At 42.4% G+C, this 244,793-nt stretch overlaps 4 protein-coding genes, 3 long non-coding RNA genes and 1 pseudogene across 7 annotated transcripts in view; 4 read left to right on the top strand and 4 right to left on the bottom strand.

The window, feature by feature from the left end:
- The first annotated feature begins 12,933 nt into the window (after window positions 1-12,933).
- On the top strand, window positions 12,934-120,057 carry LOC146577062 (uncharacterized). Its single transcript, XM_085268180.1, has 6 exons — window positions 12,934-13,109; window positions 17,205-17,310; window positions 21,135-22,235; window positions 118,127-118,210; window positions 118,536-118,722; window positions 119,947-120,057. The coding sequence occupies exons 2-6, from the start codon at window positions 17,293-17,295 to the stop codon at window positions 120,000-120,002; spliced, it is 1,446 nt and encodes a 481-aa protein (XP_085124306.1). The 5' UTR covers window positions 12,934-13,109; window positions 17,205-17,292; the 3' UTR covers window positions 120,003-120,057.
- Window positions 51,945-83,022, bottom strand: LOC146577064 (uncharacterized). Its single transcript, XR_014891364.1, has 4 exons — window positions 82,915-83,022; window positions 62,059-62,164; window positions 52,408-52,501; window positions 51,945-52,065 (listed from the first exon to the last, which is right to left on the bottom strand). It is a non-coding gene; the product is annotated as an uncharacterized LOC146577064 (long non-coding RNA).
- On the bottom strand, window positions 56,297-58,295 carry LOC146577066 (uncharacterized). Its single transcript, XR_014891395.1, has 2 exons — window positions 57,758-58,295; window positions 56,297-57,432 (listed from the first exon to the last, which is right to left on the bottom strand). It is a non-coding gene; the product is annotated as an uncharacterized LOC146577066 (long non-coding RNA).
- On the top strand, window positions 63,876-65,184 carry LOC146577065 (uncharacterized; annotated as a pseudogene).
- LOC146577063 (uncharacterized) lies at window positions 102,529-104,158 on the top strand. The gene is made up of 2 exons (XM_085269689.1): window positions 102,529-102,549; window positions 103,131-104,158. The coding sequence occupies exons 1-2, from the start codon at window positions 102,529-102,531 to the stop codon at window positions 104,154-104,156; spliced, it is 1,047 nt and encodes a 348-aa protein (XP_085125815.1). The 3' UTR covers window positions 104,157-104,158.
- A 29,638-nt stretch (window positions 120,058-149,695) lies between the features above and the next one.
- Window positions 149,696-151,671, bottom strand: LOC146577061 (uncharacterized). The gene is made up of 2 exons (XR_014891390.1): window positions 151,149-151,671; window positions 149,696-150,261 (listed from the first exon to the last, which is right to left on the bottom strand). It is a non-coding gene; the product is annotated as an uncharacterized LOC146577061 (long non-coding RNA).
- Window positions 151,672-171,256: 19,585 nt separating this feature from the next.
- Window positions 171,257-244,793, top strand: part of LOC146577056 (NACHT, LRR and PYD domains-containing protein 3-like) — a 200,072-nt gene continuing 126,535 nt past the window's right edge. The window contains exons 1-2 of the mRNA XM_085268117.1: window positions 171,257-171,527; window positions 171,633-171,699. The gene's annotated coding sequence lies outside the window, so the exon portion shown is untranslated. The remainder of the gene's footprint in view (window positions 171,528-171,632; window positions 171,700-244,793) is intronic.
- LOC146577060 (protein NLRC3-like) overlaps window positions 215,908-244,793 on the bottom strand; it is a 49,940-nt gene continuing 21,054 nt past the window's right edge. The window contains exons 7-9 of the mRNA XM_085268144.1: window positions 232,691-232,864; window positions 217,148-217,194; window positions 215,908-216,999 (exon numbers count right to left, since the gene is read on the bottom strand). Of these exons, the coding sequence (XP_085124270.1) occupies window positions 216,470-216,999; window positions 217,148-217,194; window positions 232,691-232,864 (751 nt within the window). The 3' untranslated portion in view covers window positions 215,908-216,469. The remainder of the gene's footprint in view (window positions 217,000-217,147; window positions 217,195-232,690; window positions 232,865-244,793) is intronic.

Genomic DNA, 244,793 nt, shown 5'->3' with positions numbered 1-244,793 from the left:
CAAGCTTCATGCTTTATGGGACTGGAACTGGAACAGAAACTACCTGATCACCAATGGTGAGCTGGCATGGAATTATTTTTATGACATTTTATCAAAGTTATAAATAAGCATGCCCATTAACACATAGTGAGTGAGCATGTTGTCTTCCCACGCAGTGAACAGCGGACGCTAATGTTTTTGTCACTTTTTACAGAGTCAAACTCAAAGTAAGGTCAGTGCTTCCACGCTTTAAACGCTGCACGCTCACACTCTCTCCACACTCGATAGATTATCCATTGTTCATCTGCACACAGCTGCGGTTTTAGTAACGCAGTAACGCAGCGTGCTTACGGGAAAGTAACAGTAATCTAATTACCTTTTTTGCAATAGTAATCCCTCACTTTACTCGTTTCTTGAAAAAAGTAATCGGATTACTGCCCATCTCTGGTTGGAGCTGTGCACTTGTGGGTTCCACCTTGTGTACACGTTTATCTTTGCTGTGTGTACTTGTACCTCTGAGTGGAAGCTGAACTCTTGAGTTCGAGTATCGAAGCATCAGCTGTGACGTTAAAGTCCAAACAGCTCGTTCATTTGACGTGCAAATGAACGAAGGTAACGCCGTTTTCATGTGGATGTGTCACTGAGACACTTTCCACATCCACAGCTCACAAAATGGGAAAACTATAGAAGTATAACAATGAAGAAGTTACTATGTTACGGGTCCCAAGGATGAAGACCTCGATGACAAATATGTTACCTGTAAAAGCAGGTGAAGAGCAGAGTAAGGAAGACACGATGCGTCTCTGCTTTCCTCCAGAACGTGTCTGAGTCTGATTTATTTCACACAAATAAATGCTATAAAACACTAAACATGAGCTTTCAATATACTGTTCAGCTGGTTCCTCATTCACATCAATGACATTTACTTATTTCACAACATCAGTGAAATATACTCTTTTTAACTGGTTCAGTTTCTCAAGTTCACACTTCTTTCCATAACAGCTACATCCTTTTATCATATCAATAAACACATCACATTGTCTTCTGCAGTGTCTTACTGGCTAAACAGTTCTATTCAATAACAGCATTGGTAAATACATTACATTTGTTCCCTCCAGTAATTTACTGGCAAAATCACTATTTAGTGCATCATGAAACACAGCTTGTTGAATCAACCCATGAATGCCTCTGTTAGCTACACAGAGTTGCTCAGAGTGCTTGTGTTACACTAGCTAATCTACTCAGTCACTTTAACAGAACTATTAACATTCACATCTCACAGAACTGATTTGATTGGAGCATTACAACACGTTTGCACAGAGCATAGGAGCGCACTGACTCTGCTTCACGAGCGCTCCACCTAACGAGCGGGCTCGCGGTGCGGTCGCGCGGGACACTCCTCTGGTTTTCTCCCGTGTTTACATATAAATAACTTTGGCGGACCGCCTTAACTCTCCCATTCACATTAACGTGGGTAACCATGGTGACAATAAACAACATTTTCGGTGCGAGCACCGTGTACCGACCTGTAAAAGCAGGTGAAGAGCAGAGTAAGGAAGACACGATGCGTCTCTGCTTTCCTCCAGAACGTGTCTGAGGAAGCAGCGGAAGGTGGGCTCCACTTACTGCTCCCCGAAACCCCGGAGCAAGCACCAAAGTTCCGCCCTCACTGCTTTCTAACATAAAATGAATCCCTGTTACATGGATTTTCTATCCTCTTAAAGAAACTGAAAATAAATACATATAGCAATGAAAAATGTCCCGTTACATGAGTGTTTTACACAAAATAATATTCATGTGGTCATTCCCTCACAGGGGTGCCACAACTACACTGCTGTTTTGACAGAGACACAGTGTGTTTATCTAACTTGGCTGAAGCCAAAGTTCTCCAGACAAATTCAGTCTGTTTCTGCCAAGTGTGAACTCACTGGATGAGCGCCAGATACACAGAATCAAAAAGGGATAAATTACTTTTCTTATGTCATGTTCCCGTCACAAACTGGCTCAAGGAGAGGGGAAGCAGGAGTCCACAGATGAAATGTTCCTATAAATAAAGTGGAATTTATTCAAACTTTACCAAAACTTCAACACATCAAATACAAGCAGCTCAGCAGGGAGTGGATGTGTGTTGCATGTGCCAGGTGGATGCAGAGAGAGGCCAGGGCCACGTTCAAACCTGAACACGCTGCACAGTGTTTTGTTCCATTTGTTAGGGATGAATGAAATGCTTCCTTGAAAGGATGTGTGCAGTCACCAGTGGGCGTGGAAGCATGTGCGCCCTCATTTGGTGGGTGTGCAAGAAAAGTCATCCTGTCACACAGCAATGCCTACATAAATCACACCACTCTGCTTAAAATAATAATGTTTAGTGAAGCAGGTGAAGCAAAGGGCTGCTTTTAATAGGCTGGGAGACCCAGGTGTGCTGCTTTAGCTGCTGAGCCTCTTATGACAGAACAGCGGAGAGTGGTAAGAAGGGAGGAGGGGGTCTGGCTGTGTTTGTGAACGATAGATGGTGTAACTCTGGGCATTTCTCTATCAAAGAGACGCTACGCTGTAAGGACATTGAGCTGCTAGCGGTTAGCATGAGACCGTACTATCTACCACGAGAGTTTACACACGTGATTATGATAGCTGTGTATGTCCCGCCCTCTGCTAACGCTGCAGCAGCCTGTGAGGTCCTGCACACTGTAACCAGCAGACTCCAAACACAGCACCCTCAGGCCCTTTTCCTGATCTCTGGGGACTTTAAAGATGATGTAACCATTTAATTATGGTTACATAATTAATTATGTAATTAATTATGCAAAATGCAAAACGCTCAGCTGTGTCTCCAATCAAAGCTCTGTAACTTCAGAGGTGATGTTCATATGTTGACTAATGGTTTTCTTTCATTTTTGATGTACTGCAGAATATTTGTATAAAATCCAGGCAAGGAAAATCTCCTTCATGTGTTTCTGTGTTTTGTCTTCAGCTACGTTGACACAAAGGCCTCTGCTGTGACGCTCACACCTTTGATAAAGTCTGGAGAGTGTCAGCTTCCTGTTTATAGATACAAAAATATGTAATGTTGTGAACTCTGGCCGCAGCGGCGCAAGAAAAAGGAGAATTACGGGAAGCACTCACAACAGGTAAAATCAAAATAACAAAGTAAAGTAGGATAAAATAAAAACCAACAAAAGAACAACACAATATACTTCCCCGTACTGTTACTGCTAACCTCTGTTAACCTAGTAACTCTTACCTTCTAACTGACAGCTGGTCAATAAACGAGCTCCATAAACGCTCCATATTCACCTTTACATGGAATATAAAGGGAAAAGAAGAAACACAGTGCTGTGTCAGCGTTAGACATATAGATATATCCTTGCTTTTAATACATTTGAAGGTGGGTGGGAGAGGTGCTTCTCCGCGTAGTCTACGGTCTCTTTGGGATCGGTAAAGCTTTTCCTCACATCACCATGGGTCACTAACAGCTTTGCAGGGTATAGCAGTCTGTACCTGACGCCGGTCATCCCACGTAGTCTTCCTCTCATATTTGCAAATGCAGCTCTGCGTTTCCAACAGAGGGAGGGAAATCTGGGAGGATGTTTATTTTAAAAACCCTTATACATCAGGTTCTTGTTCTCTGCAGCTTTCAGCAGAATTTCCTCACCAATGTGGTAGTAGTGCAATCTCAAGATGATGGGCCGAGGAAGATGACTTTGTTTGGGACGCTGGCGATTCGCTCTATGTGCTCGATCGATGAGTGGCTTCTCCTCGAGAGATAGCGCCTCCGCCAACAGGTGTGAACCAACTCAGTCATCTTGGGTCCCTCTGTGCCTTCTGGTATTCCTGCAGTTCTTAAATTATTCCTCCTGGAGTGCCTCAAGAGCTCCACATCTCTCATCTAACTTCTTTACCTCCGCAGACAAACGCTCCACAGTGGCCTGGAGAGTGGCGATGGTGTCAGAGTGGTTCGAGGCACAGTCCTGCAGTTCAGTCAAAGTGTTATCATGCCTGGCCACGTCGCTTTTTATGTCCGAAATTGAGGGCTGGATGCTCTGGTTCAAGGATGATATCTCGCCTCCTATGGTGGTAGAAATCTCTAATATGCAAGTGTCCAGTGCTAGTTAGTTAGTTCTAGTGGTTAGTGGGGCTTTATTTGATGATTCTAGTGTGTGTTACATTGTTGTCATATTGTTGGGTCGCAGAGCTGTACAGTGTTACAGTTTCTGTAGAGTCTGGTATAAGGAACTCAGATCCCTCTGTGAATAATGTTCACTGAAACTGATCTGTAGTTAATGAACTAGTCAGGATTTACACTAGAGAATGTTTCTGCCATTACATGGCCTGTATTTGTAGAGCGCTTTACTCGTCCCTAAGGACCCCAAAGTGCTTTTTTGCCCAAGGACACAACGACCGAGACTGTCCAAGCCGGGGCTCGAACCGGCAACCTTCCGATTACAAGACGAGCTGCCAACTCTTGAGCCACGATCGGCCCACATATTGTTGTCTTTTGTTGCAGACACCAAGTGTTGAGATCCTGTCTCAACCTCCTACATTCTTCCAGCAGGTTACACATTATTTTTTGTATTTGGAATCAAATATATGTGTCAGTTGGGCCTAGTGCAGGGGTCAGCAACCTTTAACACCCAAAGAGCCTTTTGGACCCGGTTTCCACGCAAAGGGTCAGGGTTCGGGAAAACACTGGGAGCCGCAAATACTTTGTGACATCTAAAATGAAGATAACACTGTGTATATTGTTTTTACCTTTATGCTTTGTGTGAACAACTACAGTGTGTTGCTTATGAAATCCATGAAGTGCTACAGAGAAAATTACATTTGATTTATGTAATGAACACATTTTGAGCTCTTAAAGAAATATAACAAAGGAAAGCTGAGCTACAATGATCCATGTAGCAAACACAAACTGTTATATCGCCTTTGGGCTTTTGGAGCCTTGACCTGACTTTTAAAAAAAGCGCGTTCATGCAAACATCGTCGGGTCTGCCGTGATATGTTTACAACGGGACTTCTGCTCCTGAACCTCTGCGCACAGCGTCTGCAGGTAAGGTAACTTTATTTATACCCAAAGGCAAGGTAAATTTGCTTTACAGACAAATGACAGCATTTGACATCCCTTTAAAAACACACATACCTAGTAAATATATAAAGCTCACTGTGACACATACTTTAATATTTCGAATCAAAAACAGTTCTTATTTAATTCAGTGACAGCAACGGGGACAAAGCTGTTTTTATAACGCTTTGTCCTGCATCTCGGAAATAGAAACCTCCGTCCTGAGGGAAGAAGCTGAAATTCACCCCTTAGAGGATGGGAACCATTTTTAAGGATTGATAAAGCCATCCTCTGTACCTGCTCAGAGTACAGGGAGGCTAAACAAGACTGTGGCTCACCTATCAGACGACTGGACCATCTCACTATCTGATTCAGAGAGTTTTTCTCTGTGACAGAGGTCTGACCGAACCATGCCACCAAACAAAAGGATAAAACAGACTCAATAAAAGAACGATAAAACAAAGTTAACATTTTTTGGTCAATGTGGAAATGAACAAGTTTCCTAAGGCAATAAAGGTGCTGGTGACCCTTTTTACAAACTGATTTGCAATTTTGATCAAAGTTCAGTTTTTCATTGATTATGGTCCCAAGATATTTATATGATTGTACTTGCTCTATTTTCTGACCTTTAATTAAAGTGACTCCGTGCCCATTTTGTTGTTTCCTAAAATCAACAACCATGTCTTTTGTTTTAAATATGTTCAGCTGGAGATAAGACTCCTCCCACCACTGAACAAAGTCATCAATGACTGGGCCGTGGTTAGTTTCACCCTCTTTCAGTAAGCTGACAATAACAGAGTCATCTGCATATTTAATAATGACCCTGTTTTCATGTCTGCCCTGACACATGTTTGTATAGAGAGTGAATAATAAGGGCGATAGGACGCAGCCTTGAGGAGAACCTGTGGAGGAGAACACTGGGTCAGACAGAACCCCATTTATTCTCACTCTGTGTGACCTGTCAGTTAGAAAATCTAAAATCCAGCCCAGCAGGTTTTTCCTGATTTCAAACTGTTCTAAAAGTCTTTTAATTAAAATATGGGGCTGTGTTGTATTAAAAGCCGAAGAAAAATCAATGAAAAGAAGTCTTGCAAAAGTCCCTTTACTCTCTACATGTTTAAGAATCAGATTTAGTAAAGTCAAACGTGCGTCCTCCACTCCTCTGTTGGGCCTGTATGCAAACTGCATTGGATCCAGCTGACCTTCAGTCTCTTCATAATCACATTTCTGATGATTTTTTCAAAGACTTTCATGACAACTGAAGTGAGGCAACAGGCCTGAAGTCGTTTAGATTTAGGGACAGGAACCACGACTGCTTCTTTGCAAAGAGAGGGCACATGTTGTGTTTGCAAGGATTTGTTAAAAATAACCTGAAATATAGGCCTGAGTTCATCAGCACAAGATTTAATTAGGCGGCCACTAATATTATCAGGACCTGGCTCTTGTTCACATTGACTGTATGAAAGGCCTTTTTAACATCGCTGAGTTCAATGATAAAGTGCTGAGTATCTCTCAGTTTCTGTTTCAGTTCCCAAATATCCTCGCTGAAAACAGAAGAACTAAAACGAGCATAAAACATGTTTAAAGCGTTTGAAAATCTCTGTCTGAATTAAAACATCTAAAATGACCTGACTGCTGCTCTGGGGATTTTGAAACCCTGCTATGGTTTTCATACAAGTCCAGGCAGACCCAAAAGTTTTTGCAGCAAATTTGCTTTCAAGAAGGTTTTTGTCTGTTTTGCTTTCAAGATCTCGATTTTCATTTCCTTGGTAGCTGTCTGAAAATCGGTAACAGCCCCTCTTTAAAGGCCTGTCTCTTTTTCCTTAAACAGGATTTGACACTTTTAGTGACCCATGGCTTATTGTTAGCGTAAATTTTAACGCGCTTACGGGGTATAATCATGTCTTTACAAAATACTGCACAGGAGCTAGTAACATCCACCAAAGCGTCGAGATCATCTCCACAAGACTGAAGACGGGGCTGTACGAAGTCACTTTATCTCTACAGACTGTAAGCTGTCGTCTGTGAGGCGTGAGCGTGTTTGTTTGAACACAGTTCACGGTGGAGAACAGCTGCTGACATAATGTGGATCTGAAGATCCATAACTGGCCTACCTGGGGCTGAAAGTCTCCATAAATGCAGGCGTTTCGGCGGCTACACCGGCTTCCACGAGTGTGACGCTTATTTTGAGAAAATAATAGAATATAAATGTATTTTTATATTTCAATATCACAATAATCTTCCAATGTAGAACTACAAGTTAAAAAAGAAGTAACATAAATCAAATCCACTTCAGCTAAATACTTCTCATTTATTTCCATCTTACATGCTGTGACTGCAGCCATTCCCACATCTCTGTGAATGGGACTCATGGACATGGATCAGTGGTTGTTGATCAATGGTCCTGAGAATCTGCATAATTAAGATGAAGGAACGGAGCTCCCAGCCCATCGTTCCTGCAGCTGCTTTCAGTCTTTATGCAAATGTCCTGTTTGTAAGACTGAAACCTGCAGCTGAGACTGAAGACGTCACCTGATGATGACGACACGTTTCTCCCACAAAACGCTGCGTCCAGATGAACAGAAGCAACAGACTCACTTTCCTGGATGATTGAGATGCATCAAGACTTCATTGTGTGTTACTTCTCATTCAGCACAGACACATTATTCCTGTTAGGTCATGTCAGCTGTCACTCAGTACAAGCACAACTGTGAACAACACAAACTTCTCTTCAATGTGTCACAGAAACACTAAGTGTGAGAGCCTGTATGACACACAGGACAGACTGTAAGCTCTGCTGGCTGCACAGCACTTTGTAGCAGTTTTCCAACATGTCCTCCACCCGTGATGTCAGTGGTGGGACCCCAGTCACAGCACTCAGCACCACCTCCTTTAAATGGATTTTATAGCAGTTCCTCCCGTTACTCGGTGCAACGCTTCTTAAATGTGTTTTTGCAGGATAAAACACAGCAGGTGGTGTAGAGAGGACGTCAGCTGACGGAGCAGAGGGAGGCAGACTGTGGATAAATGACAGAGTGAGAGGAGAGCAACCATGACAGAAGCACAGGTGTGGCAGATAGAAGTGGCTTTATAGACACTTATTGTCAGTCCTCGTGCATGCTGTGGAAATAAGTGTCTGTGTCATGAGGTGACATGTGAGCTTATCTTTGGTCAATAAAGCTGAACGACCAGTTTTCACTTTGCTTGTTACGCTTGTTTAGTGACGTCTGGGTTTCTGTGGAGCCCGAATTTTGATGAGTTCTGGTGAAATCATCTGAGATCATCTGAGCATCGGTGAAGAGTCAGCAGAGAAAGTGTGGGACAGAAGTTTGCTTTGGACACATGGACTGAAATCAAAAAGTAACAAACAGGATTTCCAATGGACAGTATGGAGAAGTGAAAGTACACAAAGGCTGTGCTGGAACACGTGTGTTACACTTTTTGACAGCTGAGAACAAAACACAATATTTTGCATCATCTCTGCAGTGTCTCTTCTTTCCTCTGCTGTTGTGCTTTTAGCTCCAAACTGTTTCAAATGGTTTGTCAGCAAGCTGACCTCTGACCTCTGCAGTACTAACTCCTGACCCGTACAAAGAGCGGGCGTTTCTGACCTTTGACCTGCAGCTGTATGTCTCTCAGTCTCAGTTCTTCTCTCCGTCACTGATGGAGCAGGTGTAGTTGCTGCTGACAGTCAGTCGTTTGTTTTCTCAGAGTGAGGCTGAAGTCTGAACTGTTCAGAGCATCAGGTCTCATCAACGTGCGCTGCTGTAACGCCGCTTTGTCCTCTGAGATCACCAGGTATGAAACCTGAGTGCTGACAGAGCAGCATGTTCCCCCTCATTCACCTCCACCACCACAGCCAAGGCATGCTGGGAAACTGAGGACACACAGACGGAGAACTGAAGTGTCTGCTGTGTGTTCATCTCAGAGTCCTCACAGGTGACACATTAGCTCCAGAACACCAAGCCAGGTGTTTGAAGCCTGACAGGGATTCTTCCCATCCAGAGGGAGGATTTAGCTGCACAACAATGAACATTAGTGTGTAGTTTAGAAACACAGACTGTGCCTGCACTGCATCTAGTGAAGAAAAGTGTTACTGCCAGAGAACGAGGCTCCTTTAAAGCAGCTGATATTAAGGTTGAAAAATCAACAATAAGCTGATGTAATCAACGTTTCACAAAATGGTCAGCAGCTAAAATCTGGAGCCGTTCTTTGGTGGTAATTAACAGTTTGTTCTTGTTAGCTAATTATGTCATTAAAGGTAGCAGCAGAAGCCTTGTGTTGAAAGCCCATTCACTCACACATTCACACAGTATGTGTGTGTCTGTGTTACACTGTGGACATCCCTTCTGTTGGAGCGCCATCTTGTGGCAGGTTTAAGAAATGTTCTTCTTGTAAATCCAAACTGATGCACCTCCATAGCAGACTGTGGAGGCTTTCAGTGACATGAAGACTTGATTTATACTGTCATATTCTCCTGTTACACAAAGCACAGCACGCTGAACATGGATGAACTGAAACTCCCAGCATCTGACTGAGGAAAAGCACAAATCATTCTCACACTGACTCCTGCTTGATTTTAGATTTGCTTTCAAATCCTCACACTTTCATATGAAGCACTAAATGGGCTCCAGACTGTTTATCTCAGCTTCCTGTCAAACACACTGCTGCTCACACCGAGGCTCAGTTTACTCCTCCAGCCTGGCTTAACCTGCTGTCTGTTAAAAACAGTCCCACACTCCTCTGTTTAATCCTTCTGATCAGACTCTTTGATTTTGTATTGTTTTTACCTGAAGTTGTGTTTTTGACATGGTTCTGTCTGTGAAATAAAGCTCACACACACACTGCTACAGTCCTTCATACACTTAGAAACGAAGCTGCTCCTTTCCTCAGTGCTGACACATAAAGAAGAGTTGCTTTTATATCCAACACGTCTCTGTTCCAGAAAACAGCTTCAGCAGCCTCTGAGTCTGAACTTGGAGTTGGTTATAAGCCACAGGCCTGTGTGCACAGCAATGAGGAAATATAATGCAGTAAGTGAAACATGGATGTGTGGAACAGATTATCCCAAAGGTTGATTCTGTTCATCTGGACGTTCTCAGTGAAACATTTGGTCTCTCGGTCAGGTGACTCCTTTAGTCTCAGCTGACTGCAGCTTTCCAAACCTTTGTCACTGGATCACTCACTTCATCTCCAACGTGTCCCTGACACAGACAGCTGGAGCCGTTACAGCAAAATCATTGATCATCGTTTTTAGAACATTAGCTGGTGTTGGTGGGCAGGCTAGCAGTGCTAATTGTTAGCACTAGTTCTGCTGCTCTCCCTTTGTCTCTGTTATTGTTGGTCTTTAGTGAACAATAGAAAGTGTCTTCATGAGACTGTTGCCTAATGTTCAAATGTAGATAACACCACCTGCACCAACCTGTTACACAGCACAACCCTCTGGTGTAGCTTTGGCTGGAGCACATATTGGCAGCTCCAGTGACATCACCACTCCATGGTGACATCATCTCTACAGACTGTGGCTGTTACATATCCTCACCTGGTAATAATAAGACTGTCCTCAGCTGCACACAGCTCCAAGATGAACAAACTGAAGTAAATACAAATTAGAGTTACCATAGATTGAAATCTTGTAATCAGAGCTAATTCTTAGTGAAACTCTCACAACATCATATCATGATCCTGGGTTAGTGTCTCGGTCTCAGATCACAACATCAGCACAGGCTTGGCTTGGGTGAGGTATTGAGTGGTTCTTGTCCATGACAGCTGCAGGTACAGTGCCATCAGCCATGCTGCACCACATGTCTGCCCAGGAACATTAGTGTGGCTGAGTCTCATGTAAACATTGTGCTAAAGTGGTGGGAAAGTGGCTGCAAGCTGGCTGCACTGTGTCCAATACTCTCAGTATGATATCCACAAACCTCTGAGTGTCACAGAGTGGGCCTGTGCTCAGCTCACTGTGCCCCATTCAATTCTACTTGCATAGTTTTACAAGTAAAATTAAAAGTTGCTCAATGATAAGTTATTGTAGTAACAACTAAGTCCATGGTTATTATTTGTTAATAGTAGCTTAAAGCTTCTGCACCAATCATGGAGCAGCAGGTTTAGAGCATGTGGATCTACAAAAGTAAGTCCCAGTAAGATGGGCTGAGCCTTACATACTAGAAGAAACATGTCATTCCCAGCAGATGAAGCGCCCTTTAAAGCAGGATCTCACTTTAAACCTAAAGAACTTGCTATGAGCATGCAGTGCATTCATGGTTATTATTCATACGATTGTGGGGAGCTAATAAAGTGCAACTATCACATTACATTTTATTATTAAATTGTTGTTAACAATCCCTTCACTTCTGCTTATCTAATTCATGGTTGCAGGATGGCTGACAGCTTCCATTAGGCAGGAGGTAATGTCCATTCTGGCCACAGTGCAACCCACAATGTGTAACTGACACTATTATATTGCATTATGTCACATTGTTACATCTTTTTAATAAATGATGACAGTCAGCTGAATTTGCTGCCCCCTTGGTGGAGGACATCAGGATCAGCAGCTGCTGCTCCATCACAAACACCACAGAAGAAGAACAACACTGGATCAGATTATCTGGACGTGTTTGACAGGGACAGTGTTCATGTTCATGGACATCAGGACAAAAACAGACGATGGAAACCTGCCAGATTTGAGCTAAACTGCTCGTTTCCATGTGTAGTCCCTGGGAGGTCACATGACCAACAAAGACACACAAGCTGTGTCCCAAAACGTCGGCTGCATCCTCCGGAGGCCGCATTTGAAGGCCGATGACGTCACAGCCAGGCGACGAAGGCTGTCCCGATTCCTCGACTCCTTCAAATGCGTCCTTCATTCCCCCGAGTTTGAAGGATGGGTCGGGTGTGTCCTTCGTGGCCCACCATATCCCAGAATTCATAGCGCGGCCCAGCCAAATTTCAGCTGCCAACAATGGCGGCCGCTACTAAGTTTTAAAATTTAACGAGGGAGTACTACTTACTTACAATGAATTCCTTACACTATATAATTTTCCCGTCAGTGTTGGGGAATTCTCAGTGGTGCTTGGTGCCATACCCTCAGGGACTTTAATGTTATATAAAAACACTGACAGCTCAATATCTGCCTCAGTCACTCTCCCTGATCCAGCTGAGTCAGCAGTGGGAAAAATCTGCTTTTCACAGGAACTTGGTAACAGCAATAAGAGAATACGTAGTTTATTCCAAGAAGATATCATGTCTCTCCCATATATAGAATATCTTACTGGAACCGACATGTTCCAGATATCACCTGGAAGACAGTCTGGATGATCCCATAAATATCTAATTGTGAACAAGGTGAAGGAAATCTCATATAAAATTCTTCATAAATGTGACCCAGCCAGTCACTATATGGTAACATTTAAAAGAGACATAAATACTAATTGAACTTTCTGTGGGGATCATCCAGAAACTGTGGCACATCTCTTTTGGTTCCTCTACACAGAGATTCTGGAAGAATTTAGCAGTTTTGTTATTGTCCATATTTTAAGGGAGTTTTCTTTACGATGGAAAATGTTTTATTCTTTTTCTTTAAGTTCCCCAGGAAGAATGATAAATGTTTTTTATAAAATATTTGTTAATACTTTTAGCTATTTTATATCCATAAATGTAAGTTTATTAATAAAACACCATATTTCTGCCTTTTTATAAGGATATGAATTGTACATACAATCAATTTCAGACTCAACCAACAAAAAGCCTCTCAGAACAATATTTATATGTTGATTTTTTTCGCCTACTCATATCATCATTTTTTACTCCTGGTTCTGTATGTTCATGTTCTGTTCTTTTGTAAACTTCATCTGTTTGTATGTTGTATACTCATTGTGTTTCAATAAAGTTCGATTTAAAAAAAGGTACGTTCTAAACGAAGCTTCAGACGTCACTGATCACGTGACTCTGGCCAAACGAATCAAGCCTCGACACGGTGCTTCTGAAGCAGCGCGTTGATCTTTCTGACACACGCACCGGAGCGTCAGCTTCAAGCGGACCATCACTACGTCTCACATCTAAAGGTGTCAAGGTAACTTTGAACTGAGTTCAGTCAATCTGGAGTTTTTCCAAGTTTTCTGTTGCTCTCTGTGAGAGAAGAGCGTTAAAGGCGGGGCTCTCCAGAGTCCAGCAAAACAGGAAACCACAGCTGGGTGTGTGTAAGTGTGCAAACCAATAGAATGCATCGTGGTGGGGGGGGCATCACGGGCAAGAAAAAAAAAAAAATAATCGGTCGTACCCATGCTTCCCCGACGTCATGCCAGCGCATATTGGGAAATTCGTAGGCACCGATCGGTTTTCTATCAGCCATTTGCTGGGAGTAAGGGCGCCCTCCGTTTGCGAGGTGCGCCTGCTGCTGGCGGCACAGGGAGGAGAGGGCGGGGCGGCGGGGAGTCTCTGGCTGGCTGGAGCGGCATCTAATAACCAACTCGCAAAACAAAATAAAAACAACAAACAGATATTATGATACAGACTTATAATCTGCACCCATGTTTTTTCTAAATTCTATAAAGTGAGCGCGAGAGCCCTCGGTGCGCCTGCGCACTGCTGAAGTCAAAGTAAACTTTATTGTCATCTCCGCTACAGACAGTCCAGCATATAGAGAGACGAGACGACGAGGCTGCAGTTACAGCGGTGCAAGTAAACAAACAATAAATATAAGAAGAGTAAGAAAATAAATCTACACTTTAGGACTCGGGGTAAAGGATCAATAACAATTTAATTTATAATTTACAGTTTGATGATTTAAAGTCTCACACAACCCGTCAAAAGGGGCGGGGCCGGCTGCTTCCAAGTAGAGCACATTTCATTTATAATGATGTAAATCCAAGCCCATCATGGATTCACGATCTGAATCCTGGGTTGTGTGAAATCCCAGAAATCAACCTTAGACAAAGTGAATCTGTGAACTAAGGTGTAGGTCTGTTAGGTTAATTGTGCTGATCCTCGGGTTGGGGGATTTGTGTTTGTACTGGAGCGCAAAATTCAAACCAATGGAAGATGGACAACAAAAGTTCAAAGCCATCAGGTGCTCAGTTTATGTATTTATTTTTGGCCTACATCAGTAAGAAATGCCAAATTATATACACAAAGTTACAGGAATCACCACTCCTGTTATTCATGATGATTTCAGTAACATCACATAATAACATGTAACGTTATTATGTTAATGCTGATGCTGTGGTGAAATTCTCTGCTTCTTTTGTGTATTCTGCATCTATTACGTCAGATTGTCTTACCCCTCATATGGTTGAGAATTTTGCCAATACCCTGTTAACTACATGTTCCTCCATCCTCGACACTGTGGCACCTATTAAAATGAAGCGCCCCAGAACTTACTCACAATGTTGGTTAAGTGACTCTGTTCGCGCTCTACGACGTGCGTGTCGGCGGGATGAGAGAAGGTGGAGGAAAGATAAACTCCAGGCATCTTACGACATCCTACGTACTAGTCGCTTGAAGTTTCAAACTGCCGCCAAAATGGCTAAAGCAGCTTTTCTTTCAAAAATTATCTCTACCAATGGTAACAATCCTTGAATTTTATTTAAAATTTTTAACTCTGTGGTCAACCCCTGCCCCACTATGCCGCTGCCGTGCTCCACGGTTCTTTGCGAACAATTTTTAAATTATTTTTTAGATAAAGTCTCATCTCTTAAATCTGCTCTTCCTTTAATGACAGGCCCTGCGTTTACCCCTGACTGTTCCTCTTCCTTCTATCAGTTTGAACCCGTTTCACTCCCTACTCTTAAGCGTCTGGTTGAACAACTGAACAATACTAATCTCGTATATGATGTTCTTCCATCTCGTATAGTTAAGGACTGTTTTAGTGCAATTGGACCTAGTATATTGTCCCTTTTGAACTCTTCTTTGCTCTCTGGTTGCGTACCATCAGCCTTTAAACATGCTATAATTCAGCCTGTTCTTAAAAAAAGGAACCTCGATTATAATGATTATGCGAACTATAGGCCGATTTCCAAGCTTCCGTTCTTGGCCAAAATTCTTGAGAAGATAGTGTTGCTTCAACTCCAGGCCTACCTGGATGAGAATAGCATTAATGATAAATTCCAATCGGCCTTCAAACCACATCATAGCACTGAGTCAGCGCTGCTCCGAGTTCTCAATGACCTTCTACTAATGGCTGACAATGGACGCTCCTCGGTCCTAGTGCTATTGGATTTATCCTCGGCTTTCGATATGGTTGATCATAAAATCCTATTGGCGAGACTTGAGCACACTGTAGGCATCAAGGGTGTTGCCTTGGATTGGTTTAAATCATACTTGTCCAATCGGCTCTCCTCGGTTCACTTGGCCACTTCCTCTTCCTCCGCTGTACCTGTCTGTTGTGGTGTCCCTCAGGGATCTGTGTTAGGCCCTACTCTGTTCTCATTGTACATGCTTCCATTAAGCGCTATCTTTGAGAAATATCACATCGCTTTTCATTATTATGCTGATGACATTCAGATCTACTTTGAGTTAAATGATGACCTAGCTTTGTCCTTGAATAGTTTTCGAGAGTGCATGTGTGAGGTCAGGCAATGGCTCCTGGCAAATACTCTTATCCTTTATGATAAGAAAACTGAAATTGTGGTCTTTGGCAGTGACGTCCTTCGTGCCAAACTTCGTGATGCTTTTGGTTTTCTCACTAGCTCCTTTTCCGACACTGTTAGGAATTTGGGCGTGTTACTTGACAGCTCATTTAAACTTGATAGACAAGTGTCTGCTGTTGTTAGATCCAGTTTATACCAACTCCGCCTTATTTCTAAGGCCAGGCAGTATATCCCGCATAAAGACCTGGAAAAACTCATCCATGTCTTTGTAACTTCGAGGCTGGATTACTGCAATTCACTCTATTTTGGACTCCACTCTCCCTCCTCCATAGATTACAGACAGTCCAAAATGCTGCTGCACGCATTCTAACCAAAACTAAGAAGTTTGCCCACATTACTCCCGTCCTAGCTGATTTGCACTGGTTGCCTGTGAAATACCGTATCCAATTTAAAATTCTGCTGTTTACTTTTAAAATCACTAATAACACAGCACCGAGCTATCTTAAGGAACTCTTAAGCTTATATGTTCCTGCTAGGGCTTTAAGATCATCCTCACAGTTACTGTTGGTGCAGCCTAGATCTTGGCTGAAGTCTAGAGGTGATCGAGCGTTTGCCCTGGCCGCACCAGAGTTGTGGAACAACCTTCCCATTGGCATTCGGGCGTCTGACTCTATTCAATCTTTTAAATCACGGCTTAAAACGTATTTGTTTAATCTTGCGTTTTCTACCGGTTAAATGCTGGCCTTGTCTGCAGTGATTTATTTTACTAATTTTCCTATCTTGCTTTTTATTTGCGCTGTGTATGTCTTATCCCCATTGTGTGTTGATGGCACAGTTATATTGTGCTATAGCTATGTGCTATAGTTATATTTTTTCTATTGGTGGCTTTTTCCTGTGAACATAATTCTACACTTTTATTTTTATGACTCTGATTATACTTGTGTTAATTTGTTTTATGTTAAGCACTTTGGCATGCCATTGGTTTTTAAATGTGCTCTATAAATAAAGATTGTTGTTGTCCTGTAAGCACAGTCTGCCTGTGTCTTTTCTCTGCAAATGAACATTTTCAGCCAATATAGGTAATACATCAACATGGCTGCCGTGGCTAAGTTAGGAATATTTATAATGTCATTTCCAAAACTTGCATATGATCTGCAATTTGTAGCAGATCTACTGACTGTCACAGAGCAGCTGGAGCAGTCTCAAATGCAGGTCAGTCCACTGCTGCCCCCTGTGGCCAAGTGCCATAGCTACTGCTGGATGAACTCGTGACACATCTGCACCTGTTTCTATGAACACATTGAGTCTGAGTGGCTGCACTTACACTGGTGCATTCAAACATATTGAAAGATGCCAGCAATGTGGATTGTCAAGACTCAAACATATCCACATTGCTGGCGTTGCATCTTTCAATGGCAGCAATGGCAGGTATCAGTGCTCAAACCTTTTGTGTTTGTTTCCAACAAGTTGCCCACCTCGGGAAACAAAAATGTGTTCTTTTACTTGTCAGATGAACATATGAGACACTTTGTTAGGCTCCACACTGCACTGAAGAGTCAAAGATCTGTTTTGTGTCCCAGCTGATCAGCAGGAGGAGGAGAGTCTGACGGAGCAGCAGAGGAACATTTTCAGCTACTTGGACTCAGCTCAGCCACTACAGAGGAAACAATGAGCTCAACACAGAAGGTGACAGACAGAGCAGGACCATATGACCAAAGATATTTATCACCATATACATCTGAACATTTGCCATAACGATGTAGCTGACGATAGAATTGACACCAGACAAAATACTTTACAGCTGCACAACTTTATTAAAAACCCATCAATGTATTTTCACTGAAACAAGCAGCTGTTGTTTATGTGCATTAAAGTTATATAAAAATGTAACAGTGCAAATGCAAATTGCTCGCTGACAGTTTAACCAAAAGGCGTTTCCAGTGGAAACTGGCCGACACATCCTGAGCATAACCATGTATAATATCCACTAAACTTCAGAAGAGGTTATACAGTCGTGGCCAAAAGGTTTGAGAATTGCATAATATTGGAACCTGGAGAAGTTGCTGCTTAAGTTTTTATAATACAGATTTGTACATTATTTCAGATTGAACCTTTAAAGGGGCATTTCTGGACTTTTAAAGACCAGTAATGTACTTTTAAAGGAACATTTAAAAAAAATGTTCTTCTCTCTTCTCTTCTCTCTCCTTGTTCTCTCTCTATTTCTGAGAGTGTATCATGTAACACTATAGATCAACTTAGCTCAGAATATATAAAGCATATAAACAGTTACAGCAATATGATGCAACAAACACAGCAGCTACTGATCCAAAATACTCAAAGCTTCATAGAACTGAAACCAACATTTATTTTTAGCTCCATCCTGCTGCTGATACTGACTTTAGGTTTCTGAACATTAAACTTGTTGCTGCCTTTCATAGTGTGTAACTTGAAGGCCCTGAGTACTTTCTCCCACACTGGAAACACTGGGATGATCACATTATTTGAACATTACCTAATAAGACTGATTCAGCACAGACAGTTATGTTAAACTTTCCTAGCAGTCCTTCACAAACAGGGAACAGTCTGTCTATTCTCTCCATCTGTCAGCTGCTGCTGGCTCTTCCTCCTCCTCTTCCTCACACACTGCTGAGTTTGTCCTGGTGGATCATCAGGGCTGCAAAGCCTCACAGATGATGTGCAGCAGTGGCTCCCTCAGTCTGTCCTCACTCTGGACACTTGCAGTCGTCACACATGGAAATCAAATGTGTGATAAGCTGCAGGATTCAAACACAAGTGTAACTTATAAACACATGTTCATACTTTTATTCCACAATCAGAGAGAAAGAAACAGAGAGAGAGTGCAGGACAGACAGACAGGTGACAGTCTCAGGTGTACACACTGCTACACAACAGCACCAGAGAAGCAGGATTTAGTGTTTGTGTTATTACGAGTGTAAACAAGAAGAGTTCCAGATGGTGCAGTGGACACATGTGTGACTGCTGTGATTAAAGCATCTTTCTTTCAGCTTAACGAGTGAACCGTCAGCTCGTTCAAACACACGTTAAAGTGCGTTTGGCTCGACACCACCGAACAGAGGCAGCAATATAACACAGCTAACATTAACAGTGCAGTGAATCCTGCTTGTGCCGTGATGTTCAGGACTGCAAACCGAGCAGCATCACTGACTTTCAGCTTGTTGTGTTTGTGGATATATGACTGACTTTAATTATCCACAAAATCATCACATTCTCTGTCAGATGAAGGTCGACTATTGAACGGCGTATATTTTGAAGGCTTTAAAACCAAGTTAACGCTGAAAGTACAAACATCACTAATGTCACATGAGTCTGCCGACAAGGCATAGCTATGGCTATGAAATGCTCTTTGTGTATCACTTCTTCATTATGAAAGATGTCATTAATGCACTAGTAATGTCTCATCTGGAGTATTGTTCAATCATTTGGTCAGCAGCTAATAAGACAGATCTTAACAGACTTCAGTTAGTCCAGAATAAGGCGTCCAGATTAGTGTGAAGATGTTCATACTATACTAATATTGATCAAATGCATAATAACCTTTCTTGGCTTCCTGTACAGGCTAAAATATTCTATGGCTTACTTGTAGTTCTAAAGAAAGCAATTCTGTTAAACACGCCACATTTATTCTGCTCAGCTGCAGTATCCAGATGAAATACATCATCATATTACACAGTTTTCAACAAGCTGCAATTTAGTAAATGCTCGAGTTAAAAGTAACGTTTTGTAAAACTGTTACATTTAGAGCAACTTTTAAGTGGAATAAGTTGCCTTAAAAAATTAGAGAATTATTCAAAACTTCAATGAACACTTAAAAGCTGATTTACAGAGCTTTTAGTTGTTGTAAATATTGTAAGACATGATTTGTTTTTGAAATTTGTGTAATGTGCCTCAATGTTATTGATATTCATCATCAACATCATCAACTTTATTTATAAAGCACTTTAAAACAACCACAGCTGACACAAAGTGCTGTACAGTGGAACTGTAAAATAAAATTACATGAGATATAAATATAACACAAATAAAAGAAGAGTGAAATCATTAATTAAATAACTACTTCAATTAAAAAATAAACTAAGTCTCACTGAGGTTAAAAGCCAAGGAATAAAAGTGGGTTTTAAGACGTGATTTAAAAGTGGACAGTGAAGGGGCCTCTCTAACGTGCATGGGCAAATGATTCCATAACTTTGGAGCCACAATAGAGAAGGCCCCGCCCCCTCTGAGCTTCCTCCTGGATCTCGGTACCTCCAGGAGCAGCTGGTCAGCTGACCTGAGAGACCGACAGGGTGTGTGGAGATGAAGAAGCTCAGAGAGGTAAGGCGGGGCAAGACTGTGAAGGCATTTAAAAACAAACATAAGAATTTTAAAATGAACTCTAAAAGACACAGGCAGCCAGTGCAGAGAGGCTAGCACGGGGGTTATATGCTCTCTTTTTTGAGTTCCTGTTAGGAGTCGTGCAGCCGCATTTTGAACCAGCTGCAGACGTGAGAGCAATGACTGACTGACCCCCACATAAAGTGAGTTACAGTAGTCCAGGCGGGAAGAAATAAAAGCATGGATCACTGTTTCAAGGTGCTGCCTCGAAAGAAAAGATTTTACTCTTGCCAGTCGCCTTAAATGATAAAAACTGGACTTCACCACTGCTCTGATTTGGTTGTCCAATTTAAAATCACTGTCCAACTTAAAACCAAGGTCAGTAACAACAGATTTAAAATAGACTTCCAGGGATCCTAAAACAACAGGGGAGGACTCACAGGGACCACTGGGTCCAAACACCAACAGCTCTGTTTTCTTTTCATTAAAATTTAAAAAGTTTAGAGCCAACCAAGCTTGAATGTCATCTAGACATGTCAAGAGAGGTTTTATGGAGATGCCATCCTTGTGTTTTAGTGGCAAATAAAGTTGGCAGTCATTGGCATAACAATGAAATGAGATCCCATGCCTTCTAAGGATAGAACCCAGAGGCAATAGATACAGTGAAAAGAGCAGTGGCCCTAAAATTGAGCCCTGTGGGACGCCGCATGACAGAGGAGCAGAAGACGATTCGTAACCGAGAAGGCTGACAGAGAAATATTATTATTATTATTATTATTATTATTGATTGCTTATATTTGAACAATTGTGAAACCTCACTGTGGATGTAAGAGTGAAATTATGTGGATATCTTGAATCCACTTTATTGTGTAATGTTTTATGTGAGTATTTGACGGAAGACGAGCAACATCTGTTGTGGAAGCTAACGGGGTTCCTTTAGAATAAACAAACATAGGATTTATTATCACTGAATAATTCTGTATAAATTGGATGTAATGTGTTAGAACTACCAGCAGGTGGGGATAAGAGACCTTTAAGGTGTTTGGTGCCACGCTCCACCTTCAGGTTTAAAACTAGTGTTAATGGAGTTTGAAGGTTGAGTTTGTTCCACGACTGCATTTCACTCACTGCCTCTGTTTGTATCTCTGTCACTGCAGGACCAACATGGAGCCAGAAGTCAGCGCTCTCAGGAGGCGGACAAACCTCACAGAAGAAAGGGAGAGAAAAAACACACCTGTGACGAGTGTGGGATGGAGTTTACTCTGAAGGCTTCACTAAAACAGCATCAGGTCATCCACACTGGAGAGAGACCGTTCAGCTGTGACTTGTGTGGAAAGTCTTTTTCCTTGAAGGGTTACCTAACAAGACACCAACTCATCCACAGTGGAGTTAGAGCGTACAGCTGTGATCAATGTGGCAGAGCTTTTACTGACAGTAGCCACTTACAGAGGCATCTAGTTACCCACTCTGGAATTAAGGCATACAGCTGTGACGAGTGTGGGAAGGGTTTTACTGAGAAGGGTTACCTAAAACAGCATCAGGTCATCCACACTGGAGAGAGACCGTTCAGCTGTGACTTGTGTGGAAAGTCTTTTTCCTTGAAGGGTTACCTAAAAACACACCAACTCATCCACAGTGGAGTTAAAGTGCACAGCTGTGATCAGTGTGGCAGAGCTTTTACTCACAGTAGCAGCTTACAGAGGCATCTAGTTACCCACTCTGGAATTAAGGCATACAGCTGTGACGAGTGTGGGATGGAGTTTACTCTGAAGGCTTCACTAAAACAGCATCAGGTCATCCACACTGGAGAGAGACCGTTCAGCTGTGACATGTGTGGAAAGTCTTTTTCCTTGAAGGGTTACCTAAAAACACACCAACTCATCCACAGTGGAGTTAAAGTGCACAGCTGTCATCAATGTGGCAGAGCTTTTACTCAAAGTAGCAGTTTACAGAGGCATCTAGTTACCCACTCTGGAATTAAGGCATACAGCTGTGACATCTGTGGAAAAACTTTCAGCCGGAGAGGGAGCCGAAATACACACCTACGCATTCACACCGGACATGATGTGTACTGCTGTGAACAGTGTGGCAAACAGTTTACAACAGACGCAGTCTTACAACGACACATGCTTACCCACACTGAGGAGAGACCTTATCAATGTGACCTGTGTGAGAAGACTTTTAAATCTCCACATCACCTGAGACGACACCAACAGATCCACACCAGAAAGAGACTCTACAAGTGCAGCTACTGTGAGGTATGTATTTATTAGGGGTGCAACGATACACAAAATTCACGGTTCGGTTCGGTTCGATACTTTGGTGTCACGGTTCGATATTTTTTCGATACATAAAATGTTCATGCCTTTTTAATTTGTCATTTATTAAACTTATAAATATATATTTTAACTCAAAAGTACAGTTTTTAAATTTAATGTTGCTGAAACAAAAGTAATTTAAAAAATAAATATATCTCAGGGGAAAGCAATTTTTTGATTGATGTTTTGTTTCCTTTACAATATTGTTGAAAAAATTGTTGAAAAACAAATTACAACATTGTATAAAAATTACAATCATCAACTCAAATACTTGGTTCTAATTGAATAGAAATTTCTATGAACTTGTAAGAACTGTGTAGGACATGAATCAGTCTGTGTCAGATCCTGAATTTGAAATTTCCACTGAAGTCACGGGTAAGAGGCAAGTGGAACCAAGATCGAGGCCATTTGCTTTTTGAAGTTTGCAAAGACTGCTAAATTGTGCCAGTGGTAGTTCACTCTTTGCAACATAGTAGCTGTTCTAAACAGATTTTTTCAGGTTTATTTTTAGTATGTTATTTGCAATTGGTGTTTGTTCTGGGAAAGATATTGCAGACTGAGCAATAATGCATTTCTTGCATTTCTCATGGGTTCTAATGGGGGCCTTTCTTAAAATTACTGGTCCCAGTAACAAAGGCGCTTGTTGACTCAGCAATTGAAAGAAAACCAACGACACACCCGGCAGAACATTATGTTATTTACACGGGTCCACATAAGTGGTCCGGATGTGCGCATTCGCTGTCAAAATAAAAGACGCGCACCAGATAAGAAGTTGCAGCGTGCGTTTGCGTCCATATAAAAGGCACTGTTTTTGTCCGCTAGAGTGGGATTTTCACGGCACATTCCACACCACATCTCTGTGCGTTCATCATTTGTTTGAAGCTAGCTCATCTCCTGCAACCACTTTTCCGAGAATACGTGCTTCTTTTGTGGTTCGGACTCCTTCTGACATTTCTTTGGAGGTGGAGGAACATCACAGTAATTGCTTAAAGGAGCTTCTTCGACATCTTTAAGAGTTCTAAACAAATGTCTGTCCTCCTCCAGAAAATCTTATGTATGCAAACACGCGTTGCAACTTCATATCTTGTGCGCTTTTTTTTTTTTTTTTTTTTTTTTGACAGCGAATGCACACCTGCGGACCACTTATGTGCAGCCCCGGTTATGTAGCTCATCATATTGCAGCCACAGAAATTCTTTTGTCCATGAAACCATAAAGCTGCACTTTCTTTTTGCCTTATAGTCTGATTTGTCATAACTTCTCCGTTTTGTGGTAAGCTTTTCTTTGGCTGTCACTTCTTCACCCTGACCTGTCTTATTTGGCTCAGCAGAACTAAAATATATATCCTGCTGCTTTTACACACACACACACACACACACACATAACGCTCAGTGATTATCTGCGCGATCAACCTCTCACATGTTTAAGCTGCGGGAGATTTCACTTGTCATGTTTGCATAGTAAGCTAACGATTGATAAGATGATGTCAGAGGAATTGGTGCACAAATTATCATCACTCACAGATCAGTACTGTCGCTCTCTATACACAGTTCGTGCGATTGCAAAGTGAAAGCAAAAAACAAGCGCAAATTCAAACGCGATTTCGATATGTCACATATTGACAGTGGCTCACCGATGCCAATGACATAATTACCCAGCTACATTTCCGAAAGAATGCAAAAGCATTGACATATATTTTTCCTTCCTACAATAGCCCGACGGGCAGGGAAGAGATAGATTTTGGTAGCCCGACTGGAAAAATCGCTAGCCCCAGGACATCGGACTAGCAATTTTGCAAGCCCTGTATCTGATTGAGGAATCACTCATCTTTGGAAAAGAGAGTTTATTACAGAGAAATGGCTCTTTCCAAAATAAAAGCTATACTATACGCTTCTTCTGGGCTATATTCTCAGCAGCATATTGTAGCGGGTCAGGGCTGTTCGGGATTCTGTTTGTACAGTTATGTTTTGTTTATGTTGCCATAGTGACGGGTGACGCCCTCTCACTGCGACGGTGTGTCCTTCCGGGGTCAGAGGGCGCCCTGTGTGTTGTTGTTGCTGTGCGGTTGCCGCGCTGAGCAGTTAGCTAGCGGCAGTGTTCTTCGGCAGATGTCAATAAACGGCTGTGCTCCCTGGCTAGCTCACGGGAAGCAAGACCAAACGACACCTCCGTCTCCTCCTTGTCTGAGCTCGCCACATTGGTGTCAGAAGTGGGATGATGGTGGCACCCCATGTTCTGACCCGAGTGACTTTCCCCCCGCCGGTCGTGACCGGCTGGTGCGCCAAAAGAAGGCACCTGGACATTTGCAGGACTTTGTGTGGGGTAATGGGGTCGTCGGGGACGACTGACCCCTTAGGTTGGGGCTATGTAGCGGGTCAGGGCTGGTCGGGGTTCTGTTTGTACAGTTATGTTTTGTTTATGTTGCCATAGTGACGGGTGACGCCCTCTCGCTGCGATGGTGTGTCCTTCCGGGGTCAGAGGGCGCCCTGTGTGTTGTTGTTGCTGTGCGGTTGCCGCGCTGAGCAGTTAGCTAGCGGCAGTGTTCTTCTGCAGATGTTAATAAACGGCTGTGCTCCCTGGCTAGCTCACGGGAAGCAAGACCAAACGACACCTCAGTCTCCTCCTTGTCTGAGCTCGCCACAATATTAAACATATCAGGTCCCCATAAGGAGAATCCTGTGCTAACGGCTGTCTAAATGACTCGGGTAAAGTTTGTAGCATGCATGCTTGTTGTTTTTGTCTGTTTCCACTTGTCTTTGCACTAGGATGATGTCGGCGTAAATGTGCAGTCATATTCGTTGTGTTCCCACTAGTGCTGTCAGCGTTAATCTCGTTGAAATGATGTTAACACCACAACACGGCAAATCTCCGTTAACGAGCTACCCCTGATCGCCCCGTGCGTGGGGCTAGACGGCCAACACGTTAACGAGCCAACTGCGCTAACACACTAGTTCCCACCCATGTAATTGAGCATTGCGTGGCACATCCAACATACTGTTTTACTTTAGTCCATGACACGCTTACCTTCAGGGTCATACGTCACATGAAAACCAAAATAGTTCCAAACGCCAGATCTTTTATTTATTTATTTTTTTTGTCCCGTTGGGTCTTTAGCCATCAGAATTGTTGTCTTAAGGCCAAGAAAAATGCCAAGCGGATTTATTTTACCAAGTGGATCATCATGGCCTTGCCATATTGGTCCATTTGATTGACCTTTATTATAAATTAGAGATGGCACGATACCACTTTTTTATGTCCGATACCGATATCATAAATTTGGATATCTGCCGATACTGATATGAATCCGATATAGTGTTTTTTAATCAACAAAACTGTTTTTTAAATATCTTGCTGCATTTTGAAAGTCTGCAAGTTCATAATCAAGTTTAAAACAACAACTACACTAAAACTATTCTGTTATACCTGTATACAAAAAAAATATTTCATAGTTCAGCAATACTGATCAATCTAATAGGCAAGGCAAGTTTATTTGTATAGCACAATTCAACAACAAGGTGATTCAAAGTGCTTTACAGAGACATTAGAAACAGAAACAAATAAAAAGCATGATTTAAAATTGATTAAAACAAGCAAATAAACTAACTAACTAATTAACAAACAAACAAACAAAACAGTATATAAAATCAAAACAGATAAAATCAGAACAGTAGATAAAATCAGTAGTTAAATGTAAGTTTTGAAATTTAAGCTTAAAAGTGTGGATTTGGTGCTTTATTCAAATGCAGCTGAGAACAGGTGAGTCTTCAACCTGGATTTAAATAAACTGAGTGTTTCAGCTGATCTGAGGCTTTCTGGGAGTTTGTTCCAGATATAAGGAGCATAAAAGCTGAATGCAGCTTCTCCGTGTCTGGTTCTGACTCTGGGAACTGATAAAAGACCGGATCCAGATGACCTGAGGGATCTGGAAGGTTCATACTGGGTCAGGGGGTCATTGATGTATTTTGGTCCTAAACCATTCAGAGCTTTATAGGCCAGCATCAGAACTTTAAAGTCTATCCTCTGACGGACAGGCAGCCAGTGTAAAGACCTCAGAGCTGGACTGATGTGGTCCACTTTTTTGGTCTTAGTGAGGACTCGAGCAGCAGAGTTCTGAATGAGCTGTAGTTGTCTGACTGATTTTTTTTAGGTAGACCTGTAAAGATGCTGTTACAGTAATCAAGCCTACTAAAGATGAATGCATGGACTAGTTTTTCCAGGTCCTGTTGAGACATCAGATCTTTTATCCTTGAAATATTCTTGATAGTAAGCTGACTTTGTTATTGTCTTAATGTGTTTTTCTAAGTTTAGGTCTGCATCCATCACTACACCCAAATTTCTCGCCTGGTTTGTGGTTTTTAGATGTATAGATTGAAGTTCTCTGGTGACCTGTAATCGTTTTTCTTTGGCGCCAAAGACTATTACCTCAGTTTTGTTTTTGTTTAGCTGGAGAAAATTGTGGCACAACCAGTCATTGATTTCCTCAATGCATTTACCAAGAGCCTGTACAGGGCCTCGGTCTCCTGGTGACATTGTGATATATATTTGTGTGTCATCTGCATAGCTGTGATAGTTTATTTTGTTGTTGTTTATAATCTGTGCCAGTGGGAGCATGTAAATGTTAAACAGAAGGGGTCCCAAGATGGAACCTTGGGGAACTCCACATGTGATACTTGTCTGCGCAGATGTGAAGTTACCTATTGATACAAAGTATTTCCTGTTTTCTAAGTATGTTTTGAACCAGTTTAGTACAGTTCCTGAAAGACCTGCCCAGTTCTCCAGTCGTTTGAGTAATATGTTGTGGTCAACTGTATCAAATGCTGCACTGAGATCCAGTAAAACTAGGACTGACATTTTTCCACTGTCTGTATTCAGACATATGTCATTAAACACTTTGGTCAGAGCGGTTTCAGTGCTGTGGTTCTGTCTAAAACCTGACTGGAAGGCATCGTAGCAGTTATTCTGTTTTAAGAAGTAACTGAGCTGTTGAGAAACTGCTTTTTCAATGATCTTACTTAAAAACGGGAGATTTGAGATCGGCCTGTAGTTGTTCATTTGTGTCTTGTCAAGATTGTCCTTTTTCAGTATAGGTTTGATTACAGCAGTTTTTAGTGATTCTGGAAACACACCAGATAATAAAGAAAAGTTGACGATCTGTAACAGGTGTGACTCTAAAGTCTTTGAGACCTTTTTGAAAAAACTTGTTGGCAGGACATCTAAACAGCAGGAGGAGGAGTTCAGTTGACCTAAGATGTCCTCCAGGTCTTTGCTGTTAATCGGGTGAAACTGTTTCATGGTGTTTAAACTGTTTTTTGGTGGACACAGTACATATCCTGGATCTGCTGTTGATGTACCAATTGCTTGTCTAATTTTTTGGATTTTTTCTGTGAAGAATTTGGCAAAGTCATTGCAGGCCATGGTCGAATGAAGTTCAGCTGCCACTGACACAGGAGGGTTTGTTAGCCTGTCAACTGTAGAAAATAAGACCCGAGCATTATGGCTGTTTTTAGTGATGATGTCAGAGAAGTAGGACCTCCTTGCATTCCTCAGTTGTAAATTATAATTGTGAAGTTTCTCTTTATAAATGTCATAATGAACCTGGAGGTTTGTTTTTCTCCATCTGCGCTCAGCTTTCCTACACTCTCTTTTTTCATTTTTCACCAGTGTGGAGTTTCTCCATGGAGACTTCTTCCTTCCAGAGATAACCTTCACCTTAATGGGAGCAATAGTGTCCATTACATTTAACATGTTAGCATTGAAGCTATTGACGAGCTCATTGACTGACCCTCTGGACAGGTCAGGTGTTAATGGGAAGACCTGGTTAAAAATTGCACTACTGTGTTCAGTTATACACCGTTTTGTGATCACTGTTGTTGATATATTTGTGTGGGCTGAGATTTTACTTTCAAAGAAAACACAGTAATGATCAGACAGGCCCACATCAGACACAGTAACCTTTGAAATGCTCAGGCCTTTGGAGATCAGTAGGTCAAGAGTGTGTCCTCTATTATGTGTGGCCTCTGTTACATGCTGAGTCAGCCCAAAGTTGCCCAGAGTGTTACTCAGGTCTTTAGTCCCTTTGTCCTGAGGGTTGTCCACATGAATGTTAAAATCCCCAACAATAATTACACAGTCAAAATCAACACAGATCACAGACAGCAGTTCACTGAGGTCATTAAAAAAGTCTGTGCAGTATTTGGGAGGCCTGTAAACATTAAGAAACACAACTTTGGATGGGGCCTTCAGCTGTAAAGCCACATATTCAAAAGACTGAAAACTTCCAGGAGATAGCTGCTTACATTGAAATGATTCATTAAATAAGACAGCAACCCCTCCTCCTCTCCTGCTCACCCTGGCCTCACTGATAAAACTGTAGTTAGGAGGGGTCGTCTCGATGAGAACAGCTCCACTGTTACTTTGGTCCAACCAAGTTTCAGTTAAAAACATAAAATCAAGGCTGTGCTCAGTGATTAAATCATTAATTAAAAATGTTTTCCCAGCTAAAGAGCTAACGTTTAATAAAGCCAACTTAAGTGTTTTAGAGGCATTACTTGTCCCCTCGTGTTTGGGAGCAGTCTGTGGCACACAAGGTATGTTTACTATGTTTAAAGATCTTTTAGAGTGCACCTCTCTGTGTTTTGACCAGGCCACATGTCTCCTTCTGTCACCTAAAAGTACAGAGATTTTAAAACCTTCTAGTAAACAGGGTCCCAGCTTCTCCTGGGAAAAGTCACCACTGCCATAATCCTCATAGCCCGGACCCTTCACACATCACACATCAGACTGCGGAGACAGAGCGTGAAGGTGGTAAAGAGGAACTAAGGGGGGCGAGGCTGGGCAATGTGACTTCGATTGCTCTGTTGAGGGTGGGGCTCGATGGCGAACCTTTGGCCGCTCTGGTGGGGGGTTTATGGGGGACAAAAAGGGATTGGGACGGGGGGTAGATCTGAGCCCAGCATTGACCCGCTCCATCATCTCCTCAGTGAATTTCAGGTGTGGGGGGGAGGGAGAAAGGGAGGGGGAGGAGGGTGATGGCCTGTCAGGGGTTTGGGGGACTGGGGAAGGTTGTGGTCCCTTGTCCTGGTCGTTGGTGTTGTTGAGAGAGTTGGAGGCAAATAGGGACCCCTTTTCTTGCCTTTCTGAGGCTCTTCCCGGGTGGGGGCAAATGGAGCTCCTCCTCAAGGTTTCTGCTGGGCTTTGTCTGTTCTTGGAGTACTGTTTGTTCCTCTTTATGCGATAACTCCTCGTTTATCTCAGCCTTGGCACCAAGCACAGATGGATAACGTATGGAATAAAACAAGTTGGAGGTTTAATAAACTTAAACCTACACCATCCTCCCTATTCTGGTATTTTAAAGAGTACTTAGCGTAAATATTAAGCAACCTAACTAATAGGGTTCCAACTCCCAGCAACAACAAAAATAAATAAATAAAAAATAGGTAACCACCCCTCACGCGCCACCCCATGATGCTTAATCGACGTAATCAACCTTAATTTGATGCAGTGTGAAAAAAAAATGCACAGAAATCAATTATTTTTCAAGAAATATTAAATAGATTCAACATCTTTCTTCAACAAAATTGCAGACTGCACAGATGGTACCTTCCCAAAGGAAAAAGTACTATAGCTTACTAGGGTATATATATTAGACTTAATAGTCACTATATACAGTAATTGACTTCTATTCATTTTACATCAAATTAAAACTTTGGGTGTCAGATAATTATTTATTAAAAGCTAGACATTTTAAATGAGAATAAGAAAGAAAAGTATGTCTTTGTGCCCCCTTTTCCCAGTTAATGCCCCCCTGGTTAAACTTTGCTAGATTCGCCCCTGCACAGTTACCAGCCGTCAGCTACATAGAAAAAGATCCTGGTGTAGAAAGTAATATTAAATAAATTGTAACAACAGCTTATCAAGCTTAAACGTGCTGCTGTTGTTCAGCCGCTGGTTTCCTCTTTCTGGTGCAAAGTGGGCCAAAAACAAACAAGAGAGACGGACTCGCGACAGAAAAGCCGATCAGCTGATCATTGAGCAGTTTCACGATTGAAGTAGCAGCCGGAGAGCGAGAGGCAGTCGCTTGTTAAGCTTTACTTGGGAAAGCTTTACAAACATTCAGAGATGGACTTACACACTTGCTTCACTTCTCTCGGGGATAACTTTGTCGGAGATGAAATGCCAGGTTGCTAGCGAAGCTCCACATGCTATCCAGACCACCGACGGTCCCGCATGCCACAGCCGCTCTATCACGTGATGCATACTGCTCCGACGTGCTAACGTTCTGAGGCGAGTTACGGCGTGTTGCAAGTTTTGTGAGGTGCTTTCGTGATATTTAATGGATCGGATTACATTTTTTTATTTTTCTCCGATATCCGATCCAGTAATTTAGGTCAGTATCGGACCGATACCGATACGTAATATCGGATCGGTCCATCTCTATTATAAATATGAATTTATTTTATTTTCAGTTGCTACAAATGGGACAGACATGACTGGGGGATAGGACAGGGAGAAAGAATGAAAGAAAGAGAGGGAGAGAAAGAAAACCAAAGGGGAGAAGAGATGGTGAGAAGGGGTGGAAGAAAGAAAAAAAAAACACAAACAAATAAAACACCTGGGTCACCTGTATGGAGGGAAAAAAACAGAAGAGAAAGCAAACAACAAAGAGCAATATAATAAAAAAAACAGCACAATCACAATAAACTAGCTAGCCATAGATATCAATAGTTACTAAATAATAAACGATATTGTGCAGCACGCAAGATAAACAGCGCACAATGTGCTTTGAGGCAGCAGCCAAGAAAGCTGTAGTCCGCGTCTGTGAATATCCGTGTGTACACCTGTGTGCATACCTGTGTGGATCAGCATGCTTGCATTCCAAAGGTTTCTCCATGTAACGATCTGCTAGGGAGTGTGGGGAGCCACAGCCCTGTCCTCCAGGGTATGAAGCAGGTATGGAGGAGATCAAACCTCCAGACATCCAGAGGCTCCCAGAGCACAAGAGACCAAGGAAGACCAACAGAGGGGCAGCCGCGCCACTGTCCCAGTAAGAGCTGAGGAGAGTCCCAGATGAGGGCTCACTCAGCAGCCGCGGAGCAGAAGCCAGGGGGAGTTGCAGTGACGCGCCCGTGAGCTCCGCCGGCAGCCAGCCGTGCCTGAGTGACCGAGCCCCAGGCTGAGAGGCCAGGGGCACCCCACCTTCGAAGTGGCCCGAGCGAGCCCCAGGCTCCAGGCCCCGATAAGCGGCCGCCAAGGAGTGAGCCGGTGTGTACCCGGATGCCCACCCCCAAACACAAAGAACCACCAACGCACCGACACCTGAGGGAGTCCGCCACTGGCAGGGGAAATGGTGGTGGTGGAGATAGGCCTCCAAACCTTGGAGGGCCTGAGATGTCCCCAGAGATGTGGCGTCTGATACCCAACCTGACATATAGACTAGAGATGGCACGATACCACTTTTTTATGTCCGATACCGATATCATAAATTTGGTTATCTGCCGATACCGATATGAATCCGATATAGTGTTTTTTAATCAACAAAACTGTTTTTTAAATATCTTGCCGCATTTTGTATAAGTTCATACTCAAGTTTAAAACAACAACTACACTAAAGCTATTCTGTTATACCTGTATGCAAAAAAAATTATTTCATAGTTCAGCAATACTGATCAATCTAATAAACTTAAACCTACACCATCCTCCCTATTCTGGTATTTGAAAGAGTACTTAGCATAAATATTAAGCAACCTAACTAATAGGGTTCCAACTCCCAGCAACAACAAAAATAAATAAATAAAAATTGGGGAACCACCCCTCACGCTCCACCTCATGATGCTTAATCGACGTAATCAACCTTAATTTGATGCAGTGTGAAAAAAATGCACAGAAATCAATTATTTTTCAAGAAATATTAAATAGATTCAACATCTTTCTTCAACAGAATTGCAGACTGCACAGATGGTACCTTCCCAAAGGAAAAAGTACTATAGCTTACTAGGGTATATATATTAGACTTAATAGTTACTATATACAGTAATGGACTTCTATTCATTTTGCATCAAATTAAAACTTTGGGTGTCAGATAATTATTTATTAAAAGCTAGACATTTTAAATGAGAATAAGAAAGAAAAGTATGTCTTTGTGCCCCCTTTTCCCAGTTAATGCCCCCCTGGCTAAACTTTGCTAGATCCGCCCCTGCACAGTTACCAGCCGTCAGCTATGTAGAAAAAGATCCTCGAGTAGAAAGTAATATTAAATACATTCTAACAACAGCTGATCAAGCTTAAACGTGCTGCTGTTGTTCAGCCGCTGGTTTCCTCTTTCTGGTACAAAGTGGGCCAAAAACAAACCAGAGAGACGGACTCGTGACAGAAAAGCCGATCAGCTGATCATTAAGCAGTTTCATGATTGAAGTAGCAGCAAGAAGAGGCAGTCGCTTGTTAAGCTTAACGCAGGAATGCTTTACAAACATTCAGAGATGGACTTACACACTTGCTTTACTTCTCTCGGGATAACTTTGTCGGAGATGAAATGCCGGGTTGCTAGCAAAGCTCCAAATGCTATCCAGACCACCACAGGTCCCGCATGCCACAGCCGCTCTATCACGTGATGCACACTGCTCCGACGTGCTAACGTTCTGAGGTGAGTTACGGCGTGTTGCAAGTTTTGTGAGGTGCTTTCGTGATATTTAATGGATCGGATTACATTTTTTATTTTTCTCCGATATCCGATCCAGTAATTTAGGTCAGTATCGGACCGATACCGATACGTAATATCGGATCGGTCCATCTCTAATATAGACACAGACATACAGGAACACACAGACACAAACATCCATTCCCACCCTCATGCTCTCATATGCACTTACTCCACACTCAACCAATGTGGTTGGGACATAAAGAGACGCTGTACACACTCCCCAAGCGTACTCTACGAACCAGGTCTAGGTACCCTTGCCCCTGGAGGGGGGAACTGCACCCAGACCCAGGTGGTGTTACCCTTTTCCCTGTGGTGGGGAGAGGCAGACCGCCCTAACTCCGTAGCAGCAGGGAGGCCCCACACTCCAGACTGCAGTCGGACGGCCAACTCCTCCTAGCCCCCCCGCTCCAGCAGGCCGCAGAGAATGGGGGTGAGAGAAGACTCCAAGCCTCCCTCCACCCGCATCTTTGTAGTGTTGATGCATGTGTGTTCTAAGGTGCATTTAAAACCCAGGAGGGCATGGAGCTACCTGCCAGAGAGCAGCAGGTAAGCGCATAGTCCCTCCTGCTAGCCCTCAATGTCGCACGTGTATTTAAAATTGAGAGGTGGGCAACGACGCCAGGGGTGAGGTGTACAACCCTGATGGTAATTTAGACTCCGTGTATCGTGCCCACCCCCAAGATCCTATATGTATGTGTAATGAGAGTGTGAGTAATGTGATTGTCTAAGATGTGGGATAAAATTGAGGCAGAGGCAGCCAGAAGGGGACAGAGGGGTGGGGGGTAGCCTCCTCTGCACCCTGGTGACATACCCCTACTCCAAGGCCCTGCATGTGTGGGTGGTTGTGGTGGAGCGGGAAGAGGGAGGCAGCTGGAGATGGGGAGCGAAGGAAGGGAGGGGCAGGTGACCCCTCCCCGGGGCCAGCTCCCCCGCTGACCCCAGTAGGCACTCCCATACTCCGCGACCCGCCAGGGAAAGGGGGCCCAGGCCCATCCAGACCAGGACCCAGCGCAGCAGCGCCCCCCAGCCCCGGGACAGTCCACCCAACCCCACCACAGAGAAAACTGCACCCACCCCACCATCCACTCATCTTCCAGACTACATGAGACAATAGACACCCAGGCTGAGATATTCCTCCACCTCTCCTGTATCTCCCCCTCCTGCAGAGAGTTCCTGAGGAGAGGAAAGCTCCTGCAAGGTGTGACAATCTCCCCCACCAGTTGAAGAGCCCCCCAGGTGGCTCGACGCACCGGCGGCACCCTGCGCCAGGGATTGGCCCCCATGCACCCACCCGCCCTCAACCCCGGCAACACACCAACCAGGATCCAAGGGGCCCGGCCAGGGCCCCAGCCCAGAGACGGAGCGCCCCCAGAACCTCACGCCCATCCCGGACCCACCCAGGGGCAGCCAGGCTACCAGGTCAGTAACCCACGTCCGTCAGCAAAGACCCTCCCTTAGCCCCGCTGCACGCAGCCACGAGGAAACAGTCACCTGAGAGCCAGAAGAGCCCCCAACCAGACATGACCGCTACCCCGGGTTGAGCCCCCCAAGGAAGATGCCTCCGGGGAACCCCCCGACGCCCTAAGCCTGTCCCTACCCCCACACCAATCACAACAGTGAAGGCGGGACCAAACTATGACCCCCCACCCCCACTAGGTGATGGAGCTGATCAAAGGAGCCCAGAGCAATTGATCTGATGTGGTGGCCGAGGCTGTATCAAGACTAATGTAATCTAATAGATAATTTCTATATTGGTTAGAATTAAGATTGTTTTTATTTTTCCAGTTCATGAGGACAGTTTTCTTGGCTATACATAGGGCAGTGAAAACCATATGGGCTATATTCTTTTCTGAAGTGACATTATCTAAGCTGCCCAACAAACACACTAAGGGGGAAGTTGGAATGTTACATTTCAGACATTTTGATAAGTCTTCACATATCTCGCGCCAAAACTTCTGCACTGGTGGACAGAACCAAAGAGCGTGAATGTAATTGTCTGGTGTATTGCCTTGACAGTGTGAGCAGTTGTTGGAAGATGTAAAGCCTATCTTGAACATCCGATGACCTGTATACTGCACTCTATGTAGTATTTTGTATTGTATTAATTGCAGACTGGGATTTTTAATCAATTTAAAGGTTTTTAAGCATACCTGAGACCAGAAGTTTTGGTCTAAACTGACTGATAAATCTGCTTCCCACTTTGCAATAGGAAGTGATATTGATTCATCTAATTTAGAAAGTGTTCTGTATATTTTAGATAATAATTTGGGGGATTTAAGAGTAAGGAAATGTGCCGCACTTGGTGGTGTTTGTAATTCAACTTGACTGATGTTAAATTTCTTTTTTACTATGGATTTAATTTGTTGATATTCTAAAAATCTTTTCTTGTTGATCCCATATTGTGCAACTAGTCTGTCAAATGGAATAAATTCTGTTCCCTCTAATGTATGTTCTAAGTGTTTAATTCCTTTACAACTCCATTCTGGGAAATTAATCATATTATTGTTTTGTAATATGTCAGGGTTATTCCAGATAGGTGTACGTTTGCATGGGATTAATGAAGACTTTGTTATTTTTAGAAACTCCCACCATGCTGTCAGAGAAAAGCTGATGTTGATACTTTTAAAGCATTCATGTCTTTTGATGTTTGAGCTAATAAATGGTAGGTCTGAAATCTCTAGATCCTTGCATAGTGCCTGTTCAACATCTAGCCAGGGCTCATCTAAGAAGGTATGTTTTAACAATTCCGAGATGAACTGAAGCCTGTTGGCTAAGAAGTATTGGTGAAAATTAGGCAGTTCTAATCCTCCTCTATCCCTTTTTTTTGTAGCATTTTTAAGCTGATATGCGGGGGTTTATCTTTCCAAAGGAATTTGGAAATATATGAATCCAGAGATCTGAACCAATCTTGTGATGGTTTGTTAGGGATAATCAAAAATAAGTAATTTATTTTTGGCAAGATCATCATTTTTATAGTGGCGACCCTTCCCATGAGTGATATGGGTAAAGATTTCCATCTAGTCAGATCGCCTTCTACTTTCTTTAGAAGTGGGATGTGGTTTAATTTAGTTAAGTCTGAAAGCTTAGGAGAAACATTAATACCTAAATATTTAATAGTTCCGGATTGCAGTGGGGCAGAGGAAGTATTATGGAAGGAGCAGTTAATGGGGAGAACTGTAGATTTTGGCCAGTTAATTGAATAATCTGAAACTCTTGAAAACCAGTTTATTAGAGTAATTACCTCAGAGAGGTTGGTTTGTGTGTTTTGCAGAAAAAGCAACACATCATCCGCATAGAGACTGATTTTATGTTCTATGTTCTTACATTTTATGCCCTTAATTGTTGTAGCCTGTCTAAATGCTGCTGCTAGAGGTTCGATAAAAATTGCAAAAAGTGAAGGGGAGAGTGGGCATCCCTGTCTGGTGCCCCTCAGGAGACAGAAGCTGGAGGATGTCTGGTCATTTGTTCTGATACGAGCTGTTGGGGAATTGTATAATATTCTTATCCAGTTTATGAAAGAGTTTCCAAAACCAAATTTGTGTAAAGTTGCGAATAAAAATTTCCAGTTAACTCTGTCAAATGCTTTTTCTGCATCTAGAGATAATATTATGGTTTCGATGTTTTTATTGTATGAGTAGTCTATTAAATTAAGTAATCTACGAGTGTTTGTTGAGGAGTGCCGACCTTTTATGAAACCAGTTTGGTCAGGATGAATTAAGAGGGGGGTTATTTTCTCTAATCTCTTTGAGAGAGCTTTGCAGATTATTTTAAGGTCTACATTTAAAAGAGAAATTGGACGATAGCTTGAGGGAAATAAAGGGTCTTTGCCTGGTTTTAGCAGGAGACTAATGTTGGCAGAATTCATGTTTGGTGGTAGTCTGCCATTTTCCTCGATTTCCTGCAACATTCCGTGGAATACTGGTGCCAGAATTGTCCAGAATTCTTTGTAGAATTCTGCAGGGAAGCCGTCTGGACCTGGAGCCTTATTATTGGGCATACTTATCAGGGCTTCCTGGAATTCACTTGGCGTCAGTGGCGAATCCAGTTCCATTGCTTGACTGTCTAGTAATTTTGGAAGAGTAAAGTTGTCAAGAAACAGGTCAATTTCATTTTTAGATGGGTTTATTTGTGGTGAGTATAAAGTTTCATAGAAATCCCTAAAAATGTTGTTTATTCTTCCAGGGTCATATATTGTGTTCCCCGATAAATCTTTAGCAGCACATATAGTTGTTTTTTTCTTTCTTTATTTTTAACTGGTTAGCTAGAAATCGACCTGATTTGTTACTGTGTTCAAAATTCTGCAAGCGAAGTCTTTGTATAAGGAATTGTGTGGTTTTTTTTTTTATTAATAGTTTCATTTAATTCTAGTTTTGTCTTGCGTATTTTGTTCAATGTTTCCTGATCTTGGTCGCACGCGTAGGCTTCTTCTAGTGATTTGATGGTTTTTTCTAATTCCTGAATATATTTGTTTTCTTCTTTCTTTTTGTGTGATGAGAAAGAAATTATTTTACCTCTCATCACAGCTTTCCCTGCTTCCCATAGAACAGAAGCAGATATTCCGGGAGTGTCATTAAAGTCTAAATATGAAGTCCATTCCTTTTTAAAATATTTAATAAAGTCTTCATCTTTAAGCAGTGATGTATTAAATCTCCAGTTTTTACTTGGCGTAGTATTATTCTTGTGCATTAGTGTTAAAGATACAGAAGCATGATCGCTGACAGCTATAGGATGAATCTCAGTGTCTGAAATGTCACACAGCAGTGAGCTGCTGACCAAAAAATAATCCAGACGAGAGTAAGAGTGATGAACATGCGAGAAAAAAGTATATTCCTTACTGTTGGGGTGAAGGGAGCGCCATGCATCGCGAAGGCCAAAGTCGCTCATATACTGTTTGATTATATTTGTGGATTGCCAATTGCGCTGAGTTCCTGTTGTGTTGAGCCTATCCATTTCTTCATTTAGTCCAAGGTTGAGGTCACCGCCAAGAATGAGTGCGCAATCGAGGTGTTCAGAGAGTGTACTAAAAAATCCATGGAAGAATGAGGGTTCATCAACATTTGGACCATATATACTTACAATACATAGTTTTTTGTTCAATATTGATAGTTTAATAATTAGAAATCTACCCTCTGGATCTATAACTGTATCGAGTACTGTAAAATTAACATTTTTATGTATTAAAATTGCTACTCCCCGTTGTCTAGAATTATAACAGGCTGCAAACACGTTAGGAAACTCAGGTGTTTTAAGTTCGTTTAAACCTGTGACAGGTCTGTGAGTTTCTTGTAATAAAACAACATCTGCCTGTAGTTTTTTAAGCTGGTTAAATATCTTTAACCTCTTTCCTCTGGTGCCAGCTCCATTTACATTCCATGTGACAAACCTCAGCATGCCCATAATTGTGTGTGTATGTCTAATGATGTACGCTGGGTGTTTCGTTTAGACAGGTGGAGAGAGTGTGGAAACATCCCTTGTTTGTAAATAGAAAGAGAGAGAGAAAAAGTGTGGTGAGAGGCTCCATAAGTCTGACTATGTGTGTGAATATTCACTAATATGAACAAGCGTGGCTTGCTTATGTGTCCTGCAAGTCTGTGCGTGCTGTGAGGCTGTTGTGAATGTGCTGCCGTTGAGCGGATGTGTTTGCGTGATCGTGGTGTGAAAATATGGAGAAATAGAGGGTGTTGTTTGTAGGTGAGTGGGGAAGTAGGTGAACACAGCAGTGAAAGACAAGAGAAAGAAAGAAACCACATGAACTGTGAGCAACAACAAAAAAAGGAAACGAAACAGAAACATCCCAATTAAAGTAATGACGGAGGGTGACGGTGTTATATCTGCTATGACATCCTACTGATATTACTAGGTTAAACCCATTTTAGAGGAGAAAGTGTGAATGAATAAGAAAAGAGTGTAGCGGGTTCTTATCTGGAATCAATCAATCAATCAATCAAGCTTTTATTCGTCACATGCAGGTTGCCCTGCAGTGAAATGGGACCCCCCCCCCCCCCCCCCCCCCCGACCGTACATATATAACACAAACATTACATGGGGATACAGGTCGGAGATTGGTAGAATCAGAAAAACATTGAAATATACACTACAGTGGGGAAAGTACAAGAGGAAAAAAAGAGACCCCTACTCATGCTATGATTCCATGGTAGGACAGCATGAGAACAGGAAACAAAAAAACTCCTCTGCACAAAAAGCACATAAATGTCCACAGCACAACATTGTGAAGACATGACAAGCCACAGGGGTGGGAGGGGGGTGAGGGGTAATCCGAAGCGAACACAGCAGCCGCCCCGCACAGCGCTACCATTCCAGCGCGGCACGCAGACCCGCCGTGTTCCCTCGCAGGAAACAAGCATCGAAGGCGTTGGGAAGGGAGGGGGGATGAGTGCGTGCTTATCAGTGTAAGTGTATGTGTGTGCGTGTCCATAGTTCAGCTGAGACAGTGTCCTTCGGCCTATCAGGCTAAGTAAACAGTCCTCCAGCCGATCCAGGGTGTCCTTCATGGGATGGGAAGAATAGTCATCACACAGTCGTTATCAGGGAGTTGTTTTGGTGGGCTCCAGCCTTGGGCCTGAGCAGCTGGCGCCGTGGTGTCCAAATGTAGAATATTGTTGATTTCTCCTTTATGCGAGCAGCGAATTTAGCACTCTGACACTGGGGCCTCGATTTCCCGTTGGAGAGCCGCGAGCCTCCCCATGATGGTATCAAGCTTCTGTTCCGTGGTGTTCTCGTTCTTTTGGTTCTGAGACCCCACAGCTGCAGTGAACCGTTCTGCGATGTTATCCAACTTTCGCTCAAGGGTGTTATTGTGAGCAGGCCCCTCTCTGATGTATCCCATCATACGCTCAATGGTGTTAGTTTGAGTCTTCACGGCAGCTGTAAGCGTCTCCAAGGTGTTAACCATGCTGCGTTCGGTGTGGGAGGCCGCGCCTCGTCCCATCGCTTCAATTCCAGCGGTCAGCTTAGGGGGGGTTTGAACAGCTGATTCCGCTCTCTTATTTCTCCGATAAGTCAGGGCCAAGCCAGCTCCGATCAGCAAGAACCCTGTTATCATGGTTCCGAATAGGTAAATATCCTCAGCGTCCTCGATAGACAGTCCCGCCAGGCACAAGATCCTCCAGGTCTGCCACCCATCCATCGTGTATCCGGCAGGGAAAGTCCCTCCAGGGCACTCGGGCTCTCCCGAGCCCAGACTTCTCGTTGAGAAGAGGGTGTCAATAGCATTCAGAGACCAGTTGATCAAATCCATAATTCTCTGTTAGGTTTTAGAGAACGACAGTGAGAGACTGTTCGAGGGAAAAATAGTGCACACGAGACAAGACAGGACACAAGAGGCTAAGCAGGGAAGATAAGGGGAAGGAGGAGAGGAGAAAAGTGCGACCGCCTTCACCGAGAGCCAAGAAAGAGAGTCAATATAACCACGGTGTGGTGCCGGGGTCGGTAGAGCTGTCCGTCCACGGTGATGACAGCACGGGAGCCTTTCTGGATGAAGCTACGTCGAACTGGGAACAGGACCTTGCATCGTTCCAGGATCTCTTTGGGGAACTGGTCGTTCACGCTGAAGTCCGTTCCTTTCAGCTCTCTGCCGCAACTCTTCACCTGTTCCTTCTGTTTGAATTGACCGAATTTGGCCACAATAGGCCGTGGTCTCCCGGTCCGCGACCTCACGTCCCCCAAGCGATGTACTCTATGGAAGTCGATGTTCTTTACGGTGTCCTCCGGCAGCTTCAGGTGGATTTTAATGAAGCTGTTCACCGTTGCCTCCGCGTCCTCTCCGGCAGATTCTGGAATACCAGAAAACACAAGACTATCTCTCATGCTACGGGCTTGTAGATCGATAACGGACTCTTTTATTTTTTTATTTTCAATGTTCAGCTGGGTCACGTTATCGGTGAGAGATTTGACCAACTCCCGTAGAGTGGTATTTTCAGCGGCAAGCGTTTCCACCTGCTGCTGGCTGAATTCCAGGGATTCTCTCAGAGATTTAAATTCCCGGTGTAAAATCTCCACCAGGGACAGCCTCGCATTGAAACTGGATAATCGCTTGTCGATTGACTCCAGGATGTCTACGATGTCTTTGCCGGCGGGCAATGTTGTACCGGGGGAGTCTGCCGGGCGACATCTCTTCGATGACGGCGTCTCAATTTTGGTCGGGGAGGATGCACTGAGGGCCTTCTTCATTACTAAATCTTGAAAACAGCGGTCGATGTAATCTTTGAGAGCATCTAAACACCCCCCGTTGTCCTCCAGGGTGTTAGAGATGATAGAACAGATGTTGTTAGTTATATGACAATTGATTAGTATATTTGGTAATACTGAAGCTTGAAAAACCTTTGTTAAACTCTATGCTACCATTTGCTTTTTTTTTTTTTTCCGCCAATTCTCCGGCGTCTGACGTCACCTACAACATGGGTCGCTTACCTTACTCGTCACTTCCGTCACTTACTTTCCAAACGCCAGATCTGAATGAGGGTGGGGGAGGTTCAATTTGCCATGTTGCAAGGAGAGCTTAACTTCTGTCTCCCTGCACTCTTCATTCTGGCAATGCTGTCTGTGTTGAACGCTCAGTGGATCTGCGTTCGACAGTGCAGCCTAGGCGGAGTAGTCGAAAGCAGATTCTCTGAGCGCTCAACACAGACAGCATCGTCAGACGGAAAGTTGATAAAATAAATTACAAATTTTGTATTGTTCGATACATATGCGTACGAACCAAAAGCACTGTATCGAACGGTTCAATATCGATGCGAGTATCGTTGCACCCCTAGTATTTATATTGTTATCTTGTCATTTTAGCCTGACTGTTTGGAACAACTCTGCTCATTAAACTGTGTTAGCATGTTAGCAATTCTACTGCATGGAAAAGCAGCTCTGAGTGATTATTCAGATTTTCCTTTCAGTTATGATTTTAGTATTACTGTAGTATTATGGTGGTAGTATTGTAGTTATTGCAGCCCAGTAAACTGAGTGTGTTAACTGAAACAGTCAAATGTAGTTGGACGTCTGCAGAGATGCTCTTTATTTCAGGCGATGTTCAGGATACAAATGTTGAAGGACTGACTTACACTGTCTTTGTGTCTTTGTTTAGAAGCAGAGCGACACAGATGGATCCAGTTCTCAACCCTGTCATCACTGTGGTGGTGGGAAAGACTTTCATTGTGACCTCTGTGGAAAAACTTTCAGTCGGCAAAAGACCCTAAAAGTACATCAACGTAGACACACTGGAGACAAACTGAAATACTGCAAAGAATGTGGGAGAAGCTTCACCACACCAAGTGATTTAAAACGACATGAACTGATTCACAGTGGGGTTAAAAAGCACCTCTGTGATCAGTGTGGGTCATCCTTCACCACTGCAAGGGACCTTAAATCACACAAACGAGTCCACACAGGAGAGAAACCACACAAGTGCAGACACTGTGAGAGAAGCTTCTCACATTCAGGTAATCGTAACATTCATGAACGTGCACACATGGAAGGAAACTACAGCTGTGACCAGTGTGACAAGAGCTTCAGGAATCTCAGTTCATACTCTGAACACAAACGATCCCACGTTACTAATAAACTGTTTCACTGTTACCAATGTGCCCAAACATTCACCTCATTGTCTGCTCTGTGCAAACATCAGCGCGATCACTCAGGGCTGAAATCACTCCCATCACTGGATCACAGTGAATCTGAAGACACAGAAAGATCCTCTGGTTTCTGTGTCGGACTCAAAAAGCTTGAGATCAGGCTCCACAGAGTTCAGATAGAATCATTTAAACTTGTGTTGAACTGAACTGGTTGCTGGGCTGAACTTCTACATAATACAGATCTACATGGGATCTTCTTTTGTTTTTTACTGAGTCAGTTTTGTCCTTTTTTCTCTGTCCTGGTTTTGCTCGTCTGTAAATGATTGAAACTCAGTCAAATAGTTCATTGTTCTCCAGCAAAACGTTTTGGAAACTCATGTTTAACCTTTAAAACTCTGACATGTTTTAGCACACAAGGCTTCATCGGGGAGTTCACTCATGATTGGACCATGAGAACAAAGGTTTTTAGTGGTTTTATTATAAAGGTTTTATTATTATATAACAATGTTAATAATAATATCAATAACATTGAGGCACATTGTGTGGAGGAGGTTCAGTCATATCCTGATCATCCAGACAGATTTGATGGTTTTTATCCTCACCTGCTGTGTAGAAATGGTCTGACTGGTCGCTGTTACTGGGAGGTCGAGTGGAGAGGAAGAGTTTATATATCAGTGAGTTACAGAAGCATCAGAAGGAAAGGAGGCAGAGACTGTGTGTTTGGAAACAATGATCAGTCCTGGAGTCTGAGCTGCTCTGATGATGGTCCTCGTTCTGTCAGGCACAATAACAGACTAACATCCATCTCCTCCTCCTCTGTCTCTAACAGAGCAGCAGTGTATGTGGACTGTCCTGCTGGCACTCTGTCCTTCTACAGAGTCTCCTCTGACACTCTGATCCACCTCCACACCTTCAACACCACATTCACTCAAACTCTTTATCCTGGGTTTATGGTCTGGTCTGGTTCCTCAGTGTCCCTGTGCTGAGTGGAGTGTAAAGAGTGTCTCCTGTTACAGAAACACTCTGACTGTTGAACAGATAGTTCAGTCTGTACATGTCTGTCTCTTTCACTCACAAACATGTTTTCAGATTCATGGATTCAATCAGTTGATGTTTGAAACTCTTCTAAATGATTCCTTGTAAACTTCTTCAGTCACAAACAAACAGGAAGTGATGTCACATGTGTTCCTGTCCACACAGCAGAATGAGTCTATTGCTGACAGTGATGTACAAACAGAGTGAGCATTTCTGAGGCCCAAAATAAACTGAGTAGTTCACTGAATGAACAATGGACTGTGAGCTCAGTTCCTTCATCATTAGTATGGATTATATATGTATATGTATTATATTAGTATCATATATATCAGGTGCTGCTGCTTTCAGTCATTGTGCAAATGTGCTGTTTGTAAGGTTGTAAAGCTGCAGTCAGCTGAGACTGAAGAAGTCACCTGATCAGTGAGCAAACGTTTCTGAAAACGTCCAGATGAACAGAATCAACCTTTTGGGATCAGCCAGCAATGCAGCATCATTGTTGTTCAGCTTCAGAGGTTTGCAGGAATGAACTGATGACCAGAAACAGCTGCAAAGTCCAAGAAAATACCAGCTGGAGTTCAGCTGCATTTGAAGAAGTCAAAGAAAAGTAAGGATGGCAAAGGGCGACGTTTTCTTCCAAAGAGCTGCAAACATGGTCGACGCCTCATTAGAAGAATCATCTGGACGTTTGTGAGGAACTCTAACCAAGAAAGCAACGTCACACAGATCCAACAGACAGTTTCCATGACTGCAAGTGTTCAGTGGAAAAATGCTACATTGCATTATTGCATCCTCTCACCACAGGAGGCGCTGTTGGCACCACTGATTGCTGATCAGCTGTTCTCTGATGATCTGATTGATACTGTGAATAACGGGACTCACTGAACTCTGTGACACAGTGAAGATTACAGAGTTTAACTTCAACATCTGACTGACGTCACACAGACAGAAGGATGAACCAGTGAGGCACAGAACACAGTTACTGGAGATACTGGATCAGCTCCATGTGAACCTCTGATGGAGAAGCTGCTGAGCCAGAGAAACATCAGGACATGACAGCAGCTGCACTTATCTAACAACATGTAGCAGAGCTGATCTATGTTAGAGGATCTATCACAGCAGCTGAAGCCAAAGTCCAACACTGGATACCAGCTGAGCCTGTGCTGAGTGTAGTGTTACAGGAAAAGGGCAGAAACACTGGTAGCTCCCAGTGATGCTGACTGGGGCACAGAGCTGAATGATGCAGCATCAGGACACTGTTTCAGTCTGACTGACAGAGAAACCTGTAGCTGTATCTACATGTGAGGCAGAGGCCACACAAGCAGCTTTCTATGTTTCACAGTGACTGAGATCTTCAGTGGGGGTGGACATGCTCCTGTACAGACCTCTGAGGAGAACCAAGGTGCAGTCAAAGAGTCCAGTCTGTCCTCACAGATGTGAACATGTGCTTTCATCAGGTCTGCTGTCAGCTAGCAGGCTCACATCAGAATCACTGTTCCTGAAAAACACAGTCTGTGTGACATCATCAGTCAGCTGATGGTCCCAGATCTGAATGGTTTCTGTCTCTACTGAGGAAGTCAGAGAATATCACTGAGGTGTGGATCAGGTCTGAGTGAGCTGTGGAGGGACAGCTTTAAACAGTCCACAGGTCTCACGTCCTGCTCAGTCTGGTAGCAGATACCTCGTATTGTTCCAGATGTGCTGACATCAGCAGCAGCACAGCTGTGTGATACCATGAATCTCAGTTATTGATCCAACACACAGTAAATACAAAGATCAGGATTTCTGAGAGTAATCATTATGAGTCTGAACACATGATCACTGAATGTTAGTCTCCACAATAATAAGCTAACACAAGCAAACACAGCTTTCAGCTCTTATTTTGAAACTGGCTTATTTAGAGAGCTGTGATGTGAGCGTGCCTGGCTCTGAGGCACTTGGGTCAGCCTCTGTTGTTTAGAAGTGTTACAGACTGTGAATGACACAGACCTGTCAGTTTCCATGTTTGTCTGTAACACAGCTCAGGGGCTCCATGCTGAACGCATCCATCCAGTGTTATTGATCCAGGACTGATACCAGCATTGGGATCAATACTACAACACACAATCACATGTGTCCACGTGATGCAGTTTGAAGAGCAATCAGATGTCTCTGTATGAGGAGGCGGGGTCACAGGAGGTTCACAGAAACTCTGCAGCAGCATCATCAGCTCACATGGAAACTTTGATGATTCACTTCTGTGGTGTTTTTACAGAAACACGTCACAAAATTAGCTCCACCTGTTTTGTGAGCTTTGAGTTTCTTGTCTTCATCCTGGATTCTTGTGTTGCTGTTTTTACACACAGCAGATATTTCCTGGTTGCTTCCTTGATGACCACATGAAGCTTTCTGAAGCTTGGATTGAAAACGCTTCATTACTCAAAGCTTTCCAACACAGGCCTCTGTGCTGCCATCTGCTGGACAAACATGTGAAGTGCAGCGTGAAGCTACAAATGAAACTGCTTCAGCTACGTTTATATATAACATACTATAACCTGTATAATGTGGAGATGAGGGAAATTATTTTGTTGCTACTGTTAATAATCATCATCATTACCATTGCATTAATAATATAATCTACAGCATTGATATTGCATTCAGATGTTTAAACATTTTGGTACCCAATTAGCCTTTACTACAGGTGCAGTTATAACCACTTTAAACTGTTGAGTTGAATCTATGATCTTAAATGCTTTTGAATGCTTGTTATAATCTTAAGTGTGTATGGGCTGATTCTGTTGATTCTGAGTCCATCTGTGCAAAGTCTTGACAGGAAACTGCAGGTTTGCAGAGCGTGCTTTTGCAAAAGTGAAACTAAAAGCAGAGTGTAAGTGCAGCTTATTCTGAGGAGCTGTTTGGATGATGCTATTTGAATAACCAGGTTGTTCATTATTATCTTTTATACTTTTATATTCTTTTATTAAGCTTCTAGTAGAGGTTCTTGATTAAAACATTTATTCAATATACTACATATATAGTTTTAGTAAACTGCTAACACATGTGAGAGTGGCCTCTGTTTGACTGCGAGCTTTAGTAGGTGAGAGGTGACACAGAGTGCCAAGTGAGGTCGTGACACACACACACACATAGTAGATACATTCAGTTATAGGTGAGAGGTTAATCATGTTTGCTTGCAACTGCGGGCGTGCAGAAGTGGTATCTTACTGCAGAGCATGGTCTGTGGTTTTGGAGAAGCGGCAGTCAAAAGGTTGACAGGAAACATCTGCCATGAAGATAGAGATAATGTTCTTTTCAAACTGTGTTAAAAGTCATTGTGGTTTTGATTTGACGTATGTATGTATGTATCTGTGTGACGTTGAAGGGGCGTCATTAAATTCAAACCCCGATGGTATAAAATATCTGTTTATGCTTTGATTAGTCGGAGATCAGCGCTGTCTGCGTACGGCGCTGGTCCCCCCACGCCTGTGTTCATTAAAATCAATTGTTTGACCAAGCTCTTCTGGACCTGGTTGTTTGTACTCTCCTTCCTCAATATTTGAACCTTAACAATAACTATATGTATAGTGTATTATGTAGGTGTTAGAGCTGGGGGTAGAACTGCTGATGGCCTGGTTGTTATTTATGTTCCCCATGGTTCACCAGCTCTCACACAACATCAGCACCAATGATCCACGTCCTCATAAACCTCTGAATCAGGTCCTGAAGCTGTGACGTCCTGAGTGAAGACCTCACTGATCACATGACTCTGGTCACCTGGACTCAGTGTTTCTGAAGCAGTGTGCTGGGTTTTTAAAAATACGTGGCTGCTGCCTGATGTTGGGCCCACAGAGGAAGACGACTCACTCGCTCTTCTTCACTTCCTCCTTAAACATGTGGAAGGAGAGCAAAGTGCTGCCAGACTCTTATTTCTGACAGGAACAGAAGAAACCACAGCAAACTGGTCCAGTTCTTCATCTTCATCACAATCTGTTTATTTCTGATGGTGTCTTCAGTCTGAGGTTTGAAGTTTCCATGTCTGTGTGATGTGTGGTGTGAAGGCTGCTGGTTAAACTGGGACTCACTGTTTAAAGCACTGAGTGCTCACAGAGAGATGCTCCATGAGTCCCAGTACAGACTACAAACATGGTGGAAACTTAGCTTTGATATCCACACACTCTGCACGTCTGTGAGTAACTGTGATGAAGATGTGCAGAGATCTGTGTCCAAACAGGAGAAAGACTGTAAAGACTCTGTGCTTCTAACAGCCTCTGTTAACATATGTGAGGCTGTTTGTTGTTGTTGCCATGGAGCTTTGCACTGTTTGGGTCAGCAGGTCATGTGATCAGGTTTGTTCTGCTGGACGATGGTTCAGTGTCAGGTTTGTTTGCATTCATCAATAAATATCTAAATAAATCAAAAACTCCATGTTTGTTCTTTCATCATGTGACCTCTGCTCATCCATCTCTGTGTGTATCAGGATACATTTGGTTCATAATACACAGAAAAATCAGAGTTATTACCTGTAATAAATGTGAAAGATTCCTGCAGTGATAACCAGGCAGGACTGAAAGACATCCAAGCTGTCACCACGGTAACAGCACCGCCCATCCACAGGTGAGGGGAGGAGCAAAAAGAGGGACTTTGACCATTTTATACTAAAAACACTCAACTAATGTTTCTAATATGAAACAAATAAGCCCACATTAATGTGAGCGTTTATTAAATAATAATAATGATGATTTCCTCCTGATCTCATTTCCACAGCAGAGAAAACTGTGGTGTATATTGAGGTGGAGGGTGTGGTCTGTGGCTCAGGTGTAGAGTGAGGGTGGGGTGCACCACAGCAGCATGCTGGGACTGCTGAGGGTGGAGGAGGGAGTGATGATGACATCAGAGCTGCAGCACAGAGACCAGTGAACACACAGTCTGTTCATCTTTGCATAGATACAATATACAGCACAATATTGAATGACAGACACGCTGTGGGAGCTTCCACAGATACACTGACGTCAGCATCCAGAGTCCTCCTGCTGCTCCCCCCTCAGAGCCCCGTGATCAGCACCAACACATTCAGTTAGATGACAGAGTCCAGCTGCAGCTAGAATCAGCTCCCCTCTGTGAACAACAGCACAGCGTCAGTGTTTCACACTCAGTGAAAGGAGGAAACAGCAGAAGAACACCATGTGTGCTACGTTTCCCAGGACACACTACAAACTGCACAAATACAGAGCAGCACGTGGAAGGACCTGGAGCTGCATTTACAGAGCTGCAGACAGCGTGATGTCCTGTATGGACAGGTGGAAGGAACCAAGTCCTCAGCTGGAACACTCGTGTTTGTCCACAGACAGGAAACACAGCAGGAAACTTCCTGACAGAAGTGCAGCTCATGGATAACACACTTCCTGTCAGTCAGAATGAGGCTGCAGCCAAACACAGAAAGGTGTTTTTGTCCAGATGAGCCCAGAGAAGAAACACGAGTGTTCACAGACATCAGAAGCTCAGAGAGGTGAAACATGAGGTTGGAGTCCTCGTCAGCATCCAGAAGAGCTGCTGTGAAACCCTGAGTACTCATGACAGACTCTGATGGCACAAACACATCATGATTCAAACAGAAAGACAAACATGGAGCTCCTGATCCTCCTGCATGAGAACAAGCTGACATGAGCGCTGTGTCTGAGAGTGTCTCCCTGTCACAGTGACAATAACACAGCTGCTGCTCACAGTCATTAAACTGACCTGAGGTCAGCTGTGCTCCTTACATATGAACCATGTGACCTCACATCAGTGCTGTGGATGACTGTAGTCATAGAAGAGTAGAGCTGTAGCAGGTGGTGTGAGGAGGAGGTGGTGTATTCTAGTTAACGCAGTACTGAAACACTCCAGCAGAGGGCGCTGTTAAGTCCTTATTGTAACACAGTTACTGTGTGCAGTTAGACTTCATACATAATCTGCACTTATTTCCATCAGACATGCTGTCAGTAAATCATTGGTTTCTATACATTTCTAAACACAAAACCTCTTCACACTTCTAACATGCACATTTACACAACTAAATGGCAGTATTGATGAAAAGAAACACATTCAACAAATCCATTTAAACCTTAAAACAAACAAAAGGAAGCATCTCTATGGACAAACAAACCCCTCCACTTGGTTTGACCTGCTGATGTCATGTGTGACATCAGCAGGACTTTAAAATGAGGAAATGCCGGGCGGGCGTTTCCCCACACCTGACCCTCATGAAGACTGGAAAGACAAACAAAGTATGAACAAATGACTTAATCTGTAACATAATAAAATGTAAAGAAACATGTAACTGAGTATTCAGCTTCATTTGCAGAATGTTTGATTTGCCAGCAACTGAATGCTTCCACACACAAACCCGGCATAGTGAGTGAAGCAATGTTACTTAACAAATAGCAAATCATAGCAAATACATAGAAACAGAATAATGTGTTTAATATGCAAAAGAAGAAGAAGAAGTAAACACATATGGGACAAATGGAGACCATTGCAGCTCATCCACCAGTGGGGTAAAAAGAGCAACCAAGAAAGTGGCAGCCTGCACGGCCACAGATGTGCTGGAGGAGCTAGAAGCTCTACCCATGGAGAAACTCCTGGAGAACCTTGCTAAGCCTAACAGGGGACAGGTACTTCTGCCCAACCTGGCAGCCACAAAGTGAACTCATTTAGGTAAAGATAACCACATGCACCTAACCAGCCTGCACCAGCCTGACATTTCTTCCTCCTAAGTAAAAACCAATGGATGGATTGAACTTAGAGTCTCAGCTCAGTTTTCTATTTTGACCACCTACACCCCAAGATACTCTTTTAAAAAGTGTTGTTTTCAGATCCCTTTGAAGTTCATAAAGGGCCTGTTCATTTTCATTCAGATGTTTTATTACATAAATGTTACTGTTTTCTTTTGATTTATGCTCCCACTACACTGCACCTCTACAAACAACAATGCCACGGACTGTCAGCTGCTTTTACATGCTGTGAACATGAGTAGGTTTGATCAGAGTTTCAATTATCAAAGAAAAGACAAACTGAGCAAAAAGAAGGAAAAAAAGACCAACTTCTTCCCAACTGACAAGAAAAATACTCGTCATGTTTTCATAATAAAGGATCAGGCTCCCCATTTATGACAGCTTGGACCAATAATGTATGTTACACTGATGCTACTGTAGAGACAGGGTCAACATCTCTATTTAAATATAATTAATATACAAAACACAATAAAAGTTATACATGAATTATTCATTATTTTTACTATTGATAAAATTCATGTATACTAATCAAAGTTATACATGAGTAACGACATTATTAATAATGATTAATAATAATAATTCTAATGCCAACATGATGACTGTTCATAGCTCCTGCTTTGAAATACTGAACTTAAACATTGACCTGATGAAAGATCACAATTCACAGTGGCCCACTGTCAGAATCATTCTGAATATAAACTCATCGAGTTAATCTGAACCTTTCTCAAATGTGCTGTGAATAAATGCTGCTGCAAGCCACTGTGGGAAAGCTGTGTTATTATCATGGAAACATCTGTGACACATCCACAGAGGACGAGGACACAAAGGGACGACACGCAGAGGCTGTGTTAAAGTCAAAAATACAAATCTTTAGTCCTAAACAGGCAGTGGTTACAAACAGGAAGACGAGCAGTCCATTAAACAGTCTACAGGGTCAAACATACAGAGAATTCAAACAGCTATTAAAAACAAGTAACTGGACACTGAAAAACTTCAGTGATGTGTGAGGCACCAAAGGGAAGCAGCTGAGTATATTCAATGAATTATCTTCAAATACAAAGACAGAAACTCCTACAGGCAGCATGCAAACTGAGCAGGATACACAAAGATCAGAGATTACAAAAGAAATCAGAAAAGGATTTCAAACTTACTGAGAGCAAGGCCTCTGTTACAAATCTGTCTAATAGAAAAACATGCTGTACAGATACAATACGCTCAGTGTTCATGGTCATTTAAAAACTGGCTCTACCTGAACCACTTCAATATTTTATGAAGTCACTGAGTCGACCATTTCTACAGTTTGTTTCCTTCATTGCAGTTAGAGTGCGGCTGGTAAGGATGAAAACACACACAGAGCGTAAATTGTCTTTGTTAGTAACAAACGTCAGCAAAGAAAAGACAAAACACACAAACACTCTCATGATATTCATGAATCATCAGAAAGCATCCAAACATTCTGCTCGTGGACTTTTACAGTCTTATTTGCACTCGCTCATCTTCATAATCATCCTGATCAATACATGACAGGGGAGGCTTTGAGGTAGGCGGGGCTCTCTGCTGATGTCAGCATGAAAGGCAGGACCAGTGTCTGCCACATGTTGGTGAAACATCACAGTACACTGGCGTGGTTTCCTTTCCAGATGTTGGACGTTTGACACTTCAACGTTGAGGCCAACAAGAAGACACAGTTTTGGGTCGGGTTGCTGCAGGGTTTCTAACTGAGCAAAAGCAGAAGCACACAGACCAACAGGGATCAGATGCTGAGTGTTAGAGGAACATCTGTGCTGATCACTGAATGCTGCTGTGGTCTCTTGTTGAAGTTGGCTGGTGGGACAGTCTAATAGTGATATCCTGCCCATCGGAGGAACACTTTTAAAAACACATGCAATACTTTGTTTGTATTACAGTCACAGTTTATCTTATTTTTGTCCTTTAAAAGTGTTGCTGTACTATAAAGTCCTATAATTTGAGGCTAAAATGGCTCAGAGAGTCTCTCTCTCAGAGGATCTCCTTTGAAAGTGGAGACGGCTTTATCCGCTGATCCACGTCACTTTACCTGGATGTTTTCTTTGAAGCTGGATGAAGACTCCTCTCCCTCACTCCTGCTGCAGCTGTGTGGTCCAGTTGGCCTCTGAGGTCACAGTCAACATCTGTAGCAGAAGAGGGGAAATAAAAGTCCAGGTTACCAAAACTGGGAGCTTTTCCAAAATAGAGCGTAACTGGACTTTTTCAGCCTTACAGGCAGATAGTCGTCTGAAGCTGCAGCTTTTTAGCTTTTTCCAATCTCTGCTCTCGGCTTTCTTTGAGAACATGTCTGCTTTCTTGGCATGGGTCTGTCTGCTGTTGGTGAAGAGACTAAATCCACATACTCGCTACTAAGATCTCCTCAAGTAGTCTCAACCAGATTACAGTTTAAGAGTAAATGTCTCCTGAGAGTTTCACCTTGGGGAGATGCTGTCTGGCTAACATGCAATCATGAGCATTAATCTATGAGGTGAAAAAGTCATTTTAAAAGCTCCAGCCACAAGTTTTATTTCATCTGTGTTTTGGTCAGAGTCCCATCAGACCTCCAGAATGGTGTCAGAGTGTTTTCTATCCACGTGATGAGCACAGGCCTCAGGTCCAGACCTCCACGGGCACCATAGCCTCTTTGGAGCTAATAGGTGCAAGAAGGTTTTGTTGGGATAGGAACTGAAGAGGAAACTGACGAGGAAGGCAAGGATCTTCTTCAGCTCCTCCGAGCCGGGACCTCTTTGTGTAGGCCAGCATTGGCCAGGTAGCCCTCCAGCATCGCTGGATGGCCGACAGTGGAAAACCTGGAGGAGTAGGAGAGAAACAGCAGCTTGGAGCATGTCTTTATACTGTTTAGTTTTTAGAGCCACAGACTTTCTTTTAATGTCATTGTTCAGGATCTATGACTGATTATGTATTTATTGTATTCCTCCATGACTGTGTGACAGCAAGTGGAAAAAACCAGCTTCACCTTTGTTGATATGCTTGTAATTTTAATATTGATTAAATGGCCCATGAAATAATAGAAAGCTCATATATGAAAATGTATTTTAAGAAGTAAAATGTTAATCTGAGTACAAAGGAGTACACTCACCTTCTGGTAGATGGAGGTGTAGCAAGCGCTGGTGAACATCCAGGCCTCCTCGTAGAACTGATCACTGATTGGATGCAAAACATCGATGGAGGATCTGTGTAAGCGCTGAGGATCGTCCTGATGGACAGAACAGAAGGAGAGTGAGACAAGTGAAGATATACTAAACAACACTGTGACATGAACTGAGCCACACACAGTTTGATTCACAGGTGATTGACACATTATTTGACCACGAGCAATCTTTTCTGGTTTGACGCCGTCTTTGTAGCCAGAAACCAGCTCTCTCCTCGGCTTCCTCCACTACACGCTTCCCCCACGCCAGTCTCCTCCGTCACTATAAAGGGGAGAGTCATGAGCTCCATCACCCTCACCTGTGCCGTCCAACGTCCCGCCACCAGCCTCCACTGCAGCAGGCCAGAGACCACACCCCTGCCACAATAAGTAAAAGTATATCCTTGCTGTACCCTTAATGCTAAATGTGCTAAATTAACCGCTGCCTTTGCCCCTTTGGGATTATTCTTATGTCACTGGGATGTTGACCTTTGACCTTCACATTAGAGAGATGGGCAGACATAATTAGTGTATGAATTTTAAAGTAACAGGTAATAAAGAGAGTGTAGCAAATGTAGTCAGGTTTATTACTCTGTATCACACATGAGTGCCCGAGGGAGGCGGGGCTGACTGGGGAGACACAGGAAACAGAGAGACAGGGCTGACTCGACATGAAACGATGAAACGTGGGACACGGGAACAGAAACTAAACACAGGCTGAAATGAACACTGAGGGAGGGAGAACTAAGATTACTGAGAGCCTGATAAATAAGAAGAACAAAAACCAAGAAAAACAAGAGTCAAAGAAAACCAAAAACACAAAGCATTGGGCCAGGACCCACTGCTGTGACATTTATATGTGATAAAAACATTAAAAACTGCTCACATGTTGAAATCTTTCTATGTATACTTTAGGTTCAGCTCTCCAGCCTGGCATTTGGTTAAGCATGATTCAAACATTTGATTTTGTTTAACTGGTTTTAATTATAGTTACTTTTTGTGAACATTTGTTGCAGCATTTAAAAATACATCATTTATTTTCAAACTTTTATTTGATTTAGAGCATCATATTTGACCAACGTAAATGTTTTAATTTCATATAAAATAACTGAAACAGTGAACTAAATATCTGAAATCTTTCCTTCCTTAAAAGTTATAATCCTACTTAAGTTATAGTGCAAACGCTTAAGCAACAAATATACTTGATGCTAATTAATTAATATTTCCCTTTGATGTTGCAACTATGCGGTCACTTCTGTCTTTAAACAAAATAATATTTTCCAGTTACAGAAATCATAAAGTCCAAACTAAAGTGCTACTGTTGCTATATGCATTTTATATAAATCATGGATGATGGTCCTGACATGAAGGAAGAGAAAGTTACAGGTTGCATCCTTTGACTTTGTCTCCGTGCCTTTGGGCCATTTTCAGAAGGACAGATGTTTCTGTTCAATTCTTAAATCAATGTTTTCAAACACAAACACTATTTTAAAGCTTCTAGAGAGTAAAATATTAATGATAATTATAATAACAATAATAAAAACAAAAGCTCTCAGATCCATCAAACCAAGCAGCAGAAAGAACAATAACTGAAGAGAAAACTTTAACCTTGTAGACTTCATTATGTTCCAGCTGCTCTACAGACGCTGTGACCTCGAACTTAAGCAGGTCGTAACGTATGTGCAGCTCAATAACTTCATAATCAGACCCTGTGGTATTTAGGCAGCAGAACAACTAAGAATAACAACTACAAATAATGTTTTTAGGTTTCTGTTGTACTGCAAGGTTCTGTACAGGAGAACCAAACCAAGAGCAAATATTACGTCTCATTTACACCTGAGCACGAAGAGCCATCAACATTTAGCAAATTGAATCATCTTTGTTTAGATGCAAGAAGAATCATATAGAAATGAAAAAGTAGAAATAGAAATCCAGAGCAAAGATATCCTCTAATTCAGCGTAGCACATGTGCAGCTGCTGCGATTCACGTAAGCATTCGGCTCGTCGCTGTTGCAGATTTTTCTCTCGCTGTTCTGGCTCACAGCGCTGCAAACACAAAAATAAATATCCCCAAAGGTGTGAAAGGGAGCTAATTAGTAAGAGTATTGTTACTCTCCGCAGGAGTAGTCCAGCAGTAGAAATCAGTCCAATAACAAGGAGTGTAACATCTAGCAGGGTGACAGAAAAACCCAGGGTAACTTCTAAGGACCTCAACGTCTCTCTCACATTGTGTTTTTTAAACATGCTTCCATTTGTCACTTCAGTCTTTACTCTGAAATACAGGAAGAGAAATCATGGCTGAAACAATTTCTCATGAAACCAGGGGTGTGGTCCAACAGTCAGTTTGGTGAGGAAGGTTCCTAACTGAGAGAAGTGACCCAGAAGTATCTGTGTAGCAGCCACAATGAATCCAGATCATGAGCTTTATTAACTGATCAAAGTCTCTTCTTTCATCTTCTGTATCATTCAGTTTGCATTGGTAATGCCCATTATTGTAATGCTTTTTTAAGACGAGCAAAACTTTATTTCACTTTGGGTTAGCTGGGATAAGTGATGGATGGAGGGAATTTTACTTCAGCCACAGAAATCCTAAACAGGAAGGAGGAGCAGAGTTACAGTGGATCACTATCCAGCAGGGAAACAAGGTTTATTTCAATTTCTTGGCCATGAGTGAGATTTACTGAGTGGGCAAATTAGGGAGACGACACCATCAGATCCCGAGCCCTCCATGTGTTAATCAAGAGACGGCTGCTGTGCTACATCCATAAATAATGAATAAATTAGGAGCTAAAGCTGAAAGGACAGTTTATTTGTACCATCTTCACGTGAACACATTCAAGAACATCACAGATGAAGAAACATTAAAAACTTCCACACTACATAAAGCAAGAAAAATAGTTTTCTTTCAGGTGGTTTCAGAAAAACAGAAACATCAAACATCTCCAAGACTCTCTTTGAAAGAACTACAAACCTTTGTTCTCATGGTCCAATCATGAGTGAACTCCCCGATGAAGCCTTGTGTGCTAAAACATGTCAGAGTTTTAAAGGTTAAACATGAGTTTCCAAAAAACGTTTTGCTGGAGAACAATGAACTGTTTGACTGAGTTTCAATCATTTACAGACGAGCAAAACCAGGACAGAGAAAAAAGGACAAAACTGACTCAGTAAAACAACAGAAAAGAAGATCCCATGTAGATCTGTATTATGTAGAAGTTCAGCCCAGCAACCAGTTCAGTTCAACACAAGTTTAAATGATTCTATCTGAACTCTGTGGAGCCTGATCTCAAGCTTTTTGAGTCTGACACAGAAACCAGAGGATCTTTCTGTGTCTTCAGATTCACTGTGATCCAGTGATGGGAGTGATTTCAGCCCTGAGTGATCGCGCTGATGTTTGCACAGAGCAGACAATGAGGTGAATGTTTGGGCACATTGGTAACAGTGAAACAGTTTATTAGTAACGTGGGATCGTTTGTGTGCAGAGTATGAACTGAGATTCCTGAAGCTCTTGTCACACTGGTCACAGCTGTAGTTTCCTTCCATGTGTCCACGTTCATGAATGTTACGATTACCTGAATGTGAGAAGCTTCTCTCACAGTGTCTGCACTTGTGTGGTTTCTCTCCTGTGTGGACTCGTTTGTGTGATTTAAGCTGACTTGCAGTGGTGAAGGATGACCCACACTGATCACAGAGGTGCTTTTTAACCCCACTGTGAATCAGTTCATGTCGTTTTAAGCGATGTGATGTGGTGAAGCTTCTCCCACATTCTTTGCAGTATTTCAGTTTGTCTCCAGTGTGTCTACGTTGATGTACTTTTAGGGCCTTTTGCTGACTGAAAGTTTTTCCACAGAGGTCACAATGAAAGTCTTTCCCACCACCACAGTGATGACAGGGTTGAGAACTGGATCCATCTGTGTCGCTCTGCTTCTAAACAAAGACACAAAGACAGTGTAAGTCAGTCCTTCAACATTTGTATCCTGAACGTCGCCTGAAATAAAGAGCATCTCTGCAGACGTCCAACTACATTTGACTGTTTCAGTTAACACACTCAGTTTACTGGGCTGCAATAACTACAATACTACCACCATAATACTACAGTAATACTAAAATCATAACTGACATGAAAATCTGAATAATCACTCAGAGCTGCTTTTCCAGGCAGTAGAATTGCTAACATGCTAACACAGTTTAATGAGCAGAGTTGTTCCAAACAGTCAGGCTAAAATGACAAGATAACAATATAAATACATACCTCACAGTAGCTGCACTTGTAGAGTCTCTTTCTGGTGTGGATCTGTTGGTGTTCTCTCAGGTAACGTGGAGATTTAAAAGTCTTCTCACACAGGTCACATTGATAAGGTCTCTCCTCAGTGTGGGTAAAATGTGTTGTTGTAACTGTGCGTCTGTTGTAAACTCTTTGCCACACTGTTCACAGCAGTACACATCATGTCTGGTGTGAATGCGTAGGTGTATATTTCGGTTCCCTCTCCGGCTGAAAGTTTTTCCACAGATGTCACAGCTGTATGCCTTAATTCCAGAGTGGGTAACTAGATGCTTCTGTAAGCTGCTACTTTGAGTAAAAGCTCTGCCACACTGATCACAGCTGTATGGCTTAATTCCAGAGTGGGTAACTAGATGCCTCTGTAAGTTGCTACTTTGAGTAAAAGCTCTGCCACACTGATCACAGCTGTACGCTTTAACTCCACTGTGGATGAGTTGGTGTTTTTTTAGGTAACCCTTCAAGGAAAAAGACTTTCCACACAAGTCACAGCTGAACGGTCTCTCTCCAGTGTGGATGACCTGATGCCGTTTTAGTTTAGCCCTCACAGTAAAACCCTTCCCACACTCGTCACAGGTGTGTTTTTTCTCTCCCTTTCTTCTGTGAGGTTTGTCGGCCTCCTGAGAGCGCTGACTTCTGGCTCCATGTTGGTCCTGCAGTGACAGAGATACAAACAGAGGCAGTGAGTGAAATGCAGTCGTGGAACAAACTCAACCTTCAAACTCCATTAACACTAGTTTTAAACCTGAAGGTGGAGCGTGGCACCAAACACCTTAAAGGTCTCTTATCCCCACCTGCTGGTAGTTCTAACACATTACATCCAACCTGCTGTTAAAGATAATTCATGACTGTTCAAACACTAAAATCATGCACACACACACACACACACACACACACACACACACACACACACACACACACACTTTTATAATTTAGATAATTTTATTGTTTCCTATTACATATTTCTATAATTTGTATAGATTTATACAGAATTATTCAGTGATAATAAATCCTATGTTTGTTTATTCTAAAGGAACCCCGTTAGCTTCCACAACAGATGTTGCTCGTCTTCCGTCAAATACTCACATAAAATATTACACAATAAAGTGGATTCAAGATATCCACATAATTTCACTCTTACATCCACAGTGAGGTTTCACAATTGTTCAAATATAAGCAATCAATAATAATAATAATAATATCAATAACATTGAGGCACATTACACAAATTTCAAAAACAAATCATGTCTTACAATATTTACAACAACTAAAAGCTCTGTAAATCGGCTTTTAAGTGTTCATTGAAGTTTTGAATAATTCTCTAATTTTTTAAGGCAACTTATTCCACTTAAAAGTTGCTCTAAATGTAACAGTTTTACAAAATGTTACTTTTAACTCGAGCATTTACTAAATTGCAGCTTGTTGAAAACTGTGTAATATGATGATGTATTTCATCTGGATACTGCAGCTGAGCAGAATAAATGTGGTGTGTTTAACAGAATTGCTTTCTTTAGAACTACAAGTAAGCCATAGAATATTTTAGCCTGTACAGGAAGCCAAGAAAGGTTATTATGCATTTGATCAATATTAGTATAGTATGAACATCTTCACACTAATCTGGACGCCTTATTCTGGACTAACTGAAGTCTGTTAAGATCTGTCTTATTAGCTGCTGACCAAATGATTGAACAATACTCCAGATGAGACATTACTAGTGCATTAATGACATCTTTCATAATGAAGAAGTGATACACAAAGAGCATTTCATAGCCATAGCTATGCCTTGTCGGCAGAGTTATGTGACATTAGTGATGTTTGTACTTTCAGCGTTAACTTGGTTTTAAAGCCTTTAAAATATACGCCGTTCAATAGTCGACCTTAATCTGACAGAGAATGTGATGATTTTGTGGATAATTAAAGTCAGTCATATATCCACAAACACAACAAGCTGAAAGTCAGTGATGCTGCTCGGTTTGCAGTCCTGAACATCACGGCACAAGCAGGATTCACTGCACTGTTAATGTTAGCTGTGTTATATTGCTGCCTCTGTTCGGTGGTGTCGAGCCAAACGCACTTTAACGTGTGTTTGAACGAGCTGACGGTTCACTCGTTAAGCTGAAAGAAAGATGCTTTAATCACAGCAGTCACACATGTGTCCACTGCACCATCTGGAACTCTTCTTGTTTACACTCGTAATAACACAAACACTAAATCCTGCTTCTCTGCTGCTGTTGTGTAGCAGTGTGTACACCTGAGACTGTCACCTGTCTGTCTGTCCTGCACTCTCTCTCTGTTTCTTTCTCTCTGATTGTGGAATAAAAGTATGAACATGTGTTTATAAGTTACACTTGTGTTTGAATCCTGCAGCTTATCACACATTTGATTTCCATGTGTGACGACTGCAAGTGTCCAGAGTGAGGACAGACTGAGGGAGCCACTGCTGCACATCATCTGTGAGGCTTTGCACCCCTGATGATCCACCAGGACAAACTCAGCAGTGTGTGAGGAAGAGGAGGAGGAAGAGCCAGCAGCAGCTGACAGATGGAGAGAATAGACAGACTGTTCCCTGTTTGTGAAGGACTGCTAGGAAAGTTTAACATAACTGTCTGTCCTGAATCAGTCTTATTAGGTAATGTTCAAATAATGTGATCATCCCAGTGTTTTCAGTGTGGGAGAAAGTACTCAGGGCCTTCAAGTTACACACTATGAAAGACAGCAACAAGTTTAATGTTCAGAAACCTAAAGTCTGTATCAGCAGCAGAATGGAGCTAAAAATAAATGTTGGTTTCAGTTCTATGAAGCTTTGAGTATTTTGGATCAGTAGCTGCTGTGTTTGTTGCATCATATTGCTGTAACTGTTTATATGCTTTATATATTCTGAGCTAAGTTGATCTATAGTGTTACATCATATTCTATAAGGATGTTATGTGTTTGTAGACTTTCTGCCCAGTTTGACCCATTTAGCAGAAGTCAGCCTGTTTAAGGCTCTGATATCTATTCTGTGTGACTTACAGCAGTTATGACATGGTCTGATTTTCTCACCCAATAAAGGAATATTTCATATATCAGTCTACTCTTCATTCTATCAGACACAGTTATCACAGCTCCTACATTTGCTTTTTACACATATATGTAAGCATTGAGCCACATTTAGTACCAACATATTAAATGAACAATATTTGTCTCTTATATATGACACATCTGTATACACACTGTCACAGATACTTGTCTGTGAGTGAAGTGATTAATATGATAACTATAATATTGGCCATATTATATTTACATTACCACAGTGAGATGACTTTAGTCTCATGAACAACATCAGCTAATTGTTATTTACAGCTAATCTTAAACGACTGTTCAGCACAGAAATGAAGCCCAACAATCATGTTTCACAGTCCTGTGGTCTCAGCCTCAGATACTCATCAAATCACACAGAGATCATGTAGAAACAAATGAACTAAATATGTTCTCCTTCATTTCTGTCAAACAAAGCTGTATGAAACGTTTCCAGCTGTTAGTATCATGGTTGCTAGGCAACCTGGGCAGCGCGACGGAGGCTAGACGTCCCATTTCACGAGCCTACGAGCCTCGCACTTCGGCCTTAGCGGTCTTTGAGTACGCGGCCCTTGAGGACTTTAAAGCTGCAGAACCTGAATCGGGATACAGCCATGATGATCTCCAGCCTCGTGCTCGCCAACATTCTCACCTGAGTTAAGAAGACGATCACTGAAATGGTCTCAGCAGGTCCTTTGATGACAGCAATGAAATGCAGTGGTAAGGCTTTTTGGGGATTAAGTTCGTTTTCATGGCAAAGAAGGACGATGCAGTTCATCTGATCACTCCTCATAACATTCTGGAGTGCAGGCAAAATGCTATTATAAAAACTTAAGCAGCAACTTCTCCAGGTTCCAATATTTATGCAATTCTCAAACCTTTTGGCCACGACTGTATAACCTCTTCTGAAGTTTAGTGGATATTATACATGGTTATGCTCAGGATGTGTCGGCCAGTTTCCACTGGAAACGCCTTTTGGTTAAACTGTCAGCGAGGAATTTGCATTTGCACTGTTACATTTTTATATAACTTTAATGCACATAAACAACAGCTGCTTGTTTCAGTGAAAATACATTGATGGGTTTTTAATAAAGTTGTGCAGCTGTAAAGTATTTTGTCTGGTGTCAATTCTATCGTCAGCTACATCGTTATGGCAAATGTTCAAATGTATATGGTGATAAATATCTTTGGTCATATGGTCCTGCTCTGTCTGTCACCTTCTGTGTTGAGCTCATTGTTTCCTCTGTAGTGGCTGAGCTGAGTCCAAGTAGCTGAAAATGTTCCTCTGCTGCTCCGTCAGACTCTCCTCCTCCTGCTGATCAGCTGGGACACAAAACAGATCTTTGTTAGGCTCCACACTGCACTGAAGAGTCAAAGTGTCTCATATGTTCATCTGACAAGTAAAAGAACACATTTTTGTTTCCCGAGGTGGGCAACTTGTTGGAAACAAACACAAAAGCTTTGAGCACTGATACCTGCCATTGCTGGCATTGAAAGATGCAACGCCAGCAATGTGGATTGTCAAGACTCAAACCAATCATCAAGCAAAGACAACAGGGATCATTTGTTTCTGTTTATTTAGCATTCACAGCATTTGTAGTTGCCTTCTGTGCAGGGGAAGTCCACGCACACTGTGTGGTACCGCCATCCACAGAAGGTGCATTCAACCTCTGTAAGAGAAACGAGATTGTCTGAGACTGAAATGATATTAACTAAAGAAGTGGTGATTTGTAAAACTTCACATTTTGATCCGGGACGTACTCTGCATGAAAACAAGCGCTCACTCTTCCTACTCAACAAATGACAAGGGCGGAGCCTTATACCACGTGATACAGAAGCTGTGCCGTGTGATGCTAAAATTAGCAGGGAAAAAACAACGGAGAGCACGTCAGGGATGACGAGAAAGTGACAGGAGAAAATCCGTCCGGGTCAACCACCCAAACATCAATAACGGGAACCTTATACAGCGCTTCCCTATACACGTCGAACTCCCGCAGGCACAAAGACATTACGGAGGCTATCACTTATCACCTGACCAAAGATATGTGTAACGGTCTTTTGCATTTGATGTTTGTTGCATTTGATATTTGTTAAGCTGTATGTCTGGATTTTGTTCCTTTGCGCCCTCTGGTGGTGAACTGTGCAGGGTACAGCTTTGCTGTTTGGGTCTCCACCCAGCAACTTTTCTTTTGCTAGTGCACATGGTGTCTGCATGCTGCAACTCACTGTTAGCTCCACACATGGAGAAAATATTGTTTAAAGAGTGAAAATAATTGACGAAGAAGATGGAAGATAAGGCAATAAGGCCATAAAGCTCTATTTAGCACTTCCTGGATGTCAGCTCACGAGGTTTGTGTATTTTAAATGGTTTATTTTCTGTAATTAAGGATTTTTTTGATTGATTGACACTATGTACAAGAGCGCATTTTGATGTGATGTTTTTGTTTTATTGTTTTGTCCGTGAGCAGTTCTCACGGGTTGCCAAGACCAGAATAAACCCTGTTTTATAACTACATCGTGCGTACGTCAATCCTTGAGGGTGCTACAGTGAGAACTCCGCTCTGCACGGGTAGATGAAGGACGCAGCCCCGCAGGAAATTCAGGTGCCCCGAAAATAAGTGTTGCCTCAGTTAAAGGACTCAATATAATTAACCACAAGAAAGAGAAATAAAAAGTAAAAGGACTGTAAAATTAATTAAGATAAGTTTCCTTTTATAAATAAACAAAGGACTGAAATATTTCTTCTTTTTTCTTTCCTTCTCATTGTTTACATTTCTGCTGTTCAAGTGACTGATATTCATACAGTGTTAAGTTAATGTTGTGATGAGTAACCTGTGCATCGTGCATATGGTGGGCTTCAGCAGTTGCTGTAAGAAACAGTATTACTGGCTTGGAGAAGAGATGTAATGTGAGTTAAGTATACATGTTAAGTGATGTTTAAGGAGTAATAGTAATTACTGTGCTTTAAAGTTGTAACAGTAAATGAAGATTAATATTCATTTGCTCCTCAACTAACAAATCAAATTTAAGCTGCTGCACCTTTACATTAAGGCTAAGTAAGATACACAAAAAACCCAAACCCCTCCAACAATGGCAGAGTTTGAGGCTAATCCAGAAGTCAGTGAAAAGGGTGATGTGGAACAACTTTCTGCAGATGAGCAACTACAAGCAGTTGAAGGCACAGCTGATGATGTTTCTACTACCTCACAAAGAGCACGACAGAGCCAACGAGTCCGTACATTGACGGAAAAGGGCAAAGAACTGTACGGTGAGCACATAAAGAAGGCTGCACATCGTTTCAGTGTGCGCTATGAGAAGTGGAAGGTTGTCATTAAGAATGCCAAAGGAGCTATAGATGGTCAATGCTCAAAGGATCTGCTACAAGAACATGTTTCCAAGGTTTTGAGTGCTTCTAAGGATGTGAATGCAGCCTATGATGACTTGAGACGTATTGAATCTCCAGATAGTGACACAAGACGAAGGATGGATACGTGTGAAGCCATAACAAAGACAATTATCGAATCTGTAAGAAAGTGTCCAAGCCCAAGTAATGCGGAGGTTCAAAGAGATGAAGAACTTTGGAAGGACACTGAGTCTTCATCTAAATACGTAGCCTCAGATGTGAAAAGTCAAAGGGATGAAAAATGGAAGGAGACTGAGTCTATGCCTAAGTTAGAAGCCTCAGACAGGATGAGTGTTAAGTCACACCACACTAAGCTCTCTTCTCATTCGAGGGTTTCCTCTAGACACTCCAGCCGGCTCTCGGCTAAAAGACAAGATGCAGCTGCTGAAGTTGCAGCAAATGAGGCTGCTCTCCAAGTTCTGCTTGAACAAGAAATCCATATGAAGGAAATTGAAAGGCAAGAAGCAGAAATAGCACAAAGACAAAAGGCTCTAGAAGCTAAGCGCAGAGAAGTAGAGCGACTTGAGACTGTAAAAAAGCTGAATGCAGCAAAGGCTCGACAGCGAGTGTATGAACAAAGTGAATGTTCAGATGAAGAAATATACAACCTACTTCACCACAGATCTGATAAAAATGAAGTCAAGTCTGAAAACAATGACCAGCATATGAAACGGTGTTCCTCGCCACGAAATGTGACACCGCACCAAGAGGTGAACACAGAAGATCTGGTCAAAGCATTTGCAGTGTCTCTTAATGCAAGTCGTCTTCCGGTACCAGAGCCAACAATATTCAGTGGCGACCCTATCAGATATAATGATTGGAAAATTTCCTTTCAGACTCTGATTGACAGGAAAAATATACCAACTGAAGAGAAGACTTATTATCTGAGGAAATATGTAAGTGGACCTGCAAGGAAGGCAATAGAAGGCTACTTCCCGCTTGGCACAGAGTCTGCATACTATGCAGCATGGACAGTTCTCGTAGAGAGGTATGGAAATCCCTTCCTCGTAGCAAAGGCCTTCAGAGACAAACTTGACGCATGGCCTAAGATAAGCTCTAAAGGCAGTATGGAACTTCAAGCATTTGCTGACTTCCTTTGCTGCTGTAAGACAGCCATGTCGCAAATGAAGGGGCTTGAAGTGCTCAATGACTGCAATGAAAACCAAAAAATGCTCGCAAAACTTCCAGATTGGCTTACTTCAAGGTGGAACAGAAAGGTTACAGAAGTGCAAGAAGAGACTCACACCTTTCCAAGCTTCAGCCAATTCGTAGATTTCATCTCACGGGAAGCCAAAATTGCCTGTAATCCCATAACATCTCTCTTTGCTCTGAAGCCAAGTGAAACTGAAGGGGCAAAAACAACAAGGAACAGAGGCAATGGAGCAAAGGTGCTAGCAACTAACTCAAATGAAAGGACTGTTAGTGCTAGTTGTGTGTACTGTGAAAGGTCGAGTCACAGCCTACTTAAGTGTAGAAGGTTCATAAATGAGAGCATTGTTGAGAGACTAAAGTTTGTTCAAGACAAGAAGTTATGTTTTGGCTGTCTGAACTCTGGTCATCGCTCCAAGGATTGCGAAGGGAGAGAAACCTGTGACACATGTAATAAAAGACATCCAACATGTCTTCATGACAATCGCACGAAGGAAGACAGAACAAGGAGAAATCCACACAAGAACAGTGACAGGACAAGACAAACGGACGCAGATGTCTCACAAGACAACAGTGTCACACCAACAACAAGTGAAGCGACTTCTAACAGAGTCACACAGAATGTTGACGACACTCACACATCTTCCATTATTCCAGTATGGGTGTCAACCAAAGGTGAGCCAGCGCATGAAATTCTTGTGTACGCGCTCCTTGATACACAGAGCGATACGACCTTTATTCTTGAAGAAACGGCACAAGCTCTGCATATCAAAGGTGAATCGACTCAGCTAAAGCTCACTACTATGTCTTCAAGAAACACAGTTGTGTCCTGTCGCAAGTTCTCAGGTCTACAAGTCAGAGGGTTCTACTCAAATAAGACCATTTCCCTACCAGTGACGTATGCCAGAGACTTTATTCCCACAAACCGAGATCACATTCCATCGCCTGCAACAGCTAAGGCATGGTCTCATCTTGACTGCATTGCAAGTGAGATCGCTCCACTACAAAGCTGTGATGTTGGTCTGCTGATTGGGTACAACTGCCCCCAAGCACTTGTTCCTTGTGAGGTTGTGTCTGGAAAGGAAAATCAGCCGTTTGTGCAAAGAACTGATCTGGGATGGAGTATTGTGGGTTATGGCAATCCATGTCTCGATTATGGAGACGCCTTCGGAATAAGTCACCAAGTCATTGTGAAGGAAGTGGTGCCTGACATTAATCCCTCTTTAAATCTCACCAACAAGGTTCACTATGTCTACAGAACTCAAATAAAGGAAATGATCTCTCCCACAGAGGTCCTAAAGATGTTGAAGTCTGACTTTGTTGAGAAAGCACCAGAAGACACAAAGGTCTCTCAAGAAGATCTCAAATTTTTAACAAAGATGAAGGCCGGCATTAGGCACAAGGAGGATGGTCATTTTGAAATGCCACTCCCATTTAAGAGTGAAAGGCCGAACCTGCCAAACAACAAGGTATGTGCTATTCATCACCTCAAATGTTTAGAAAAAAGGCTCAAGAGTAACAAGCAGTACTACATGGACTATAAGAAATTCATGAATGACATCTTAGCCCATGGAGATGCTGAAAAGGTCAGAGAGCAAGACATTGACAAGACACCAGTTTGGTACATCCCACATCATGGTGTGTATCATCCACAAAAACCCGGAAAGATTCGTGTCGTCTTTGATGCCTCTGCCAAGTTCCAAGGCGCTTCCTTAAATGACCATCTCCTCACTGGTCCAGAGCTAACAAACACCTTGCTCGGAGTCTTGTGTCGCTTCCGAAGAGGCCCAGTGGCTTTCATGTGTGACATCGAACGCATGTTCCACCAATTCCATGTGCATGCTTGTGACCAAGATTACCTACGGTTCTTGTGGTGGGAGAACGGTGACCTTGAAACTCCATTCACTGTCTACAGGATGAAGGTACACCTATTTGGAGCAGCATCTTCTCCAGGTTGTGCCAACTATGGCCTCAAGCATCTTGCAGCTGAAGGGGAAGGAAGTTTTAATGAAGAAACCATCAAGTTCATCAAAACCAACTTCTATGTTGATGACGGACTAGCAAGTGTTGACACTGAAGATCAGGCAATACAGCTGGTTAATGAAGCACGCAAACTCTGCAGCATGGGCAAACTTTGGTTGCACAAGTTCATCTCAAACAGCACCAAAGTTCTAGCTTCGCTTCCGAAAGAAGAATGCGCTGCAGCTCCCAAAGAGCTAGATATGGCACTCGGTGAAGTACACATGGAAAGAGCACTTGGCGTACAATGGTGTGTGGCATCAGATCAATTTCAGTTCAGAGTAGTTGTTAAGGACAAACCACTCACCAGAAGAGGAGTATTGGCCACAGTCGCCTCTGTGTTCGATCCACTTGGGTTTGTGTCACCTTTCATTCTGCTGGGAAAGCAGATTTTGCAACAAATGTGTCGAGATAAACTCAGCCAGGATGATAACTTACCTGACAGACTTCGACCTCAGTGGGAGTATTGGTTGCGTGACCTGGGAAACCTTGCAGACGTAAAAGTTCAGATGCTACATTCCTTCGACCTTCAAGGCACAGCACTACGAACTTCATCATTTTTCTGATGCAAGTGCATCTGGATATGGAATGTGCAATCACCTCAGAGCAGTAAGCACAACTGGTGAAGTCCACTGCTCATTGGTGATGGGAAGATCAAGAGTTCCACCAACCAAAGTCACAACTATACCTCGGCTTGAGTTGTCGGCGGCCGTTGTTGCTGTGCGCACTGGTGACATGCTGAAAAAGGAATTGGAAATGGAAATTTCAGAAGAAAGGTATTGGACTGACTCGAAGGTGGTACTCGGATATGTCAGCAATGAAGCCAGAAGATTTCATGTGTTTGTTGCAAACCGAGTGGAACGCATCAAACAAAGCACAGATTCAACCCAATGGAGGTATGTAACTTCCGAAGATAATCCGGCAGACCACGCCTCAAGAGGTCTCACAGCAGAACAACTTGTAGCATCAAACTGGTTCAAAGGCCCAGACCTCCTTTGGCAGAAGATCATACCCAGTGGGGAAATTAAGGTGGGAGAGTTATCAACCAGTGACCCGGAGGTTAAGAAGGTTCAAGTCCACAAGATACAAGGGGAGGAACAAAGGTCACTGTTAGATCGCTTACACAAGTTTTCCGACTGGTCGAGGATGATTAAGGCAGTTGCTAGACTCAAGCGCTATGTGAAAGAAGCAAAGGATCACAAGAGTAGATCACACGACATCAGTAGTGTAACAAGAGAGAAAGGAAGCAGAGTTAACAATCATAAAGATGGTTCAAGAAACAGCCTTTGCTCAAACTTCGAGCTAACGGATTCTGGATTCTTGGATGCAGCAAGATCGTGTCATCTTACATCTATAAATGTGTAAAATGCAGAAGGTTCAGAAGGCGCACAGAGCAGCAGAAGATGGCAGACCTCCCAGAGGATCGGATGGAGACCACACCGCCATTCACCTACTGTGGGATGGACTGCTTTGGTCCTTTTTATGTCAAAGAAGGCCGCAAGGAGCTAAAGCGTTATGGCTTGCTAATCACTTGCATGTGCTCCAGAGCAGTGCATCTTGAAATGCTTGACGATCTCTCTACAGATTCCCTCATCAACTCATTACGTGCATTCATGGCCATCCGAGGTACAGTTCGTCAGATAAGATGTGATCAAGGCACGAATTTTGTCGGCACTAGAAATGAGTTTATTGGAGCATTTAAGGAAATGGATCAAGCCAAGCTAGGGAAACTGGACTGTGAGTTTCTCATGTACACCCCAGCATCTAGTCATATGGGTTGTGTCTGGGAAAGACAAATTCGCACCATAAGAAGTGTTCTCATGTCCATTCTGGAACAATCAGCCAAACAACTCGACAGCTCCTCTCTGAGGACATTCCTGTATGAAGTCATGGCAGTGATTAATAGCAGACCATTGACTACTGACCAACTATGTGATCCATCAAACCCAGAACCTTTAACACCGAATCACATACTAACCATGAAGTCCACAATCATCTCTCCACCTCCAGGAAGGTTTGTGAAAGAAGATCTTTATCTCCGTAAGAGGTGGCGTCGTGTTCAACTACTTGCCAACACTTTCTGGACAAGGTGGAAAAAGGAGTATTTGTTAAATCTTCAAGGAAGACAGAAGTGGACCAAAGAGCACAGAAATGCTAAGATCAATGATGTTGTCCTCCTGAAGGATGAGATAACTCCACGCAACCAGTGGAAGTTGGCAAGGATCATTGAAGTGTATCCTGGAAAGGATGGAAAAGTGAGGAAGGTGAAATTGCTGCTGAGTGATCCAACCCTGGATAGAGCAGGAAAACGTAACTCCAAACCTGTGCACCTGGAAAGACCCATTCAGAAGACAGTCATTCTGATGGAAGCGGAAGACGATTCTCCACCGCACTCTGCTTAAAGGATAATTCACGATAGTTCATTCAAAAGCCGTTCATTAGTTCATAGGCAATACTTTATTCTTTTTAATCACAAGTGATTGGTGGGAGTGTAACGGTCTTTTGCATTTGATGTTTGTTGCATTTGATATTTGTTAAGCTGTATGTCTGGATTTTGTTCCTTTGCACCCTCTGGTGGTGAACTGTGTAGGGTACAGCTTTGCTGTTTGGGTCTCCACCCAGCCACTTTTCTTTTGCTAGCACACATGGTGTCTGCATGCTGCAACTCACAGTTAGCTCCACACATGGAGAAAATATTGTTTAAAGAGTGAAAATAATTGACGAAGAAGATGGAAGATAAGGCAATAAGGCCATAAAGCTCTATTTAGCACCTCCTGGATGTCAGCTCACGAGGTTTGTGTATTTTAAATGGTTTATTTTCTGTAATTAAGGATTTTTTTGATTGATTGACACTACGTACAAGAGCGCATTTTGATGTGATGTTTTTGTTTTATTGTTTTGTCCGTGAGCAGTTCTCACGGGTTGCCAAGACCAGAATAAACCCTGTTTTATAACTACATCGTGCGTACGTCAATCCTTGAGGATTGACAATATGGCTCCTACAATATGGCTCCCATCAACACTGTGCAAAACGAGGGATTTAGGAAAACGATCAACACCCTAGACAAACGCTACACAGTGCCGTCCCGCAACTATTTTTCTATTGTTGCACTACCTGCTCTGTACACGCAGCGTCGAGCAACGGTGGAGACGGAATTTCAAGCAGGACAACATTTTGCTGCAACAACAAAACGTGAGACATTTGTTGTTTTTATGTTTATTTGTTGTTATGAGAGAATCATGATCTCAATTCTAAGCCAAAAAATGGTGATTCTCATTTTATGCAAAATGGTGCAGCCCTAACATTAACACAAAACTATTGTTTCACCAGAGAAACACACATGAAGAGAGAGAGAGAGACAATAACAGCTACCAAACAGTCGTCATAATTCGTCACACAATGAGAAAAGGACAAATCAACAAGTAACAATGACTAATTAATATTAAAATCTGTAACATAATGTATTGTTTGGAGTTTAGTCTGATTGGTTCAGGATGACCTGCCATTATCCAATCACACGTCTGCTTACCTGCATCTTTTCTCTTTTTTCTAACCTGAGCACCTGATGGCTTTGAACTTTTGTTGTCCATCTTCCATTGGTTTGAATTTTGCGCTCCAGTACAAACACAAATCCCCCAACCCGAGGATCAGCACAATTAACCTAACAGCAGGAACGTACAGAAGGGGGGGGGGGGGGGGGGGGGGGGGCTAGAGGGGCTTGAGCACCCGCCCCTTTCCTGATGATGCCCAAGGTGCCCTTTTGTTGAGGCAACTTTTTTTTTTTTAAATTATTATTATTTTTTTTTAATGTGTGTGTGTGTGCGCGTGTGCGGAGTCCTGTCTGTGCCCCTCAACAATAATATTTAACTATTAATCACAGTTTTGCTAAATAAAAGGATCTGGCTTGCATCAGTCACATGATCACATTTAACCAATGATCGCCCTTGACGGCAGAACGCGCTGGTTACGAGCCGGGAACGAGCTCACAAAGAGCACGCGCATTTGTTGCGGTCCGGAGCTGTAGGAGAAACACAAGTTAACTCAGAGACACAGACTGATGCGACAAAACCAGTAAGTAGGTGTACAGCGCACACTGTAGTGTGTAGCACCCAGGAGTATTAGCTTATTACGTACACGTTGGTAAGCTGTCTTGTTGCTACTGACGAACTGAAACAAACGAGCGTGCTGTGTGTGCAACAGCGCGACAAACATTACCTGTGCTTTTATTGACTGCACAGGTAGTGCTGGTCACAGCTGCTGGCTACCTGTGTAAGGCTGTCATGGGTCTGTAGCTCTGTCACCGTTTTAGGGAACATATTTAGTTTTAAAGCAAGTTTCCGGGCTTTTCCTGCCTTTCTGGAGGGATTATATTTCACTAAAAACGATCTAATATGCATGTTCACATAATTATGCATTATTATAATTATAATATATTAAACACACAAGCTGTATTTTAAAGAACATACATTAAGAAGCAGATTATATTAGATTTATATTTTAAATGAGACAAAATTTGGATGTTACAGCAGTAAAATGATTGTATCTCTACAGTTTAAACATGTAATAAGCTTTGCCCTGCACAGAGTGGATAGTGAAACAAATGGAATCATCATAAATACATTATTTCATATTTATTACTTCCCCCTCCTCTTTGCTTTATTATTGTAGCTCTAGTAATAAATAATAATGTAAGGATTCTGGATCAGCACCATGATGCCCACAGTATATACAGTATTCTGAAGAAGGTCTAAAATGTCACTGTGTGTGCGTGCATGTGTGTGTTTTATTTAGATGGATTTACTCATGATATAACATTGTGCAGACATGGCTGGTAAGGACATGAGGAGGAAACAGCAGGAGCTGTGTGAGGCTACTAAAGGCAGGGCTATAACATTTTTCTGTCATCATTTTATTATAGATTAAGTGTAAGAGTTGTTAGGTGTGGATAATTAGATTATAGTTTATTGCAATAGCAAGTTGTGCCTTGTTCTCACATAGACAGCAAGTGCAGAGTGATATATGAAATGATGGGATGGAAGGAAGGAAGAAGAGAAGCAAAGAGTGATTCACAGGCAGAGCCTAAATTATTTCTCACAGTTTTTTGTTGCCTTATGGTTCCAAGCGCTGTCACCAATCTTTGCATTTTGTTATTATCTCATGACACTTGTTTAATCAGCTACCATCTCTCCTGTGGACTTTTTAATGTCTACAGTCTCAGACCAACACAGCCCTGCCCTCATAGCTGGACTGGCCATCGGGCATACCGGGCACTTGCCCGGTGGGCCGCTGGCGATTTTTTGTTTTTATGGGCCGACCGTTTTTTTTTTTTGGGAAGGGTATAAACAATGAAAGGTGTTGGATTGGCCAATTGGTCATGATCGACTCTGGGCTGGACCAATTACAGCTGAGGAGGTCGGATGCACCCTCCCCCATGTTTAGCAATCTTATAGACGAACTAAAGAAAATGGAGAACAAAAAAAGGAAAGGAGGTGCCGAAAAAATTAGGGCCAAAAAGAAACAAGCCCTTCAGGCAGACGCTGCCAAATGTGTGAAAATTACTGAATTGTTTGGTGGTAGCTATGGCATAGCTTCCATAGATTTAGCAAGATCAGCAAGTGGTGGAGGCCAGCAGGTGGATGAAGGAAAGGGGAGGCAGGAGGAGGAGAGACCCGAGGCGGCCGCCGGTCATAGTGGCAGAGGAACTGAACTTCAGGTAAGAAGTTATGACCTGCTGTCTATCTGTGTCAGATATAAACTAATTTTAGTTGTAGTTTGTTTTCGTTGTGGTGACTTTATACAGTCGCTTAGAATAACTCGTACAGCGTAACTAGCATGACGGAGTTTATATACTGCTGGGCGGGTGCTATGAAGTTACTGATAGTAAATTTTATTTTATGCTTAAGGTTAGTTTCTCAAACTTCTCAAAGTCTTAACAAATTGTGCCAATCCATGTTGCACCAGCTGATTTATCATCAAAAGTGGAGAAGTCTGTGACAGAGGAGACAGAAGAGCAAGAGAGAGAGATGGAAGAGCAAGAGAGAGAGATGGAAGAGCAAGAGACAGAGAGAGATGGAAGAGCAAGAGAGAGAGATGGAAGAGCAAGAGAGAGAGATGGAAGAGCAGCAGAGAGAGATGGAAGAGCAAGAGAGAGAGATGGAAGAGCAAGAGACAGAGAGAGATGGAAGAGCAGGAGAGAGAGAGAGAGATGGAAGAGCAAGAGAGAGAGATGGAAGAGCAAGAGAGAGAGATGGAGCAAGAGAGAGAGAGATGGAAGAGCAAGAGAGAGAGATGGAAAAACAGGAGAGAGAGATGGAAGAGCAAGAGAGAGAGAGAGAGATGGAAGAGCAAGAGAGAGAGAGAGAGATGGAAGAGCAGGAGAGAGAGAGATGGAAGAGCAAGAGAGAGAGATGGAAAAGCAAGAGAGAGAGATGGAAGAGCAAGAGAGAGAGATGGAAGAGCAAGAGAGAGAGATGGAAAAACAGGAGAGAGAGATGGAAGAGCAAGAGAGAGAGAGATGGAAGAGCAAGAGAGAGAGATGGAGCAAGAGAGAGAGAGATGGAAGAGCAAGAGAGAGAGAGATGGAAAAACAGGAGAGAGAGATGGAAAAGCAAGAGAGAGAGATGGAAGAGCAAGAGAGAGAGATGGAAAAACAGGAGAGAGAGATGGAAGAGCAAGAGAGAGAGAGATGGAAGAGCAAGAGAGAGAGATGGAAGAGCAAGAGAGAGAGAGATGGAAGAGCAAGAGAGAGAGAGATGGAAAAGCAGGAGAGAGAGATGGAAAAGCAAGAGAGAGAGATGGAAGAGCAAGAGAGAGAGATGGAAGAGCAAGAGAGAGAGATGGAAAAACAGGAGAGAGAGATGGAAGAGCAAGAGAGAGAGAGATGGAAGAGCAAGAGAGAGAGAGAGATGGAAGAGCAAGAGAGAGAGATGGAAAAGCAGGAGAGAGAGATGGAAAAGCAGGAGAGAGAGATGGAAGAGCAAGAGAGAGAGATGGAAGAGCAGGAGAGAGAGATGGAAGAGCAGGAGAGAGAGAAGAGCAAGAGAGAGAGATGGAGCAAGAGAGAGAGATGGAGCAAGAGAGAGAGATGGAGCAAGAGAGAGAGATGGAAGAGCAAGAGAGAGAGATGGAAAAGCAGGAGAGAGAGATGGAAAAGCAGGAGAGAGAGATGGAAGAGCAAGAGAGAGACATGGAAGAGCAAGAGAGAGAGATGGAAGAGCAGGAGAGAGAGATGGAAGAGCAGGAGAGAGAGATGGAGCAAGAGAGAGAGATGGAGCAAGAGAGAGAGATGGAAGAGCAGGAGAGTGAGAGCCAGGGCATCGATTACTTTGCTCGCCCTGAACCTGCCATATTACAGGCCTTCTTAGATTACCACCCACAGCAGAACAGTAGCAGTGCAGTTGTGATGAGGGTGTTCAGCTGTAAAGATGGCACCAACAGGAAGTGGCTTACTTATTGCAAAGAACGCCATTTATTGTTCTGCTTTGTGTGTCTGGCATTTGCAAGGCTGACTGACACCAGCACATTTATAACAGGCATGAGTGACTGGCGACATATACATCTGCGCACATGAAAAGAGCAATACACACCAGACCTGTGCTGAAGCTTTTTTCTTAAGGTGCTCAAAAGGCAACATCAGGAGCTTGTTTGCTGGCAGTCAGTTGTCAGCTCACAGAGCACAAGTGAAAAAGAGACGGCAAGTTTTAGAGCGTATAGTGGATGTGATCAAAGTACTTGGGAAGAGGGGACTCAGCTATAGGCATGTGGAGAATGAGGCTGCATACACTTTAGGTGATAACACCATCGATCATGGTAACTTTCTGGAACTGATTGTGTTATTAGGCAAGTATGATATGTGCCTTGGAGAACATTTGAATGACTGCATTGAAAAAAGCAAGAAGTTGCATCAGACCAGTGGATCAAGAGGTAGAGGATCTCTCATCACCCTACTCTCCAAAACAACTGTCAACTCAGTGATTGATGCACTTGGCCATCTCCTTCAAGAGAGCATCGCCAGTGATGTCCAGAAAGCTGGGATGTTTTCTGTTCAGCTAGACACAACCCAAGACATCACAGGTTATGATCAGTGTTCAGTAATCATCAGGTATGTTACTGAGTCTGTGCAGGAGAGGCTTGTCTCCATAGTGAGGTGCGAAGCATCCACGGGGCAGTACTTTGTAAACTTGCTTTCCGGAGTTTTAGAGCATCTGAATCTAGACAAGGCCATGTGCACTGGGAATGCAACAGATGGTGCTTCAAATATGCAGGGCCAGTACAAAGGCTTTTCAGCACTTATGACTGCCCAGTCTCCAACTCATGTGCATGTGTGGTGCTATGCACACATACTTAATCTTGTGATTGCTGACACAACACAAAGTGTCATTGAAAGTGGATCACTCTTTAATTTACTTAATGACATAGCTGTGTTCATCAAGGAGTCCTATCACAGGGTTAATCTGTGGGAGAAACAAACCGAAAACACAAGACACAGACGCCTCAGTCCAATAGGTGAGACACGGTGGTGGGCCAAGCATGATGCCCTCCAGAAAATCTTTGGACATTTTGGAAAACCAGATGATGGCCTCTTCGTTGATGTAGTGCTGACGATGGAAGCCATTGAAAAGAGGGAAAAAGAAAAGCCAGCTGTTTGTGCCAAAGCACGAGGCTTTAAAGAGTGTCTCTTGAAGCATGAAACTGTGTTAACAGCACAGATATTTCTTAGAGTGTTTGAGCAACAACTCCTCTGTCAAAGTACCTCCAGTCAAAGGGGATGGACATTCTCTCTGCCCATCATATGGTGACTGCCACACAAGATGGCCTCAAAAGTATTGCCAGGGACTTTCCAACTGTGAAGACAGCTGCAGACACATTTGTGAAACAGACAAATCAAAAACTAGAGGAGAGGGAGAACAACACAGACATGGAAGTGGAGGCTGAACTACCTAAAAAGAGAGCCAAAAGGAGAAAAGGCATGGCCGGAGAGATGCCTGAAGATGAGTTGCAAATCAATGCTGAGAAATCATATGAGGTGAAAGTGCACAACATCATCCTGGACACAGTTATTGAAGCAATCCACAGACGATTTGTCATACATGGCCCTCTTCTTGCCGATTTGGCATGGTTGGACCCCAGGAAGTTTAGCCAGGTCAGAACAGTTTCTCTTCCAAGTAATGCATTTCAGAACCTCAGCGCCTGTCTACTTAAATTTGACAGCAGGGCTACAGTTAATAACCTTCAGTCAGAACTGAAACGTTTTGCTGAACAGTGGGAAAGGCTTAAGACATCACATGTAGATGAGTACACGACCAGAACAGCAAAGGACAGATCTGAAGAATGGGACGAAGAAAGTGAAATTGTGACCGAAAGCTGTGGTTCTTGCAAAAATTGCCCACTGTGCTGCTATCAAATACTCAGGCGGTTCAACATGCTGTCTGATGCCTATCGTCTCCTTGGGCTGGCATACAAGTACCTGCTGACCCTCTCCCTCACTCAGGTTGCCTGTGAAAGAACGTTCTCTACACCAGGGGTGCTCAATACGTCGATCGCGATCGACCAGTCGATCGCAAAGGTAGTATTGGTAGATCGCATGGCATTAAAAAAATAGATGCCAGCCTATCATCCATCCCGTCACTTGATTGATACAGGGAAGCCAGTCAGATGACATCGGATTTTTTCTGACGCTTAGGTCACTGCGCATGCGCAAACAGCGGCGCGAAGTGTAGTAAAACTGACAAGCTAGCCAGCAGCTAACTCCAATTTTTAGCTCTCGGTTTTTTCTCTTAAACCTAAGAAAGGGTTAAAAATGAGTGAGGGAGCTGGACCAAGTAAGAAGACAAAAACGTATCACTTTCATACGGAATGGGAGGAGGACTTTTTTTTCACGATGTCATTTTCGAAGTGCGTTTGCCTCATCTGCCAGGCTGCCATCGCAATGCCAAAGAAGGGAAATGTGGAGCGGCATTTTCGAACTGTTCACGGAAAATACGACACTACATTCCCGCCGAAAAGCGAGCTAAGAAAGAAAAAGGTGAAGGAACTAAAATCCCAGTTGTCCGGACAGCAGTCATTTTTCACACAACAAACTTCAAAAGCGAAAGCCGCCACCGAAGCATCGTTCCGGATGAGTCACATCATCGTTAAAAACAAGAAGTCTTTTCAAGATGGAGAGATGGTAAAAGAGGCATTCGTTGAAGCAGCTGACTCATTGTTCCGAGACTTTAAAAATAAGGCAGAAATAACATCTTTGATCAAAGCTCTCCAGCTGTCAAGAAGTACAGTTACACGGCGCTGTGAAGCCATGGCGGAGGATTTAACCCAGCAACTTTGGAAGGACATCGGAGATTGCCAGTGTTTCTCACTGCAGTTGGACGAATCTACGGACGTGAGTGACACAGCCCAGGTGTGCATTTTCATTCGTATGGTGTTTACTGATATCACTGCAAAAGAAGAGCTATTAACAGTCCTGCCCATGAAAGAACAGACGCGAGGAGAGGACATATTTCAGTCGTTCAAAAACTTTATCGAGAAAACCCAGCTCCCAGTGTACAAATTGGTGTCTATTACCACAGATGGAGCACCCGCAATGGTTGGCCGCTTGAATGGATTTATTGCCAAGTGCAGGCAGGACGATGCTTTCCCGGACTTCCTAAATTACCATTGCATAATCCACCAACAAGCGTTATGCGCTAAAATGCTCAACATGAAGGAGATCATGAATGTTGCAACGAAGATCGCCTGTTCTATTCGCGCCAGATCTCTTCAAAGACGGTTATTTCGTGCACATCTGGAGAAGGCTGACTGCGACCACTCTGAGTTGTTGCTACACACTGACGTGAGGTGGCTTAGTCGAGGGAAATTCCTGCAAAGATTTCGAGAGCTCTGTCCGGAGATTAAGGAGTTTTTCCGTGTAGCTGGACAAGCAGAATACATGCAACTTAATGACGGTCAGTGGCTGTTAGACTTGGCATTTTTAACCGATCTGACAAACATGTTGAATGACCTTAATCTACAGCTGCAAGGAAAAGACAAAACAGTGATCAACATGATCAGCTCAGTTAATGCTTTCAAACGAAAGATACAACATCTCTCTTTAAAGCTGCAGCGCCATGATTTGATAAACTTTCAAAACCTGGCGTCAGAGCTGGAGATGCAAGGGATGGCCTGTTTGCAACTTGACAGTGCACGCTACACAGAGCAGATTGACAATTGTCTGTCAGAGTTTGACAAACGCTTTCAAGACTTTTCTTTGCTCGAGCCAGTCGCTACCTTCATGTGCTATCCTTTTCGGGAAGATGCTGATGTCGATTCACTCGCATCAAAAATTGCAAAACTATTTCACCTGAACTCTTCTGGAGTGGAAGATGAGATTTTGACACTACAAGCCGACATTGAGCTGAAGTCCAGAGATCATGGACAGTTCTGGAACTTACTCACAGAAGTAAAGTACCCCAACATGAGGAAATGTGCTGCCTCTTTGACTGCATTATTCGGCTCCACTTATTTATGTGAGTCATCATTTTCCCACATGAACATCATTAAGTCCAAGTACCGTTCCACCATGACTGATGAACATTTGGAAGTGTGTTTGAGGCTGGCCGTCAGCAGCTACTGTCCGGACTATGCATCCCTGGCTGATTCAATTCAGTGCAAGTCATCAGAGTAAACTCAGGTAATGACAAAAAATTTACATTGTTAATTGTGTTGTGAAATATTGGATATTGCGGTTATGCATGTATATACATTGTAGATAAAGAATCCTCAATATATTTATAAATAAGTATATGTTTTGGATTTTTGTAGTGGGTAGATCATTTTGACTTGGTCATTTTATAAGTAGCTCACATGCGGAAAAAGTGTGAGCACCCCTGCTCTACACTCAAGTTCATTAAAAGCAGACTCCGAAGCAGCCTGTCTGCAAACAAGCTGGAGATGTTTATGCTGATGGCCACTGAAAAGGACATTCTCATGTCATTGGACTCTGACATGGTCATTGACAGGGTAGCTGAGAAGAGTGACCTGCTGAGAAAGCTCCTTTTGTAACCTGGTGAGGTGAAATAAAAATGAGCAAAACATTCCTAATTATCTATTGTTAATATTAAATTCAGCTTTATTGTTATTGCCTAAATGAATACGTTTAGTATCTACCTTCACTTCAAACAAGTCAAGTGATTGGTAAATGCTTAGAATTTGTCCATCTTAATAGATAGAATAAATATGAGATTGGAGTATTAGGCATTTATAAACATATATTCTTACAGTCTTAATCTGTCATTGTTTCATTTCAGATGCTGTCAGTCATTTTAGGAGGACTGAAGTGTGTTCATTTTAAGTAAGTACTATATGGAATATGATTCAACCATTTTTCTAGAGTAAGCATACCAGTACTGTCATCGTCTGAAAAAATCTATTAAGTACAATTCTTTCTCAACCTTCACTGTCTGTCCTTTCACTTCATAAAGGTTTCCATGTCTTAAGATATGTTCAGTGTTGCTGCTGTGGAAGTGTTGTAGGTGACCTTTTATTGATGAGTGAATAGTCTTTGGTGATACAATTCAATCATAATCTGTCCTTTATAGATTTTAATATTCATCTAATCTTTATTCCTTTCTGTCCTGTTTGTCAGGGTCTGATCATACATTGTTTGTTTAAGAGGTTCGAGACCATTCAACTCTTTAAGTTCATCAACGTAAGTACTAGTGTATATGATTTCTCTAATTCCTTTCTGGAATAAAGATGCCAGTACTGTGATCATCTGAGCAAGTCCATCAATTGCCATTCACAGTTCTTTGTCCTTTCACTTGTGTCCTGTTTTTCAGGGTCGCATATAATTTCTTCAGAAGTAAGTACTGTATATGATGCCAGTATTTTCCCATATTTTCTAGATACTGTATTAGTACTGTGTGTAAAATGCCATCAAAAACTCAATTAAGTGTTATTCTTATTCTTCTTTCTCACCTTTCTTTCTCTGTCTCCTTTCATATTTAAAGGTTGCTGTGTTAGCAAAATATATTGTGCTACCATGCTGTTTTCTATTGTTTTGGTAAATAAATACTTTATGAAAATATCCCTAAATCTGTCATTTATTAATTTTAATATTAATTAATGATCATGTCTCACCTCTAGTGTTCTTGGTCTTAATTTCAGGTTTCTACCATGTGTTGTAGATAGTTCAGGAGGTTAACTCTACCAAGCAGTCTTTTTGTTTCCGCTATGTACTGTTTAAAATCCCGAATAGGGAGAATGGTGTAGGTTTAACTTTATTAGATTGATACATATATACCAACAAGGCAGTGTACATCAAAGCAGTTGTTTTCATGCAAAGGCTTTATGGTTTTTCCTATAGCGATTGACAGACCACGTGACTTTGCGCATTGCATGCCGGGAACTCCTGGCAAAACAATCCAAGTACCGCATCAAATACAAGCATTTGCAATTGCAGCACCGCAAAACGTTCATTCTCCGGTTCCAATACCTTCTTGATTTTTCTTTGCCGCACAAAAAAGGTATGTACAAAACGATGGAGAACAATGCCGGTCCGTACAAAGACAGACTCGACGAAAAGACAAAGAAAAGATACGAGGAAAAATCAAAGGAGTGAAAGGGTCAGACCCTTACGAGCACACAGAGGGACAAAAGACGTTAGCGTGCTGCCCAACTTTCACCACGCTCAGATTTATAATTATACGCTTCTTGGAGTGAGTGCATACACTCATGAAGTTTAGTAACTTCAGCTCACTGCAACAAGCCCAGGTACAGTTTACCGACGGATGGGTACAGGACCTTGAAATGCACCGAAAGACCATCGTACGAACAAAGGTAAGTTTACCTTTGTTCGTCTCACAAATCGTCTTCATAAATACACATTCGTTAACCGTGTATTAATATAACCTTTGAGCTCAACGGTAATTACTTAGTAGTGGAAAAATAATTGTAATATTTGAGCCATTTCTGCTGTCCAACTACTTCTTACAAAATACATTTTTAATGTTAATTAGATTTTTTTTACGGCATAAATAAAGGTTATATAAAAGTCACTGCCACAGACTGATTGCGGCTTCTACCTTGTTACACTAATGTTGTTTGTAGCTCAGTATGACTTTGTGTCATCCATGAGGGATGCATTTGACATATGTTTCACATATTATAGCCCAACAAGTTACTTATAGCAATTTAAATACGAGCAATCAGTTTCTTTGCAAATACCGGAAATCAGTTTTTGGCAGACAATCACTTTTTGGCACAACACCGGCTATTGCAGTTAATAATACAGCAGCTTCTTGCCATTTTTTGTGTTTCTTTTTATCGCTGTGTAACTGAGTTCAATTGACACCCTGCATGCGCTAGTACCGCTTGCCAAAAGTTCCCAGAATCCTTTGCGGTTTTATCCATGAATGACGTCACATTTTCGGTGGGCCCTCCAGCACTATCCACAGCAACCCCTCAACAGCAACATTGTACCCATCAGGTAAAGCATCGGCTACGTTTGCTTTGTCTTGTTGCCCATATTAGATTCTTGATGAAAGTGTGTTGTTGTTATTCAGCCTGGTTCAATGTGCCCCTTTTTAACTTTGAGCACCCGCCCCTTTAAACCTCTCTGCACGGCCCTGCCTAACAGACCTACACCTTAGTTCACAGATTCACTTTGTCTAAGGTTGATTTCTGGGATTTCACACAACCCAGGATTCAGATCGTGAATCCATGATGGGCTTGGATTTACATCATTATAAATGAAATGTGCTCTACTTGGAAGCAGCCGGCCCCGCCCCTTTTGACGGGTTGTGTGAGACTTTAAATCATCAAACTGTAAATTATAAATTTAAATTGTTATTGATCCTTTACCCCGAGTCCTAAAGTGTAGATTTATTTTCTTACTCTTCTTATATTTATTGTTTGTTTACTTGCACCGCTGTAACTGCAGCCTCGTCGTCTCGTCTCTCTATATGCTGGACTGTCTGTAGCGGAGATGACAATAAAGTTTACTTTGTCTTCAGCAGCGCGCAGGCGCACCGAGGGCTCTCGCGCTCACTTTATAGAATTTAGAAAAAACATGGGTGCAGATTATAAGTCTGTATCATAATATCTGTTTGTTGTTTTTATTTTGTTTTGCGAGTTGGTTATTAGATGCCGCTCCAGCCAGCCAGAGACTCCCCGCCGCCCCGCCCTCTCCTCCCTGTGCCGCCAGCAGCAGGCGCACCTCGCAAACGGAGGGCGCCCTTACTCCCAGCAAATGGCTGATAGAAAACCGATCGGTGCCTACGAATTTCCCAATATGCGCTGGCATGACGTCGGGGAAGCATGGGTACGACCGATTATTTTATTTTTTTCTTGCCCGTGATGCCCCCCCCACCACGATGCATTCTATTGGTTTGCACACTTACACACACCCAGCTGTGGTTTCCTGTTTTGCTGGACTCTGGAGAGCCCCGCCTTTAACGCTCTTCTCTCACAGAGAGCAACAGAAAACTTGGAAAAACTCCAGATTGACTGAACTCAGTTCAAAGTTACCTTGACACCTTTAGATGTGAGACGTAGTGATGGTCCGCTTGAAGCTGACGCTCCGGTGCGTGTGTCAGAAAGATCCACGCGCTGCTTCAGAAGCACCGTGTCGAGGCTTGATTCGTTTGGCCAGAGTCACGTGATCAGTGACGTCTGAAGCTTCGTTTAGAACGTACCTCTTTTTAAATCGAACTTTATTGAAACACAATGAGTATACAACATACAAACAGATGAAGTTTACAAAAGAACAGAACATGAACATACAGAACCAGGAGTAAAAAAAATGATGATATGAGTAGGCGAAAAAAATCAACATATAAATATTGTTCTGAGAGGCTTTTTGTTGGTTGAGTCTGAAATTGATTGTATGTACAATTCATATCCTTATAAAAAGGCAGAAATATGGTGTTTTATTAATAAACTTACATTTATGGATATAAAATAGCTAAAAGTATTAACAAATATTTTATAAAAAACATTTATCATTCTTCCTGGGGAACTTAAAGAAAAAGAATAAAACATTTTCCATCGTAAAGAAAACTCCCTTAAAATATGGACAATAACAAAACTGCTAAATTCTTCCAGAATCTCTGTGTAGAGGAACCAAAAGAGATGTGCCACAGTTTCTGGATGATCCCCACAGAAAGTTCAATTAGTATTTATGTCTCTTTTAAATGTTACCATATAGTGACTGGCTGGGTCACATTTATGAAGAATTTTATATGAGATTTCCTTCACCTTGTTCACAATTAGATATTTATGGGATCATCCAGACTGTCTTCCAGGTGATATCTGGAACATGTCGGTTCCAGTAGGATATTCTATATATGGGAGAGACATGATATCTTCTTGGAATAAACTACGTATTCTCTTATTGCTGTTACCAAGTTCCTGTGAAAAGCAGATTTTTCCCACTGCTGACTCAGCTGGATCAGGGAGAGTGACTGAGGCAGATATTGAGCTGTCAGTGTTTTTATATAACATTAAAGTCCCTGAGGGTATGGCACCAAGCACCACTGAGAATTCCCCAACACTGACGGGAAAATTATATAGTGTAAGGAATTCATTGTAAGTAAGTAGTACTCCCTCGTTAAATTTTAAAACTTAGTAGCGGCCGCCATTGTTGGCAGCTGAAATTTGGCTGGGCCGCGCTATGAATTCTGGGATATGGTGGGCCACGAAGGACACACCCGACCCATCCTTCAAACTCGGGGGAATGAAGGACGCATTTGAAGGAGTCGAGGAATCGGGACAGCCTTCGTCGCCTGGCTGTGACGTCATCGGCCTTCAAATGCGGCCTCCGGAGGATGCAGCCGACGTTTTGGGACACAGCTTGTGTGTCTTTGTTGGTCATGTGACCTCCCAGGGACTACACATGGAAACGAGCAGTTTAGCTCAAATCTGGCAGGTTTCCATCGTCTGTTTTTGTCCTGATGTCCATGAACATGAACACTGTCCCTGTCAAACACGTCCAGATAATCTGATCCAGTGTTGTTCTTCTTCTGTGGTGTTTGTGATGGAGCTGCTGATCCTGATGTCCTCCACCAAGGGGGCAGCAAATTCAGCTGACTGTCATCATTTATTAAAAAGATGTAACAATGTGACATAATGCAATATAATAGTGTCAGTTACACATTGTGGGTTGCACTGTGGCCAGAATGGACATTACCTCCTGCCTAATGGAAGCTGTCAGCCATCCTGCAACCATGAATTAGATAAGCAGAAGTGAAGGGATTGTTAACAACAATTTAATAATAAAATGTAATGTGATAGTTGCACTTTATTAGCTCCCCACAATCGTATGAATAATAACCATGAATGCACTGCATGCTCATAGCAAGTTCTTTAGGTTTAAAGTGAGATCCTGCTTTAAAGGGCGCTTCATCTGCTGGGAATGACATGTTTCTTCTAGTATGTAAGGCTCAGCCCATCTTACTGGGACTTACTTTTGTAGATCCACATGCTCTAAACCTGCTGCTCCATGATTGGTGCAGAAGCTTTAAGCTACTATTAACAAATAATAACCATGGACTTAGTTGTTACTACAATAACTTATCATTGAGCAACTTTTAATTTTACTTGTAAAACTATGCAAGTAGAATTGAATGGGGCACAGTGAGCTGAGCACAGGCCCACTCTGTGACACTCAGAGGTTTGTGGATATCATACTGAGAGTATTGGACACAGTGCAGCCAGCTTGCAGCCACTTTCCCACTACTTTAGCACAATGTTTACATGAGACTCAGCCACACTAATGTTCCTGGGCAGACATGTGGTGCAGCATGGCTGATGGCACTGTACCTGCAGCTGTCATGGACAAGAACCACTCAATACCTCACCCAAGCCAAGCCTGTGCTGATGTTGTGATCTGAGACCGAGACACTAACCCAGGATCAGGATATGATGTTGTGAGAGTTTCACTAAGAATTAGCTCTGATTACAAGATTTCAATCTATCGTAACTCTAATTTGTATTTACTTCAGTTTGTTCATCTTGGAGCTGTGTGCAGCTGAGGACAGTCTTATTATTACCAGGTGAGGATATGTAACAGCCACAGTCTGTAGAGATGATGTCACCATGGAGTGGTGATGTCACTGGAGCTGCCAATATGTGCTCCAGCCAAAGCTACACCAGAGGGTTGTGCTGTGTAACAGGTTGGTGCAGGTGGTGTTATCTACATTTGAACATTAGGCAACAGTCTCATGAAGACACTTTCTATTGTTCACTAAAGACCAACAATAACAGAGACAAAGGGAGAGCAGCAGAACTAGTGCTAACAATTAGCACTGCTAGCCTGCCCACCAACACCAGCTAATGTTCTAAAAACGATGATCAATGATTTTGCTGTAACGGCTCCAGCTGTCTGTGTCAGGGACACGTTGGAGATGAAGTGAGTGATCCAGTGACAAAGGTTTGGAAAGCTGCAGTCAGCTGAGACTAAAGGAGTCACCTGACCGAGAGACCAAATGTTTCACTGAGAACGTCCAGATGAACAGAATCAACCTTTGGGATAATCTGTTCCACACATCCATGTTTCACTTACTGCATTATATTTCCTCATTGCTGTGCACACAGGCCTGTGGCTTATAACCAACTCCAAGTTCAGACTCAGAGGCTGCTGAAGCTGTTTTCTGGAACAGAGACGTGTTGGATATAAAAGCAACTCTTCTTTATGTGTCAGCACTGAGGAAAGGAGCAGCTTCGTTTCTAAGTGTATGAAGGACTGTAGCAGTGTGTGTGTGAGCTTTATTTCACAGACAGAACCATGTCAAAAACACAACTTCAGGTAAAAACAATACAAAATCAAAGAGTCTGATCAGAAGGATTAAACAGAGGAGTGTGGGACTGTTTTTAACAGACAGCAGGTTAAGCCAGGCTGGAGGAGTAAACTGAGCCTCGGTGTGAGCAGCAGTGTGTTTGACAGGAAGCTGAGATAAACAGTCTGGAGCCCATTTAGTGCTTCATATGAAAGTGTGAGGATTTGAAAGCAAATCTAAAATCAAGCAGGAGTCAGTGTGAGAATGATTTGTGCTTTTCCTCAGTCAGATGCTGGGAGTTTCAGTTCATCCATGTTCAGCGTGCTGTGCTTTGTGTAACAGGAGAATATGACAGTATAAATCAAGTCTTCATGTCACTGAAAGCCTCCACAGTCTGCTATGGAGGTGCATCAGTTTGGATTTACAAGAAGAACATTTCTTAAACCTGCCACAAGATGGCGCTCCAACAGAAGGGATGTCCACAGTGTAACACAGACACACACATACTGTGTGAATGTGTGAGTGAATGGGCTTTCAACACAAGGCTTCTGCTGCTACCTTTAATGACATAATTAGCTAACAAGAACAAACTGTTAATTACCAGCAAAGAACGGCTCCAGATTTTAGCTGCTGACCATTTTGTGAAACGTTGATTACATCAGCTTATTGTTGATTTTTCAACCTTAATATCAGCTGCTTTAAAGGAGCCTCATTCTCTGGCAGTAACACTTTTCTTCACTAGATGCAGTGCAGGCACAGTCTGTGTTTCTAAACTACACACTAATGTTCATTGTTGTGCAGCTAAATCCTCCCTCTGGATGGGAAGAATCCCTGTCAGGCTTCAAACACCTGGCTTGGTGTTCTGGAGCTAATGTGTCACCTGTGAGGACTCTGAGATGAACACACAGCAGACACTTCAGTTCTCCGTCTGTGTGTCCTCAGTTTCCCAGCATGCCTTGGCTGTGGTGGTGGAGGTGAATGAGGGGGAACATGCTGCTCTGTCAGCACTCAGGTTTCATACCTGGTGATCTCAGAGGACAAAGCGGCGTTACAGCAGCGCACGTTGATGAGACCTGATGCTCTGAACAGTTCAGACTTCAGCCTCACTCTGAGAAAACAAACGACTGACTGTCAGCAGCAACTACACCTGCTCCATCAGTGACGGAGAGAAGAACTGAGACTGAGAGACATACAGCTGCAGGTCAAAGGTCAGAAACGCCCGCTCTTTGTACGGGTCAGGAGTTAGTACTGCAGAGGTCAGAGGTCAGCTTGCTGACAAACCATTTGAAACAGTTTGGAGCTAAAAGCACAACAGCAGAGGAAAGAAGAGACACTGCAGAGATGATGCAAAATATTGTGTTTTGTTCTCAGCTGTCAAAAAGTGTAACACACGTGTTCCAGCACAGCCTTTGTGTACTTTCACTTCTCCATACTGTCCATTGGAAATCCTGTTTGTTACTTTTTGATTTCAGTCCATGTGTCCAAAGCAAACTTCTGTCCCACACTTTCTCTGCTGACTCTTCACCGATGCTCAGATGATCTCAGATGATTTCACCAGAACTCATCAAAATTCGGGCTCCACAGAAACCCAGACGTCACTAAACAAGCGTAACAAGCAAAGTGAAAACTGGTCGTTCAGCTTTATTGACCAAAGATAAGCTCACATGTCACCTCATGACACAGACACTTATTTCCACAGCATGCACGAGGACTGACAATAAGTGTCTATAAAGCCACTTCTATCTGCCACACCTGTGCTTCTGTCATGGTTGCTCTCCTCTCACTCTGTCATTTATCCACAGTCTGCCTCCCTCTGCTCCGTCAGCTGACGTCCTCTCTACACCACCTGCTGTGTTTTATCCTGCAAAAACACATTTAAGAAGCGTTGCACCGAGTAACGGGAGGAACTGCTATAAAATCCATTTAAAGGAGGTGGTGCTGAGTGCTGTGACTGGGGTCCCACCACTGACATCACGGGTGGAGGACATGTTGGAAAACTGCTACAAAGTGCTGTGCAGCCAGCAGAGCTTACAGTCTGTCCTGTGTGTCATACAGGCTCTCACACTTAGTGTTTCTGTGACACATTGAAGAGAAGTTTGTGTTGTTCACAGTTGTGCTTGTACTGAGTGACAGCTGACATGACCTAACAGGAATAATGTGTCTGTGCTGAATGAGAAGTAACACACAATGAAGTCTTGATGCATCTCAATCATCCAGGAAAGTGAGTCTGTTGCTTCTGTTCATCTGGACGCAGCGTTTTGTGGGAGAAACGTGTCGTCATCATCAGGTGACGTCTTCAGTCTCAGCTGCAGGTTTCAGTCTTACAAACAGGACATTTGCATAAAGACTGAAAGCAGCTGCAGGAACGATGGGCTGGGAGCTCCGTTCCTTCATCTTAATTATGCAGATTCTCAGGACCATTGATCAACAACCACTGATCCATGTCCATGAGTCCCATTCACAGAGATGTGGGAATGGCTGCAGTCACAGCATGTAAGATGGAAATAAATGAGAAGTATTTAGCTGAAGTGGATTTGATTTATGTTACTTCTTTTTTAACTTGTAGTTCTACATTGGAAGATTATTGTGATATTGAAATATAAAAATACATTTATATTCTATTATTTTCTCAAAATAAGCGTCACACTCGTGGAAGCCGGTGTAGCCGCCGAAACGCCTGCATTTATGGAGACTTTCAGCCCCAGGTAGGCCAGTTATGGATCTTGGATCCACATTATGTCAGCAGCTGTTCTCCACCGTGAACTGTGTTCAAACAAACACGCTCACGCCTCACAGACGACAGCTCACAGTCCTGTAGAGATAAAGTGACTTCGTACAGCCCCGTCTTCAGTCTTGTGGAGATGATCTCGACGCTTTGGTGGATGTTACTAGCTCCTGTGCAGTATTTTGTAAAGACATGATTATACCCCGTAAGCGCGTTAAAATTTACGCTAACAATAAGCCATGGGTCACTAAAAGTGTCAAATCCTGTTTAAGGAAAAAGAGACAGGCCTTTAAAGAGGGGCTGTTACCGATTTTCAGACAGCCACCAAGGAAATGAAAATCGAGATGTTGAAAGCAAAACAGACAAAAACCTTCTTGAAAGCAAATTTGCTGCAAAAACTTTTGGGTCTGCCTGGACTTGTATGAAAACCATAGCAGGGTTTCAAAATCCCCAGAGCAGCAGTCAGGTCATTTTAGATGTTTTAATTCAGACAGAGATTTTCAAATGCTTTAAACATGTTTTATGCTCGTTTTAGTTCTTCTGATTTCAGCGAGGATATTTGGGAACTGAAACAGAAACTGAGAGATACTCAGCACTTTATCATTGAACTCAGCGATGTTAAAAAGGCCTTTCATACAGTCAATGTGAACAAGAGCCAGGTCCTGATAATATTAGTGGCCGCCTAATTAAACCTTGTGCTGATGAACTCAGGCCTATATTTCAGGTTATTTTTAACAAATCCTTGCAAACACAACATGTGCCCTCTCTTTGCAAAGAAGCAGTCGTGGTTCCTGTCCCTAAATCTAAACGACTTCAGGCCTGTTGCCTCACTTCAGTTGTCATGAAAGTCTTTGAAAAAATCCTCAGAAATGTGATTATGAAGAGACTGAAGGTCAGCTGGATCCAATGCAGTTTGCATACAGGCCCAACAGAGGAGTGGAGGACGCACTTTTGACTTTACTAAATCTGATTCTTAAACATGTAGAGAGTAAAGGGACTTTTGCAAGACTTCTTTTCATTGATTTTTCTTCGGCTTTTAATACAACACAGCCCCATATTTTAATTAAAAGACTTTTAGAACAGTTTGAAATCAGGAAAAACCTGCTGGGCTGGATTTTAGATTTTCTAACTGACAGGTCACAAAGAGTGAGAATAAATGGGGTTCTGTCTGACCCAGTGTTCTCCTCCACAGGTTCTCCTCAAGGCTGCGTCCTATCGCCCTTATTATTCACTCTCTATACAAACATGTGTCAGGGCAGACATGAAAACAGGGTCATTATTAAATATGCAGATGACTCTGTTATTGTCAGCTTACTGAAAGAGGGTGAAACTAACCACGGCCCAGTCATTGATGACTTTGTTCAGTGGTGGGAGGAGTCTTATCTCCAGCTGAACATATCTAAAACAAAAGACATGGTTGTTGATTTTAGGAAACAACAAAATGGGCACGGAGTCACTTTAATTAAAGGTCAGAAAATAGAGCAAGTACAATCATATAAATATCTTGGGACCATAATCAATGAAAAACTGAACTTTGATCAAAATTGCAAATCAGTTTGTAAAAAGGGTCACCAGCACCTTTATTGCCTTAGGAAACTTGTTCATTTCCACATTGACCAAAAAATGTTAACTTTGTTTTATCGTTCTTTTATTGAGTCTGTTTTATCCTTTTGTTTGGTGGCATGGTTCGGTCAGACCTCTGTCACAGAGAAAAACTCTCTGAATCAGATAGTGAGATGGTCCAGCCGTCTGATAGGTGAGCCACAGTCTTGTTTAGCCTCCCTGTACTCTGAGCAGGTACAGAGGATGGCTTTATCAATCCTTAAAAATGGTTCCCATCCTCTAAGGGGTGAATTTCAGCTTCTTCCCTCAGGACGGAGGTTTCTATTTCCGAGATGCAGGACAAAGCGTTATAAAAATAGCTTTGTCCCCGTTGCTGTCACTGAATTAAATAAGAACTGTTTTTGATTCGAAATATTAAAGTATGTGTCACAGTGAGCTTTATATATTTACTAGGTATGTGTGTTTTTAAAGGGATGTCAAATGCTGTCATTTGTCTGTAAAGCAAATTTACCTTGCCTTTGGGTATAAATAAAGTTACCTTACCTGCAGACGCTGTGCGCAGAGGTTCAGGAGCAGAAGTCCCGTTGTAAACATATCACGGCAGACCCGACGATGTTTGCATGAACGCGCTTTTTTTAAAAGTCAGGTCAAGGCTCCAAAAGCCCAAAGGCGATATAACAGTTTGTGTTTGCTACATGGATCATTGGAGTTCAGCTTTCCTTTGTTATATTTCTTTAAGAGCTCAAAATGTGTTCATTACATAAATCAAATGTAATTTTCTCTGTAGCACTTCATGGATTTCATAAGCAACACACTGTAGTTGTTCACACAAAGCATAAAGGTAAAAACAATATACACAGTGTTATCTTCATTTTAGATGTCACAAAGTATTTGCGGCTCCCAGTGTTTTCCCGAACCCTGACCCTTTGCGTGGAAACCGGGTCCAAAAGGCTCTTTGGGTGTTAAAGGTTGCTGACCCCTGCACTAGGCCCAACTGACACATATATTTGATTCCAAATACAAAAAATAATGTGTAACCTGCTGGAAGAATGTAGGAGGTTGAGACAGGATCTCAACACTTGGTGTCTGCAACAAAAGACAACAATATGTGGGGCGATCGTGGCTCAAGAGTTGGCAGCTCGTCTTGTAATCGGAAGGTTGCCGGTTCGAGCCCCGGCTTGGACAGTCTCGGTCGTTGTGTCCTTGGGCAAAAAAGCACTTTGGGGTCCTTAGGGACGAGTAAAGCGCTCTACAAATACAGGCCATGTAATGGCAGAAACATTCTCTAGTGTAAATCCTGACTAGTTCATTAACTACAGATCAGTTTCAGTGAACATTATTCACAGAGGGATCTGAGTTCCTTATACCAGACTCTACAGAAACTGTAACACTGTGCAGCTCTGCGACTCAACAATATGACAACAATGTAACACACACTAGAATCATCAAATAAAGCCCCACTAACCACTAGAACTAGAACTAACTAACTAGCACTGGACACTTGCATATTAGAGATTTCTACCACCATAGGAGGCGAGATATCATCCTTGAACCAGAGCATCCAGCCCTCGGACATAAAAAGCGACGTGGCCAGGCATGATAACACTTTGACTGAACTGCAGGACTGTGCCTCGAACCACTCTGACACCATCGCCACTCTCCAGGCCACTGTGGAGCGTTTGTCTGCGGAGGTAAAGAAGTTAGATGAGAGATGTGGAGCTCTTGAGGCACTCCAGGAGGAATAATTTAAGAACTGCAGGAATACCAGAAGGCACAGAGGGACCCAAGATGACTGAGTTGGTTCACACCTGTTGGCGGAGGCGCTATCTCTCGAGGAGAAGCCACTCATCGATCGAGCACATAGAGTGAATCGCCAGCGTCCCAAACAAAGTCATCTTCCTCGGCCCATCATCTTGAGATTGCACTACTACCACATTGGTGAGGAAATTCTGCTGAAAGCTGCAGAGAACAAGAACCTGATGTATAAGGGTTTTTAAAATAAACATCCTCCCAGATTTCCCTCCCTCTGTTGGAAACGCAGAGCCGCATTTGCAAATATGAGAGGAAGACTACGTGGGATGACCGGCGTCAGGTACAGACTGCTATACCCTGCAAAGCTGTTAGTGACCCATGGTGATGTGAGGAAAAGCTTTACCGATCCCAAAGAGACCGTAGACTACGCGGAGAAGCACCTCTCCCACCCACCTTCAAATGTATTAAAAGCAAGGATATATCTATATGTCTAACGCTGACACAGCACTGTGTTTCTTCTTTTCCCTTTATATTCCATGTAAAGGTGAATATGGAGCGTTTATGGAGCTCGTTTATTGACCAGCTGTCAGTTAGAAGGTAAGAGTTACTAGGTTAACAGAGGTTAGCAGTAACAGTACGGGGAAGTATATTGTGTTGTTCTTTTGTTGGTTTTTATTTTATCCTACTTTACTTTGTTATTTTGATTTTACCTGTTGTGAGTGCTTCCCGTAATTCTCCTTTTTCTTGCGCCGCTGCGGCCAGAGTTCACAACATTACATATTTTTGTATCTATAAACAGGAAGCTGACACTCTCCAGACTTTATCAAAGGTGTGAGCGTCACAGCAGAGGCCTTTGTGTCAACGTAGCTGAAGACAAAACACAGAAACACATGAAGGAGATTTTCCTGGCCTGGATTTTATACAAATATTCTGCAGTACATCAAAAATGAAAGAAAACCATTAGTCAACATATGAACATCACCTCTGAAGTAGAGCTGGGCGATAGAACGATAACGATATGTATCGCGATATAACTATTACTCGATAGAGAAATTAAGCTATCGCGATAGACCTCGCCGCTCTTGTCCTCTTTAAAAAAAAAAAAAAAGTCAGCCAATCCAAATTAAGTAGCGCAGAGCCGAACCAATCACAGCCGCAGCGTCACGTCGCGTGACTTGTTACCTACAGCACAAGTGCCAAGCCGCACGTGTGTTTGTTTGGGAAGCAGCCAGCGGGTAATGGAGGAAATGAGTGTGCCGACTAGAAAAATCAACTGAGCGTGACCGAAGAAAAACCAGATGATGGTTCCAATGCCGGAGAGATTGTTGAACGGAAGAGCCATAGAAGTTCCGTAGGGTGAAGGTATTTCGGCTATTTCAAGTCTGACAAAAAACAGAGTAGCGTGCACTGTAAACTGTGCCGAAAGCAAGTCTGGAAATACAATATACACACAGTTACTGTCCCTCCACACATACGACTCGGTTCTGCTTCTATGCCCCAGCTTTGTTTACTTTTTCCCACCGAGGCTTCTAGACTTCTGATTGGCCAACATTTCTGCACGGTTAGGAATCTAGCGCCACCTGCTGCTTTGGCATGTTCATATCAGCGTTTTCCTTCATTTTTGCCTTTATGTGTGGACGGATTATTTTTTAAAACGAAAACGGAAAATCTCTGTTTTCAAAAATACCCGTGTATGTGTGGACGTAGCCTCAGTCTCTGACTGGAAGCGCTAATTCGTCATTCGGCTTTTGTCAGACTAAAGTAACTGTTAAAACTGTTTGAAAAGCTCAGCTATACAACAAGGAGAGATTGAGAATTTCCTTTTAGTTCTCAGTTTATTTGATATTGACAAAAGTTAGTCAGTTTTGTCTGTTCTTCTGTAAAACAAACTAAGATTTATTTTTAGAATTAATATTTTGTTTCTAAGTGGAATTGACAATTTAGTCTGTTTCGTTTGTTCTATTTTGAAACTTAAACGCTTTAGCGGCTGCCTTTTGTGTAGTTTGCAATATTTGCCTTTATTTATCTGAAAAAGTCTCATGTTCCTTAAGTACATCTACCCTGTTGAACTTATTATGGGAAATAAATATTTAAATCAAAACAAGCTGCTGATTATTTCACATTTTACTTGTGAGCAACGGCACATTTAAATCTTACAAATATAGTTATTTGGCTTATATCGTGATAGATATCGTTATCGACTGAAATGAAAAAAACATATCGTGATATGAAAAAATCTCATATCGCCCAGCTCTACTCTGAAGTTACAGAGCTTTGATTGGAGACACAGCTGAGCGTTTTGCATAATTAATTACATAATTAATTATGTAATTAATTATGTAATTAATTACATAATTAATTACATAATTAATTATGTAACCATAATTAAATGGTTACATCATCTTTAAAGTCCCCAGAGATCAGGAAAAGGGCCTGAGGGTGCTGTGTTTGGAGTCTGCTGGTTACAGTGTGCAGGACCTCACAGGCTGCTGCAGCGTTAGCAGAGGGCAGGACATACACAGCTATCATAATCACGTGTGTAAACTCTCGTGGTAGATAGTACGGTCTCATGCTAACCGCTAGCAGCTCAATGTCCTTACAGCATAGCGTCTCTTTGATAGAGAAATGCCCAGAGTTACACCATCTATCGTTCACAAACACAGCCAGACCCCCTCCTCCCTTCTTACCACTCTCCGCTGTTCTGTCATAAGAGGCTCAGCAGCTAAAGCAGCACACCTGGGTCTCCCAGCCTATTAAAAGCAGCCCTTTGCTTCACCTGCTTCACTAAACATTATTATTTTAAGCAGAGTGGTGTGATTTATGTAGGCATTGCTGTGTGACAGGATGACTTTTCTTGCACACCCACCAAATGAGGGCGCACATGCTTCCACGCCCACTGGTGACTGCACACATCCTTTCAAGGAAGCATTTCATTCATCCCTAACAAATGGAAGAAAACACTGTGCAGCGTGTTCAGGTTTGAACGTGGCCCTGGCCTCTCTCTGCATCCACCTGGCACATGCAACACACATCCACTCCCTGCTGAACTGCTTCTATTTGATGTGTTGAAGTTTTGGTAAAGTTTGAATAAATTCCACTTTATTTATAGGAACATTTCATCTGTGGACTCCTGCTTCCCCTCTCCTTGAGCCAGTTTGTGACGGGAACATGACATAAGAAAAGTAATTTATCCCTTTTTGATTCTGTGTATCTGGCGCTCATCCAGTGAGTTCACACTTGGCAGAAACAGACTGAATTTGTCTGGAGAACTTTGGCTTCAGCCAAGTTAGATAAACACACTGTGTCTCTGTCAAAACAGCAGTGTAGTTGTGGCACCCCTGTGAGGGAATGACCACATGAATATTATTTTGTGTAAAACACTCATGTAACGGGACATTTTTCATTGCTATATGTATTTATTTTCAGTTTCTTTAAGAGGATAGAAAATCCATGTAACAGGGATTCATTTTATGTTAGAAAGCAGTGAGGGCGGAACTTTGGTGCTTGCTCCGGGGTTTCGGGGTGCAGTAAGTGGAGCCCACCTTCCGCTGCTTCCTCAGACACGTTCTGGAGGAAAGCAGAGACGCATCGTGTCTTCCTTACTCTGCTCTTCACCTGCTTTTACAGGTCGGTACACGGTGCTCGCACCGAAAATGTTGTTTATTGTCACCATGGTTACCCACGTTAATGTGAATGGGAGAGTTAAGGCGGTCCGCCAAAGTTATTTATATGTAAACACGGGAGAAAACCAGAGGAGTGTCCCGCGCGACCGCACCGCGAGCCCGCTCGTTAGGTGGAGCGCTCGTGAAGCAGAGTCAGTGCGCTCCTATGCTCTGTGCAAACGTGTTGTAATGCTCCAATCAAATCAGTTCTGTGAGATGTGAATGTTAATAGTTCTGTTAAAGTGACTGAGTAGATTAGCTAGTGTAACACAAGCACTCTGAGCAACTCTGTGTAGCTAACAGAGGCATTCATGGGTTGATTCAACAAGCTGTGTTTCATGATGCACTAAATAGTGATTTTGCCAGTAAATTACTGGAGGGAACAAATGTAATGTATTTACCAATGCTGTTATTGAATAGAACTGTTTAGCCAGTAAGACACTGCAGAAGACAATGTGATGTGTTTATTGATATGATAAAAGGATGTAGCTGTTATGGAAAGAAGTGTGAACTTGAGAAACTGAACCAGTTAAAAAGAGTATATTTCACTGATGTTGTGAAATAAGTAAATGTCATTGATGTGAATGAGGAACCAGCTGAACAGTATATTGAAAGCTCATGTTTAGTGTTTTATAGCATTTATTTGTGTGAAATAAATCAGACTCAGACACGTTCTGGAGGAAAGCAGAGACGCATCGTGTCTTCCTTACTCTGCTCTTCACCTGCTTTTACAGGTAACATATTTGTCATCGAGGTCTTCATCCTTGGGACCCGTAACATAGTAACTTCTTCATTGTTATACTTCTATAGTTTTCCCATTTTGTGAGCTGTGGATGTGGAAAGTGTCTCAGTGACACATCCACATGAAAACGGCGTTACCTTCGTTCATTTGCACGTCAAATGAACGAGCTGTTTGGACTTTAACGTCACAGCTGATGCTTCGATACTCGAACTCAAGAGTTCAGCTTCCACTCAGAGGTACAAGTACACACAGCAAAGATAAACGTGTACACAAGGTGGAACCCACAAGTGCACAGCTCCAACCAGAGATGGGCAGTAATCAGATTACTTTTTTCAAGAAACGAGTAAAGTGAGGGATTACTATTGCAAAAAAGGTAATTAGATTACTGTTACTTTCCCGTAAGCACACTGCGTTACTAAAACCGCAGCTGTGTGCAGATGAACAATGGATAATCTATCGAGTGTGGAGAGAGTGTGAGCGTGCAGCGTTTAAAGCGTGGAAGCACTGACCTTACTTTGAGTTTGACTCTGTAAAAAGTGACAGAAACATTAGCATCCGCTGTTCACTGCGTGGGAAGACAACATGCTCACTCACTATGTGTTAATGGGCATGCTTATTTATAACTTTGATAAAATGTCATAAAAATAATTCCATGCCAGCTCACCATTGGTGATCAGGTAGTTTCTGTTCCAGTTCCAGTCCCATAAATCATGAAGCTTGCTGCCAGAAAAGCTTCAAATCTCCTTTGAAAGCTGTTTGTGGTCTTGATTGTGGGAGCTTCAGTTGTCTGACTCCAGCTGCCACACAGTGCTCACTGATATCATTTGCAAAAACCCCAGTGTGACAATATTTATCAGGAAGTGACGACTTTTCTTTGAACATTTGCTAAGGCTAAGCTGTGCTTTCTACCACAGTTGGGAATTTCCTGGTTTACAACAAATTATTGTGTCAACACCGCATAAGATTTCAAACTACAGGAAAATCACTGGAGTTATAAGAGGCAGACAACGACACACACACCACATGCATGCTGTTGCTATTTATTGTGGATTAACCTGTCAAGGGCAAGAACAAAATAATTCTGCCTCAAATACAGGAAATCATAGCTTTCCTGTATTTCCTCCATTGTTGGCATGCTGGTTAGTGCTGTTGCTCCACAGTAAGAAGGTCCTGGGCTAAATTATCCATGAATGTAAACGGCTGTGTGTTTCTATCTGATAGACTGGTGAGCTGTCCAGGGTGTACCCTGCCTGGTAACCTATCACTTCAGGGTTATTTCCCAGCCCTGCTGCAACCAGGATAGAGATAGGAGGATGGTAGTTGTTGTAGACCCATTCAATTTCAATTGAAGGATTAAAATGTTCCAGGAGCTCAACTTACTCCATCTGAACATGTTTCAATCGTGTTTTATGAACACAACATGCAGGTTTACTGAATATGAAAAGGTTGTGTTGATTTAACTCAGTTGTTTAAGTCAAAGGAGCTTGCAAAGAAGTTTCTGCCAAAGCAAAACATTTGTGTGCAACCAGTGTCCACTATTGAATCAAGTAAATCCAACATGTTTTTGTCAGTGCAAAAGGAGTTACGGTGCCTGTATTCCTGCACAATATTGTCCCGGGAGGGAGAAAAACTTTCTGGTGAAGTTTTGGTTGATTTTTGGGTTTTGCTTAACACTAGGTTGATTTTATCAGTGAGGTTTGGATTGTTTTCTTTCTCTAAGAGAGAGAAAGATGGTTTTATGCTTGGACATGTTTGCAATGGGCAAACATTTGTATTTGTTACTTTATTAGTATTTTATTGGTTGCGTTTGTTTGTGCTTTTGTTACAGTGCACTGAGATAAGAACATCTGAGAGGTGTGATCCACCGGTGGTGATATTTTGGTATTTTGTGAGTTCCCGATTTAACAAATCAGCTCTTTAATCCAGACCTGATTTACGAATAAATTCTTTACAAATCCTACCATGTGAATTCATGGATTTTTTTTTCACATTCTGTCTCTCACAGTTGAAGTGTACCTCTGGTGCAAATTACTGACCTCTGTCATCATTCTAGGTGGGGGAACTTGCACAATCGGTGGCTGACTAAATACTTTTTTGCCCCACTGTATGTATATATATATATATATATATATATATATATATATATATATATATATATATATATTAGGGGTGCAACGATATTCGTATCGATATTGAACCGTTCGATACAGTGCTTTCGGTTCGGTACGCATATGTATCGAACAATACAAAATTTGTAATTTATTTTATCAACTTTCCTTCTGACGATGCTGTCTGTGTTGAGCGCTCAGTGAATCTGCGTTCGACTACTCCGCCTAGGCTCGAGAGTACAGCCTAGGCGGAGTAGTCGAACGCAGATTCACTGAGCGCTCAACACAGACAGCATGGTCAGAAGGAAGAGCGCAGGGCAAGCTAGCGAGACAGAAGTGGACCTCCCCCACCCTCATTCAGATCTGGCGTTTGGAATTATTTTGGTTTTCATGTGACGTATGACCCTGAAGGTAAGCGAGTCATGGACTCAGGTAAAACAGTATGTTGGATGTGCCATGCAATGTTCAATTACATTGGTGTGAACTAGTGTGTTAGCGCAGTTAGCTGGTTAACGTGTTGGCCGTCTAGCCCCATGCACGGGACGATCGGCGGTAGCTCGTTAACGGAGATTTGCCGTGTTGTGGCGTTAAGGTTATTTCAACGAGATTAATCTGAAAGCACTAGTGGGAACACAACGAATATGACTGCACATTTACGCCGACATCATCCTAGTGCAAAGACAAAAACAACAAGCACGCATGCTACAAACTTTAGCCGAGTCATTTAGACAGCTGTTAGCACATGATTCTCCTTATGGAGACCTGATATGTTTAATATGCTGCTGAGAATATAGCCCAGAAGAAGCGGATAGTATAGCTTTTATTTTGGAAAGAGACATTTTTCTGTAATAAACTCTCTTTTCCAAGATGAGTGATTCCTCAATCAGATACAGGGCTCGCAATATCGCTAGCCCGACGTCCCGGGGCTAGCGATTTTTTCAGTCGGGGTACCAAAATCTATCTCTGCCCTGCCCGTCGGGCTATTGTAGGAAGGAAAAATATATGTCAATACTTTTGCATTCTTTCAGAAATGTAGCTGGGTAATTATGTCATTGGGTGAGCCACTGTCAATATGTGACATATTGAAATCGCGTTTGAATTTGCGCTTGTTTTTTTGCTTTCACTTTGCAATCGCGCGAACTGTGTATAGAGAGCGACAGTACTGATTGGTGAGTGATGATAATTTGTGCACCAATTCCTCTGACATCGTCTTATTAATCGTTAGCTTACTATGCAAACATGACAAGTGAAATCTCCCGCAGCTTAAACATGTGAGAGGTTGATCGCGCAGAGAATCGCTGAGTGCGTGTGTAAAAGCAGCAGGATATATGATATATATTTTATATTATTTTAGTTCTGCTGAGCCAAATAAGACAGGTCAGGGTGAAGAAGTGACAGCCAAAGAAAAGCTTACCACAAAACGGAGAAGTTATGACAAATCAGACTATAAGGCAAAAAGAAAGTGCAGCTTTATGGTTTCATGGACAAAAGAATTTCTGTGGCTGCAATATGACGAGCTAAAAAACAACACGCACAAGGGTTAGGGTTAAATTTAAAAACTGTACTTTTGAGTTAAAATATATATTTATAATTTTAATAAATGACAAATTAAAAATGCATGAACATTTTTTTGTATCGAAAAAATATCGAACCGTGACACCAAAGTATCGAACCGAACCGTGAATTTTGTGTATCGTTGCACCCCTAATGTATATATGTCTCAACGCTGTTTCTCAATAATATTAAAAACCTAAAAACTATTGTTGTGGAAGATAGAAGTCACTGTGACAGCCCTCTGACTGTGGAGGACGTTTGTAATCCTATTTCTGCACTTAAGGCCAACAAATCTCCCGGCACAGATGGTTTAACTGCAGAGTTTTATGAATCATTTTCTAATCTCCCGGCGCCGTTCTTACTGCAGCTTTTCATAGGAAGTGTAGAGAATAACATCCTCCCTCCTACTCTTACTCAGGGTCTCATAACACTTATTCCAAAGCCAAACAAAGACTTACTTCTTATTGATAATTGGAGACCCATCTGTCTGCTCAATGATGACTATGAGATTATGGCTTTAGTACTTGCTAACAGAATGAAAGAGTTCTTGGACACAATTATCGATGAGACACAATCAGGCTTTATGAGAAACAGACACCTTTCTAAGAACATGAGACTGGTTTTAGATCTACTTGATTACTCTGATTTGGTATCTGACTATAGCTTCATTCTCTTCCTGGATTTTTAAAAGGCTTTTGATACAATTGAACATCAATTTATTTTCCACTCTTTGGAAAAATTTGGCATTTTTCTGTAAAGCTATCAAAACCTTGTACACGAATGGCAATAGCTCAATTAAAACGATTAAGACTCCACCCCGAGATTTGACCTGTTATACAAGGAATCAGCACAGCTGATAAGGAGCTCATCATCAGCCAGCTAGCTGATGACACCACACTCTTCTTGAAGAATGCAAATCAAATCCGTCCAGCCCTTAGTGTTATTAGTGATTTCTCTGAGGCATCTGCTTTATGTCGAAATCTAAAAAAATTTGAATTACTAGCAATTAAAAGCTGCACTGCAAATGCTCTCTGTAACATTTCTGTTAAACAAGAAGTCACATATCCAGGACTGTTAATATCCAAAGACCAAAAGTCAAGATGCTCGTCAAACTTGTCAAACAGTGTTGGGGAATTCTCAATGGTGCTTGGTGCCATACCCTCAGGGACTTTAATGTTATATAAAAACACTGACAGCTCAATATCTGCCTCAGTCACTCTCCCTGATCCAGCTGAGTCAGCAGTGGGAAAAATCTGCTTTTCACAGGAACTTGGTAACAGCAATAAGAGAATACGTAGTTTATTCCAAGAAGATATCATGTCTCTCCCATATATAGAATATCTTACTGGAACCGACATGTTCCAGATATCACCTGGAAGACAGTCTGGATGATCCCATAAATATCTAATTGTGAACAAGGTGAAGGAAATCTCATATAAAATTCTTCATAAATGTTACCCAGCCAGTCACTATATGGTAACATTTAAAAGAGACATAAATACTAATTGAACTTTCTGTGGGGATCATCCAGAAACTGTGGCACATCTCTTTTGGTTCCTCTACACAGAGATTCTGGAAGAATTTAGCAGTTTTGTTATTGTCTATAGTTTAAGGGAGTTTTCTTTACGATGGGAAAATGTTTTATTCTTTTTCTTTAAGTTCCCCAGGAAGAATGATAAATGTTTTTTTATAAAAAAAAATTGTTAATACTTTTAGCTATTTTATATCCATAAATGTAAGTTTATTAATAAAACACCATATTTCTGCCGTTTTATAAGGATATGAATTGTACATACAATCAATTTCAGACTCAACCAACAAAAAGCCTCTCAGAACAATATTTATATTGTAACAGTTGCTATTGTAATGCAGTGTATCACCACATGGCGGCGCCTCCTGTCTCACAACTGGTGTCACCCCCTTTTTGTTCTTCTTCGCACTCCTCCTGTAATGGATGCTCCCGTGTGTACGCGGACTAGTGTGCTCTTTAGTAATGTGTGGTAGAGGTAGCACTTTTATTTTTGATATTGTAAATAAATGAGTACTTTTTGGAAAGTCAGAAGCTGTTGCTCATTCGCTATCCATCTGCACACCTCCGCGGCTGGCTTCATCTCCACTGCACGTTACAACTGGTGCCCGAACTTTTTCCCCTTGGACTTCAGACGATTTTTGCATCCCGCCGAGGATTCTTCTCTTCTAGCACGTGAACTGTCTCGGAAATCCCCCCAGTTTTGCGGACACTCGGACGTTTTCTCCAGCCATGGCCGCAGCCTCAGCTCAGGTGGGACCCGACTAATTTCTGGATACCGTGGTGTGCTGCTGCTCCGCTTGGGAGAAAGAAAAAGAGAGAAGCTGACTCCGCGACGCGAATGGACTCCGTGGATTTGTTATTTGTTGTTGGTTTCGTCTTCTAAGGATTAATTCTTCTGTGGAGAGCCTGGACATGAACATTTCTGCTGGCTTTTCATTCCCCTTTACCTCTGCTGAGACTGACTGTAGCACATGTAAGTGATAGCTTGGCTGACTACAACCGTTGGTGCTGGTCTTCGGCTCAGTATAACAAAACGACTTAAAACTAATCTTGCATTGAGCTCTAGTGTTGCAGACATGCTATTGTAATAACATGGTTCTGATCACTCCAGTCTAATTTCATTTGTTGGGCGAAATTTTATATGTGGTTTTTCTAAATTTAATCTTGAACGCATTTTTGCAGTTTTGTCTTTCTAGTTTGACCTAACTGACTCTTTTACTGCTATATCAATAACTGTGCTGTGCCCTGGAGCGGCTTAATTTTTTTGAAATCGCAATGGCACACTGCCCAGACGACTCTGACTCAGACATGGAACTTACCTCGTGTGCCAGATAGTTGAAAATGTGACTCCTAGCCTTAGCCAACAAGTGGTGGAGTTAAGAACTGAGGTGAATAAGCTTAGTGATTGTTTACGTGACTCACTGAACATACAGCAGAGTTTACTAAGGCAGTGGGACCAACTCACAACAGGAAACTCTCCCCCTCCTGCAGTCCCACAGTCTCCTGTTTTCCCAATGGCCACATCGACACCTCATGTTCATGTGATGGACAAAACTGAACCCACCAACAGTACCAATCCGTTCCTGCCCAGCAACCCATTTCAACCTACAAATCCTTTCCTCCCATCTCACTCACTTGAACTCAGCAGCACTTCCAGAGTGATTGCGGCAGCTTTACATCACGCAAAGCTGGAGCCTCCTGTGTATGCTGGGGATGGAAAAGTGCAACCTGAGGACTGGTTAAATGCAGTTGGCACATACAAAGCCTCATTGAACCTAACTGATGGGCAATTGCTAAACGAACTGCCACACTTTCTTGCAAAAGAGCCCGGGAAATGGTTCAAGGCACTGAGCTCCCACATCACATCATGGGCTCAATTCTGTCAACTGTTTAAGACAGTTTTTCTGCCCTCCGACAACCAAGAACGCATCCTGAGAGGAATTTTGGATCGTGTTCAGGCTCAGGACGAGCCGCTCCCAACCTTTGTCGCCCACATGTTGAGTGAGTTTGACAAACTGAAGAGCCCCCCACCTGAAAAAGACAGAATTGACCTAATTAGTAAACATGCTCTCGAAAAATACAGAGTTGCCCTGTATGGCGCTAATGTCACTTCTGTAATGGACCTGCTGCTACGCGCTCATGAGCTTCACTCAGTGCTTGGACCACAAAGACCACAGCCTGCTTTATGTAGCAAAGACAACTATAAGCCTGAACCTTACTGCTTCAAATGCTCTCAGCCAGGGTTCACTACACGCACCTGCCCAAACTGTAACACCCAACCTCATTTGCCACAACGAGCCTCGAACACCGCTAGGCATGGCCCAGTCCAGCCATTGCCAGCACTCTGGCCCCTCTGATCCTGGCCATGAAAAGGTCAGCACCACATCCCAGCCACAATACAGGCATTCGGGAAACTACAGGGGGGGGAGGACATTTCACAGAGGCCAACCTTCCCCCAGTTACTAACGGAGCCTCACACGCCCGATTCACTACAGGGTGGACACAGTCTTGGACACTTGGAAGACAATTTTTCACAAGTCCACTGGAATACCCCACTAAGAACGAAAGTGAACTTCAATGCTTCATCTGTGGATGCTACCCTCGACACGGGTGCTTCCCTCTCGGCTGTACGAACAGATCTCATTCAAGTAAATGACTCTTACCCTAGAAACACAAGTGAGTGGAATGGTCCTGCAGTTAACCTCGCCAATAATGCTCCCTGTATCCCTGTTGGTGTTATTTGTCTCAATATTGGATTCATGAACAAGAACTTTTACCAGCGTTTTGCCATAATACCAGATTTGTCCTCTCCTTTCATTCTGGGAATGGATTTTATGGCAAGAGCTTCTGTTTCTATTCACATTCCCACTAGAACAGTCTACATTGAGGACATCCCCTGCCCACTTGCAGACAATGAAGAGGACCTTCAAAATGATTACTCACATTCACCTGGAACACTGATGTCTTTGGACTTGGTTCGCTCAGACTTAACAGCCAAACTGTCTGAAGCAAGTCTCTCAGAGAACAACAAGGATGCTTTACTAAATCTGCTCAGCAAGTTTAGCTCCTTGTTTGATGGTCAACTTGGTCGAATGGCTCTCACTGAGCACGCCATAGAGACTGGCAATGCAACACCTGTCAAACTCCCACCCTATCGCACGTCACCTGCTAAGAAACGTGTGATTGAAGAACAGGTGCAACAAATGTTGAAGGACAACATCATTGAACCTTCCACAAGCCCTTGGGCAGCTCCTGTAGTCATTGTAAATAGAGCGGCCACGGAACCAAGGTTTTGTGTGGACTTTCGAGGGCTCAACCAAGTTACCCGAAAAGACTCTTATCCCCTGCCTCGTGTAGATGAGTCTTTGGACTTTCTGTTAAGAGGAAAGTTTGTCTCGACATTGGACTTAGCGCGAGGCTATTGGCAGGTTGCTGTAGCAGAGGACTCGAAGCCTAAAACTGCCTTCATCTCTCACTGCGGTCTCTTCCAGTTTCGGGTGCTGCCCTTTGGGCTCTGCAACGCACCTGCAACTTTTCAGAGACTCATGAACTCTGTGCTTGCTGGCCTCATTTACAAAACGCGCGCAGTCTACCTGGATGACATTGTTATCACCTCACCTACCTTTGAAGAGCACTTAGTGGATCTTGAGGAGGTGCTGGGAAGACTCCAGGCTGCTGGCTTGTCATTGAAGCTCAAAAAGTGCCAATTCTGCCTCGATGAATTCACCTTTCTCGGATACCGCATCACATCATCAGGTGTTAAGCCCGATCCGGACAAAGTAAAGGCGGTTAAGGAGTTTGATACCCCAACCTCAGTGAAACACGTCCGTCAGTTCCTTGGCTTGACTGGCTATTATCGACGCTTCATTCAGAACTATCCCCGCCATGCCGAACCTCTTCACGCCATCACCAGAAAGGACAATGCTTTCCACTGGGACGACAGCTGTCGAAGGGCCATGGACACTTTGAAGGATCATGTCACATCAGCCCCGATCCTGTCATTTCCAGACTTCAACCGTCCCTTTTCCATTCACGCCGATGCATGTGACATTGGTCTTGGGGCAGTGTTGATGCAAAAGGATGACAAGGGTCGTGAGTACGTTGTGGCTTTTGCTAGTCGCTCCCTTCACAAAGCTGAACTCCCCTACTGCACTTCAGATAAGGAGTGCCTCGCTGTGATATGGGCTGTGGAACACTTCCGCCCATATGTTGAAGGTGTTCATGTTACTATCTTCACTGACCACAACAGTCTCAGGTGGCTCATGTCTCGTCAAAACCCAACGGGCCGACTCGCCCGCTGGTCACTTCGTTTGCAGGACTTTGATTTCACAATAGTGCACAAACCTGGTGCACAGAACAAAGTTCCCGACGCACTGTCACGCAACCCTTTGCCTCTGACCTGTGACAGGCCAACTGATCTTTTACCAGATCATGCTGTTATGGGCAGCCTGGACATTCGTACTCTGCCCCCCGTCATTCTGGCTGACCGTTCACAATTGAGACAGCTGCAGTTAGACGATCATGTCACAGGTCCACTCCTCAGAGACATTGAAGCAGACTCTCTGAACAGCTCGGACAATGCCACCTTGTTACAGTATGTTGTGTATGACTCTTTTGTATCACAGAGAACCCAAGTTCACATGTGCTTTGCACCCTTTGAAAGAGCTGAAACTGTTTGCCCCTACTTCCATGAGAGGCACCTTGCTGGACTATTACCATGACCACCCCACAGCAGGTCACTTGGGTGTTTCTAAGACATTGGCTAGACTGCGTTTTAGGTTTTTCTGGCCCAAAATGGCAGCTGATGTGAAACGCTATGTGATTTCATGCTCAGTGTGCCAACTCACCAAGCCAAGTCAGAAAAAAGCAGCCGGTCTTATGGTTCCCATTGTCCCCCAGAACTCCTGGGAGTATGTGGGTGTGGATTTTGTTGGGCCACTTCCCCGCACCCCCACTGGTAATGCTTATTTGATCGTGTTTGTTGACTATTTGACTAAATGGGTTGAAGCCAGTGCTGTCAAAGAAGCTACATCTCAGGTAGCAGCTGGTAAATTCGTCACTGACATTTTTGCTAGGCGTGGTACACCCACTTACCTCATTTCTGACAGAGAGTCTCCTTTTGTGAGTGAGCTTTTTGAACAGGTTGTTTCTGCCTTAGGCTCGGTGCACAGACTCACTAAGGCATATCACCCTCAGACAAATGCTACTGAACGCGTCAACCGGATTCTGAAAACTGCAATCCGCGCTTATGTAGGTGATAAGCACACATCATGGGACAAGTTTCTCCCTCAGATTTGCTTTGCTCTGCGCACCGCCCCCCATGACAGTACAGGTATGACTCCTGCCATGATGCTTTATAGTCGTGAGTTAGACACCCCGCTTGACCTTATCACTCAGCCTTCTACAGCAGGTGTTGATGAACCGGGTGTGCCTTACCCTGAGACTTTGAGAGCCTCCCTGCAGGAAGCTCACAACCACGCCAAAGCAGCTTTGGACTATAGCCATGACAGACAAAAACATTACTATGACTTGAGACATCGACATGCCACGTTTCGTGTTGGTGACCTTGTGAGAGTTAAGACGCACCCCAGGTCAGACGCTCAGTCTAACTTTACTGCTAAACTTGCACCACTGTTTCAGGGACCATTGTGTGTATCTCAGAGACTCAGTGATGTTAATTACAGGCTCACTTGGGTGGACGCCGGTGTGGATGCAGGTGTTTATCATGTTGTGAACATGCAACCGTTCCATACCTGGGACTCTCTCACTTCCAAAGAACATTCTGTTTCATTGCCTGCTGAGAGAGAGACCGCAGAGGGTCGGAACTCTGACTCTCAGGCCCACCCTGGCCCCCCTGCAGACACTGACATTGACTCTAAGCCATTCCCCTTTGATTTACCGGACATTGACTCTTCTTCTGGTGTGGGCGCTGTTCCAGAGAGTGTTTCACCCAGATCTGTCCAGCACCCAGCTGCTGGTGGACATTACAATCTCAGGCCCAGACGTTGCCCCAGAGTTACGTCTGGCTGGAGCAACAAAAGATGGACTAATGATTTTCACACAACCAGGCTTGATCTGAAGTGAAATGTTTTGGTTAAATCTGTTTGATGCTGTCTTGTTGCATTGCTACTTTGAGTCATGATATGTAGATGTTTCTGTTTGCTCTACTTAATCCAGTTTTATGGCTCTTTCGTGCGTTAAGGTTCATTCTTGGCATTTACTTAGAAAAAAAAAAAGAACAAAAGAAAAAAGTGAAAAAAACTAAGAAAACTGATTTTCCACTGTACATATTCGTCTTATTTTCACCAATTTCATTTTTAAATGGTCTTTTGCCCTGTGTGTGTGTGCACCAATCTTAGCTGTAACCTCTATGTATAGGGTACTGTTAGGTGTGGTGTGTGCTTTTTCAGCTGTGTACGGCTGAGGACAGCCTTTTTCTCACCAGGGGGGGACTATGTAACAGTTGCTATTGTAATGCAGTGTATCACCACATGGCGGCGCCTCCTGTCTCACAACTGGTGTCACCCCCTTTTTGTTCTTCTTCGCACTCCTCTTGTAATGGATGCTCCCGTGTGTACGCGGACTAGTGTGCTCTTTAGTAATGTGTGGTAGAGGTAGCACTTTTATTTTTGATATTGTAAATAAATGAGTACTTTTTGGAAAGTCAGAAGCTGTTGCTCATTCGCTATCCACCTGCACACCTCCGCGGCTGGCTTCATCTCCACTGCACGTTACAATATGTTGATTTTTTTCGCCTACTCATATCATCATTTTTTTACTCCTGGTTCTGTATGTTCATGTTCTGTTCTTTTGTAAACTTCATCTGTTTGTATGTTGTATACTCATTGTGTTTCAATAAAGTTCGATTTAAAAAAAGGTACGTTCTAAACGAAGCTTCATACGTCACTGATCACGTGACTCTGGCCAAACGAATCAAGCCTCGACACGGTGCTTCTGAAGCAGCGCGTTGATCTTTCTGACACACGTCAGCTTCAAGCGGACCATCACTACGTCTCACATCTAAAGGTGTCAAGGTAACTTTGAACTGAGTTCAGTCAATCTGGAGTTTTTCCAAGTTTTCTGTTGCTCTCTGTGAGAGAAGAGCGTTAAAGGCGGGGCTCTCCAGAGTCCAGCAAAACAGGAAACCACAGCTGGGTGTGTGTAAGTGTGCAAACCAATAGAATGCATCGTGGTGGGGGGGGGCATCACGGGCAAGAAAAAAATAAAATAATCGGTCGTACCCATGCTTCCCCGACGTCATGCCAGCGCATACTGGGAAATTCGTAGGCACCGATCGGTTTTCTATCAGCCATTTGCTGGGAGTAAGGGCGCCCTCCGTTTGCGAGGTGCGCCTGCTGCTGGCGGCACAGGGAGGAGAGGGCGGGGCGGCGGGGAGTCTCTGGCTGGCTGGAGCGGCATCTAATAACCAACTCGCAAAACAAAATAAAAACAACACAACAAACAGATATTATGATACAGACTTATAATCTGCACCGATGTTTTTTCTAAATTCTATAAAGTGAGCGCGAGAGCCCTCGGTGCGCCTGCGCACTGCTGAAGTCAAAGTAAACTTTATTGTCATCTCCGCTACAGACAGTCCAGCATATAGAGAGACGAGACGACGAGGCTGCAGTTACAGCGGTGCAAGTAAACAAACAATAAATATAAGAAGAGTAAGAAAATAAATCTACACTTTAGGACTCTGGGTAAAGGATCAATAACAATTTAAATTTATAATTTACAGTTTGATGATTTAAAGTCTCACACAACCCGTCAAAAGGGGCGGGGCCGGCTGCTTCCAAGTAGAGCACATTTCATTTATGATGATGTAAATCCAAGCCCATCATGGATTCACGATCTGAATCCTGGGTTGTGTGAAATCCCAGAAATCAACCTTAGACAAAGTGAATCTGTGAACTAAGGTGTAGATCTGTTAGGTTAATTGTGCTGATCCTCGGGTTTGTACTGGAGCGCAAAATTCAAACCAATGGAAGATGGACAACAAAAGTTCAAAGCCATCAGGTGCTCAGGTTAGAAAAAAGAGAAAAGATGCAGGTAAGCAGACGTGTGATTGGATAATGGCAGCTCATCCTGAACCAATCAGACTAAACTCCAAACAATACATTATGTTACAGATTTTAATATTAATTAGTCATTGTTACTTGTTGATTTGTCCTTTTCTCATTGTGTGACGAATTATGACGACTGTTTGGTAGCTGTTATTGTCTCTCTCTCTCTCTTCATGTGTGTTTCTCTGGTGAAACAATAGTTTTGTGTTAATGTTAGGGCTGCACGATTTTGCATAAAATGAGAATCATGATTTTTTGGCTTAGAATTGAGATCATGATTCTCTCATAACAATAAATAAACATAAAACAACAAATGTCTCACGTTTTGTTGTTGCAGCAAAATGTTGTCCTGCTTGAAATTCCGTCTCCACCGTTGCTCGACGCTGCGTGTACAGAGCAGGTAGTGCAACAATAGAAAAATAGTTGCGGGACGGCACTGTGTAGCGTTTGTCTAGGGTGTTGATCGTTTTCCTAAATCCCTCGTTTTGCACAGTGTTAATGGAGCCATATCTTTGGTCAGGTGATAAGTGATAGCCTCCGTAATGTCTTTGTGCCTGCGGGAGTTCGACGTGTATAGGGAAGCGCTGTATAAGGTTCCCGTTATTGATGTTTGGGTGGTTGACCGGGACGGATTTTCTCCTGTCACTTTCTCGTCATCCCTGACGTGCTCTCCGTTGTTGTTTCCCTGCTAATTTTAGCATCACACGGCACAGCTTCTGTATCACGTGGTATAAGGCTCCGCCCTTGTCATTTGTTGAGCAGGAAGAGTGAGCGCTTGTTTTCATGCAGAGTACGTCCCGGATCAAAATGTGAAGTTTTACAAATCACCACTTCTTTAGTGAATATCATTTCAGTCTCAGACAATCTCGTTTCTCTTACAGAGGTTGAGTGCACCTTCTGCGGATGGCGGTACCACACAGTGTGCGTGGACTTCCCCTGCACAGAAGGCAACTACAAATGCTGTGAATGCTAAATAAACGGAAACAAATGATCCCTGTTGTCTTTGCTTGATGATTGGTTTGAGTCTTGACAATCCACATTGCTGGCGTTGCATCTTTCAATGGCAGCAATGGCAGGTATCAGTGCTCAAACCTTTTGTGTTTGTTTCCAACAAGTTGCCCACCTCGGGAAACAAAAATGTGTTCTTTTACTTGTCAGATGAACATATGAGACACTTTGACTCTTCAGTGCAGTGTGGAGCCTAACAAAGATCTGTTTTGTGTCCCAGCTGATCAGCAGGAGGAGGAGAGTCTGACGGAGCAGCAGAGGAACATTTTCAGCTACTTGGACTCAGCTCAGCCACTACAGAGGAAACAATGAGCTCAACACAGAAGGTGACAGACAGAGCAGGACCATATGACCAAAGATATTTATCACCATATACATTTGAACATTTGCCATAACGATGTAGCTGACGATAGAATTGACACCAGACAAAATACTTTACAGCTGCACAACTTTATTAAAAACCCATCAATGTATTTTCACTGAAACAAGCAGCTGTTGTTTATGTGCATTAAAGTTATATAAAAATGTAACAGTGCAAATGCAAATTCCTCGCTGACAGTTTAACCAAAAGGCGTTTCCAGTGGAAACTGGCCGACACATCCTGAGCATAACCATGTATAATATCCACTAAACTTCAGAAGAGGTTATACAGTCGTGGCCAAAAGGTTTGAGAATTGCATAAATATTGGAACCTGGAGAAGTTGCTGCTTAAGTTTTTATAATAGCATTTTGCCTGCACTCCAGAATGTTATGAGGAGTGATCAGATGAACTGCATCGTCCTTCTTTGCCATGAAAACGAACTTAATCCCCAAAAAGCCTTACCACTGCATTTCATTGCTGTCATCAAAGGACCTGCTGAGACCATTTCAGTGATCGTCTTCTTAACTCAGGTGAGAATGTTGGCGAGCACGAGGCTGGAGATCATCATGGCTGTATCCCGATTCAGGTTCTGCAGCTTTAAAGTCCTCAAGGGCCGCGTACTCAAAGACCGCTAAGGCCGAAGTGCGAGGCTCGTAGGCTCGTGAAATGGGACGTCTAGCCTCCGTCGCGCTGCCCAGGTTGCCTAGCAACCATGATACTAACAGCTGGAAACGTTTCATACAGCTTTGTTTGACAGAAATGAAGGAGAACATATTTAGTTCATTTGTTTCTACATGAGCTCTGTGTGATTTGATGAGTATCTGAGGCTGAGACCACAGGACTGTGAAACATGATTGTTGGGCTTCATTTCTGTGCTGAACAGTCGTTTAAGATTAGCTGTAAATAACAATTAGCTGATGTTGTTCATGAGACTAAAGTCATCTCACTGTGGTAATGTAAATATAATATGTTCAATATTATAGTTATTATAATATTGTTGGCATTACTAAATTTGGCTCAGTGCTTACATACATGTGTAAAAAGCAAATGTACGAGCTGTGATGTTACACCCCGGCCTAGGCAACCGGAGTGCAACACGAAAAAAGTAAAAATAAAGAAAAAAAAAAAACACACAAAAAAACCCCACTAAAGCTCACCACCAAAATCCCGAAATGAAAGTATCGACAAATCTATTTACAACAAACTATTTATTTACAACAAAACACCAAACTATTTACAACACGGGGGAGATCGCGACCATGACACACTGAAACACAAGGCTTAAATACATAGAAGGAGCAATCAGGGGATGGACCACAGGAGGGAAACACAGCTGGGGCAAATTAGACCTGACGAGACAAGGAAAAGTAAACTGAACACACTAAGATAACACAGACTTTCAAAGTAAAGCAGGAAACGCATAACAGTCACGCCAAAAACAACACACTGACAACACCGAAACGTAACAGTTCCCCCCACCCAAAAATCAAACATTTAACACCAAGTGAAAAGTTTGATCCAGACAGACGAAGCCGATGAAGGCTGGAGCGGTCCCACTGACCCTCCAGCAGACGACGAAGGCTTGAGCGGTCCCACGGACCCTCCAGCGAAGGCGGATGAAGGCTGGAGCGGTCCCACGGACCCTCCAGCGACGACAAAGGCTGGGGCGGTCCCCGGACCCCCCAGCGAAGGCAATCCCGGACGAGCCCCCATATGTTACACCCCGGCCTAGGCAACCGGAGTGCAACACGAAAAAAGTAAAAATAAAGAAAAAAAAACACACACACACAAAAAAAACCCACTAAAGCTCACCACCAAAATCCCGAAACGAAAGTATCGACAAATCTATTTACAACAAACTATTTATTTACAACAAAACACCAAACTATTTACAACACGGGGGAGATCGCGACCATGACACACTGAAACACAAGGCTTAAATACATAGAAGGAGCAATCAGGGGATGGACCACAGGAGGGAAACACAGCTGGGGCAAATTAGACCTGACAAGACAAGGAAAAGTAAACTGAACACCCTAAGATAACACAGACTTTCAAAGTAAAGCAGGAAACACATAACAGTCACGCCAAAAACAACACACTGACAACACCGAAACGTAACATGTGATAACTGTGTCTGATAGAATGAAGAGTAGACTGATATATGAAATATTCCTTTATTGGGTGAGAAAATCAGACCATGTCATACCTGGTTTAAGTCACACAGAATAGATATCAGAGTCTTAAACAGGCTGACGTCTGCTAAATGGGTCAAACTGGGCAGAAAGTCTACAAACACATAACATCCTTATAGAATATGATGTAACACTATAGATCAACTTAGCTCAGAATATATAAAGCATATAAACAGTTACAGCAATATGATGCAACAAACACAGCAGCTACTGATCCAAAATACTCAAAGCTTCATAGAACTGAAACCAACATTTATTTTTAGCTCCATTCTGCTGCTGATACAGACTTTAGGTTTCTGAACATTAAACTTGTTGCTGCCTTTCATAGTGTGTAACTTGAAGGCCCTGAGTACTTTCTCCCACACTGAAAACACTGGGATGATCACATTATTTGAACATTACCTAATAAGACTGATTCAGCACAGACAGTTATGTTAAACTTTCCTAGCAGTCCTTCACAAACAGGGAACAGTCTGTCTATTCTCTCCATCTGTCAGCTGCTGCTGGCTCTTCCTCCTCCTCTTCCTCACACACTGCTGAGTTTGTCCTGGTGGATCATCAGGGGTGCAAAGCCTCACAGATGATGTGCAGCAGTGGGTCCCTCAGTCTGTCCTCACTCTGGACACTTGCAGTCGTCACACATGGAAATCAAATGTGTTTGAATCCTGCAGCTTATCACACAAGTGTAACTTATAAACACATGTTCATACTTTTATTCCACAATCAGAGAGAAAGAAACAGAGAGAGAGTGCAGGACAGACAGACAGGTGACAGTCTCAGGTGTACACACTGCTACACAACAGCACAGAGAAGCAGGATTTAGTGTTTGTGTTATTACGAGTGTAAACAAGAAGAGTTCCAGATGGTGCAGTGGACACATGTGTGACTGCTGTGATTAAAGCATCTTTCTTTCAGCTTAACGAGTGAACCGTCAGCTCGTTCAAACACACGTTAAAGTGCGCCGAACAGAGGCAGCAATATAACACAGCTAACATTAACAGTGCAGTGGATCCTGCTTGTGCCGTGATGTTCAGGACTGCAAACCGAGCAGCATCACTGACTTTCAGCTTGTTGTGTTTGTGGATATATGACTGACTTTAATTATCCACAAAATCATCACATTCTCTGTCAGATTAAGGTCGACTATTGAACGGCGTATATTTTAAAGGCTTTAAAACCAAGTTAACGCTGAAAGTACAAACATCACTAATGTCACATAACTCTGCCGACAAGGCATAGCTATGGCTATGAAATGCTCTTTGTGTATCACTTCTTCATTATGAAAGATGTCATTAATGCACTAGTAATGTCTCATCTGGAGTATTGTTCAATCATTTGGTCAGCAGCTAATAAGACAGATCTTAACAGACTTCAGTTAGTCCAGAATAAGGCGTCCAGATTAGTGTGAAGATGTTCATACTATACTAATATTGATCAAATGCATAATAACCTTTCTTGGCTTCCTGTACAGGCTAAAATATTCTATGGCTTACTTGTAGTTCTAAAAAAAGCAATTCTGTTAAACACACCACATTTATTCTGCTCAGCTGCAGTATCCAGATGAAATACATCATCATATTACACAGTTTTCAACAAGCTGCAATTTAGTAAATGCTCGAGTTAAAAGTAACGTTTTGTAAAACTGTTACATTTAGAGCAACTTTTAAGTGGAATAAGTTGCCTTAAAAAATTAGAGAATTATTCAAAACTTCAATGAACACTTAAAAGCCGATTTACAGAGCTTTTAGTTGTTGTAAATATTGTAAGACACGATTTGTTTTTGAAATTTGTGTAATGTGCCTCAATGTTATTGATATTATTATTATTATTATTGATTGCTTATATTTGAACAATTGTGAAACCTCACTGTGGATGTAAGAGTGAAATTATGTGGATATCTTGAATCCACTTTATTGTGTAATATTTTATGTGAGTATTTGACGGACAGTGTTGGGAAGGTTACTTTTAAAATGTATTCCATTACAGAATACAGATTACATGCCCCAAAATGTATTCCGTTACGTTACTCAATGACAGTAACGTATTCTGAATACTTTGGATTACTTAATATATTATCATGCTTTTTACAACAACGTGAATGTGCTATTGCTGTGTGATTTATTACTATTACTGAAGGTCCGCGACTCCGAACTGTAGTAAAGGGACCTCTGACTAATACGGCGGGGTCCCTGTCGGCTCGTAGCCGAAAAATAGCTTTACTTTGTTGTGTGGGTCAACTTTTCTTGCGAGAGACAGAGAGAGGCGTTGAAAGGCTGCTCCAACAGAACTTATTGTTTCGGAGGAAAACACGAACACGGTTTACAGTCGAGTCTTAATAGCTTACTTACAGCTGGGCTCGTCAGGCACTCTTCTTGGCTGCAGTGGTTATTATTATATTTACATGCCTCCAGCTCCCGTTTTTCCTCAATGACAACTCGTACCTTTCCACTCCCCTTTTTCTCCCTCCTCGCTCACAGACCCATAACGTGTATGGCAGTCCATTCTCCCTGCAACACGGACTACACTGCCCATGATGCTACATTCTTTAGAGCTATGCTTGTAGCATTCTGCCTTTTAGCTTAGCACAACAACAACAACAACGAAAAGGCGCTCTCTCACCCAGGAAACACACAGTCGCAAAGAGAGAGAGCGTTGCCCTGTAACCATGGCAACCGTAACGCTGCCGCCTGGAACAACAGCTGTCAAACAAAACCCAAACAGTCCTGACCCGCGACAAAATGAAACAGGAAAGTACTGCAGTGTAATCAATTTATTTCAACCATGTAACTGTATTCTGAATACCACCTTTTTAATCGGTAACTGTAATGGAATACAGTTACTCATATTTTGTATTTTAAATACGTAACGGCGGTACATGTATTCCGTTACTCCCCAACACTGTTGACGGAAGACGAGCAACATCTGTTGTGGAAGCTAACGGGGTTCCTTTAGAATAAACAAACAACAAACAAACAAACATAGGATTTATTATCACTGAATAATTCTGTATAAATCTATACAAATTATAGAAATATGTAATAGGAAACAACAAAATAATCTAAATTATAAAAGTGTGTGTGTGTGTGTGTGTGTGTGTGTGTGTGTGTGTGTGTGTGTGTGTGTGCATGATTTTAGTGTTTGAACAGTCATGAATTATCTTTAACAGCAGGTTGGATGTAATGTGTTAGAACTACCAGCAGGTGGGGATAAGAGACCTTTAAGGTGTTTGGCGCCACGCTCCACCTTCAGGTTTAAAACTAGTGTTAATGGAGTTTGAAGGTTGAGTTTGTTCCACGACTGCATTTCACTCACTGCCTCTGTTTGTATCTCTGTCACTGCAGGACCAACATGGAGCCAGAAGTCAGCGCTCTCAGGAGGCCGACAAACCTCACAGAAGAAAGGGAGAGAAAAAACACACCTGTGACGAGTGTGGGAAGGGTTTTACTGTGAGGGCTAAACTAAAACAGCATCAGGTCATCCACACTGGAGAGAGACCGTTCAGCTGTGACTTGTGTGGAAAGTCTTTTTCCTTGAAGGGTTCCCTAAAAACACACCAACTCATCCACAGTGGAGTTAAAGCGTACAGCTGTGATCAGTGTGGCAGAGCTTTTACTCAAAGTAGCCACTTACAGAGTCATCTAGTTACCCACTCTGGAATTAAGGCATACAGCTGTGACGAGTGTGGGATGGAGTTTACTCTGAAGGCTTCACTAAAACAGCATCAGGTCATCCACACTGGAGAGAGACCGTTCAGCTGTGACTTGTGTGGAAAGTCTTTTTCCATGAAGGATTCCCTAAAAAAACACCAACTCATCCACAGTGGAGTTAAAGCGTACAGCTGTGATCAGTGTGGCAGAGCTTTTACTCACAGTAACAACTTACAGAGGCATCTAGTTACCCACTCTGGAATTAAGCCATACAGCTGTGATCAGTGTGGCAGAGCTTTTACTCGCAGTAGCCACTTACAGAGTCATCTAGTTACCCACTCTGGAATTAAGCCATACAGCTGTGATCAGTGTGGCAGAGCTTTTACTCAAAGTAGCAGCTTACAGAGGCATCTAGTTACCCACTCTGGAATTAAGCCATACAGCTGTGATCAGTGTGGCAGAGCTTTTACTCAAAGTAGCAGCTTACAGAGTCATCTAGTTACCCACTCTGGAATTAAGGCATACAGCTGTGACGAGTGTGGGATGGAGTTTACTCTGAAGGCTTCACTAAAACAGCATCAGGTCATCCACACTGGAGAGAGACCGTTCAGCTGTGACTTGTGTGGAAAGTCTTTTTCCTTCAAGGTTTCCCTAAAAAAACACCAACTCATCCACAGTGGAGTTAAAGCGTACAGCTGTGATCAGTGTGGCAGAGCTTTTACTCAAAGTAGCCACTTACAGAGTCATCTAGTTACCCACTCTGGAATTAAGCCATACAGCTGTGATCAGTGTGGCAGAGCTTTTCCTCACAGTAGCAGCTTACAGAGGCATCTAGTTACCCACTCTGGAATTAAGCCATACAGCTGTGACATCTGTGGAAAAACTTTCAGCCAGAGAGGGCACCGAAATGAACACCTACGCATTCACACCAGACATGATGTGTACTGCTGTGAACAGTGTGGCAAATACTTTACAACAGACGCAGACTTACAACGACACATGTTTACCCACACTGAGGAGAGACCTTATCAATGTGACCTGTGTGAGAAGACTTTTAAATCTCCACATCACCTGAGACGACACCAACAGATCCACACCAGAAAGAGACTCTACAAGTGCAGCTACTGTGAGGTATGTATTTATATTGTTATCTTGTCATTTTAGCCTGACTGTTTGGAACAACTCTGCTCATTAAACTGTGTTAGCATGTTAGCAATTCTACTGCATGGAAAAGCAGCTCTGAGTGATTATTCAGATTTTCCTTTCAGTTATGATTTTAGTATTACTGTAGTATTATGGTGGTAGTATTGTAGTTATTGCAGCCCAGTAAACTGAGTGTGTTAACTGAAACAGTCAAATGTAGTTGGACGTCTGCAGAGATGCTCTTTATTTCAGGCGACGTTCAGGATACAAATGTTGAAGGACTGACTTACACTGTCTTTGTGTCTTTGTTTAGAAGCAGAGCGACACAGATGGATCCAGTTCTCAACCCTGTCATCACTGTGGTGGTGGGAAAGACTTTCATTGTGACCTCTGTGGAAAAACTTTCAGTCGGCAAGCTGCCCTAAAAGTACATCAACGTAGACACACTGGAGACCAACGGAAATACTGCAAAGAATGTGGGAGAAGCTTCACCACATCAAGTGAGTTAAAACGACATGAACTGATTCACAGTGGGGTTAAAAAGCACCTCTGTGATCAGTGTGGGTCATCCTTCACCACTGCAGGTCAGCTTAAATCACACAAACGAGTCCACACAGGAGAGAAACCACACAAGTGCAGACACTGTGAGAGAAGCTTCTCACAATCAGGTAGTCGTAACATTCATGAACGTGCACACATGGAAGGAAACTACAGCTGTGACCAGTGTGACAAGAGCTTCAGGAATCTCAGTTCATACTCTGCACACAAACGATCCCACGTTACTAATAAACTGTTTCACTGTTACCAATGTGCCCAAACATTCACCTCATTGTCTGCTCTGTGCAAACATCAGCGCGATCACTCAGGGCTGAAATCACTCCCATCACTGGATCACAGTGAATCTGAAGACACAGAAAGATCCTCTGGTTTCTGTGTCAGACTCAAAAAGCTTGAGATCAGGCTCCACAGAGTTCAGATAGAATCATTTAAACTTGTGTTGAACTGAACTGGTTGCTGGGCTGAACTTCTACATAATACAGATCTACATGGGATCTTCTTTTCTGTTGTTTTACTGAGTCAGTTTTGTCCTGTTTTCTCTGTCCTGGTTTTGCTCGTCTGTAAATGATTGAAACTCAGTCAAATAGTTCATTGTTCTCCAGCAAAACGTTTTGGAAACTCATGTTTAACCTTTAAAACTCTGACATGTTTTAGCACACAAGGCTTCATCGGGGAGTTCACTCATGATTGGACCATGAGAACAAAGGTTTTTAGTTCTTTCAAAGAGAGTCTTGGAGATGTTTGATGTTTCTGTTTTTCTGAAACCACCTGAAAGAAAAACTATTTTTCTTGCTTTATGTATGTTGTGAATTTTAGCACTACGGTTAGCATTTACAGGATATTGTTTTTGATGATATTATACAAAGGACCCTGTTTCAGTGGAGGCTGGTGGCGGGACGTTGGATGGCACAGGTGAGGGTGATGGAGCTCATGACTCTCCCCTTTATAGTGACGGAGGAGACTGGCGTGGGGGAAGCGTGTAGTGGAGGAAGCCGAGGAGAGAGCTGGTTTCTGGCTACAAAGACTGCGTCAAACCAGAAAAGATTGCTCGTGGTCAAATAATGTGTCAATCACCTGTGAATCAAACTGTGTTTGGCTCAGTTCATGTCACAGTGTTGTTTAGTATATCTTCACTTGTCTCACTCTCCTTCTGTTCTGTCCATCAGGACGATCCTCAGCGCTTACACAGATCCTCCATCGATGTTTTGGATCCAATCAGTGATCAGTTCTACGAGGAGGCCTGGATGTTCACCAGCGCTCGCTACACCTCCATCTACCAGAAGGTGAGTGTACTCCTTTGTACTCAGATTAACATTTTACTTCTTAAAATACATTTTCATATATGAGCTTTCTATTATTTCATGGGCCATTTAATCAATATTAAAATTACAAGCATATCAACAAAGGTGAAGCTGGTTTTTTCCACTTGCTGTCACACAGTCATGGAGGAATACAATAAATACATAATCAGTCATAGATCCTGAACAATGACATTAAAAGAAAGTCTGTGGCTCTAAAAACTAAACAGTATAAAGACATGCTCCAAGCTGCTGTTTCTCTCCTCCTCCTCTAGGTTTTCCACTGTCGGCCATCCAGCGATGCTGGAGGGCTACCTGGCCAATGCTGGCCTACACAAAGAGGTCCCGGCTCGGAGGAGCTGAAGAAGATCCTTGCCTTCCTCGTCAGTTTCCTCTTCAGTTCCTATCCCAACAAAACCTTCTTGCACCTATTAGCTCCAAAGAGGCTATGGTGCCCGTGGAGGTCTGGACCTGAGGCCTGTGCTCATCACGTGGATAGAAAACACTCTGACACCATTCTGGAGGTCTGATGGGACTCTGACCAAAACACAGATGAAATAAAACTTGTGGCTGGAGCTTTTAAAATTACTTTTTCACCTCATAGATTAATGCTCATGATTGCATGTTAGCAAGACAGCATCTCCCCAAGGTGAAACTCTCAGGAGACATTTACTCTTAAACTGTAATCTGGTTGAGACTACTTGAGGAGATCTTAGTAGCGAGTATGTGGATTTAGTCTCTTCACCAACAGCAGACAGACCCATGCCAAGAAAGCAGACATGTTCTCAAAGAAAGCCGAGAGCAGAGATTGGAAAAAGCTAAAAAGAAAAAGCTGCAGCTTCAGACGACTATCTGCCTGTAAGGCTGAAAAAGTCCAGTTACGCTCTATTTTGGAAAAGCTCCCAGTTTTGGTAACCTGGACTTTTATTTCCCCTCTTCTGCTACAGATGTTGACTGTGACCTCAGAGGCCAACTGGACCACACAGCTGCAGCAGGAGTGAGGGAGAGGAGTCTTCATCCAGCTTCAAAGAAAACATCCAGGTAAAGTGATGTGGATCAGCGGATAAAGCCGTCTCCACTTTCAAAGGAGATCCTCTGAGAGAGAGACTCTCTGAGCCATTTTAGCCTCAAATTATAGGACTTTATAGTACAGCAACACTTTTAAAGGACAAAAATAACATAAACTGTGACTGTAATACAAACAAAGTATTGCATGTGTTTTTAAAAGTGTTCCTCCGATGGGCAGGATATCACTATTAGACTGTCCCACCAGCCAACTTCAACAAGAGACCACAGCAGCATTCAGTGATCAGCACAGATGTTCCTCTAACACTCAGCATCTGATCCCTGTTGGTCTGTGTGCTTCTGCTTTTGCTCAGTTAGAAACCCTGCAGCAACCCGACCCAAAACTGTGTCTTCTTGTTGGCCTCAACGTTGAAGTGTCAAACGTCCAACATCTGGAAAGGAAACCACGCCAGTGTACTGTGATGTTTCACCAACATGTGGCAGACGCTGGTCCTGCCTTTCATGCTGACATCAGCAGAGAGCCCCGCCTACCTCAAAGCCTCCCCTGTCATGTATTGATCAGGATGATTATGAAGATGAGCGAGTGCAAATAAGACTGTAAAAGTCCACGAGCAGAATGTTTGGATGCTTTCTAATGATTCATGAATATCATGAGAGTGTTTGTGTGTTTTGTCTTTTCTTTGCTGACGTTTGTTACTAACAAAGACAATTTACGCTCTGTGTGTGTTTTCATCCTTACCAGCCGCACTCTAACTGCAATGAAGGAAACAAACTGTAGAAATGGTCAACTCAGTGACTTCATAAAATATTGAAGTGGTTCAGGTAGAGCCAGTTTTTAAATGACCATGAACACTGAGCGTATTGTATCTGTACAGCATGTTTTTCTATTAGACAGATTTGTAACAGAGGCCTTGCTCTCAGTAAGTTTGAAATCCTTTTCTGATTTCTTTTGTAATCTCTGATCTTTGTGTATCCTGCTCAGTTTGCATGCTGCCTGTAGGAGTTTCTGTCTTTGTATTTGAAGAGAATTCATTGAATATACTCAGCTGCTTCCCTTTGGTGCCTCACACATCACTGAAGTTTTTCAGTGTCCAGTTATTTGTTTTTAATAGCTGTTTGAATTCTCTGTATGTTTGACCCTGTAGACTGTTTAATGGACTGCTCATCTTCCTGTTTGTAACCACTGCCTGTTTAGGACTAAAGATTTGGATTTTTGACTTTAACACAGCCTCTGCGTGTCGTCCCTTTGTGTCCTCGTCCTCTGTGGATGTGTCACAGATGTTTCCATGATAATAACACAGCTTTCCCACAGTGGCTTGCAGCAGCATTTATTCACAGCACATTTGAGAAAGGTTCAGATTAACTCGATGAGTTTATATTCAGAATGATTCTGACAGTGGGCCACTGTGAATTGTGATCTTTCATCAGGTCAATGTTTAAGTTCAGTATTTCAAAGCAGGAGCTATGAACAGTCATCATGTTGGCATTAGAATTATTATTATTAATCATTAATAATGTCGTTACTCATGTATAACTTTGATTAGTATACATGAATTTTATCAATAGTAAAAATAATGAATAATTCATGTATAACTTTTATTGTGTTTTGTATATTAATTATATTTAAATAGAGATGTTGACCCTGTCTCTACAGTAGCATCAGTGTAACATACATTATTGGTCCAAGCTGTCATAAATGGGGAGCCTGATCCTTTATTATGAAAACATGACGAGTATTTTTCTTGTCAGTTGGGAAGAAGTTGGTCTTTTTTTCCTTCTTTTTGCTCAGTTTGTCTTTTCTTTGATAATTGAAACTCTGATCAAACCTACTCATGTTCACAGCATGTAAAAGCAGCTGACAGTCCGTGGCATTGTTGTTTGTAGAGGTGCAGTGTAGTGGGAGCATAAATCAAAAGAAAACAGTAACATTTATGTAATAAAACATCTGAATGAAAATGAACAGGCCCTTTATGAACTTCAAAGGGATCTGAAAACAACACTTTTTAAAAGAGTATCTTGGGGTGCAGGTGGTCAAAATAGAAAACTGAGCTGAGACTCTAAGTTCAATCCATCCATTGGTTTTTACTTAGGAGGAAGAAATGTCAGGCTGGTGCAGGCTGGTTAGGTGCATGTGGTTATCTTTACCTAAATGAGTTCACTTTGTGGCTGCCAGGTTGGGCAGAAGTACCTGTCCCCTGTTAGGCTTAGTTAGGCTGTTCTCTTCTAATCAGACAAATAAGGCGATGACTTTCTGTGAACAGTATTTCTTATAACTCAGCAGTATAATGCATCATAAAACAATATCATTCATTCACAATAAATCAGCAGTCTAATGCAAATCAGTTTAATAAATGCAATAGTTATTACCTTTAGGTTATTACCTTTAAACCTTTAGGAGAGCCGTCTCTGTGCTGTGGTTCACCCTAAAACCAGACTGGAATATCTCCAGGATCTGTCTATCATTCAGAAAATCAGTAATCTGAGTAAAAACAAGTTTTTCTAAGACTTTACTTAAAAATGGTGAGTTGGATACAGGTCTGTAGTTATTAAAATCATTACAATCCAAATTGCTCTTCTTCAGAAGGGGCCTCACCACCGCCGTTTTAAAGGCAGCAGGGAAGACACCCAACTGAAGAGAGCAATTCATCATGCATAAAAGCTCAGCTTCAAAAAATCCATAAAGTGTTTTAAAGAGTGAAGAAGGGATTGGATCTAAAAGACATGTGGTGGGTCTCACTGTGGAGCAAACTTTCTGCAGGTTCTCAGCATTAACCAGGACAAAGCTGTCCAGTGTCTCCTCAGGTACAATCGAGCCCTCAGATGTGTTTAAAATCATATCACGATTAGATAAAATATCAGATCTGATGGCGCTGATCTTTCCCCTGAAGTGGTCTGCAAACTGCTCACAGAGTGAGTCTGTGGGGGTTCTTTGGGAGCTTTTAAAATCAGGGTTAAATAAATGATCTATGGTGGAAAAGAGGACCTTGGGATTATTTTTGTTATTACTGATTATTTTGGCGAAGTATGAATTTCTTGACTTCCTTAATGTATTATTGTACATTTTAAGTTGCTCGCAAAATATTTGATGGTTGATAGTGTTTTTATTTTTCCTCCATCTCCTTTCTGCTGCCCTGCAATTTCTTTTGAGTTTTTTGACTTCTTCGTTTCTCCAGGGTGATGCATGTTTTACGTTAATCTTTTTGGTGGTGAGTGGAGCAACGGAGTCAAGGCTTTTCTTCAGTTTGCTGTTGAAATAACTAAAAATCTAATCGCAGGGTGCAGGTAAAATCACAGGGGGGCATTTGACTAAAACCCTGGTGAAATTTGCAGCCACTTCAGAGGTTAGATAGCGCCTCCTCACAGTTCGCACTGAGGTCTTCCGCTGAATAAAACCGGTGATGTTAAAAAACACACAGTAGTGGTCAGAGACAGCCAAGTCAACAACAGAGGACACGCTGGTGGACAGCCCATGGGTGATGACCAGGTCCAGAGTGTGTCCTCTGTTGTGAGTCGGCTGCGTGACGTGCTGGGTAAAATCCAAACAGTGAAGAATGTTTAAGAATTCTTTTGCTGCAGGGTCAGAAGGATTATCTATGTGCAGGTTAAAATCACCGGTTAAAATTATCATATTATATTTTGAGTGTATGTTTGTTAAAAATTCAGAGAATTCCTTGATAAAAGCAGCGCTGTCTTTAGGTGGTCTATAAATTGTGACAGATAAAACTGGAGGGCTGCTGAAAACAATAGCATGGAATTCAAAAGTGGTAAAATGATCAAATAAAATTTGTTTGGTGGTGAGTGTGTTGTTGGCCAAAGATGCAGTCCCACCACCTCTCTCACCACTTCTAATAGAAAAAGAGAAATTAAAATTTGGTGGGGAGGCCTCAGTGAGAACAACTGGTGCATCCGAACCCAGCCATGTTTCAGTTAAAAATAAACAGTCAAGTTTATTATCTAAAATTAAATCATTAATAATAAAAGACTTGTGCGACAGAGAGCGGACATTTAAAAGTGCCATACTGATTGAGACTGGTGGATTTTTGACAATAGAGTTGAATGGATGTTGATATTTTTGAAGAGGCCGGAGGTTATTACTGTTTTTGGAGTTACTGGATTTATGATAATTCTGTTGCTCTCTGTTTGTGATTATGACGGGTATTGTGTTGACTGTGGGAGAGAGAGGTCCTAGTCCAGAGTTTTGTGTATTACTGTTAAAAGTGGAACAAATATAGGAGCTGGGACCAAGGGGACATCAGTCAGTAGCAGACGGATCAGCAGGTAATGTCAGTTTGGGGTAGTGACAGGGCGATGTGCGGCAGTGCTGTACGCCAAATGGCAAATTGGCGGACAGCAAACGGCGTCCCCAGGCGTTGAGGTGGAGCCCGTCTGCCCCAAAAAGATGCCTCCTCTCCCAGAAGGCATCAAAGTTGTTAATAAAACCCAAGCCGTGGGAGACACAGGCGGAGGAAAGCCAGGTGTTAAGGCTGAGCAGCCGGCTGAAACGGCCTATCCCTCTGCCACAGGTGGGGGTGGGCCCAGAGATAAAAGCACTCACCTGCAACTGACCAAGGAGGCTGAAGGGTTGGAGGAAGTCCAACTTCAGCAGCTCAGATTGCTGTTTGGGGATGTCATTGGTGCCGATGTGGATGATGAGCCGGTTAACCTGTGGGTGGGATGCCAGAATGTTGGGAATTCTGTCCACTATGTCAACAACAGTGGCTCCCGGGAACGACAGCGTGAGCGCCCCCCTCATCCGCACGTTCCTGATGATGGAATCCCCGAGGACCAGCGTGGAGAGAGGAGGTGCCACCAAGGGCTGTTGGCCATCTGAGACGCCCGCGCCGCGACACCGGGGGTGTTCAGATGGAGATGCGCCAGCCGGACTGCGTGAGTGACTCCCAGGTTTAGCTCTGACTCTACGCTCTGCTGAATCCTTTGAACCTGCTGATCAATAAAGCTCTACGTGCTGCAGCAGATTGACCTCATCTGTGTTCACAGGTGTGGACCTCAGCGCTGAGGTGCAGGAGACTTTCATTCAGTTCTCCCTGCAAACAGCATCCAGCCTGGAAATACTGTCATCTTTCCCACAAATGCTGCTCTTATCTCAGAGAAGAAGTCTGATGTAAATAACTGCAATCAGCAGTGATGTTCTGCACAGATCACTTTTCCATTTTGCTCTCTAGATGAGTCCCAGCTGCCTGACCTTGTGTCCAGGTGATCGTCTCACTGAGGAGCTTTTGTTCTGAAAATCTCACGTCCATCACCTGTTTCCTTTTTACTATCTCTGCTCTTTCTTTATTCACAATGCTCATAATATCACACAATTATATTCATCACCTGCATGTTTTTATCCACCTGCTGTTAGAACCAAACAAATAAAAAGGATGAAAAGCCTGAAATCCTTTGATTTATTACATTTGAAACAAATATGAGAGCATCCCTAACAGCACAGCTGAGACCTTTGTTTTAATCAAGCCTTTGTATCGACACACTTGTAAAGATTCATATACAAAACATAATAGAATAAATCAATATAAAATACACATAATCACAAAAATGCAGCCATGTTGTGAGTTTGCATCTAAAACATGCATGTTTCCCTTTGTACAGGCAGATTTACAGCAGACAAAGCAACACGCTGATCGACTTTGACCGCTGCAAAAACAAAATACCCACCAAGTCTGAAGTCGATCAGAGGAACTGTTGACAGACTGACAGACAAACAGATGCTTGATTCATTAGTGCGATTAAATGTTCTTCTTTAGCAGCATCACTTCATGTGTTTGTGTTCCAGGAATAAAGGTCTGTTTAAACTGGACGTCTCCTCAGCATCACTCGTGCTGTCATGGTTTCAAAGCTGTGCAGAAAGAATCTGAGGGATGATACAGAGGTGACCAAAGTTACAAACATCCAGCTGTGCTGCAAATGTTTGCAGAGCTCCAAACTCTTTGGCTTTCTGCAGAGCAAGTATGGAAGAAGCACCTGAGCTAACTTCAGTTTAGACGATATGAGGAAAAATGCTGCTTCCCAAAGTTTCCTACAAGTATCCAGTTTATATTTAGAGAAGCGAAGGCTCTTTATCCTGACAACTACTCCCTGGTGGATCCCTGTCCTGTGACAGCAGCAAAGACTGTGTATCAGTATCATCAAAGCCACTTCAATAACCAGTGTTTAAAGCTCTCTAGCAGATGGACTTCAGTGGCAGCAGCCTCTGTCTGCTGTGTACAGAAGGTTCTCTGATGAAGCACACAGCAGATGCTGCACTACAACAGCAGCAGCAGCTCAGCTTCAGTTTGCTTCGACGCCCTTTTTGACCTGTGAAACAGCAGAAAATGAAACATTTCAACACCCGTTTGTTAGCGTGAGCTATTCTGCTGTTTTTCATCATTTCACAGGTGAAATAAAATCACAGTAATTTACTTCCTGTAGGAGTGATCGTGTCCAGCCTGACTGAGACCATGCGCTCCATCCTGCACAGATAATAAACCTCTGACATGAAGGGCTGTCAAGTAGTTTTTAGACAAATGGGGGTAAAAGAGACGTTAAAAGCTTAAAGAGAAACTACATTTTCTAAGAACTGTCTGACGTTCACCTCTCACTCTCAGAAAGTATACAGACTTTCTTTGATTCACTGGTGAGATAAAATGCATTTCTTGGACAACATGACTTTGATATATTTGTTTTCCAGGAGCAAAGGTCTGTTTATACTGGCGAGCGATGCAGGCAGGAGGACTCTTTACACTGTGACTGACTAATCAATCTCTTCATCATGCTTGACATGACTTGTCATGACATGAACAGGAAACATTCAAACATGTTTACTGTAAGAACTGCACAAAGGAAGGAAACACAATCCTACACACGAGCACTTTAAAATGGACATTTAGCTTTTCAAACATCAGGGAGCTGCAATAACAACACTGTGCCCATTCTGATCAGACTGAAAGATTTATAGAGATTTATCCATGTGCTGGAAAAGGATTTGATATCAACATAGATGCAGATTAGCAGGAGCATTTTCTTCATATTGATTTAGAGTTCAGTACCAGGAATATGTAGAATTAACATCTGTGTGCATGACGAGTGATGACAATTCAAAGTCAGGCTTTCAAAGGATGTCAGAATTGGTGTCTCTATCTGTGACTGTCCCAGAGGAACCTACCTGAGGGATTATTACAGATCTGTCTATATAGAAAGACTTGCATTGATTCACAGTGTACAATTCTTTCTAATCTATTAACATCTTCCTCCAAATCCTGTTTCTGCTGTTTAATGACATATGTCTGAATACAGACAGTGGAAAAATGTCAGTTTTAGTTTTACTGGATCTCAGTGCAGCATTTGATACAGTTGACCACAACATATTACTCAAACGACTGGAGAACTGGACAGGTCTTTCAGGAACTGTACTAAACTGGTTCAAAACATACTTAGAAAACAGGAAATACTTTGTATCAACAGGTAACTTCACATCTGAGCAGACAAGTATCACATGTGGAGTTCCCCAAGGTTCCATCTTGGGACCCTTTCTGTTTAACATTTACATGCTCCCACTGGCACAGATTATAAAGAACAACAAAATAAACTGTCATAGCTATGCAGATGACACACAAATATATATCACAATGTCACCAGGAGACCAAGGCCCCGTACAATTTTCTCCAGCTAAACAAAAACAAAACTGAGGTAATAGTCTTTGGCGCCAAAGAAAAACGATTACAGGTCACCAGAGAACTTCAATCTATACATCTAAAAACCACAAACCAGGCGAGAAATGTGGGTGTAGTGATGGATGCAGACCTAAACTTAGAAAAACACATTAAGACAATAACAAAATCAGCTTACTATCGCCTCAAGAATATTTCAAGGATAAAAGATCTGATGTCTCAACAGGACCTGGAAAAACTAGTCCATGCATTCATCTTTAGTAGGCTTGACTACTGTAACAGCATCTTTACAGGTCTACCTAAAACATCAGTCAGACAACTACAGCTCATTCAGAACTCTGCTGCTCGAGTCCTCACTAAGACCAAAAAAGTGGACCACATCAGTCCAGCTCTGAGGTCTTTACACTGGCTGCCTGTCCATCAGAGGATAGACTTTAAAGTTCTGATGCTGGTCTATAAAGCTCTGAATGGTTTAGGACCAAAATACATCAGTGACCTCCTGACCCAGTATGAACCTTCCAGATCCCTCAGGTCATCTGGATCCGGTCTTTTATCAGTTCCCAGAGTCAGAACCAGACACGGAGAAGCTGCATTCAGCTTTTATGCTCCTTATATCTGGAACAAACTCCCAGAAAGCCTCAGATAAGCTGAAACACTAAGTTTATTTAAATCCAGGTTGAAGACTCACCTGTTCTCAGCTGCATTTGAATAAAGCACCAAATCCACACTTTTAAGCTTAAATTTCAAAACTTACATTTAACTACTGATTTTATCTACTGTTCTGATCTGTTTTGATTTTATATACTGTTTTGTTTGTTTGTTTGTTAATTAGTTAGTTTGTTTGCTTGTTTTAATCAATTTTAAATCATGCTTTTTATTTGTTTTTGTTTCTAATGTCTCTGTAAAGCACTTTGAATCACCTTGTTGTTGAATTGTGCTATACAAATAAACTTGCCTTGCCTTGCCATCAGAAGGGCTCAAACCTCCTGCTGTTTCTACTGGACCATAAATTCTACTTTATGATCATCTTCAAAAATAAAAACGTGAGTTTATTTGTGAACTCTGTGAAATGTGTCTGATGTTTAGTTTGAACCAATCCTGTGTCAGCTGCAGCCACATCATTGCCACACATACAAATGGGTGCGTTCCTGTTTAGACCTGCTGGCTGTCAATGGGCTTCATTCCATTTCAGACTGCCGGTGGTCGGCTGTGATCTAAACTCAACATGGCTCCTGTGTTAGAAGAGCCTCTGATTTTAAACTTTGCACATTTAATAGTTTCTTTCCAACACTGTGGAGCTACCAGCCCAGTATATGTAGCCACAGTAGATGGAGTTATCAAGCTGGACTGACAAACATCAGGACTCATGTGATCCCTACATGTGGACCTTTCATAGATGGATCCAAGTGCAGATTCAACTCTGCATCACATTTGACTTCAGCTGTTACACACTTTCTAGCTGTGTCACTTCCTGCTTTTTGGATCAGATAGTTTATTCATGTCCACAAATGTTTGGCTGCATGTTTTTATCATCTATATTTCCAGTCTTCATACAGCCGATATTTCATGTGAACTCCAACCTGCCAGCTGCCATCATGTTTTCAGGGTTCATTCAGTGTTGAAATGTAGGACAAACAGCAGCACATGTTCTCTAAATGTTTGCAGTCATTTTAAATGAAGCTGATACTACATGAGACATTTTCCATATTTACTGTCTTTGAACAGAGAATAATAAAGCCATCAAACATATACAGGATTGTGCAAATACAAACTTCTTTGGTGCATTTGATGACCTGCAGAGGAGAACAAGTCGGGCTTTTCAGCCCTAACACAACCTCTTTGTTCTCAATACTACAAAACCTTCAAAGGCTGATATGCAAGTTTGCATGAATCACCAACACAGTTGTATTTGTTTCTAGTATAATTATAAATAAGCTGATCAAATATCTGCTCACTGATTAGATCCTGTATCTATTACAGATGAACTGGATATCACAGCGCATGTTGTTGATCCGTCATATCAAACTAAACCGTGTTGCTGGTGTAAATATCCTCCAATAAAGTCAGATGAGGGCTGCTGTTGCCAGGTAACGATGATGTCACACTGGATCTTCTGATCTTTAGCATCGTAGCGCTCGGAGTCTGATGTTGGCTCATGTGTTGTTAAACACCAACATGACGTTCTACTAGTCAAGGAAACACCTTCACCCACTGATGCTGATCACACAGACCCACTAATAGAACTGTTTTATCAGGTTTATGCAGCGTCAGCATTAATGTCACATTTAATCAGACCACATTTACATTACAAGCCCACTACAACCATATGGAACTCCAAAGTGTTCAAAATTAAATAAATAAATAAGTCATGATGAAATAAATAACTATGTGAATAAATAAGACACAGATATGTAATGTGAGAATGATATTGTGAAATAATTGAACACATTTTGAAAAAAAGCTCATTATTGTGAAATATATTGCATTCTGCTATTTACCGTATTTTCACGACCATAAGGCGCACTTAAAAGTCTTAGATTTTCTTCAAAAAGTACGGCGCGTCCTATAGCGCAGTGCGCCCTTTGTATTGTAAGGAGGACGTAGTAGAGAACACCATGAGAACGCTAAAGGGTGAAGTGTGTGCGTTGACTTTATTGCACATACCTGTATAAAAGAACAGGTATGTGCGTTATGCAGGACACCGTTGTTTTAACAACCCTGAAAATGGCAAAGAGACACGCTTACGAAGCACAGTTTAAACTGAAGGCCATCAGCTACGCGGAGGAACATGGAAATCGAGCAGCGGCGAGAGAATTTAAGATTAATGAATCGATGGTTCGCAAGTGGAGGAAGCTGGAAAACAAGCTCCGACAGGTCAAGAATACGCAGCTAAGTTTCCGCGGACATAAGGCGATCATCGAGCAAAGAACGAGCGGGAGAAGCGTTTCGACGGTCACCATTCGGCTAAAAGCAGTTTCACTTTCACTTTTTATGAAACGGTGCCATTTTTCCATCCGGACCAGGACTACGGTAGCGCAGCAACTTCCAGCGGATTATAAGGAAAAGCTGGCCATCTTCCGCTCCTACTGCAGCAAACACATCGGCGACAAACACATCCAGCGATGGATGACCGATGGAGACCACAGTTTCACCAAGAGTGGAAGGCAGCGCCGGGCAAGTTACGCCACAATTTGCCAATGGATTGTAGATGCTTGGGCTAACATGGCTGCTGGCACTGTTGTTCGAGCTTTCGCAAAAGCCGGCATCATTTCCGAGGAGCCGCACGGCACGGAAAGTGACTCTGACAGTGAAGAAAGTGAACCTGGCATGTTTGATGGAGATTTAGCGCAGCTGTTCAATTCAGACACAGAGGATGAGGACTTCGATGGGTTTGATGATAAAAATGTGAGTACCAAACTTTGTTTTGCTCCTGCTTTATTTTTAAATACGCACACTTGTATGCTTGTGTGTTGTTGATGATGACGATTACTGGTAATAAAAATGTGAGTAAGGTACCGAACTCAGGTTTGCTCCCGCTTTATTTTTAAATACGCATACGGTACTTGTATGCGCCCTATGATCCAATGCGCCTTATGTGTGTGTTAAATACAGTAATGGCACACATAACTGAGACTGCGCCTTTTAGCACAGTGCGTCTTATGGTCGTGAAAATACGGTAAATTTACTTATTATTGTGAAATATTATTTCATGATCATTATTTTTCACAATAACAGAGATTATTCCTGAGGCATTTTATTTATTCCCAGCCATTTTTAATCCAAAATGTCCTTTTTTTCAAAGTCAGTCTTTATTTCAAAATCCCGTTTTTCCCAATGGCCTATTTATTTCTTTATTATTACACATTATTTGACCACAAGCAATCTTTTCTGGTTTGACGCCGTCTTTGTAGCCAGAAACCAGCTCTCTCCTCGGCTTCCTCCACTACACGCTTCCCCCACGCCAGTCTCCTCCGTCACTATAAAGGGGAGAGTCATGAGCTCCATCACCCTCACCTGTGCCGTCCAACGTCCCGCCACCAGCCTCCACTGCAGCAGGCCAGAGACCACACCCCTGCCACAATAAGTAAAAGTATATCCTTGCTGTACCCTTAATGCTAAATGTGCTAAATTAACCACTGCCTTTGCCCCTTTGGGATTATTCTTATGTCACTGGGATGTTGACCTTTGACCTTCACATTAGAGAGATGGGCAGACATAATTAGTGTATGAATTTTAAAGTAACAGGTAATAAAGAGAGTGTAGCAAATGTAGTCAGGTTTATTACTCTGTATCACACATGAGTGCCCGAGGGAGGCGGGGCTGACTGGGGAGACACAGGAAACAGAGAGACAGGGCTGACTCGACATGAAACGATGAAACGTGGGACACGGGAACAGAAACTAAACACAGGCTGAAATGAACACTGAGGGAGGGAGAACTAAGATTACTGAGAGCCTGATAAATAAGAAGAACAAAAACCAAGAAAAACAAGAGTCAAAGAAAACCAAAAACACAAAGCATTGGGCCAGGACCCACTGCTGTGACATTTATATGTGATAAAAACATTAAAAACTGCTCAGATGTTGAAATCTTTCTACGGATACTTTAGGTTCAGTTCTCCAGCCTGGCATTTGGTTAAGCATGATTCAAACATTTGATTTTGTTTAACTGGTTTTAATTATAGTTACTTTTTGTGAACATTTGTTGCAGCATTTAAAAATACATCATTTATTTTCAAACTTTTATTTGATTTAGAGCATCATATTTGACCAACGTAAATGTTTTAATTTCATATAAAATAACTCTCGGCTGGCCTGGGAACGCCTTGGTATTCCCCCGGACAAGCTGGAGGAGGTGGCTGGGGAGAGGGAGGTCTGGACCTCTTTGCTTAGGCTGCTACCCCCGCGACCCGACCTCGGATAAGCGGATGAAGATGGATGGATGGATGGATAAAATAACTGAAGCAGTGAACTAAATATCTGAAATCTTTCCTTCCTTAAAAGTTATAATCCTACTTAAGTTATAGTGCAAACGCTTAAGCAACAAATATACTTGATGCTAATTAATTAATATTTCCCTTTGATGTTGCAACTATGCGGTCACTTCTGTCTTTAAACAAAATAATATTTTCCAGTTACAGAAATCATAAAGTCCAAACTACACTGAAAAAAATATGTTGTTGGATTTACTTAATTCAATGGTGGCATTTGTTGCACACAGATGTTTTGCTTTGGCAGCAACTTAAATTGAGTTAAATTAACACAATTTATTCATGTTCAATAAGCCTGTGCAATTTGTGTTGATAAAATGTGACTTAAACATGTTTTGATGAAGTAATTTGAGCTCTTGGAATATTTTAATCCTTCACAATTTTCTCACTTTATCCCAACACCATTCAATAACTTTTACCCAATACTACTTGGTCACTTAAATACTACATGTTATCTTCAAATTACATTTTGCTATTATATTCTAGTATCAAATACACAATTTTCAAATGGAGGCCTTATAACAGATTATATTGTTCTCTTCCAAGATGGTTGCTGGCATCCACCAGTAACCTTTCAAAACAAAATGTCTAATTTCACTGCATTGACAGTAGGTAAAGAATTAAACTGACATTACTCCTCCACTGAATCTACATAAATCAACAGTTAAATAATGTCAGTTCTTCCGTGTTCTCTGGAATCAATCACAGCAAAGAAATTAGACTGTTTCTTTTGAAAAATGTTGGGAAAGAACAAATCAAGATCAAAAATCAAGATTCAGTTAAACAACAATTATAACTAAACAATTTGAGATAATGTTAGTTTCCATTAACATTAAATTAGGTTACTGAATTGGCAAACACCTTCCTATTAACATTACCCATTTTACCCCAATAACTAAAGAAATTAGCACTTGCAGGTCAAAACCTTTATTCAAGAGATGCAAAAATAACATTGATACAGTGACTGTCAAAAATTACAGCACTGATCATACTGTGACATGTTGGTTCAAAACAGCACACTTAGAAATATTCAACGTTCTTTACTTCAACTGAATGAAACTGAAAACACCATTTCACACGACCCATATGGGATATTTAGACTGTATAACTGTTCACGCTACATCTCTTCACTAGTAAAAGAAAGAAAAAATACAAAGAGAAATTTAAAAATGCTGCCAAAATGCTGCACAGAGCAAAAGGAAAAACAAACAACAACAAAAAAATGGCCCTGTCCTCATGGCAGTTGCAGTGTATATACCCAGATAGCAAGGAGACATTGAACAGATGTTGATTTTCCATCTGAATCATCAGAATCGTCAGGATTGAAATGTCAACACAAAACCAATGTTGAAACAACATTGAAATACTGATGAAACCTGACACTGACATTGAAATAACATTGATTCACTGTTGTTCTGTCATCGTTGATTGTTGATCTATTTATAGTTGACAAGGTGACAACAATCACGTTGAAAAATCATCAATTTATGGTTGAGCGGGAAATTAAAGCTGCTACCACTTGGACTATTCCGCAGCACCCCTATCACATTGGTACGTCCCTCCAGGTAACCATTGTCTTGTACAGTAGAGCGGGACATTAGATTTACTCTCAGTGGAATTGACCGGAGAAGGCATCAGTTCATGCACCGCACTGGCCTGCACCACGATTAGTATAAGGTAAGAATGAATGACTTTTGTTCTATTCGTTATTTCCATGGTTGCATTTGAATAACAGTAAAAAAAAACCAAACAAACTTGTTAATGTAAAGTTTTGGATAAAATGTGGGAGCCCGAAATTGTGTCTACTTTCATCTTACAATCCGGCAACAAATAAATTGCACTGCGAACAAAGTCTATCAACAAAGAAAACATTTTCGTTTCATACTTTTCCGTTATATTCCCTTACAAAGCTAGCTTTAACGCTTCGAGGGTTCCTTTGTTCTTGCTGTCGCCTCGGCGCTTGACCCAGACTTTCGCTCTGTAGTTGCTTTTTAGCATAGTACTACAAAAAATTGTAAATCTGTGATATATGATTGATAAACGTAAAGGTAACTGTATAAATGTGTTCAATGACTTTGTTACTTTTAATGATTGGAGAGCACCCGCTTCGATTCGCACTCAATTCAAACTTTACGCTACACACTCACCTACCTTGCGTTTGCACCTTTTGTCCACACGTAAACTGCGTTTCATCAACTGAAAACTGAGATTTTTAAAGACGCCTGCCAGGGCGGATATTTTCGAAAACTCTGCTTTAGCATTTACGTGTGGACGAGGAAGACGGAGAAAACGCAGCGTCAAAGGTATCAGGCCTATTTTGATGCCACACTGTGCGCCAAGTTTTTGTCTCGGTGCCATGAATTCCTACAATGGCAGACTTAGACAAAATACTGTTAATTTTATTATCTTCAGTGTTTAAATGCTTACATATACACACGCAGTTGTATGTTAAATGTTAAATCAAACTGTAACTTTAGGAAATAATATTCCAAAAGCACATTTGTAATTACTTATGACCGTTTTCAACTTTTTTTCTTTAGACCAAATCCCCTGTACACATATAGTGACTCAGAGGATGAGCAGCCCACAAAAAAACGGTTTCCCCAGCCCCCTCGAGTGAAAATACCAGGTAATAAAATACTGTCTTGTGTCTTTGTACATATCTGTGTGTGACACAAGGAAACTTTTGACAAGTTGTCTGTATTCTTAAATACTTAAAAAAAATTATCTTTTTCTGTCAGACCTGACGAGAGCTGTTAACGAACTCCGTGAGGAGGTCAGAGCCATCCGCCGTCCCTGCTGCAATGAATCGGTAGATGCTGGGGTACTGCCTCTGGATTTGCCCTTGCACAACATTGAGGAGCTAAACAATGCAGAGGCAGCTCTTCAATCACAAGAGGCAAATAAGGCAATGGTAAGTATATAAAGGTTATGTACACTTTGTAACTATAAAGTGTAATAGCTGTCAGATGTGATTTAAATACATAACAACGGCCTGTTGATTAAACACACAAGCACTTGCATACACATTAAAGACATGAGACACGCTAATTCCATCTCTTAAAATGTGTCTATAGGTGAGACGCTTTGCCTTGATTGGAGGGACCACACTGGAGGTGCGAGTCCGCCGTGTAATGGCTTATGCCATTACAAACGAGCTGGCCTCGGTACTAAACTGGGCAGGGAAAAAAACCAAGGACCAGACAAAGCAAAAAAGGGCATTTAAAGATACAGCGCTCTGCAAATGCATATTTGGTCATTTTTACCGTTTTTTTGCTATATTACTTTGTCCTTCTTAATAACAAGACTTTCATGTCCGGTTAATCTGGAGATGGAGTCTTTGGTCTTTGGCTTGTTTAGTCCTCGGGTTGTAGTTTGTACAGCCCAAGGACCCCATGTTTATTTTGTTTTAAAGACAGTTAACACGAGCTTATTCATGTGCTCTAATTCACTTTTTTTGTTTGTGTGTGTGTATTTTTGTCCTAGATGGCCTGACGCAGCAGTTAGGGGCAAACTCTATGTCCGAGTTTGTCTTTGCACAAGCAGTGCAGAAATGGCTCCGATATGCCCCAGATCGTTTGGGTGGTGCAGGACGCACATCCATGCATCCCCATCCCAGAGTAAAAAATTACAAACTTCTGTGAAACATATAAATGTAAATAGGAAACTGTCTTTTAATAAAGTATTTAGCAAACGAAACATGCCTATTGACCTTTTTTTGTTTAGTTTTTTCTCTGTTACATCACATGCAATACTTTCTTATTTTAGGATATTAATATTGACATGATACATTGTGAGACATTTGTTGTTTTTTTTAAAGGGTGTCCAATTTGAGGAATAAGTACAATTATGTGATTAGGTGGTTTAAGTATTGATGGAAACATGCAGTAGTTTAGTATTGGTTAAAATACCTATAAAGAGAGGTAGATTTCCAGTCATGATTTAACTGTTGTTTTAATAAAAAGCAACTGTGCGAAAGAGGTGGAAAATCAACACCATAGCTCAACAGTGTTTCAATATCAGAATCTGACATTGTTTCAATGTCAGCAGTATTAGAAAATGTAACGTTGAATCAATGTCAGGTTTCAACATTGATTCAACATCAAAACCTGACGTTGTTTCAACATTAAAAAAGGGTGCAAGAGTGATGTTAGGTCAACGTCACACTTCAACGTTGATTCAATGACACAGCCTGATATTGACTCAACAGTGTTTCAATGTTTCCTTGCTATCTGGGTAAAAATGAGCCCTGCGATCTGTTCCTGGAATTGAGCTTCAAAAATGCAGCAGAACAAGTGTGAGATTTAAATGTCTTCTCACCTAGAGCTGATCACCTTGCATGCATAACAGTGAGCTTTCCTTGCAGGAGCAGTTTTGTCTTAGTTGTGAGCTTTTCTTGTACCGGACTCTGCGCCCCAATTTTAGTGTCAGACCACACCTTCAGAGTATTCCATCAGAACCAACCACAACGCAAGAGGAACACTGATGACGTGCAACCCCATGACCCAATCTGGGGCAGTGATGTACCAGCGGAGTTCAAGTTGTGGACCACCGGACAGAAGGTCCTGCACTCACTGTTCCCATGGGTCGGAACTGGAAAAAACACGCTAAGAATTGAGACTCTTGACTACCGATTTGGACTTTTCCTGAACAGCTCAACAAAGATAAATAAGGCTCAGAATGAGGAAATCGACGCGATCAGAATAGTGGTCATGCAACACAGGGTCGCCCTGGACATGATTCTCGCTGAGAGAGGGGGCCTCTGTGTCTTATTCAACACCACTTGTTGCACCTATATCCCGGACAATGTGCACTCCTTGACCATGACCACCGCCCTAGACAAGTTGCGACAACTGAGTAATGCGCAGCAACAAGACTATGTCACGAACAATGAGGACTGGCTGACCTGGCTGCTGAGTGGCAGCTGGAAGACCCTCGTGATCAAAGGACTCGTACTGATAGGAGTTCTGCTTCTATTATTGTGCTTGTTTTCTACATGTATCCTACCATGCATAAGATCCATGATTGACAAAATGGTACAGGCCACAGTAATTACCTATGTTGGACTGCCACTAGAAGATGAACCGGATGAAGAAGATTTAGTATAGAAACACACACACATACTGAATGATGCTACAATTGAAAATGTTATAAGCAAGTGATTGTTGGCTGATAATAAAGTATGATTAAGTGAAAAATATTAACATCAGGAGGGGATGTTAAAGAAGAAACGCTTTAATGAGTTTTATGTTGCATTAAAGTACATGTTCATATTTTACTCTTAATAGGAAAAGAACAAAATGTACTACTCGCTCTGTTTATAGAAAGAGGAAGTTCACCCTATGACATTTATACGAACTTAGACACACACACACACACACACACACACACACACACATGCAAAATTAGAGGAAACTGCTATGCTTGTTTCACCCTGCTATAAATAATAAACGACTACTGCAGCTCGGTGTGAGTCCTCTCTGAGCCCTCACCCGTGCAGCACGTTAACCGTCTCCAAGTGTCTCAGCGTTGTTTATTCACCTGTTTGATAACTGTAAATCTCTGACAAGAGTTTATTTATACCATCTTCACGTGAACACATTCAAGAACATAACAGATGAAGAAACATTAAAAACTTCCACACTACATGAAGCAAGAAAAATAGTTTATTCCTTTATGTAGAAAAAACAGAAACATCAAACATCTCCAAGACTCTCTTTGAAAGAACTAAAAACCTTTGTTCTCATGGTCCAATCATGAGTGAACTCCCCGATGAAGCCTTGTGTGCTAAAACATGTCAGAGTTTTAAAGGTTAAACATGAGTTTCCAAAACGTTTTGCTGGAGAACAATGAACTATTTGACCGAGTTTCAATCATTTACAGACGAGCAAAACCAGGACAGAGAAAAAAGGACAAAACTGACTCAGTAAAAAACAGAAAAGAAGATCCCATGTAGATCTGTATTATGTAGAAGTTCATCCCAGCAACCAGTTCAGTTCAACACAAGTTTAAATGATTCTATCTGAACTCTGTGGAGCCTGATCTCAAGCTTTTTGAGTCTGACACAGAAACCAGAGGATCTTTCTGTGTCTTCAGATTCACTGTGATCCAGTGATGGGAGTGATTTCAGCCCTGAGTGATCGCGCTGATGTTTGCACAGAGCAGACAATGAGGTGAATGTTTGGGCACATTGGTAACAGTGAAACAGTTTATTAGTAACGTGGGATCGTTTGTGTGCAGAGTATGAACTGAGATTCCTGAAGCTCTTGTCACACTGGTCACAGCTGTAGTTTCCTTCCATGTGTGCACGTTCATGAATGTTACGATGACCTGAATGCGAGAAGCTTCTCTCACAGTGTCTGCACTTGTGTGGTTTCTCTCCTGTGTGGACTCGTTTGTGTGATTTAAGCTGACCTGCAGTGGTGAAGGATGACCCACACTGATCACAGAGGTGCTTTTTAACCCCACTGTGAATCAGTTCATGTTGTTTTAAGTGATTTGTTGTGGTGAAGCTTCTCCCACATTCTTTGCAGTATTTCAGTTTGTCTCCAGTGTGTCTACATTGATGTACTTTTAGGGTCTTTTGCTGACTGAAAGTTTTTCCACAGAGGTCACAATGCAAGTCTTTCCCACCACCACAGTGATGACAGGGTTGAGAACTGGATCCATCTGTGTCGCTCTGCTTCTAAACAAAGACACAAAGACGGTGTAAGTCAGTCCTTCAACATTTGTATCCTGAACGTCGCCTGAAATAAAGAGCATCTCTGCAGACGTCCAACTACATTTGACTGTTTCAGTTAACACACTCAGTTTACTGGGCTGCAATAACTACAATACTACCACCATAATACTACAGTAATACTAAAATCATAACTGAAAGGAAAATCTGAATAATCACTCAGAGCTGCTTTTCCATGCAGTAGAATTGCTAACATGCTAACACAATTTAATGAGCAGAGTTGTTCCAAACAGTCAGGCTAAAATGACAAGATAACAATATAAATACATACCTCACAGTAGCTGCACTTGTAGAGTCTCTTTCTGGTGTGGATCTGTTGGTGTCGTCTCAGGTGACGTGGAGATTTAAAAGTCTTCTCACACAGGTCACATTGATAAGGTCTCTCCTCAGTGTGGGTAAACATGTGTCGTTGTAAGTCTGCGTCTGTTGTAAAGTATTTGCCACACTGTTCACAGCAGTACACATCATGTCTGTTGTGAATGCGTAGGTGTGTATTTCGGCTCTCTCTCTGGCTGAAAGTTTTTCCACAGATGTCACAGCTGTATGCCTTAATTCCAGAGTGGGTAACTAGATGCCTCTGTAAGTGGCTACTGCGAGTAAAAGCTCTGCCACACTGATCACAGCTGTATGGCTTAATTCCAGAGTGGGTAACTAGATGACTCTGTAAGTGGCTACTTTGAGTAAAAGCTCTGCCACACTGATCACAGCTGTACGCTTTAACTCCACTGTGGATGAGTTGGTGTGTTTTTAGGTAACCCTTCCTGGAAAAAGACTTTCCACACAAGTCACAGCTGAACGGTCTCTCTCCAGTGTGGATGACCTGATGCTGTTTTAGTTTAGCCCTCACAGTAAAACCCTTCCCACACTCGTCACAGCTGTATGGCTTAATTCCAGAGTGGGTAACTAGATGACTCTGTAAGTTGCTACTGTGAGTAAAAGCTCTGCCACACTGATCACAGCTGTACGCTTTAACTCCACTGTGGATGAGTTGGTGTGTTTTTAGGGAACCCTTCAAGGAAAAAGACTTTCCACACAAGTCACAGCTGAACGGTCTCTCTCCAGTGTGGATGACCTGATGCTGTTTTAGTTTAGCCCTCACAGTAAAACCCTTCCCACACTCGTCACAGGTGTGTTTTTTCTCTCCCTTTCTTCTGTGAGGTTTGTCGGCCTCCTGAGAGCGCTGACTTCTGGCTCCATGTTGGTCCTGCAGTGACAGAGATACAAACAGAGGCAGTGAGTGAAATGCAGTCGTGGAACAAACTCAACCTTCAAACTCCATTAACACTAGTTTTAAACCTGAAGGTGGAGCGTGGCACCAAACACCTTAAAGGTCTCTTATCCCCACCTGCTGGTAGTTCTAACACATTACATCCAACCTGCTGTTAAAGATAATTCATGACTGTTCAAACACTAAAATCATGCGCACACACACACACACACACACACACACACACACACACACACACACACACACACACACACACACATTATTTTATAATTTAGATTATTTTGTTGTTTCCTATTACATATTTCTATAATTTGTATAGATTTATACAGAATTATTCAGTGATAATAAATCCTATGTTTGTTTATTCTAAAGGAACCCCGTTAGCTTCCACAACAGATGTTGCTCGTCTTCCGTCAAATACTCACATAAAATATTACACAATAAAGTGGATTCAAGATATCCACATAATTTCACTCTTACATCCACAGTGAGGTTTCACAATTGTTCAAATATAAGCAATCAATAATAATAATAATAATATCAATAACATTGAGGCACATTACACAAATTTCAAAAACAAATCATGTCTTACAATATTTACAACAACTAAAAGCTCTGTAAATCGGCTTTTAAGTGTTCATTGAAGTTTTGAATAATTCTCTAATTTTTTAAGGCAACTTATTCCACTTAAAAGTTGCTCTAAATGTAACAGTTTTACAAAACGTTACTTTTAACTCGAGCATTTACTAAATTGCAGCTTGTTGAAAACTGTGTAATATGATGATGTATTTCATCTGGATACTGCAGCTGAGCAGAATAAATGTGGTGTGTTTAACAGAATTGCTTTCTTTAGAACTACAAGTAAGCCATAGAATATTTTAGCCTGTACAGGAAGCCAAGAAAGGTTATTATGCATTTTATCAATATTAGTATAGTATGAACATCTTCACACTAATCTGGACGCCTTATTCTGGACTAACTGAAGTCTGTTAAGATCTGCCTTATTAGCTGCTGACCAAATGATTGAACAATACTCCAGATGAGACATTACTAGTGCATTAATGACATCTTTCATAATGAAGAAGTGATACACAAAGAGCATTTCATAGCCATAGCTATGCCTTGTCGGCAGAGTTATGTGACATTAGTGATGTTTGTACTTTCAGCGTTAACTTGGTTTTAAAGCCTTTAAAATATACGCCGTTCAATAGTCGACCTTCATCTGACAGAGAATGTGATGATTTTGTGGATAATTAAAGTCAGTCATATATCCACAAACACAACAAGCTGAAAGTCAGTGATGCTGCTCGGTTTGCAGTCCTGAACATCACGGCACAAGCAGGATCCACTGCACTGTTAATGTTAGCTGTGTTATATTGCTGCCTCTGTTCGGCGCACTTTAACGTGTGTTTGAACGAGCTGACGGTTCACTCGTTAAGCTGAAAGAAAGATGCTTTAATCACAGCAGTCACACATGTGTCCACTGCACCATCTGGAACTCTTCTTGTTTACACTCGTAATAACACAAACACTAAATCCTGCTTCTCTGGTGCTGTTGTGTAGCAGTGTGTACACCTGAGACTGTCACCTGTCTGTCTGTCCTGCACTCTCTCTCTGTTTCTTTCTCTCTGATTGTGGAATAAAAGTATGAACATGTGTTTATAAGTTACACTTGTGTTTGAATCCTGCATCTTATCACACATTTGATTTCCATGTGTGACGACTGCAAGTGTCCAGAGTGAGGACAGACTGAGGGACCCACTGCTGCACATCATCTGTGAGGCTTTGCACCCCTGATGATCCACCAGGACAAACTCAGCAGTGTGTGAGGAAGAGGAGGAGGAAGAGCCAGCAGCAGCTGACAGATGGAGGGAATAGACAGACTGTTCCCTGTTTGTGAAGGACTGCTAGGAAAGTTTAACATAACTGTCTGTGCTGAATCAGTCTTATTAGGTAATGTTCAAATAATGTGATCATCCCAGTGTTTTCAGTGTGGGAGAAAGTACTCAGGGCCTTCAAGTTACACACTATGAAAGGCAGCAACAAGTTTAATGTTCAGAAACCTAAAGTCTGTATCAGCAGCAGAATGGAGCTAAAAATAAATGTTGGTTTCAGTTCTATGAAGCTTTGAGTATTTTGGATCAGTAGCTGCTGTGTTTGTTGCATCATATTGCTGTAACTGTTTATATGCTTTATATATTCTGAGCTAAGTTGATCTATAGTGTTACATCATATTCTATAAGGATGTTATGTGTTTGTAGACTTTCTGCCCAGTTTGACCCATTTAGCAGAAGTCAGCCTGTTTAAGGCTCTGATATCTATTCTGTGTGACTTACAGCAGTTATGACATGGTCTGATTTTCTCACCCAATAAAGGAATATTTCATATATCAGTCTACTCTTCATTCTATCAGACACAGTTATCACATGTTACGTTTCGGTGTTGTCAGTGTGTTGTTTTTGGCGTGACTGTTATGTGTTTCCTGCTTTACTTTGAAAGTCTGTGTTATCTTAGGGTGTTCAGTTTACTTTTCCTTGTCTTGTCAGGTCTAATTTGCCCCAGCTGTGTTTCCCTCCTGTGGTCCATCCCCTGATTGCTCCTTCTATGTATTTAAGCCTTGTGTTTCAGTGTGTCATGGTCGCGATCTCCCCCGTGTTGTAAATAGTTTGGTGTTTTGTTGTAAATAAATAGTTTGTTGTAAATAGATTTGTCGATACTTTCGTTTCGGGATTTTGGTGGTGAGCTTTAGTGGGGTTTTTTTGTGTGTGTGTTTTTTTTTTCTTTATTTTTACTTTTTTCGTGTTGCACTCCGGTTGCCTAGGCCGGGGTGTAACATATGGGGGCTCGTCCGGGATTGCCTTCGCTGGGGGGTCCGGGGACCGCCCCAGCCTTTGTCGTCGCTGGAGGGTCCGTGGGACCGCTCCAGCCTTCATCCGCCTTTGCTGGAGGGTCAGTGGGACCGCTCCAGCCTTCATCATCTTCGTCTGCCTTCGCTTCAGCTGTCCGTCTCCGCTGGAGGGTCCGAGGGACCGCTCCAGCCTTTGTCGTCGCTGGAGGGTCCGTGGGACCGCTCCAGCCTTCGTCGTCTGGTGGAGGGTCAGTGGGACCGCTCCAGCCTTCATCGGCTTCGTCTGTCTGGATCAAACTTTTCACTTGGTGTTAAATGTTTGATTTTTGGGTGGGGGGAACTGTTACGTTTCGGTGTTGTCAGTGTGTTGTTTTTGGCGTGACTGTTATGTGTTTCCTGCTTTACTTTGAAAGTCTGTGTTATCTTAGTGTGTTCAGTTTACTTTTCCTTGTCTCGTCAGGTCTAATTTGCCCCAGCTGTGTTTCCCTCCTGTGGTCCATCCCCTGATTGCTCCTATGTATTTAAGCCTTGTGTTTCAGTGTGTCATGGTCGCGATCTCCCCCGTGTTGTAAATAGTTTGGTGTTTTGTTGTAAATAAATAGTTTGTTGTAAATAGATTTGTCGATACTTTCATTTCGGGATTTTGGTGGTGAGCTTTAGTGGGGTTTTTTTGTGTGTTTTTTTTTTTCTTTATTTTTACTTTTTTCGTGTTGCACTCCGGTTGCCTAGGCCGGGGTGTAACATCACAGCTCGTACATTTGCTTTTTACACATATATGTAAGCACTGAGCCAAATTTAGTAATGCCAACAATATAATAACTATAATATTGGCCATATTATATTTACATCACCACAGTGAGATGACTTTAGTCTCATGAACAACATCAGCTAATTGTTATTTACAGCTAATCTTAAACGACTGTTCAGCACAGAAATGAAGCCCAACAATCATGTTTCACAGTCCTGTGGTCTCAGCCTCAGATACTCATCAAATCACACAGAGCTCATGTAGAAACAAATGAACTAAATATGTTCTCCATCATTTCTGTCAAACAAAGCTGTATGAAACGTTTCCAGCTGTTAGTATCATGGTTGCTAGGCAACCTGGGCAGCGCGACGGAGGCTAGACGTCCCATTTCACGAGCCTACGAGCCTCGCACTTCGGCCTTAGCGGTCTTTGAGTACGCGGCCCTTGAGGACTTTAAAGCTGCAGAACCTGAATCGGGATACAGCCATGATGATCTCCAGCCTCGTGCTCGCCAACATTCTCACCTGAGTTAAGAAGACGATCACTGAAATGGTCTCAGCAGGTCCTTTGATGACAGCAATGAAATGCAGTGGTAAGGCTTTTTGGGGATTAAGTTCGTTTTCATGGCAAAGAAGGACGATGCAGTTCATCTGATCACTCCTCATAACATTCTGGAGTGCAGGCAAAATGCTATTATAAAAACTTAAGCAGCAACTTCTCCAGGTTCCAATATTTATGCAATTCTCAAACCTTTTGGCCACGACTGTATAACCTCTTCTGAAGTTTAGTGGATATTATACATGGTTATGCTCAGGATGTGTCGCCCAGTTTCCACTGGAAACGCCTTTTGGTTAAACTGTCAGCGAGGAATTTGCATTTGCACTGTTACATTTTTATATAACTTTAATGCACATAAACAACAGCTGCTTGTTTCAGTGAAAATACATTGATGGGTTTTTAATAAAGTTGTGCAGCTGTAAAGTATTTTGTCTGGTGTCAATTCTATCGTCAGCTACATCGTTATGGCAAATGTTCAGATGTATATGGTGATAAATATCTTTGGTCATATGGTCCTGCTCTGTCTGTCACCTTCTGTGTTGAGCTCATTGTTTCCTCTGTAGTGGCTGAGCTGAGTCCAAGTAGCTGAAAATGTTCCTCTGCTGCTCCGTCAGACTCTCCTCCTCCTGCTGATCAGCTGGGACACAAAACAGATCTTTGTTAGGCTCCACACTGCACTGAAGAGTCAAAGTGTCTCATATGTTCATCTGACAAGTAAAAGAACACATTTTTGTTTCCCGAGGTGGGCAACTTGTTGGAAACAAACACAAAAGCTTTGAGCACTGATACCTGCCATTGCTGGCATTGAAAGATGCAACGCCAGCAATGTGGATTGTCAAGACTCAAACCAATCATCAAGCAAAGACAACAGGGATCAAATGTACCGCATTTTGATCTGGGACGTACTCTGCATGAAAACAAGCGCTCACTCTTCCTGCTCAACAAATGACAAGGGCGGAGCCTTATACCACGTGATACAGAAGCTGTGCCGTGTGATGCTAAAATTAGCAGGGAAACAACAACGGAGAGCACGTCAGGGATGACGAGAAAGTGACAGGAGAAAATCCGTCCCGGTCAACCACCCAAACATCAATAACGGGAACCTTATACAGCGCTTCCCTATACACGTCGAACTCCCGCAGGCACAAAGACATTACGGAGGCTATCACTTATCACCTGACCAAAGATATGGCTCCATCAACACTGTGCAAAACGAGGGATTTAGGAAAACGATCAACACCCTAGACAAACGCTACACAGTGCCGTCCCGCAACTATTTTTCTATTGTTGCGCTACCTGCTCTGTACACGCAGCGTCGAGCAACGGTGGAGACGGAATTTCAAGCAGGACAACATTTTGCTGCAACAACAAAACGTGAGACATTTGTTGTTTTATGTTTATTTATTGTTATGAGAGAATCATGATCTCAATTCTAAGCCAAAAAATCGTGATTCTCATTTTATGCAAAATCGTGCAGCCCTAACATTAACACAAAACTATTGTTTCACCAGAGAAACACACATGAAGAGAGAGAGAGAGACAATAACAGCTACCAAACAGTCGTCATAATTCGTCACACAATGAGAAAAGGACAAATCAACAAGTAACAATGACTAATTAATATTAAAATCTGTAACATAATGTATTGTTTGGAGTTTAGTCTGATTGGTTCAGGATGACCTGCCATTATCCAATCACACGTCTGCTTACCTGCATCTTTTCTCTTTTTTCTAACCTGAGCACCTGATGGCTTTGAACTTTTATTGTCCATCTTCCATTGGTTTGAATTTTGCGCTCCAGTACAAACACAAATCCCCCAACCCGAGGATCAGCACAATTAACCTAACAGACCTACACCTTAGTTCACAGATTCACTTTGTCTAAGGTTGATTTCTGGGATTTCACACAACCCAGGATTCAGATCGTGAATCCATGATGGGCTTGGATTTACATCATTATAAATGAAATGTGCTCTACTTGGAAGCAGCCGGCCCCGCCCCTTTTGACGGGTTGTGTGAGACTTTAAATCATCAAACTGTAAATTATAAATTTAAATTGTTATTGATCCTTTACCCCGAGTCCTAAAGTGTAGATTTATTTTCTTACGGTGTGTTCACACCGAACGCGATGGACGCGAATAGAGCGTCAGGTTTACATGTAAAGTCAATGGAAAGGCGCGATGACGCGCGATTGCGGGTCCCGCGAAAATTCGGAAGCAGATTTGCGTCGCGAAAACGCGTGAAACGCGCGTCAGTGTAGCGCGTCTGGCGCGTTTGACGCGCGAATAAAACCACGCGCGTGAGTTTTTGTGTTGCATTTTGTGCATACGCGTTTCGCGTCTACCGCTCGAGTTGGAAAAAGCTGAACTCCAGCGTCAAATCGCGCCGCGACAACCAATCAGGAGCCTGGTGACGTGGCTGTGACCTAGGTCAAAGGGGCAGATCCAGCCAAATCCCTTCATACTTCAATGGAGGGAAGGCTAATCAACGCGTAGCAAACAACTCGGAGCTGTACGACACCAGCTGCTTTCTGTACCGAGACAGGAATAAAAAGGACCGAGCTTGGAGGAAGATATGTGAAGAGATCGGGCAACCTGGTAAGTTCATTCATTTCTCTTTTGAAAGTTTTCACTGACCCGGGGAAGCCGCACAAAAGCTAGCAAGCCACCGCTATTTTCCCACTGACGTACAAATACCGTTCTGCTTTTATGAATGTTGTCATATAGGAATATATATTTTTTATTAATAAACAGCACACAGTGGTCCCGCTCATCCGTCACTGCTTCGCTTTTTCGCTGATTTTTTTATTGCACCGTACAGCATTGCATTCTGCAGCCTGATTGACAAATCTGCTCCGTGTCGTGTCTCCTGCGCTTGCCAAATTTATCATGTTTGGTTTTGATAACCATCGCGTCCAATAGAAAAAACAGCACAAAAACACCCATAACTAAGACCCTCATTCGGAAATAGACACCTGCACCGCGAGGGAAAAAGGTGCACGAAAGTGGCGGGCAGATGAAGACAAACCGCGGCATAATAATACTTTTACGTTTTGCAATCTACAAAGGTTTGCACTTTGAGAATCAATTGTGAGAACTGTGACCAATGTTCATGTGTGTGTGTGGAAAAAAGTGTATAAAGTGCGTGGCCAGGGGCTAGTTATTCTGAGAACCCCTGCTGCAATAAATGAGGGACCACTGTCTACTCTACGATTATTATATCCAACCTGTTAACATTTAATACTGTATTGATAGAACCAACTGATTCTGCAGCAGAGCATCCCCTGTTGCTTCTCCTGGCTCCCCAGTCCCTGAGCTCCTGCTGCTGCACCCACAGATATGTACAGCAAGCACTGATACCTTTTTAGTCGGTGGGATTGCCTTGTGATCACCTTTACTAAATATCTAAAACCAATCTGATTATATCCTGTTTTTGTTTTTTTCAATGTTGAAATTAAAATCTAGTAGCAGCCTTCTCATTTCTTTGTGTTTTGTGCTGTTTTACAGGCCCACAGAGGAGGACGGCTCCGAGGCAGATGAGGGACGGGTCCCAGGACGGTCCATCGGTGGTGGAGCTGGCCATCCTGGAGTCCCTGAAGAGTTCACACCAGTCTCCAATGGAGCATTTCCTCCTCAGCCTTGTTCCTGCTCTGGAGAGCAGCTGGTCCTTTTTATTCCTGTCTCTCTGTAAATTCTTATATTTTATATATTTATGTTTAATGTTTTTCTGTTTGAGAATTTTAATATTATTTCAAATAAATTTTTATAATGACTGATGTCTCAGTTCTACTACACAGCAAATGTTGGCACACGACTTGACACATGTAGAATTTATTTCATATTATACTAATGACAAAATATACTAATACAGTGGGATGCAGAAGTTTGGGCAACCTTGTTAATAGACATTATTTTCCTGTATAAATCGTTGGTTGTTACAATAAAAAATGTCAGTTAAATATCATACAGGAGACACACACAGTGATATTTGAGAAGTGAAAAGAAGTTTACTGGATTTACAGAAAGTGTGCAATAATTGTTCAAACAAAATCAAGCAGGTGCATAAATTTGGGCACCACAAAAAAGAAATGAAATAAATATTTAGTGTATATCAATGTGTGTGTCTCCTATATGATATATGGGGTGCCTTTGTCTGGATGTGCTTCCCATCCAGAGCTGCACAGCACAGAGGAAAGTTCCAGCGCTCCTGGAATCCCTCTGTGATGGACCGCCAGTCTCCAGGTGAAGGCACAGCCATGAAGTCGTCCACTAGACAGTCCCAGATGGACGTCGCTGCCTGGGGGGTGATCTGGCTCACCGTGGACACACCGACTCTGTAACTGAACGCTTGGTGCTGAAGGAGTCCGCGGTGACAAGGAACCTGGACAAAATTGTTCAAAATCAGTATTATGTGTACTGCAGTTACAAAATACATTATTCAAATTCCAAAATACTTTTGTGATGTCAGATTTAAATCACAAAACATGAATCTTACATAAAACCTTTTGTAATTATAAGGATAATTACAAAATGTATATTAGATAATATCTAAAACAGTTGTTTTGTTTTAACTTTAACATATCATAATTTGATTGGTAGCAACTTTCACAACTACAGTGAGCCAATCACTCATAATTCCTAAACATGTCAATCAGGTAGGAATGAAGTAAAACATTAATAGAAATAAAGAGCTGTATGTTGACATGTAGCCCTTTCCTTGCTTAAATCATTAATATTTTTGAAAAATTAATCTGTGATAAGACAGCTTATCAAGATAGAACCATGTAACTAGAGATGAACCAAACTGTTCACAGTTTTATCTAACTCTGTTTTAATAAAGGCTGTGACCCCTGCTATAGAGTCTGACAGCTGCAGGGATTATATACAAACATTCAACTATCCCAGAATTAAACCAGGTCTAAATATAAAGGAGTGAGTATCACTACAAGGTTAACTCAGTGGTCCTAATGCTACAGTTTGATATCAGCAAACACCGAGCGCATACATTGATGTGACACCACAGCCATGCTATCATGCAAACACTGATAACAGCATAAATCGAATTAAATCGGGACTTAATGAGACCTTCTGAGTATCACTAGAAATATTATAAACAGTCGTCTCTGTACCACAGTTTGCTTTCAGTAAACACCGACAGCATTCACTGTTAGCATAGCACATCCATGTTAGCAGTGTATAAATGGATGGTTTAGCATATATTAGCACAGGTATCATTAAAGAACTACCGTATTAAATACTTTTACTAACCTCAGGCAGACGGACAGGCGCTTTGCAGGTGGGATTGAGCGCCTGTAGTTGGTGTCTAGGCGGGCGATTCTGGGACCGACGAGGGAAAGCAGGTCCTCAAACTGGCCGACGGTGATAGCGCTGGAATCGGCCGTCATCCAGGCGCAGCTCCTGGAGCAAATGGTGAAACTCACCAAACTGCTCACGCCTCTGGAGGACCTGATGGACCCAGGTACGGCGAGGACGTCTTTTACGCTGCTGCTCTGCTCTCCACAGTACATAGAGAAGGGAGAGTCTCTCTTCAAGCGCTAGCTCGACAGCTGCCATCTTGCAAAGATGTCTGGCACAACTTCCTCCCACATTCCTCCCACATTTCCGGTTGACGATGGATTTTTCTTGGACACGCGTTGAGACGCGAATGTGCACGCGTCAAATTAGGGGCGTTTGGGGCGTTTTATTCGCGTCCATCGCGTTCGGTGTGAACACACCGTTACTCTTCTTATATTTATTGTTTGTGTACTTGCACCGCTGTAACTGCAGCCTCGTCGTCTCGTCTCTCTATATGCTGGACTGTCTGTAGCGGGGATGACAATAAAGTTTACTTTGACTTCAGCAGCGCGCAGGCGCACCGAGGGCTCTCGCGCTCACTTTATAGAATTTAGAAAAAACATCGGTGCAGATTATAAGTCTGTATCATAATATCTGTTTGTTGTTTTTATTTTGTTTTGCGAGTTGGTTATTAGATGCCGCTCCAGCCAGCCAGAGACTCCCCGCCGCCCCGCCCTCTCCTCCCTGTGCCGCCAGCAGCAGGCGCACCTCGCAAACGGAGGGCGCCCTTACTCCCAGCAAATGGCTGATAGAAAACCGATCGGTGCCTACGAATTTCCCAATATGCGCTGGCATGACGTCGGGGAAGCATGGGTACGACCGATTATTTTATTTTTTTCTTGCCAATGCCCGTGATGCCCCCCCACCACGATGCATTCTATTGGTTTGCACACTTACACACACCCAGCTGTGGTTTCCTGTTTTGCTGGACTCTGGAGAGCCCCGCCTTTAACGCTCTTCTCTCACAGAGAGCAACAGAAAACTTGGAAAAACTCCAGATTGACTGAACTCAGTTCAAAGTTACCTTGACACCTTTAGATGTGAGACGTAGTGATGGTCCGCTTGAAGCTGACGCTCCGGTGCGTGTGTCAGAAAGATCAACGCGCTGCTTCAGAAGCACCGTGTCGAGGCTTGGTTCGTTTGGCCAGAGTCACGTGATCAGTGACGTCTGAAGCTTCGTTTAGAACGTACCTTTTTTTAAATCGAACTTTATTGAAACACAATGAGTATACAACATACAAACAGATGAAGTTTACAAAAGAACAGAACATGAACATACAGAACCAGGAGTAAAAAAATTATGATATGAGTAGGCGAAAAAAATCAACATATTGTAACGTGCAGTGGAGATGAAGCCAGCCGCGGAGGTGTGCAGGTGGATAGCGAATGAGCAACAGCTTCTGACTTTCCAAAAAGTACTCATTTATTTACAATATCAAAAATAAAAGTGCTACCTCTACCACACATTACTAAAGAGCACACTAGTCCGCGTACACACGGGAGCATCCATTACAGGAGGAGTGCGAAGAAGAACAAAAAGGGGGTGACACCAGTCGTGAGACAAGAGGCGCCGCCATGTGGTGATACACTGCATTACAATAGCAACTGTTATATAGTCCCCCCCTGGTGAGAAAAAGGCTGTCCTCAGCCGTACACAGCTGAAAAAGCACACACCACACCAAACAGTACCCTATACATAGAGGTTACAGCTAAGATTGGTGCACACACACAGGGCAAAAGACCATTTAAAAATGAAATTGGTGAAAATAAGACGAATATGTACAGTTTTTTTCACTTTTTTCTTTTGTTCTCTTTTTTTTCTAAGTAAATGCCAAGAATGAACCAAACAGAAACATCTACATATCATGACTCAAAGTAGCAATGCAACAAGACAGCATCAAACAGGTTTAACCAAAACATTTCACTTCAGATCAAGCCTGGTTGTGTGAAAATCATTAGTCCATCTTTTGTTGCTCCAGCCAGACGTAACTCTGGGGCAACGTCTGGGCCTGAGATTGTAATGTCCACCAGCAGCTGGGTGCTGGACAGATCTGGGTGAAACACTCTCTGGAACAGCGCCCACACCAGAAGAAGAGTCAATGTCCGGTAAATCAAAGGGGAATGGCTCAGAGTCAATGTCAGTGTCTGCAGGGGGGCCAGGGTGGGCCTGAGAGTCAGAGTTCAGACCCTCTGCGGTCTCTCTCTCAGCAGGCAATGAAACAGAATGTTCTTTGGAAGTGAGAGAGTCCCAGGTATGGAACGGTTGCATGTTCACAACATGATAAACACCTGCATCCACACCGGAGTCCACCCAAGTGAGCCTGTAATTAACATCACTGAGTCTCTGAGATACACACGAGAGTCCCAGGTATGGAACGGTTGCATGTTCACAACATGATAAACACCTGCATCCACACCGGAGTCCACCCAAGTGAGCCTGTAATTAACATCACTGAGTCTCTGAGATACACACAATGGTCCCTGAAACAGTGGTGCAAGTTTAGCAGTAAAGTTAGACTGAGCGTCTTAACTCTCACAAGGTCACCAACACGAAACGTGGCATGTCGATGTCTCAAGTCATAGTAATGTTTTTGTCTGTCATGGCTATAGTCCAAAGCTGCTTTGGCGTGGTCGTGAGCTTCCTGCAGGGAGGCTCTCAGAGTCTCAGGGTAAGGCACACCCGGTTCATCAACACCTGCTGTAGAAGGCTGAGTGATAAGGTCAAGCGGGGTGTCTAACTCACGACCATAAAGCATCATGGCAGGAGTCATACCTGTACTGTCATGGGGGGCGGTGCGCAGAGCAAAGCAAATCTGAGGGAGAAACTTGTCCCATGATGTGTGCTTATCACCTACATAAGCGCGGATTGCAGTTTTCAGAGTCCGGTTGACGCGTTCAGTAGCATTTGTCTGAGGGTGATATGCCGTAGTGAGTCTGTGCACCGAGCCTAAGGCAGAAACAACATGTTCAAAAAGCTCACTCACAAAAGGAGACCCTCTGTCAGAAATGAGGTAAGTGGGTGTACCATGCCTAGCAAAAATGTCAGTGACGAATTTACCAGCTGCTACCTGAGATGTAGCTTCTTTGACAGCACTGGCTTCAACCCATTTAGTCAAATAGTCAACAAACACGATCAAATAAGCATTACCAGTGGGGGTGCGGGGAAGTGGCCCAACAAAATCCACACCCACATACTGCCAGGGTTTCTGGGGGACAATGGGAACCATAAGACCGGCTGCTTTTTTCTGACTTGGCTTGGTGAGTTGGCACACTGAGCATGAAATCACATAGCGTTTCACATCAGCTGCCATTTTGGGCCAGAAAAACCTAAAACGCAGTCTAGCCAATGTCTTAGAAACACCCAAGTGACCTGCTGTGGGGTGGTCATGGTAATAGTCCAGCAAGGTGCCTTTCATGGAAGTAGGGGCAAACAGTTTCAGCTCTTTCAAAGAGTGCAAAGCACATGTGGAATTGGGTTCTCTGTGATACAAAAGAGAGTCATACACAACATACTGTAACAAGGTGGCATTGTCCGAGCTGTTCAGAGAGTCTGCTTCAATGTCTCTGAGGAGTGGACCTGTGACATGATCGTCTAACTGCAGCTGTCTGAATTGTGAACGGTCAGCCAGAATGACGGGGGGCAGAGTACGAATGTCCAGGCTGCCCATGACAGCATGATCTGGTAAAAGATCAGTCGGCCTGTCACAGGTCAGAGGCAAAGGGTTGCGTGACAGTGCGTCGGGAACTTTGTTCTGTGCACCAGGTTTGTGCACTATTGTGAAATCAAAGTCCTGCAAACGAAGTGACCAGCGGGCGAGTCGGCCCGTTGGGTTTTGACGAGACATGAGCCACCTGAGACTGTTGTGGTCAGTGAAGATAGTAACATGAACACCTTCAACATATGGGCGGAAGTGTTCCAGAGCCCATATCACAGCGAGGCACTCCTTCTCTGAAGTGCAGTAGGGGAGTTCAGCTTTGTGAAGGGAGCGACTAGCAAAAGCCACAACGTACTCACGACCCTTGTCATCCTTTTTCATCAACACTGCCCCAAGACCAATGTCACATGCATCGGACTCAGGACTTCTCATGTGATCAGTGTCACATATAAGTGAATTTCTCCCAAGCCCATTATAATCATGGAGAAAAACACTTTGCCACTGTTTCCAGTAAGAATATTTTATAGCGCTTTAAAGTTCAACCTCTCAGGTCTGGATTAAAGAGCTGATTTGTTAAATCGGGAACTCACAAAATACCAAAATATCACCACCGGTGGATCACACCTCTCAGATGTTCTTATCTCAGTGCACTGTAACAAAAGCACAAACAAACGCAACCAAAAAAATACTAATAAAGTAACAAATACTGGGGCCCATTGCAAACATGTCCAAGCATAAAACCATCTTTCTCTCTCTTAGAGAAAGAAAACAATCCAAACCTCACTGATAAAATCAACCTAGTGTCAAGCAAAACCCAAAAATCAACCAAAACTTCACCAGAAAGTTTTTCTCCCTCCCGGGACAATATTGTGCAGGAATACAGGCACCGTAACTCCTTTTGCACTGACAAAAACATGTTGGATTTACTTGATTCAATAGTGGACACTGGTTGCACACAAAGGTTTTGCTTTGGCAGAAACTTAAACAACTGAGTTAAATCAACACAACCTTTTCATATTCAGTAAACCTGCATGTTGTGTTCATAAAACACGATTGAAACATGTTCAGATGGAGTAAGTTGAGCTCCTGGAACATTTTAATCCTTCAATTGAAATTGAATGGGTCTACAACAACTACCATCCTCCTATCTCTATCCTGGTTGCAGCAGGGCTGGGAAATAACCCTGAAGTGATAGGTTACCAGGCAGGGTACACCCTGGACAGCTCACCAGTCTATCAGATAGAAACACACAGCCGTTTACATTCATGGATAATTTAGCCCAGGACCTTCTTACTGTGGAGCAACAGCACTAACCAGCATGCCAACAATGGAGGAAATACAGGAAAGCTATGATTTCCTGTATTTGAGGCAGAATTATTTTGTTCTTGCCCTTGACAGGTTAATCCACAATAAATAGCAACAGCATGCATGTGGTGTGTGTGTCGTTGTCTGCCTCTTATAACTCCAGTGATTTTCCTGTAGTTTGAAATCTTATGCGGTGTTGACACAATAATTTGTTGTAAACCAGGAAATTCCCAACTGTGGTAGAAAGCACAGCTTAGCCTTAGCAAATGTTCAAAGAAAAGTCGTCACTTCCTGATAAATATTGTCACACTGGGGTTTTTGCAAATGATATCAGTGAGCACTGTGTGGCAGCTGGAGTCAGACAACTGAAGCTCCCACAATCAAGACCACAAACAGCTTTCAAAGGAGATTTGAAGCTTTTCTGGCAGCAAGCTTCATGATTTATGGGACTGGAACTGGAACAGAAACTACCTGATCACCAATGGTGAGCTGGCATGGAATTATTTTTATGACATTTTATCAAAGTTATAAATAAGCATGCCCATTAACACATAGTGAGTGAGCATGTTGTCTTCCCACGCAGTGAACAGCGGATGCTAATGTTTCTGTCACTTTTTACAGAGTCAAACTCAAAGTAAGGTCAGTGCTTCCACGCTTTAAACGCTGCACGCTCACACTCTCTCCACACTCGATAGATTATCCATTGTTCATCTGCACACAGCTGCGGTTTTAGTAACGCAGTGTGCTTACGGGAAAGTAACAGTAATCTAATTACCTTTTTTGCAATAGTAATCCCTCACTTTACTCGTTTCTTGAAAAAAGTAATCTGATTACTGCCCATCTCTGGTTGGAGCTGTGCACTTGTGGGTTCCACCTTGTGTACACGTTTATCTTTGCTGTGTGTACTTGTACCTCTGAGTGGAAGCTGAACTCTTGAGTTCGAGTATCGAAGCATCAGCTGTGACGTTAAAGTCCAAACAGCTCGTTCATTTGACGTGCAAATGAACGAAGGTAACGCCGTTTTCATGTGGATGTGTCACTGAGACACTTTCCACATCCACAGCTCACAAAATGGGAAAACTATAGAAGTATAACAATGAAGAAGTTACTATGTTACGGGTCCCAAGGATGAAGACCTCGATGACAAATATGTTACCTGTAAAAGCAGGTGAAGAGCAGAGTAAGGAAGACACGATGCGTCTCTGCTTTCCTCCAGAACGTGTCTGAGTCTGATTTATTTCACACAAATAAATGCTATAAAACACTAAACATGAGCTTTCAATATACTGTTCAGCTGGTTCCTCATTCACATCAATTACATTTACTTATTTCACAACATCAGTGAAATATACTCTTTTTAACTGGTTCAGTTTCTCAAGTTCACACTTCTTTCCATAACAGCTACATCCTTTTATCATATCAATAAACACATCACATTGTCTTCTGCAGTGTCTTACTGGCTAAACAGTTCTATTCAATAACAGCATTGGTAAATACATTACATTTGTTCCCTCCAGTAATTTACTGGCAAAATCACTATTTAGTGCATCATGAAACACAGCTTGTTGAATCAACCCATGAATGCCTCTGTTAGCTACACAGAGTTGCTCAGAGTGCTTGTGTTACACTAGCTAATCTACTCAGTCACTTTAACAGAACTATTAACATTCACATCTCACAGAACTGATTTGATTGGAGCATTACAACACGTTTGCACAGAGCATAGGAGCGCACTGACTCTGCTTCACGAGCGCTCCACCTAACGAGCGGGCTCGCGGTGCGGTCGCGCGGGACACTCCTCTGGTTTTCTCCCGTGTTTACATATAAATAACTTTGGCGGACCGCCTTAACTCTCCCATTCACATTAACGTGGGTAACCATGGTGACAATAAACAACATTTTCGGTGCGAGCACCGTGTACCGACCTGTAAAAGCAGGTGAAGAGCAGAGTAAGGAAGACACGATGCGTCTCTGCTTTCCTCCAGAACGTGTCTGAGGAAGCAGCGGAAGGTGGGCTCCACTTACTGCTCCCCGAAACCCCGGAGCAAGCACCAAAGTTCCGCCCTCACTGCTTTCTAACATAAAATGAATCCCTGTTACATGGATTTTCTATCCTCTTAAAGAAACTGAAAATAAATACATATAGCAATGAAAAATGTCCCGTTACATGAGTGTTTTACACAAAATAATATTCATGTGGTCATTCCCTCACAGGGGTGCCACAACTACACTGCTGTTTTGACAGAGACACAGTGTGTTTATCTAACTTGGCTGAAGCCAAAGTTCTCCAGACAAATTTAGTCTGTTTCTGCCAAGTGTGAACTCACTGGATGAGCGCCAGATACACAGAATCAAAAAGGGATAAATTACTTTTCTTATGTCATGTTCCCGTCACAAACTGGCTCAAGGAGAGGGGAAGCAGGAGTCCACAGATGAAATGTTCCTATAAATAAAGTGGAATTTATTCAAACTTTACCAAAACTTCAACACATCAAATAGAAGCAGTTCAGCAGGGAGTGGATGTGTGTTGCATGTGCCAGGTGGATGCAGAGAGAGGCCAGGGCCACGTTCAAACCTGAACACGCTGCACAGTGTTTTCTTCCATTTGTTAGGGATGAATGAAATGCTTCCTTGAAAGGATGTGTGCAGTCACCAGTGGGCGTGGAAGCATGTGCGCCCTCATTTGGTGGGTGTGCAAGAAAAGTCATCCTGTCACACAGCAATGCCTACATAAATCACACCACTCTGCTTAAAATAATAATGTTTAGTGAAGCAGGTGAAGCAAAGGGCTGCTTTTAATAGGCTGGGAGACCCAGGTGTGCTGCTTTAGCTGCTGAGCCTCTTATGACAGAACAGCGGAGAGTGGTAAGAAGGGAGGAGGGGGTCTGGCTGTGTTTGTGAACGATAGATGGTGTAACTCTGGGCATTTCTCTATCAAAGAGACGCTATGCTGTAAGGACATTGAGCTGCTAGCGGTTAGCATGAGACCGTACTATCTACCACGAGAGTTTACACACGTGATTATGATAGCTGTGTATGTCCCGCCCTCTGCTAACGCTGCAGCAGCCTGTGAGGTCCTGCACACTGTAACCAGCAGACTCCAAACACAGCACCCTCAGGCCCTTTTCCTGATCTCTGGGGACTTTAAAGATGATGTAACCATTTAATTATGGTTACATAATTAATTATGTAATTAATTATGCAAAATGCAAAACGCTCAGCTGTGTCTCCAATCAAAGCTCTGTAACTTCAGAGGTGATGTTCATATGTTGACTAATGGTTTTCTTTCATTTTTGATGTACTGCAGAATATTTGTATAAAATCCAGGCCAGGAAAATCTCCTTCATGTGTTTCTGTGTTTTGTCTTCAGCTACGTTGACACAAAGGCCTCTGCTGTGACGCTCACACCTTTGATAAAGTCTGGAGAGTGTCAGCTTCCTGTTTATAGATACAAAAATATGTAATGTTGTGAACTCTGGCCGCAGCGGCGCAAGAAAAAGGAGAATTACGGGAAGCACTCACAACAGGTAAAATCAAAATAACAAAGTAAAGTAGGATAAAATAAAAACCAACAAAAGAACAACACAATATACTTCCCCGTACTGTTACTGCTAACCTCTGTTAACCTAGTAACTCTTACCTTCTAACTGACAGCTGGTCAATAAACGAGCTCCATAAACGCTCCATATTCACCTTTACATGGAATATAAAGGGAAAAGAAGAAACACAGTGCTGTGTCAGCGTTAGACATATAGATATATCCTTGCTTTTAATACATTTGAAGGTGGGTGGGAGAGGTGCTTCTCCGCGTAGTCTACGGTCTCTTTGGGATCGGTAAAGCTTTTCCTCACATCACCATGGGTCACTAACAGCTTTGCAGGGTATAGCAGTCTGTACCTGACGCCGGTCATCCCACGTAGTCTTCCTCTCATATTTGCAAATGCGGCTCTGCGTTTCCAACAGAGGGAGGGAAATCTGGGAGGATGTTTATTTTAAAAACCCTTATACATCAGGTTCTTGTTCTCTGCAGCTTTCAGCAGAATTTCCTCACCAATGTGGTAGTAGTGCAATCTCAAGATGATGGGCCGAGGAAGATGACTTTGTTTGGGACGCTGGCGATTCACTCTGTGCTCGATCGATGAGTGGCTTCTCCTCGAGAGATAGCGCCTCCGCCAACAGGTGTGAACCAACTCAGTCATCTTGGGTCCCTCTGTGCCTTCTGGTATTCCTGCAGTTCTTAAATGATTCCTCCTGGAGTGCCTCAAGAGCTCCACATCTCTCATCTAACTTCTTTACCTCCGCAGACAAACGCTCCACAGTGGCCTGGAGAGTGGCGATGGTGTCAGAGTGGTTCGAGGCACAGTCCTGCAGTTCAGTCAAAGTGTTATCATGCCTGGCCACGTCGCTTTTTATGTCCGAAATTGAGGGCTGGATGCTCTGGTTCAAGGATGATATCTCGCCTCCTATGGTGGTAGAAATCTCTAATATGCAAGTGTCCAGTGCTAGTTAGTTAGTTCTAGTTCTAGTGGTTAGTGGGGCTTTATTTGATGATTCTAGTGTGTGTTACATTGTTGTCATATTGTTGAGTCGCAGAGCTGCACAGTGTTACAGTTTCTGTAGAGTCTGGTATAAGGAACTCAGATCCCTCTGTGAATAATGTTCACTGAAACTGATCTGTAGTTAATGAACTAGTCAGGATTTACACTAGAGAACGTTTCTGCCATTACATGGCCTGTATTTGTAGAGCACTTTACTCGTCCCTAAGGACCCCAAAGTGCTTTTTTGCCCAAGGACACAACATGTCCAAGCCGGGGCTCGAACCGGCAACCTTCCGACCCCAAAGTGCTTTACACATCCAGTCATCCACCCATCACACACTCACACAAGTTTATATGCTTGTACTTGCTCTATTTTCTGACCTTTAATTAAAGTGACTCCGTGCCCAGAAAACATGGCCTAAATAAGGAACGAAATATAAAAATACAAGGAACTAAGAATACTGGGCCCACATGGCCCAGGACCATGACATACTGTTTTGGTATCATAACGAGCTTGTCAAACATGCATGACCACTAAACAATGTCTAAGCAGTAGTACTGGTCTGAATGACAACAAACATAACTAGTGTTTTGGAAAATCTGTTAGAAAACAGTTATTTCAATAATTATGATTAGCATGTGACACAGACACCGCATAAAAAACTACAACAACAAATACTTACTTTAGGAGGATGGGGGAGGGCAGCATGAGGTTGAGACTTTGACATCTGCAAGAAACAAATTCATGTATTACAAACAAGTCACTTAAAAATACATTAATGTGGCAGACTGTTCCCTGTTCAGATGCAGTGTATAAGTACAATCAGGGCTGTCACAACAATGGGGTGGGGCCAAGTGGCTGCAACCCTAGGTACAATGTGCAGGTATATATAATTACATATAATATATGTGAATAAAGCAAGAATCTGTTTAGGTTAGTCACTGTGCTGACTGATGCTTGCTAGGTTTATATGATTGCAAACTGCACAAAAACAACAACAGCAACAACATTAATGACAATGACAAACAAAATTACTTACATTTATGTAAATCTCACATTAGGAAGATCTGCATTCGATTTCATGGGCTGAAATAAATAGGCAGAAACATTACTGCTAAAAAAATAAAAAACAAAAACTCTAAAAAGCCTAAAAATGACTTAAAAAGCAAGGAAATGTGGAACATTGTAATTAGCGAACATTAATAAAGCATAACTGTTCTTTGTTTCTAACCTTGGTAAGTACTCTGTAGCCAGAAGGAGAGGTAGGATTTCTGTGAAAGCCAAATTAAATGTGAATAGGCTTTGATAGTTATTGAGAAGGCAGAATAATAAGAAAAGGCAAAAGTACGTCACAATATAATTAATTAAGTTACATATTTTGATTACCAAATTATGGAAGCGTGGAGCTGCCACCCAGGCAAAAGAAAAATAGAGCTTCACGTTATGACGTGAAATGTTTATTGTTCTAACATTATGCTTTTCATGTTTGTATAATACAGTGGTTCTTAACCTTGTTGGAGGTACCGAACCCCACCAGTTTCATATGCGCATTCATTGAACCCCTCTTTAGTGAAAAATAAAGTGTGTTTTTTTTTTCAAATTAGACGTAGATATGTTTTTTACTGGTGCACAAAATGAGCCGTGCACGTCACAGCGGAGGCTCTGCCGAACCCCTGAGACCAACTCACCGAACCCCTAGGGTTCGATCGAACCCAGGTTAAGAACCACTGGTATAATATAATATCACGTTATTATAATATACATAATTGTCACGTTCGCACAATATTGTACGGACGTGATAATTATGTACATTTTTCGTACAATGTTGTTCAAACATGTTGTTCAAACATGATAGTATATTGTTAGAACGATAAACTTTTCACGTTATAACGTGATATACTTATATTTCTCTTTTGCCTGGGTGGCAGCTCTACGCTTCCGTTCCAAATACACGAGAATAAAGTAATATTATATGGGAAAAGGCACCTGCTAGCTTGATGATGGAGGCTTCTTAGACTGGCCACCCGCCTTGGCTTCTTGTCGCCACTCCACGAAATAAAGGTCCGTTTCCTCCATGCCGGCTAATTATTCATCCTCATTAAAATCTCGTATATGTTCAGTTGGCAGAATTGAGAATTTTACATCTTCCAACCACTTAATTAACACGAACATAATCGGCTTGTTTCTTCCCATCTCCTGTATCCGGCCGTTCCTCTCGCTGTCAGATTTCGCGCCTCAGAGACGTCGTTATTTTTCAAAAAAAAAAAAAAAAAAAAAAGAAAGAAAGAAAGAAAGAAACAGCAACAACTACTAAAGAGAGTTTTTGCACGTTCATTGCACATTTGTGGGAATGTTTAAATATTTAATTTTTATTAATTACTTTTCATTATATCTTTATTTTTTAAACCACCGTGGCAATGCGCATGCGCATACACTCCTGCACGCAAAGGGCTTTGGAGTTGACGTAATGTCGCAATGCATTGTGGGAGCGCAGCACCATCTTGGCAGATCACGAATCAAAACAAGTTTGCTACGAACCATTCTGAAACGTAGCTCAAAAGAAAATGACGGTATAGAGACAGATTCTGTCCAGATGCAAAGAGACGGTACTTGATTGTTGAAATGTGGACCCGTATGAAATATAGCCGTGGAGTAGAAACCCTGAAGACCAAACCGCTATTGACTTAGCATGATCTACTCTCATACCTTGTCTGTGGAGTCAGAGCATACACGGCGCACCAATTTCGCAATTATAAATCTCTGGAGGCGCACATCCAATTCACCAAGGACTGGGTACAAGATTTGGCTATTTTTAAGCCTCCACGTTGTGAGTACGGCGTCATTCAAGCAAAGGTAAGTCAGCTTGAGTACTGCGAGTAAAATGCGTTTGATTCCCCCCAACATTCAAATTAGTGCTAGCAAAAATTCATTCGTGAGGGGGAAATTACAGTGAGAACATGTAGAGGCTCTGTTAGAGGGATAACATAGTGAGTTCAGTGCATTGATGTGGCATTGTCCTGAAGGATTTAGTTATTCTTTATGGTTAAAGAAATTGCCCTAATTAATTCATATTTATTATAAATAATCCTAATTACACATCTTGCTTCCTTGTTTGTGTCCTGTGTCACTAAAAATACATTCTGTTTTAGTTTTATACATTGATTAATGACCTGCAGAATCTCCTTGTCATATTAGGTGTCCATAGTTGTCACTTAAAGTTGAACTTTATGTTTTCTCCCTCTTGAAAGTGATTACATCCTTGCATTACATACTTTAGGTTCATTTTTTGCTGATAGGTTTCTAAAAAGAAACATGCAGATTTAGAATATAACATGCAGCGTTCTATAGATGGATACATAAAAACACTTTATTTGTTACATTTATGATAAATGGATTTGAAAGTAAATAAAACACATTTGTGTCGGCCTTGGCTTATTAAAGTTCTTGTCTTTAAATGAACTTTGTCTGTGTGTGTTTCAGGTCCTGCACTCTTAAAGACTGAATTGCAGCATTGCAGCCACAGGTCATTGTGAGCATCACAGGGAAGGTTGAAGCCGCCCACTGCAGCTGTATGGCTAGAGTCGTGGAGACTTGCAGCCATGTCACTGCTCTTCTGTTTAATGTAGAAGCAACAGTGAGGATCTGTGGCACAAGGACTGTTACAGATGAACCTGCATACTGGGTTTTGCTGGGTAATATGACCAAGATACAGCCAGAGGTTGGCCATAAGATAGACTTCTCCTCTTCAGCTGCCCAAAAAAAAGGTTCTTGATCAAAACATAGACAGACCATCTGTAGTGACAGGTAAAAGAAGCCATCCTCAAAAAAGAAAAGTTCCACCTGCTACTGTGGAGGAGTTGGATCAACTGATGGGACAATATTTTTCCAAGCATAGTTCTGTTCTGAATAACCCATAATGTTTTAATTTAGGGGGCCATGTAAATACTTTGCATTTACTGAATATGTACTTACTAAATACCACTGTTCAAAAGTTGAATAAAGAAACAAAGAAATGTTTGCCTATTTTTAATTAAAAGCACTTTGTCGAACATCACATCAGTTACAATGTAGAAAAAATGTTATGTATAGTTTACAAATGACAAAATGTTCACATAAAATCATGACAGCATTTGTATAATATCACCCACTACTAGCATTCTGTAATTTACTGTCTCTTTTGAAAACTTATCACTTATCACATGGAGAAACCTTTGGAATACAAGCATGCTGATCCACACAGGTATGCACACAGGTGTACACATGGGTATTCACAGACGCGGACTACAGCTTTCTTGGCTGCTGCCTCAAAGCACACTGTGCGCTGTCTATCCTGCGTGCTGCACAATATCGTTTATTATTTAGTAACTATTGATATCTATGGCTAGCTAGTTTATTGTGATGGTGCTTTTTTTTCTATTATTATGTTGCTCTTTGTTGTTTGCTGTCTCCTCTGTTTGTTTGTTTTTCTCCATACAGGTGACCCAGGAGTTTTTTTTTTGTTGTTTGTTTTTTTTTCTCTCTTCCCCCCCTTCTCACCGTCTCTTCCCACCTTTGGTTTTCTTTCTCTCCCCCTCTTTCTTTCATTCTTTCCCCCTGTCCTATCCCCCAGTCATGTCTGTCCCGTTTGCAACTGAAAATAAAATAAATTCATAATTATAATAAAGGTCAATCAAATGGACCAATATGGCAAGGCCATGATGATCCACTTGGTAAAATAAATCCGCTTGCCATCTTTCTTGGCCTCAAGACAACAATTCTGATGGCTAAAGATCCAAACGGGACAAAAAAAAATAAAAAAATAAAGTAGTCTCAGAATAGTGAATTAAACCAACATTTATTGTTGATTTTTTTTTTAACAAGAAAAACATTTTTAAACTGAATAAAAACAATGCCAATAACCAAAATAAATAGAAGCGTACATGAAAACTACACAGTCCTTCACCTTTCTGTCTGATTTTTTTAAGGAAAACAGTTTTTCATTCCACTAAAAACAGGACAAACCCACCAGCATGAACATTAAATAAACTATTACAATTGTAAAACAAAACTCATTTACAAAATGTAATAATTATCAGTGGGTCCCAGGAAATAGAATGTGACATGGGATTTAGATTTCCGTTACCAGGATGGTCGGGTTCAGCGTAGTCTTTATCACCACCTGTCAAAGACACATCATCAATATTCATGTTTGCTCAGGTTATTCACTTGTTCACATCTGTCTGAGATCATTCATACTGTTGTATGGATGTGTGTACAGTATGTATATAATTATCAGCTATGTAAAAGATATTATCATCTCTGTTCTTACCTAGTTGGAAGTCCTCCATTCAAACTCAGAGAGCCGCTGGAGGAAGGTGGTGATCCGAGGGCTGATTCTTGTAACCTTCCTCTTTACGACACGACCTGTCTTGCGGCTTGTACCAAGTTTTGCAGGGCATTTTGTTCCCATGTCTGGATTGATCCTCACAAAGAACCTTTTAACGGAAAAAAGGCTGCTTTAATTTCAAAATTAAAACATACGTTACAGCAATCACCTATATGTTTCTGCAACTGTAAAAAGAGAAGGAGAAAAAAAAAAGAAGAGAAAAAAGGAAAAAAAAAAAAAAAGAAAAGTTATCACTACATAAACAGCACAAGACTTAAAAGTATTTAACAAGAGCATTTTTCCCTGGTTTTACTACCACACTGGGGCACATGTTCACCAAAACGCAGCAAACCTTTGCCATCTTATCCAGGAAGGTCACCTTTTTACCCACACATGGAAGAAGTAATCTGATTGGCATGGTGGTATGTAGCATGTAGTTTGAAGCAGGGATTTCGTAGTGCCCCATGTGTAGTGTTGGAACCCAGTCAGGATTTGTTTCATTCATTTCATAGGCTGGTTTGTTGCAATAATGCCAAATAATTAGCAACTCTATAAATAGAAGGTAGTTCTGCATGTTTGTTCTAAGTTTGTGCTATGATCTCAGAGCGCATTGAAAATAAAATTAACAGGCTATAAATAATAATATGAACTTATTTAGAACTTACCTGAATGAAAATACTGGAGCACACCAACAGATATCTGTGGCTGGTAGAGAACTGAATATCAGCTCGTCTCGCAGCTGCTATCCAGGCTAGACGCCTTCTTTTGGTAACATCCAACACATAAGCTCCCTCATGATGTTTCCAGGTGAGGAAACAATGAAAAGAGAGCCTGTTTTCAAGCTTATTCCTTTGTCGGTAGTGCAATCTAACATTACAACCGACCACACAGCAAGCATTTGTTTGGCCTGCTAATATGGCGCCTTGACCAAAAATCCTGGCTACGCCCCATCCCGTAAGATCACGCTCCAGAGCCCTATTAACGTACGGATCTAGAAAGAAGACGCTGCATTTTTAACTCTGAGGGAGATGGAGAATGAGCCTATTTCCAAAACAGTGGAGTGTGTTCCTTTAAATACTAAATTGTATATATTGTCAAAAACTAAAGTGTACATAGCAGTTGTTGTATCTTGTTTACTGTATCACTGACAGATAATTTCAAAGTCAATGAACGCTACATTATAGTGAGATATTGTGTAATGTGAAATACTGTAAGCAAATGAATAAACAACCTAATTCGTGATAGACCTTTGACTCTGTTTTGTTTGAATCCAACTGTTTTTTGCAGATGTGCATAAAACATGTTACTTTTAGTATTGTTATCATTATCATCATTGTTGCACTAAATATATTTTAAATAAAGGATACTTTGATATACATTCTACTGTAAGGTTGGAAATGTATTTTCTTCACCCTAAAATATGTTTTGAAATGTATTTTGGTTTGAAAGAAATATATTTTCAATTTCAAAAATATATTTTTTTGGAGCATCACAAATACAAAATATATTTACCATATATTTGAAATATATTTTGGCCAGGAAAAATGTATTTTTTTACCGTATGGGTTTGCTGCTGCTGACTTTGAAAATCACACCAAACATGGAATCAAATATATCGACTCAGCTTAGACTACAGAGAAGCTCGGCACTGCTCACAAAACTCAACACAAAAGGCTTTTTAAAGACAACAATCACTTTGACAGACACACAAACACGACTGAGTACAGAGCAGCTGCTGGTTTGAAGCCACAGAAATGTTCAAATGTTTAAACACACTGCAGCGTTGCAGCCGTGATGCATTTGTGCTGCTAAGGCCACACACATCAGCTGCCTTACATTTTAGTACCAGTTCATCTCTGACCATGGCAGCACAGTCTTTCCAGTACAGTGATGTTGGTGGGGACAGTGGGGACTGATTGTTCATTGGCTGTAAGCCGGTCACATGGACGTTTAACTGGTGCTTTGGTTGCTCTGTAGTCTGTTGTGCCTGTGAGCTGCTCCTAAAATGAGACAGATTATAATTGTCACCATTCTGTTAATGACTCTTATTATGTGCGCTCTCCTCCACTGTCACACTAAACACATTAAACCTTTATTTTTGTGTAAAGTCAGGATTTATTGGCTCTTCTTAAAAGCGTCATGAAGTGCAAAACTCAGCAAACATTATACAAAAGTAGATTTAGAAGCTGAACAGAAAACATTTAAAGTGACAGTCAGCACAAATCCAGCTGACATCTCCATCCAACCCAAGTCTTCATTTAAAGTCATTATAACTGTGACACACGTTTGTTACAGTATTAATCCTGCCTGATGCTGCAGGGCCAACATCATGAAACAGGCTCAGCATTTATTTCCATTATGAAACTTTATCATTAAAAACAAACCATTGTTCTGCAGTCGTCCCAGGACTGTCGGTCAAACGTTCTCTCCACATGTTTAAGGCTGAGCTCACTTTATCGTCTGCCTGAAGGAGGGAAGCAGATGTTACTAAACATCACAATAAAACATATGAAATGTGTGCACATGAGGAACGTCTGCACTGTTAAAGCCATGCAAACATCTTCACACATGAAGCAGCAACACCTCTCAGTTTAGCAGCAGCTGGTAAAAGCCACAGTGATCCTGGAGCCTCCCTGAAGGACTCGTTCATCAGTAACTGTCAGGAGGACGATTAAACCTTCTGCACACGTCCTGTAGTTACACACTCGGGAGGAAAGACGACGTCCTCGCTCTGCAACATGATCTGTGTTTCATCCAGGACGCTCAAACACAGACTGGTTTCCAAATATTAGACGCACTGGTTCTTCATGCGTTTCTACCTGAGCACTCAGAGTCATTTCTACAACAGGCCTCCTTCACCTGCTGGTGCCTCTGTTTCTGTGTTTGGCTGTTTCCATCAGTGCCTGATGTTTGTGATCTTTGATCTGTTCTGAAGTCTCTCTTTGTAACACAAATGTTGTTTGGCTTCTTTTGCAAACAAGGCAAAAGAACTTTAATGGATTCATTTGCTGATCTTACTGTTCTGATGCAAAGCCGTCCTTTCAACGCTTTAGAAAGAAAACCCAACAATGTTTTTAAAACTTTCCCAAAATGTAAAAGCTATTAAAACCATAAACTTCTGCTCCTTGATCATGTGATTCTTCTTCTAGACTGTCTGTAATTGTTATTGCTGATTGTCAATAAAGTTGTTTTTTATAAGTTATGTTGTAAAGGAAGCTTGTGGCGAGGGAGGAGGGGCGACTAAAAGCAGGTTCATATAGTGGGAAAGTCCTCAGGTCATGTGAGGATATTTACTGATGCGTCAACACTGTCAGATAAAAGAACGGCTGCTGCATTTGTTCTCCCACAAATAAGTTTGGTGATGAGTAAAAGAATTACAGATGATGTGGCAGTTTATACTGGGAGCTGGTAGTGATGTTACTGGCTTGAACTGGGTGGAGGACGCACTAATATGGAGGTATGTGGTTTGCTGGGACTCTAGCAGCGTGCTAGTGAGCACAGGTGATATGTCTTCAGACTCTAGGCAACATATTGTTTTTGATATACTTCATTTACTGTATAGAATCAAACACAGAGGGATAGAAGTGGATTTCTTATGGCTCCCTGTGAATATCGGTGTTGATGCAATGAACAGGACGATAAGTTTAAAAAGGTGCAGCAAGAAGAAGTCGTGCAGGTTTGACTATAAAATACAGTAAAAGTGAGGTGAAGAGTATAATGAAGGTAAAGATGAAGGACGAGTGGCAGGCACACTGGGACAGAGACGGGAAAGGCAGATATTATTATACAGAAAACAGTCGTGTAGAAGAAGCTGCAGCAGAGACCAGGATGGAATCTGGAGAGTCAGAGTTGGTCACACAGGCTTGAATAGCACACTTAAAAAGGTAAACATGACACAGGAAGTGTGACTTCTGTGGACCAGAGGAGACGTTTGACGGGTTGTTAGCGTCGTCAGGATGCTGGATGGAAACGCTGTGCCTGATAGGATGATTACAGGCTGGACTTTGTCTTCCTGTTACAGATGGATCCAGGCCCTGGATGACTGCTGGACACACATGACCCACACTAGGCTGCCTTCATCCATCCTTTCCTCCTTCACTGAGACTCAGAGTCAGCATGTATGTATTTATCAGTGATTTGAATCCTTTCATTACAGAGTGAAGTTAAAGTAGACGTGTGAACACACTAATAAACACAAAGGGACACAACTACTACTCCATGATGGAAAGCTGAAGTATGACACAGCTTTATGAACCTCCTGTTATCCTGGTAGACGAGTACAGCAATAAATCTTTTACTTGAACATCTTCTGGCTGCAATAAGCTTTGAAATGTGACCATGAAGTTAGAGACACACTGACTGAAACCCACAGCTGTGACTGTGGATCACATCCACACACAGTGTAGCTGCTGTCTCTGTGTGAGCCTTTGCACTGCTGCTCGCAGCACCGTTATATCACTCAGCGCTCGCTGCTGTTATTGAATCCACTTTTTACTGTCCGTGCAATCAAGCTCCTCTGCAGAGCTAGAAAATATCTTCGAACCAGTTTATGTGTTAGGGGATCCTTTGCAGCTGTGACTGTTGCCTCTGTTTTTGTCCTTTGGTTCCTGGGAGCCTTTTACATTTCCATCAGCAACAAATATCTGAACAGGCTTTATTGTAGGAAATACAGGATTAAATAGTTGTCATTATTTATTAGATGTTGTTAAAGATGATCAGATGCTTGTTTAGTTTAATGCTGTGGCTTCAGTCAGCATCACTGTGCTGTATAGATTTATTTTTCTGATCCTTCTGTTAAAGTTGCTGAATAAAAGCTGGTTGGTCTGTACCTCACCGCTGCCTCGAGCCTCCTTCTTTAAAGCAGCAGAGGCTCTTCATTCAGGTATCACAGCTCGAGTTGTTCTGCAGGAGACCCAGAGTACTGTCCTTGGTCCATAATGACATTAACTTTGATTCATGTCAACACGAAGCCTGAACGTCTGTGATGAACACACTATCAGCATCACTGACATGTTTCATCATTTAAAAACACTTCCTGTCACCGTGGTGGTTACAGTGACATCATGCAGTTTGTGCTTTGACCTCCAGAGGGCGACAAATCAGCACAGACAGAGAGCTCCATTCAAACTTTGCTGCCATCAGGAATAATTCTTCAAATATAATCATCAGTGTTTGAGCAGCTATGATATCAGGGACAATCTAGACATGTGTGACAATACTGAACATGTCACATGACACACCTCAAACATCATGTGATCCACTCTCAGTCTGCACTTTCAGTCATGACTTCATGAATTTATGATCAGTTTACTCCTGAAATATTCAAATGCTGCAGGGTGAAGAACAACAAAGTGCTGACACATGTTTGTGTTTCAAACAAGAAAACCAGCAGAAATAAATCATCTTTGGACAACATGACAGAGATTAGTGAGTTTCCAACTTGCACTTGAATGCAGCACAGACAGATTCTGATGTTCGTGGTTGTAAACGTGTCCTCAAACGCCGCTCTGACTCTTTCCTTCCTGCTCAAAGTTCCTCTTTTCTGAACTTGGTGTTTGTGCCTGACGCTGATCGTCTCCGTGTGGAGCTCCGTGTGAAGGTAACGTTAGCAGTGTGTAATGTTTCCTGGCTAACATCAGCTGTGTGCAGCTCAGTTCCAGCACAAATCTGCCGCTCCATAGTTCACGGTAACGGACTCATGAGGTCGACCGTTAAACGCTCTCCCGCCATTTTGTCTGTGTGCGCGGATGTGTACGTTTTTGTTACCACTGTCATCTCATCAATAGCCTATTTGTAAAAGATCTCTGTTCATAGTTTAGTTGGATTTTAAAACTCTGTAGTTGGACAGTTTTATTTTGGACTGATGCTAAAATTCTTGCTGATTGTTTCTGTCGAGGTTTTGTACTTGACATCCGCCATTTTGGATGTGATAAGCTGTAGAGAGTGCGTCCAAAAAGAGAAACCAGAAAGAGAACCTGTTTTATTAATAACCTCTTGCAAATAGAAGAATATGAAAAAAACAACAGCAAATAGGATAAAACCTTTAAATTACTTGAATTTTTAAAATCACCATCATCTGTTAACACAAATTTGATCATTTCAAATTTTTGTTTTCATTTTCTCTTCCCAGTTACTTCTTTCTCATTCTCTTCATTCTCCTTGTCACCTTACGTCTCACTCCTTAACTGAAGTTATAGTTCTAACATAAGAAGTCCCACCAACGTCCTTTATTTAATCTCTGTGTTGTCACAGTTATTATCATCAGATCAGACATGAGACCCAGACAACAACATAAGTTTACAAGCTAACATCATGTCAGCTAACATTAGACGATAGCATCATAAACTTTAAATTACTTTGCCTCTGATCAACAGTTTGATTACATTCTCACATCACAGGTTTATTTGCTAAGTGTGAGTCCGCCCACATTAGATCCACTTTTCAGCAGGTGGAATAATTTGTAGTATATAGGTAATACATCAACAATGCTGCCGTGGCTAAGTTAGGAATATTTATAATGTCATTTCCAAAACTTGCATATGATCTGCAATTTGTAGCAGATCTACTGACTGTCACAGAGCAGCTGGAGCAGTCTCGAATGCAGGTCAGTCCACTGCTGCCCCCTGTGGCCAAGTGCCATAGCTACTGCTGGATGAACTCGTGACACATCTGCACCTGTTTCTATGAACACATTGAGTCTGAGTGGCTGCACTTACACTGGTGCATTCAACATATTGAAAGATAGCAGCAATGTGGATTGTCAAGACTCAAACCAACCATTGAGCAAAGACAGCAGCATCACTTGTTTCTGTTTGTTATACAGCCAGATTTACTCGTGACACACATGTGCAGCTGCTTTATCACCTATTCTGAATTTGTTTCAAGCACAATACATTTGTTACACATGTTGGGATATTGTGTTTGTTTTAAATGTTATATACCTGTGTGGTATGTGACTTGTGTTGCCATGACGCCAGGTCTCTCTTGGAAATGAGATTTTTAATCTCAATGAGATTTTTTTTTTACCTGGATAAATAAAGGACTAATTTGTAACTTTCAGTGTTTTCCGGTCTTCCAAAAGAAAAAAAACCTTCAACTACATGACATGCAGTTGTGTATTTGTTTTCACCTTATCATACACTTGAAGTTTTACAAATCACCACTTCTTTAGTGAATATCATTTCAGTCTCAGACAATCTCGTTTCTCTTACAGAGGTTGAATGCACCTTCTGCGGATGGCGGTACCACACAGTGTGCGTGGACTTCCCCTGCACAGAAGGCAACTACAAATGCTGTGAATGCTAAATAAACAGAAACAAATGATCCCTGTTGTCTTTGCTTGATGATTGGTTTGAGTCTTGACAATCCACATTGCTGGCGTTGCATCTTTCAATGCCAGCAATGGCAGGTATCAGTGCTCAAACCTTTTGTGTTTGTTTCCAACAAGTTGCCCACCTCGGGAAACAAAAATGTGTTCTTTTACTTGTCAGATGAACATATGAGACACTTTGACTCTTCAGTGCAGTGTGGAGCCTAACAAAGATCTGTTTTGTGTCCCAGCTGATCAGCAGGAGGAGGAGAGTCTGACGGAGCAGCAGAGGAACATTTTCAGCTACTTGGACTCAGCTCAGCCACTACAGAGGAAACAATGAGCTCAACACAGAAGGTGACAGACAGAGCAGGACCATATGACCAAAGATATTTATCACCATATACATTTGAACATTTGCCATAACGATGTAGCTGACGATAGAATTGACAGCAGACAAAATACTTTACAGCTGCACAACTTTATTAAAAACCCATCAATGTATTTTCACTGAAACAAGCAGCTGTTGTTTATGTGCATTAAAGTTATATAAAAATGTAACAGTGCAAATGCAAATTCCTCGCTGACAGTTTAACCAAAAGGCGTTTCCAGTGGAAACTGGGCGACACATCCTGAGCATAACCATGTATAATATCCACTAAACTTCAGAAGAGGTTATACAGTCGTGGCCAAAAGGTTTGAGAATTGCATAAATATTGGAACCTGGAGAAGTTGCTGCTTAAGTTTTTATAATAGCATTTTGCCTGCACTCCAGAATGTTATGAGGAGTGATCAGATGAACTGCATCGTCCTTCTTTGCCATGAAAACGAACTTAATCCCCAAAAAGCCTTACCACTGCATTTCATTGCTGTCATCAAAGGACCTGCTGAGACCATTTCAGTGATCGTCTTCTTAACTCAGGTGAGAATGTTGGCGAGCACGAGGCTGGAGATCATCATGGCTGTATCCCGATTCAGGTTCTGCAGCTTTAAAGTCCTCAAGGGTACTCAAAGACCGCTAAGGCCGAAGTGCGAGGCTCGTGAAATGGGACGTCTAGCCTCCGTCGCGCTGCCCAGGTTGCCTAGCAACCATGATACTAACAGCTGGAAACGTTTCATACAGCTTTGTTTGACAGAAATGAAGGAGAACATATTTAGTTCATTTGTTTCTACATGAGCTCTGTGTGATTTGATGAGTATCTGAGGCTGAGACCACAGGACTGTGAAACATGATTGTTGGGCTTCATTTCTGTGCTGAACAGTCGTTTAAGATTAGCTGTAAATAACAATTAGCTGATGTTGTTCATGAGACTAAAGTCATCTCACTGTGGTAATGTAAATATAATATGGCCAATATTATAGTTATTATATTAATCACTTCACTCACAGACAAGTATCTGTGACAGTGTGTAAACAGATGTATCATATATAAGAGACAAATATTGTTCATTTAATATGTTGGTACTAAATGTGGCTCAGTGCTTACATATATGTGTAAAAAGCAAATGTAGGAGCTGTGATAACTGTGTCTGATAGAATGAAGAGTAGACTGATATATGAAATATTCCTTTATTGGGTGAGAAAATCAGACCATGTCATAACTGCTGTAAGTCACACAGAATAGATATCAGAGCCTTAAACAGGCTGACTTCTGCTAAATGGGTCAAACTGGGCAGAAAGTCTACAAACACATAACATCCTTATAGAATATGATGTAACACTATAGATCAACTTAGCTCAGAATATATAAAGCATATAAACAATTACAGCAATATGATGCAACAAACACAGCAGCTACTGATCCAAAATACTCAAAGCTTCATAGAACTGAAACCAACATTTATTTTTAGCTCCATCCTGCTGCTGATACAGACTTTAGGTTTCTGAACATTAAACTTGTTGCTGCCTTTCATAGTGTGTAACTTGAAGGCCCTGAGTACTTTCTCCCACACTGAAAACACTGGGATGATCACATTATTTGAACATTACCTAATAAGACTGATTCAGCACAGACAGTTATGTTAAACTTTCCTAGCAGTCCTTCACAAACAGGGAACAGTCTGTCTATTCTCTCCATCTGTCAGCTGCTGCTGGCTCTTCCTCCTCCTCTTCCTCACACACTGCTGAGTTTGTCCTGGTGGATCATCAGGGGTGCAAAGCCTCACAGATGATGTGCAGCAGTGGGTCCCTCAGTCTGTCCTCACTCTGGACACTTGCAGTCGTCACACATGGAAATCAAATGTGTGATAAGCTGCAGGATTCAAACACAAGTGTAACTTATAAACACATGTTCATACTTTTATTCCACAATCAGAGAGAAAGAAACAGAGAGAGAGTGCAGGACAGACAGACAGGTGACAGTCTCAGGTGTACACACTGCTACACAACAGCACCAGAGAAGCAGGATTTAGTGTTTGTGTTATTACGAGTGTAAACAAGAAGAGTTCCAGATGGTGCAGTGGACACATGTGTGACTGCTGTGATTAAAGCATCTTTCTTTCAGCTTAACGAGTGAACCGTCAGCTCGTTCAAACACACGTTAAAGTGCGTTTGGCTCGACACCACCGGACAGAGGCAGCAATATAACACAGCTAACATTAACAGTGCAGTAAATCCTGCTTGTGCCGTGATGTTCAGGACTGCAAACCGAGCAGCATCACTGACTTTCAGCTTGTTGTGTTTGTGGATATATGACTGACTTTAATTATCCACAAAATCATCACATTCTCTGTCAGATTAAGGTCGACTATTGAACGGCGTATATTTTAAAGGCTTTAAAACCAAGTTAACGCTGAAAGTACAAACATCACTAATGTCACATAACTCTGCCGACAAGGCATAGCTATGGCTATGAAATGCTCTTTGTGTATCACTTCTTCATTATGAAAGATGTCATTAATGCACTAGTAATGTCTCATCTGGAGTATTGTTCAATCATTTGGTCAGCAGCTAATAAGACAGATCTTAACAGACTTCAGTTAGTCCAGAATAAGGCGTCCAGATTAGTGTGAAGATGTTCATACTATACTAATATTGATAACATGCATAATAACCTTTCTTGGCTTCCTGTACAGGCTAAAATATTCTATGGCTTACTTGTAGTTCTAAAGAAAGCAATTCTGTTAAACACACCACATTTATTCTGCTCAGCTGCAGTATCCAGATGAAATACATCATCATATTACACAGTTTTCAACAAGCTGCAATTTAGTAAATGCTCGAGTTAAAAGTAACGTTTTGTAAAACTGTTACATTTAGAGCAACTTTTAAGTGGAATAAGTTGCCTTATAAAATTAGAGAATTATTCAAAACTTCAATGAACACTTAAAAGCCGATTTACAGAGCTTTTAGTTGTTGTAAATATTGTAAGACATGATTTGTTTTTGAAATTTGTGTAATGTGCCTCAATGTTATTGATATTATTATTATTATTATTGATTGCTTATATTTGAACAATTGTGAAACCTCACTGTGGATGTAAGAGTGAAATTATGTGGATATCTTGAATCCACTTTATTGTGTAATATTTTATGTGAGTATTTGATGGAAGACGAGCAACATCAGTTGTGGAAGCTAACGGGGTTCCTTTAGAATAAACAAACATAGGATTTATTATCACTGAATAATTCTGTATAAATCTATACAAATTATAGAAATATGTAATAGGAAACAACAAAATAATCTAAATTATAAAATAATGTGTGTGTGTGTGTGTGTGTGTGTGTGTGTGTGTGTGTGTGTGTGTGTGTGTGTGTGTGTGTGTGTGTGTGTGCGCATGATTTTAGTCTTTGAACAGTCATGAATTATCTTTAACAGCAGGTTGGATGTAATGTGGTAGAACTACCAGCAGGTGGGGATAAGAGACCTTTAAGGTGTTTGGTGCCACGCTCCACCTTCAGGTTTAAAACTAGTGTTAATGGAGTTTGAAGGTTGAGTTTGTTCCACGACTGCATTTCACTCACTGCCTCTGTTTGTATCTCTGTCACTGCAGGACCAACATGGAGCCAGAAGTCAGCGCTCTCAGGAGGCCGACAAACCTCACAGAAGAAAGGGAGAGAAAAAACACACCTGTGACGAGTGTGGGAAGGGTTTTACTGTGAGGGCTAAACTAAAACAGCATCAGGTCATCCACACTGGAGAGAGACCGTTCAGCTGTGACTTGTGTGGAAAGTCTTTTTCCTTGAAGGGTCACCTAAAAACACACCAACTCATCCACAGTGGAGTTAAAGCGTACAGCTGTGATCAGTGTGGCAGAGCTTTTACTCAAAGTAGCAACTTACAGAGGCATCTAGTTACCCACTCTGGAATTAAGCCATACAGCTGTGACGAGTGTGGGAAGGGTTTTACTGTGAGGGATAAACTAAAACAGCATCAGGTCATCCACACTGGAGAGAGACCGTTCAGCTGTGACTTGTGTGGAAAGTCTTTTTCCTGGAAGGGTTACCTAAAAAAACACCAACTCATCCACAGTGGAGTTAAAGCGTACAGCTGTGATCAGTGTGGCAGAGCTTTTACTCAAAGTAGCAACTTACAGAGGCATCTAGTTACCCACTCTGGAATTAAGCCATACAGCTGTGACGAGTGTGGGAAGGGTTTTACTGTGAGGGCTAAACTAAAACAGCATCAGGTCATCCACACTGGAGAGAGACCGTTCAGCTGTGACTTGTGTGGAAAGTCTTTTTCCAGGAAGGGTTACCTAAAAAAACACCAACTCATCCACAGTGGAGTTAAAGCGTACAGCTGTGATCAGTGTGGCAGAGCTTTTACTCACAGTAGCCACTTACAGAGTCATCTAGTTACCCACTCTGGAATTAAGGCATACAGCTGTGATCAGTGTGGCAGAGCTTTTACTAACAGTAGCCACTTACAGAGGCATCTAGTTACCCACTCTGGAATTAAGGCATACAGCTGTGACATCTGTGGAAAAACTTTCAGCCAGAGAGAGAGCCAAAATACACACCTACGCATTCACAACAGACATGATGTGTACTGCTGTGAACAGTGTGGCAAAGAGTTTATAACTCACACAGACTTACAACGACACATGTTTACCCACACTGAGGAGAGACCTTATCAATGTGACCTGTGTGAGAAGACTTTTAAATCTCCACGTCACCTGAGACGACACCAACAGATCCACACCAGAAAGAGACTCTACAAGTGCAGCTACTGTGAGGTATGTATTTATATTGTTATCTTGTCATTTTAGCCTGACTGTTTGGAACAACTCTGCTCATTAAACTGTGTTAGCATGTTAGCAATTCTACTGCATGGAAAAGCAGCTCTGAGTGATTATTCAGATTTTCCTTTCAGTTATGATTTTAGTATTACTGTAGTATTATGGTGGTAGTATTGTAGTTATTGCAGCCCAGTAAACTGAGTGTGTTAACTGAAACAGTCAAATGTAGTTGGACGTCTGCAGAGATGCTCTTTATTTCAGGCGACGTTCAGGATACAAATGTTGAAGGACTGACTTACACTGTCTTTGTGTCTTTGTTTAGAAGCAGAGCGACACAGATGGATCCAGTTCTCAACCCTGTCATCACTGTGGTGGTGGGAAAGACTTTCATTGTGACCTCTGTGGAAAAACTTTCAGTTGGCAAGCTGCCCTTAAAACACATCAACGTAGACACACTGGAGACAAACTGAAATACTGCAAAGAATGTGGGAGAAGCTTCACCACACCAAGTGAGTTAAAACAACATGAACTGATTCACAGTGGGGTTAAAAAGCACCTCTGTGATCAGTGTGGGTCATCCTTCACCACTGCAAGGGACCTTAAATCACACAAACGAGTCCACACAGGAGAGAAACCACACAAGTGCAGACACTGTGAGAGAAGCTTCTCGCATTCAGGTCATCGTAACAGTCATGAACGAACACACATAGAAGGAAACTACAGCTGTGACCAGTGTGACAAGAGCTTCAGGAATCTCAGTTCATACTCTGCACACAAACGATCCCACGTTACTAATAAACTGTTTCACTGTTACCAATGTGCCCAAACATTCACCTCATTGTCTGCTCTGTGCAAACATCAGCGCGATCACTCAGGGCTGAAATCACTCCCATCACTGGATCACAGTGAATCTGAAGACACAGAAAGATCCTCTGGTTTCTGTGTCAGACTCAAAAAGCTTGAGATCAGGCTCCACAGAGTTCAGATAGAATCATTTAAACTTGTGTTGAACTGAACTGGTTGCTGGGCTGAACTTCTACATAATACAGATCTACATGGGATCTTCTTTTCTGTTTTTTACTGAGTCAGTTTTGTCCTTTTTTCTCTGTCCTGGTTTTGCTCGTCTGTAAATGATTGAAACTCAGTCAAATAGTTCATTGTTCTCCAGCAAAACGTTTTGGAAACTCATGTTTAACCTTTAAAACTCTGACATGTTTTAGCACACAAGGCTTCATCGGGGAGTTCACTCATGATTGGACCATGAGAACAAAGGTTTTTAGTTCTTTCAAAGAGAGTCTTGGAGATGTTTGATGTTTCTGTTTTTTCTACATAAAGGAATAAACTATTTTTCTTGCTTCATGTAGTGTGGAAGTTTTTAATGTTTCTTCATCTGTGATGTTCTTGAATGTGTTCACGTGAAGATGATATAAATAAACTCTTGTCAGAGATTTACAGTTATCAAACAGGTGAATAAACAACACTGAGACACTTGGAGACGGTTAACGTGCTGCACGGGTGAGGGCTCAGAGAGGACTCACACCGAGCTGCAGTAGTCGTTTATTATTTATAGCAGGGTGAAACAAGCATAGCAGTTTCCTCTAATTTTGCATATATGTGTGTGTGTGTGTCTAAGTTCGTATAAATGTCATAGGGTGAACTTCCTCTTTCTATAAACAGAGCGAGTAGTACATTTTGTTCTTTTCCTATTAAGAGTAAAATATGAACATATACTTTAATGCAACATAAAACTCATAAAAGCGTTTCTTCTTTAACATCCCCTCCTGATGTTAATATTTTTCACTTAATCATACTTTATTATCAGCCAACAATCACTTGCTTATAACATTTTCAATTGTAGCATCATTCAGTATGTGTGTGTGTGTTTCTATACTAAATCTTCTTCATCCGATTCATCTTCTAGTGGCAGTCCAACATAGGTAATTACTGTGGCCTGTACCATTTTGTCAATCATGGATCTTATGCATGGTAGGATACATGTAGAAAACAAGCACAATAATAGAAGCAGAACTCCTATCAGTACGAGTCCTTTTATCACGAGGGTCTTCCAGCTGCCACTCAGCAGCCAGGTCAGCCAGTCCTCATTGATCGTGACATAGTCTTGTTGCTGCGCATTACTCAGTTGTCGCAACTTGTCTAGGGCGGTGGTCATGGTCAAGGAGTGCACGTTGTCCGGGATATAGGTGCAACAAGTGGTGTTGAATAAGACACAGAGGCCCCCTCTCTCAGCGAGAATCATGTCCAGGGCGACCCTGTGTTGCATGACCACTATTCTGATCGCGTTGATTTCCTCATTCTGAGCCTTATTTATCTTTGTTGAGCTGTTCAGGAAAAGTCCAAATCGGTAGTCAAGAGTCTCAATTCTTAACGTGTTTTTTCCAGTTCCGACCCATGGGAACCGTGAGTGCAGGACCTTCTGTCTGGTGGTCCACAACTTGAACTCCGCTGGTACATCACTGCCCCAGATTGGGTCATGGGGTTGCACGTCATCAGTGTTCCTCTTGCGTCGTGGTTGGTTCTGATGGAATACTCTGAATGTGTGGTCTGACACTAAAATTAGGGCGCAGAGTCCGGTACAAGAAAAGCTCACAACTAAGACAAAACTGCTCCTGCAAGGAAAGCTCACTGTTATGCATGCAAGTCATCAAGATGACATCATCAAGATGGCGCTGGAGTGACGGCAGCCTTTCCAAGTAGCTCTGCAACACCGCACCTTTTTGTTAACTTTAACTTTTTAGACTAGGCTTTTCAAACTTTTTTTTCACCTTCCTCTACTTATACCTCTTAGATATAGCGATACAAGATGGATAATGCACTTTTTAAAACTTCTGGAACCAGTTCCTTCATCTATTCGAGAGCGGAGCTGCTGGCACTAAAAACAAAGGGACAGACCGGCATGCGACACAACATCCCGGCCGAGCTAAAGAGGAGCTACAGAGGCTGCAAAGCTGGAGCGAGGAGAGCGGATCACCGGAGGCGATTCAAACCATCAATCCCGACAGTGATCATGGGCAACGTGAACTCGTTACAGAATAAGATTGACGAACTGTGCGCTCTGAACAACCACAGACTATACCGTGAGTGCAGCTTGTTTATCTTCACGGAGACGTGGCTAACCGAGCTAACGCCGCAGGCTAACGTAGACCTATGCGGTTTCACACCCGTGAGAGCCGATAGGGACACGCAGGCCAGCGGAAAAAGCAGAGGTGGGGGACTCATTGTCTACGTTAACAACAGATACTGTAACCCTGGACACGTCTCCGTTAAAGTTTCGGTATGCCGTCCGGACCTGGAGCTGCTAGCTGTTAGCTTGCGGCCATATTATCTACCTCGGGAGTTCAGTCATGTGATCTGTGTGTATGTTTACATCCCTCCGAGGGCCGACGCAACAGCTGCCTGTGAGAAAATACACACAGTCACAGCAAGACTTCAGACACAAAACCCCGAGGCTTTCATTATTATATCTGGAGACTTTAACCATGCCACACTGGACTCTACTCTGGCTGCTTTTCACCAGTTTGTGAATTGTCCCACAAGGAGCAACAGGACAATTGACCTACTGTATGCTAATGTGAGAGATGCATACAGAGCCACCCCCCTCCCCCCACTAGGGAAGTCAGACCACAACCTGGTTTACCTACAGCCACAATACACACCCCTCGTCCAAAGGCAGCCTGTCACAACGCGCTCCATCCGGAGATGGACCCCAGAAAAGGAGGATGCTCTGAGAGACTGCTATGACACCACAGACTGGGATGTGCTCCTGAGCCCACATGGTGAGGACATAGAGGGGGCGACACACTGTCTTACAGACTACCTCAACTTTTGTGTGGACACGGTCGCCCCTGCTAAGACGGTACGGTGTTATCCTAATAACAAACCGTGGGTAACACAGGAAGTCAAAGCTGTCCTCAACATGAAGAAGAAGGCTTTCAGGAGCAAAGTGAAGGAGGAGATGAAGGCAGCACAGCGGGAGGTGAAACGCTGCCTGAGGGAAGCAAAGGACACCTACAGGAGGAAGGTGGAGCAGAAGTTGGAGAGGAACAATATGAGGGAGGTCTGGAATGGTGTGAAAACCATCACAGGCCACAACACCAAGAAAAGCACAGTGGGGGGGACTGTGGAGAAGGCAAACGAACTCAACAACTTCTTCAACAGGTTTGACCAGCCCACAACCCCCCCACCCTCACCTTCACTACAGAGTCCAATCCCCACTCTCCTACCTCCCTCGCTTCCCCCCCTTCCTGACACCATGACACCCCCCTCCTCCAATCCCTCTCTCAGCAGCAAGACATCTCCCCCCCTCCCCTCTTCCCAAACATCTCCCAGTGTCACAGTGGATCAGGTCAGGAGACAACTGAGGAAGCTTCGCCCCAGAAAGGCAGCAGGCCCAGACAAGGTGTGTCCTAGGATGCTAAAGGCGTGTGCTGCTGAACTTGGGGAGCCGCTACAACGAGTCTTCAACCTCAGTCTGCGACTGGGGAGAGTGCCCGCCCTATGGAAGACATCCTGCATCGTCCCGGTCCCCAAAAAGAACCGGCCCAATGAGCTGAATGACTTCCGACCGGTGGCACTGACGTCACATCTTATGAAGACTCTAGAGCGGCTCTTCCTCAACCTCCTCCACAGGTACAACATGCCCAGGACCCACTACAGTTTGCATACAAGGCGGGTGTCGGAGTGGAGGATGCCATCCTGTACCTCCTACACAGAGCCCACTCACACCTGGATGGGGGAAAAGGCACGGTCAGGATACTGTTTCTTGACTTTTCCAGTGCCTTTAATACCATCCGGCCCTGTATGCTTCAGGAAAAACTGAACAGGATGGAGGTGGACCCCTGCCTGGTGGCTTGGATCTCCGACTACCTCACCGACAGACCACAGTACGTCAGGCTGAAGGACATCACGTCTGACACAGTGGTCAGCAGCACAGGAGCACCACAGGGAACTGTGCTGTCCCCTCTTCTCTTCACCCTGTACACCTCTGACTTCTGCTACAACTCTGAATTATGCCACATTCAGAAGTTTGCAGACGACACAGCCATCATGGGGTGTATCTGGGATGATCAGGAAGAGGAGTACAGAAGTCTGGTGAGGAACTTTGTCGCATGGAGTCACACAAACCACCTGCAACTCAACACCTCAAAGACTAAGGAACTGGTTGTGGACTTCGGGAGGTCTAGAGCAGGTCCACTGCCGGTTCAGATAGAGGGGGAGGAGGTGGAGGTGGTCAACAAGTACAAGTACCTCGGGCTGTGGGTGGACAATAAACTGGACTGGTCATGCAACACAGAGCACCTGTATAAAAAAGCCCAAAGCCGACTGTACTTCCTCAGGAGGCTGAGGTCTTTTAACATCTGCAGGAAGCTCCTGAGGATGTTTTACCAGTCGGTGGTTGCTGGAGTACTTTTCTATGCTGTGGTGTGCTGGGGGAGCAGCACAGCAAAGAAGGACTCATCCAGGCTGGAGAAACTGATCAGGAGGGCTAGCTCTGGAACAGTGGCGCGGCTGCCCCTCTGTTGGTCTTCCATGGTCTCTTGTGTTCTGGGGGCCTCTGGATGTCTGGAGTTTTGATCTCCTCCATACCCGCTTCACACCCTGGAGGACGGGGCTGTGGCCCCCCCACACTCCCTAGCAGATCATTACATGGAGAAACCTTTGGAATGCAAGCATGCTGATCCACACAGGTATGCACACATGGGTATTCACAGACGCGGACTAAAGCTTTCTTGGCTGCTGCCTCAAAGCACACTGTGCGCTGTCTATCTTGCGTGCTGCACAATATCGTTTATTACTTAGTAAATACTGATATCTATGACTAGCTAGTTTATTGTGATGGTGCTTTGTTTTCTCTATTATTATGTTGCTCTTTGTTGTTTGCTGTCTCCTCTGTTTGTTTGTTTGTTTGTTTGTTTGTTTTTTCTCCATACAGGTGACCCAGGAGTTTTTTTTTTGTTTTTTTTTTGTTTTGTTTTTTTGTCTCTCTTCCCCCCCCTTCTCACCGTCTCTTCTCCCCTTGGGTTTTCTTTCTTTCTCTCCCCCTCTCTCTCTCATTCATTCCCCCTGTCCTATTTATTAAAAAAAAAAAAAAAAAAAATGACAAAGGATGAACTGAAGCTCTGCCATCACGTAATGTCGCATACTGCTGTTTCTGATGTCATTTAGAAAAAAAAAAAAAAAAAAAAAAAAAAAAGGAGGGCTAGCTCTGTGGTCGGCATGAAGCTGGACACTCTGGTGACAGTGGCAGAGAAAAGGACATTAAAGAAACTGATGGACATTATGGACAATGCCAGGCATCCTCTGCACACGGCCATTAACAACCAGAAGAGTCTGTTCAGTGACAGGTTGCTTCTCCCAAAGACAAGAACTAACAGACTTAAAAACTCCTTTGTCCCACACACCATCAGACTGTTTAACTCCTCTCTGGAGGGGAGAGGGAGGGGAAACAGGAGGACAAAGGAGGGGGGAACAACTAAGCTGTAGTGCCTCTTCACCTCACTGTACAATACCTTGTGCAATACTTTTGTAAATAGTCAACGGTGCAATAGACTCAATACTTGAAATGTGCAATTCACTTGTATTTTTATTTTTATTCCTATTTATTCTATTTATCCCCTTCGTATATTTTATTTATATTGTCTCTGTATTTATATATATGTGTGTGTGTATAACTCTGTAACTTCTGTCGGTGCTGTGCTTTTTTGGAAATCGAATTTCCCAGAGGAACCCACCCGAGGGATTAATAAAGTTCTATCTTATCTTATCTTATCTTATCTTATCTTATCTTATCTTATCTTATCTTATCTTATCTTATCTTATCTTATCTTATCTTAAGTTGATCAGCTCTAGGTGAGAAGACATTTAAATCTCACACTTGTTCTGCTGCATTTTTGAAGCTGGAGGAACAGATCGCAGGGTTCATTTTTATATACACTGCAACTGCCATGAGGACAGGGCCATTTTTTTGTTGTTGTTTGTTTTTCCTTTTGCTCTGTGCAGCACTTTGGCAGCATTTTTAAATTTCTCTTTGTATTTTTTCTTTCTTTTACTAGTGAAGAGATGTAGAGTGAACAGTTATACAGTCTAAATATCCCATATGGGTCGTGTGAAATGGTGTTTTCAGTTTCATTCAGTTGAAGTAAAGAACGTTGAATATTTCTAAGTGTGCTGTTTTGAACCAACATGTCACAGTATGATCAGTGCTGTAATTTTTGACAGTCACTGTATCAATGTTATTTTTGCATCTCTTGAATAAAGGTTTTGACCTGCAAGTGCTAATTTCTTTAGTTATTGGGGTAAAATGGGTAATGTTAATAGGAAGGTGTTTGCCAATTCAGTAACCTAATTTAATGTTAATGGAAACTAACATTATCTCAAATTGTTTAGTTATAATTGTTGTTTAACTGAATCTTGATTTTTGATCTTGATTTGTTCTTTCCCAACATTTTTCAAAAGAAACAGTCTAATTTCTTTGCTGTGATTGATTCCAGAGAACACGGAAGAACTGACATTATTTAACTGTTGATTTATGTAGATTCAGTGGAGGAGTAATGTCAGTTTAATTCTTTACCTACTGTCAATGCAGTGAAATTAGACATTTTGTTTTGAAAGGTTACTGGTGGATGCCAGCAACCATCTTGGAAGAGAACAATATAATCTGTTATTAGGCCTCCATTTGAAAATTGTGTATTTGATACTAGAATATAATAGGTATATAATAAGCTGAGGCCTTGACTAGTAGAACGTCATGTTGGTGTTTAACAACACATGAGCCAACATCAGACTCCGAGCGCTACGATGCTAAAGATCAGAAGATCCAGTGTGACATCATCGTTACCTGGCAACAGCAGCCCTCATCTGACTTTATTGGAGGATATTTACACCAGCAACACGGTTTAGTTTGATATGACGGATTAACAACATGCGCTGTGATATCCAGTTCATCTGTAATAGATACAGGATCTAATCAGTCAGCAGATATCTGATCAGCTTATTTATAATTATACTAGAAACAAATACAACTGTGTTGGTGATTCATGCAAACTTGCATATCAGCCTTTGAAGGTTTTGTAGTATTGAGAACAAAGAGGTTGTGTTAGGGCTGAAAAGCCCGACTTGTTCTCCTCTGCAGGTCATCAAATGCACCACAGAAGTTTGTATTTGCACAGCCTGTATATGTTTGATGGCTTTATTATTCTCTGTTCAAAGACAGTAAATATGGAAAATGTCTCATGTAGTATCAGCTTCATTTAAAATGACTGCAAACATTTAGAGAACATGTGCTGCTGTTTGTCCTACATTTCAACACTGAATGAACCCTGAAAACATGGCAGCTGGCAGGTTGGAGTTCACATGAAATATCGGCTGTATGAAGACTGGAAATATAGATGATACAAACATGCAGCCAAACATTTGTGGACATGAATAAACTATCTGATCCAAAAAGCAGGAAGTGACACAGCTAGAAAGTGTGTAACAGCTGAAGTCAAATGTGATGCAGAGTTGAATCTGCACTTGGATCCATCTGTGAAAGGTCCACATGTAGGGATCACATGAGTCCTGATGTTTGTCAGTCAGCTTGATAACTCCATCTACTGTGGCTACATATACTGGGCTGGTAGCTCCACAGTGTTGGAAAGAAACTATTAAATGTGCAAAGTTTAAAATCAGAGGCTCTTCTAACACAGGAGCCATGTTGAGTTTAGATCACAGCCGACCACCGGCAGTCTGAAATGGAATGAAGCCCATTGACAGCCAGCAGGTCTAAACAGGAACGCACCCATTTGTATGTGTGGCAATGATGTGGCTGCAGCTGACACAGGATTGGTTCAAACTAAACATCAGACACATTTCACAGAGTTCACAAATAAACTCACGTTTTTATTTTTGAAGATGATCATAAAGTAGAATTTATGGTCCAGTAGAAACAGCAGGAGGTTTGAGCCCTTCTGATGGCAAGGCAAGGCAAGTTTATTTGTATAGCACAATTCAACAACAAGGTGATTCAAAGTGCTTTACAGAGACATTAGAAACAAAAACAAATAAAAAGCATGATTTAAAATTGATTAAAACAAGCAAACAAACTAACTAATTAACAAACAAACAAACAAAACAGTATATAAAATCAAAACAGATCAGAACAGTAGATAAAATCAGTAGTTAAATGTAAGTTTTGAAATTTAAGCTTAAAAGTGTGGATTTGGTGCTTTATTCAAATGCAGCTGAGAACAGGTGAGTCTTCAACCTGGATTTAAATAAACTGAGTGTTTCAGCTGATCTGAGGCTTTCTGGGAGTTTGTTCCAGATATAAGGAGCATAAAAGCTGAATGCAGCTTCTCCGTGTCTGGTTCTGACTCTGGGAACTGATAAAAGACCGGATTCAGATGACCTGAGGGATCTGGAAGGTTCATACTGGGTCAGGAGGTCACTGATGTATTTTGGTCCTAAACCATTCAGAGCTTTATAGGCCAGCATCAGAACTTTAAAGTCTATCCTCTGATGGATAGGCAGCCAGTGTAAAGACCTCAGAGCTGGACTGATGTGGTCCACTTTTTTGGTCTTAGTGAGGACTCGAGCAGCAGAGTTCTGAATGAGCTGTAGTTGTCTGACTGATTTTTTAGGTAGACCTGTAAAGATGCTGTTACAGTAATCAAGCCTACTAAAGATGAATGCATGGACTAGTTTTTCCAGGTCCTGTTGAGACATCAGATCTTTTATCCTTGATATATTCTTGAGGCGATAGTAAGCTGATTTTGTTATTGTCTTAATGTGTTTTTCTAAGTTTAGGTCTGCATCCATCACTACACCCACATGTCTCGCCTGGTTTGTGGTTTTTAGATGTATAGATTGAAGTTCTCTGGTGACCTGTAATCGTTTTTCTTTGGCGCCAAAGACTATTACCTCAGTTTTGTTTTGTTTAGCTGGAGAAAATTGTACGGGGCCTTGGTCTCCTGGTGACATTGTGATATATATTTGTGTGTCATCTGCATAGCTATGACAGTTTATTTTGTTGTTCTTTATAATCTGTGCCAGTGGGAGCATGTAAATGTTAAACAGAAAGGGTCCCAAGATGGAACCTTGGGGAACTCCACATGTGATACTTGTCTGCTCAGATGTGAAGTTACCTATTGATACAAAGTATTTCCTGTTTTCTAAGTATGTTTTGAACCAGTTTAGTACAGTTCCTGAAAGACCTGTCCAGTTCTCCAGTCGTTTGAGTAATATGTTGTGGTCAACTGTATCAAATGCTGCACTGAGATCCAGTAAGACTAGGACTGACATTTTTCCACTGTCTGTATTCAGACATATGTCATTAAACAGCAGAAACAGGATTTGGAGGAAGATGTTAATAGATTAGAAAGAATTGTACACTGTGAATCAATGCAAGTCTTTCTATATAGACAGATCTGTAATAATCCCCCAGGTAAGTTCCTCTGGGACAGTCACAGATAGAGACACCAATTCTGACATCCTCTGAAAGCCTGACTTTGAATTTTCATCACTCGTCATGCACACAGATGTTAATTCTACATATTCCTGGTACTGAACTCTAAATCAATATGAAGAAAATGCTCCTGCTAATCTGCATCTATGTTGATATCAAATCATTTTCCAGCACATGGATAAATCTCTATAAATCTTTCAGTCTGATCAGAATGGGCTCAGTGTTGTTATTGCAGCTCCCTGATGTTTGAAAAGCTAAATGTCCATTTTAAAGTGCTCGTGTGTAGGATTGTGTTTCCTTCCTTTGTGCAGTTCTTACAGTAAACATGTTTGAATGTTTCCTGTTCCCCTGATGCTTCTTCCTGTTGGATAAAATTGGTTTGAATAACATGTTCTTATAGGTTTCAATGAACTTCAAACTGTGATCCACTTACAAAACTGTCTCATTTTATTGGAACGATCCACATTTGCATCCATTCACGGTACATTTGACATCTGAACACGTTTGTACACATGATGAAAGGACAGATGGTGTTTGTGTGTCCTTCTTAAACTTAGTGTGGATGTTTCATCATGTAGAACTACTTAGAACTGTCAGGGTTCCTGGGTCGGTGACCCAGTATTTTCAGTTCACGTTCACTGTTTATCTACTGCCTTTTCCACTTCCTGTTTTATTGTGTTAGCCTTGGTCTGTGTGCATTATGTTCAGTCCTCTTCCCATTATCATTAGTTCATTATGTTCAGCTGTGTACTCACCGGTCTCTCATTATCATCATTATCACCAGTCTGTGTATTTAAGCCCTCTGTTCTACCCATTCAGTGTCGGGTCATTGATGATGTACGCCTGATGTCTATGTCGTCTGTATGTTCAGTCAGTCAGTCCTTTGGTCATTCATTCATTCAGTCAGCCAGCCATTTCCTCCCTCTGTACTGTTTGCTCGCTCCTTCGGCAATAAACATCCACCTTCACCTACCTGCCTGTGAGTCCAGCGTTTGGGTCCTCCTTCTCTCATCCACGACACTACCTCTGACACAATGACCCGACCACGCGTTGTGGACCCAGCGGACTCGGACCTTTTCGAGCGGCAGGACGTAGCGCTCTCCATTTGGGCGGAGAAGCTCAGGTGGAAACAGCGGCTCTTCTCAGAGAGGGAGCACGTCTTTGAGGGGACTCGCCTGGCTCTGGGCGGGCCTCGGAGACGCCGCGGTCCTCCACCTGCTGCCTCACCTGCATCGGAGCATTCGCCGCGGAGAGTGGGCGTCACAGGCCAGGCTTCGGCCGCTCGCTCTTCCGCTGCTCCGCTCCTCGCTCGCCCACCAGCCATTTTACTCACCGGACCTTCAACCTCGCCATGGCACGGTGGCTCCGCCTCCCACCTCGGCTCAATGGAGGCTCCCGTGCCAGAGGCTCGGCTGTGTACCCCGCCCACTGCCTCTTCCCGGAGAAAGCGGCGCACACGTCGCCATAACAAGGACTATTTCCAGCAACTCCCGATGGTGAGCTCCAGTGACTGTTTTTCGCACTCACCATCTGATTATTCACTTAAAACACACAATAGACTCTTTTCTGATTCATGGGATGTTTCCCTCCTAGAGGATGAAGTGGACTGGGAAGATTTTTTCTGCTCTGCTCCCCCAAAGACTGTTCAGTCAAAGACTGTAAATAGTGGTGGCAGAAGGACCAGAATAAATCCAGATAGACCTGTCAGTATCACTCGCCCAGTCATCATTTCCACTCCTGTCAGTCAGCCGACACCCACACCTGTGCCCGCACCCAGGACGAGGGCAGCTGTGACCCCGTATACCTCCACACCCACCTCTGTTCCTCGGGTGGGGGTGACTGGTGTCCAGTAGTGATGGGCAGATGAAGCCTCATGAAGCACTGATGCTTTTCATCCAATTGGTTCACCCCAACGCGAAGCTTCTTGAAGCTTCATTTGCTCTAGCAGGACACCTACTGGACGTAAAAATATTAGTTGGCATGAATTTGAAGAGTGTGGCCTTTTGCACACAGCCTGTAAATGTCAACAACAAAAGGAGTGTGTAAAACACCTATAGTGTAGTGATGCAGTGTACTGTGTATATTTATACTGGCAGTGTGGAAAATGATTATTTGCGGCAAAGTTCGAACCGCTTCATGAACCAGTCACGTGGTACAGCCGGGCAGCGAGGCTTCGGACGTCATCATTTTCAGCTCCTCCCATAAATGAAGCAAGCCTCGATACGCGCTTCGCGGAAACGCCCCCTCCATTACTCGACACACGCTTCGAAGCCCCGATACAGAACGTCACATCACTAGTGTCCAGCCACCTCCCGTGCCTGTCCCAGCACCTAGGCTGAGGGCGGCCAGGATCCGGCCTGACCCCCCTAGAGACTCAGCTGAGGCTCTCCAGCCAGTGCCCTCACGCTCTGGAAGCACGGAAGAGCCAATCAGTCCACCACTTCATCCACCACCTGATCCAGCCTTTCACGCACTAGCTTTATCCCTGGTTAGGCTGGCTGAAGTGTCCCCTGCTCAGGCACCAGCTTTACTAGCCCAGGCTGTAGCTTTATCTCCCTGTCTAGCCCAGTCTGTAGCTCAGCCATCAGCCACACCAACCTCAGCTCCGTCGTCAGCCACGCCTGCCTCTGTTCCTCCCTTAGCATCTCCACTCCAGTCAGTTCCCTCACCTGCTGTTCAGCTTTCCCTCCAGTCAGTTCCCTCACCTGCTGTTCAGCTTTCCCTTCAGTCAGTTCACTCACCTGCTGTCCAGTCTCCTGCTGCCCTCCAGTCAGTTCACTCACCTCTAGTCCAGTCACCTCCTGTAGCTCAGTCCCCTCCTGTCCTCCAGTCACCTCCTGTAGCTCAGTCCCCTCCTGTCCTCCAGTCACCTCCTGTAGCTCAGTCCCCTCCTGTCCTCCAGTCACCTCCTGTAGCTCAGTCCCCTGTCCAGTCAGTCCAGTCTGCTCCTGTCCCCCAGTCACCTCCTGTAGCTCAGTCCCCTGTCCAGTCAGTCCAGTCGCCTCCTGTTTCCCAGTCGCCTGTCCACCATCCTGTTCGGTTCCCGGACCTGCAGCCACAGCACCCAGAGCCAGCTGTGAGCTCTCCTGCTTCTCAGCCAGGGGTTTCCGCACCCGCTGGCCCGGCCGCTCCTCAGCCAGGGGTTTCCGCACCCGCTGGCCCGGCCTGTCTCCAGCCAGAGGCTTCAACTTCGCCTGGTCAGGCCTCTGCCTCAGCTGCACCCACGCCTGGTCAGGCCTCTGCCTCAGCTGCACCCACGCCCGGCCTCTGCCTCAGCTGCACCCACGCCCGGCCCGGCCTCTGCATCGCCTTCAACGTCGCCTGGTCTGGCGTCGGCCTCTGCTTCTGCTCCGCCTGGTCCGGCTCCAGCCTCAGAGTCTTCGTCCTCGTCTGGCCCAGCCTCAGAGTCTTCGTCCTCGTCTGGCCCAGCCTCGACTTTGGCTTTTGTTTCACCTGCTGCAGCTCCAGCCTGTGCTTCGCCTGGTCCGGCCCCGTCGTCGCCTGGGCCGGCCTCGTCTGGTCCTGTGCCCACCGGGCCGTGGCCAGCACGCCTAACACTGGAGAGCCGCCGCTGCCTTCCACGCGGTCGGCCCCCTGAACTGCTCCGTCGTCTCCTTCGCCGCCGCCGTTGCCTTCCGCACGGTCGGTCCACCGGAACAGTCTCGTCTCGACCGCCGCAGCCACCTACCGGACCGGCTCAGTGGTCGCTGCTGCCTTCCACGTGGCCGCCCACCTGACCTGTCTCGTCTCGGCCTCGGGCCACGTGGCCACCCACCTGAACTGTCTCTGTGTGGACTCCGTCCCTCCGTCCTGGGCCCCCTCCGCCCGCCCTGTTCTGGTTCTTTTTCTTTTGGCCGTCGGGTGCCGGCCTTTGAAGGGGGGGGTACTGTCAGGGTTCCTGGGTCGGTGACCCAGTATTTTCAGTTCACGTTCACTGTTTATCTACTGCCTGTTCCACTTCCTGTTTTATTGTGTTAGCCTTGGTCTGTGTGCATTATGTTCAGTCCTCTTCCCATTATCATTAGTTCATTATGTTCAGCTGTGTACTCACCGTTCTCTCATTATCATCATTATCACCAGTCTGTGTATTTAAGCCCTCTGTTCTACCCATTCAGTGTCGGGTCATTGATGATGTACGTCTGATGTCTATGTCGTCTGTATGTTCAGTCAGTCAGTCAGTCCTTTGGTCATTCATTCATTCATTCAGTCAGCCAGCCATTTCCTCCCTCTGTACTGTTTGCTCGCTCCTTCGGCAATAAACATCCACCTTCACCTACCTGCCTGTGAGTCCAGCGTTTGGGTCCTCCTTCTCTCATCCACGACACTACCTCTGACAAGAACAAAGTCTTTGGAACATTTGGAGAACACGTTTAGGAAAGTAACATCCTGGTAGAACATGTTCTTAAAGCAGAGCAGAGCTGCAACATGACTGTGAGGATTCAGAAGAATAAAGTCAGAATACTTTATTATTATGAAGACTAAAGTGCACCTTGATGCTGCCGATGAACACACATGTTCTTTGTGAAAGCATGTGTGAGCACAGCTGACGTGCACCACACTGACCCCACTCGCCCCATTTCTTCATCCACTTCTTGCTCTTGTGCTTGAAATGAGACGCAGCAAAAGTCAGAGGCTCTAAAATCCACAAAAAGGGGGCTCGTTAGATCAGGATACTGGATGTGATCCATAGAAAACATGGATAATACACCACTTTATTTGAAGCATCTGTAGCACTGCCTCAGTTCTGGATGTTTCCACAGACTCCTCTGTGCACCTAAAGGAAAGGTCAAAGGTCAGCAGCACATGTAGTTGGGACAATTCTTCAGTCGCACAAACTACATAATCATTTTCCTCCAATGACGACTTTTCACTTGCAGAAATGGTCCTGTGTGATTTCCAGGCTGTGATATAAAAACTAGTTCCTAATGGCAGCGACTCACTCAGTAAACATGTGTTTCCTTCACCAACCTCACACACAGATCCAATAAGATCAGGAAGTGGGCAGTATAGTACAATATGTGTTATTCTGTGCTGCACTGCCCAAACTAAAGATCTGCTGAAGTGTTGGAAATAATCCAGATGTTTATTTTGGACGATACAGCAGAAGATCAGACATGAAAGTGGAGATAACACAGAAGACCTGCAGCAAAGGTCAGAGGTCAGACTGGGCCCCTGGATTCAACAATGAGCCAATGATCATCAAGCAGTGACTAAAGCAGAGCCCTGACGTTCTGACATTCATCACACAGTCAGAACAAATGTCTGCTGATGACTTCATCTCATGAAACGACTGATAGATGTCAGTTCATTGATCAGCTGAGCTGCTGATCTTCATCGTCACAGAAACATTCAGCTTGTTTCAATCAGTAAACAACTCCCACTACTCCCAGTTTGAACTGTTCCCACTCAAAATGCTGTGAGAACAATGATCATTGTAGAACTTCACAAACATCACGTGTTGTTTTCCACATGTAAGATCAGCAAACACACAGAAACTTCCTGTTGCCACACACGGCCTCTAAAATCTCTTCCACGCTTTCTGTCTGAAGTCCACTCTCTGTGTCGGATCCACAGGAAACAACAAGATCTTATTAACATGGTTTTCAATGTGTCTCCTTCCAAAAAGTCCAACCAATGAACAAATGTGTGTATTTGTGGAGGCCGAACAAAAGCATGACACATTCCTCTGTTTCTATAAACTGGAGTCAAACACAAACATGAAGAGTTTCACTGACAGACTCCAAAATGCCCCCACAGTGGATCAAAGGGAAATCCTACAGTGTGGCCAGAGACTCTTAATGGCTCCAACATCAACACATCCACAATGTTGGATCCAGTTCTGCCTCACAGAGTTACTAAGACACACCCTCTGCCAGCATCACAACAGCTCCACCTGCTTCACCTGCCTCCTCAGCATCTGTACACCTGAAGAGAAAAGAAAGGCTCCAACAGCTCAAATCTACAAAGGATTCATGAAGTTTCATCCAACAATAACATGTTTGCCTTCCACAGTGTGCTGTTAGACACCACTGTACCTCTGCCATTTCAAAAAGAGCAGCTTGGGAACATTTTGGCTCCAAACACTTTGTGTTTAAGTTCTTTGTTTTCTTTGTGAAGCCGACAACATCTGGAGCTTTGTGACTCATAGAAACATCATTTTGTTCTTTAGATGACAGCAGATTGGGACTGAATAATCAATCACTATCAAACCAATAAAGACAAACATGCTGATTTTACAGGAACTTTGTTGGAGAAGCTGCAAAGACATGAAACTGGTGGAGATCCCAAACCAGTTGATAGTGCTGGTTATTCCAAATAAAGCTGTTTCCCTTTGAGATGAAACGACTTTGTGTCCTGATATATAATAAAGATGTTGTTGTTTTTGAGCCCCTGTATTAAAAGTAGTTTAAAGTCAGCTTGAGTTTGATGTCTTTATGTCAAAGCTGCTCATGATGTTGAGCTGCTGATGGAATAAAAACAATATAAAAGCATGTAGTCCAGACTTAAATGTAGCCTGTTGTTAGCTGAGGTCCACACACAGTGTTTGACAGTGTAAAGTGTGTGAAAGGGCTGCTGGTGGAGCTCACTAGGATGAGCAGGTGACCACGAGGTGGAGAGCAGCTGGCCTGGCTTTGACCCGGGCCACGCCCCCTTTCTCTCTGCTTTGCTGTCACTTATCTTCACTGCTCTGTCCAATAAAGCTGAAAAAGGCCCCGAATCAAAGAAATCTGCTGCAGCCTCTGAAACGTCTTCTGTTTCCTTCCCGACGGCTTTTTCACCGTCAGCCCATCAGACAGTCCAGCAGCATTTATGATGATGTCATGATGTTGAAGAGGCTGCTACGGTGGCCTCCCATGACCCCCAGCCTCATCACAGCTGAGATGCAGACATTTGAAAACATTCAGCAGACAACTGAATAACAGTCCAACACAACAGTCTGTGTGCAGACACACACTGACCTTTCATATAGTCAAACACAGCTGGTTGAGTCATTTCTCTGTGAGTCTAAAGTGAATCTAGTATTTGAAAGTCCACTTCCTGTATTTGTTGTTGAAGACTTCTCCAGCTTCTTCTCAAGGACATCAGCTGCTTGTTTGGCAGCAGAGGCAGTTAAGAAGCTTCCTGAAAAACACTGAACAGTGAGTTCACTGTGGCATATGACAGATTCAGCTTTCTGTGTGCAAATGTGTCTGTGTCGACCTTTCAAATGCTGTTGAATCCAAAACATCAGCGGCTCCTCGGCTGCTCACTTCATGCACTTCTGTCTGTGTGACAGTCCAATGACATCACAGCTGTTTCCAGCCCCAGTGTCTCAGGACTGGACACCTTTAAACATGTCGAGGATCAAACAGCGTCCAGCTAAACACACATGAAACTATCAGAGCTGACAATCATTCCAATAACATCTAATGGTTCATGTATGTAGACACAGGACTACAAGGAAATGGCTCTCAGCATCTGGCTGTGGGAACACATGAGTCCCTGTTTGTGTTCAGATTGTGTGCATGTTTTAGACGTGTGTCACATGTAGAAACACAACAATCCCACAATGACACACAGATGTGTTTGACACAGCTGTGCAGCTGTAAGTTGTTTCTAATGATTCATTGAAGCTCTTCTAACATTCTGGAGACGATCAGTACATGAATCTGTTCAACACGACAACAATTTGACTTCAGTGTGAACGTTTGCATTAAATAACCTTCTTCATCCAGCTGACAGCATCTTCATCCTATGATGTGAACAGTTCCTCCTGTTGATGACAAACCTCTGACAGGATCTGCTTGAGGAGCTTTTTCATGTGCAGCTCTCTGAGCTCAGGGCTGAGCTGCTGTTTCATCTTTAAGAGCTGCTGCCTCCTCGCCGGACTTGTTCTCCTCTTCTTCTCCTAATGACACCATTTCTGCTTCATATTAAATTCAATAAAGATGCTGACATGTATCTGTAGCAGCAACATCATTGAATCTAGAACAACTGGAGCCAAACCAGTGGCTCTGCTGGGATCACTGGTGAGCCAACACTTCCTTGTTGATGCAGATTTCAGGGCTTCCTTTTGCTCCTCCGTTATAACTGTTCTCTCTTCTCAACACATGATGACACAAAGGAATCAGCAGTGACAAAGATGATGCTGAAGAGAAGCACACACTTCACACATATAACAGAGCAGTGCAGTTACACACACCTCTGCTCGACATCAGGCCTCAAACAAAGACACAAAACACTAACTTGACTCTAAACAGAAGAAACGAGCAGCTGTTTCTGTTCTGTGCTTATTTATATTTGACACACATGCTTCTCTTTGTGCAAACACACATCGCACTATAAGGGTAACCTCGCACACAATGATTGGACAGCACAGTGATGATGCTGGGAGATCCTATACGCAGCAACACAGAAACACTGAGAACTTTAAACAATGATGGAAAGTGTTATAAATGACTTGTTGGCCTCTGATCTGTCACAAACAGCTGAAACGTGTCTCTCATGAGTCACATGAAGGTTTTTGACAGAAAGGACAAAAAGTAGCTGCAGTCAGTTTGTGTCATTTTTATATTTATTCATCTGGGAGAAAAATCTGAGGGACATTAAAATGTGTTTTCAACAGAGACAAGAACATGAATATAACAGAACAGGTAAATGAACATGTTTCAAGTAAACAGCTGGACTGATCAGGTCCAAACACAGAGTGATAAACTTGTCAAACAGCTGTCATATCTTTATATAGAAGCTCTTTATAAATGCTGCTCACTGCAGTCTGTTTACTAATAATGTCAAAGTGTTAGAAACACAGAAACATCAGAATGGTCTTTGTTCACAGAAACCTGTCTGGGATCCTTTGTTGTTCTTTTGATGCAGAGTTACATTATAAATATAAAGAGTTATTTCAGAGTCTCATCAGTTTTCCTGCATGTCTTTATTTAACACATCAGCAGGGCTGAAGCTCTCATGTTAAACACACACTGATCTATGGACACGTTCATGTGTTTCTAACAGAACCAGGCTGTTATCAGCCTGCACTAACATTATGTCACACACACTGAATGTAACAGTGACAGTTTACATCATCACACAATCAGCTGTGATTGTTTCACTGTCATCAAACGAGTCAACAGGAAGTAGAATCAATAGAAACCAATCATTTACTGACAGCATGTCTGATGGAAATAAGTGCAGATTATGTATGAAGTCTAACTGCACACAGTAACTGTGTTACAATAAGGACTTAACAGCGCCCTCTGCTGGAGTGTTTCACACTGAGAGCAGCTTTCCTCTGAATTCAGTGAGGTTATGACTGAAATTATTGGTGTAGTCGGTTTTATAAAGACCAGACCAGTAAAAACAAGAGTGTCTCTGCTGTCTGTGAGGAGATGTAGCCAAACATCAAGCTGTGCTGTTTCACAGTGAAGCCAGGCGGCTGTCACCAGGAAAAGTCTTGTCCTGAGTTTTTGAGCTCAGAGAGCAGATCAGATGTTTTTGGAGCAGGAGCACAAGTATGAAGTCACAGAGTTAGTGATGAGAGCTTCCTGGCAAAACTGGCCTACCTGAGTGACATATTTGGAAATGAAGTAAATCTACAGCTTCAAGGGAAAGATAAAAACCTCCCTCAGGTCACAAGATCAGCTCTGTCACTGAAAGCTTGCAGTGTGGGGCAGGAGACTCGATGAAGGAGACACAGATTCATTGGAGAACCTGCATGAATTTGTTGACACTACTGATGATGATGCCGCCTCAGTGACTCCATATATCAAGCAGCATATTTCATCACTGATGGGATACTTTTAAAAGGACTTCCATGAAAACAGTTCCCAGCATGACCAGCTCCAACTGGTTTCAGCTTTGCAGAGCAGAACCAGTTCATTGACGTCTGACTCCACACCGAGACTGCAGTTCACATCACAGACACTGAGTGGATTCTGGCTGAGTGTAGAGAAGCAGTATCCACTCTGAGGGCAGCAGGCTCTGGGCGTTCTTCTTCCTTTAGTCTCATCTTTGTGAGGCTTCTCTGCTGCTGCTGCAGACCAAGTCCAGGTCCCAGCTAAACACTGAGCAGGAGCTGAGAGCTGCAGGATCCTGCTTCAAAGCTGCTTTGAAAAGCTGTGCACTGCAAAACGTGCTCGTCGGAGCCATTAATGCTGACTTTGTTATTTTGATCAAAGAAAGAAATCAGCACAAACTGTTTGATTCGTTTTGGTTTTGTAGGTTAAAGTGTTTCATATATTGTGCTCCTGAGTTAATGTTGCTGATCAGTTTGAATTCATTTTGATTGTTTATGGAGTTTATTTCATTTTATGTTTCAGTATCAAACGGTTCAAATGTTTATAGTTTTAGTAAGGATGTAATTTATTTTTTATTGAAGGTAAATTGTTGCACTTTACTTTGTTTCCATCTAAAAGTGTTACATTGTTTCTCTTCCAAACTAAAAAGTGTTTCTGCTGCAGCTTCCTTTCACTCTTTATCATTTTCCAGTCAGTGAAAGTCTTTTTGTGTCCTCCTAAAATCCACCGTGCTCACAGTGAACACTCGTATGCTGTTGTGCTGTCACAGACTGTTATCAGCCGTGTAGCCGCTCATACCTCATTTATTCTTCTTGTTCTACCGTCAGACCCAGGTGCACAGCTTTGGTTGAAGTTCTTATGTTTGATTTCATAACAGCTCTTCAGACTTCCACTCTTTATAACTTTATAAGTATTTTTGACAAAGCCATCTTCTTTTACTCATCCACTCAGCAAGCTCCCAACATAGTAACCTATCAACCCGCACACCCACATAGCTTGTTCTTCTTTATCGTTTTATTGGCAGTTGGTGGTCCATTACCGCCAACAGCTGGCTGGGAGAGTGGACCAGCATGATGCTAACCTGCATAGCTGCGTGTCGCGCCAGTTCAAAAGTCAGCCACGGCAGCCGGCAGGAAGAAACTATCCAACTACGCGGTAAATGAGAAACTGCTTTGTGATCCGGACAAAATCCTCTTGGGGTCTGGATTTGGACCGGAGTCCAGGAGTTGGGGACCCCTGTTATAGTACCATATCACCCTATTAGAGCACTTTGCTCTCACACTGCAGGCCTACTTGTTGTTCCTAGAGTATTTAACCCTTGGATGACCAACCTACCAATACCTACACTCTTCCACGAGTGGGGTCAAAAATGACCCCAAATAGAAACAATGCATTTTGCTATAAACTCTGTTGTTATTCTTCAAAATCTTTAAAATGAAGAGTTGTAATATTTTCATGTTTGAGTTGTTCCTCATAAAACATGTTTGTGACATGAGGCCCTTTGCATTTTTATTTATTTTTTCATTAATTTTAAGAAATCGCAGTTTTTGTATCACTTTTGTATGCTTGCTCGGCCTATACTGCAGAAGCTGGGTCTTCCCTCTGAAAGGCACAAGTTGTTCATCCACTGTAACACAATCACTGTGGATGAATTTCTGCCTGCAGTTGACCAGGAACAGGTCCCATATGTAGCAGAAAGCTGCCATGTGGTTTGTTTTCAGTCGGTAGGCTTTGGTCCTCTTGTCCTCAAAGTGCAAGAAACGGCGAATATCTTTAAATCTTTGAATTGACATAGTGGCCTTGTACAATGGGTTATGCAGAGGACTCCCAAAAAACACACCGACTGGTACATCCCAGTTCTTCTCACTTCCTGCAAGAATGGTCAATCAAATGAAGGCCAGGAGCTTATGTTTGATTACATTTTTCCACTCTTTCCCCTGTCTGTGGCTTCTCTTTGTGCCTCCATGTTTGTGTATGACATCTTCCATGCATTTACTGGGGAGAAAGTACTAAACCCAGGTGCAAGCCCTGGCTAGAGCAGTAAGAGGGGCTCATTCTGTTAGACTCAATATTTATTTCCTCTTCAGAGGACTCCTCTGTATCTGACTGGCCTTGTTCAGTGGGGGGGGGGGGGGGGGGAGATAGTCTGGGTCCTCTATATCTTAGATGTCAGATTCTGAGTCAATGCCTCCAATGGGCTCTTCATCCCATCCGTCCTCGATCATTTGTAGGGCCACAGGGATCCTAGCTGGCCTCATAGCAGCCGTGTTACTTTGGATAATACCCCCCTCCCCCCCAGAAAGGACAATGTTTGAAATGCACAGGAAACTATAAACAGGGCTGCACATAAATGGTCCACAGGTGCGCGTTTGCTGTCAAAATAAAAGACGCGCACCACATAAGAAGTTGGGACACTCGTTTGCGTACATTAGATGTTCTGGAGGAGGACAGACATTTGTTCAGAACTCTTAAAGATGTCCAAGAAGCAAGCTCTGTAAGCAATTAGTTAGGTGTTGCCATGAAACGCTGTGTGGCAGGCAGGGATTGGACCCAAACGCAAACTCACGGGGACAGAACTTGAACTCAAAAGCACAGCTTTATTGCTGGAAAACAGAACACAAGCAATACAAAACTAAACTGGGAAATGCTAATTATAACACATACCAGAAGACACAGGGAGAATCACACACAGCAAGAGGGACAACGCAACACTGACTCAGAGAAACACAGGGTTTAAATACACTGGGGAGTAACGAGGGGGATGAGACACAGAAGGAGAGCACAGCTGGGAGAAATCAGGACTGACGAGACAAGCAAAGCAGGACACACTCACATAAGACACGGACCTTCAAAGTAAAACAGGAAGGATCACACAGAGACGCGAACTTGACACAGTGGAGACAGCAACTAAGAAACACAGAGACATAAACCATAAGGCAGAGGACTCTAAGAACCGAGAGACACAGAGGGGAACTCAAACATGCAGACACAGACTTACACAGAACAGAGGGGACATAGAGAAACATGAAGGGCAAGGGATCGAAACAAGAAACCATAGAATAACTCACACAAGTACAAAAATACAAACATCACAAAGAACTAAAAACGCTGGGTCAGGAGACCCAGGACCGTGACAGGTGTTCCTCCACCGCAAAAGAAGCGTGTATTCTCTGAATTTCCGGGAATGCTCATATTTTGACAGCGAATGCACACCTGTGGACCACTTATGTGCAGCCCTGACTATAAATCATGTACGTTACTGTGCAAAAATTAATTCTTGATCCATCAGAAGTGTAAGTGGAACAGTCAGAGTTGCTAAGAATGAAAGTTTCATAGAAGATTCCATAGGAACTGCTTGGAGTCATTTTTAACCCCACTTGTGGAAGAGTGGGGTAGTGATACAAAAACTGCATTTTTTTAATTAATGAAAAAATAAATAAAAATGCAAATGGCCTCATGTTACAAACATATTTTATGAGGAATACCTGGAATATGAATATATTACAACTTTGCATTTTAAAGATTTTGGAGAAAAACAACCCCTGGGGTCATTTTTGACCCCACGTGTGCATCTAAGGGTTAAAGTAGAATGGGAGGCAGAGCCTTCAGTTTTCAGGCCCCTCTTCTGTGGAACCAGCTTCCAGTTTGGATTCAGGAGACAGACACTATCTCTACTTTCAAGATTAGGCTTCAAACTTTCCTTTTTGCTAAAGCATATAGTTAGGGCTGGACCAGGTGACCCTGGATCCTCCCTTAGTTACACTCAAAGAAATCTGTTGTTGTGGGCGTAGTTGTCTGCTGCTGAAAACTCCAGTGATTTTCCTGCAGTTTGACATCTAATGTGATCTTGTGAACTTCGTGAGTCCAGGTAACGAACCACTCTGACTAGATTGTATCCTGTCATCTCAACAAGAACAAGAATTAAGTGTCTGAATTTCATGCAGATGCTACATGATTTAATTATGTTCACCACAGAAACATGAAATTATTTCGTTCAAATCACAAGTTTGAATCTTGTACATGTAACAACCACCCAATAGGTGTAGGCTGCTGGGGGACTCCCATGATGCACTGGGTGTTTCTTCTTCACTCACTGTGTGTTAATACACCTCTACGTGTTTAATCATGAGTTATTATTCATATCTGGCTCCTCCACAGCACGTCTTTGATGTCTTCTTTCTCTCAGCCGAACTGGTCACATGGCTGCCCCTCCCTGAGCCTCGGCACATCCTGTGGCTGCAGAATCAGCAGCAGCTCTAATCAAACATGATCCTCAAGTGTCAGTGAGAATAAAAGAAAAGGAAGTCATTTGTCATGAGAAGTGGGGCTCAGGAGGTGGAGCAGGTCACCTGACAATAGAAAGGTCGGTGGTTTGATCCCTGCTGCTCCAGTCTGCATGCCAAAGCATCTTTACTGGTCGTGTTACCATGGTAACCCAGAGGAGTTTACTATGATAAGTATTAATTAATTCATTAAATGAGACAATCAGTCAAAAGTCAATCATTCATTTTTAATCAGCAGTGTTTTTGGAATCATCAGATAAATTTAAAACAAAACCAAAAACGCTGAACAAGTTTGTAAAGTTTTTTCTAAGCCAGTCGTCACAAACGTCTGTAAGTTTGAAGGTTTTCAGCTGACAGACGTTCAGGTAGTTTCATCGCTCTGGTTTGGAGGATTCAATGTTTATTAATCGTCCCTTCAGACGACCAAAGGCTGCCACGTGTACGGTAACAGCACAGACACGTGACAGACTAGACTTTCATGTGACAGCGTTTAATCTGTAAAAGGTGACGTTGACATATTTTGGAGGCGTGTTGGTCACCAAACTGAACGTGTTCACTCACTGGAGTCTGTGTGGTTGTTGTTGTTGTTATTCACCGTCTTCTCTCTGACTGTGATGATGGTCCCATTTCCTTTAGACACAGTTAAAGATGGAATCTCCACAGTCACTTTACAGATGTGTGTTCCTGAATCCTCTGATGTTTGAAATGTTCAAAGATGAGTCTTTGCCTCCTTTTTCAGAGACTTGGAGATTGATTTGCGTTGGTCTCTCTCTTAATTATTGTTTGATTTTTCAGCCAGGCCACTCTGAATCTTTCAAACGTTCTTGTCCAGCAGCAGGTGATGCTTACGGTCTCTCCCTCCATGACAGAAACATCTGGACTCTGGGTCACAACAAACATGCCCGATGAAACAGCTGCAAGAGACACAAAACTGTGGGTCAGTACAAAAGTTGGTTCTGTTCATCTGGACGCAGCGTTTTGTGGGAGAAACGTTTCGTCATCATCAGGTGACGTCTTCAGTCTCAGCTGACTGCAGGTTTCAATCTTATAAACAGGACATTTGCATAATGACTGAAACCAGCCCACTGGGGCTGAGGTCAGTTCCTTCATCTTAATCATGCAAATTCTCATGACCATTGATCAACAACCACTGATCCATGTCCATGAGTCCCATTCACAGAGAGCTGGGGAATGGCTGCAGTCACAGCATGTAAGATGTGACAGATGGACCCTTAGGCCCCTCCTCCATTCAGAGATGGTCTTTCCCTTTTCACGTAAACGGCCTCCTTGACTCCGCCCTCAAACCAGCGTTCCTCCCTGTCCAGGATGTTACATCCTCATCATTGAAAGAGTGTCCACTGGCCTGTAGGTGTAAATAGACTGCAGAGTCCTGGCCTGACGAGGTGGCTCTTCTGTGTTGTGCCATCCTCTTAGCCAGAGGTTGTTTGGTTTCCCTGATGTATAAATCCTGACAATCCTCCTGCACTTAACAGCGTACACTATGTTACTCTGTTTGTGTCGGGGGACCCGATCCTTGGGGTGGACCAGTGTTTGGTGCAGCGTGTTGAGGTGTTTAAAAGCCACAGAGACCCGGTGTTTAGAGAAAATGCGTCTCAACCAGGGGCGATTCTAGGATCAGAGCTTTGGGGGTGCTGAGCACCCAGAGAGCTGCCCAGCCAGGCAAGATAAACTTTAATCGTCACGATGAGACTTCTTCCCTGTCTCTGTCAGTCCCTGCATCCCTACATGCCTCCAGTTGTCCCGAGTTCTCTCTGACTGTCTCCTTGGTGCATTTAAACCCCTGTTCCTTCCTGTCCTCGTCGTCTGTTGTCTTCGTCTCTGTTATCCGTCATCCTAATTTTACCCTCTCTGTGCAAGTCTGCAAATTTCTGTATTAAATCATAAGATTCTTAAATTCATCAAGTCTCAAAACATGACATCACTGTTTTGTACATTTTAACACAATTTAATAAACATGCTTCAGCCAGTACCTTTTGATTAGCCTTGTCTCGGTTTCTTGCTTTGTGGTAGATCTTTATTGTTTTCACTGAGATATTTGAATGCTAATCAATAAATCAATATTCAATTCTAAAAAAAAACTCTAATCAAACAGTTTTTGAAAAGTTTGTAACAAAACCATCAAATCTGATCAAGGTTATTTAAACGCTGCAAAAGAAGAATGGATTGGAATAAAAAAATACATATCCTGACCTTAATTACTGGGGAGAATAATGAATGATGCTCATAGTGAGTAAAAAGTAAACTGAGTGATTCTTTGGACAGACTTTTAAAGTGTTCGTATAATATAATACAGATACATAAACATACACTCCAAAAATAGAGTCCTTGAAATGTACAAATGTACAAAATATTAATTTAAACAATTATAAAAATGGAGGCAACTGTGCCTATGGTACAATGTATAAAAAGCTCTTTACTGCAGACACGACTAACATGGCTCTGCAGATTGTTTCTTTTATTTTAACGTCACCTCACCTTGAGGTTGGCAAATCTATCAGTGTTTGGTGATCAACTCTCTCAAGCAGTTTAACAGTTTCTAGATCTAGTTTTCTAGATTTTAAACAGGCTGTATACATTTCAATGGGAGCAACAGGACGGTCAAATGTCTCTGATTTTACTACAGAGCAGGACGGATTGTAGGGCAGCAAACATCGTCGGAAAACACGTTTAACCCAGCAGGTTACCTGGTGTAATGTTTTTCAGGTAAACAGATACATGGTCTGACTCCTACCAACCATATAAAGAGTAACTGAAGTTTAAATGCAGCTAACATGTCCTGTTTTAAGCCAGGCACTTCCACCTCCGCTCTGCTGCGTCTCAGCCACCATCTCTCTGGCACAAAGAGATGGTGGCTGAGATCCCCTTCCTGCAACCCTAAGTTGGACACGTGGTTATGAAACTAGATGGGCGGTAAAATAAGAACCATTATGGATGACTGTTGCTGCCTGTAAATCAAAGTCTGCCTGAGGTGGGATTTCAGAAGCAGAAACCATGAGGAGCACAGCACCACTCCCAGAAGGCTGAGATGTGAAGCCATGTGATGAGTGAAATGATGATGGAGGAGAACACAGATGAAGATCTGGAAGCTGCTGCCTCTTTATATAGTAGACACTGAAATCAACTTTTGCCTCCCTGCCAGCACGAAAACCCACACTAAAAACCCACTTACACAAACCCTCGGCTCTGGGATGGATTCAGAAACATGTCAGTTGTGGTAAACAAATGGACGGTTTTGCAACCACAAAGATTAATCCTACAAGGGCAGAATTATGTTCACTCTGTGAGAGGTGAACCTCAGACAGTTAGCAAGAGAAACATTCAAAAAAACAACCTAAATAACACAAACTTAGCAGTTGGGATGCAGATCAGACGATATCAGCAACGTGATGATCAAATGTAGTTAAAAACACAAGAAAAACAGGCTTTTTGCTCCAAAAGGACAAACAAAGCAGGGCCAGATTAACCTGTCGGCACCTGCTGGCGTGCAGAGTAACATGTGACAACAACACACACGACACACGTGGTCACCTCAACTTGTTTCACTGGAGTTTCTCTTTTAAAGCTTTAACCTCCTAAGACCTGAACTCTTTCATGCATTTTTAAAGTCTCTTTGCTATTTGGGCTGTTTGGGACCTGATTCATGTACAAACAAAGAATTACCAGAACTTTGTTTCTGAGAGAAATGAGATCCACATATGAGGATATTCGCTTTAAATGTCGATAGAACAGAGGCAGGATAATGACCTCGTAAGTGCAAATCAGGTCCTTGTGGAGCAAAACTTTGTATTTTGGTCTAAACATCCCAAAATGTGACGTCCACACATGAGGACAACAGGGCGCTAAAGTCCGTACAAACTTTTGTTTCTTCATTTGCTTGCAAACGAATGGAAATCCTCACTTAAAGCCAAGAAGCTTATTACCTGTGCAGCTTTAGTGCCTCAGAGCAAACAAGAGAGCTTTGATCACAATGATTTTTCTTTTCACATTTCATTCACTAGTGATTTTTTTAATGTCACCTGATCTCAGCAGACTGAATATAACAGTAAAGCACTAGTGAGCTAATGAATTAGATATTGGTCACTCATATCAACTGAAAGAGTGTAAGACAAGTAAATGTGCTATAAAGGCCGGAGAAGAGTTAATAAAAAGGTCTTGAAATGAAAATATTTCATTATTTGCTGTTTCATAGATTTTTGGTTTTATTGCACTTTTGTCAGCCCTGCTGCTGTTTTTAAAAGTACTTTATTAATAAACTGGCATAAATGGTAACATTGAACACTTGCCAGTGTGAACAAAAGGTTCTTAACTTTAGCATCAAAGCTTCAGTTCACCTTTCTCAGGGCAGTTCCTTCAGTATGTGTATTAATGCAGGAACAACTTGATTCCACACAGCTGACGCACCGAGAGTGTCTGCTGTGTGGTTAACTTTATAACCTTTGGTACGCAGTGGTGTCGCTCCACCTGTTAGCTAGTTTAAGAAACTGGTTAAGGAGGGAGTGTCTGTGAGGATGAGGAGGATTTAGTTCTTTAAAGACACATCAGATACTTGCAGGAAGCTTCTTTCAGCTTCTTTTCTCCACTGCGCAGGTTTAAAACCATGACAGCAGAAGTCATGATGAAGAGATTGATTAGTCAGTCACAGTGTAAAGAGTCCTCCTGCCTGCATCGCTCGCCAGTATAAACAGACCTTTGCTCCTGGAAAACAAATATATCAAAGTCATGTTGTCCAAGAAATGCATTTTATCTCACTAGTGAATCAAAGAAAGTCTGTATACTTTCTGAGAGTGAGAGGTGAACGTCAGACAGTTCTTAGAAAATGTAGTTTCTCTTTAAGCTTTTAACATCTTTTACCCCCATTTGTCTAAAACTACTTGACAGCCCTTCATGTCAGAGGTTTATTATCTGTGCAGGATGGAGCACATGGTCTCAGTCAGGCTGGACACGATCACTCCTACAGGAAGTAAATGTGATTTTATTTCACCTGTGAAATGATGAAAAACAGCAGAATAGCTCACGCTAACAAACGGGTGTTGAAATGTTTCATTTTCTGCTGTTTCACAGGTCAAAAAGGGCGTCGAAGCAAACTGAAGCTGAGCTGCTGCTGCTGTTGTAGTGCAGCATCTGCTGTGTGCTTCATCAGAGAACCTTCTGTACACAGCAGACAGAGGCTGCTGCCACTGAAGTCCATCTGCTAGAGAGCTTTAAACACTGGTTATTGAAGTGGCTTTGATGATACTGATACACAGTCTTTGCTGCTGTCACAGGACAGGGATCCACCAGGGAGTAGTTGTCAGGATAAAGAGCCTTCGCTTCTCTAAATATAAACTGGATACTTGTAGGAAACTTTGGGAAGCAGCATTTTTCCTCATATCGTCTAAACTGAAGTTAGCTCAGGTGCTTCTTCCATACTTGCTCTGCAGAAAGCCAAAGAGTTTGGAGCTCTGCAAACATTTGCAGCACAGCTGGATGTTTGTAACTTTGGTCACCTCTGTATCATCCCTCAGATTCTTTCTGCACAGCTTTGAAACCATGACAGCACGAGTGATGCTGAGGAGACGTCCAGTTTAAACAGACCTTTATTCCTGGAACACAAACACATGAAGTGATGCTGCTAAAGAAGAACATTTAATCGCACTAATGAATCAAGCATCTGTTTGTCTGTCAGTCTGTCAACAGTTCCTCTGATCGACTTCAGACTTGGTGGGTATTTTGTTTTTGCAGCGGTCAAAGTCGATCAGCGTGTTGCTTTGTCTGCTGTAAATCTGCCTGTACAAAGGGAAACATGCATGTTTTAGATGCAAACTCACAACATGGCTGCATTTTTGTGATTATGTGTATTTTATATTGATTTATTCTATTATGTTTTGTATATGAATCTTTTACAAGTGTGTCGATACAGAGGCTTGATTAAAACAAAGGTCTCAGCTGTGCTGTTAGGGATGCTCTCATATTTGTTTCAAATGTAATAAATCAAAGGATTTCAGGCTTTTCATCCTTTTTATTTGTTTGGTTCTAACAGCAGCTGGATAAAAACATGCAGGTGATGAATATAATTGTGTGATATTATGAGCATTGTGAATAAAGAAAGAGCAGAGATAGTAAAAAGGAAACAGGTGATGGACGTGAGATTTTCAGAACAAAAGCTCCTCAGTGAGACGATCACCTGGACACAAGGTCAGGCAGCTGGGACTCATCTAGAGAGCAAAATGGAAAAGTGATCTGTGCAGAACATCACTGTTGATTGCAGTTATTTACATCAGACTTCTTCTCTGAGATAAGAGCACCATTTGTGGGAAAGATGACAGTATTTCCAGGCTGGATGCTGTTTGCAGGGAGAACTGAATGAAAGTCTCCTGCACCTCAGCGCTGAGGTCCACACCTGTGAACACAGATGAGGTCAATCTGCTGCAGCACGTAGAGCTTTACTGATCAGCAGGTTCAAAGGATTCAGCAGAGCGTAGAGTCAGAGCTAAATGCCACATCACCATAGAGTTTGTTAACAACAGCTTTCTTTGCCCTTTGTCTCGATGGACTGAATCAGGGATACTCGTCATACTTCACCTCAACCACGTCACTGAGAGACCCCAGCCTGACACAGCAGCAGAGATGATGAAAGCAGAAACAGCAAACAGATGCTTCAGTTGTGTTTCTCTCTGTGTGTGCGCTCACGCCCACTTGTGTGTGTGAACTTTCCACGTACCTCAGCTTGTTTCTCCAACATGAGCCATCAGGGCTGAAAAACATCACTAACACATGAATTCTTTCTCTTTTTGTTATCACCTGTGATCATGTGTCTCATGTTTCTGTCATTCACCAGTTCTTGTATAGTTACGTGTAACTAGACTTCTGTGGGACGTAAATGATTGTTTTGTATGCAGATCTGTACAAAGGATGTAAACACTTGATTACAAAGGAGATCTCAGCTGTGTTGTTGTGGATGGACTTCAACGTATTTGTTAAAAAAGAGAATAAAGCAAAGTGTTTTAGCTGTTTGGGAGTTTTTGTTTGATTCCATTCAGTTTTATTTCTATGGAGTCAAATAATAAGAAAGGCTCTAGAACAGCCCTGAGTTTGTCCAGGTGACACTCCTCTGAAGAACAAAGACAAAGAGGAAGAAGGGGATTCGTTTTCAAGTCTTGTTTCTTTCAAAATAAAAGCTGAAATGTTTTGGAAGCATGATAATATTTCAGCCAGGATGCCGTCTCCAAGGAGACCTGCACCTCAGCGCTGAGCTCCACATCACGCCCTGTGAAAGCACAGATATAAATCTGCTGCAGTGAGAAGAACTTTACCCAACACAAGTGTAGAAGTAGACATTTGACTTTACCTACAACCTGTTAACAACAAAGCTTTCATTGCCTCTGTTGTTGATGTCATGTAGGACTAATCATACTTCACATCAGCCATGCACACGTCAGAGGATCTCCAGGCTTTCAGTAATAAAGCCAAGCAGATGATGTGAACATAGCAATAGTAAAACATGCATCATAATCAGCTGTATGTGTCGACTATGTGGCACCTCAGTCTTGTTGGCATGAAGAAAAGTTGTGTAACATGTAGCATAAGGGCTGCAAAGACATCATGTAGACAGCAGTCGTCTGTTAGTCGTAACGTATCTCCTGTTAAAGAGTTAAATGTGCGTTCTCCATCTCTGTCCTCTCACAGCTCGCCGTACACCAACTCCAGCTGTGGTAACCATGGCTGTGCCCATCAACACGCTGAAGCTGAGACGCCACCCGTCACTATGGCGACTCCAATAGGGTTACCTGTCAGCTGTGGACGCATGAAAGGAAAACAGCAGAAACACAGACATGTTTACTGGAACATTTCCTATTGACAGCTTCATGGAAAAGTGGGTTTAAACACTTTTCTATGTTTTATTTTGTTTATTTATGGATTTATTGTGAAAGGAATTTCAAAGGTTTAATTTGACCTTTCCCCTGTTTTTCATACAGACTGGAGACGAATGGATGGTGCTTTCTTTGTTTGTCTAAAGATAATGAATAAAACTCTACACACATCTTAAACCACCCTCCTTTCTATATATTTTGTTATATAAATGGAAAGTATATAAGACACAAACTGAGCTTATATGATACTAAGGACCCTGGAGGTCAGTCCACCTTTATAATTCAGCACAGCCTGGAGTCTCTTAGTCAAGCTTGTTTGTGTTTTCTGTGAGGAAGTTTTCAGCAGCAGCTCTTTTCTTGGATGTTGGTTCCCTTTGTTTCCATCCTCTGTTAAGATGTTTCAGTAATGTTGAGGTCTGGGGAGGCCAATCCATGGCTGACGTCCTGTGATGCTGCATTAGCAGTTTGTTCATAGTGAAAAATGAAGCCACTGCCAATCAGACATTTGCACAGTGGATCAACTTCTGATGGTACTGTCCTGAATTCCACACCTATAATATGTTTGCACATACTGATGAATATGTGCAGCTGATTTTCAGTCCAGTTCCTGTGTGACAGACGCCAGTCTTTCTGCCTGTGTCCTTCCTTAACAATAGAGCCATCCTTCCACTGAGACTGTTTCTGATGAGGCTTCACTGAGCAGTAGATGGATCCCTCAGCTCATCTAATCGTCCTATTTCTAACACATGACTGTCAGAAACTGTTAATCTGCTGCAGCTCTTTAACTCGTCCACTTCTTTTTTTGTAATCTCTTAGTTTCCTCATCTTTTAAGGTGGCACTGCACACCAGATCCAAAGTCAACATGCTGTTATATAATGGAGTTGAACCTGTAGTGGAGTTTGATTTAAACCAATCAGCAATTAAGTGAATGATGATGAGCAAAGATGGTGGAGGTGGTGGATGAAGACCCGGACAGCTGTGGTTGGCTCCTCGTATAGAGCAGAGTGAGGTTGTGTTTGCACATTATTATAAAACCATGTTCACCATATATTTTAGCTGCAGACAATAACATTATTTCTTTGCTGTGGTGATTTTATTCCACTTTGGTAAAATGGAAAACCATCATTTCTTGCTGTAATTCACACATTATTCCAAGAGCCTCAACACGAGCCTTGTAGTCCGACCATATATAGACAAATCAATAGTTGTGTTTGTAACAGCTCATGAACATGAATCGTTCCACTTTAAAATCATTGTAAACTAAACTGGAATAAATGAGTGTTTATATATAGTTTTGTCTCAGCTGTTCATACACAGTGTTTCAGTTCTTATCAGAGTCCCACCGTCTCACTGTGGTGAACCTTTAGCTCTGTTGTAAGCGTGTTGTTAGACCAGGTTTCCCTCATTTAAAAATAATCTCTCATTAGAAATGGACATGATGTCTAAGACATAGAAATGCTTATTATGGGTTCACTTGATGTCACTGAAAAGATGCACATGGGTAACGTGCAGGCCATCCAGCTCCGAGGTTTATCTCCTCACCTCGAGTCTGCGACACTCTCTCCGTGTCCTCTCAGATAAGGGCGCGCACATTTCTGCACGATCTTCTAAATTACAAAGAGCGATTCACAAAACAGAAGCTCACAAAACACTCATCACAAACCAAAAATGGCTCCACTGAGCGTCAAACTGTCACCAGAATTTACTGATAATCTAAAGACTCACAGAACTCATTTTGTCTCATTGTGTCTTAGTTTGAGACATAAGTGCATGATCATAATACTGTGTAGTTAGATGAGACAGAGCTGATGCTTGCTCTTAATTATCCTCTTCATGTTTCCCGAGCCTCAGCAGTGGAAGCTACCATGGATAGAAAGACTATGACTCATCTTAAATCTCAAATCTTTGTCTCCAAAGAGCTGCTGATGTGTCCGATATGATCCACAAGCTTAAACTAGGATTATAAGTGTGTGCAGTGATGTGTGTGAAACCTCTGAGGACTCACACGTGTGTGCTTCAGCCCACACACACATATGAAGCACTGCGACCTCACACAGAAGTGTTTTACACATCCAACCTGAATCCTGATCATTTCTACAGTTTATTAAGTTCAGCTTCACCTGAACATCAGTGATGAAGCTGCTCTGACTCCATCACAGCTCACAGCTGTTGGAATGAGTCAAACAATGAAGAAGGTTCAGAAACAGCTGATGATTTTACAGAAACATGATGCAAACATGAAAATGGACACATGATTTTTTATTAACAGACACTGTTTATGTTTCACTGTGCATGACGTCATCAACACTGACACCAGGGGGCGCTCATCACCAGCCTGAGGAAGTGTGATAATGGGGGGAGACGCAGTGTTGTGTGTACTGCAGTCGGACAGAAGGAAAAACTTCTGAAAACATTTCTATCCTTCCCAAAAGTGTTTGAGTCAAATGTTACAAATATATAAATACAATAAAACACAGGGTCTTACATAAAATTAGTGATGCAGTTGTGCACTGAGCACCTTTCCAATGTTCCTTCCTCAGATGAGTCCAGCTGCTGAACACATTAACATCAGTATGTAAATGTAGCCGAGAACCAACCTGAGCACTGCTGGGAAAATACAAAGGCAACCATCAAAGTGCTGTATTATCTTATTTATTCTGAATGTTGACTTAGATCCACACCACGATTTATGAAACTATAGAACTAAAATAACAACAATCGTCTGCTTCTTTAAAATTTCTTTCATTACATCAAACCAGTGAAAACTGAAAAAAACAAAGAGCTGTTAGCATGTTCAGACCAACTTTGAGACAGAGACTGTAAAGTTCTGCACTTTAAATCCTGCCTGTGTTCCTGCAAATGATTCACACTGAAAGTTTCTTAGTTTAGTATTGAGTGAGCCACAAAGCAGCCTGATAGCTTAGTAGTACAAAACAGTAAAAGTAAATGAAATTGACAGTTTCAGTGTAGCTGGATCTATTATTGGGGGGTCATGGCCCCCGTAACCCCGCCTGGTCCTGAGGTCAAATCCACCATCTTTGTTTCAGAGCTTCATGTTCTCCCGTGTTTGTGTGCGTCCTCTCCGGTACTCCGGCTTCCTCCCACAGTCCAAACACATGCAGTTAGTGGGGTCAGGTTAGCTGTGAGTGGTTGTGTCTCTGTGTTATTCCACCTTAATCAATGACTTCCTGTTAGCATGAAGTGCTTCTGTAGGACTGATGTCATTTTCATGGTTGGATCATTTAAATGAAGCTGGACTCAGATGCAGTAAATAAGCTGATTGATCATTAATGAATAAAGCTGGTCAAACACATCACGTGGACACATGTGATTGTGTGTTGTAGTATTGATCCCAATGCTGGTATCAGTCCTGGATCAATAACACTGGATGGATGCGTTCAGCATGGAGCCCTGAGCTGTGTTACAGACAAACATGGAAACTGACAGGTCTGTGTCATTCACAGTCTGTAACACTTCTAAACAACAGAGGCTGACCCAAGTGCCTCAGAGCCAGGCACGCTCACATCACAGCTCTCTAAATAAGCCAGTTTCAAAATAAGAGCTGAAAGCTGTGTTTGCTTGTGTTAGCTTATTATTGTGGAGACTAACATTCAGTGATCATGTGTTCAGACTCATAATGATTACTCTCAGAAATCCTGATCTTTGTATTTACTGTGTGTTGGATCAATAACTGAGATTCATGGTATCACACAGCTGTGCTGCTGCTGATGTCAGCACATCTGGAACAATACGAGGTATCGGCTAGCAGACTGAGCAGGACGTGAGACCTGTGGACTGTTTAAAGCTGACCCTCCACAGCTCACTCAGACCTGATCCACACCTCAGTGATATTCTCTGACTTCCTCAGTAGAGACAGAAACCATTCAGATCTGGGACCATCAGCTGACTGATGATGTCACACAGACTGTGTTTTTCAGGAACAGTGATTCTGATGTGAGCCTGCTAGCTGACAGCAGACCTGATGAAAGCACATGTTCACATCTGTGAGGACAGACTGGACTCTTTGACTGCACCTTGGTTCTCCTCAGAGGTCTGTACAGGAGCATGTCCACCCCCACTGAAGATCTCAGTCACTGTGAAACATAGAAAGCTGCTTGTGTGGCCTCTGCCTCACATGTAGATACAGCTACAGGTTTCTCTGTCAGTCAGACTGAAACAGTGTCCTGATGCTGCATCATTCAGCTCTGTGCCCCAGTCAGCATCACTGGGAGCTACCAGTGTTTCTGCCCTTTTCCTGTAACACTACACTCAGCACAGGCTCAGCTGGTATCCAGTGTTGGACTTTGGCGTCAGCTGCTGTGATAGATCCTCTAACATAGATCAGCTCTGCTACATGTTGTTAGATAAGTGCAGCTGCTGTCATGTCCTGATGTTTCTCTGGCTCAGCAGCTTCTCCATCAGAGGTTCACATGGAGCTGATCCAGTATCTCCAGTAACTGTGTTCTGTGCCTCACTGGTTCATCCTTCTGTCTGTGTGACGTCAGTCAGATGTTGAAGTTAAACTCTGTAATCTTCACTGTGTCACAGAGTTCAGTGAGTCCCGTTATTCACAGTATCAATCAGATCATCAGAGAACAGCTGATCAGCAATCAGTGGTGCCAACAGCGCCTCCTGTGGTGAGAGGATGCAATAATGCAATGTAGCATTTTTCCACTCAACACTTGCAGTCATGGAAACTGTCTGTTGGATCTGTGTGACGTTGCTTTCTTGGTTAGAGTTCCTCACAAATGTCCAGATGATTCTTCTAATGAGGCGTCGACCATGTTTGCAGCTCTTTGGAAGAAAACGTCGCCCTTTGCCATCCTTACTTTTCTTTGACTTCTTCAAATGCAGCTGAACTCCAGCTGGTATTTTCTTGGACTTTGCAGCTGTTTCTGGTCATCAGTTCATTCCTGCAAACCTCTGAAGCTGAACAACAATGATGCTGCATTGCTGGCTGATCCCAAAAGGTTGATTCTGTTCATCTGGACGTTTTCAGAAACGTTTGCTCACTGATCAGGTGACTTCTTCAGTCTCAGCTGACTGCAGCTTTACAAGCTTACAAACAGCACATTTGCACAATGACTGAAAGCAGCAGCACCTGATATATATGATACTAATATAATACATATACATATATAATCCATACTAATGATGAAGGAACTGAGCTCACAGTCCATTGTTCATTCAGTGAACTACTCAGTTTATTTTGGGCCTCAGAAATGCTCACTCTGTTTGTACATCACTGTCAGCAATAGACTCATTCTGCTGTGTGGACAGGAACACATGTGACATCACTTCCTGTTTGTTTGTGACTGAAGAGGAAGAAGTTTACAAGGAATCATTTAGAAGAGTTTCAAACATCAACTGATTGAATCCATGAATCTGAAAACGTGTTTGTGAGTGAAAGAGACAGACATGTACAGACTGAACTATCTGTTCAACAGTCAGAGTGTTTCTGTAACAGGAGACACTCTTTACACTCCACTCAGCACAGGGACACTGAGCCACCAGGAGACCAGAACATAAACCCAGGATAAAGAGTTTGAGTGAATGTGGTGTTGAAGGTGTGGAGGTGGATCAGAGTGTCAGAGGAGACTCTGTAGAAGGACAGAGTGCCAGCAGGACAGTCCACATACACTGCTGCTCTGTTAGAGACAGAGGAGGAGGAGGAGGAGATGGATGTTTGACTCTTATTGTGCCAGACAGACTGAGGACCATCATCAGAGCAGATCAGACTCCAGGACTGATTATTCCATCCAAACACACAGTCATCACTGCCTCCTTTCCTTCTGATTCTTCTGTAACTCACTGATATAAAAACGTCTCCTCTCCACTCGACCTCCCAGTAACAGCGACCAGTCAGACCATTTCTACACAGCAGCTGATAATAATCAAATCTGTCTGGATGATCAGGATATGACTGAACCTCCTCCACACGTGTCACCTTCCTGTTGTTGTCAGACAGTTGGAGCTTTGTGTTCGGTGTGTTTGTGTCGATTGTGAGTTGACAGGAATCTGATGGAGAGAACAAACACAATCCAGCTGCAGTTATTGATCCATCATCTGTTCATTGATTGACACTTTGATGATGACTCCTGACATGATGAAGATGGTTGAATGTGTGCTGCTTTGTTTTCATGAATCCCATTAAAAACACACTTACACTTCCTCAGACCTGGTCTCAACCATCGGACTCCAGCAGGCTCCACCCTGAAAGGAGGAGGGGGGTCAGAGCAGCACAGTCAGCATGCACACATGGACATTACATGGCTCTCACACACACACTGTTACACACTGAGCTCAAAGCTCGGCTCCACTGTTTTATTCAAAGAAATCTACATTTATTTATCAGCACATTTAAAAACAGCTTGAGCCAAAGTGCTGCACAGAGTAGAGAGAAAATAGGAAACATACACAGTAATGACTATAAAGACTGGTCAGGATTGAAAGCTACAGAGTACAAATGTGTTTCCAACCGGCTTTTAAAAATGTCCAGTGTTGGTGACGACCTGATGTGAAGGGCGACTGTTCCAGAGTTTGGCTGCAGCCATCGATAAAGCTCACCTCTGTTTTTACGTCTAGTTCTGGTCAGAAGCTGCTTATCTGCAGACCTGAGGGCTCCACTTGGATTCTTTTGTTAAAGAGAGATAAGATGGAGCCAATCCATTCACAGATTTAAAGACAACCAGATCTGGAAGTGGATTCTACCACGTACTGGTAACCAGTGGAAAAAGCTGGTGATGGGTCGTCTAGCACAGACCCACCGCTGGAACCAGACAATTGATGAGGGAGAGAACTGTGACAGCGCCGTTCCTTCACTTGACCTCAGTCGCTCTCGTCTGCTCCCTCGTAACACTGCTCTTTATTGAGCTTACATGAATATGCACAAGTTCATTATGACGTCTTACACAGGTATGAACAAAGAGTACCAGTCTGTGCATAGTGTGTGTGTGTGTGTGTCTGTGTGTGTGTGTGTGTGTGTGTTCCAGATGTGACCCTGTGACCCCAAAGCTGGTGCTAAGAGTCCAGCGGTCCCCCTAACAAAGGGCTCTTATACTTAACCAGACACAGAGTAGGTGTCCTCCTACACCAGGGGTCTCAAACTCGCGGCCCGCGGGCCAATTGCAGCCCGCAGGACGATAGTTTTTGGCCCCACCTTAATATGAAAATGTAATGTTAGTTTGATAATGTATGACACTTTACAGTGTTGTGGGCGGAGCTGAATTAACCCACCAATCAGGGTGGGATATGGATCTCAGGGGACACCAGCCGGGCTTGATGCAAGCAGGGAAACATTTCTCAATGAGTCAAAGTTCCAGCAGCGTTGCCCTGGAGTGTTTCTTTCTTTCCTGTGCCTGGCTGGCTTCCTCCTTTCTATTGGGCAAACGCCGACATTCGCCCCAGCGCGCTGCGTTCACAACACTTCAAAAAAAGTTGTTTTTTTAAGTTGCTGCCCAGCGGGACATTATACGTATATAGATTTATACACACGTCAGTGGGATTTAAAGTTATTTTTCCACAGAGAGAGATCTCATATTAACTCTCACAGTGATGCGTAGGCGGCGGGATAAAAGAAAAGTCATGAACTCAATGCAGCCCAATTTAGTCTGCAGTCACATAGCGACACCTGTTCATCGGCAACAACAGTCCCCGGTAACCCGGACTAATTATAGGGTCGCACCGTAATTTGTGGCTCCATGTTTTTATTTGCATCACTGCGTTTGCATTGCAGCAAACATGAACATTACATATATTTCAATATAATGTAAAAGCAGTCAAAACAACTAACATCAGAAACAGCTGATGTTATTTGTTATATGTCACGGTGTCATTTCCGCTTCTTTCTCCTGTAACAACAGCCCGGCGCCGTGAGCAGTCGCCTTTTTTGCGCTCGCTATCCCTGCACTTTCTACCATCTGCAAACGCCACGGTGTTCGTGTCGTCATGAAAGACATGAACATCGAGCGTAAAAACAAAGGAGACTGCTACCGGCTTTTTATCTGCCGATCGCCGTGTTACGGTTGCAAGAAAAAGAAGCAGAAATGACGTTCTCTACGCGTTGAGACGTTCCCCGTCCGTCGGCTAAACGCTTGATTGAAACTTCAATGCGACAGTGACACCAAGTAGAATTATAAATGTCACATAGCCCCAAACATGTCTTTTTCAAAGCCTGCGGTGAAGAGAAAGGTTGGTGATGAGCACCGACAATTTCAGGAAAAGTGGGAAATGCAATATTTCTTTGTTGAGCACAGGGGCACCCCGACCTGTCTTATTTGCACAGAGAAAGTTGCGCTGCACAAGGAATACAATTTGAAACGTCATTACACAACTAGACATGCTGAGCTGGATGCAAAATACCAGGGAGACGAGAGAGCGAACCGGGTTGCCAGTCTTAAAACAGATCTACTGAGGCAGCAAGATTTCTCCAAGAAAGCAACCAAAGAGAATAATGCAGCAGTCGGAGCCACGTGGTTAGTGAGATGATTGCTAAAGCAGGGAAGCCATTCACAGAAGGTGCATTTGTCTAAAAGTGCATATTGCAGGCTGCAAATATAGTCTGTCCAGGAAAGAAAGGTCAGTTTAGCAACATCAGCCTTTCTGCCAACACCGCAGCAGATCGCATTTCTGACCTGTCAAGTGACATTTATGACCAACTGTGTGAGAAAGCCAAATGTTTCAGTGTATACTCAGTCGCTCTTGATGAGACCACAGACATCACCGACACTGCCCAGCTCCCAATGTATGTCCGTGGTGTTGATGACAGTTTTGAAGTGATGGAGGAGCTGCTCACAGTAATTCCAATGCATGGTGTGGAGCAGGGAAATTATTTTACTGCTATTGTTAAATAATTGTCATCATTACCATTGCATTAATAATATAATCTGGAGTTTATATTGCATTCAGGGGTTAAACAGTGTCTCTTTCAGAAAGACTGAGTTGCAGGCTGACAGGAAGTTGTATGCAGAAGTGAAAGCAGGAAGTTATTTTGAGCCGCAGGCTAAGACGAGGCTTTAACAATGTAACAGATAGCTTTAAGAAGGCCTTAAGCAGTTATGACTATTTCATACACAATGCATATCTGTGCTTATTAAAGAGTTGGAGCTCGGTCAATTAATTGGGGGTCGGAAGCTTTGTTCGGCGCGATGTTCGGACAATCTATTGTGCAAGTGACTTGGAGCCATAGAAGGAATCGCAATACATGCTTACAAAACACTTATATCAGGTCATTTTATATTAAGGTTTAAGTAGAGGTTCTTGATTAAAACATTTATTTAGTAGAAGACATACACATAGTCTCAGTGAGCTTCTGGTCTGGTAAAAGGTCAGAAGTGCAACAGGTGAATTGAGAAAGAGCATTTGAGGACGAGACACAGACAGTAGGTGAAGAGGTGACACAAAGAGCATGTGAGGTCAACACATACACACACATTAGTTAAATTTATTTAGAGGAACCGTCCTTGTTGTCTAGACAAGAAAGAGGAACAATTCACTTTAAGATAAGAACGGAAAGTACCACGCCATGAAAATAGAAGATGATTTTCTAGGTGAAAAGTCATGATGATGTTGATCTGATCTATGTATAAAATGTACCGGTGATGCATGAAGGGGCGTCAGTAAACAAACCCTGATGCTATAAAATATCTGTTCATGCTTTGATTAAGTCGAGGACTACTGGCTGTCTGCGTACAGAGTGTCTTCCCACACGTGTGTTCATTAAAATCATTGTTTGACCAAGACCTTCTGGAACCATGGGTGGTGTGTACTCTCCTTCCTCAATTTTGAACCTTAACATTTGGGGGCTTCGTCCGGTGGTTGAGGAGGGAGGATTGGAGGTTTAGATGGAGAAATTTGGTGGTCTCTGAGGTGGTCTGACGGGCAGACATGAATTCCAGTGGTCGAAGTGAGTGGGCATAAGCCGGCTTATCCAAAAGGTAAGGCACTACCTGTTGAATTATTTCCAAAGTGTGCCAAATTGGAAATGATAAAATTTAAGTCTACTCACTGAAGTTACTGGTGGATGTCTGTTTTGATTTTGATGAAAATCTCATGAGTTGATGCAGTTAGAGTTCTGCTAAGAAGAAATGAAAGCAGTTAAGAGTCTGATAAGAAAAGTTTAAATACTGGGTTGAAGTCCCAAAGAAATTGAGTTCGAGTCTCAAGTAGTTTGGTAGGGAATTGGTTATTGTGTTGGTTAGAGTCCAAATTTGGTCATAAGAGTGGACCTGAGCGGTCATTTTGTGAGTTGGAGTCTCCATTGACCACTAGGTTGCACCTGCCTCAGTTATACACTTGTTTTGGGTGTTGATTGTTGTTTCAAAGTATTATAAATTATTCTAGGACGGCAGTTCGAGTCTGCTAGGAAGCGCAGTTCTCGGAGGTAATGCTCCCTCCCGGCCAAGGACGCTTGGCCCTGACCTATCGGCGAATAGGGTTAGTACGGTTGGCAACCGGGGAGAACTTGGGAACCTCCAAAATAGCTAGGAGTTAGAGTCTCCTTACCGTTTGGAACGGTATCTGCGCTTTTTTGGGCAGCAAAGGTTGGACCTTGGGTGTTGGACACTTTTAAATTGAGTTAGGGATTTTAGAAATGAGGCCAGAAACAGTTAAAGTCTTGATACTGGTTAATTGGTCGCAAAAAACTCAGGGAGTTTATCCGCTGGGCGGTTATTTTAAATTTGTCTAAAATTGTGTAGGCGCTAAAGCTGGCAGATCTGACAGTGGTTGTAAATATAAGACGTCGTTGTAAAATAGAATAAGAAAATTTAGTGTGAGAGATCTCTGTGTGTCGAGTCAGTAATGCACTGACTGACTGCTGCCATTTTTAGATGGAGAGTGTGTGTGCATGCAAATGAGGCAGCTGATGCAGAGCGCATGAGAGGACTATGCTTTCGGTTTTGTGTGATTATTCAGCCCTATAACTATTGTTTGCAAATGTGGATAAATGTCTGCGATTAAAATGCTGGCTTAGTAAATAATAACATTGTAAATATATGAATGGTGACAGCGTTTCAAAATAGAATATAAGAATTGTCTGTGTTTAAAACCAACGTTTAGGTAAGAAGATTTAAGGTGGATTTGAAGGCATAAACAAAAAATAAAAGGGTTACAGTCTGCAAGTGTTGTTAATTCATGAGCTGACTGGATGCAGAGTAAGTGGAGTGGTCATCCTGAGAGGATTGAATGATGCTCTAACTCTGTGGTCAAGTCAGACATAGGTTTTAAGTAACCATGAGCCACTAATAAGCGTGACAGATTAATGAGTATGTGTAAATTGAACTTGTTAAATAGCCTTAGTAGAAGTAACTCAATGAACACGCAATGAAGTGGACTTTTTAGGGGTAGTTTACCATTGATACCATAAAAAGCAACTTAATTAGTAGTTCAATAACAAATTTTAAAGATAACCTTTGTTATTTGATAAGAGAGAGGAAAATTCAGGTTACATATAGTAAATAAATAAGGGAATGTTAATCTCTGCGTCATTCCACACTGAAATTTCAATTGTAGGGGATCATTTGGAGGTGAATTGTGTAGGACACGGGGAGACAGAAGAATCTCCCCATGAGTTTTCGGTGTGCATAGAAATTGAGGAGGCTGAACTGGAAGCCTGCCTGGGTCGTTGTTTTTGTTTATTTGAGGGTCTGCTGGAAATTTGTGAGAACGACCACCTTGATATGTGGGAGCCTTCTCGGGCAGCGATTTTTTGTTAAACATGTGGCAGGCTGTGCAAACTGGAGAAAGCTTTGACATGATGAATAAAGGTGTGAGAGGTATTTCTTTGGTGATGTAAAGTAGGATGTTTTAAAGTTTGAAAGTGTTTTTAATTTGAGAGAGGCATGAGTGATGTTATAAGAGTTTGAGTTTCTTTTTCTTTCAGTTTAAAACACATAAGTACATACACTTGGTACACCTGTTTACTCTTTGACTTTATTAAAACAAACGGTGTATTTGAGTTTGAATTTCAGTAATTGTATGTTGATATGGTAATTTAGTTTTATGTTAGGTGAAGGAGATGTCCATCTCTGCGTCTTGCAGGATCGAAAGTGAAAGTTGAAGGTTGTGATGTGAATGCTGTGAGTACTCGATTTGAATGATTCTGTGTGAGGTGTACAAAATACTAAATAATAATAACACTATGAAAGTTGATAGTAGAGTGAGTGCAAGGTGATGTGTGAACAGAGGAAGTCTGAGAGAGAAGTGTGTGCGTAGGCAAAATGCAGAGTGTGTGCGTGAAATAAGGGAGTATTGTTTTTACATCAAGGTTTAGTAGAACTAAAGTAGAACGTCACAAACAAACAGATAAAAAGTAAAATGAAGAGAGAAAATAACTGACAATTACATTAATGAATAGAAAACACACATACACAAAGTGCCATATGTGAAATTATTCTAGGAAGGAGTCAGAAGTGAGATAGTTTTGAATTAAGAAATCAGAGAAAAGATGCATGAATTAAACCTGACTATAACATATAGAGGCAATGAAGAAAGCAGCTTACACTCACTGAACATTAACAAAATACATAGGAAAAGCAATGAAGACCTGCTTACACGTATATACATGACATAAGTTGGGATTTCTGACCAGACAAAGGGAAACGGGTAGTTTAAGTATATATGAAAACAATGAAAATGTCTCAGTTGTGTTTCTATAGGGGCGAAACAGATCTGGATCAATTTTCCACGTGCGGCGGTCGGAAGAAACCTGTAGGTTAACTTGACTGGACATGCCAAGGCAAGTTTCTGGTTGAATTGTTTACAGCGCCATGTCTCCATAAACCTGACAAGTGGGCCCTAACTTCTGGCTGAGGAGCAGGGACGCGGTTAATAAGGTGGGAGCTTAAAATTTGGGTTAGCAAATTTGGGAAAGAAACTGACGGCTTAAGTGGAGAATTGTGCAGGAGTCTGACACACTGCAAAAGCAACATATGCAAATCCACATACACAAGCAGGAAATGCATTAACTTTATGAAGACAAGACAAGCTCATGGAGATTAATGCATAGATACAGATTAAACCTGGCTAAGAACACAAACATATGCAATGAAGAACAGCTTGCTATTTTGTATGAATGATACAATGGTGTGAATGTTTAATAAAATACATTTGAGTTTGTAATTGAGGAATAGAAGAAGCCATATGACAAAGGGAGTTATGAAAACAAAAAAGTGATTAAAGTAGTATTAAAAATAGTGACTTAGGAGTGCTCTCTCGTACTGAGTGATCAAAACCAGTGATAACTGTAGAAAGAAATAACATAATTTAATGAGTTGGTGATGTTTAAACATATGTTTCTGTTGTTACAGCTTTTTGAGAGTATGCAGTATGCAAATTAGTTGGAGTGAGTGGTGACGAAGGAACTTCCTGTGTGTGTGTGTGACTGAGGAAGTGACTTTCAGACGAGGAAGCATGGCAGACAAGAGAAGTATAGATTTGGGTAGGAAATAGTTTATAGTTTAGTGATTATACGTTGTCGTAAGGGGGTTTTATGCTGAATTTAAGTATGTTAAAGGGGGTGATTTTTGTTTGCAAATTGTGTGGTTTTAATGAGACTTTCGGTGTATTGAGGAGGTGAAATTATGTGGTGGCAAGACTTGTGTGTTTAAGGTTGTTGAGGTTGAAGTGGTGATGGGTTGATTTTGTCAGTTAGGTTTGGGTTGGTGTTTTTGTTTTTAATAGAGGGAGTTTTAGGAAACATGGACATGTCTAAAAATTGGGCCCATTATTTTGTAACAGTGCACTTAAAGAAAACCTGTCAGGTGATTTTGTTTTGTTTTTATGAGCTAACAATCAGCTCTATTTTTTCATTTCTGTTTTAAACAGGCCTGCAACAGTGAATAACGGCGCTGAAAATATAAGGGGGCTTTCCAGATTACAATTGGCTGAGGAGAAAGCTACCTGGGGACTATTCAGGTCGTAAGTCCCTGTAAAAAGGATTGTATGCGAGTCAATCCAGTCCAAAAGCATAAAGAAATATTTTCCTATGGAAAATAAAAAATGACTGAGCTCATTTTGCTGAGGGTGGAGTATCTGATCGTGCGGGAAGCTCCACTATCAGCAAATACATGGTGTGACTGCATGTGAGTGAATGTGTGACTGCATGTGAGTGAGGATGAATTAATGTGGACAAACAATTGCTTTTACCAGAGAAAATTTCTGTTTTGTTTTATTAAGTGGGGTTAGATTATGGGATTATAGTATATTGTTGGGAGAATGCCAAATGTTAAAGGGGAAATATTTTTTGATGTAACTCAGTTATCATTAATTGAAGAAACACATGACTGATAACTGTTCTGTTTTAAGTTTATTTTATGACATAGATTGGATCATGAGTGGGGAAACTGAGCATTTTTAAGTTTTGTATAGTATCTTGACACATGAAATGTATCAAGATAAAGGGGGGTTTAGGGTTTAATAATTTAATTGTTTAATAATTTAGGATCATTTCAGGACCTTTTGGGTTTTTGATCATTTGGATATGGTAAAACTGAAACTGTTATTTTTAAGTTAAGGTTAAAGGATTAAAAGTGAACTTGTCACGGTTTGCGGGCCAAGCCGTGTGGAGTTGTAGAAAAGGACCCAAAAGGCGGCAGCTCTGGTGTAGGTGAATATTTATTTACAACGGTGGGCACAAAACAGCACTGGTGGAAAAACAAGAAACCGGAAACCTAAACTGGGTAAGCTAATAACACAAACCAGAAACGAGACGCAGGGAGACCGAGGGGAAACAACACAGACAAACCAGCAACTACCATAACAGAAGACACAACTTAAATACACCCAGAGAACACAGGGAGATTACACACAGGTGGGGAACACAGGGGATACTGATAAACATAACGAGACAGGGCAGGAGTGAACACAACATTACGCATACTGACGAGAGACTGTCAAAGTAAAACAGGAAGTACACAGCGGTTCAGACAGGAGGAGAGAAAGCACGGGGAGAACACAGACATAACAGGCTGGGGGAAACATGGAATAAACACAAAGAGAGACGAGAGCTCATGAATAGACAGAGGGGCACAAGGGGGTAAGAGTCACAAAGGGAAAAAACACTTAGGGAACACCACAACAGGACACCTCAGAAAACCTGGCCTAAATAAGGAGCGAAAATACAAGGAACCAAGAATACTGGGCCAACATGGCCCAGGACCAAGACAGAACTGAATCCTGTTTAGAAGATACAATGCCGGTTTTTCAAAGCTGTGAATAAGTCTTAGAGGGAAAATTAGTGAGGGTTGAAGGAGTAGAACAGCTTTGATTTCTTTTTGATTTCTAGAAGTAGTGGTTATAATGTAGGCTTACACATACAGATATTACATAGGAGGTATTTTTAGGATAAAGGGGAGAGCTTGTAAATAGAAATGATTTTATACATATTGCATTTTTTGATATGAGTTATTGAAGTTATTGAAGGATTGCACGCTTACAGACACAGAGTTAAGAAACACACATGACAGTATTGATTCCAGGCAACAGGCCTCAAATTCATTTAGCTTTTAACTGAACTTAAAAGAAGGACCAAAGAGGAAGGAAAGCATATATTTTGGTTAAGTCTGATAAATTAGAATTAGAAGGTATTGTTACATTAAAGGGAGCAAATGAAATAAAAAGGCTATACCAAAAAACAGGTGATAACATAGGAAATGTGAGGTTAAAATGAAGTTAGTGTTAACACATAGGTGTTGTTTTTAGGCAAGCATTTAGCTATGATGAAATGTATACAGGAGTAATTGCTTATATGCTTAAACTTAATTGATTAAAGTGGTTGTTTTCTTTTGGAGTAGAGGAACTTGCAGCAGCGACAATTTGTGCACAGGATGTTGATGATCAGATAAGGGAAAATAGAGCGAGCAACCGGACGTGAAAGCAGGGCTTAAAGAGTTTAAAGGGTTGAGTAACGTTGAAGAATATATATACATATAAGTCAATAAGTTAAGAAGATAATTAGGATCAGGCTTTTGATTAAAGAGTCCCAGAAAGGATAAGTTAGGGAGATGCAAGAAAAGGTGTTTTGTTTCCTTTGCAGAAGATCTCGGCGACCACAGGAGGGGCGAGGATCCTGGAGATCTCGAGGTCCGAGACCACCAGAGAGGGTCTGAGCGAGGACACAATGTATTGCGACCTCTGGTGTTCCAGAGGTCGAGAGAGGGAGTGTGGAGCAGGGAAATTATTTTACTGCTATTGTTAAATAATTGTCATCATTACCATTGCATTAATAATATAATCTGGAGTTTATATTGCATTCAGGGGTTAAACAGTGTCTCTTTCAGAAAGACTGAGTTGCAGGCTGACAGGAAGTTGTATGCAGAAGTGAAAGCAGGAAGTTATTTTGAGCCGCAGGCTAAGACGAGGCTTTAACAATGTAACAGATAGCTTTAAGAAGGCCTTAAGCAGTTATGACTATTTCATACACAATGCATATCTGTGCTTATTAAAGAGTTGGAGCTCGGTCAATTAATTGGGGGTCGGAAGCTTTGTTCGGCGCGATGTTCGGACAATCTATTGTGCAAGTGACTTGGAGCCATAGAAGGAATCGCAATACATGCTTACAAAACACTTATATCAGGTCATTTTATATTAAGGTTTAAGTAGAGGTTCTTGATTAAAACATTTATCTAGTAGAAGACATACACATAGTCTCAGTGAGCTTCTGGTCTGGTAAAAGGTCAGAAGTGCAACAGGTGAATTGAGAAAGAGCATTTGAGGACGAGACACAGACAGTAGGTGAAGAGGTGACACAAAGAGCATGTGAGGTCAACACATACACACACATTAGTTAAATTTATTTAGAGGAACCGTCCTTGTTGTCTAGACAAGAAAGAGGAACAATTCACTTTAAGATAAGAACGGAAAGTACCACGCCATGAAAATAGAAGATGATTTTCTAGGTGAAAAGTCATGATGATGTTGATCTGATCTATGTATAAAATGTACCGGTGACGCATGAAGGGGCGTCAGTAAACAAACCCTGATGCTATAAAATATCTGTTCATGCTTTGATTAAGTCGAGGACTACTGGCTGTCTGCGTACAGAGTGTCTTCCCACACGTGTGTTCATTAAAATCATTGTTTGACCAAGACCTTCTGGAACCATGGGTGGTGTGTACTCTCCTTCCTCAATTTTGAACCTTAACAATGGCCAGACCACCGCTCAGCAGATATTTACAAGCTGTGTGATGCCATTGAGAATGTTGGTTTGCCATGGAAGAGGTTTGTTGGAATAACAACAGATGGAGCGCCATCAATGACAGGGAGGAAACATGGACTGGTGGCACAAAACAAACTGGAAGAGGAAGGCGTGGAGGAGGCCATTGCTCTGCACTGCATCATCCATCAGCAGGTCCTTTGCAGCAAATGCCTGAAGTTTGACGATGTGATGTCTATTGTTGTGAAATGCATCAACCAAATCAGATCCAGGGGCTTAAAGCACCGAAGGTTCTGTGCTTTTTTAGAGGAAATGGAGTCAGAATATGGGGATGTGCTCGACTTCACTGAGGTACGTTGGCTCAGCAGGGGAAATGTACAGGGAGTGCAGAATTATTAGGCAAATGAGTATTTTGTCCACATCATCCTCTTCATGCATGTTGTCTTACTCCAAGCTTTATAGGCTCGAAAGCCTACTACCAATTAAGCATATTAGGTGATGTGCATCTCTGTAATGAGAAGGGGTGTGGTCTAATGACATCAACACCCTATATCAGGTGTGCATAATTATTAGGCAACTTCCTTTCCTTTGGCAAAATGGGTCAAAAGAAGGACTTGACAGGCTCAGAAAAGTCAAAAATAGTGAGATATCTTGCAGAGGGATGCAGCAGTCTCAAAATTACAAAGCTTCTGAAGCGTGATCATCGAACAATCAAGCGTTTCATTCAAAATAGTCAACAGGGTCGCAAGAAGCGTGTGGAAAAACCAAGGCGCAAAATAACTGCGCATGAACTGAGAAAAGTCAAGCGTGCAGCTGCCAAGATACCACTTGCCACCAGTTTGGCCATATTTCAGAGCTGCAACATCACTGGAGTGCCCAAGAGCACAAGGTGTGCAATACTCAGAGACATGGCCAAGGTAAGAAAGGCTGAAAGACGACCACCACTGAACAAGACACACAAGCTGAAACGTCCAGACTGGGCCAAGAAATATCTCAAGACTGGTTTTTCTAAGGTTTTATGGACTGATGAAATGAGAGTGAGTCTTGATGGGCCAGATGGATGGGCCCGTGGCTGGATTGGTAAAGGGCAGAGAGCTCCAGTCCGACTCAGACGCCAGCAAGGTGGAGGTGGAGTACTGGATTGGGCTGGTATCATCAAAGATGAGCTTGTGGGGCCTTTTCGGGTTGAGGATGGAGTCAAGCTCAACTCCCAGTCCTACTGCCAGTTTCTGGAAGACTCCTTCAAGCAGTGGTACAGGAAGAAGTCTGCATCCTTCAAGAAAAACATGATTTTCATGCAGGACATTGCTCCATCACACGCGTCCAAGTACTCCACAGCGTGGCTGGCAAGAAAGGGTATAAAAGAAGAAAAACTAATGACATGGCCTCCTTGTTCACCTGATCTGAACCCCATTGAGAACCTGTGGTCCATCATCAAATGTGAGATTTACAAGGAGGGAAAACAGTACACCTCTCTGAACAGTGTCTGGGAGGCTGTGGTTGCTGCTGCACGTAATGTTGATGGTGAACAGATCAAAACACTGACAGGATCCATGGATGGCAGGCTTTTGAGTGTCCTTGCAAAGAAAGGTGGCTATATTGGTCGCTGATTTGTTTTTGTTTTGTTTTTGAATGTCAGAAATGTATATTTGTGAATGTGGAGATGTTATATTGGTTTCACTGGTAAAAAATAAATAATTGAAATGGGTATATATTTGTCTTTTGTTAAGTTGCCTAATAATTATGCACAGTAATAGTCACCTGCACACACAGATATCCCCCTAAAATAGCTAAAACTAAAAACAAACTAAAAACTACTTCCACAAACATTCAGCTTTGATATTAATGAGTTTTCTGGGTTCATTGAGAACATGGTTGTTGTTCAATAATAAAATTATTCCTCAAAAATACAACTTGCCTAATAATTCTGCACTCCCTGTATTAAAGAGACTTTTTGAGTTGAGAGCAGAAGTGAAGCCTTCATGGAGAAGGATGGAGTTAGTGTTCCTGTGCTAACTGATCCCAAATGGCTCATGGACTCAGCTTTTCTTGTTGATATGACACATGAGCTTAATGTACTGAACAAGACGTTACAAGGCCAGGGGCAACTTGTCAGTGCTGCCTATGACAACGTGAGAGCATTCTCCACAAAACTGGCGCTCTGGAAAGCTCAGCTCTCTCAGACAAACCTTTGCCATTTCCCAGCATGCAAGGCACTCGTGGATGCAGGCACACCATTCAGTGCTGACAAGTATGTTGATGTCATTTTGAGGCTACAGGAGGAATTTGATCCCAGATTTGCTGACTTCAAGACACACAGAGCCACCTTTCACATTTTTGCGGACCCCTTCTCCTTTGATGTGCAAGATGCCCCTTCTGTGCTTCAAATGGAGCTCATTGAGCTGCAGTGCAACTCTGAACTCAAAGCAACGTTCAGGGAGGTGAGTGGAAAAGCAGACAAGCTTGGACAATTTTTGAGAGAATTGAGCCCTAGTTTCCCTCGGCTTTCCCGAATGTTCAAGCGGACCATGTGCCTTTTTGGTAGCACATACTTGTGCCAAAAGCTCTTCTCCACTTTGAACTTCAATAAGTCCAAGTACAGGTCCAGACTTACGGATGATCATCTTCAAGACATACTGAGGGTCGCAACTGCTTCCTCCCTCAGGCCAAATCTGGCTCGGCTATGCGAGAGGAAACGCTGCCAGGTCTCTAGCAGCAAGGAGTAGGCAAGAGAAGCCATGTTCAGAAGAACAGTTCATTTTCTACAGTGTTCCATTCATGTTCAGAAGAAGGTTATAGAACTGTTAATACAGACATTTCAATCTAAATACAGCAGATATAGAAGACTGAAAGAAACACAAGTTCACTGACTAAAAATATCTTATTATTATTTTATTTATGTATTACAGATTGATTTATTTTCTTATTAATTCTTAATTTGTTTATTTATTTTTCATATTTTGTGTTAAAAAATAAAAATAAAGAGATTTGAGAAGATTGGAATTTTTTAACCATGCCTTTCTTGTGGAAAACCTAATGCGGCCCAGCCTCACCCAGACTCTGCCTGCAGCGGCCCCCAGCTAAATTGAGTTTGAGACCCCTATCCTGCACCATAAATCAGTAAGAAAGGGTACGACCTCTCTCATGGCCCCAAGTGGTGTGTGCATGCCAGAGCACTCTGGAAGGCACACAGAGTCTTTACAGACTACTAAGGATCAAACCTCTATCATCATGCAATCGATTATACAACTCTAAGCATATATGAGTAAATATTTCTAAGCATAAATGACAGTCAACAATATAAACCTTACAGCTGGTTGTAATAACAGAATTCATTTGTTTCTCAAACGAGAAAGAGCTATCGAGAAACACTCCTAAATCTTTAGTTCTTAACTTTTCCAGTGGGCCAAGGTCAACATTAACTGCTAATGCTAAATAGGCTGCCGTTATTAACTAATGCTAATTTGATGTGAATTAGCATTATGCACTAATGCTAACAGTTTTTAACAATGTGAGTAGCTAATGCTAACACTATTTCCCTTAACACTATAACAATGTGAACGGCCAATGCTAACACTCTTTTCCCTAGCATTACAACAATCTGAGCTGCTAATGCTAAGTAGGCCGCCATTAGCACCTAGGTCTAATTTAAGGCAAATACGCATTAGAACCTATCGTTTAGCATTAGCTAATAAAAGCAGTCTAATTTAATGCAAGTTAACCTCATTTGCATTATAACGATGTGAGGAGTTAATGCTAAGTAGGCTGCTTTTAGCGGCTTATTCTAATTAGGGGTGAATAATTATTAGCAGCTTATGCTAATACCATTTTCTCTTTCCTTATAACAATATGAGCAGCTAATGCTAATTTGATGTGAATTAGCATTAGTAGCTAACGCTAATACCCTTTCCTCTTGTGTTATAATGTGGTGAGACGTTAATGTTAAATAGGATTCCATGACTGACTCCTTTCCCTTGCATTATAAAGATGTGAAGTGTTTATGCTAAGTAAGCTGCCATTAGCAGCTAATGCTAATATTGTTTTCCCTTGCTTCATACAACTTGAGCAGCTATTGCTAAGTAGGCCACTTTGCTCTGCTAAGGATTTATGTGACCATGATGGAAACTGATAAGCTAATGCTGCTAAGCTAATGCTGTTTATGGGTCCTGTTAGAATCAATATTTCATTCTCATTCTGTTATTTGAGAACAATAACAGAAAAATGTGCACTTCAGAACAAATTTATTGTGAATTCAGCTGTGAATGTAGAGTTTGTCATTATTTAAGCTTCCATTTCCAAATGTTAGCTGACACTTTATTAGGTACACTGGCATCTATCTCAGGTACACCTGTGACCTAAATGTTCCTGCAAACAGACTCCTTGGAGACTCCTACATAAATATCCACGTACTATCCAGCTAGACTGGTGTGTCTGTCCCTGAAAATATTCCTGCATGTGTGATTGTTCATGTCTCATCTGCAGGAAACAAACAGGAAGTGAGTGAAAGACACAGGAAATGTTTCCAGCTCTTCCTCCTATATCAGACATTCTTCATACCTGAGAGTGTCCAGTCTCCAGCCTGGTTCCTTCAGTCCAGCCAACAGCAGCTTCATTCCTGAGGGACCTGGATGATTGTAGCTCAGGTCCAGCTCTCTCAGATGGGAGGGGTTGGAGCTCAGAGCTGAGGCCAGAGAAGTACAGCCTTCCTCTGTGATCAGACAGCCTGACAGACTGCAGACACACAAAACAACAATCTATCTGTCAACAACCGTTTTCTCTTTGTCACAATAACATCTATCCATTTACATCCATTCAATGTAACTTTATTTATAAGTGACAATACCCAACAGACAACAACAGTCATCTGAAGCTGTTTAACAGAGTAAGGTAACAGCCTCCAATATTAGAGAGAAAGCCCCAAACATCAGACAATCGACTGTGAGCAGCACTTGGTGATGGTGTGAAGAACTCCCTTTGACACAAAGATCCTCCCAGTGAAAACAGGCTCCAGGAGGAGCATCTACCATGACTGGTTGCAGGGTGAGGGGAAAGAAGAGATGAGCTCAGAGAGACAAGAACAAAACACAAACTAAGGAGAGGAGAAATATGCAGAACATGTGATTCATGTTGCACAGCAGTGGGACATTTGAAATACAGTCAGCACACTCAGTACAGATAGTGCATCAAATATGATGCTGCTGCCAGACGTCTGCCTTTGAACACGTCCCTGCATCGCGCACAACACCAAGGTTGCCATGGCAATCACAGCTGACAGGGACAAAGTGCACAGCTGGAAGCCTGCAGGTATATTTAACATGATGTATTTCTCAGTGTCCTGTCGGTGTGTGAGAGACAAACAGCCTCTGTATGTGTGTGTAAATACAGCATGAATATGTAGAGGACATGTTTGTGGATATAAGTAAATGAAAGCTCTGCGTCATTTGAATCTTTGACTCTTGTTTCTGTTGCAGGTCTGTGACTGAACTTCTGGGAGGAGAAACGTTGGTTTCATGCTCTGTGATTCTGTGTTTTGTTATCTCTCTCAGGTGATGGAGAGCTCAGATGATGACCCCACCTACGTGGTCAAATTCAAGTCTACATTCAGAACAGACCTGGAGACACGCAAGCAAAATGCCAACATTTTCTTTATCATCAGAAAATGTCAATGAGCTTGTGAGTCTTAGCAGCTGGCTCGGTGCAGAGGAGGAAGAACATGTCAAGTCAGAGGAAGATAAATGCAGTTCATGTTGTCAACTCAACCTGGACTGTTGAAAGAGTTTTTCTTTGTCTGGTTTCTGACTGAGATTCTCCAAAGGAAATCCAGCACAAACACACACTTCACACACTCAAAGTCCTGCACAGTAAATGAGCTGATGAGCGTTTGTGCTGCTGCCTGATAACAGAACAATAGTTCTGCTGCTTCCTGTTCTGGAAACACACATTTATAAATGTTCACTTGCTGTTGATCAAAGGTATGTTGGTGGCTCTGGACGCTGAGGGAACTTTGTAAAAAACTAGATCAAATGTTAACGTCCTGGCAGAGGCAAAGAACTTTGATTTGATATTTGATTAGATTCATGTTTCAGCTCAGACTGACAGAAATATTTGAACTGCTGCTGTGTTAAAGGGAACACTGCTGTTAGAAAGCACCTGATCTGTTTCTGCACACTGAATGTTGCACTTCTCATACTGCAGTACTATTACAATAAGTACACAATGCACTACTTTTGAACTCATGATTGAATGTTGCTGTAACAAAGCCATTAATGTGATTCAAAGTGTTCATGGTTTCCCAGCACAACAAATGATTGCACAAGTGTGACTGATCCACTTTCTAATGTGTGTGTAGCCCACACTGTGTGTCACTGTGTCACAGGTGAGTCTGTGTGTCCAGGTTCTATGAGGACAACAGGATATAGTGACTGAGTCCAGCAGCTTAAAGTCTGACTCCATCCTCCATTTAAATAACTCACAGCAACAACTGAATAGCTTTGCCTTTGTGTAGCTGACACTTCATTTTAATGTCCTTCTATTCTGGTTCATCTGGTCTCAGTTTCTATAAGCACACAGGTTTCATCAGTGACTCTATGACCTCAGTAATCTTTGCTGGGCCTTAATGCTCTGAACAAAGCTGCACATCACAAGACCAAATAGAAATGAATCAGTCTTTCATTTCTCACTGCTGTTTGACTTCAGCTCTCAATGTCCCATCATAACCCATGGAAAGAATTACTGTCCATCCAGGCTGCTGAACATGAAGCTGATGAAGGTGGAGTATTGTGAGGGCTGATGGAGATGATGATGAGGAATCCAGGAGCAGTGGGTGGATGGCAGCATCAGCATGAAGGATCAGTGTGAGAACACATCATCATCCACAAAGGAAACCAGTCTGAGTGTCTGACGCTCTTGTTAGAAAGACGCAGTCCCAGCAGTTAGCTTGTCTGCTAGTTAGCTGAGAGCTAACTCACTTGTACATTGAATACCAAACTGTGTAAACACCAGGGGTGTCAAACATATTTCAATTCAATTCAATTTTATTTATATAGCGCCAAATCGCAACAAAAGTCGCCTCAAGGCGCTTCATAGATACAGAGAAAAACCCAACAATCATATGACCCCCTATGAGCAAGCACTTTGGCGACAGTGGGAAGGAAAAATTCCCTTTTAACAGGAAGAAACCTCCAGCAGAACCAGCCTCAGGGAGGGGCGGGGCCATCTGCTGCAACCGATTGGGGTGAAAGAAGGAAGACAGGATAAAAGACATGCTGTGGAAGAGAGACAGAGGTTAATAACAGATATGATTCAATGCAAAGAGGTCTATTAACACATAGTGAGTGAGAAAGGTGACTGGAAAGGAAAAACTCAATGCATCATGGGAATCCCCGGCAGCCTACGTCTATTGCAGCATAACTAAGGGAGGATTCAGGGTCACCTGGTCCAGCCCTAACTATATGCTTTAGCAAAAAGGAAAGTTTTAAGCCTAATCTTAAAAGTATAGATAGTGTCTGTCTCCTGAATCCAAACTGGAAGCTGGTTCCACAGAAGAGGGGCCTGAAAACTGAAGGCTCTGCCTCCCATTCTACTTTTAAATACTCTAGGAACAACAAGTAGGCCTGCAGAGCGAGAGCGAAGTGCTCTAATAGGGTGATATGGTACTACAAGGTCATTAAGATAAGAAGGGGCCTGATTATTTAAGACCTTGTATGTGAGGAGCAGGATTTTGAATTCAATTCTGGATTTAACAGGAAGCCAATGAAGAGAAGCCAAAACAGGAGAAATCTGCTCTCTCTTTCTAGTCCCTGTCAGGACTCTTGCTGCAGCATTTTGGATTAGCTGAAGGCTTTTCAGTGAGTTTTTTGGACATCCTGATAATAATGAATTACAGTAGTCCAGCCTGGAAGTAATAAATGCATGAACTAGTTTTTCAGCGTCACTCTGAGACAGGATATTTCTAACTTTAGAGATGTTGCGCAAATGGAAGAAAGCAGTCTTGCATATTTGTTTAATATGTGCGTTGAAGGACATGTCCTGGTCAAAAATGACTCCAAGGTTCCTCACAGTGTTACTGGAGGCCAAGGTAATGCCATCCAGAGTAAGAATCTGGTTAGATACCATATTTCTAAGATTTTCAGGGCAGAGTACAATAACCTCAGTTTTATCTGAATTAAGAAGCAGAAAGTTAGCAGCCATCCAGGTCTTTATGTCTTTAAGACATTCCTACAGTTTAACTAATTGGTGTGTGTTATCTGGCTTCATGGACAGATAGAGCTGGGTGTCATCTGCATAGCAGTGAAAATGTATGCTATGTCTTCTAATGATGCTGCCTAAGGGAAGCATGTATAATGTAAACAGAATTGGTCCTAGCACTGAACCCTGTGGAACTCCATAATTAACCTCAGTGTGTGAAGAGGACTCTCCATTTACATGCACAAATTGGAGTCTATTAGATAGATATGATACAAACCACTGCAGCACAGTACCTGTAATACCTACAGCATGTTCTAATCGCTCTAATAGGATATTATGGTCAACAGTATCAAACGCTGCACTAAGGTCTAGCAGGACAAGCACAGAGATGAGTCCACTGTCAGAGGCCATAAGAAGATCATTTGTAACCTTCACTAAAGCTGTTTCTCTGCTGTGCTGAGCTCTGAAACCTGACTGAAACTCTTCAAATAAACCATTCCTCTGCAGATGATCTGTTAGCTGTTTGACAACTACTCTTGACCCACGGGCCAAATCCAGCCCTTGAGATAATTTCATATGTCAAATATTGATGAATTTTCAGGCTTGCTGATAATCAATGTGAGCACGGCTGAGGTTTTATTCTGATGAGCAAACCATGTGGCCAAACACTTTAAGAGACAGACTGGGATCATACCATTATGTGAAAACAAACGGAAATGTCCCATAGACAGCAAGGGTAGTGGTAGAGACCAGTACACAGAGAAATGGGAGCTGTACTGAAATGCAAGCATGTCAGAAAAGAGTGAAAAGGCAAAATGAGCAGCATCTGGCTCCATTTCAGTGATATTGGAGACCACAAAGCTGAGTGCAACATTTATACAGGAGATATACAGGAGACGCTGAGAGTAGAACTGATAAAATTAGGAGCTGGCTAAAGTGAGACCCATTTTTATTTCCACCCATTTTCCATTGTGGAGGACAAAAGGTTTCAAACTCGTCCAGGTCTTAAACCTTAAACCTAATAGCATCCATCCATCTTCATCCGCTTTATCCGAGGCCGGGTCACGGGGGCAGCAGCCTAAGCAAAGAGGCCCAGACCTCCCTCTCCCCCTCCACCTCCTCCAGCTTATCCGGGGGAACACCAAGGCGTTCCCAGGCCAGCCGAGAGATATAATCTCTCCAGCATGTCCTGGGTCTGCCCCGGGGCCTCCTCCCGGTGGGACATGCCTGGAACACCTCACCCAGGAGGCGCCCAGGGGGCATCCTTGTCAGATGCCTGAACCACCTCAGCTGGCTCCTTTCGATGTGGAGGAGCAGCGGCTCTAGTCTGAGCCCCTCCCGGATGGCCGAACTTCTCACCCTATCTCTAAGGGAGAGGCCAGCCACCCTTCGAAGGAAGCTCATTTCTGCCGCTTGTATCCGCGATCTTGTTCTTTCGGTCACTACCCACAGCTAATAGCAGTAAATGGATAAAAATAAGGCTTTTATGAAAACACTGAATACAAATTGCTGCCTTTAAAAAGACTAAATGTACAGTTCAGTATTGAATACTACATAAAATAAACTATATATAAAGTGTGTCTGAATGGCAAGGATGCAGAAATATGTGCATGTAGCACAGAGCCACGGCTCAGTGTCTGAATGAGTCTCACAGACCTGAATGTGCTGTTGAAGCCATTTATAATTATAACGTAATTCTTTACTCGTTTGATCTGCTCCTTACCACAAGCGACCGGACATAGAAGGTTTTGGACTTTTAACTATATTTTCTGAAGTTTTACAACTTTTCTTACTGTTAAAAACCTTGTTATGGCCATTCATGCTGTACAAAGTAATTAGACATGTGTGGTATCTACAGAAACGTCAGAATCTCAGCTAAAAGTTCACAAAACCATCTCAACAACCACCAAACAGCTGAAACAGCAGGTGAACAGATTACACAAAAAAGATGTAAACACAAATCCCCCTGATCATCTGTTTTTTAAACATGAAGTGTAGTTTTGGACGTTCATTTACTGCTGGTTCAGTGAATTTTGGTTTGACAGTGATGAAACCTGCAGCCTCAGAATCTGTGAGAAGTCTGCTTTCAGCACGCAACTGCATTGTTGTGTTGTGTGGATTCACCTCTGCAAACTCATCACTGTTTTTCCATCATGTTTCTACTTAGACAATGACAAAGGAAGCAGTTCCCAGGAACTACTTCCTGTCTTGTTAACATAAGAGTATGTTGCCCTTCAAAACACCTCCACTTCTCCTCTTATTAGAGGACTGCCTTATTATTAATCTGCTAATTCTGTCAGTTGATGAAAGAAAAATGCTTGATCTCACCTGAGAGTTTCCAGTGTACAGTGTGGACTCTTCAGTCCTTCAGACAGAAGCTTCACGCCTGAATCCTTCAGGTTGATGTTACTCAGGTCCAGCTGTCTCAGATTAGAGGTCTGAGAGCTGAGACCTGAGGCCAGAGCTTCACAGCTTCTCTCTGACAGGTCACAGTGACTCAGTCTGAAGAATAACAGATAAACAATTACAAAAATAAAACACTTATGTTGAAGCGTAATGAGATACTATTATATTTAGCAATATTTCATCTTGTTTTGTAAGGAAACTGAGCACTTATGCAGAACAACATGTGGAGAGAATCAGAGGAGAAGAAGTGAAGAGAGAACAGCAGTAAAACAACAGTGAATTGTTCAGTGTGCTTTTGATATCAACAAAATGTGTCAAACTTCTTTATTTTGTATTTGTTTTAGTAGAATTGATGATTATCACTTAGATAACAACCACAGGCCAGGTCTAAATTGCACTTTGGTGACAGTTACACCCAGAAATATTTCAGAAATGTGGACAATTTGTGCTCCATTGTATTCAGTATTGAACAAACTGAGTACCGATGACCACTTAATATTTTTGATATTTTATTTGAGTTGTTCCACCTGATTTGTATTAACTAGAATAAACATTTAAAAACTAAAGCTATGATCACATATTTACTTACAGAGCTTTGTTGGAGGCTTTGACCACTGGCAGCAGCCTCAGAAGAGCCTTTTTCAAGGCTCATGTTCTCACTTAGATCATTTATTTCTACTTACATTTCATTCTGGGAAAAATGGAGATTGCTTTGAAAACAGGAACTATTTTCCCCAAAAATCAGCCATGGGTTAGTAAATCACTCCAACATGTTCTCAGTCAGAAGAAGCTGTCTTGTTATGAGGGAGAGAAGAAAAAGATTGAGGCACAGAAACTTGTTAAAAGAGAGCTAAAGCAGCTAAAATCAGGTCTAAAAGTAAAGCAGAGCATAGGTTGAATAAAGGACACTCAAGGCTGGCTTGGAAAGGAATGAAGTCCATGGTGGGGATGCAGAACAAGGAGCAAAGATGAATGTGATGCTGAATCAGCAGAAGACTTGGACTCATTTAATTCCAGCTTTGATATCATTGATTTCAATGAAAAGCTTTGTGATTGTAGCAAAGGGCTGGTAGCTCAGAGTCCCACTGATGAGGTGTCTGTGAAGGTTCGCAGTCATCTAAAGAACTTAGAAAAAAAGGCATCTGGACTTCTTTAAGTTTCTTGAAGACGTTTCACCTCTCATCCAAGAAGCTTCTTTATTTCTAGGGTCAAATGGTGGAGAGTCCCAGATTAGCCTGTGTACAAACAGACTTCAGCTATATGAGAGTGAGTGTGAGTGAATGAGAGCACACACAGGACACTCTGATCTGTCTGCGACTGGGGAGAGTGCCCGCCCTATGGAAGACATCCTGCATCGTCCCGGTCCCCAAAAGGAAACGGCCCAATGAGCTGAATGACTTCCGACCGGTGGCACTGACGTCACATCTTATGAAGACTCTAGAGTGGCTCTTCCTCAACCTCCTCCGACCACAGGTACATCATGCCCAGGACCCACTACAGTTTGCATACAAGGTGGATGTCGGAGTGGAGGATGCCATCCTGTACCTCCTGCATAGAGCCCACTCACACCTGGATGGGGGAAAAGGCACGGTCAGGATCCTGTTTCTTGACTTTTCCAGTGCCTTTAATACCATCTGGCCCTGTATGCTTCAGGAAAAACTGAACAGGATGGAGGTGGACCCCTGCCTGGTGGCTTGGATCTCCAACTACCTCACCGACAGACCACAGTACGTCAGGCTGAAGGACATCACGTCTGACACTGTGGTCAGCAGCACAGGAGCACCACAGGGAACTGTGCTGTCCCCTCTTCTCTTCACCCTGTACACCTCTGACTTCTGCTACAACTCTGAATTATGCCACATTCAGAAGTTTGCAGATGACACAGCCATCATGGGGTGTATGTGGGATAATCAGCAAGAGGAGTACAGAAGTCTGGTGAGGAACTTTGTCGCATGGAGTCACACAAACCACCTGCAACTCAACACCTCAAAGACTAAGGAACTGGTTGTGGACTTCGGGAGGTCCAGAGAAGGTCCACTGCCGGTTCAGATAGAGGGGGAGGAGGTGGAGGTGGTCAACAAGTACAAGTACCTCGGGCTGTGGGTGGACAATAAACTGGACTGGTCATGCAACACAGAGCACCTGTATAAAAAAGCCCAAAGCCGACTGTACTTCCTCAGGAGGCTGAGGTCTTTTAACATCTGCAGGAAGCTCCTGAGGATGTTTTACCAGTCAGTGGTTGCTGGAGTACTTTTCTATGCTGTGGTGTCCTGGGGGAGCAGCACAGCAAAGAAGGACTCATCCAGGCTGGAGAAACTGATCAGGAAGGCTAGCTCTGTGGTCGGCATGAAGCTGGACACTCTGGTGACAGTGGCAGAGAAAAGGACACTAAAAAAACTGTTGGACATTATGGACAATGCCAGGCATCCTCTGTACACGGCCATAAACAACCAGAAGAGTCTGTTCAGTGACAGGTTGCTTCTCCCCAAGACAAGAACTAACAGACTTAAAAACTCCTTTGTCCCACACGCCAGCAGACTGTTTAACTCCTCTCTGGAGGGGAGAGGGAGGGGAGACAGGAGGACAAAGGAGGGGGGAACAACTAAGCTGTAGTGCCTCTTCACCTCACTGTGCAATACCTTTTGTGCAATACTTTTGTTAATAGTCAACAGTGCAATAGACCTCAATACTTGAAATGTGCAATTCACTTGTATTTTTATTTTTATTCCTATTTATTCTATTTATCCCCTTCGTATATTTTATTTATATATGTCTCTGTATTTATTTATTTATATATATATATATATATATATATATATATATATATATATATATATATATATATATATATATATATATATATATGTGTGTGTGTGTGTGTGTGTGTGTGTGTGTATAATATTCTGTAACTGTAACTTCTATCGGTGCTGTGAAAAAGAGGATTGTATTGGATATACTGTGACTGACAGAGTTTAAAGAGAAAGGTGTTTGGATTAAAATGGATTATGCTAAAGTGAACGCGCTAATGAAATCTGAACTGACTGAAATGTGAAGTGAAGATAATTCAGATGTAAAAGAGAGAGAGAGGTGGTGATAATAAGGTGGGGCTAAAGATCAGGGAAGGGCATGTAAACACCTGATTGGCTGAGTAGATATCAGATCGACAGTTTCATAGTGGCCTTCAGCAAAACTTGCTCTCGGCAAGATGGCGCCTGTGTTTGGCTTTGCCGCTGCCGAGTGTAGTTGGTCTCACTCTATTGTCATGTTTTTTCTTTCTACTCTGCTGTTTTTTCACTGTTTTAATGATGTACTGGTTGCCTTGGTCTACGATCGTCTGATGCTGTTATCCATCCGTTCGTCAATGACGGCCAAAGATGTTTTTTCTTCTTCCTTTTGTGGGACTTTCCATTCTCCACACTTTCCTCCGCACTCCTTTGGTACCTTCCACCCTCTGCCTGTGACTGGATCTTCGGCCAGTGCTTTCAGCGTTCCCCGTAGACTACGGAGAAGAAGAGGAAAGAGATCGGGCATCCAGGTGAAGTTTAGGCTCCTCTGGCGGCGGGGGCTGATTGGAAAGCAATGTCGGGCGTTTTCTGTTGCCTACGCACATGACAGCTATATGGAGAGGAATCCGTCTCCCAAGGCCCTACTTGGATATAGGGGGCCCGGCTCTCCGAGGCCGTGTTATCTCAGAAGGGTTCATCCAGACTCTCCTGCCGACTGGCTTTTCATCCCCTCGGTGAGTGGAATATATGAACGTGAAGGCTCTGATCCCGAGAATTTACGCCCTTTAATTCGAGAAACTCAAGCTTTTTCCAACAACAATGTTTTCACCCCGCTGTCTATGGCGCTCTTTAATGCCCGTTCTTTGACGAATAAATCGTTTGTGCTTAACGATTTTGTTTCTAAAAATCTGGACTTCCTGTTCTTGACTGAGACCTGGCAACGGGGGTCGGATTATTCGTCTACTATTGAAATGTGCCCAAATGGCTTCTCTGTCATTAGCCAGCCTCGAGGATCTGGTCGTGGAGGAGGCCTCGCGGTGGCATTTCGGAGCCGTTTTAACTGCCGTTCAGTGAAAGTTGGACACTTTCTGTCTTTTGAACTGCAGCTCATCAAAATTGGAAAGAAGGATCCTTTTTACTGTGCGTTGGTTTATCGCCCTCCTGGCCCAAACAGCTCGTTTTTAGCCGAGTTTAGTGATTTTCTGTCCTCGACTATGAGGTTGTCTAAATTACTTCTTGTGGGAGATTTTAATATACATGTTGATGATGAGTCCGACCTCTTTGCTAGGGGTTTTACCAGCATCATGGACTCTTTTCATTTTATCCAACATGTATCTGGCCCCACACATAACAAAGGCCATACACTGGACCTTGTTTTTTCTTTGGGTCTGAATATTGATTATATTTGTTCTAAGGACATTTTTATTTCTGACCATTATTGTGTCTTTTTTAATATGTCTTTTTATGAGCCTATGTCTCCTGTTCATCGGACAGTTATTTCCCGCAGCACAGAAGTTCTCTGATGCTTTTAATTTAACATTATCCTCACAAAACGATGTTGATTTTTCTATAGATCTATTCAATTATCATTGTCTTTCGATCTTAGATGAAATCTGTCCGATTAAAATGAGACCTGTGCCTGTTTCCAAGTCTGTACCCTGGTTAAATGACAACATTCGTCTTATAAAACGTAATTGTCGTAAAGCTGAGCGGTTATGGAGGAAAACCCACTTAAATGTTCATCTCCTTTATTTAAAGGATCTTTTAGCCTCCTTTAACAATGCTATTAGAGTTGCGAGGGCTGCTTACTTTTCTCAGTTGGTTGCAAAGAGCAGAGGTAATCCTAAAGTTTTATTTGATACTATTACTAATATTATTAATCCTGCTCCACCTGCTGCTATTATTTCTTCTGTTGAAGATTGTGAAACTTTTCTTAGCAACATAAGGAAAAACCTGTCTTTTTCAGCGTCTGCGCTGTCTGTTCCCACGCCAGCTCGGCCTGTTGTTTTAGAAGGTTTTTCACCTGTTTCACTACTAGAGCTGGGAAAAATAGTTAGTGCAACAAAATTATCCTCTTGCTCTCTTGATTTTTTTACCTGCATCATTATTCAAAAATGTCTTTTACTCTACTGGTCCCTGTATTCTTACTATAATTAATACCTCCTTGGCCTCGGGCATAGTCCCTGCCTATTTTAAAACTGCTGTTATACACCCCTTGTTAAAAAAGCCTATGCTGGACCCATCTCTCACTAGCAATTATAGACCGATCTCAAAAATTCCGTTAATTGCTAAGATTCTAGAGAAGATCGTGGCTAAGCAGCTTACAGCAGTTTTAGATAAATATAGTATTTTCGACAAATTTCAATCTGGCTTTCGTAAAGTTCATTCCACTGAGACAGCCCTTCTTAGAGTTTCTAATGACATTTTGTTACAAAGCGATGCAGGTAAATGTTCTGTTCTCTTAATGTTGGATCTTACGTTGGCCTTTGATACTGTTGACCACTATATTTTACTTAACAGGCTGAAATACTGGGTCGGTGTCTCTGGGACTGCATTGAAATGGTTCTCCTCGTATCTCTCTGAACGATATTCTTCTGTGGCAGTTTCTAAGTATAGATCATCTTCTGCGTCCCTGTCTTTTGGTGTGCCACAAGGCTCTGTGCTAGGGCCATTACTGTTTCTAGTTTATTTACTCCCTCTCCAGCACATTTTGAGCCCTTTTGAGGATATTTGTTACCATTGTTATGCAGACGATATCCAACTCTATATATCTTTTAAACCGGAAGAGGCCTCGAAGCTGCAGCTTTTAAATGTGTGCTTGGAAACCATTAAAGGCTGGATGGCTGAAAACTTCCTCCAACTAAATGAAAATAAAACCGAAGTCCTCTTATGTGCCCCAGATAGACATATACCCAGTATAATAAATGCTCTTGGTCCTATTTCAACATTTGTAAAACCATCTGTCAGGAACTTGGGGATTATCCTTGATCCTGCTCTTACGTTAGATAGTCATGTTAAATCTCTTGTTTGGTCTTGCTTTTATCATTTAAGAAATATTTCTA

This window comes from Mchenga conophoros, linkage group LG3, assembly GCF_057382185.1.
Source record: "Mchenga conophoros isolate Kocher_MC1m ecotype Shallow Benthic linkage group LG3, M_conophoros_male_GT1.1, whole genome shotgun sequence".
In the NCBI taxonomy this organism is placed as follows: Eukaryota; Metazoa; Chordata; class Actinopteri; order Cichliformes; family Cichlidae; genus Mchenga; species Mchenga conophoros.
Note: the sequence above shows the minus strand (reverse complement) of the source record. Positions and strands in the feature narration are given on the sequence as shown.

Excerpts from the sequence above, each read along its gene's own strand:
- LOC146577062 (XM_085268180.1), top strand. Across the intron at positions 22,236-118,126 it reads ACAAGTGCAGCTACTGTGAG|AAGACTTTTAAATCTCCACA; the intron begins GTATGTATTTAT and ends GACCTGTGTGAG. Across the intron at positions 118,723-119,946 it reads GAGAAGCTTCACCACATCAA|GACGATCCTCAGCGCTTACA; the intron begins GTGAGTTAAAAC and ends TCTGTCCATCAG.
- LOC146577063 (XM_085269689.1), top strand. The coding sequence starts at position 102,529 with ATGGCCGCAGCCTCAGCTCAG. Across the intron at positions 102,550-103,130 it reads TGGCCGCAGCCTCAGCTCAG|ATAGTTGAAAATGTGACTCC; the intron begins GTGGGACCCGAC and ends CTCGTGTGCCAG.